Source organism: Thunnus thynnus, chromosome 5 (genome assembly GCF_963924715.1).
Source record: "Thunnus thynnus chromosome 5, fThuThy2.1, whole genome shotgun sequence".
NCBI classification, from domain to species: Eukaryota; Metazoa; Chordata; class Actinopteri; order Scombriformes; family Scombridae; genus Thunnus; species Thunnus thynnus.
Window position 1 is genome coordinate 5,687,547 of NC_089521.1, and position 264,202 is coordinate 5,951,748.

A 264,202-nucleotide genomic window follows, 5' to 3' on the forward strand; every position below is an offset into this window, starting at 1 on the left:
ACTTTTACTCAGGGATAAATTAAACATTGTGGAGATACAGCACACATGGAGTTATGGTCATTTTAAAATGACAGAATACGTTTTAACCAGAAGAGGGCAGCTGCGTGTTTCTTTGTACCCATTTAAACTTGACCCACAGTTACAACTGCATGACCACTTTGTGTTAATTCCCTTTGATAATTAAAGGTTGTGGAAAATTTTAGTGGCTGACACTCAAACAGTGACTGATATTTTAAGAGATAAAATGTGAATATTCAGTAATGATGTCTGCTTTGTGCAGGCTGAAATATTGGATGTCGGCTATTAAATGTGCCATTCAAATGATGGGTGGGACCTCTGATTTATATTGCTTACACAATAACAGCGAGGATGTCTCATCTGACTTCCGCTCCTGTGAATAGATCGTCCATCGCTGGTTAAATTGAGGTCTTATCTGTCATCTCTATCATTTCTAATTATTTCATATTTGTTCACAATGTTTTGAACTGACGTATGAATTTGTCAAGGCCAGTTCCTATTGTGGGTATCAGCTCTTTCCAGCCATCTGTCAGCATATTGTGATATTCATTTTCCTTCACAGCATCTACAAACACAAAAACCTACACACACACACACACAGAGACAGACACACACGCATACAGCTCATGACTGCTCTGCCCACCGCTCACTCCTGACTGCTAACCTTTGTTGCTTTTCTGAGATACCCCAGGGTGTGTGCTAATGTGTGTGTGCTTGTATTACTCATGTTGTGGAGACTTAAATCTGTTAAATCTGTGTCACATTGTGGAGACTCACCTCCCCTTTGGGGAGAAAAAGAAAGTCTCGATGACATAAATCTTCAAATTTAAAGGTGAAGACTCAGTTTACAGTCATGTGAAGTGTTGGAAACACGGCTGTGTGTGTGTGTGTGTGTGTGTGTGTGTGTGTGTGTGTGTGGGGTGGGGGTGGGGGGGGTGTTTGTACATGAGTAAGGGATGGGGTGCAAGTGAATCTTTACTTCCATTTACAGGCTTATTTGATATGATCTTTTGCATTCCTGTGTGTGTGTGTGTGTCTTTATATAGAGAAGAGTTAAGAGTCTAAGAGACCTCATCTTCATCTTCTCCACCTCAGGGCCTTTCATGGCAGTCACGCATTTCATCACAATATCTCCGCTTGTGCTGGTATAAGTCCTGCCAAGCAATAAATTAAATGATGAAAACTGCAAATTCAGATTGTATTTGTGTTCCACATACCACACATTCTCCCTTATTCTGAGAGCCAGACCCACTAAAATTTATTGGAGTCATGTGAGCACCCATGAGACATGAGCCCACAAGCCATACTGGTTCCCAGACCTTTGTTCTTAAGGCCAGTCTACAGACATACTGAAGAAAGCAGGGTGACGTGGCATCCATGGGATACAAGTTCTACTGGTGTGATCAGACACGTGGTGAACATCCCTCTAACACGCCTCTGATAGTTGAAAATGACTAGCTGTCAAATGTGGAGGTGGATGGTTGCAACAGAAGCAGGTGTTGCATTGTAGCAGAGTTAATAAGCACTTGCTATAATTTGCATGTTGTAAGTTATTTAATACATGATGTGAACGGTGTCTGAATAAATTCTTTAAAAAATCACACACTTGTTTCTCCTTCTTCTCAAAATGCAGGACTTGATTTGAGTTTGTTTGATTTTACGTAAGACTGAGTTGATGTGGTTTAAGTTTTTTTATCAAAATTTTATTTGACTTTATTTGAAGAAACTTGATGTGACTTGAAGAGACTTGACTTGTGAATTGACTTTATTTGAAGAAACTTGACTTGATGTGACTCGACTTGATCGACTCGGCTCGTTTTGCAGTTATTCAGTTTGACTAGACATGGCTTCAGTTGATATATGTGTGTACTAGATTACTAGATGTGTCTAATTTGTAATAATTCGTCTAGTCTAGACTTGACTTGATCTGATTTGACTTACCGGTAATTCAAGATAATTGAACTGAACTTGACAACACAGGTACTTTTCAAGCCTAGGTCAGTGAGCTAAAGAGGGAACATGGACATCGTCTCTAAACAAATGTTGTTTACTCTGATGAAGACATGAGAACAGATGGCTGGTTTGCACTTGTACCCCTCTGCATGAACACACACACACACACACACACACACACACACACACACAAGCTCCTGTTCAAATGCTTTTGTGACTCAGCATCGTTGCGTCAATACTGCTCTCAGCACCGTGCTGTCTGCCTGTTAACCTGAGTGTCTGGTCGTGTCTGACGCTGGAGGGACAGAATAAAGGACGGAGGAGATGAGATGAGCGGAGATGTTGGCACCAGAAAAGAAACGGAAATTACCCAGGCTGTGATGATAAAGGTTATTCAAATAGATGCTGTTGCTGCATAAAACACAAACAAAGGAGTGGGGTAGGAATACACAAACACATAATTGCACACGAACATGGAAAAGTCATATCTTTCTCCTGTTGCTCAGAAACAAAGCAACCAATCCTAATGTACAAGTTTACTTTCTCTGTATATTCCTATCGTTGTTCTTGTGAACCTTACCCTTACGTCCACCTAATCCCAAAAAGAATACAATTTCTGAGCCTGCAGTGTTTATATTGTTTATAACTATGACATTTTTTCACCTGAATGTGTTTTGTGTTTGCTGGAGCTAGCTATAAGCCCTCCCACCTTCAATATTTTGGGAAATACGCTTATTTGCTTTCTTGCTGATATTTCAGTGAGAAGACAGATACCACTCACATGTCTGTTTGTTAAATGTGGAGCCAGATTAGTTTAGCTCAGCATAAAGACTGAAAGCAGTGGGAAACAGCTAGCTTGGTTCTGTCCAAAGTAAAAAAAAAAACATCTATCAACACCTCTAAAGCTCACCAATGCACAGGTTATATCTCATTTGTTTCATCTACACAAACAGAAATGTAAAAATTACTATTTGTTGTTAGAGGGAGTTATTTGCTGTAACTATTTCTTGGCGAAAAACAGCCGAGCGCAGTGACTTCCTACAGTCTTGCTGTCACAGGGAGGTTGCCAGATGACTAGTGGAGACACTGCACAGAAGTGTTGGGCAGATGGATAAACTGTTGTTCGCCATATAATGTGTTAAATTAGTAAGCTTTTGAGGTGCTGGCAGGCTAATTTTTAAATTTAGGAGATACTCATGCTAGCTGTTTTCCGCTGCTTTCTGTCTTTATGCTAAGCTAGGCTAACCGTCCTGCTCCAGCTCCGTACTTCACCTATGGACATGAGAGTGTTATCAAATTTCTCATCTCAGTCTAGGCAAGAAAGCAAATAAGCATATTTTCTAAAATGTTGACATAGATAGGGCCTGCGAATACAACACACACATGCACAGCTCTGTCTGCTGCAAGACTCAGTATAATTATCTTACAGTTGACTTTAGACTTTTATCATTTTTACAGGAATTTTGATATATTCAGCCTACATTTTTAGCATAAAACATTATCAGGATACCAGGCAAAAAAAACCAAAAAAAATCTTTGATTTAACCTTTTCTCTAAAACTCAAATTCTTCATATAAAATTCTCGCTCTGATGGAAACATGCGCTAAACTTAAAGCCAATCCTGCTAGTCTGTAAGATTATCATATAAAATGTTCTGATTCATATTCTTGCTGAAGAAATACACACCCAGTATGCTATATTTAACAATCTTTCATCCCTCTCTTTTCATCCATCATCTCTGTTCTTAGTTAAATCTGTCCACACCTATCTGGCACACACACTAATGGCTCTTAAGACACTTATTTATGTAGCAACAGCTGACATAATGTACGTCATCTCATCTCCTCGTGCCTTCCCACACTCTCATTCCTTTTACCAACTAACCCACCTTCTCGCCTCTTTTTTGTGTGCACATTTTCTTTCATTTTCCTCTCTCATCATACTTGCTTTTTGTATTTTCATTTTCCCTGCTTATCTAGAAATATAAGAAATTGTCAAAACGTTCTGAACTGGACATATTTTCAAGTAGAACAGTGTTTAAAATGCTGGAATTTGTGAGAACTATCATTTCGCAAAGTTTTGTAAAAATCCAATCAGCAGCAGAGCAAAAGATGTAAAGGCGGCATATGTGTGTGTGTGCGTGTGTGTGCGTGTGTGTGTGTTTCACGTCTTCTTCCTCTGCGCTCCTTTAAACCTCACAAACAATAGAGAAAGACAAACACAAGTAAACAGTGACTGTTTGATCCCATGTAGTGCACCACCATGTGTGTGCAGCATGTCCCAGGGAGCATATAAATGCTGCTATGTGTGGATGAGTGTCTCTCAGTGTGTTTATATAGGGAAGTGAAAATCAGAGCGCACACCTGTCAGTGTTCCCTGTAATGGGGATACAGACTATTTGTTGTACTGCAGCCACCGCCGTCCAATCTGGTTTCCTCTCAGCCTTTATCAGCAGCCGCAGAGTGCAGGAAAAAGAAGAAACAGACAGTAAAATGGAATGAAAGGGAGGCGGCTTTTGTCTATTTTTTGATGCTGTCAGAAATTACAGCTGTGGAAAAGATCTGTGTGTTAGTAACAAAAATCTGATTGAGTGGATAGAGAAAAGTCCATTGAATATGACATAAAATGGGACAAAGAAACAAGTATGTTTTCTATTCTCTTATTTTTTCTGTATATCTCCTTTGGAGCAGCATGCATTGGAGTTTTTAACACAAACAGCAGTCAAAGTCTAGAGCTCCAAAGTCTTACCACAGTCTGAATTCAATGAGTACTTCAACTGCTTCAAAAAAATAGTTGAATACTGTATTTTATTCTTCCTTTCTAACGAAAAAGTGCAAACTGCTGCACAACACTCAGTTGATAAAAGTTGCAAAGTTGAAGCCTGGGTGATAGTCTGACCCTGACCTGACCTCAGGGTGTAATTGGGGCACATGGGCTTGTTTTCCAGGACACCCAGTTTTCATTAACATTCCTTTCTTGTCATTGTACTGTTATTCATTAAATTAGATTACAGTGCTAGACTCACTGCACACACACAATTTAGATTTGTGATAGAGATATTATAGTCTCTTACTCTTCCGGCTAAATTCAAAACAATATAACTGTTAGTTCATCTGATCCTAAAAATTAGATCAATTTCACTGAAGGATGCATTCATTTTGTTGTCCAGTTCAAAATCTTTGTTTTTGTATGTTCATTTCATATTAAATAGGAGTTTATACACGCATAAAAACAACACTTGATCTCAAGATACATTTTTGACTTTGCTTGATATGGATGCATTATAACATGTCAGAGGTCCTCATGGGAGTAAAGTTTTTTGTATTAGACAATTTTAAAACAAGCTGTTTTATATCTTAATGTTTAAGTAAGCAGCAAACACAATATTTCTATAATAGAAATGAAGATTTTTTTGTGGTTGTGTGTGTCCACCTGGTCACCAGAAGCAACTTCTGTCAATATTGAGGTGGTTGTCGGTTACACTTGTTAGCAAAATGCTACACAGTAGCATCACTATTGTATTAGCACACAAAATTTTTTTTTTTTAACCATGTTTTCAGGTCTGCTTGTTAACAGCTTTGCATGTACAGTAGAGTTTCATGAAAGTCAAAACTGTAGAGGACTGCAACTGTTTTACTGTATCAAAACAATGAGCTAAAAGAGGCTAAATAAACAGTCATTTAAATAAATGTTAATGTAAAAAGTGTTGAATAATACAGGTTTTAAAAACATTTCACTTTAGTAACATCACAACATCACCTTCACTTCTGCTTCCAGAGCAGCTCTGATTTTGAGACCTACAGTCCAGTCTGTGTGGCTAAAATCTGATAAATGGCCACGTGTGTCCCCAGCTGGACTCGCAGGAATAAATCAATGTTTACTCATTTCACACAGAGGTGCTTAACATTTACAGAGCAGGGTTAATCTCATCTAGTTTAAACACTGCTGCTTGTTTAAGGGCAAGCTTGTAGAAGCTTGTGAGTAAGAAGAAATCCACCTATCAGTGTATTAATTTGGCCGGTCATGAGGTCTCTATCTGTGTTTAACAGAAAACTAGAAATTGATCAGTCTCATCATCTGGTATGATGGATTAGATTATTTGCTGTATAAATAATGAATGCTACATGTGAGGTCTTGTCAACATTTTTATTTTATCTCACAAATGTCCACATTTTTATTTGTATTGTCTTAAAGTCAAACAGAACATTTGGACTTTGAGAGACAAGTGTGTTGTTGATGAAAATGTTCTGACTGAAATGTATTGAATGTAAGAAATAATGGCTGTTGGTAGCTTTAACTCCATATGACAGAGCACTTCCCTGTTACTATTATAGTGAGTTTATAATATTTGAGTAAAGTTGTGAATCTACAGACTGGGATTTAAAACTTGACCACAGAGCGCTCCCCCTGAGGAGGAGATCACTCTTTATAAATGATCACTCTTTATAAATGACACCTCTGGCAGTTTTTCTATATTTATGGTTTTGCAAGCATATGATGTTCACATGCAATTGAAACAGTTTTGTCCTCGAAAATGTTGTTAACTACCAAAAGCCACTGACTGCATTCTAATTTCAAAGATACACTTTTCACTTAATTACTGGTTATTAAAACTCTAAGATATGTGCTTGTATGACAAAACTTTTACTTTTGCTGAATTAGTGTTTTATTTATTCAAAAAAATTGTGTAGTGTACACAAACACAAATGTATTTGTAAGTCTTTGCCAACAAATCAAGTCTTATTCCATTTACATTTATGAAAATAAATTCTGATTTGAATAAAGAGCTTGATTTTTACATTAAAAAACTATAGTCACAGCAGCTTTTTGTATTGTCAGGTTTCAATAACACCAGCACATTCATACATTATTGTACTTAAGACTTGTTAAAGAAATTCCTTCCAGCTAATGATTTCCATTGTCACCCCCTGTGATAATGTTGCTCCTCTTCCTTTTCTCCAGACCCCGGTTCCCAACATTACTAGTGTGTGTGTGTGTGTGTGCGAACACTGAAATTGTGATTGTCAGCAGTAATAGAGTTATTCTACATCACTGATATTCTATATGTATTATAGTGTTAGGTGAGGCTGAGAGGGTAAAAGGCCAGTCACTGGTCCACTGTGATGCATCAGAAGGAGAGAGTCAGTTGCAGCTTGCTGTGAGGCTGCAGAATTTTTTTTTTGCTTCAGCTTTAGTTCTATTTTTATTTCCTGGGTTTAACACTACTGTCTGCCAACCTGCTTCCCCAACATCCCTTTTAAAGTTTTCCAGTGAGAAACAACATCATTTGCCCTTTACATAGGGTGGCAGCACTATACACCCAGTGTTGTGTAATGGAGCTTTATGGTTTTTGAACAGCAATACAGTGCCATGACAAACAGCGTGCTGATGGTGCTCAGCTGACATGTGATAGTTTCCAATAGACCACAAAAACTAGTGCGTCAGGGTGTTACAAGTTACTGCAAAGACACTGTTGGTGTCTGGGAGAGACTTACCCACAACCTGCAAAAGGAAGAAGTCAGTCAATTTTTTACAAGATCTTTTTGTCTTTTGGACATGTTGAAGAAACTATTAATAGTGTGATGTTAAAACGGATAAATATTATGAGGTTTATTAAGACAAACACTTGGATAGAGAGCGTGAGGTATCTCAGCCGTTTCTCCTGAGTGCAGGGAGGATGTTGCGGAACAGTATAGTTCTGTAAACTAAAAAGACAATTACATCTGATTGACATCTGATTGACAAGAGCCGTGACACTGTTTACATAAAAGTTGGTAAACTCTTCAAGTAAAGGCGTGGACTGCCCGTCCACCTCAAGGTGTAATTATCAGTCTTTACTGCTGATCACAGGATCATTTGTAAAAGATGCACAGAGCTGGAACAGTAAGGATCTCTTAAAAATGCCTGCAACACTCTAACCCTGCAAATTTTTTCAAGTTCCTTAACCCGTTTGCTGTGATTTAGTATTTCCAATTACTGAAGCGTTAATGACAGACGCACATTCCACTTTCACCAGATCATTGTGAGGCAAATTTACAGACATGTTTTCACTCATCAGAGGCAGGGCAATAACACAGCAGGACTGTGTCCACAGATACAACAGATACAGATACTAAATCCAAGTGTGGATGAGAAATAACAAGACACTCAAAGTTCAACTGAAGAAGAATCTCACTCCTCATGTTCTCTCATAATACACTGATGAATAATAGATATCTGAACAAGTTAAAGAATCCAGTAATGACTCCAGCTCTAGCCACAAAATTTCCCGTAAATTCTCAGAGTATTTTTGGAGTGTGGGATTGCAGCTGACCTAATTAAAGACTACACACTGCCATACCTACACACACAAACATAAACACACCACACTTATCCCTCCAACAACAGTCTCAAACTGTTTGAAGGAAACTCCATCAGCTGGCTCTGTGTCCTGAGAAGTGACGGGCAGGAACACTCGGGGTCAACTGAGGCCTCTCTGTAAAATGTTGCAGCAGCCTCCAATATGCTGCAATTTCCTAAAACGTTCTTTCACAGTAACATCGTTTGTGACTGCTATATAGGTTCAAGTCAGCACTAAACTGTTCTGTTGTGCGGTACAAGATTTAATGGTTGAAGGAAAGTAATTATACACACATCCTGTATAGGTGCAAGGCTGTTAGAAAGCAATGTCAATGAAAAAAAGGTAAAACCTGCACAAACTCCACTTAAATTTAATCTACTCGGATCTTTGTCAGGTCAAAATGTTTGTATAAATGGAAAACACACCCATATGAATACATCATGCACATCTCTATGCTGACAAACACTATGATGACAGGTGTGGTGAACCATCCAACCCATGCAGGGAGATAAACATCTCAGAGCAATTAATTATTCAGTAAAGTACAAAAGAGCAGGAATATTTAATAATGTGTGTCAGGATCTCGAAATATGAAAATGGAAAGCCATCATGAAGCTACCAACATTTTCATACTTTAGAGAAAATATTTGATCTCATATTCTTGATGCAGACCTCTATGTGTGAAAGTCTGAAGAGTCAGAGTATAAAAGGTCTTTCTTTGGAGTAAGAGGGCATTCAAATCACCTCCTCTTTCTCGGAGATCTAAGGTATTCAATGCCAGTGTATCTGAGAGAGACTACTGGGTGATATGCCTGACTGAAATGCACTGCACTGGGTTACACTGGTCCTGGGTTCAAATGCAGCTCCTGTCTTCTGCTATCCTTGTGTGTTTTTCCTACATTTGCTAAACCACATGGGCATTTGATCAGATAGATTACATTTCTTGTAGAGCAAGATATAGTGCCTCTTACTTTCAGTGTTTTTCCTGTTATACATGTTACATTTATTTGTGAAATTGCACTGGCTGCATGAACCACACTGATAATTTCCTGGCAGAGGATCAAGGAAAGTTGTATTTTTAGCAGGAATAAGATCAGATTTTACCAGCATATATCAAGTTAGGGGGACGTTAGGGGGGGTCTTTGAATTATTTTTAAGTAGTGGATCAGAGCTCAAAATGTGTCAGTGTTTTCGAATAGTTTTTTCAAAATCCTTATCTAGTGCTGAATATTTTACAAGCATGTCCAAAAAACTGATTTGTTGTACGTCATGATTAATGGTAGCTTTTAAGTGTTCATGGCAGCGATTGAGACACTCATAAATAGATGCAATAAACTGTCAACAAGACCATTATAAATCATGAAAATGTCATCCAGATAACACTTCCATAGTTTGTGCTTATAAAAGGGATTTTCAGAGGAGACAATCATTTTCAAAACAGGTTACATATAAGGAACTGAAGTTAGGAGACATTTGGCTGCTCATGGCAGACCCTTTCTGTATAAAGACGACATTTTCTCAAACATAAAGACATTTTCAGAGGGAACAATCTGAGCCATTTCTCTTATACAGTGAGTATTTGATATAGTACCAGGTGGACTTTATCGATTGGAGCATTTAAGCCGCCCTGTTGGTCGACATTGGTAAATAAATTCTGTATGTCCATTGTGACTAGGTGTGCATCACTGCTGTTAATCATGTCGATTGGATGGTTCACTAACAAAGACCACGCCATTTGAACGGTATAAAAAGTAGATTTATTTGGGTTGTGGAGAGGGTTCAGTATTGGATGAGGATAGTGTATGGTGGGCTGAATGGGGGTTGAGGAGAGGGATGAAGGGGGTCGATTGCCGGGGGAAGAATGGGAGCTGAAGGTTGGTCCGGGTCATGTACGGTGGGATGATGGGGTCGAGGAGAGGGATGAATGGGGTCGATGGCATGGGGATGACCAGGGACCAAATGGAATCACAAAGAGGCTGGAGCGTCTAGGAACCTGGGGGTTGAGACTCAGGGTGGGGGACATGTCTTAATGAGCTTTCTGCAATGAGCTTTCTGCTATGTCATCCCCCGAAGTTAACTTCATCGGACTAAGTGAGAATGGGTTCTTTGAATGTTGCTGAGGAAGGTATGGATTCTTGAGAAGACTAGCGGTCGAGAATTTTATTTATTTAATTTTAACAAGTGGTCTGGGGTTTCTTATTTGGAAGCGGTTGAAGCGGCTCCACTGTGGAAGAATTGGCCAGAGTACGGTTAGGAATGTGGACTGACTTTGTAGATGTGGGGAGACAGGTTGCCTGTGCGGAGAGTTTGGTAGTAGGCCAGGAAGTTTGAAGTGAGGGGCGAACATTTGGCATAAGATGTGGTTCGGACTTACAGATAACATGCCGAAGTGTGCGTGAAACAAGGCTACGTATGGTGCCCCTGAAGACAGTTTTATGGAGACGTTAGTTCGGCTGGCATAGACGTGTATGGTGGAAGATTTAATCTTGAGGTGGTAAAGCAGGAGAGGGTCAGGACATTGAGTGAATGGAACGAAAGACCGTGGGAGGCATGGAAGCTGAAAACGGTGGGACCGGCTTTCAAGTGGGAATCTGAGTCTGGTGCCCAAAGAAGGGCTGTGAAGATGATGTGGTATGGTTCATGGGGGGTGGGGGCCGTTCAGGTGGCTGATTGGAGGCAAACCACCTACTGCTGCGTCTGAGCACGGCAGGATGTTGTGGCATTGGGTAGTGCGGTTGTCTCGGAAAGCACTTGGGGGTGTCGGAGGATGAGGGGGTAGGGTGAGAGCTGGGCGGTTCATAAAGGGCTGGATGAAGGTGGGATACAGAGGGATGAATGAGGGTTGATGAGTGGCATGAAGAAGGGTCAAGTGGAGGGATGCAAGAGTGACGAGGACTAGTTGGAAACCGCAGATGGACCAAGAATAAGAAAACGGGCAAACTGGCGATTGGGATGGTCAGTCGGAGTATGGTTTTGGACATGTGATGTTTATGGGTGTATGAGATATCAGCGTTATCGCAAACCGTGTGTGGTGGTGGGATAAAGGAGAGGTGGAATGAAGGAGGTTCAAGGACTGGGTGGAAAACGTGATTGAACCAATTGCGGGAAAGCAGATGGCATGGTGGTCGGGATGGTCCGCCGGTGCACAGTGTAGGGCATTTAACGTCTATGGGTGTTAGAGATGATGGCATGATTGTAGACAGTGTTCAGTGGCAGAATGAAGGAGGGTCAGCAATGAAAATTGTGGCAAAGCAGTCAGTCAGTGTCACTGAAAATGAGGGCATGCCCTCAATGATACCTCGAGATGTAAATAAAGGTTGAATGAATGAAAAGAAGCAGGCGAGTTGAGGGAGCAATAGTAGCTGTGGCAGGAGGAAGCGAAAAGGGGTGCTGTAAACAAATATCGACGGAGGAGAGCCAGGATGGTTCAGAAAGGACGGATCGAGGGAATATAAAAGGAGCTGCTGGAGTGGGTGGAGCTGAAAGCATAGAGGTAGCTGCAGCTGAAGGAAGGGCAGAGGAAAGGATGAGGGTATGTATGTGCGGGGGTTGATTGTGCAGCCTGCGGAGAAAAGACGAAAAACACGAGACAGATCAGACAGGGAGGGAGCAGGCACAGGGGAAGATACGACCTGGCCCTGCGAGAGGGCTGAAGCAGTTGGCTGCATCGTGACGTCATCAACGTGCAACGTTGACGTGGCGCTGGAGAGCGGCCGTCTGGAGCGGTGGTGGAGGTGGAGGCAGAGAGGAGCAGGAGGAACCTGGCTTTGTTGTCAGTTCAGCGAAACGGGATTTGTATCTGGACTTCAGCCTGGCCTTCAGCTGGGGCTGAAGAAGTCTGGGCTCTGTTGTAGTAGGCAGCATTGTGATGTCATTGGTGTGCGGCGTGCATCGGCCCGGCAGCGGACAAGGAACCCGGAAGAGTGGGAGGATTTGAGCTGCCGACGAGAGAGTTGATGGAAGTAGAGTCTACATAGAGTTGGAAAGTTTGTCTTTATCATCATTTCATAGGAGTGGGACAACCGTCTCCTTGAGAGCTCGCCGGAGGTGAGCAAAACATCCAGTTGAAGATGTTAGTCGCTTGGAAAAGAGCCGCGTCCAAGTGGGCCATTGCGTGGATGCGTGTGGAGTGTCTGGATCCCAGCTGATCAGAAGCGCGGCGTCTGGAGGAGAAGGGTTCCATGTGGGTGTGGTGATGGAGATATCTCATTGGTACTGCTGGATCTAGTCATGGGCGGTATGTTGCCGAGGAACGTGGATCACGGAGCACGGACAGGAGGTAAGCGTTTGCGATGCAAACGTGTCGTAGGTTGCGTGAGAACTGAGACGAACAGGAAAGAAAGGGGTTAGACAGGCTTGTATAGGTATGCATGGATGATTGAATTAGTGAGGTGCAGGTGATTGAATTTAGTGAGAGAGATGGGCGTGGTCTTGTTCCTGAACATTTGTTATAATAATAACTAAGTAAGTTAAGCTAAGTTAAGTGACAGAGAGCTTTTCTGTATAAAGACACATAACTGGAAATGTTTCCAGTTAGTGAGCCAATCGCAGAAAGAAATGGTCTACCAGGTTTGGTAGGGTATAAGTAACAGAAGTGGTAGGATGAGTCACCTTCATTAATTCACACTCTTATTTTGTCATTTCTCCTGCTTCCAATAGGACCCTAAGTTTCTCATCAATTCCTTTTTTATAATTGAGAGTTGGATCTTTTTCTAGTCTTTCATAATAAATGGGATCTGACAACAACCTGTTTGGTTTAGTAGCTATATGATTTGTACTTATTTTGGCTTATGGTGAGAACTATATGGATGATATGTTTGTGTGAACAATGTTAACTGATACGAGTATCATTGTTGTTTACCTGTTAGGTGGGAGACTGAAACATCCCTGTGAGAAAGATGGTTCTGCCTACATAGATTGGAGGGCGAGAACGGAGCAGAAATGAGAGGATGTCTGTGTAGCTGTGTGCACGTGACATGCTTAAGTTTGAGTTATCCTGAGTTAAGCCAGTTAAGTTTGATATGCTTGTATTCATTTCTTTTTAGAGACACTTGTTTTTTTGTTACACTGGACAGAATAAATCACTTTTTTTAGTAATTCAACAAGTCTCTGAGTCGGCCTCTGACAACCTTCCTGCCAACTCTGGTCAGGCTTCCTCACATATTATTCTCTTAACACCCCAAAACTCAGCTTATCTGCTTCATCAGAAGTGTGTAGATGTGGTTTGATCAGATTTGATTGACAGCAACCTGGCGACACAAACAAAAAAACCCCAAAGCGTCATCAGATTCTTTTGTTGAATCCTGATTGATGCTTGGAAGTAACATTGGGTTTTTCCAGCTGAGCCCACTTCAGACCAGTAAGAAGACCACAGTCAAAAACACAAATACAGAAATCTCTCACATGAAATAACCCAAACTGTTTATGGTTATGGTTAAATATCCTTTGTTTTTGATTGAAATTTTGTAGAGACTTTCATGGTACCCAATGAATCCTACTCGTTTTGGTGACTTTACCCCCATGAGGTTCACATTTGTGGCTTTGAGTGAAAAGTCTCAACAACTACTGGATGGATTGCCATGAAATTTGGTAGACATTTAGCTCAAAGTTTTTAAGTGTGGTGTGGTGTTTTTTTGACAGTGATACTTCTAATTACAATCCCTGGGCCAAAAAGAAGGAATAGGTCCAACTATCTTGAGTTTAAGACATGGATCACAGAGGTATGTTGTCTTATCAGCCTTGCAAATACTCAATTAAAAGTCCCAAAAACTGCATTAGATTTATAAGTTAGGGCCTTGTTAGTCCATGTTGAAGATGCTTCTTTGTACTGTCTAGTGTTCAACTTCTCTGTCCTCATACGTAACCTTTAGCATGAGGCTGTAAAACTGATCACAGGTCAGTCATCCACTTCCACCGCAGCCTACAGTGAATGCTCAGAATACTTGAGAGGATTAGCTCGTTTGGTTCTGTGAACATTCATCATCCGAGTGTCATGTTAACCCCAGCAGCCAACCTTATAGAGTCCTGCTTTAATCCTCCTAAACAGTTTACTGCCAGTGCACAATCACATGGCTGATTATTCCCATAATCAACAACAAAAGTACTATGTAGAGTGATGTGAAATGCCTGATTATTCTGTTAAAAGCACATTCTAACAGTAGAGTGTGTATTTGCAATTACGTGCACTTAAAATAGATATAATGAGAGACTCAGAGTTTGGTTTTATTTTGTCTTTATTTTACTCTCCAGAATAAAAACATGAAATACAAAATCATACAGATATTAAAAAGAATGAATAAAAATGAAAGTAGCAGCAGCACAGTGGTCGAGTGTTACTCTGTTCTCATGCTCTCACACTTTTTGTCTGGCTCTGAGGACAATTGAATTTCCAGCATCATTTCAAAGAGTAAGTCAACTTTATATGTATATATATATATATATTGTTTGTTTGTTTCAACTACATCAAAGAAATAACTTATCCAGCACTTTTTTAACCTGTCAGATGAAGAATTACAGAAATAGCTATTGCACAAGTTTTTTAATGATTAAACTTTAAAAAAAATGCATTTGCAATTAGTGGATAATACGACTGCCTGCATGTCTTTAAGATACTGGAGTACCTGATCGTCAGCTCTTTCCCCAACCAGAGCACTGAGGAGGAAGAGGAGGAGGAGGAGGAGGAGTGCGAGAAGAGCATGTGAAGGCAGAGAAAGGCTTGAAGAAGAACATAGAAGCACTTTGCAAACACCATACACAGCTGAGGTCACACATGTGGAGCAAAATCAGACAGGTCATTGCTCCCTCTCTGTCTCTACCTCACCCTAAAAGATTTTTAAAAAGCTTTAACTCTGATCTCAAATATCATCCTTCCTGTGTGTGGCTGCAGAGGCTGCAGAACTGGACGAGAAAGAGTTTAATAGATGTACAAAGACAGCAAATTTAATGTCACGGCAAAGGCACCAAGGAGACTGATAATCATAGTAATATATAAAGTGAAAGTTTTATTTACGCAGGCACTGTCTCCAAAATCAATAATTCCACATAGAAAAATAATTTAAAACTGTCAATAAAGAAAAAGATATAGCTTTCTGAGCTCAATCTTTTAAAAAATAAATCTCAATATGTAGACAAAAAGATATCCTGTAAGCAAGAGTAGTGAAGGTAATATTTACACCACATCACTTTAAAGTCATGCTAGATACTCTGTAATACTCTCAAGTTTGCCATGATGTGAATGAGTGATGCTTTGCTAGCATGAGGAGAGGAGGAAAGAGCTCTGACAGTAAATCAAAGAGCCACTACAGAGTGAACAGCTAATTAAAAGTGGTACCAGACAAGATTAGACATGAACACAGAGAACAGGAAACAGAAAAAAAGAAGCGCAACTGTGTCCGACTGAGCAGCTTGTTGTTATCAAGGCAGCAACAGAGAAAACTCAGCATCCCTGCTCTCACATCAGTTCCTTCAGAGTAGAAGGAGATGCAAACAGCTAGACAGACATATAAAAATCTGTAGTTAGTTGCAGGGATGTGCTCAGACATTTTGAGAGGCAGAGGATCAATTTTTAAACAAGGCACCCCCAAACCTACTGTATTGTCCCTGTGCTTCTTCCTGATGTTGGCGCACTATATAAGCTCTTTCTTTAGAGTTGCTCTCTAGTGCGATCGCATCACAGTTTTTATGGAGGTAAACATGATGCTGCAGTTCACCATCCATGAGACCTGTTCACACCCTCCTGTACACACTTGATACAGCATTCACTCTGATCCTGTAAATGTGTAGTGGTGCTACACATGTAAAACAACATGAAAAGACTGATAAGGGAAGGACAACATGAAACTGTTTCTGCAGAAGTTAGTTTAAGTAAACAGTTGGTGGCAGTTTGGCAGACGTCCAGTGTTGAAGGACTCAGGTTGTGGTGGGTGACTATAACTAATGTCAATGCTGCTGTAATGTTTTAGCCCAGTATATTTGCCACCAGTTAAAAGCGATATATATTAAAAAAGAGAGTAAACGGAACAATAAAGTGGAGGATCACTTTATAATTCAATTCATAGCAGTTTTTCTATATATGCCTCTTGTTTTTATTGTCTGTCCAATGAAGTGATTTCAACAGAAGGGAATTTCTAAAATACGGATTTTTCTAAATCAGATTAACAGTGGAGGATCAAATGATTATCATTATTATTTCTGATGAGGTGGATCCAGGCTTTTATCTCTTATTTATTTCCTTCATGGTTTCATCCATAAATGAGATTGAGATGGGCATTTTAAGCTCTGAGATAAATATAAATACAAATAAATATCTGCCTCTCTAACCTGCTAAATGCTCCACTACGTTCAGCAGCTAGTCGCTAACTGTGTCTGTCTGTCATTCGGTAGCGTAGAGTGGATTCATCAGAGCTTTTTCACTGAAAACAAGGTTGATGAGAGCTGTGGGAGTGAACCAAAACACTACATTTTTTTTGAAGGCCGTAAAACCAAAACAACGAGCTAAAAGACGTTAAAGCACTCCACGGAGCTGAGGGGAACCGCGGAGTGATAATTATCTGTGGGTTCGTCACTACGACCGACGTCTTTCACATTACAGTTATTTCATCTATTGCTCATATAAAAATATTATATATTAGAGCAGCTTTAACTGAAGACAAAACAAAGTCAAAACCATCACTATGTAGTTTATTTGGTGTGATTATACTTTTAAAATTTTAAAAAAAGAAGAAGAAATTAAGGTGAACAGATGAAACAAAAAGTAGACCAAAAACAAAACACAACAGAACACAAGAGTGGAAAAAAACCTCAAGATTTATTTGTAAAGCACTTTCCACAAAATGCCCTGTAAACAAATTCGAGGGACTAATAACAATACCAACAAAGTTTCCTAAAAATAAATAAATAAACTTTCTACAGTCCTATTCAGGTTAGTTTGCCATCGCCTTTGTGCGATAGCTGGAGTGTTAGAAATGTCCTACCTCTAAAAACATACACATTAACGTCCCCCCCCCCACCGCACCCCCGCATCCACCGCCTCCGTCTCTATGGGTACGACTTTGACACCTCTACAGTGATCACACTGTCCCTATGGAAACAATGCTGCCACAGAAACCTGTCATTTTGTTCCATTGCTAGGGGGGGGAGGGTCGACGCTAATAACACAGCACTAACATTTTTTTTTGTAACTGTTGTTGTGTGTGTGTGGAAAATAAAAAGAAAACATGAGAATGAAAATAAAAACTAACAGTTCATACTGTAATCTGAAAATGTGCTCCTTCTGTACTTCAACCCCCCCCCCCCCTCCTTCCCACAGACTGAAGTATACGGTTTATCCCACTTGACCTTTCACTCCCACATACCTCCACCCACATTAAAGACCCCAAACACACACACACACACACACACACACACACACACTAAAATATATCAAAATGTAACTGAAAATCTACGTTTTGAACAGTGAAACGTTTACATGTAAATGACAAGTGACTGTTAGTCCTGAAGGAGACGTCTAAGATTCATCTGGTCTGTGTCCAAGAAGATCACATGAGAAACCGACTGAACCCTCACCTTAACGCACGCACGCACACACACACACACACACACACATACATACACATACACGCACACTCACTAATTCACTGCATTTTAAAAAAGAGCTTCAGTTTCTCTCAGTCACTCTGCTCTTATCTGACACTGACGCAATCGAACATTGTCTCTTAAACACTTTCCGTGTGAATGGAGACTTCATGGCGCTCTGGGAGCCGGGCTCAGTACGCAAAGATATTGATCCCCAAAGTGAAAATGAGATCACTGACCCAAAAAATAAAATCAACAGCAGGAAAACATATTATGATGAGAAAGAGGTGGACTGCCCAGCCGGAATGTCGACCCACATTTCAGTTGATCACAATCAAACTGCGCCATATTGGTTTATGTCGCTAAACGGCACACGGTGCTCTCGTGTTCACCGCTACAGCTGGTCTGCAATGCTTCAGAGCTAAATGGGTAATGCAAGCAGGCTTTGAAGAAAAACACACATGACTTCAATGAAAACTTTTTTCCTTTCTCTAAGGCGTTCAGTTACACATTTCTGAGAGATAAGTTTAGACATTTTCACTACATCCAGATAAGTGAGCAGATGTTAAGAGCGTTTAAAAGGGACACTCCAGAACTTCAGTGTCTCTTTAATTTACCGACTAGCCCACCGCATTTTACCAGCTGGACGTGGACGCATTAAACTTCTCACAGGCTCACTCAATACCTACAGCAGCAAAGACAACTTACAAACCACACTGAGTCAAAAAGACAACAGAGCAGGACTAAAACTGAAGAGTCAAGACACTGGGCCTTTACAGTGACAGACACGCTACGCTGTCAACCGAGCATCCGCACATTAGTTTGGACTCAAAGTCGGCGAGGAACAACACAAACACTTCCAACTAAAAGTGCTGAAGATTTGTAATGACTGCAGGACAACATGTCTTCATGAATACTAACTAATCTTGCTAAGCGACAACTTCTACTTGAAAGCAGAATTTGGTTTCAGAAAGCTAAAAGTGGATGCTTGGGGGATATAAAAGAAGCTCCTGGTTGCAAAGGTTTTAGACTTGAGAGAGCTCTGTTTACAGCTGTGTGGAGCTGAGGCTGACAGCAGCCTCAGACAGCTGACAGGTCCGACTTCATTTGCCACATAAGGCACAACTCGCTAAATACGACAGTTTTGTGATGAGGGAGGATATTTAACATGAACATACTCACAGAAAATAACAGTCAAATTAAAACAATTAATTGAAATGCATCATAAAAAAAACAATAACAACGCATAAGAACCTACAAACGGATAGTTAGTGACTAATAATAGTCAAAACTTGTGTAACAAACCAAAAATGTCGGCAACAAAAGAAATATTGTTGAGACACAGTAGCTTCAGAGTGAGAGCACGTAGGCTGAAAAGGGTCAACGGAGGTCATGTTTCATCAGCTGTGATGTCAGAGCTCAGAGGTCACTGTTGGTGCAATCTTATTGGTCGCTGGCTGTAGGAAAAGCGAGGACTCCTAAGGCACCACCTCCATCAGCTTCTGACAGAAGGCCGTGGTCGAGACTGCAACACACAAACACACATGAGTGACAATTATCAACGATGTCCGGTGAAAGAAGAGCCAAAACACAAGAAGACACGGATGTACTCACAGATTCCGTGCAGCATCCACTTGGGTTTGTTCTTCCACCACACACCGATTAAGTAGATGGGCACTCCGGTAGCGATGATGCCGAAGCCGATTGCACACTCCACCGGAGTCTTCCAGATGGAGACGATGATGAGGAAGAGGCAGGCGAGCACGAAACTCACCGGCAACAGAATGTTCACCTGCAGAGAGAAGACGAGAGCCTTTTAACAGCAACTCAACAAGATTCGTAATCAGAAGCAGGAAAGATATCTCAATGAATACGGAACGAGCAGGAAAACACTATGGTTCATAGAAGTAAGTATAAAGTCTATGTGTGTACAAGCACATTTCCAATTAAAGGGATTGATTTCTGGGAATTTGGGAACCTGGGATCATTCAAACTGTATGCAAGGACACAGAGAGGGCAAAAGACTAAGAGTCTACTGTCATGCTACCACCTCTGTTAGGCTGAACATATTTGGCACATCAGTATATTGAGCTAAATGGTAACATGCTGACAGTGTAAATGCATCATGCATTAGAGCAATTTAGCACTCAACACAAAGTACAGCTGAGGCCGATGAATGCCGTTAGTTTTGCAGGTGTTAGTTCATAAACCAAAGTTTTGGACAAATTAGATTTTAACTTGATGGTGGCGCTGGATGAAAAGTGAAGGGATCACTAAAGTTCACCCAGAGAGGGACATGAATGTCTCTAGCAAATTTCATGGCAATCCATCCAATAGTTGTAGCCAGTAAAGGGCTTTCAACTTTGAGGCAACAGGGGAAGGCCCTTTCTTGTTTCAACATGCCCAACAAAAACCCAGTCCACAAAGCCAGATCCACACAGGAATGGTTTTCCCAGCTTGTTGTGGAAGAACTTGACATCACCTCATTCACAGGTGCCTTCACAGAGGAGTAGAGGCTGTTATATCTGCAGATTAATGCCCAGGATTTTTGGAATGAAATCTTCAACAATCACATATGAGTGTGATGTTCAGGTGTCCACATACTTTTGGCCAATTAGATTGAATGCGAGCTGGATATGTCGTCAGGTACTGATGTAAAGTATCTCTTAACTAAAAAGGATTTATCAGTAAATCTAGTTGTGTGTTGCTCTGATTTTGGTAGCTCTGCTCCAAATGTGCTGAACAGCAGGAATGTGACAGACAAAGAGAGGAGAAAGAAAGAGAGAATGAATTAGAGTGGGAGACTGAAAGAAGGAGATAGAGGTCAGCTGAGAGACAGTGCCACCACTGTCCCACCACACACAAACAAACACACACACACACACACACACACACACACACACTGCACTGGGCCAATAAATCTATCTGCCTCTTTCACTTCACTGCCCTGACAGACTCCAGCTCTGACTAACACACAACGCCTTGCCGGCGGCCGGATGAGTAGAGTCAGGACAGCCATCAGGCTCTAATAGGGGATACACACACACACACACTCAAAGCATCACACGTGAAAGCTTACACACTCACATGCAAACAAAGTGCAACAATGGCATAATAGTCCTCTGTGTGTTGGGGAGTCCTGGAGCAACTGGTCTAGTCAGGAGGCACAGTGCTCTTCTTCTTGTGCGCACACACACACACACACACACACACAACTACCCAGCAGTCTACAACACCAGCTGACAAGCATCCAGCTTTCCTTCTGTCCTTTAATCTCCCATCAGTCTCTATTCATCTCGACTCTGCTGAATGGATCATTGTTAGTCGCGTGAGACAAAAGAAGAAACATTTCCTGCTGCCAAAGCTAACTTGAGTGGGACTCGATGGTGACAAGTGAGACTTTAAAGGGGACCTATTATGCTTTTTGTGGTTTTCTCTTATTTATATATTGTTATGATGTCGGATATCTTTCTTAAACATGTTCAAAGTTCCAAAACTTGAGGTTAATGTATGTGGAAATGCTTCCTGCATTCCAAAAGTTCAACCTGCTCTGAATGCTTTGTTTGTGGCGTTTTTTTCTACCTTGTAAACAAGCTGATGTCAGACTTCGTCATACATGCCCGTAAACAGTCATCCATTCCGTAGCCTTGGTTGCTATGGTTGTTGCTAAGGTTTTTCCATGTGTTGTTTGTGTTGTTCACTTGCATATTGCGGATCAGATTCCAGCTCAAACATGTACGGATGTATTTGAGAAGCTGACATTTCAAGTAAAGAACTTCTAGTTTAGCCCTGCGCTAACTTGAATGGGGAAAAAAAAAATTCAATTGTGTGGTTCTTCTAGACTTTCCAAATGTTATCAGACTAAATAGATCAAATTCATTTCGCGGGGTTGTGACACTCAAAAAAATGTATCCACTGTTTTACAGCTGCTCCTTTTACCATGATTGTGTGCAGAAAAAATGCTTTTGGACCCCTGTCAGACCCCGGAGTTGTAATTACACGGTTTGGCCACTATGTCAAATTAGCGTCAAAGTCTGGTGCACTTCCTGGGGGCTTTTTTTGTTCACGTAGCCTCCCAAGCAGCTGGAAGTCGGCTGTGATGCAGCTTCCGGAAGCTAACCAATCAGAACAGAGTGGGCTCATTGGGAGGGGGGCCTTAAAGAGACAGGAGCCAAACCGGTCTTTTACTGGCTGCATAAAGAGCCAGTAAAAGATAAATAGGAACTGTGAATCATGCAAAGCTACTCTAGTGGAGTCCCAGAATAAAAATATAGAGCTGGAAATGAGCATAATAGGTCCCCTTTAATGTCCACTTGTCTCCAACTGTCTGTGTGTGTCTGTACATCTTCATCTAGTCTTTTCTACTCTCTAATATTCACTTTCTTCTCATGCGTCAGTTTTCAATTCATGATAATTCAGCCAGTGCCTCCGTAGTTCAACCGTGTCCCAGCGCTGCTTGTTTCTTGTATTTTGATTGGTTGATTGGCTCACCTTGATTGGTCGCTCCAGCTCGGGCTTCTTATAACGTAGCCACATCATCCCAATGATTGCCATGGCGATGCAGAGCCAGTTGAAGAAGCTGAAGAAGTTTATGACGGAGAAGATATCGTTGGAGAAGGCATAGAGCAGCGTCATCACACACTGCAGAGAGGGAGAGAGAAGCAATTGGGCGTGCGATGAGAAAAACAAATAAATCCCAACTTTCAACTCTGATAACTCAGTCGTTATCGGGGATGTCAGCTACAGAAGTGAGTATAAGTGATATAGAAGTACATACAGTGAATATGAGTGAGGGGAGTGGGGTCAGCAGTGTGGGGTGGATCATTGACAGCAGACTGGGCAGGTGACCTTCCCGGGAACCCACAAAGAATAACCTGAGAGTGAAGGAAAGACATGGACAGTGAGTATGAACTGTTACATGATTTAAATGAATGCATTTGTACACAGGTAAAAGGAGCGTTTGGCTATATTCAGACCAAATCAGCCGGTGCGGTGAAAACGCCAGTCCTCCCATTCGTTCCAATAGGGGTAGTGCATTTAGGCTGTGGGGGTTTTAGCCGCAGCAGCACCACAAGAAAGTTGATCCAGAGTCAACTTTTGGAGAAACACAACCCGACGTCACGCTGCGGTGGCCAAACACAGCTGGAGATCAGACTGATCAGAGCTGTAAACTCTGGCATGAGGGAGGATAAAGACGTTACTAGGAGGAGGGGAGGACGTTCCTCTTTGTTTGTTACCGTGAAAAGTAAAGTTAGACTTTGCTGTCGGCTTCCTGACTCATTTTAAAAAAGATGAGAAAGAGATAGAGAGAGAGAGAGCAGCTTTGGTCGAGCGAGCTAGAGAGTGAATGAAGAGAGGGAGGGGTGGTAGCGAGAAAGCCGGTAAATCAAGTTGATAAAATGTTTTTTTCTGATTGTCTCACAACGGTTACGTTGCAGAGCATAAACACCCCCACACACCTCCACTCAACCCTGCAGCGGTGTGCCACAACGCCTGATTTGTTCTGAATACGGCCTTTATGCAGGTGTTTTCAAGCTCTCCTTTTCCTAAATATAGGAATGTCTACTAACAGAATGCTCATGTGTTTCCGTGTATTTTTTCACATGGTGTGTGTGTGTGTGTGTGTGTTACCTGGATGATGTGAACAGAGAACCGTTGACTGATCCAAAGCAGGACAGACCTACAAACACTGGGATGATCCATGCCATCGGACCCAGGTAATAGTTACCAAAATCCTGCAGGACACATGCACACATTTTTATTTTCTACTGGAATACATCTATATGCATGTAATATCTAGAGGGAAACCAGAGAGATAAGACTGAGGCAAATGACCATTTATTTAAATTATAATCCTGATCATTTTCCTTAAAATCAAACCCCGTTTTCATTCTATTTATGGTCTGCAGTTTTTCAGCAGTAGTCATTAAATGCATTTATATTCGGTAATAACCTCTCTATATATGATTTCATGGATCCAATTTGCCCTCACATGCAGGAGGGATTGACAGGAAACAATGAAGCATGTAATCCAGCATTACTGTTTTTAATTTTGTCTCACTAATATCAGCCTCTCATTTCCTGATGCTGCTAGTTCACATTAAAAGCGCACAAAAAGTGAGGAGGCTTCTATTATGAAGAAGTCACAGGAAACTCAGTGTAGTTGTTACAGAGGTTAACACTAACTGCAATCATTGTGAGCAAGATGTGGCTATTTCAGACATCTGTTCACATCGGATCAATAACATTTATTTACAATAATAGAAAGTAGCTGAAAACACTCACCACAGCCACCGCCTCTGAATCCAGCATCTGGTCAGGGGAGAGGGTAGTGAAGTACGCCAGGTTGGTAAGAACGTAAACTATTGTCACGATGGGCAGTGAGATGATGATGGCACGAGGAAGGTTTCTGAGGAAGACACACAGAGAGAGAGTGTGAGATTAAGAATGAAATGCTCTTCATCTGGAACAGCATCATTTGATTTTATTTGTTACAACTATCAATCATTCTTCTGCAAACAAGTCTGTATTTTATCTTAACAGCATTCAAATCAATTCATTGATACTCACTTGAAAGGTTCGATCATCTCCTCGGTAACGAAGTTCAAGTAGTTCCTGGAAGCAGAAGCAGCAAGAGTTCAGTTTGATAGTAAACTGCAAAAACTGCATTAAAAACGTAACACAAGAGCGACTTTTAAACAAAAAAATTGTTTAGTTGTTTTTGTTTAGTTTTAAGACTTTATTGATCCTAATCATGTTACTAATGTACAAAAATTTGAGGTCACTACCAAATGATAGAATGTAGTAACTCAGCAACATTAACATGTAAATAAGTCTGATCCTAAATGGGGAAACTGGATAGTGATCAGACAGTGGAGCAGCTTTGTCAATAATGTGTCAACTTACCAGCCACCGTAGGCAAACAGACCGCTGTAGAGCGCCAGGCCGATGTTGCCGAACTCATATTTGGACCCCTTGAAGGAATTCTCTGGAAGAAGACCCTCTGTGTCACCTGGTGACGACCAAGAAAAGAGGAGGAGGAGAAATAACAGAGAGGAACAGGTTATTAACAGAGTTATTGCTCTGCAGGCAAGTTAACGAGCCAGTCTGGAGAACCTGAGAACCATAAATGAACCCCATGAAAAGCTTTGGAGGAGGGGGGGGGGAAGACAAACATTCAGCTCAAATCTGTCTGTGTATGTGGATCAGTGAAAGCCTACAGAATTGAATGTAGTTCAGACAGGCTGAGACGCTCAGTAAGAGGCCCACACTGTAGCGTGACTCTGTGGATCGACCTCAGGCAGCGACAGATCACAGTACACAACCAGAGGGCGCTACAGGTAGAGAGAGAGGAGATCGACACTGAGAATCTGTTGGTTCAGTGCCTTGCTCAAGGGCAAGTCAACTGTTGTCGAGGGAAGGGAGAGCATTAATATTTCACTGCAGTTTCTCAGCCGCTGGGAGGATTTACGCCCCTCTTCTCTGACCTCCAGGTTTCTGCTGGTTTGAGGGGATCTATGCCGCATTCCTGACGGAGCGGCTCCCCACAACACGCACACACATTCTCAGACGCAGCGACGGTTACTAAACTAACAGCCCCAGGCCGTGTTGGTACTGGGAGGGTTATCCCTAAGCCACTATGCAGCATGGGAAACGCCTGAGCCGTCTGTCTGTCTGACTCACGTTGTGCTCTCCTCATAGACGGACAGATTTGTGGTCACATGGTTCAGAGACGTCCCGCCTCACCTGGACGGTGCTGCTCTACAGAGCTCTGATGGGATGGGGGGGTCTCTGGGTCCTGGCCTGGACTCTTTCAAAGCTCATGTCTGGTGTAGCTGAGGTTCCTTAATAGTTGTTTCAACTACTTTATACAAACGCCCAAGATTAAGATTCTTCAATGGGTTGACTGGTGTGTTGTCAGACCATATTTCATGCATCTGAAGCCAAAAAAACCAACTTAAAATGTTTAACAGAAGCCTGCATTACAAACTGAAGATGTGTGGGGTTCAAGGATGGGCAAGATGCATTATTGGAAATGTAGGATCCAGTGTTTTTGGGGCTTGACCCACACTTTGGACTGAGGGCTGTGTTATACTAGGAAATAAGTAGTTGTACAATGTGGTGTCCAATCACATCAGAAGGCCAATGTGTTTATAGCTGTTCTGAGTTAGTGCACAGTATACAGTGTATCCAATCAAGGTTTTATGTCAGCCAATGAGAGCCGAGATGCTGAAATGCCAGAGCTGCGTTTGAACTTGTTCATGTTACAAATTTATGGTAAAAAAAAGAATAACAGCCAAAATACTGTTATCAGATATTTAAACTCAAAACTATTGATATCAGTATCAGGCTTAAACAGTATCAGTAGGACTCTACACTGAATACTCTAATCTCCTCATATATAATTAATACAATTTCCAAAAAAAGACTTCAGAAATGTGTGCTTCAAGTGCTCAAAGTGACTTGACTTGAGCTGAGATGACAAACGCTTGGCAAGAAGACACACATTCTCTGGCAGTAACAGCAGGTTTGACATGTCTTGGAGGAAGTGCTGGACAGATATCTGACATAACAGACATTTCAATCTCTTACACACCGAAATTTCACCTGTCAAGTCAAGTTTGACAGTGTGTGTGTGTGTGTATATATATATATATATATATATATATAAGCAAAAAGGTGTGGTTTTTTTTATTAAAACCACCTGCACACACTAAGAACTCATGTGACCATAATCCACCCCGGACGTTGGTTGCCCTTTTCTTCACACACAGATACACACAGATACACCGCTCAGTATCTTCTTCTGCTCACCTCACATCTTCTCTGAGGCTTAATCTGAGTGAAACGTCTGATTTGTTCATAACCTTTAAAGTGTTTTCTGGTGGTAAAGTCTGAATCATTCCTGCCCTTTTCCTCCCTTTTGAACCCTGTTCTGGTTAACCTTTAATTCGTGAGAAGAAATAAAAAGAACAGCTTGTGTACAAACACAATCACCTCAAGTTAATCATAATGTCTTTTGTCCTCTTTTAATCCTCATCTCTCCCTTTGTGTCACCTTTTTTTGTCACTCTGCAATTTACCGCTTCATTCTTTCTCCCGTTACAGCCTTCACCTTACACTCAGAAAACACTCAGAGCTGTGATCAACTGGTCACATGATACTGGTGCCAGGCAGTGAAAGTGATACACACACACACACACACACAGAATGAAATATGTATGAACTATGCAGAACATACACACACACAGTTTCTTTCCTCTAGTGACCCAGTTTAAACAGTCCAGGTTTAATAACAGGGAGTGGAAGGATTTAGCCTCTAAATGGAGTGAAGGACTGTATTTACTCTGTGTCACTGATTCGGTACCCTTCTATTTCACAAAGCACATGTCTTAAAAGGAATGAGTTGACATTGGCATTTTTCCCCCCCTGCTTCCAGTCTTTATACAAAACAGGCCTATTTGAGTCCTGGCTTTAACTCCATACTGAATATTATATATTTAGCAAAATTTAGGTGTATTCCTTTAAAAAAATGTCTAAAAACTTCCTCCTCAAGGGTTTTAGTTTTGTCAGTTTTCCAGTGACACTGCCTCGGTTCATCACGTGAAAGTCACAGAAAATGCCGAGGTGGAATTTAACTTACTGAAACGTGGAGATCATTCAGAACCTAAAAAAAATGTGCAGGTTGTGAAAGTTTTATGGATAAGAAATGTACCCTATGTTGTTAGGCATTGGTGGCGCTGTGCTGATAAAACAGTTTAAAAGGATTACCTACAGCCCTGATTCCCTTCTCACTGTAAATTAGAGCAGGCAAGGGACTAGGATTACAAATGACTACCCTCCATGCTTCTTCTTCTTCTCATCAGTACAGGGTGTACTTGGTGAGAATTCTAATAAGAAACCGTTTTGTGGTTTAAGCTCAGTGCAATAGCAAATCTAAGGTTATTCTGGTGCATACTTGTGGTGACTGACCAGTTTAAAGAGACAGTAGATCAGGCAACAGCAAAGGCATTACATGGATTAAGCCTGCCTGAATGGATGAATGGAGTTCTCCAGGTTGTAGGGAAAAAAAAATACTATTTGCTAAGTCTAGTTACAAAGACTGATTCAGAGTGTGAACCCTCCCACTTGCACAAACACACACCTTTTATTCATCAACACCTCAGGGAGAGTTGTGCCGGCGTTTGACTCAGCAGAGGGGAAACCACCTCATGATGTCAACTGTTACGACTTTGTAGAGACATGTGCTGAAAGAGTTTACATGGGGAGAAAAATTACCATGTCTGTGTATGTCAATTAAATTAAACGAATGCGAGATTGTCTTGGAACTAGATTGAGAGAGAAAGAAAAGCAGAGATGGAGGCTGGAGGTTTGAAAAGATGAGACGAGTCTCTGTTAGTGTTTCTCTTCCAAACAGTGTGGGCAGGTGTCGGCTTGGGAAAGCAGGGGTTTACTGCAGCTAATCAGATTACACTGGTCTCTAATCTGAGACACCAGCAGGCTATGACTGTATGAGTCATAGAGCTCCATGAACACACACACACACACACACACACACACACACACACACACACACACACAGGGCGGTGAATACAGTAGCCAGAGGGGTTGTGATAGCGGTTAGGATGTCAATGACGGCAGCCAATCAGATTGCATGCCAGGTGAGTTTGTTGATGTAATCAGCAGCCACACACCTAGTCTTTGTCTACACCTAGATAATCAGAGATGTCTCAGATAAACGGTTATTAGAAGCACCGTGATAAAAAAGGACTGGTAGATTTAAAATGCCATCAGATTAAATATAAGCAGAGCTTTTGGAACTTTTAAAGTGGCACTTAGCAAAGGCTAAAGTTACAAATGAGTAGAATTACTGCTCATGCTCCAACTACACACCTAAACAGGTATTAGACAGGTTCCGCTTGCATTGAATTTATGTGGATTAACGTTACTGAGAGAATAAAAGGTGGCTGCAGCTCTTGTTTCTGCTCTAGAAAGAACTGGACGAGGGCCAGATGGAGCTAAAGCTTGTCATTTGGTCGAGATCAACGGGATTCAACTTCATCCACTGGACTTGTGTGAGGATAGACAAAACATGTTTGAACAATCAAGTTACTAGCAGTTCATTGAGGGGAAAAGTACCAGTGACTTTGAGTTTAATACATGCAGGAAGCCAAACGTTTGTGATACTCGTGCAGATTTGATTGATTTGATTTGAGAGGGATTACCGAATTAACGCACTTACTTTGAAAAAATTATGAGTTTATCTTCTTTATTTTGAAAGTGACCGAAGTCAGGACTGATCTTCATAAGATGATAGAGTTGCATAACAAATATGGCAAAAAATAGTTAGAAAGAAATTTCTGCAGTCACTTATATGTCACATAGCGGCCTGTGAGTCTGATGATATCACTCGGGATCTGAAAATACCTGATCAACTTATTGTTATATTACTATACAGTTAGATTATTTTACTTGACCAAACCCTACCTGTCCACTGTGGTACCAGCTGCAAAGATCATTTAGTTGATCCCTCACACAGAGCATGTTTTACACTGCTGCTTTAAAGAATCTGCTGCTACTTCTGCAGCCTTTTCAGTCACTCATGAAGAAGAGTGAAGGCTGATTTATGGAAGGTCGCTCGACACTTTTGACAAGTGTTGCTCAACAGAAATTATGTATTTTTGACAGAAAAAAATGTCCGTCTTTTCATGTGTTGCACCTGGAGAATGGGTGGTGGTGCTAACGTTGCCATGGAGATTGTAGTTTTCACTGAACTGCCTTATTTATATGTTGGTCTGTAACTTTAATAACTTGTAACATCCTGGTTTTTAATTAGTCCCGGTCGGGATGATATACCAAGCCGGCTGGAGGATAGCGTCTGGTTACCATGGAGGCGACCTATCATAAATCAGCCTTTAGAGCTTGTTTACTCTTATTATATCATTATGAGCACCCACTGGCTTCAGCAGGCCTCTCTGTCTAACATCATGGTAACTTGTCTTTCCTCTCAGTCCTCTGCTTCTTCACCTGTCTGATGTCCTGATGGGGGAAAAACAGACTTTTTCATGAATCTGACCTGGACTCCACACTGGCAACTACAACTAACTCACTCATCTGAAGCTCTGAAAAGAGTGTGTGCCTGCTGTTTTACAGAAAACACTGCATCAAAAAAAGACTCCCTCGGCTCCACTCTTTTCTCCTCCGCTTCTGAACAGTTCCAGTCAGTGCTGAAGTCCTGTTTGCCCACCAGTCAGCTGATCTGTGACCTGTGGCCACTGACCTCTACACAAACAGGCAGTCTGTCATTTTGCCCACTATGTGTGCGTGATGGAGAGCACTTGTGTTGGGCAGTTGCATCAGTAATCTACTGCCAGTAGATGCTGAAGGTAAATATCTCAGCCCACTCATGTCCAAGAAATAAAACTCTGTTCAAACTCAGTGACACAAAGGAGACACCACTACATTTAATATGACATCAAAGTAAAGTATTTTAACTAATTCAGGAAGGCAAAATGTTAAGAATGTAAAAAAAAAGCTTTTAATGCCATCAGGGAGTGACCTACATCAGAGTAAATGTGCACTATTTAATTAAAGTTCTGAAACTAGAAGCAGACAGAGTGACGGTGACTGTAAAGGAACCTGAGGGCCAGTTGAGTACAACAGAAAAACCTTTGTAGATTGTTTCAGATGGTTATAGCTCTAATGGACACGGTGTGTTTGTAGGAAGAAAATAAATACTATAGGTTTGGTGTCGCAGTTTGAGTTAAACTGTCAAGAAAACGTTTCAAGTTGAACCTCACGGGGTCAATGTCAGGTGTCAGGTCAAAGGGTAAGAGGTGATGGGTGAGGTCTGGGCTGCAGACAGAAGGAGCAGACAGCTGGAAGAAAACAGACCGGTGGTGCTGGTGTGGTCAGCCGCTCTCCACAATCCCCCCTCAGTCTGCATGAGCTCCCCTTCAGTTTAAACTCAGTGACTTTTCAGGGGCGTTTTTTTTTCCCCAAAAGGCATCCCTCCTTAAACAACAAAATTTCGGAGGGCAAATAAGTAACAATCTGACAGATCGGACCCTGACCAAGACTACAAATATGTTTGAAGCCGGCCGCCTCTGGTTACTAATCTATAACACTATTTGCTTTGTGACTATCTGTGAGTCTGTGTCTCACACTGGCTCATTCACATTCAACACACATGCTTGGCACTGAGTGAGTTGACTTCCCTTTTTTTGTGGGTTTCCCCTCAATGTTTTTTAAAATCACCAGAGCACAGGATTGCTCTCATCTCATGCTGATCTAATGTACCCCCGTTTTTCTCTTTGCTTCTTGTCTCTCTGAGGAGCACAGCTGCTGACAGCCTCGCTGCAGAGACAGAAGAAGAGGCAGCCATAGGAGCAGAGCACAGCTTAGCAACACAGGCAGCAGGAGAGGAGTAAGCCTACAGCTACCTGGTAGAAGTAGGAAGCAGAAACTGGATTGTAAACCATAGATGTTATTAGTGTAATTTCTATGACTGAAAACCTGATGAACCTTGGTCGAGCCAACTTTCTGGAGGGCCTCTGCAGTCCTCTGCCTTCCTCTAGAGGGCAGCGTTTGATTCCTCAACTTCACATTCTGCCGTGATAATACACCTTCACCAACAGACCCTCCATAGTCTGGTAATTTAAGAGTGAATGGAACTCGAGTTCTTGCTTGTTCAAACACACTGCTTGAGTCTTTGTGTGACTCAAATTTCTTGCGGCTAATGAGAAGATTTCCAAATGAAAAGGAGCTGTGTTCCGCTTAAGAGCCATTGTCCGGTTCCTCTGTGCTGTCCTCCCGTTTCTGGCTTCACTTCACACCATCCTGTGGCCTTAATGAGAGTTAGGCTCAACTCCAGGGAGCTAAACACCAACTACTCTACTTCCATAGATTCACTGCTCAGACGGAAACAAAGACAGCAGACCTGGCTGAGATTAACTTTGGCCAGACTGGTACTGCGATACCAGAGCTTGATCAGATAAAGTCCCAGGAGCGACAGGGGTGACGAGGGTTCAAACAGAGAAAAAGTTTAGCCTCAGTCATCATATCCACCTGGATTACACAAAGTCTCAGCTAAAGCTAATTTGTCTTTCAGGATTACCTTAATAAGAACACTTTTTATCATTTGTAATGACTTTAGAGCAGTTGTGTTTTACATATAAGATCATTGGTGTGACAGAAACACACACAAACCTAAACATCTACTCAATCCACTTCAACTATTTTTAAATGAATCATTTGAGTTGCAGAGAGTGAGGTGATCTGTTTATGTCAGAGATGAGCACAAATCTGAAGGGAAGCCACATGGCAGGAAGGAGTAGGCTTTCTGTTAAAAAGAGTTCCAGTCAAATTAACCACTTCCTGTTTCAGGCCACGTGGCACAAACCAGACCACAACAGATTACAGCATTCCCCTGCATACGTTACTACACCTGTAACTGCATGTTTGTCTGTTTGTCTGTTTTTGTGCATACATTTAAAGCCAACTGTTACTTAACTGGCATCTGCATAAACAAACAACAAACAATTTGCAAGGAGCATAAACCCTGAAGGGTGATTGCTTGTGGCTGCATTTATACTAGTCAGGACTTTTACTAATATTATTATTATTACTACATTCTAAATTGAATATTTCACAGGCATAGAAAACTTTGACACACAGTTTGATTTTTTAATCTGATTCCAAATCCAAAGCTTTGATTTTGCCTTTTTTTATGGTTTATAAGTTCAGTTTTAGGCAAGAATGACCTGCAGTCAAATTATTCATGTGAACAACTGACATTTTATATACTGATATCATCATGATGACGTGTTTTATTGTGGTGTTGATTAGAGCAGTTTGATTATCTATTAATCTTCTCAATTAAACGATTATTTGTTTTGTCGTTAAAGTGTCAGAAAATAGTCAAAATGCCCGTTATGATTTCTCAGAGTCAAAGGTGACGTTTTCAGATGTTTGTTTATCATTTTTGCTTAAAGAAAGATTATTGGATGAATGGTTGCAGTTCTAGCATTGAGATGTAAATCCTCGAGAGCATAAACTTTATCACTTGTGTTGAGGAGAAGGGCTGTTCAAAGTGAAACACCTGCACTAACAGGAACTTTGTGACTATGTGCATCTCTGTGCATGTTGTGTGTGTATGTACACTTGGTGTTAGTGCGGGGTACCTAGGCCGATCTTGACGAAGCCGATGATGATGATCAGTCCGAGCGCCAGGAGTTTGGCCGCAGCAAAGAAGTCCTGGACTCTGGTGGCTGCCTTCACACTGTAGCAGTTCACGAAGGTCAACAAGACTGCGGGGAGGAAGACACAAAGGCAGATAGTAAGAGCGTGGGGCGGCATCCTTATGAAACTACTCTTTAGTGTTACTGCTATCTACCATCAACCACATACCATCTTACAACACAGCAATGGTAAACAGGTTCTCGAGGGAATCGAATCATTTCCGCTGTACCTCTCTTTCTTTTACCCGCACATGTACAGTACTGGTACACATCCACCCCTTCCTCCACCACACACACACACACACACACACTCCCGGAGATGTTGAAGTGGCCCCTAAACCCTGGACCCCATTAAAAGTGATTAACTAAAGCAGCAGGTCCCTTCAAAGCTCCTAAATTAGGTCGGGGCCACAACAGAGAGACGAGACAAAGCACAATGAGGCTCTGTGTTAAAGAGACCAAGACAAAGAGAGAGGGAGCCAGAGTACAGCGGAGGACTACACACACACACACACACACACACACACACACACACACACACACACACAGGTAACCAAACTTAACACAGGCATGCACACACACACACTTGACAAATACTTGGGTATATATATGTTATGTACATTGGGTGCACAAGCGTATCCATGTGTGAAAGCTAACACAGACATAGAAACTCAATTACACAAATTCCCGCTTAAATGGGTCAAATGGAACAATAACTTGCACAAAAATAGACCTATGGCGCTATGGATGTATGTGTGTGTGAGAGTGGAGATTTGGCTCTCAGCCCCGCAGTGACCCTGACAACCCTGCTGCCAACACCACAGGCATGCACACGCACACGTACATACACACACACACTGAAGCAAGCCATCCTCGTGAAACACACACAAACACACACACACACAGATAAGTGGACCTTTTGGTCCGCAGCTTTGTCATGTGGTCTCAGTCAGGATTTAGCCTTCAGTCAATACGAAGATTAGAAACTAGGGTTATTAGCTGGCACCTCACACACACACACACTTATATTAATATGTATGCATACACAATGTTGCATGTAATTGTATTCAGATAGAGATGAGTGTGAGGTGATATTTGTGGCAGAAAAAAAAAAAACCCCCAGCAGAGAGCGAGGCTAACAGACTAAAGCAGCTAATAATCCAGAGTTAATCTGTTTAGACTTGCTACAAAACAAGGCACAAAACAATGTGTTTGTGAAACAGCACTGTACTAACTAACACTGTGAACTGTGGAGCTGACTGTCTGCAGGCTAAAAAACACTGACTGAGCTTAAACGCAGCATAACAGTTACGCTTTAATTGAATGACATTACTTCTTTTACTTGGAAGGACCATCCTTCTTTGATGGAATAAGATCATTTATCAGCACAAAATGTGGTCTGATGTAAAAGAAACTGAACCTGCCCCCTGATGATATTAAAAACAAACAGTTAATGGGATATTATAGCTTACTTTGCTGAACTTGAACGAACCCAACTTTCAGCTTTTGTGCTCCCAGAAAACTTCAGGTCTGCTGACAACTCTCAGCTCTTTTAAATCAAGCCTGAAGTCTTTTCTGTTTGTTGCTGCCTTTGATTCAATCAAATTATTCATTTTTTACACTGCACTGTAACGTTTATTCTCCTGTTTTATCTGTCTTATTCTATTCTAGTTTGTTTTTGTTTTCTATTTAAGTCTTTTTAATTGTACTCAAATGTCTCTTTATATTGTTTTATGTTGTTTTTACATTTTGTCTTGGTGTCTTTTGTGTTTTATGTAAAGCACTTTAAATTCCTTTGTTGTTGAAATGTGCTATAAATAAACCCGCCTTGTCATCAGTTGTGCTGGAGTGGGCCCGCCAAACTGACTTCAGTTCATGTCATTAGATTTAAATACATCTCACAATTTCATAATGAACTACAACACAATGATTTTTCAGTCAAATGCTCAAAATGTGTAGGCTACTAGTATCAGCATTTTAAAGCCTAATACCGTCATTGCTTCTTTCTTCTTCAGTTTGAAAGTCACTCTAACAGTTAATGAAGAAATTAATTCTCATAAAAAGATAATTTTGTTGGAAATTAAACATATTCGCTGATAATGAAATATAAGTTCATTAAAATACGTGTCACCATAGATGATATCCCATTTGTTATCTTACACAATTAAGACAATTGGCTGATGTAATAACGCGGCGTTTTTCAGCACCGCGCGCGTGGATAGGCAGGGCAGGTTAAGTGCGCGCGTGTGTCACTATCAACACACGCGGCCCGCAAGACACCATCCTTCTAATATGGTGTGAACTATATGTATGAGTCTGAGCGTTATAATGTCATCTGTCTAAGTCTCTCCATCATCCACCCACACACACACACACACACACACACACAGACACACACACAAGAAGTTTAACCTCATCCCTCTAGACGCCGTCTGCCCAAGTCCACACACACACACACATACAATACAACGCCGCCTAAAGTTGCATCATCTTGGAGCAGCATCGCTCAGCGTGGCTCGGCTCGGCCCGGCTCGGATACTCACGGATGCAGAGGCAGGCCACCATCTTCGCCCCGTTCTCCGGCACCGGACACACCGGGAACAGGGGCTTGAGGAGGTAGGTGGCGAAAACGTAGGCGACAATGTACTGCGAGGACGGCCGGATGATGAGTAACTCGATCCAGAGCTTCAAGAAAGCTGGCAGGGAGCCGTACACCTCCAGGATGTAGGCATAGTCACCTCCCGACTTGGTGATGGTGGTCCCCAGCTCCGCGTAGCAGAGGGCTCCTACCGTGGAGAAGACCCCGCACACTGCCCACACTATCAGGGACAGACCCACAGAACCGGCCTCCCTCACCACGCCGGTTGGGGTGACGAAGATGCCCGAGCCGATGATGGTTCCCACGATGATGGCCACGCCGTTCACCAGGGTGATGGTCCTCTTCAGGACGACCCCGTCCTCCCCCTCCTCTCCTCCGGAGTTGTTGGGGCTCCTACTGTCGTCGCTTCCCGGTCCTCCATCGTGATTGGAGTCCCCCTTATCCCCGCTTCCCGGGGACAGCATCCTCTCTGTGACCTGCCTGTCCTCTTCCCTGTCCGCCGAGGTATTGGAGCTTCTCTTTTTTAACCCCGACATCGTTGGCTGAGTTTCTCTTCCCTCTCCTTCTCTGTGTCTGTCTCGGTCCGGTGTGTCGCCTGATGCCGGCCGGGATCAGCCACGAGGAGTCCGCCGTGTGTGTGTGTATCTCTCTGTGTGTGTGCGTTGCTGTGGGTCTGGGCAGCGTGCTTTCGCGTCTCGTTTCTACTCTGTCAGCTTACAAAGAAACTGTGACAAACGGTATTTCGTCCCTCCTCCGCCAAGCCCAACCCCGCAGACTCCTCAGTGATACCCGCACCACTTTTGTCCTTTCACGCCCTCTAGCGGCCAGCGGCGATACCTCCACCTTTAACTTTATTATTATTATCCCAGAAGGAAAATGGTTTGCAGTGTGCGCACAAAACTTGACATACACAATAAAAGAAACATACACACTAAGAAGAAAGAAAGCAATCCAAAACATAACACATGACAGACATCCTTAATAAAATACATAAAAACTACTACACAGTACCGTCCAGCAGTGCTCATAGAGAAACAAAGATTCAGTGTTCAGTGCATACTAGAGATATGCACAATATGATATTTCCACTGTGCATCACTGACTTTAGTACTGCTTATGTGCAGTACTTCTGATCTGGATATGAGGGACCAGACATGAGATTCCCTAGTCAGGTCTACATGGCATAATCGCTGCATTAAACAACAAGGAAATGCCAACAATACAGCACCAGAGCACTAGTATTGAAACAATCAAAGTCTTTCCAGCTAAGCATCCCAAACTAGCTTGGCTGGTTTTACAGTGTCGTAATCTCAGAGTGAGACTCTGAAAATAGCCAGAGGGGAGTTGACGCCCCCAGGAATGAGGATCCTGAACATCTTGTCATTCACAGACTCTTCAATGCATTAAATCGCCACATTTTCTCAGCAGAGAACATACAAACTTCTGTGACTCATCATGAGCGTATTATGGGATGTCACTCATTCATTTAAGGAATGTAAACTTTCCGCCTGCAGCAGTCGCTTTGTATCATCGTTCATCTGAGATTGATTTTGGTTGGAGATGCAAATGATGAAAGTGAATTATGGTAATTCCAGTATTTGGCACACTGTTCCCATGACGTTTGACTGTCATCAACCAATCTTGACTGGATGAATGTATTTTTTTACACTTGGCTGCCAGTGGACCAAATTCAAGGTGGGTTTTGTTTGTGTGGCATCCACATGGGGTGGCGTTTAGATGTGTGGGACAAAGATGAAATTCAGGCACAAAAAAAAAGTTTGTGGCCAAAACAAAGCATCACAATTGTCTTGACCAGACTAGATTCTGTAGCGCAGTTAGTGTACTGCCAGCTTGTGTTTGTATACAGCTCTTAAACCAGTGCTATGGTGGCCCCTAAGCACAAAATGCATACAAGAGTAACAACTCTAAGAAAAAAAATCCATCCATCCATCTGTTTTCTAAGCCTTTTGCTCTGGGATAGTGTAGTAACATGACTGCTTGCTTTCATTCCTGTACGTATGTATTTTGATATATGGTTTCATATTGGTGCTTTCAGTCTAGTATGTGTTTTGTCCTCAGGGGCTGTGAAACCACACCTCTGTTGCACAACAAACATTTCATCGTGCCCAGAAATCATAGTTGTGTAACAATCCTTTCACCATTCCTTGAAATCATTTTTATACAATACACATTTTCAATCATTTCTAAATTTTGTCCAGCAGCTGTTAACCGCAAGACTTTCTTAAAATTCAACATTTTAAAGGGTTTTAACGGGCAAAAAGAACTTTGTTTTCTCATTTCAAATCAAAATGCAGAAAGAAGCCACAGAGATGATAATCATCTTTCTTTTGAAACATGAAGCTGTTGACAGAAGAGTTTGTTTACGAGAATGATCATAGGGCGTGTTCCAAACCTACAACAATGCTGGTAAATGCTGCTTGAGCAACAGCATCCAGTCAGGACGATGATTTTGAATCATTGAACACCAGGGTTTTGAATTTGAGAAGAGGAGATGCTGGATTGGATTTGTAAGTGTTGTAAGAGTGATCACACACATCGAGAAGCTGAAGTTGATGTTCTGGATGAGTTTAAAAGAGTACAGCGGGACGACATCCAGGACAGCAGACAACATATTTGCTGCAATATGACTCTGAGTGCATACTGCAGCTGACTCTCCTCCATATCTCTGCCAGTTCCACAAGCTCAACAACACACACACACACACACACACACACACACACACACACACACTGAACAACAATCAACCACCATCCTGTCTGTCACAGTCACAGCACACACACACACACACACACACACACACACACACACACACACACAGAGCGTGAGGAACTTCATGTGAACAAGAATAGTCTCTGTAGGGGTGGACTTTGAAATGCCCCTCGTGAGTACAGACAGACAAATCTGCAATGTGTGTTTGGTATTCAAAGAGTCACCACATCTGCATTCCTCTGATGCACACTCACATACACACATACTGACACACACGCAGCCGCAGACAGACTATTTCCTGTGCTCAAATGAGGCGGACACGGTCAACATTTATTGGCCTAAAGGTGCACTCTGATAGCGTCTCTGTCTGTCTGGCCAAAGCCTTGAAGAATGTAGGACATTTGTCTCAAGTGGAGCCACAGATCAAAAGACACAAAATGCAGCTTAATCTATGTCTGTTGTCCCTGGCTCATCTAGCTGGCTCTGTCTGTCTTTCTAACTCGGTACAACAGCTCCAACAGGCCCACGAGAGACATGGGAACACATATAGGGGATTTTAGTTATTTTGGACGCTGTGGGAGGCTGACTTCAGAATATCATTTCATATAGAACATAACATTTAAATGAAAGTTTATGGCACTCCTAGTGTCTGCAGCTCAAACAACTACCTGTTTGCTTCTGAAGTTTTTATGTGTTTAGTCTTTTTGGTTAAAGGATAGGTTCAACATTATTCTAGTCTGTCTTAAAATAACAGTTAGGTGCCCGTATGAGTACTGAAAGACATATTGCTTACTGTAATTATTCCTCCTGTTCATACTGGTCATTAGAAGATCCCCTTCAAATATCCTTACAATGTATGTTTTTCTTAAGCTTGTTTGAGGCTTCAGCAGTCTGAGTTAGTCAAATAAAGCAGATATCGTCTTAAGTTTAAGTGTTTTTAGTATAAAATTTCCTCTTTTAGTTTCCCTGGAGAGTGTTTCCTTGTTGAGCTGCAGTGCAGGGATAGTAATAAAAAGAGGTAATTTACTGCTAAAAAGACTAACGACTAAAAAGCTATCCACTTGATTTAACTCAGACTGCTGAAGCCTCATATTAGGTAGGGATTTTTAAATAGCTAGTATGAACAGGAGGAATGATTGCAACAAGAAAAGACACTGTTTCTGTGTTCATATCGGCACCTAAATATTACAAACTTATGTAATGTGTTATATTTATATAATTTAGTTTCCCTCTTTTCAGTGAATCTCTTCATAAAATAAAGGAAACACTGTCTCACTGTCAGAATACAACCCAACCCAGCTACCATATGAATCAATGAAGATTTCTGATATTTCAGTTGCTTTTCTATTGATTTATACAATCAATTTATGCCCCTCTTTTTTCAGCATGATTACGACAATCTGGCAAAGTTTGTTATTGTAGTGTAGATTAATAAGGTTTCTGTGCCTAACCAGAAGAGCATATTTGAAATGAGAAATATTACATTTTGCATGGAAACTGTGCATGTATGTGAATCACTGTGTCCCTTTTTCTCTCACATTTCATGATGAATCCACATGCATTTTTGTAAGATGCACTTTTAATACATACAGACCATATTTCCTTTATAATACAACCATAATTTCCATTGAATCAATGCACATTTTAAAGCTTCAGAGACATTATTGGCTGTGATTGATGGGTGTACAATTCCTTCTCTTTTTTGTTAAATAGATATATATATATTTTGATGGGAGATTCACATAACAGTGTGTATTGAAGTATGAATTTTTGTGTGCAATCAAACCAAATGAGACTCAGCTTGAAATTCAACTGCGCTGCAACACATCCAGTAATCTCAGAAAGTTATTAATACATCTTAACAGAACAGCAGCCACAAATCTGACCTACTGGCCCACTGTGACCTGCAGTGTACAGTCTAGAGGCTGTTCTCCATCTCCCATAAATGAATGCAACAATGATTTATTCATGAGGAACCCACCTTTAACAATAATGCTTTTTGTCACATTGGCCTCATTCAGTGCTCATATCACATCATAACAATGAAAATGGATTCCTAAAATGATTCCATTCGGTCATCTGACCACCACCCACTCTGGTGGCGTGAAAGTATTTTTTATCAAAGAGCGTAGAGTTGCAGATATGCGAGGGAACGCTGCACTGATGGGAAACGGTTCGTATACAAAGACTTAACACTGTGGTGAGGGTGTGGGAGAGGTCCTGTCCTGGCAGCTGTAGTAACATCCACCCTGTTTTCAGCTTCGCTCCCAGGGAATCTGGATGTTGGCTGACCACTGAAAACATCAAGTACACAAACATATAAACAATCAGTGTCGACATGATCATGGCGCTGCTGACAATGAATCCTTTGCTTTTTTGAACTAGTCTCACATGCTCATTCCTAAAAGTGAGTGACTTAAAGCTGCATAAATCAATGCTGAGGGAACTGTAGTGACCACTATATGTGACAGGGTTATTAACAATGGATCAAAGGACTATATGTTATATGAAAGTGGTCCCTTGCAGTGAAAAACCCACAGAAAATTAGCACCAGACTCTGCAGTTCCTCTCAGCTCTAGGATGTGTTTTTTAGTGCCTTTTAGCTAATTGTTTTGGTTTTTCGGCCACAACTACTTTCTTCATTCAGTCTCACTGCTCTCGTTTTCAGAGGCAGCAGGTAGCTGCTTTCAGTGAAAAAGCTCTCATACACCCAATGTAAGCCATTTGCTCCAGTGACAAACAGTTAGCATCTAGCTGTTCAACATGGCAGAGCATTTAGCTGCTAAAGAACTAGAAATGAAGCCCTGTGTTGTAGGGAGTTAAGATGCCGAACATGAACTGCAATGTCCCTGGTTCAAGTTCGGGTTCAGGGACCTTCATTGTTTGCTTTTGTCATTTCCTTGACATCGCTCTAATATCTATAATACTAATATAGCTGGTTGTTTTTGTGTCTGAATAAAATAGCCTCAAAACTGTCAGTAGTAATTTGGAAGCCTTGTAAAGTTAGGACAACAGACGGTTGCTCAAATAATGATCCATGGACAAGGGAGCTTTCAGAGTTATTTTCAAATTTTGATTTACAGTATAGAAATCATCCCGAGCAATATGTCACACCGGACTTGACCAGAGCTCAGATATCTGTTTGTGCTCAGTTAAGATGTGATTTCCTGTCTTTGCTTTGGCTGTGGAAACTGGATGCTTCCATTCAGTCCCAGAAGAGGACAGAGGGCTCCTAATGTTGCTCCATATCTGCTGGTGACACATGCCCCAACTCATAGGTCAGTGTTGTGTTTACAGCTTGTTCCGCTGCCCCCAGGTGGCCAAAAGTAAACTAAAACTGCTTTAAAGCAGGTATCATTTAGAAGCAGTTGAGAGTAAATATGTTGCATTCCGAGATTAAACTAAACCAGCAAAACTTGAATTTGTCAATTACCAGTCTTGCATAAGTATTTATTTTTTTTATATTGAGAAATCTAAAGGGTTTATTACATACACCCTAAATGTACCCGAGTAACTGTAACACAGGACATGAATTTCTCAAGTCCTTTGTCTGAAATATGAGAAACACCAAACAAACACATCAGAGAGGCTGATGAGTAAAGCTGGAGGAAGATGAGGAGGAAGAGCAGCTGGCCTGCAGTTCAGAGGGAGAAGGGCCTCTTATTGTAGGTTCCTGTTTATATCACTGCCTGCATGGAGAACTGGAGGGGTTCGTGGGTTGTTGATCTAAAACAGAGAACAGAAGGACGGCAGGAAGACATGCGCTCTGATTAGAATCTGCTTGCTTCATCTTCTTCTTTTCATCTCTCTGTTTCGTTTAGGGCCAGTGAACAAGGTCACTATGATGGTATGCTGGCATACCAAAGCACATTAAATAGTTAAAAATAATCATATACACATTAGGCCTGTTAGCTGTCTTGATAGCCGAAGAAAGAAAAGATTAAAGATTAATTTCAAATGATCTCGCTTCGTGTACAGCCAATGGGCTGCGCACCTTACTGCTAAAACCCTTTATTCTCCATGACAAAAACTTCCTTGAAGAGGTTGATTTGCTGACAATTTCCTGTTGATACAATGGATTTTAACAGATAAGGCTGGCAATCCCATGAAAATACCAAAACCAACAATCAATTGATTCCACTAACAAGTATTGTTTGTGTAGCCTGATATATCTTATTCCTCTGTTGCCCCAAAACAATTTAAAAACACATTAGTGAGCCATACCTTTGCACTGGCTGACATGTTCCTTCATTACTATGAAAACACATTGTAGTTTACAGCACACTTTTGCACTCATCCTGTTGGGAAAGTTTCCTTGAAATACTATTAATCCAAGGAAATATGAAATGATACCATTAAAGCAGACTGACAGACTGTCTTTTTGAGCTCCTCATCATCTGTGACAGCAGTAATTCTTGGTTGCTTGACAGATGATTCAGTCCACAGTCTGTTTCTGTAGAAAAGACGTCAGAAGACTCATTTTCACTTGTCATGAATATATTTCCTCTGTGGCAGAAAAAGACATTACACAAGCCTTTGTAGCTGACAGACTCTATAGACAATACTATAAACAGACTAGCCTAGCAACAATGAGGCTACGAACAACAATAATGCAACACTCTTTGTAGAAGCTGGTGTTACACAGGTGTTCTCCACATTCAAAAAGAATATCAGATGTTGTGAACGTGTAATTGTCTAGCCCTCGAATAGATGACTCCCACTTCTTCAAAATATAATTGGCAGAATAAAATACTGTCCTATATTCAGGTCAATATGGTAATCACTAGAGCACCAAACGTGTATTAATCCACAATTGAAAATAGTCCTCAATAAATGCACTATTTCCTCCTGTTTAAGTAATCTTTGCTAAAAGCTACACTGCCCAGCTGTTTTAAAAAAATATTCAGCATTTTTTGACATCTGAATTATATATTTATGACTTGTTTTTAATGATTTACTACGCTTTACTACATATAGTACATATCAATGGGCTTGAGATTGAGTGCCACAGACAGAGTAGGGAAGTCAATATATTGCAAGACGGACTAACACAATGTTAGTTTTGGGGTTTTTTTGTGGGATTTGCTGACAATAAGAAGATATAATTTCACCAGCCTTTTCCTTTCTTATTTCACTATGTGTTGTCAAAGACAGGACCATGTGTTTGTATAAGGACCAGATCTTAGGGCAACAGAGCTTGTCAGGAAAAGAGGAAGTTGAAAACTACCCTGTTAGCAGTTATTCAGAGATGTGATCACCTCAAACAGGACACAGACAAACATATGTGTGAGCCAGTTTTCGGGTGAAACCAGCTCAGCAACATCCAGATCCAGATTGTGCTGTATGTGCAGCGTAATTAGTCACATTTCATTCAGCGGTTCTAAAATGTTTTCACTTTGACTACAAAGACACATGTGTATGCATAAAGTCACACACACATTGTACTGTTCAAAGCTTAGGGGTCTCCAGTCAGTCTGTACAGATTCATACAATCAGGGGAAACCCAGTAGAGACGGACTGGTGTGTCCCTGTAGACCCAGGCCCCTCTCCCCTGCAGCCAAGCATAATAAACACCCCCAGAGGTCAGCTTCAATCGCCATCTCTTTGGTTTGAATTAGGTGGAGGACCATATCACACCCGGCCGTGGTAACAGTGTATAACAGAGTAAACATCCCACCCATAGGACCCCAGGTGTCTGGGTGGGGGCCATCAAACATCCCCTCTTCGTGTCAGGGGGCTTCAAAGGTATCAGTGGGGATGGGGTGGGGGTTTGATACAGAGAAGCAGTGACCAACATTTTTTTATTTTCAAACTTGTTCCTGCTCTGGTTCAGGTTTAGAGAGGAATTGGGTCAGGTGGGTCTGCTGGAAGAACAATGGAAACATAGCTACTGAATAATTTCATAGAAAAACTGGGACAGTTTGTAAGCAGCAGCTTTGTCAAACATGGTCCCCATTTTGGTGTTTTGGTGTTCTGAGTTTTTCAGGTTTGGTTGTTTCACAACATTGAATCAAAGTAGATTTAATGTGGCTTTACCCTTTAATGTGATTAAATTAATTATATATATAAAAGTCTAAACACATGTTAGCATTTACACACAAGTAGTCACACCTGCCAAGTCAGTATTTAGTAGATGCACCTTTGGCAGCAGTTACAAGCTTGAGTCTGTGTGGATGGGTCTGTATAAACTTTGCACATCTGGACACTGAAATCTTTCCCATTCTTCTTTGTAAAACTTAACAGCTCAAGCTGTGTCAGATTCAGCCACAACGTGTGGCTGGGAGTGAGGTGTGAGATCTGGCCTTAGACTCTACCACTCCAGAATCTTTATTCTTGGGTTTATTGTCTTGCTGGGAAAAACAAGTCTTCTCTCGACTGGCAGGTTTCTTTCAGACTGTGCCAGGTTTCCCATTCATTTTGCTGCATTTATTTCCCCCTCTACCTGAAACCATCCAGGACCTGCTGCAGAGAAACACTTTTCATCAGGTGGTGGCAACATGCTTCATGGTGGGGATGCCGATGGTAGTTTAGCATTTAGTCTGATGGCCAAAAAGCTCACTTTTGGTCTCATCAGACCGTAGAAGCTTCTTGCTGCTGACTTCAGTCTCCCACGTGCCCTCTGATAACTGTAGCCAAGATGTCTTGTGAGGTTCTTTAAGAGTGACTTTCTCTTTGCAGCTCTCCCATAAAACTGTGACTGGTGACGCACTTGGCCAACTGTTGTACTGTCTCTCCAGTCTCAGCCTCTAAGGGTTGGAACACCTTCAGAGTTGTCATTTGTCTCATAGTGTCCTCCCTCACTAGTCTCCTTTTTGCATGCACACTCTATTTCTTAATGATTGATTTAACTGGACTCTGCCTGATAAATATACCTGTATCTGCAACCAAGGTGATTTCCATTCAATTGACTTCTGAAACTAATTGGCTGGACCAGTGATGATTTAGGTGTGTTCTGTTAAAGATAGTGAATACATAGATGTCTACTGTGGTTATGGGGACACAAATATAAAAAAAAACAGATACACATCTTTTTTTACATCACACATGATTTTATTGATGTACACAATCTATTAATGTCAGTTTCTTCAAAATCATCTTTACATCTATATCATGTGATCAACACGCACGCCATTTTTTCAACTGTTGTTTTCTACATTCCCCCAGAGAGCAAGGGTCTCTGGGAGCAAAACACTTCCTGGTTGCCCATCTGGATGGAGGCCTATAAGGAGGCATCCAGGTGGAGCAAGGCATGCTGGGTGGGGAGATGGACCTAGTGGAGCCCCTGCAGGACAGGAATGTTGGCCTCCCACTGAACAAAAACAGCTATAATATGTACTGCATATGGTGTACAGCATACACAACTAGATGTTCAATGAGCCCGGGGCTAACACACCTGCTAAAACATCACACAGGGATACAGAAGGCAAGAGGTACAGATGATGAAAAACATCATGAAGAAAATACAGCATGGTGACATCATTTTGAGATATATCGCATCTTTAAAAAAGGCAGACTCAGTGATACAAGTCAGGAGAAGTCCAAGCAGATTGTGAATTCCTGAAGACGCACGAGATGCAACAAGAAAATCACCTCAAATGGATTTCTGATGCTGTATCACTGACTTTAACAAAGAAGAAAATTTAGACAAACAATTTCCACAGACTGAACATTTGTATTGGAATATATAATTATATTCATTGCATTGATAAAAAATAAAAAAAGGCATAATAAAGAAGCTGAACATGAATATAATGCCATGAAACATGAAGGCAGGTCATGGTGTATGATTCAAATACATCAAATACAGCTGTACAAGATGAAGGCAGTACTGGGTCCCTTGTCTCCATGTTGTTATAATACATCAAACATACATTCTCTATTGCATTATGTGTTCAAAAAGCAAGCACGCAGCATTCCCAGAAGTCCACGCTAAAATCCTAACTGCTTTTCAAATATCTTCTCAAACCTGCCACCTGCGGCCCCTTCAGTGTTTATGTAGCGAGTCTGCGGCCTTCACAACAAGTTAGCGTCGCTCAGTGCACATCACTTAAGTGTCACATCTTTTCAATGCAAATCCAGTTAGTATATTCAGTGTGTGGCTTCATGCTAGGCCTCAACTGTGGAGGACCTACCGGAGTGTGTATGCCTGATGTGTGCCTCTGTGTGCGGGGAGGACAGGCTATTTGAAAAGGGGTGGAGGGCCAGTTTGGACAGTTGCTTTGTTACTGAGGGATTATAAAGACAACCGTGACCTCTCACCCCTGCCTCAACCCCACTGTATGTCAGCGGAGGAAACCCACACGCAGGATAATGGCCATGTACGCGCTCTTTGAAGTGGTTTTATAGTTTTTAGTGCAATTATAGTTTCTTGTCTTGAAGCAAGAAATGTGAAATCATACAATTCTGATAAACAGTTTGTGTGTTAATTTCTGCTTTCTTTCTCCTTTCTACCTTTCCATCTGCCCACCTTTCTCTTACATCTTTTCTTCAAATCTTTCTTTCTCTTCCCAACAAAGCTGCAAAGTAAGATTCATCCGGTGAGCCACTGGGCCTGTGCCAAAGCAAGCGGACTGTCAGACTTCTTTTACATGATGCAAGGTTGTCTGGGCTTGCTCTTAAGTGCAATATCCTCATCTGCACTGAGACAACCTGCAGCGAGACAACTGCAGCGTTGTCATGATAAGTCCTGAATTAAGTTAAAAACATAGAGTGCTTGATTTACCTTCAGTTTCGAGTTTATAAAGCTCTGGATAAGGTACATCAAATACACTTTAACGTAAGTAGCTCAAATAGTGGAAGCAGGCAAAGTGATATACAAGGCTGCTGTGCAGTTGTCAGTTGGTCCCACTGTGTCACCTGTCTATACTTAAATGTATTTACCACAGCTGTTAAAGGTAGTGTCCTTTGTGCATTTTCACTTTATTTTAAAATAAAGATGGTAGAAGTTCAGACTAGTTAGGAGTCTCAACATAACATTTGTGATTCTTTTCACCATTTTCCTGAACCGGAAACAGCTTAATTTAATTTGTCCTATCACGCTACTCTGATTCATTTTTCACAAAAATAAACAAACATGAGAGGACAGAAAACTGACAAAACCAGACAGACGGATGAAGATAGCAGATCTTTTTCAATATCAGCCCGATTCAATGAGTCGACCTGGATGTTAAAGCAGGTCCAGGTTTACCTGATTCCTCTACAATGTTCCTCAGCTGACTGTCTGAAGCACAGCCGTGTGACGATGAAGGAGCTCTGCTTTCAATCACTGACTTACTTCTTTCAAACGAAGAAGAATGAGGTGAAGAGTTTCTTCTCCTAAGTAAACATCAGCTGAGTCTCAAATGTTACTGTGAGCAGACGTCACGTGCTGTGCTTGAACTGTAGCTGTAGAGAACAGGTACGGAACAGAGATACTTCTCATGCTCAGATTGTGTTTGGGGGAAACTCTGCCGATAGCAGTGAGTCATGCAGACAACATGTAAGGCACTGTGGTTATGATACATGAGACTGAAGTAAGACAGAGTTATGGAAGAAGAACTGCTCATTTCAATCAGAATATTCCTAAAATACTACAGTATCTTGGCATGTTTGTGCGTATTGGTAACATTCTTCTGAACAGAAGAACCAAGGCTTAATAGAGTTCCTTTACTGTAGAAAACAAATGCAATAAAAATATTGAGATGTATTGAATACAGCAAAACCTATTTGTAACAGATCGAGAAAACATACATTCTGTTCCTCTTAATAATGTATAGATGACTAAATCAGCCATAAACCCAACGAGCATCCATAAAAGACTTAAAAAGTGACATTGTGGTATAAAAAGCTTGACATTTGAAATATATGTATTGTGCTGGAGAGACACTGCCCAGATGAGAACACTAGTATGTTCAAATCTCCTGGGTGTTGTGCTGTAAACTGGCAGCAGCTCCAGCCTCCTTATATGGATAAAACCATCACCACCGGGAAGTCAGAGCAGACTCTGCTGAAGTAAAGACTGTGGCCTGCACACAGTACAGTTGAGTTTGCACCTTCAGCTTATTTTTTACCTTAAGTTGCAGGTACAACCTTATGTATAGTAACTCAATAAACCGTAGATTTATAATAAATACAATTCATGTTAATAAAAATCAGTAAAACTACATATTTTCCCCACAGCAACCATCCCTTATTGGTTATTGGTCAGTCAAACCAAAATCTGAAAAATCTAAAGAAAAATTTAAAATCTCGACTAAGCAGAAATACGCGTCTTCCTACATCCTCTATGTATAACTGTTAACTGTTTGTCAATTAAAAAAATCTTTTCACTCGATGACAGAGGAACAGCACTTAGCGTAACTGAAGTTCCTCGGAGGAAACGTTGTCATACCGTAAAGTATGTTTTCAGCTGCAAATATTCATATCAGCAACATTGTGCTGTGACGGAACAAAGTTTGTGGACAGTAGTTTTGGTACGGTTACTGTGTGTAACGGTGGTCATGTGTTACTGTGTGAGAGGATGTGTGTACTGGTTCTAGCAGCGTCAGTGGGTGTGATTGTCGCCTTCGGCTGACGGCGACTCCTGTAGGAAGGGGGTGAAGGAGGAGCGGACGGTGCGACCCCGGAGAGGCTGCTGCACGCGGAAGTTGTTCACCATGCTCTTCTGTACCTCCTCCTCAGCCGAGGTGAACAGAAGGCTCCGGAAGACCGCCAGCTGAAGGGGGCAAGAAAAAAAAGAGTCTTAAACAGGCCTCGTGTTATGAGGTTTAGTGAAAGTTTCCTCATTGTGCAAATAGTTGGACACACCTAAACGTCATTAGCATTGTTGAAATAAGGCTGAGCTACTGAACAGGGTTGTCTTTTATATTCTGGAGCCCATTCTTAATGTCATTTTGAATAATTGCGACTGAGTCAAGCTCTAGAGAAAGTTTTATTTGGAAAAGACAACAAAAGCCTTCTAGCAGTTGGTCTAGATTTCAGTTCAGCCTTCAAGGACGTGTTTTTCAAGTGTGTCTTAAAACAACAGTCGGGTGTTCATATAAACACTGAAAGAGGTTTTCCTCACTGTAATCATTCCTCTTGTTCATACTGGCTGTGAAAAGATCCCCTTCAAATGTGCTTTCAGTGGAAGTGATGGAGGCCAAAACTGTGTTTTCACACAGTCATTTTGTGCAAAAATGCATTTAAAAGTTGATGTGAAGCTTATATGAGGCTTCAGCAGTCTGAGTTAGTCATATCAAGTGGATATCTGGCACATTTACAGTCTTTTTACCATCAATTCCCTTTTTGTGTTTCCCTGTTGAGCTGTGGTGGAAGTATAGTAACAAAAAGATGAACTTTGCCTCTAAAAAGACTGTAACGATGAAACTTATCTACTTGATTTGACTCATATTAGTTTCATATTAGCTTCAGATAAACTTTTAAATATATTTTTGCACAGAAGGAGGACTGTGGATTTTGGCCAACGTCACTTACATTGTAAGTGCATCATGAAGGGATCTTCTAAAGGTCAGTATGACCAGGATGAATGATTACAGCAAGAAAAACATGTTTCAATGTTCATTTGGGCTCCTGACTGTTGTTTTAAGACAGACTTGAAAAAACTGTGAACTATCCTTTAAAATGGGTTCATTGATTAACTGGCCACTTGGATGTGTTTTCAGAACAAGCTGAAAACACATCTGATCACAGCAATACACAGAACTTAACAGGAACCATAGACCATCATCTAGTAACTACACTGATGATGAGGAAGAGATGCATCAGGACGTGACTCAACACAGCAGTATTTAGAGCAGCAACACCAGGAGAAAAAAGAAATCCTGTTTCTTACAAGTGAGAAAAATCGAGGCTTAAGGCTCAGTGGGTTTCCGTTTGCCGGCTAAAATGACAAACGTATATCACTGTGGCTAATTGTGAATGAAAAGATACATCCCTCTGTACCACCACAGTATGACCACAAGTGAACTATGTGTTTTAGTGGTTCAGCAAAACTAGCGGAGTGGCGATTCTTCTCATGAAAGCCAAATTACATTGGTTATCACACACAAACACACCTGGTCGTGGCTGACTTCTATGTGCTGCTTCATAATGATCCAGGTGACAGACTCTGTCAGAGGAGGTGTTGTCAGAGAGCCGTGGTACGTCCAGTAGTCATCGGTGTTGCTGGGTAACAGACAGGCAGGATCGAACCTGGTAAACTCAACTACACTGTCCTGCAGACAGCAAGAGACGAGCACACGGGACACAACACACGGTCAGTTAAGGTGCCTGTGAGGTGAATTGTTTTTAATATTACGGCCAGGAAACAAACAGGGCCGAGGTGGAAACTTGTTGCACTGTTGACGCAAAGTTAGTAATGTGTTGAAAGTGAGTATGACACAATGAATGGATGTATTATTCAGCTGTCACACTTTATCAACTTACTGGACAAACAGCAACCTTATCGTCCATTATTAGTGATAAGCAGTGTGGTAGCAGTGCTTTACAAGGACAAACTATGACCTCAGTTCAGTCACCTTCAAATGATACAATCACCAACATAAAAATAGACATGATTTTAAGCTTTATATAGCTTCTAATGGTAACTACTAGGATGTACTGTGTACTGTTTAACCCTTAGGATGTGTAAATAAAATTAAGGACTTTCTTTAGTAATAATATGTGTAATACAGCTGTAGTTCTAAGTCTGATTCTGTGTAGTTGCCTCATTGCCTGCAAAGCTGTTCTTTGATCCATGGCCAATCTAATTTGTCTTATCGTCACATGCAGTGGATACAAAAACAGGAATGTGTTACAATGATTTTTGTTCCAGATTTACTTCCTGAGTTCAGCTCCTGGGACTACTTGGTCAAAGAGGCCCGTTGTTACTCATACATGTTCTGTTGCCTTGTAGAGGTCTGTCTGATGACTCCTGTATTGTCTCTAATGAACCACTAGAGGGCGTCAGTACCTACCTTCTGATAAAGTGCTGTTACTGTAACTAGAGAGAGAGAGAGAGAGAGATTGTGTATAATTGTGGACTGACCTTGTGTCTGATTGCAGGCAGAGCGTCAACCAGTTTCTGCAGCCCCTCGTGTCTCTTCCCCACCTACACGAGGATTAGACATTAATCTGGATTGTAGTCACAGTGCAAAGCTGTATACACAATATCAGAGTCCCCACGGTCCTTTAAGAGTCTTAAAATGTCTTAAAATATATTCTTTTGTAGTTCAAGGTCCGACGATGTCTTCAAATGTCTTCATTTGTAAGAGGGGAAGCAGTGAACTTTGTTATGTACAAAAACAATGAGGATAAATATTATAATGTCAATTATAATAAATCCACAAAAAATAAAAACAATGAAGTCCAGCCGTCTGCAGAGCGACTTTGTGAAGCTTTCGCACGCAGGTATTTTTTTAAATTTCAGCAGTCATGCCTTCAGATATTTCTGCTTACTTGTAAGATTAAATTGACTAGAAAGTCCTGATTCTTTTGAACACAATTAGGAATAGAACTCCATGGTTTTATAGAAATGTGATTGACTAAACACATTTTCTAATTTTAGATGATTGTGATTCTATAGCGCTACATGCGGGAAAATCTCATTGAACTATTTAGAAATGCTCTGGGAATTATGTGTACTGTGTAGTCTATAAGTTAGTCTATGAAGATTTCAAGGGGGAAACACAAGTAGGCCTGTGTAAAGAGGGTTTAACTGTTTGCACCCTTCTACTGTTTCAGCAGCTATGTTTATATTCAGCCATATCTTCTTATATTATTGATCATACCATTTAATATCTTCTCAATCATATAGTCATATTTGCTGTTGAAATCAAAAGCTTGATTGTGAGGTTGTAAACAATGTAAACCTTTATGCCTGAGTGCAGCAGCTACATCACTTGCAGGTTATATAGCCTAACTGACATTGTGCTCCTTGACATGTTCAGGCAGATTAAAGAGAAATGTACATGTTCATGCAACATGTCTGTCTGTGTCACTCAATGTTTCCCCTGTACTTATTTCAGGGATTTCAAAGCGTGTGTGTGTGTGAGTGTGTGTGTGTGTGTGTGTGTGTGTGCGTACAGTATGTGTGTGTGGTGTACCTTAAGAAAGACTCCGATAACAGCCAGCCCATTGTCCTCCATCACTGCCTCCTCGAACAGACTGTACTTGTCAGAGTTCCAGTGGACCAAGTGGAGCTGAGGACACACATAGTAACACATGAACTCACGTGTAAATAAGTGTGTGAGTGTAAACTATAACCTTGATCTTTTTAACCCCTCCGTCCTGATCCTAGACTCACTCTGTGTCCTCCAAATGACCCACTAATTCCTCCTCCCCTTCCTCTGTCTGCTCAAAATACATTTCTCCTTGTGGCTGACTTATTTTGAACTTGCTGTGATGTATTTTACATTCTGCATTATACATGTATTGTATTATATTCTAAGAAAATAAAATGAATGCAGAGCTCAAGTAATGGCAGTGCTTGGATAATTGTAGATTAAGTAGCAGATAATTGTGTTAATTGTGGGAAACACACACACACACAAAGGCCATTTACATGCAAAGATGAAACAAAGTTGTCAGTCAGGACTGTAACTTGATCCTCCGCACACACGCAGTCGAACAAAGACTGCTGAGTGATGAGAACCCATGACGTAGACACATTCCCAGCACCACCAATAAGGGCTCAGCAGAGGACACATACATGACGGAAACACACACAAACACAAACAAAAAAACACACAAACACACACACACACAGTGAGTGGAACCTCCTGTTACATAAGTGTGCTTAAGTTTATGGAAAAACATGAAAATAGATGTTCTGTGGTAAAAGGTGAGTGTCAAATCCCACCTGGTGAGAGGCAAACACACCTTTTATGTTTAAGTTTGGCTTTATTGACATAAAGAGAAACAGCTGAATCAAAGCTGCAGATGTATGCCTGATAGCAGCGATACAGCCAATAGAGGAGGAGTAACTCTCAGTATTTTTCCATGCATTTCAAGAGGGGGACATAAATAGCAAAAAGTGCTTGAGAACTGAGTCAACATTTACACTGTTTAGATAGTGCAATGTTGGATGTTTGTTTTCTTCTTTTAACCTTTAAGAAAACATTTGTTCTTGTGGAAAGTGATTGCAGAGGATTAAGTGTAAATTTATTCTCTTTCTCTCTTTCTTTCTTTGTTACCTGCTTTCTATAGTGCCTATACTGCATATCTGACTTTTTCCATTCAGTGGCTTGGTCACATGACAACACACACACACACACACACACACACACACACACACACACACACACACACACACACACACACACACACACACACACACACACACACACACTTGTAACTGCGGTGCCTCTGTACTTAGCATGCTACAATAACAGGGCTTTTTTACAGCAACTGTCTACCTGCTATTTAGAGTTTTTCACTAAAAACAACTTCCTGCTGCCAAATAGAAACAGTTATATTTTGGGCCATAAAACCAAAACAATGAGCTGAAAGGTGCTGAAACGCACCGTAGAGCTGAGGAGAACTGTGGAGTCAAGTGAAAAAATCTATGAGTGTGAGCCATTGTTAGTATAAAAATATTTGTTATAGCAGCTTTAAAATGTTAAATGTGACTGTATCAGAGAGGCTCACGATGTTGTGAGGCTCTGTAGATAAAAGCATCTCCTAAATGGTAAATTGATATCACCGAGATATTGTTTTGCTTTTTTGTCAGTTTTACAGCACAAATCTTTTGGGAAGGATATTATTACAGAATATATTCATACTCTATTTCATACTTTGCTGCTTCCCATGGTGTAGTGTTTATGTGACCGTCTATTAGGGGTGCAACAGATCACAAAACTCACAGTTTGGATCGTATCACTTATTTGAGTCATGGATCAGATCATTTTTTGGATCAGCAAAAAAAAAAAAAAAAGGGGAGACAAATAAAACTTTGTATTCCATATATTCTGTTAAACGCTTACAGCATGGAACTGTTGCCCATGGTCTTAAATGAAAACAACATTCAAGATGTCCAATGTTTAAAATATATAAAATATTCAAAGCTCAATTGTTAAATTAAATTGCAATATGAAGCATGATACCTTCCTCTTTTAAACATGGTAGTGAATCAAACAACAGCCTGTGTCCACATCATCAAAACTGGATGATAACTTACAAACATGAACACACGTCTTGTCCTGCAGCTTAGCTTGTTGAACGAGCCACCAAACAAACATTCACCGGGGAAAAGTGCACCGCTAACATCAGTTAGTAGCTACGTAACTAATTAGCTGCTCAGCTGCAGCACATTAAACGGCGTGTAAACAAAGCTGCAGATGTTACTACCGACCCGTTAAATGCTGGTTTAGTCGTTGCTCTTCAGAATCCCTGTTAGCGACGCGCTGTCTGTCTATGACTTGTACTTACAGCAGTTTGTTTACTTTATTTTAAATGAGACATTAAATTTTGCAATTAATCCGCGGTTCACATGCATGCTGAACTGTGAGGGGTGATCCGTACAGATCATGGATCAACTATGATCCGTAGCACCACTACCGTCTATTGCTACTGCAGCATCCCAATATCAATGATTATTATCAGTTATATAATTCAGTTACCTTCTTTAAATCCTTCAAATGACATCTACTCCTTCTCCCTCACTGAAAAATCCAGAATCTATGAATATGTACATTTTTTTGATTTCAACAATTTTATTGTTGGATGCAAGATATCTCTTACTTCACTGTGTATGTGCATATCACACTATTGTAAGCTGCATAATGGACCACGATGGGTTTCCAAACTAGTTGTGATGTCATAAATCCTGTACAAACCTTAAACTGAGATTTAAGCTGAGCTCAGAGAAACTTTCCCCCTGAATGTGAAAACAGTCTTCTAGTGTCAAACTCTGCACAAACATCATTCTGCACAGTGAAGCTCAAATATCCAACTGAAGTACAAGAAGAAAAACACATTTTTGAGTGGAGGGGCACTTTCAGTCTCATGTGAACTAACAGTATGTGTTTGTGTTTGCATGCTACAGTACAGACAATACCTCTGCGGGAAACAGCCTCCTGTCCACGGTGTGTTCTGACCCCCAGGTGTTGTTCTCACCCCAGTGGAAGTGGAACTGACACAGCCTGAATTTGTCTTGCAGGGGGCCACCTTTCAGCACTGCGCCGGGGAATGAGAGGACATGTGGATCAGTGCATCATACTTTTGATTCTTACTGATTTCACAACCCTACTAAAACCATACAAAAGGGACAGTCACATTGGATCACAACTGGAACTGTCTGGCATTTATTCTGATGCAACCTGAAAGAGGAAATGATTACACACACACACACACAGGGCGTCTGCTGAGAGCAGGTTATTCAGACAGTAACACTGACCCAGAAACATTGAGGAAACATTATCTTTAGAGGCTGCAATTAACCTTAAAGCAGCAACGCCTGCAAAACCACCGACAGATAAGGGAAAGATACTGCAGCATAACATGTTGAACTCAAAAAATAATCTCAAGTTTTAGTACCTGCTGTCATGCCAAGATCCCTGCATTGTTTCTTTGTTTATATTACTGTAATAAAATACTGTTCTTCACATTTCACTGTTATAAACCTGTTTTTGTTCTCTCAGCACCAGAATAAGGTCATAACACAAAGCCTGGGAGCATGTGACTGCTATAAACTGGTTGATGTTGCACCTCTAAAACTACTGTAATGCTTACCAAATAAGTTAAATAGCTCTATATTTAGAGAATTATGGTTTGCAGTCTTTTGATGCAGCCCACTAATTATAATCAGTAGTCTATAAACCTACTGACACTTTGAAACAGTCTATATTGCAGTTCGTGGGGTCAAGAGAGACACATGAGTCACATGACAGTCACCAGACGCACGTGGCAGTTGTGGTTTTTATCAGCGGCTTTCAGTGTAGCATTGATTACTGGCTTTTCCTACAGAGTGAGGGCTCTTAAAGAGGGGGTGTAGAGGGAGATTATCCCCTTGTGTAGATCAAAATATGCATTCCCCATGGTTGAGAGCTCCTTTCAATCTGTCCAGATTTAAAGGGAAACTGCTGACTTGCTCTAAAATCTACAACACAACACTTAATATGAAAGTGAGATGGAACAAACCATAGAGTGACTCATAGAAATGAATGACTGGGCTATTAATATAACCTATTTTGGGAATATGTTTGTGAACTTACTGGACTTGTCTGTGGTGTCATCATACTCAACCAGGAAGGAGTAACCGTTGTTCCAGATTTGCTGGCAGGTTTGCGGGTCGTAGTCGGTGACCAGAGGCTTCATCTGCGAGTCAAAGACGCTCTTTCGCACCACGATGTCGATGGGAGACTGGCGATCGCCTCCGGGTACCGCGAGGGGTCCCTGCCACATGGGATGCACTGGAGGAGAGGAGTGGCAAGAGGAGGAGAAGAAGGAAGAGGATGGAATTGAAAAAGTTGAGTTGGAGGAATTAGAAATAGAAAAACAGACAGAACTCACAGTGTCCGCTGTACATATGAAGGTCAAACAAGAAAAAAATGCTGACACCTACTTTTCATGTTGTACTCTGCTGCTTCCTGCATTTTGCAACAGTCCATTTTGAAATTAAAAAAAAAAAAAACTCAAAGTTTCCTCATAAAAAATGATTCAAACTTCAGTGATAGTGGTAGATAGACACACACAATCCTCTCCCGTCTCTCTGAACTGACTGAATGAAAAAGGAGCAAGTGAGCAATAGTACTTCCTTCTAGTCTGCTTACTTTTTTTTTTCCTTAAAGGAAATCACAAAATAAAAAAGAAGTGGGCTGGCTGTACAGAAAGTGACACGCGGAATGTCCTGGCACGCCCCCAGCTCCCCTCCACAGCAGGAGAATCAGACCAGGACCTCTGGCCGGTCAAACCGCCAGCTTGAGCCAACGTCTGTCAACGGGACCTGACTTCTAATTACCCGAAACCCCACTTTCCTTCCCTTCCCCCCCTCTTTCTTTTCCTGTTCCCTTGAAATCCACCCAAACACCAAAGAACATTAAATCTACTTTAACTCCACTCATAAAAACATTAAAAAAAAAAAAAGTTTCCCTCTCTTTCCTCACCATAATCTACAGAGAAAACTTATCTTTCAAGAATAGTTGTCAGAGGCACAAAAGCAGTGCAGTCTGTTGTTTTCCTCTCCATTCATCCAGCACGGGGCTTAAGGTTTCCGCTGAGAGCAAAGCTGAACAGGTCTGACTGGGAGATGACCTTCATCTTCATCAGATTTCAGCGACTCCTCCTGGGGGAGCTGGCCGCCTGACTCTGTTATTGCTCATGCTCATTCACTAGGTTAACTGTCAGCGACGAGGCTGTTCTGATCGCTCTGTGTCACTCTGTAGTGCTTCTGTGGCGCAAATCAGAACATTTCAAGTGTGTATGAAGAGTTCTGAATCTCTAGCTGTGTTTTCTGTATGAAAAGCAGAAAGTGTGGATATAGTGACCTGTTCAATCTGAGCACAGGTTTGAGTCCAGCAGTGAATATCTGTCCTGCAGAGGTGCCCTTGTGCAAGATGCTGAAACACTGCCTATTCACTGATTTTACTCAGGATGAAAGCTTTAAAGGACAAGTTCACAATTTCTCAAGTCTGTCTTAAAATTATAGTCAAGTGCTCATATGAATGCTGAAATATTTGTTGCTTGCTGTAATCAGTCCTCCTGTGCATACTAGCTGTTCATGAGATCTCTCCCTAGTGTGCTTTCAAGGTGATGGGGGACAACCACAATCCTCTTTTTGTGCAAAGAGGGAATCTAAAGTTCAACCAAAGTTAACACTAAGGCTTCATCAGTCTGACTTACACAAGTCAAGCATCTTCCAAGATTACAATCTTAACTCTTTCTTTGTGTTACTAATCTGCCGCTGCAGCTAAACAATGAAACGCTGTCTGAGGAAACACAAAGAGGGAATCTGTACTATAGAGACAGAAAGCCATGTTATTTCACTCAGACTGCTGAAGCCTCACATTTACTTCACATAAACTTTGGAATATATTTTTGCACAAAAAGAGAACTGTGGATTTTGTCCCCCATCACTTCCATTGGAGGCATGGTCAGTATGATTACAGCAAGCAAAAACTGAAAAAATGTGAACCTGTCCTTTAAAGCCTAGAATGCTAACGCAGCTTTCTCAATGGACCAGCGTCCCAACTTTTAACATTTGGCTTATTTACTACACAGCTCATGCTGACTTGACAATACTTGATGCAAAGATTGCTGTGCTGTTTTAAAGTTATCTGTGAGATTTTTCTACCTTTCAGGAAGTCAATAGTTTCCATGCATTTTGATGCAGAATGAAAATCACAGCAGTTGAAAGTGCAGGCATATTTAAATGTCTGCATGGCATTATCATGCAACAATAACATGCATCTGACAACAATAAAAGCGCACAAGATTGACACAAGACTGTAAGTGTATGACAGCTGAATTACACACTATAAAGCACTGAATGGCTTCAAGAGCTGCATGACAGCAGTTAAAAATGTAAGACGCAATAAAAAAAAAAAAAAATTATATTTTTAAAAATCTAAAACACTAGTACACGCCTTGGAAAATGATTGACAATAATGTAAATACTGTACGGTTCATAGCAGATTGGCTGAAACATGCAAAGCCAGTAGTATGGTACTTCAAAGGATTGCTCAATGTTTTCACTGAAACTACTGTCCACTGATTCACCTTGTTAACACTGTTCCAGAGAAGATGTTGATATCTCAAAACCCCCACAGATAAGACTGAAACTATCTGCATTACATGGTGGAACTGACAGTAAGAGGAAAAACTATCGGGTAATTTAGGTCAACTGAAAATTCCAGTTTATTACAACTAGGAATTTATTTTTGTAGGTGTGGCTGTTATTGCTATCTGCCATGATAACACTGGTTTTACTGGGAACACAACAACATCAATGTCAAACTGGGCAAGAAACACAAGCAGGAAGACTATCAGACATTTAAGCCAGATTATCTAAATCACTTTATCTGGAGGTAAAACTCAAAATGAGCACACCTGAAATGTTGGTAAGAATTCCTCATTGCACAGGAAAACTTAAACTTGTTTCAAAGTTTAACCCCCCTGACCTGGGGGTTAGTTGCCAATCTGTGTGGTTATGTGACTGTTCATCTTTCTTTGTTTTAACAATGTTGCTGCAGTTTGAGATCTTGGCCATTAGCTTTTAATGTTATTACAACAGAACAGAAATGACCAGTCCAAGAAAAATAGGATGTTGTAATAGTCGGTTTAGTTGTAATAAACCACAATCATCATGCGTATTATTATGATGGCAGGATGCCTCCCCACTTTCCTGTGAGTCAGATGTTTATACCTGAGGATCAGGCAGAGCAGAAATGTCTTTTTGTGAGAAAAAGTAAGTGGATTGGGATAGATCAAAAGGCAGGCCCTACGGCTAACAAGAAACCCAATTTCTTGGGGACCACTTCAAAGCCAAACCAAAAGCACTTTCATAAAGCTTTGTCCAGCCAGTGTCCTGTACAACAAGCTTGTTAAAGTTAAATATGAACTCTTTATTGTCATGGATATTGGACATAAAAGCCCTGACGCATAGATCTACTACGTTTTATGCATGTGGACTTTGTTGTTGGCACGAGATGGTGAACAAGACAAGGCTTCAGTTTTTAGGTGTGGTGAGGAAGTTGTTGTGACTTGTCAGACGAGTTGAGGTGTCTCAAATATTCAAAGGCCATTTGAAATGAAGGGGAATGACTCATACAAAAGTACAAAGGGAATAAATGGGACTAGCATGCAACCTGTTTATCATGATGTATCCTGTAACTACACAGTAAAGAATGTGGACTAGAGCTGCAACAATTAGTTGATTAATCAATAAGTCCATCGACAGAAAATTAATCACCAACAATTTTGATAATTGATTTATCATGATCTGCTTCCACCTTCTTAAATGTGAATATTTTCTGGTTTCCTTAGTCCTCTATGATAATAAACTGAGTATGTTTGGGTTGCGGACTGTTGGATGGGACAAAACAAGACATTTAAGGGTTCATCTTGGGCTTTGGGAAACAGTAGTCAACATTTCTCACCATTTTATGGACTAACCAACAAATCAAATAATAGAGAAAATAACTAACATGAATCGATAAAGAAATCAATCATTAGTTGCAGCCCTAAGATGAATTTTAACATTTTATGCAGCATCTATCACATGATCCACCTAGGTGCAGAAATTGTGCATTTACAAACAAACTGACATCATGCCTGACACTACACATATGTAGTGAGTGAACATACAGGCTCCTATGTAGGTCAAAGGGCTTAAAGGGCCCCTATATGCTGCAGTGATCAGGGGTATCAATATTTCCTTGGAAAACCTGGAGCCAGCAGTCGGCCTCAAACACAGCACAATCTACAGAGAAGTGTCTACTCCAAATCCAGCGGTGAGGAAAGTCCAGCGCGAGCTTTCCAAATGCTCTCCGTGCACGTTTTTTCAGATGACAACAAAAGTGAGTGACCATTAACAGATGCTGCCGTGTGACCCGCAATGAAAGAGCCATAGTGAGACCCAAAACCCCAACCACCGACATGCTGATACACACACACACACACACACACACACAGACACAAACACACACTGCCACTGGGCGGTGTTTGGCATTAAGATGTGCTCTTTGAAGCTGTAAGACAATGAACATCTGTGTTCACACGCTAGAAAGACGATGAGCACTGTGCACAGCTAAAACTTGTCTAAATAAGTAGTTACTTACTCTGAGACAGCACATATTTGCTGGAGCACGCCGTGAGGTTGCATCTCCTGACGGGCGTTATGCGGTGACTCTTGGCTTGTCTGACGAGCTGTCGGTGTAGCTGAGAAGCCAGGGGTCTCATTACCGATGACAAAGTCACCATGTTTATGAAGCTAACGTTACCAGCGTCACTACAGGCGGCTACAAAATGCGTTCAACGTCGTCCTGCTGTTATATTCGGAGCTAACGGTGAGCTAAGTGTTACTAAACTCCACAAAAGTTAGCTCTCGGCGCACAGCCAGTTCAAAAGGTAAACTAACGTTATCGGCTGGTTGTTTTCCTCTTGTCTCTGCCCTCCTACCGTTTGACAGGAGGCGGGGGAAAGGGCAGGCTTTCGCTTTGCATACATTCAAAATGTGGCCGGAAAAGCCTACAATAGTTTCAACTGAAGCTAAAGCGTAAATTTAACCCGGTTAAACAGTGTCCATGCCGGCCCAGACCCCCGGTAAACGATAAGATAGAGCCGCCGTTTGAAAACTGTTTGCTCTGCAGGACGGGAGGGGGAGGGGAGGAGGGGGCAACACTGCGGACCAATCAGAGGCCTCCTCTGAGGGGCGTTAGCAACGGAAACACATTGTCAATGTAACCTGAACACATCACAGCATGTATGCGACAAGATACCTTTCTTTATATATATACAGTTATATTTTCATATGTCTGCATGTTATATTAATAATAAAATATAACTGTAACATTCTGATAATAATAGAAATAAAACATAACCTGTGTAGCTTAATAAATACTTATTGTAGACACTTTACAACTGTTTATTGATAGCCCCACTTAAAGTATAATGACAGTTTGTTACAATTTGTTATTTTTTATTTGTTTTATTTGTTTGTTTACCACCGTTTTATGAACCCTGCTTTTCAGTAATGGTCAGTGGTGGAATAAGTACGCAGATCCTTTACTTCAGTAAAAGTAGAAATACTACAATGTAAAATATACTGCATTATAAGTAGTATATGTAGTAAGTCCTGTTGAATTTCCCCTCTTGGGATCAATAAAGACTTATCTTATTCAAGGTTTTACTTCAGTAAAAGTACATAAGTATCAGAAATGTGTACTTGGAATATCAAAAGTAAACGTTCTCATGCAGAATGGCTCCTATCATATTGTCATATCATTGTGTATATTATAATATTGTTTTATTGTTGTTAATGTTTTAATGTACAAGCAGCATCTTAATGTTGCAGCTAGCAGAGAGAAACTATTTTAACCACTTTAAATACAGTTGGGTAGCTTGATGTATATAAATGTATCATGTTTTATAAATTGAACATATGATTTGTGTGTGAAATCTTAAATCTGCAAAGTTACTAATAACTAAAGTTGTCAAATAAGAAGTATAGTGGAGTAAAAATTACAATATTTTTGTCTGAAATGTAGTGAAGTAAGAGTTTAAATTAAGAAAGCATGACATGGAAATACTCAAGTAGAGTACAAGTACCTCAAAATTTTACTCAAGTAGCAAGTAAGTGTGCTCAGTCACATTCACTACTAATAACTGCCATGGATACATTTATTTTTGGTATTACAGTATATTACATCTGGGGGCTAAAAGATGATGAAACAGAATATATCTGAATGCAAATAACTACAAAATCCTGCCTCTTAACCAATAATATTTACTCACAGCAGACATTTTGACATGTACGAGCAGGAAAAACACAATTTTAACAAATAACCTCATTGCTTTTCATTTAAGTTTAGCAGTTTCATGGCCCTGGTGTGTTCACAGAAGACATATTGACCTGTAGGAAAAACACAGGTACAAATAATTAAATGAACAATGGCTGAATTCCATTTAGCTGCTTCAGTTTCAGGGTGCTGGTATCCTGCATGCTGGCTCACTGTCACACTGTCTTGACTTACTGGGGCACTTAAACATGGAACAGAGCCATGATCAATGATATTAATTACACTTGTGCTTTTCTTGCTGACAGGTCAAAATTTCTGCTGTAAAAAAAGGTCTTTAATAAATGTTGTGGACACAATCTGAAAAAGTGTTCATACCGTAGCACCTTTAAACGTGTTTATTTCATTATATTCATTTTTTATCGTCCCCATTATTTTTCTCATTCATATCTTCAATCATGGCCCACATTTTCAACAAGTTTTATCTTATCTGACTACATTTTCTCAGGTGTGTTTATTGTAAAATGCTGTGTGTACGTGATAGATAGCAGGGTTGCATCAGTCTCTCCTCTCAACAATGTCACTCTGTAACAAGGTGAGCACATGACTGTCAGACTTTAATCTCTGAACTGAACACTCAAAATATTTACCAGAATACCAAGAAAACGCAGACTCTTCTGCTAATGACGGCATGCTCTGGCTCAGACAGAAGTGGGTTTCTGTGTTCAGTATGTGGTTTTAGTGAGCTCTATCTCCACCTTCAGATACTGTTTGCCTCTGTGTGAACTCTATGACACTAAACTATACAGTATGAACTGGCCACGTTCCCCTATACAGCCTTTATAATAATGGGTAATATGTACAAAATACACACACAAAAAAAGCTTATATTTTTAAAGGTTTAGTGCCAACATGAAAGACGAACAAATAAACAAGACAGAAAGAGAAGCCTCTGCATTTAAGTTTATTGTCTTCACCAAATTGGTCCAAAGGGCTTTCAAGGCCTTTCAACAAGTCAGATCACAATGTAATTATGAAATAATGGACACTGACACAGGCATTAGACTGGAGACAGCAGGAGCTAAACTGCTATCTGATCCAGTTCAACCTCTGCAGAATGAACAAAAATGACTGGTTCTGGTCAAACCACTACTCCATCTCTGATTCTGTCTCAATTCCAACTTTCTTTTTTTTTTTCCCTCAACAAACAGACTTCTTTGCTCAAACAGAACCAATAAGAAGTGACTGTAATATCATGTGTACAATAAACTACAACTAGCCTGGATCTAAACCGCTTGTGCTTAGCCAGAGCCTTTGAAAGACACGGTGCAGTTTAACAGGAAGCTGCGTTAGCTTCACTGCGCTGCTTCATGGCTGTTTCTGAGTAACTTTTCTTTAATTCACTAAGAGCTGGACGCCTCACTGTGGTGGTGTGATGGAGGGCATGGTTACATTACTTGCAGCCAAAACATGTTAGTTCTAGAAAAGAGGTAGCACACTAACACCCCCATGGCACAATGTGGCCACAAACGCTCCATCAGTGCCTCTGTGCTTTACCGACCCGGTCACAGACGTGAACAGTCTGCAGGCTATAGCGAGGAACAGCACCTACACACGCATCCACCCTGCAGACTTCTGGGTCTGTCTGTTACCGTCCCATCACTGAGTTCAATATTACAACCCAAGAAAATGTTTTGGTTTTTACATTTTTTTTTTTCTTTTGTAACCTGACAAATAAGCACAAAAACACCCTGACTTGTGTAGCATGAGAAATACAGTACGTTTATAAAAAATACAAAATAAGCACTTGTTTTTAACCATCAAGAGAAGCATTTTATAGGGACCAGAAATGAATAAAAATAACAAAAAAAAAGTTGTACGTATTTTTCAAAACGTTTTAAATTGTAGAATCTATTTACAGCATCATGTGAGGAGAGCAGAGGGAGTATGAAAGCACAAACACAGAGTTGGGGGGGGGGGGTTGGGGAGTGACGAAAGATGAACCGGGCAGTAAATTGTTCTTCATAAAAGAGGTGTTTTATTTAAGCCTACTGTCTGTCTTGAGTCAAAAATGACAAGCGTTCAAAGTTCTCAGTCCTTCAGGAGACCGTGAGGGGAGGGGTTAGTCCAGAGCAATGATGTCATCGTCATCATTGTCGGCGGAGGCAGCCGCTGCGCTTGAGTCAGTCCGTGGGCGCTTGGTGGAGGTCTCGCCAGTTTCCACGTCCGAGTGCTTCCTCTTGGTGCCGCTGTTTGCTGCTGCCGCTGCTGCCGAGCTGGACGGCGCCCCTTCCTCCTCGTCAGAGTCCACGATCATGATGTCGTTGTCCTCTGCTGGAGCTGAAACATGGTGGACAAAAACGTTTACAGATGGAAGAGAATCAAATACTATTCTGTGTACACGAAAAGACAGGAGCAGCATCAAAACAAGCAACTGATTGCAAATTGAGTCTTTATAAAGTTCAGTTTAGATCAAAGGTCACACAGGTGAAAACTCACAAAAAATCCAAAATTAACATTCTGAGTTGTGATTTTGTGTAAATTTATTATGTAAATGAACCAGACTAATGACAGACTAATTCACAAATGCATATTAGTCTGGAACCTCTCAGTTCATTTGCAATTTCCAAGGGACGTTATCAACAATCTGGATGCAACTGGATAGACCTTCAACCAATCAGAGTAACGAGACATGTGACATAGCATTGAGCAACACATGCGAGATGGGCGGTGCTTGGTTTTGGTTTTCAAGTAGGAAAAAATGGCAGCCTGGACACAAACTGTCTCATATTACAGCTAAACAGTATACTCAAATATGTTTATGAAAACATGTAGAAGTGGGAAATAGGCAATACAGTAACAGAATGTTGACACATATTTGATAAGCACTGCCTAGTTTGACAGTTTGATCTGAGTTTCATGAGCCTGGTGCACTCTGCAGACTTTCCCCTCAACTTTAAACAACAGTCAAACTCAAACACGTCATGACGTCAAGCTGATGATGGCTTCTGGTTGAAACGCGTCCGTTTCTGTCCACAATAAATAAAAAGAAGACAGATCTGTGAGTGCCGGTGTTTTGTTTGTTCCTGTGTTAACAAGTTAAGTAAACTATGAAAAAGGTCTATTACAGATGTGTAGCAGGTTGAAACCTGCAGCTTTATACCAGCAGTTCAGTCCAACCTGCACCACCTGCTAGCAAAGACAGTTACAGCCACAGCATTTTAAAACTACTACTAGGTGTAAACATGATGCAGATGTGCACCATCTACAGGCGAGGCCAGTTTTTGCACTTTTATCACCTGAAGACAATACATGTTACAAAGTGCAATTCTATTTTAAAATCTGCTTTATTTGCATGTTTGATTAGTTTACATTTTGATGTTGCATGATGTATTCTGTTGATGACACGTCCAAACTGCTGTTTTTCTATAGACGGCACAGGTTGTATAGCACTAGAGTGCAAGTGACCCAACAATTCCCCAGTTGAGAATATGCAGCCTTAATTTAACTTTTTGATGACTAGTTCTGTGTGAAAATCGCAGCCCTCTCATTCACTGACGCAGCGGAGGTGCTCCAGCAAAAAAGTTGAACTGGGCTCAACTCTTGCTAGGAAGCAAAGTCATCCAGCAAGACGCTGCATTAGCCAATAACATACATGCAAGCACACCTTCCTGTTATTTTGTAACATGATTGTTTTTCTACAATTTACCTCCCAATTGTTGTGATGAAAGATAAAACTGTTGCCACTGTGATCATTTTCCAGTTGTAAAATCCTGTCTGAGTATTATATATGGCTGCCTTTAAATGCATTATTGTGTAGCTCCAATTCAACTTCCTGGATTGTATTTAATTGTCTCAATGATGCCTTTAACAACATGGCCCACCACCGCAGCCTCTTGCATTGTTTTAACACAGAGCTGTTCTCTGTCTGAATGCAGCCTGAGGTGTGAACACTGACATCAGCACTGCATTAAAAATGAGACCAGTCTGTTGACGCAGCCTCTCTGGCAAAAAAAAGTTGAACCTTATTCTCATCTAAAAACATCTTCATCACATGATACTTAAGAATAAGATATCACTACAAATACTGAAGGCCAGTAAACAAACTCTTTTTTTTCCTCTACTAACCTTTAGAGGAGGTGGACGGCTGGGCGGAGTCCTTGTTGCCGTTGGTGATGCTGTTAACCTCTTCCTGGTTACTCTGAGGGGGCGGGGCTTTGTCTGGGGCCTCACCAACTACCTCAAACTCCACATCTCTCTCTAGTTCCTCACTGTTGATGGAGACAAACACAACTTTTCAGTGTTGTTCACTGGAGTGACCATAAAAACAATATGAGAAACTCAACAAATTGAATGCACGCAGAGGGACGTACGTGTGCAGGACGTTGACAAGAAGCGTGTAGTCTTGGAGGAAGTCATCGGCTTGCAGTCGGCTGCCATTACGGATCCCAAAGTCAGAAAGAAATTTGCTGTTGTTGGCTGTGAAGAAGCAGACGGGATGTAAAGAAATGTCCCATTTCTGAACCTCTAATAACATTCACCATATATCACCATTAAAATATTTAATATGCTTTTAGGTGACATTTGTTTGATGAACTTACAATATTCTCCCTGCTGTGTATCTCATCCATTTAGGAAATGTAACAACAAAATATTCCAATCCAAAACTGCTCATTTCCAATTCTTTAATTACAAACCCTCACAAAAAAGGGCATGGAGGCACAGCTCACTGATTGTATCTACAGAAATACTATTCACTATCTCCTATCTGGACAGTATGTGATTTAGATAAGGACTAACTGACAGATGATGGTACTAGAGCGCCCTCTTCTGTCCAGCTGGGGAATCGCTACACTTTCACCAAATAATCAATCTCAATCAATCTACTTTTTTGCATTCCTCCCATCTCTAACATTTCTTTTCATTCTCTTAGCCTCTTTCATCTTCCTCTTGCCTGCCGACACACTTTTTCATTCAAGTGACTGGGAAAGTGTGGCCACATTTTTGACTATGTAATGTATGTGCTGCCTTCTGTTGGCTACTCTGCTTCTTCCTACTGTACCATCTGTCTCTCACTCTCCTCAGAGAAGTGATTAGCACTGATTTTCAGCTCTTCCCACTTTCGGCCTCCTCCTTCATCTTTCTTCTTTTCACCTCTTTTTCCCAAATTGCTAGCAGACTTTTAACCTCCAGTAAATACAGTGACTAAAAGGAAGACCAGCGACTCATAGAAGATGTAGTATAAATAAAAATATAACTGTGATGCTTCCTCTTTACCTTCTGTCTCTCCTTCCTCTGAGGAGATGAGGATGGTCCCTTTTCCATCTTCTATCTGAACATCTGGAGCCACCATGCCGAACCTCTCCTTCAGGATCTGAACAAATGTGCAAATATCAAATCATGAAGCAGCAGTATAGAGTAGTAACAGAGACAATAAATGGATTGTTAAGTTTGAACTGAAGCTGTAGCACTTCATCAAGACATTTTTTATAATTCTAATATATAGTTGTCCAAAGTGTTTTTGTGCATAAATGTTGCCATACTGTGGCAGAACAACGTTCTCTGTTGAGGGCTCAGGTTGGTGTACATGCAAACACAAGCTCATCATATTACCCTGTCCTGCAGAGAGAGGACCATGGTTTTATGGACGTTGAGTTTGACTGTGACTTCAGGTTTGCTGGCGCAGACGTAGCAGTTGGCGCTAGGTGGATCCAGGATGCACGGGACCAGCAGCTTCTTCCTGAGGTTGGGACACTTGTTCAGGAAGATCTGTTGATGAGACAAACGCAAACCAACATGAAATGTGGAGGAACAACAGAGCTGGCAGAAAGGATTCTAATATGAGACCCGTTACTCAAGTAGTATAGTTTTAAGTGAGGACATGCCTCAGTGTTGCGCTCTTTAGTGCTTTATCTGATTTTGTTTGTTTGTACTGTCTTCAGTACTGCTTTTCTTATTGCATTCCCCAGGGAAGAACTGTTTAATATTCGACAGTTCACTCCACAAACTTTTTCACCCATTTTCAAAACACCAAGAAACCTTTTCAGAGATTTTAGTTGGAGGAGCAGCAGTTCTTTTTGGGCTTAGAGGAGATGCAGGAAAGGGAAGTGTGCTGGTTAAACTGCGACAGCATCTGACCAATGTCCACTCTCTGTCCCTGTGTTTCACTGAAACCTGGCTTGGCAGAATCTGCTTCTATATAAACAAAGATTGGTGAACAAATGTCACAGTGTTAAACTTTGTTTATACTCCTGCAAGACACTTTGGCGCGGGCCTACACAGATAGTACGAGCTACGAGCATGCACTGAGGCGTTTATGCTCAAAGCGTTGTTAGTTGCAGTATTCTCTGAAATGCCAGGGGGCATACAAACAAAATATTCTATGAATAAGCAAGTCAACGAGTGTTTGTTACCATTTATGGTCTTTGTTTACTTTGTTCTGCATATCATGACATGGAAAAAGTTGTTACAAAATTTTAAAGTTATTTTCCTGTTTTGTTCTGACAACAAGTGAGAGAACAAGTGTTACAAAGACACATGAAATGAACTACAACAGAGAGAGTGACAGGAAACACAGGAAACAGGAAAGCAGGCTGCCTGGCAACAGTAGTAAACACCAACGTACTGCCACCAACATTTTTCTTGTGTCACGATGATGATCATTAATATCACTGGGCTACTAATGACTTTCACTCATATATACACTGTGCGAGCACAATAACACCCTACGATATTGTGGAATTGTTTTGAATCATTGACTAGTGCATCAAATCCCAGAATCCTCCCTCTCCTCATTCTTCAGGGGACATCTATGTGGAAGGTACTGTTATAAGAGTAGCGTAGCTGCTTTAGGGCAGTGCGTAATGTGTGTGCATAGTGAGTGCGTGGTTGAGCGAGTAGAGAGGGCGAGTGGCAGAAAAGTGACATGAATGTGAGCGGAGCAGAGGAGAAGGTCAGCAGTAAGTTGCCAATCTGGCAGTAAATGTACAGTACAGACTACAGTGTGTCAGTTAATAAATGCTGCAGCTTGTCAAGACCAAGAGAAGTCTCATCTGTTGTTTCCCCAACTGCTGGGAAAGTGAAGGGGGTTAGCCACAAAGTTAGCAACAATGGGTTAGCCTAACCTGAACACGCTCACTTAAGGTGGATTGACCTTTACGGTGGACCAGCTATTCTCATTTTAGTGTTTATCTCAGCCGCTCCTACTGTTGACAGAGAACAGAGAAACGTCCGGCTGCTCAGTCTCTCCCGAGCTTGGCTCAGCACCCCGCCAAACCAGTCAACCTAGAGGAAACTGCACTTACAGACTATTTTCATCAGCTGTGAACCGTTTTATTCACTGCAGGAGTTTTCCTCCTTTATTCTGGTCGACGTTTATATCCCACCTCAGGCCCATGTGAGTGAGGCCTTACAATTCCTGGCTGACCAGATAACCAGCATGGAGCACAAACATCCAGACTCGCTCCTGATCATTCTAGGGCAGAGGTTTTCAAAGTCTGAGACTGTGGGCCTCCCCTCAGTCAAAGCTTGAAAAAAAAGCTCCCAATGCAAAAAGCAGAATACTCAGAGTGCCAAAATGTTGTATAGAAAGTGCATGATGCCTTAACTGGAGAATGGTCGATGGTCAAGTTATCATTGTCAGCAACTGGAGAGCTGAAAACACATGGATGCTTAGTGGCAGATAAACTAACCGTGCGACAGGATTCCAGTTCCCCAGACAGGATCTTGAGGCCCTCCAGCACGATGAGTCCAGCGATGACGGCGTTGGTTGTTGCAATAGCTGGGATGATGTTACCGGCCATGGCTGAAAATAACAAATCAACACATAAATCAACTCTTGATCGGGGCCTTTTATCTGAGAGTGGACGTGTAAATTCCACATGACTGTTTATTCCCAGCGGAGCCAATTTCCTGTTGAAAATGTGGGACACAAAAACCAACTTACACTTTACATCAAAACGACTCTTCATGTTCATGCTGAAGATGTGCATACGCAGGTTGGCTGCTGCGGTAACAAAGTCCATGGCAGGAGGATCATCCTGACAACAAGATGAAGAGCAGGTTATACTCACATGAGCCATTTAAAATACAGTATTTGCATCTGTTTTGCAACATTTATTTCGGTGCAGCTCAAGAAACTTGAACTAGGAGACAACATCAAACAGCAAACTAGAAGCTTCTTTCTTTTAAAACCCTTTGAGATTTTCTAGTTAGAGTCAAGTATATCTTTTATGTCTCAGTGTTTTCTGAAAGGTTTATTGATCAATATATGTTCATATTCTTTATGCAGTTTTAACAGCAAGTGTGCTACATTCTCTTCATGTTTTTTTGGGTTTTTTCGGTGTGTTACCTTGTCCCAGACGAGCTCGGCTCCTTCTCCTTTCTCCTGCAGTTGTGAGCGGAGCGTCTCCACGCTCTGCTGGAAGAGCTGGCAGTGGCCCCAAACACCCAGAACCTGCTGGTCCTTCAAACCTGAAGCTGGACACTCATCCTGAGGACACGCTGGGACACACACAGACAAATGTGGATGAAAAGACAGACAAACAAATAGACAGCTAAGAGTCAGGCAAACAAACAGTGGCTATGATAACATGCATTCAGTGTTATTGAGCAGTTTAAAGCAACAACTCCCTTGGCAATTCCTTCTCATGTGACTCATGGCAATTATACAGGGATGCAAACTCATCAGTGTTGAAAACGGTGACAAAGATGCAAACTCCATAAGGGAGTACGGGGGCAATAATTCCACAGCGTTGTTGTCTTAAGGATGTCCAGTTTAGATATATGAGGCTCATGTTGATGCTAAACTGTTAATGCAGGCTGGGAGCTGAGTGTCAGACAGCAGAGAGCACCGCTGTAGCTGCTAACGTTGCTAACGTTCAGGACCAGCAGGACTCTTAATTACACATGCTTCCAGCTAAATTAATGCAAAAGTGATGAACTGTAAGAGTGACATTCCCCTGCTCCGAGTATGAATCACTCACTTGGAACTACGAGCTAAAGTTGAGCAATGCTCTGTGCTGGTCTATGTCAGACACACACACACACACTATAAACAGGCTTGTGAGTGTGACAATCTGAGAAGAGCAACATCTGGTTGGATCAGCTCCACAAATGAGAGAATGAATGGGAAATTATCTCTCTCTCTCTCTCTCAACATCCCCCTCCACCCTCCCATTGGAACAACATGAACTACATTTTCAGTGGAAGTTTACAAGTTTGCACCCCTGATTATAGCATCTCTGTTTTTGCCACAGGCCATAAAAGGTAAAGGCTTAGGAGTTACGTAAAGTATGTGGACACTTATCCTGACCCCAACAAATAAAACTTGTTCCCTAATAAATAAAACAGAGAGGTCAGCACCACCAGTACAGCTTCAGTTAATAAACATACCACTGTTCTCTAGCTGGTGCCAGTCCAGAGGTGTGGGAGCTTTCCTCTTCTTCCACAGCTTGTCCATGGTCAGCAGGTACATGATGTCATCTTTGAAAAGCTGGGGACGAGAGGCAATCATAATTAAACTTATTATGTCTGTGGTGATGATGCAACAATAAAAGCAACATTAACTGTCCCAAGCTGTCCCCATACATCAAGAATCCCAAGATTGTCTGACAGAATAAAGAAGTTTAAAGTTTACTGTGCATCTGTGTGTAAAATCATACAGATTTTCACTTCCTAAATTATTAATCCCATCTCAGTATTGTGTCTATAATCAATGAATGCTTGTCTCAGGCCTGCACTGATAAATCAGACGCTGGTCAGCCTGTACACAGCACAACAATCAACACAAACACAAACCAAGTAATTTATCAGACTAATTATTTTCTCCTGGGTGAACACACCAAATTCTATGTGAGTGTGAGTATAGTGCCAGCCTTAAACCTGCTACATACTCTACATAAACAATGATGGGAAACACACGTTGTGTTCCTCTGGCTCTTACACAGTTACGTGCTGTATGGAGTCCAAACTTTCTTTCTAACATCAGCATCTGTTTCAGGTAGGAGAGCTAAATAAAATCACTGGTACAAGTGCAAACTACACATTATTAGTGTAAACAAATGAACTAGTAGTGCATAATCTACATCTTACACATGTACCATCACAGTCTTTGCACCAATGGAGAACATAGTTACTAAAACCACACATTGTGAGAGACCATTTTTAAATCCTGTTCCTGCAGCATCTCAGCTTTGCTTCCCATGCAGGGACAAACACTCATATCTTTAAGCACTGGCCCAAATATAAACTTATGTAAAAACAACACAGAAAAGGCAATTGAACTCAACTTAACACAGCCTTCCTTAACTGTGACACTTCAATAAATGGAAATAATTGAATATGCTATATAAATAAAAGTTGATAAAGAAAATGTTTACAAGAAACCATAGTTATTTATATTCATAAACACTGGCTGCAAGTTGAGTTACTTGAACGAACCTCTGGTGAGTAGATTAAATCCACCTGAATGTCATCTGAACGCTTCAATATAAGGGACACAACTCAAGGAAATCTGACCTTTTGTAGAAACGGTTTAAGTTGGTCAATGCGACAAAGTTGCTGACCTAGAAATAATGTAGAATCTTAAATATTTCTTCTTCGTTTTACATGTCATTACTTCTTGTGTTTTTAAATGTTTCTGAACCCTCAAACTTTCTGATTATTTCCAGGTTTATGTGAAAATATTAGAGATGTTCAATGTGATCTCAGACTTTTGGACCCTACTGTATATTAGTGGTTTTCTAAGGATATAATGTTAAATGATATTTGATCGTAAATACACATGAGCTGCTGCTGCTGATAATACTTGACTTTTTAGACTGAGACTTGCAGCTTTTGCATGATGAAATCTGATGCAGCGCTCTAATACAGTGGCACGGCGTCACCAGTAGGGGAGTGAGGTGTCACTTCTTTCTGCTCTATCTGCCTACGAGCCCTTACGGAGGACACCCAGCAGCAACTCCCCCCCATGTATTAAAGCAGGATGGCAGCTGTTGAGAAGGTTGTGAATATGAAGCGTAATCTGCAGAGACAGCTGTTTAAATCATACAAATATCCCGCTGTATGTGTTTTGAACGTATTAACGGTATCAGCATTGATTGATCAAGCCTCCCAGCCTGTGATACATGATCTGATGAAACTATTTTGGTTCAGTACATTTCTGCTGTCAGTCAGCCTGGTGACGGCAGGTTAGCCAGCTGCTAGTCAACAGCTGCTGCTGACAGACGGCCGGTTCTGTGGACAGAGACGCTGAACGCAGGTCGGAGTCGGTGTGGATTGAACGGTTACCGTCCTCGCTCACGTCTCACTTCCTATGTGGATTTCCAGTTGTGTTGGTGAAGGCTCATAGTATGGGGATAAAACTTGGTGGCCACAGGGGGCCCCCTACATGGAATATCTGGTGGCCAAAGAGTACATTTTTGTGGCCACCCTGCCATGTGTATCCCACGCACTTGTATTAGCATATAAAATTGTGCATAATGCAAGTTACAAACTCTGTGATTGCATTTTGCCACAAAAAACAAAACAACACCATCCCTGTTAGTTTGATTTGTCTGACTGGTACCTTGTTGAAGAGTCTGACGGGGTCATATCCTTTGGAGCGGGCCCATTCCTTGGTGGAGACACGCTTGATGTCCCCATCCTTTTCCGAGGCTGTGGCTCGAGCTGCCGTTTCTTCGGGGTTCCCTGTAAACAAAACACGCACGTTTGATACAGTGCGGGGTGCTTGTGTATTTTTACCTACCATCCTGTTGTGTGAGCAAACATGTTGGCAGTCAAATGCTACCATCACAAATACAGTGGGCACACCTGTATGTAAGAGTTGAAAAGTAACACCTTTGTGAAAACAAAGAAAAGCTCTCACTCACATGCAGCCTCTGGGTCCGCTGTGTCGGGGGACACTTCTTGATCTGCATCTTCCTCTCCAAATAGCTGGCTACAGTTGCAACAGACAAGCAATATAAGATGACCACGAGGAAACAGTGTTTTTGAAATACATTTTTTTTCACGTTACAGCACCTTTATAACATGTCACATGTATTTTACTTCACTGCTGACTGTTTTTCAAAGCATGTGCAGAGCCAGTTTAGCCACGGTTTATTGTGCAATGTGGCGGTTTGCATTCCAGTAATCTAAATAAATATGTATGATGCTAAAACTTAATTATGACAAGAATGAGCCTTACTTGAAGAGATACTTTGCCCAGACAATGCAGTGAATGGGCTCAGACGGCGTGTTTCTTATAGTGCATCCTGGGAAGGTCTTCTGTGTGGGCTTAGGTTGGCACTCGTAGCACTCTGTCATTCCCTGGAGAAGAAGCAGGGAGAGGACAGGAAGGAACAAAAGAAAGAAAGATGAGGAGAGAAACAAAGTGAGAGGTGGGATGTTTACTTTGCCTATAACTGTGCGTCTGTATTTGTAGAGTAGCGATACCTTTACTGGACAGAACATTAATACAAATGGACTTTAGCATAACCACGATGTGAATGTGCTACCTTCTTGATGACGGTGACTTGTCCCAGGTATCCAGCAGTGCCACTCTCTATCAGAGGGATGTCTGCTGCCAAACACATCCTGTTCACATGGTTACGGGCCGCTAGGGGAGACAAAAAGTCTTTTAATATCCTCATCATTTGAGTGTGTTGTTGGTTGAGATTAGCAAAAAAATGTCAGTGAGGTCAGGTGAGGATACCTCTGTTATCAAGAGCGTTCATCACCAGCATGAACTTTCTGAAGAACTCCACGTTGTAATCAGGGCTGTTGGAAAAACAAATCATCAATCAGCCGAGCACCAACATATAACAGATTACATTTTAATTATATCAACTCTGTGTTTCTCCTTTGATCAGCTGACACTATGGAAATAGTTTGTGTGTTTATGTGATAAAATGTCTTTGATTTATTAAGTGAAAAGGAGGAGTTAAGAAAGAAACTAACTTCATGATGCTGTCGTGGTAGGCAGTGATATTTGCAGTGGGGCAGAATTGCAAGGCGCTCTCCTTGGCCACCTGGAAGACAACAGACACAAAGTTAACTGACGGAGGCAGAGATGCAAAAACAGAAAATGATTTAGTTTACAGCATAGTGTAACAGAAAGCAGACATATTTCAGAGTGTTCAACATAACAGTATCAGCTCACACAAAACAAGCCTTCAACCACCAGTGACAGAGGTTGCTGATGTTTACATACCTGTGCTTTAGACTTGCCAACATGCTTCTTCTGAAAGAGGAACTGTCGATTGAGGTTGCTGACATCGATTGTGTCCAAGTCAATCTGCCAAAATCAATATGGTTGTAATGTCAGTTGTGTATACATGAAACATAATATACGGCAGCCAATCAACTGCTCACACGAAGCTTTTGACATGCAGTAGCAACTTTAAGTGACAGAATTGATTTGAAAAACACAAGAAAGACTAACTGCTGGTGCACGTGATAACAAATAACAAAAACAATTAGGGCATTCTACATTTAAAACAGGTCAATGTCTGTAAAGGGCCTTCTGGTTAGCTTTTCAAGTGTTTTTTTTTAAATGTCAAGCTCATATTTGCAAATGCTTCTGTGTTCATATGCTGCACTCAACCGAGATTCTTTTAAGTTGAGTCATATAACTCAAGCGGGTTCAGACAAACCCAGACCCTTCTTCCAAAATTCTATCTAAAAAGGAGACTCATGAGTTTTGTTGTGAATAAGGATTGTGAAAACAACTCCCTTCACAAGTATGAAACTTTGGTTAAAACAGGCAATAGTGTTATCAAGAAGGAATAATAATCTCATGATATTCATCTATAAAGCTCAACTGTTAAAACTTTCTCATCTAAACCTTGTAACTTCCAATATTGCCATATCCAAGCAGGTTTAGTGATACACATTAAAGCACTTCTGTAAATGAGTAAGTTTTTATCCATACTTGAGTCACATCCTTGTATGTGTCAACAATAAATCTGATTCTAGATGATCTAATTAGATATCCCTCTCATATTTTGAAAGAGCGAGTTTCAGGTACTGTGCGCCATTAAAATAGAATTGACCGCAAACAGCTCTCAAGTTAGATGACTCTTGCGACTGTATTCATGAAGTCTTTTTGTTGTTTGACTGTTGGCTGCTTGGCTTTACACGTGTTGTTCTTGAATGCTGCTTGTATGGTTTGGTGGCCAGACTATGACAGATATCTCTTGAAAAAAAGATTAATGAATAACTAATCTCAATCCATACATTTCCTGTCCATTGTCAATGCAAAGGAATAATATATATCAATATATTAATCAATTTACCTTCAAGGACCCCTTGAAGTCCCTGAACTCTGCTATGGAAACTAGTGACAGTCACAAATGCTCAGCTCTAAACATCTGACGGCTGAGCCCTGAAAACACATACAGCCATAAGCAATAACAACTGCACGAGCGTGGCAAAAACAGACGCAGATTTCTGATCATATTAGCAGCATTATATAATGTGACTCCACTACACAAAGTGTCGAAGTGTGTCTGTGTTGCCATTTAGCGAGCCGACCGGTGTTTCGGTTTAACTAGTGACTTTCAGATTGGTTGGCTGCTCGTATTGACGTCAGCCGTTGAAATTAAATTGAATGTTGAATACAGTATATATTTGTCTGGTCCTTTTTGTAGTACAGTATGTAAATTAAATGGTGTCGCCAACACGAAGCGTTTACCTTTCTTTAAGTTACTTTTAATGTGGGGAAACATAGATTAGTTGATATTATTCAGGTTAATTGGTTAAATATGAGCACTTTGCGATTAAGGCTAACTATAAAATCCCAGGAAAGCCTACAACGTTAGCTGCACTGTCAAATTATAGGCTACATTTTGTGTCCCACATTATGAGAAACATTAGGTGGATGAGGTGAAGGCGTCTTGCTGAGCAATTTAACTTATGTAAATAGTTAGTGTAGATAATAAACACAGATTGGTACTAATTTAAGTAAAATTAAATGCTTTTAGGGGGACGCCTACGTGTTTCCAACAGCTGCCGTCACTACGAGCACGGACACATTCGGCTGAAAGTCGCCAGCTAACACGGTCACTGGTTAAATCGAAACACCGGCCAGCTAGCCGTCACATTACAAAGAAGTTGTCTGGCTAACTTAGCAATATTAATGGCGCCAAAATGCTACGGCTACATCACTACGGCAGTGTTCCTGTTTTTTCTACTTTACGCATGAACCTTCACACTTAACTATCCACTAAGGGACAGATGCTGTGTCGAGAAACCACACGAACACACGTATGTTTTTACTTCTTTTGAGGAGCCATGTCCCAGGAATTAGTCGGAGCCCTAACACAGCTCACCTCCCGGCACAAAGACCTAGCATGATAGCCAGCTAGCTGCCAGACACACAAACAAACAGAAATGTGACGGACCACTTCGATGTTTTTGAAGCCGGTGAGGACGAGGTTCTTCAGCAGCTCGCAGCCGATCCCTCCCGCTCCCACCACCAGCACCTTGCAGGTGGAAAGCGAGTCAGCCAGCTCTTTTCGGAGGGAACCCACCAGTTGGACCATGTTGATCGGTAGAGACAGAACCAGAACCTGAACCTGCAGCACCGGGAGGCTAGCGGCTAACTTCTTCTTCTTCTTCTTTGGAATGGAACAGACTAGACGCTACAATGACGTATTGCTGCCCTCTACTGTTTGTTATTGGTGCTCCTCTCCGTTATTCACTGACGCCAATTTAGCAATTTTGTTGCTAGATTTAGCAACGTTTCAGACTACCCTGGCAATGTTTTTTTTTTTTCTCCAAAAAGCACCTAGCAATAAATTTAGCTAAGTTACTTTTAAAATGTATTTAGAACCTTTTAACAACTTTGGAAAAGTGACTCAAACGTTAAACACCCTCTAAATGATACAAAAACGATTTTCTCTGTCACACACTCAGACGTGCATGAAAGTAATGAGAAGTGAGTTTTTCTGTCACACACTCAGTCACAACACGCGGTCTGTCAGCCTGGCTGCAAAAACGCATAGAGGGCTTTTAATTTGAAATGACGGATACAGGAATTGAGACTGTGTAATTGTTCAATAATTTAATGTGTTGTGTTTAAAAATAAAAATATCTCATTGTGGCAGACACTACACAGAGACGTAATTCACCACAGACTGTTATATTGTAATATTCACCACACACTGATGTTGTGTTATGGGGGGTAGTGCCCTTTAAAGTCTCCCTCCACTCAAAATTATGTTGTTCCTACAGTTAGATGTTTGAACTTCACTGTGCAGATTGATGTATGTGCAGAGTTTGACACTAAAAGGTTGTTTTTACATTCATTTCCTGAAAGTGGAAAATTTCTCTGTAACGTTGCTCATTGAAAATCCAATTTTAAGGAGTGGGCCTACAAGCATGATTTGTGACATCACCAATAGTTTAGAGCCAATCCTGGTCCAATATTCCCCTTACACAAGTGTGATATTGAGATTTGAGATGCCATTTTAGGGATTTTAACATGGTAATTATACTTTTTTTTTTGAGGAAAAACCAAATCAGACAGATATTATTGTTCCAAGCAGAGTATTTTTATATGTCTTAATACATGTCTGGAGGGTCACAGAGGTGACGCATGTTACTATGAGACAATGTAAATATGTCTGTGTTGTCAGTTCAGATGTGAAGTAGACAATAAACGACACTTATGTGTGCTGTCAAGAGAGGTAAGTCACAATCTTTTGTATCCCAGCGATTCCCACATGATCATAATAAATGTGTTGTGTTTATATTACTTTTACAAATAAAAACATCTGACACATCTAAAATAACAAATTTTAAATCATATTTTTTGCCAAGACGGCTAGTCAATTTGAGTAATGTCATTGTGTATTCTACGTAATGACACAGTTTTATGTCATCATTACATAATGATGTCATCACGCAATGACATCACAACGACTTTTAGCAACTTTTAGGAACAAATCGACCTTCCTGTAGCAACTTCCCCTGAAAATTAGTTGGCAACCCTGCTGTTATTTATATTTTGTTATATAGTCCAATACTCTGCAGGTATTCCAGCAGTTTATTCATTTTAATCCAGTTATCCAGGTTGAGTAAAGTACGCAGAGTAAAAACAGCTTCTCCAGCCGCTCCCAGGTCTTTGAACAGCTTCCTCCTTTGAAGTTAGTGATTCTTGCACTGGGTGAGGATGTGTCTTACTGTCTCTGAGTCTCCACACTCACATTTGCTGTCCGTGTGTTTCCCAGTCAGAGCCAGCCCACTCCTGAGCCCACAATGGCCGAGTCTCAACCTGCGTATGACTACTGAATCTTTTCTTTTTTCACTGTTTTCTGTATTGTAAAGTAAGACCTCCCCTTCTTTTCTTTTTCCATGTGCTCTGCCACATTTCTTTTACTGACTTGTTTATGATTGAAGAGTATTCTGACAGTCTGTATTGTAGGGCTTTATCTACTCTATCCTTATGAGCAGGGTTCTCTCCCATGTTATCTGCTTCCTCGTTGCCCTCTCATACACCCATGTGAGCTAATGCCCAAATATAAAACCCACCTCACACCCTGCTTTGTGAATTCTGTATAATGTTTGATAAATCTCTGTCTGTTTATCAGGTCTGGACTTGGATTTGTTTCTCTTATTGTATTTAAAGCTGCTGCTGAATCACTGCATATGACTGAGTTGTCTTGTTTATTGTCCTCTACCCACCAAAGTGCCCATAATATAACCAGAATCTCTGCTGTGAATACTGACATCTGATTTTGAGCGTTTCATATCTCTTTTGTGGCTTTAGCGCCCTCTTCTTGTCGCTTGGCAAAACTTCCAGCTTCCATTTACACCCATTTTAGTGGTGTTTTCCCACCACTCGCTTCACTTTAATCAAGCCAGTCTTTGTCAGATATCCTACCATATTACCCACAGTGCTGTTACCATGTTGTGGATCCTCTGATCCATTGTATAGCCTACCTGTAGTTAAAGAGCAACTTGCAGGTTGGCAACCCCAATGAACTAATGTGTGGCAAAATGATACAGAAACAGGATTTTCAAAAAAACAAACAAAACCTCTATATACAAACTACAGTGATATCTAGACGACATTTATAATTTTTGCAGACATAAGCCCACTGCCTGTCTAATTTCAACCTGAGTGGAAGTCTAATCAAGCAACTGAAAACACCAGTGCAGGTGTACATTGCTTTTAAAGGCAATCCATGTATCACAATTAACCACTAAAAAATGAATAATTATGGATGACAGTTGAGGTATGAACATAGGCCCCTCTTGTATTGTAAATATAAGAGTACGTGGAAAAGAAACATTCCCAGCTGATAGAAAAGATGTAGAATGGATGTAGGTACAGAACGGATGGGAAATACAACATAAGAAAATTATGTTTTAGAAAGATCAAAAGAAAGAGAAAATAGGTGATATAAAACATGCACCAGTAAACTGAGAAGTTGAGACAGTTTGACTTTCAACACAGGAAGATCATTTCCATCGGTCAATTAATCAATATGTGGGTTAATCAATCTCTCTGTCTGCTGGCTACAGAAAAAAATTTAAAAATAGATTAAAAGTTTTAATTTAGCCTATCATGCAATAGGTACCCTACCTTTGTGTTCAACAGGCCCTGCAGACCCACTAAATGGCTAAAAATTAGGGTATTACAGTAAAAGTACCTCATTTTGTTGTGGTGGTGTGATGAAATTCCAGGTAAAAAGACAGAATATGACGCAATGCCCTACTTAAAGTGGGTAAACATGTACCATAAGTTCATGTTCTGTAGTAACCTCATGTGGAGGAGGTTGACTGTTATTTACATGGCTGTGTAAACACAACAGATGTATGTTCAATGTATTTTCTGTCACCAGCCTCATGAAACATCCAGTAGTACGTCACCAAACTAACCAGTTATGAAAAGTTCAAATTAAAGGATCAGTTCACCTGCTGTGCTAATGAAACATGTAGAGCTCTTGCCAAATGTGTATTTGTATAACTTCATGTGATAAATCAATCTATTTTATAATTGCAAAGTATTATTAAGCAGTTATTTCCACAAAAAAGGGAGAAAAAAAATATCGAGAGTTTACCAGAAAGTTCTCAGGGTAAAGTGAAACATAAATAATGATATTTAGCTGCGGATTCTCTGTTTTTTCACTACTTTAAAGATGTGAAAAAATGTTAGACATTGTAGCAAAAGCCTTAATGCTGTTTAAACCCACTTTCAGATTTGTGAAACCTTTATTTCGCTTATGAAAAACAGAAAAAGGAAGATTTCATTGATATTTCTCCTTCCAGACCACATTAGAATAAATTTGAAAAAACACTGTGATGTTACTAAGACTTTTCAAATCTGGACTAGATTAACAAAGAGAAAGAAATGCATAATCAAAATTGTAAGTTGTGCCCTCACCTCCAAACTTTCCCTTTACCATTAAAAAGGAAGAGATTATAATCAGAATTAGAACAGATACATCACTCTCTGTTTCACCGAAAGCTGAAGAAACTCATTTTAAAATTATAAATGATATTTATCCTTGTAATGAGTTTCTGAGACATTGATTCAACACTCAAAAAAACAACTGTAGATTTTATGATTCTGATATCAAAACTTTAGAACATTTGTTCTTTGCTTGAAATTAAAGCACTAGATCCTTTTGGGAATCATTTCATGGAATATCTGAAAAGGACTTTCAATCATACAAATTAGAATATAATTATATTTGTGCTAAGAGTTATAATGCAGGACAATAAACGGAAATGATGTACAAGAGCTTGAATATTATGGCTAAACAATTTACCCACAGGAAAGGATAGGAAAAGTAAATCAGGACACTGTAGGAGGTGATTAACTCCAGAAGATGGCAGTAATGTGACAATATGGATGCCAATTGCCGTTAAACATCCAAGAAGAAGAAGAAGTGGGTCGCGCGACCGCACCGGAAGACGACGAAGAAGAAAGAAGAGGAAGTGGTTGCTGTTGCTGGCTAACCATTTTGTGTTGTGAGAAGTTAGAGAACCCACATTTTTGACGAAATGGAGGATCATACTTATTATTTAGCACAAGAAAAAGCAAGGGAGCGTGAGTTCTTGTCTTCGTCCAAAAAGCGAAAACATGAGGAAGCAAAGCGAAGTCGGGACAGGCGACGGCAGAGAACAAGGATAAACATCGGTGTGGCCTTCGGCAAATGGAAATCACTGATGAGGGACAAATGTTTTCAGAGTGACGCCGAAGTTGCCTGTTTTCTGCTGGACATGTAATTTAGCCTCCCCAATCTAAGTGCAATGTGTTGTTTGATAGCTTTAGCTAGAACACTGTCATGGCCATAGTTACCAACACAAGTAACCTTTCCCCTGTGTCAATGTTGAAAAATAACCAAGTGCTACCAGGATTGCAATTTTACATTATGCGCCATAATTTTCTTATTTGGACCCAAAAGCCCTGGTGACACTACCGAGATCAGCCCACAGCTGCTGAAAATGATTGCCAATAAAAGTGTAACGTTAAACAAAAAAGCTTTGGAGCTCATGTCGGCCAACAACTAGCCAAACTTCACAATTTACAGTCCTGGAAAATTTGTATTTATGCTCATTGCAAATTATTACATCAAAACCCAGTGCACTGCCTATCAAAAGTGACATATTGTTTACTTGCTCCATGTGTGTGCAAAGGGGTGCAATGTAGTTTTTCATTACTTTTTCTACTGTGCACATAGATGGGATCTGATGATGGTGAATGATTGCCAAAGGCTGCATAGTGTGCCCACAGGCTCCATTAATGGATTGAAGTAGTACTTTGTGTTCAGACTCTGTCCTAGTTTTGGCACTTTGTTCATCCAAGTGAACAAAATGGAGAGGACCCATGGGCCTCTGTAAGGCTGATGTACTCGGTTGTATTTAATTTACTCTGGCATAGTAACATTCACAATGTTACAGACATTTGCATAGAGTTTCCAGGTTGTTACCATTCATGTCCAAGATCTTGCTTGTAGTTGACCTGAGTTGTAGTTGTCGAGCTGTTCCTGATTTATTTTGGTATGTTTGTCCAGGCGAACCAACCCTCCCAGCACCTTAGGATGTAACAGAATGTATTATAGGGGTATGTGACTGTGTCACTTATTTACTTGATGTTGCTGTTGTTTCTCCAGCTATGAGAGAGGTCCCGCAACATCAGCTCCCACAAAGGGAAAACCTTTTCAAGTCACAGCTCCAGCAGCTTCTAGCATCGGTGCTTCTAATGGGACAGACAGGCAAGTCATCACATTGAAATCATTGTGCTGTCCTAATGTGTTTGATTACAAACAAAAAAGTTGCTGATTAATGGGTTTTTATTTCTAAGTTTTTGTTTACTGTCGCATGCTCTGGTTATTAACAGATGAGCATCTGAATGTCATTGCAGAAGCCTTGAACAAAGACTCTGTTTACGCCTGCGTCCTGAGTGACCACTCATGATCAGATCTCACTTCCCCGCTAACTTCATTGATTATTTAAATCTCCAGACATGCTGACAGGATCAGTCAGGATCTAATGTTAATTAATGTTCTTTGTTCTTCTACACATCCAATAGATCAGCTGTTACACACACAGTCCAGGTTCATACTGTTTGGAGTAAAGCAGTCGTCCTCCTGATAAATCTTGAACTCATGATGTCGAGCAGCGCAGCAAAACTAAAAACTGTAGTTATCAGTTTGACAGGACAGAGGAAACTATCCAGCTACGTTTAGCTTCTGAGATATTTTTTTAGACCAACAAGCTAAAAAAAACAAGTTATTTGCTGGTTTTGGTTTAATTTCTATTCCAATTGTCAATTTGAAGAAGAAAACCAGTTAGGTGAACGGAAAAACAGGAAAAACTGGGAGGGGGATTACATTTTTAATCCACATGAAAAACAAAATAATGCATTTGTTATCAAACAAGTTGAGCACAGGTTTGGACCAGGAGGCAGCGATGTAATTCCCTGCCTAGTCCGCAGGAAAATAGAGGACGTCAGTTGAGTAGGACGCGTTGTGTTTACACTACTAAAAGAATGTGATCACACACGGCTCAGACCACCTCTGAATGTGGTCTGAGTGATCGGATCCTCAATGCATCCTCAATGCGTCTTGGGTGCATTCACACCTGTATTTAGAGCTGTCCACTTGTGATCGGATCAACCAAGACGCATGTTAATGCCGGGTGTAAACAAGGCCGTCAACTGTCATAACTTCTCTGCTCTACATGTCTTGTGTTTTGTATTAGGGCTGGGCGACATAGCTGAAAAATCTATCAGGACAAAATGTTTCATTTCAGTCGATATCAATAATTATTATTAATACCAGGAGAAAAAAGGTTGAATTGATCAAAAAGCTGTTTCTGAGCCAGGGAGGGAGCACGCTTGGGGTTTGTTCATGCAACCAAACTTTACATATTCTTAATGTGCTTTCATGGCCGTTTGCATTTAATGCATTTAAGTGAAACTATTCTATTGAACAATTGTCTTATTGCTATGGACGAAGTGTCTTTCACTGGTACATATTTTATCCTTTTATCGCTCAGGCCTATTTTGTTTATACTGTATTCATAATTTGTATATTTTCAATGTGTTTATTTCTACAGCTTACATGACATGAGCAATATTGAGGAGGACATGGAGGAAAATGTTTTCAGTGACCCCATGAACAGTGTGTGAGTGGTACTTCCTAATGACATTTATTACTATTTAATGTTCTTTTGATAGAAATCATCGTTTTCTGAATATCTCCTTCTTTACAGAATCGACTGGGCAGATGAAGGTTCCCCTTACTATCATGAAAAAGACGATGGAGAGACAGATGACAGCTCTGATGAAGACTATCTCGCTCCAATTCGTATACGGTGTGTTATCGGTTAGTCTTTACGCTGTTATTGTTGCGAGGTGTGTGTGTGTGTGTTTTTATTTTTAACATATTTTTACACATATACCTTCATGTTGTGCCTCAACAGAATGGGTGGAGCATTAAAGAAAGAACCATCTATTAATCAATTTCAAGTTATTGGAGTGGATGGGATCGTGCATGACCACCCTGCACATGAAGACCCTCCTGATGAGCCTCCTTCCTGTGATCAGGCACCTGTTTTCCCAAACCAACAGCATGTCCTTTGTGAAGATGACATCATAGGTGCCAAAGCTTCAATATTGTATGAGGACTGTTTGAGACAACTGGCTACGTTTCTGATCCTGCCTGTGGATAAATGTACAGGCCTTTTGAAGACGGGCGTGATGTGCGACTGCGTTGCCCCGTTTGAGATCAACATCACTTCCAAGGGCACAGCGACAAGTGTGGAATGGGTAAGTCTTCACAGTCAGCATATCATAAATGAATGGTCGCATAAAAAAACGCAAATGTACTTATTCTTTTTATTTGACTTTTAGGTCTGTCCCAACGGACACAGCTTGTGGAGGTGGAATTCTCAGCCTGTAATGAAGTTCGGGATGCAAGCTGGAGATTTTCTCTTGTCCACAAACATTTTGTTGTCTGGCAACAACTATGCAAAGGTCGCCCTCCTGTTCAAATATATGAACATGGGGATGGTGAACAAGAACGCATTCTTCTCCATTCAGGACACTTACTGTGTCGACACAGGGAAGGACTTCTGGGAAGAGAAGAAGACTGAGGCCCTCAGTCACCTTCAAGGGAGTGATGTTGTGGTTTTAGGTGCGTAGCTTAAACTTTACTATGTTATATAAGTACTGAAGACATTAGACAATGGCAGTGTGATTGTACGTAAGCAGCTAACTCATATTTTTTATTTTTGGATTTTTTATTATTATTTTTGCTCTGGAGTGCTGGTACAATCGTTTCATTATGAGGACGTGTTGGAAAAATCCATCCTTTCTGTACCGCCATAATCTAACCATAATCCATCATTTATCTCATTCTTTAGGTAGACAACTCTGATGTACTGTTCAACCACTTACTGATGACTTAGAAAATGTGAAACACTAACCTGTTAATAACTTTAAAGAGCTGATGACTTATCAGAAAGTCATTTAACCCTTTATTAATGATTGATAATCATTCATAATGCAGGACTGATGACTGATCAGGAAGTTTGAAACATTTAGCCCTTATTATTATTGATTCATAATAATTAACAGTCCTGCAGTTATACATGATTATCAATCATTAATAAAGGATTAGTGTGTTTATTTGCTGTGTGTTAATGTTGATGGTTTATTAATTATTTATAAAGCATTAGTGGATAATTATTAACCATTAATGCTTATAAAGGCTGCCTTGTCAGAAAGTGGTACAGCATTTTTTCTTCACCCTTTTCCCTCTTTATCCCTCCAGAGATCCCACAGCAGCATGTCTGTAAGGAGGAGGAGGAGGAGGTTCCTGCTGACCAGCAGCTCTGTAACCAGGAGAGGAACTCCAGTCTGGACCCAGAGGATCCAGAACCTCCTCAGATTAAAGAGGAACAGGAGGAACTCTGCATCACTCTGAAGGGAGAACATACTGAAACAGGAGATTGAAACCTTTACGTCGACTCCTGCTTGTGAGGAAAGTGCCAACAGTGAAGTTCAAACTCTGGACTTGAGTCCTGATGAAACTCGGAGTGCAGCAGAGAAGGATTGTCAGCATGTCAGTTAAAAGCTCTGCGGTATCAGAACCAAACCGTGACGACCAGCTCCTCTCCTCTCATGTAGCTGAGGGCTGAGATCACAAAGGAGGCAAACATGGAGACTCAGGATCCACTAGAAATGCAGAGCCAGAACCACAGAGGACAATGAAGACTACTCCATCCCATATAAGATTCAACGTAACGCTTATACAAGGAAACACTGTTTAAACGGGACACTTGTGGGAAATCTTTTGAGTATGAGTCCAAATTGCAAACACATCTGAGAGTCCACACAGCTGTATAACTGCAGCACCTGTGGGAGAGCAGCCTTACCCATGTAACACTTGTGGGAAAAGATTCTGTGAGCATGAAGCATTAAAAGTGCAGAGATTTGAGACTTGGACAATAACTTAAAGATCCACATGAGAGCACACAGACTTGAAAAGGCACATAAGAGTCTACAAGTGGCCTTGTGTTTGTGAAACGTTGGAGAGGAGTCAAACAATTGAGCTGAAACTCCTGAATAAAACACACTCTTCCAATAGCTGCATCTGTATAAATGAATGTAAAATATTCTCCATGACTAAGAGGTCACGATATCTGTAAGTTGTATGTTGTCAACATTGCTATCAAGTTTGTTTTTTTCTTCATGTTACTGTATTACACATTTCACTGTTAGCAACAGTATTACTTTGATAAAATAATGTTGCGATGTTGATGGTCAGGTGCTAATCGTTAAAGTTTCAAAAAACCAGAGTCTTTATTTATGAAGTATTTCAGAATAATCGTACTTTGAGTAGTACTTGATATTTACAAATGAAACCTCCTACAAAACTTTCCAGGAAATCAAAATTGACATTTGAGAGTGACTGACATCACTGTTTTATTTTACCATGTAAATCCCAGTAAATTTAAATTTGTCTCGGCTAAAATAACTTAACAACTGTTAGTTTCTACAAATGTTAATGATTGACCTGTTTAGATATTTTCATACACTACCTCAGTAATGTGAACGAACTGCGAGCTCTCTGATGCTAAAACAGAGAAAAGCTCCAGTGCTGCTGGCTCACTGAAGTCTTCATACTGCCAACCAGTCTTTCTGTCTACAGTGTTTTGTTTTGTTTTTTTTCAATTTTATAAGTTTTATTTATTTATTTTTCCAGTTTAACCTGAGATCAAATGGAGATGATGTACTACATGATGTAGTCAACGCATTTTATTAACAATAAAATATTTTTTCATGATGGCTTTTCAGACTCATATTCTTAACTCCACTGATTGGATGATTAGAGTAACTCAAAGTGTCATTAACCTAAGTGTTAGCGGACAAAATGTTTTGTTTCTGATCTCATGCATTTATTTTAATATTACTTTGCTTTATGAGGTGATCATATAAGAATACCAGATTCACAACAAATCCTAAAGCTACAAGCAAATTATGAGAGATGTTTTTTAGGCCATTACCTCCTTCTTAAGAAACAACATTTTTGTGTTATAGTCATGAAGTGCACAGGTCTGTAGGTCAACATGTAAAGCTGCTGTGTTACTCTGGTTGACATGTTGCTTCAAATCAATGTGTTTCCACTGCAGAAAAAGACTGAAGCTGCTACGTAGCTATGCTGATTAACCAAAAACACAGTTGTGAAAAAAAAGTATTAAAATTCTTTGTGCAGTGGATGTCAAAAACTGCACAAAGTGGATCAATTCAAGCACAAGTATCTCAAACCTTAATGTAATAAATTTTCCACTTTCAGGTATTGATGAGGGTGTAAAATATCAACCCGACACAGTAGAAAGGTCTTATATAAAGGCATTAAGCCTCTGTGCAGTTACTGCTGCTTATCTATAAGCCACAAATAACACTGAGACAACTCGTTACAACAAGCTGAATGAAAGAGGCCGCAGGAGTCCAGTGTGAGACATCTTACTGGTGATTACGCAACAATGTCTTCAGTGTTTGAGAGTTAATCAACGAGCAAAGAAATATTAGAGTTTTTATTTTGAAAATTTCTGCAAACCTTAAAGTTTTAAGGAGTGTCCAAATATGAAGGAATATTCTAACATTAGATATTTTGAATTTTTAATCCTCTCCAAAACTTAATTTCAAATATGAAAGAATATTATATTGTTATAACTATAACTATATATATATATATATATATATATATATATATATATATATATATATATATAAACTGTACAGTAAAATGATTTCAAATTTAATATGGTTTTAGTCAGGGTCATTTTAAACAGGATTACATTGATTTTTTTCAGCAAATCTTTTAAGGAAAAAGGAAAACTGCACTTTTTTGAGGTTGTTTTCAGTAAAGTACTTCAAATTATATCTATTATTTTCCTTTAATTAGACTCAGTCAAGAACATTGTGAGCAGAAATACATTGGGATTCTCTTTGGAAGGTTTTATCCCATTAGGGTTTATTTGGTGACATCACCTTTTTAACAAGACTTATTCAATATATGATGTGTGTGTTACTATTATTTTGTTTTTATCATGTATATGTAGCAGGGTTAGCTGGCCCACCTTGAAGGTTAGTCTACCTTAAGTGAGCCTGTTCAGGTTCTAGTAGGCAGCAGGTGTAGCTCATTTATGCTCCTCTATATACAGTATATACCAGTATATATAGCAGACAAAGCCACTGCCTCTCATGGGTTGTTGGTGAGTGATGATAAACAGGTGAATGTCTGTTCTGCCCCAACTGAGAACTGACTGAACCGATGACATGACTGTTAAGTGCTCACTTAATAAATGTGTCATGTGGCCTAGTACGCTGGTGTAGTGTTGTTTGCTGTGTTTGCACCTTGTACTTTATCTTTAGTTGTGTGTGTGTGTGTGTGTGTGTGTGTGTGTGTGTAATTTCACAAACCTTTTGTATTTGTTTAGAGTGGGTCTCCTGACCCCCACACCCCCGCCCAGTAGTTCTTACTTTACACGGTGCCCCTGATGTATTTTTGGCTGTTGCTCCTACTGACATTGTTTTACATGGTTTTTATTGTCTTCAACATATTGATCCTATACCTTGTTTTTAGTAATGTTAGTGTTCTGGTTTTCTCAGTATATTTAATAAACATAATTGTTGTTAACCTTGTCTCTTGTCTCTGCTATCTCCTCCGTGTTGAATGGGTTAAAATAACTGTCAGAGATGGTTAAATCCTCATCACCTGGTCACATATATGAATTGTGAGAATTCGTTCTGGTTTTCTAGAAATCTTCAACGAGTCTTCCTACATTTTTGGCCGCTACTAGCACCCTTACCGTAATAAAATGAAAAGACGCACAATAAAATCCAAATTACGGCTGGCTTGACCGCAGTTCACAGCTGGACTTTGCCAAGTGTGAAGTGAAATAGAAGGGTAACCTTTGAAGCAAATGTTTTACTCCACAATTTAAGTTTAACATCAAATTTAATGACCTTCATGTTAATTGTTTTGTTTTCCTGTAGGCCAGGGGTTAGCATTTAGGTTCAACACTGAGCCTGTTTTCAGTAGGCCTATTATATTGAGGGGCCGACATTTAACTGGCATAGTGAAAACACTACCCAATATGTTTTTAATGTCTTGTTTTTCTTTTAATTCATTCAAGAATAAAACTGATTTATAAAACAGTTGTAAGGTTGTATCTGAGTTCAGATGTCATCATTTCCATTAGTAAGCGATGACAAACATCTTCTGTTGATACTGATTTTGTTAAAAGTTAGGCTAAACATGAACATATACGAGACTAGAAATGTAATTGATAGTTTATCCTCACACAATCAACAGTGGCCTGCTTCATTCTGTTATTGATACAAATCTGTTCTGGTCAGATCGGCCAAATTATATTATCTATATCGTAAGTTTATAAGAAGTTACCAGGTCATATTTATTGGGATTTACATGGGCTCTGTGTTTACAATGTTATCTACTGTATATTTATTGTAAGATTTGATATAATCTATAAAAGAGAAAACTTCGGGGCCACATATTTTTCTTGGGGGGCCAGATCACTGCTGTTGGCCTATTGTTAATTTAAAACGAACATAAACAGTAGGGTAAGACACGTAAAGTGAGCCTATTTATTACAGCTGGATATAAATATTGATTCTTTTTTTTTTTTTTTTTTTTGTAGTATCGGGGAAATGATGTCTTCTCGTCAGTCTTCTCATGGTCAATCATTTACATTCTTTGTGTAAATAAATACGTGTAATTTGTAAAAATCGATAGGGCAAACTACACGTTTTGGCTATTTGTTCCTGTGCCTGCCTGTGTGGTGTCATCCTTATTGTAAACCAGGAGATTTCAGAGATTAAAAGAGACCAACCAACGAGAATAACTCCTAACTTGTTGCCATGCTTGGACAGGCGTGAAGCGTTTCCAAGTAGGACAGGTAATATAACAAACACGTTGGTCTGACCTCAAGTTTTCCCTCTGACCGGCCCGCCTCTCCCTCCGCCTCCAGTAGCTCTCAGACCGACACGAAGCGCTGCCCGACAGCACAGCTGGCTGAGAGAAACATGGGATCCGCAGGGCGCTTCTGCTCGGTGCTGCTGGTTGTAGTTCTGCTGGGGCTTCATCACTCCTCAGGTTTCTGGATCATCAACGTTGTCTTCCCTCCCGATGCCAAAGCCAAATTACCAAGCAACAGCACTCCACCACTCATCATAGGTAAGTGTATCTACTCATTTTAATATAGCTGTCTTTGCATGTCCAGAATTTAAAATCTGCTTGGTAACGGACCAGGAAAAGGCCCCAGGGACCCCGGAACTCCAGGGGTCCTGATAGCTCCAAGATTTAGGTGTTTTCTTTGGTTTGTTCATTTTTAATTGAAAATTAAATCTAGGCTATTTGGGAATGTACTCAAGTACAATATCAACTGATGAGGGGCTTAAGGAGAGACTTGTTTTATTTTCTTATCTTGAGGCCCTGTCTGGAAGAGGACTTCAAGTTTAAGACCATCTGTTATTTCAGTTTTGTGCGTACTTTCATCGCATATTCCTGGATTCATTTGCTTTTAATCAAATTAAAACACAGCAAACCTGCAGCCAAGTGGTATTCCAGCATCGACAAACTGTACGCATTGCACAGATAATGGGAGAAACAAGGTGTACTGGAGGTTAATAGATACTGCAGACATCTATCTATCTGACTGTCTGTCTGCGTATTGATGTCTAGGCTATCAGTGAGGCTACACACTGTACTCTGTACATTTGACCCTGAAATTTGCTGTTCTAGTGTGTCTGTACGTCTGTCCCTCTGAAATGCCATAGTATGACCCAGCTAGATAAGCAGGACACGAAGGGCCAAAATGTGATTCAGTGGTCATGCTCTGCGCTGGCCCTGCACACTTTAGCTGTGTGGGTATTATTGCCTGCTACACTGTTACAGGCATCCACAGACCAGCATTTGGCCCCTGACCCAGTTTGGGTAAGACGCAGTCTGTCCCTTTCAGGCCATGAGGTCACTTCTTGTTTCCACAGTGGTGACTGAAAATAGAGCAAGTGAGTCCAGACTGTCTCATTGATACTTACGTGGTCTTCTACTTTCCATTTCTAATAATGAGGTTTTATTGTATTATTATTCTGTACATTATAGACCATCTGTCATGAAAGCCATAACAAGTATATAGCTAATTGGCTTTAAAATGTACTTTGACAAACACTAAAAAATTTTCTATGTATAATTGATTGATCTGTCAGATGGACAGATGACTGTTCCTAATATAATTTATATTATACTAATTTTATCATCGTTAATGTTATAATCTACAACTAATATACAGCAGCCCTCAAATTACTACATACAGTAATATAAAATCGTCATGTACCTGTGACATCAAGACAGTAAAATAATGCATCAATGTGATATAGTGAAGTAAAACCATCTGCACATCCTTCTTCCTGCTGCTGATGACTCACTGTTTGCAGTCAAAAGGTCGTTGTCCAAATCTAAAAACATAGAGTCTACCGTAGAGGAGCTCCCAATGACCAGCAGTCAGTTAAGTTTTGGTTTCTGGTCTACAATATTTACTGTGACAATAATTATGACAAAAATACAATATAGTACATAACAGGACAGAAGACAAAGTTGAGGCGTATGACTGTATTTGCTACTATGACCTGGAAAGTGTAAAAGATCAGGTTCCACATGTTGTGAAGTTGAGAAATCGCCTGTCAATATTTGACGGAACACGGAGGAAATCTGTTTAGTCAAAATAAACAATTTACAACAAACTTAGAGCTATTGAAACGTCACACATTCTGTTAGATGTTGTGAAAACCAGTTTTTAATGATAAAGTGTAGCAAACTAATTAACATGTAATGGCTCTTAGCAGATATCATGTAGAATATTGACCAAAATCTTCAGATGCTGTTATGAAAGGAAGGAGTGTTTTATTTGCAAAGCTGGCCCAAGCATATTCTGGGGGTCTTTCCCATGAAATCATTCCCAACTCTCCACAACTGTGATTAACACAGTTGGGTGCAAATAAAACTGAAAAAAAACAGAACTGAATTAAGCTCCATTGTGTAATAATACTTGCTTAAAACTGCACCAACCAATATTTTATGTTAACAATAAATCAAATGACTTTGTGTAACTTGAAACTCTGCAGTTCCCCCTCAGCATATGGAGCTTTTCAGTACCTTTCACCTCTTTCCAGCTGCAGCAGGCAGCTGTTTTCAGTTTTTAGCAGTTAAAGAGCCAGATACTATTTTCAGGAATTAGCCAGAGGAGTGACTCTAAATGAATGCTAATGTTGCTCCATATCTGCTGGATGTGTTCAGAAGCAAATGTTCTACCACGGTCACCATAACTATAAGGTGATCATATTTCAATGTAGGTCATTTCACTGCCTCAAGTGGCTGAAAAAAATCAATGAATGCAGCTCTAAACATGAACAGAGGGCTTCATATTTGTTATTGGCTTGTTTTTGGGGACCCTGGTGGCCTACGTAGCCCCTTAATTCACTCATGCCTTGGCCCGGCTCTGCTAACCTATTACTGGTTTTGATCATTGACCTAGAGTATTATTTAACCTTTCGTTCCTTACCTCACACTGTGATCCACTGATGTGTTTGTGTGTCCAGTACCAGGGAACTTGGGGAACCGTCTGGAAGCTAAGATAGACAAGCCGACACTGGTCCACTGGATGTGCTACAAGAAAACTAAGCACTGGTTCCCCCTGTGGATTGACCTCAACATGTTCATGCCAATAGGTGTAGACTGCTGGATTGATAACATTAGGTAACACTGACCTACCCTTCATGTCTGTCCTCTATCTGTATTACCTGTCACCATTAAACAGCTTAATAAATACCATTGTTCTACAACTTTACCTTACTGCAGGTAGAGAATGTTTCCTGATGCTCGGGGGAAAGTTGAAGACATAGTTTATTATGCCATGTTTCCCCAGTGTTTTTCCTGTCATATTTACACTTTCCTTCCCTGTTGCGATCTCCCCTCAGATTTTAGTATTACCGTACATAATGAAAGATCTAGAATTTTGTTATTCTACTGTCTTGAATCTCTTTGTCTGGTCTAAGAAGTCGCTACAGGATCTAACAATTACACTGGGGGAACCAAAATATTTTTGTCCTGTTCCAAGTGTTATTAGAGTCACACTATGTTCATCATGTTTTTGTTCAACTAGACTGACATGAATGTGCGTGTCCAGACTTGTTTACAACAGGACGACTCGGCGGTCATCCAACTCACCAGGGGTACAGGTCCGGGTGCCAGGATTTGGGCAGACCTATCCCATTGAGTTTCTCGACCATAACAAACTGGCTGGTGAGAGAGATACATCTGTTTTGGTGGATTTATATATGCTTGGAATTTGTGGATTCTGTCATCTTTTCATGCATTACATCCCCCTGGTTTGTTTGTATAAAAAAGACCTACAGTTCCAGCATTAAATATCTTTGCAATTTGTTAACTGCTTTGTACTAATTAAAGCTAGCTTAGAGTCTGACATCTGGTACTGATTGAGTCCGTTGCTGTGTTTTGCAGGTTATTTCTACACTATGGTGCAACATTTGGTCAACGTGGGATACACCCGAAATGAGACAGTCCGAGGGGCACCGTATGATTGGAGATTAACTCCTAGTAAGTGTTAAAAACACACATGCACCCTCACATACACACTCATATTGTAACTGGTTGCTTAAAAGAGCTTTACACAGTGTATCTTGCACAGTTGTAACACACCTCACCATTGGAATACAAGCAGTTTATCTTGATAGAATATGGAAATAAAAAGGTTCGATACTGTGCACGTGTTGGTTGGGAAAAGTACATGAGACGGTAAAGGAGCCTTCAGACCAATTCAGCTTGACATTTTTAAGTAATAATATCCAATCTTTTCCCTGATGAGATAAACAAAAATAATAATAAAGCCGAAAATCAGAAGAGAAACAGGAAAATGATGTGACTTGTAAAGACTTTATTCAAGACTGATCCACTAATCAATATTTTTACATTAAGGCTGCATTCACTGAAATTATTGGGCCATTTGAGGGCAGCAGTGCCACATGTACACACATTATTAACAAAATATTACCATATGAAGTTGTTATGGCAAATATGTGAGCAAACACTCACCTATTTTTCAGCATTTACACATGGAACAAAATAAGCATGTTTGTGTTCATTTAGAGTTGTGTTTTTGGCCATCAGACTGCTGTAAAGTCCAATATTGACTCTTTGTCTAGCTCTGTTTTTGTCTGCACCAACTCATAAAGGAAAATATCTGGCTCTTCAGCTATTAAACGCTCCACTGCCTTAACCAGCCAGTGGCTAACTTTGTCTGTGTACTGTTTGGTGCTGTGACAGAAGTATTTGTCAGAGCTTTTTTGTTTAAAACAGCTGCAACTGAGACTGAGGCTGTAAATTAAAACAATGTGCTGAAAGATACTAAAACACTCTGTAGAGCTGAGGGGAACTGCAGAGTCGGGTGATAATTCTGTGAGTTTGTCATGAGTGACACTTTTCACATTGTGCATAATTATTTGATCCAATGTTAATATACAAGTATTTGTAATGCAGCTTTAGCAACAATTGAAACAAGTACATATAATTTGAAAGGTGTCACTCTGCAGCTCTACTGAGTTTTTTAAGCCTCTTTTAGCTCATTTTTTAGCCACTAATTGGTGAAGAAAATCAAAAATCTAGCAGCTAAAGACTAAGATATTTCTCTTAGGAGCTGGCGGACACCAAAGCAAAGCTAAGTGGAGAGTGAATAATGGACTTATATTTTTCAGAGGGCCAGACACATGACTCCAAGTCATTACTAATATTGCTTTTTGTCTGGTAGATGTGTAAATACGCATCTTTTTTATTGTATGTTGGCCACAACAACAACAACTGTATAAGGCATGCTAGAGCTGTGTGTCCGTTAGCTTGTTGTATTTGTGAAGTTTTGATTTAGCCAGGCCAAATGCTGTATCATTATTTATACTGATGATGATAATGAGGATCATGACTAATGACGATACAGTATATTATATATGTACACAAATGGAGATCTCATGTCCTTACTTCACCCTCCAACCCTCTTTTCCTCCCTCGTCCAACAGATGAGAATGAAGAGTATCTCATAAGGTTGCAGGACCTGGTGGAAGAGATGTATGATCAGTACCAGCAGCCTGTTTACCTGCTGGGACACAGCATGGGCTGCCACTACGTCCTTTACTTCCTCAACCACCAGCCTCAGGCCTGGAAGGACAAGTACATCAGGGGCTTCATTTCCCTGGCAGCGCCATGGGGGGGCGCTGTTAAAGCATTGCGAGTCATGGCGTCAGGTAATGGAAAAGTACTTAGAGTGGAATATAATACAATACAGTACAACAGAAGAAGTTACTAACTGGATCTTGCTTTTGTAGGTGAAAATGACGGCATTCCAATGATTTCCAACATCAAGATCCGCGAGGAGCAGAGGATGACAACAACTAATCCCTGGATGGTGCCATCTGAGGAGGCCTGGTCGAAGGACCACGTCTTCATCTCCACACCATCCTTCAACTACACCCACCAGGACTACCAGCGCTTCTTTACAGACATCAATTTTGAGGATGGCTGGTAACTAACAACCCTAAAGGACAGGTTCACAATTTTTAAAATTTACCTTAAAGCAACAGTCAGGTGCCCATATGAATACTAAAACAGGTTTTGCTCGCTGTAATTATTCCTCCTGTTCAAGCTGGCCATACTGTTAATACTGGTCAGTGTATTCTGGGTCATCTCATGCTGTATTCTGATTGGTCTTTCAGCAGTCACATTGTGAGAATTTGGTCTTAAATTTCTGACACTGTCAGAATTTTGCCTCAGACTCTCTTTGGTTGCCAAAGCTCCACATTGGGTGTCGGTGCTCGTGTCTCACAGTGCACTCCAGGACACTGTTTTGCATTGACGACCAAAGATTTTACCACGTTTATCTTGCACAATGACATAGCGTAAAGGGGCTTTAAGACAGACTTGAAAAATTGTGAACCTATCCTTTAATGTTATCACACAAGCTTAAGTTTAACAGAAAAACTCCTGAATCATTCTAACTCAAATTTATTATGTGTCAAATGTATTATGAAAGAAAATCAGCCAGTGCTTTTTGAGCTCTGCTGAACAGTGAGTATAAAGTAGCAGTGGTAATCTATGATCAGTTTTACTTGATCAAACAAGAACCTGGTCAATATGTAAATGAGGGCTGTAGGAGCAGATAAGTGTGCAGTCTCTAATTTTTGTATCCACCCACCATGGTAGGTAGTGTACAGGACATTATTTCATTGTGGTTGTAGACATGTTTTTGTGAGGAATAACAGTTTTAAAGCATTTTATTTTTTAGAATATCTTTTAAATTTTGCTGATGCCTCGTAGTTTTGTTCATAGAAAGATAAGAAAATCCTGGCGTGTCTTTTCTTGATACTACCACCTGGATTCGCCAAATCCAGAAATGTTCAAATCCATCACACCGGACTTTAAAGTCTCGGTCCCAGTACCACTCCACTTTCATAAACCCCTTGTCCTCTTGTTGGTTTCAGGCACATGTGGGAAGACACTAGGAATCTGACCGGTGATCTCCAGCACCCTGGTGTTGAGGTGTGGTGTATGTACGGAGTAGGACTGCCAACTGTGGTAACGTACATTTACGACGAGGAGTATCCCAACGCAGACCCAGTGGACTTCGTTTACGCTGACGGGGATGACACAGTGGACAGCTTTAGCATGGGTCTTTGCAAACGTTGGGTGGGGCAGCAGGAGAAGCCCGTCCACGTAACAGAGTTCAGAGGGTTGCCCCACCTGGATATTGTGTTCCACGAAAAGGTGCTCAACCAAATCCAGCATATCCTGGAGGGCATATCAGACACACCCAATGTGATTGATGTCAGATCTGGAACTAAATAGTAGTATTTAAGAGCTTAAAAAACACGCGGAGTGCTGTATTTTTTTTTTTTACATAGTTGACTTTTGAGTCTGTTCAAGTGTCAAGCAGAAAATTGCACATACATAGCTTCAACGTGTGAAACCTGAGGTTTGGTCCAGATTTAACAAGCACCCAATCTGGACTAGCAAGTAATCTAACCCTGACCCCCCAGCCCATAAACATGACCGTCTTATCTGAAGTAAAGGCTGAAGTATGAGTTTGACCCTGACCTGCTTTTTTCTGATTTCAAGCTGAGATTTTTGTAATACATCGATGTGTTTTGATGCATTTCCCATATGGTGATGATGATGGGATTTATGGTGTTCATGGTATTCATAATAATAACAGTAATTAAACATACTAATAGGGATTCTAATAATCAGTGTATTGTTTTATCATTACCTATAAAGGAAACTTTGAATCCTGTTTCATTAGATCTTTACAAACTATACACAATTCTACTTTGTTGACTTTTCATGGCATTCGTCATGTCAGCATTATTTTTAAAACTTGAGTGAAAAAACATGAATAAAAGAACTTTTGAGTGAACTTTTGTAGCCACACACACACACACACACACACACACACACACACACACACACACACACACACACACACACACACACACACACATCCCATAAGACATATTTCATTTTGGGTGTGTGACTTTAATGGATACTTAAATTATAGGGACCTCATCAGCAGCCTGTTTTTATAATGTATGATGTCGGTATAATACTTCTATTAGGAGTTTAAATATTTTTTGGTATCTGTATAAATCTTTTTGACCAGTTATTCTTCTTCTTTGAGTACATACGGTATACTGTAGCTCGTACATGCACATAAAAACTGATAATATGGAATGATAAGGATATTTATACTGTTGTGCCAAATTCATGTGAATGCTTCCACTTAATAAAGCATTTAATATAAGAAAAAAGTCACGTGTGTCAAATGATGAGATTAGATTAGATCCAGTACAAATAGACTTCACGTGAAGTCGATGACTTCTGACTGGTGTTGCCAGCCGGGTGGATTGCTCTGTAATCTGTTGAGGAGTCTCGTGATCATCGCCTTCTTGCCTTCCGATCATCAACACACGTTTGGTGAATGAGTCAGAGACGGTAAAGCAGGAAAACCCAGCTGCAGATGTACACATACTGACCAGGCGACAATGACAGTCTGGCTATGAGCCATCAGGATCCATGGCGGCTTGGCAGCGGATAACCGCCCGCTCTTCGCTGCCGCCAGTCGGCTTGTTGTTGTTGCTGTTGTCGGTAAGGAGCGCCGGGAGATCTCTGGAGAAATGCGGCGGCGACAATTCTTGTCAGACTCAAAGACCTCCCGTGGTCCTCAGTAAGTGTTTCTCAAGTGTTTTATTTTGTTAATAGTTTAGTTCACCTTCCCCATCTGTTGACAAATAATTGCGCAACTTCTTGCCTCAGCTCATCCGCAGCTAGCCATGATGACAGGCCAAACTCCGGTGACGATTTGACCAATTTAACTACCTTCGTTCATTACAGTCGTCATATCAAAGCTCAAAATAATTCTCAATGCCCTCAAATGACTGCTTTGTCAGTCTTTAATTCGGCTCACACATATTCATCCAATTTGTATGTGCGTCGATTGAATTTCAACTTTTGTAAATGTTTGGCCTGTCAGTCCCGTTGTCTTCTTCCACCAAAACATCCTGCTATTCGTCGCAATCAGGACAGTGTGTAACTTACCGGGTTGTGTATCAAAATCAGTTGCAACAAATGCAGTTTTTAGCGTTATATTTGTGTCGTATTGATAAAAGGTTCCCACTTATTCCTGAAAATGTTGCGAGTCGTCGGTTTAGAGCGATCATTTTCACTTTAAGCAGGGCGTCTTTACACTGCTGTATTCTGGACATTATCACGAAATAGAAACGATATAATGATATTTAACATGTATTTGCGATATTGAGTGCACATTTGAACCTTTGTGTGCGCGGACATGCTAGTTGTTTTTCTGCTGAATGAGTCCAGTGTGTTTACAGCTCCATGATCATATGACTGTGATTCTCCTGCACTGCAGCCAATTAAGTTCTTATCACGCTGAAGAAGTCTCTCCTGCGATACATTGTGTAACATGTAGGGCTGGAAGATATGGACAAAAGCAAATATCAAAATATTTTTGACCAAATACCTTGATATCAGTATTGCAACAATATTGTAGGGATGACTATTGCTGCTTTCACAAAATATTTACACAATGAGATTTTTAATAAATAATCATCAGTAATGTGGATGTAATGACTAAGTGGGTAAGTGAAAATAATAGAACAGCTACAACAGTCTGGTAAGTTCAGGAATTTATGTCACTTTACTGTAATGCAGCCTTTAAAGCAAGAAAAAGACAACATTAATGCCATATCACAATATATTCAAAATCTAAGGTGATATCTAGTCCCATCACGATATTGATATTCTATTGATATATTGCCCAGCCCTACTTCACATTAAGACCTTTTTTAAAAACAAGTATAATCCAATTGCAGACATATATGTTCATATTTCTGTTTTTCCTCCTCTTCTTCTTCCACTCACATGTTGATTAAAAGGGTTTTAGGTTTGCAGGAATCTTATCTTGTGTTTGGCCAAGTTACAACCACAGCCTCTGTCTGTCTACATGAGTGTGTGATAAGCACCTGTGTAACTGCTTGACCCACAGTGATCACCAATGTTTGTATGGACTTGAGTGGTTAAACAGCCAGTGTGTCAGAGTTTTTTTTTATACCTGTACACATGTTGAAATATAGCTCCAGGTAAGGAAGTAATTCTAAAGCATGAGCGGTATAATCACTTCCTATTTTTTTTAAATATTAGAAAAAAAACCTTGAAAAACCTTTTGGTCAATGTTCTACTAAATAGACACACATTTGGCCATAGTTGCTCACCACCAAAACCAAAAGTATTTTTTGTGAAAATAAAGGTGATTTGTCTCTTAAAAGTTCTACCTTACCAGCACATCATAGTGTTGTTGTTACAAAGCCAAGTCCCTGCAAGTTGAATAACATTGTGTAGGATTATAGATTGGTGTTATAACACACAAATCAATGAAGGCACCAAAAGAAAAATAGTGTGTCCCCTCACCTTCCTGTTTGTGCTGTGATTCATTGTATTGATATTACAGTGGGTACAAACTGCTATTGAACTGACACTGAAACTCATCCCTACAAACAGCCACAAACTGTAAAACACTGTAGTTGTAAAAAATAGTATATGTTGGGCTCCTGTGGAATTGTGTCACACAGAGGCAGCTGAAGGGCATATTCGACTGTAAATATTTTAGAACAGGACAGAATGTTAAACTAATAACTGAAGGAGCCTGAAAACGCAGAACATTCAGTCATGGGGTGAAAGGAAATTCCAAGTTTTAATATTTATTTATAAATCAGTGTCAGAGAACAAGGGAAATACATCTTTTTAAAATTTAGTTGCTGCAACACCACATTCAGGAACACTGTTCCCATATTGTAGTATATGTGATTTTGGATTGTACTAATTCTTATTTTAACAGTGGCATCCAGACATACCTTTGAGTGGTACAGGGTCCAAAACAGTGCTATCACATGTTCATGTCTAATCATGATGTACCTCATGTATTACATGATGTTATTTACATAAACTGTATTTAACTCAAATGGTTTCCTTAGTTGTGTTAAAGTGTTAAACCTTTTTTTGTAATAAGTATCAAAGAACTATTTATGTAATTTTAGGCAAAAAAACAGACTTTCTATCTTTTTTGTCAGTGATGTTGCTGATTTGCGACTCTTTTCTCACAATGCTCGTTGCAGTTCCGGGGGATCTGGGAAACCAGTTGGAAGCGAAGCTGGATAAACCCAGTGTGGTGCATTACATCTGTTATAAGAAGACCGACTCCTTCTTCACTCTGTGGCTCAACCTGGAGCTGCTGGTGCCTGTAGCCATAGACTGTTGGATAGACAACATAAGGTATGATGTGGGTCTTTGTCATCAACACAATCCGAGTCATCAATACAGCTATCTACTGAATATCTATCAATCAATGATGAATTTATCCCTCTCTGTGAACACTCATGATGAATTTTCTCTCAGAGTGGGAATGGTTGTCAGTAGTTCTATCAGTTTTGCTTATCATAAGCAAAATCTATACTAATCTATTGGTTAAAATATTTTGCCTCTGTTGTTTTTACGGGGAACACTTGATTTTTGTGAAAACAAGACTGTGGTGCAAATTCCAAAACTGCAAATTCCTGGAGGTGCCATCAGTAGGATGAGGCAGTAGGTAGATGGGTTCGATGACCTGGTTGACTTTCTGTGAAAAGTTATCAACCTACACTGAACAAACTGACCTTTGAAATCTACACTGATCAACAAGGTATGGAAAGACACAGAAAGAGCGAGAGATAGGAATTCTTTATGTCTCCATCAGCAATCAACAAAAGTGAGTGAGCCTGATTAGTGTATTTTTAGCCATTCAATTGAACAATTGTTTAAACAGTTCAAAATAATGAAAGAATCCCACTGTGCACAAGTAAGCCTTGTACCCAGAAAGCTGCAAATAAAAAAGTGCGATAAGTATCACAGCATTATCACAAAATGTACATGTTAAAATATCCTACAGTGCTATTTTTTAAAATTATTATTATTTTTTTAATAACATCTTATTATTTATCTTGAATAAGAGTGCTCTGTTATTTTGAAATGAAAGCACATGGGTAGAGAGTGGGAACACTGATCAACGCTCACATAACTGATCCTATGACTTATATGATTGGCTGGCACCGCACCAGTACATCTTTACTGAACAACAAGAGTTAATTTAAAGCTCAGGGACCATCTTAAACGTATTCTAACTATGAAATGAAAGCTGTCAAAATTGAAGGTTTAAGGCACCTGATCTAATTAAGAATCAATCATCAACATTAAGCTAGCCCCTTTAACTTTAAGTCAACAAATTGACTCAGCAATGTCAGTTAGACAATAGTATCTATGCAAGGTTTGCTAACATTAGCCACCATAAGCTACTGGTTATACCAGGCCAAGTAAGGCTATAACAGCAAAACAGAGCAGCTGTGCGTCCTATTGCATATAAATTATTTTTTTCATTTTAGATGGCTTTAATGAAGGACTAAAGGTACATGGGTGGGACATGAAAGTGATGCTATGTTCATACATGTTTAGGTGAATCAAGCTAAATGGGTTTAAAGCTAAATCAAAACTGTCTTGAGTCACTAAGTCACAGTTTTAAGAAAATACATTATAGTAAATGGGGTGAGGGGAGTGAAAGGGAGTGAAATTGGAATTGTTTTAGCTCTCCAACAATGTCCTTGTGACTTGAAAAATATCCTACAGATATTCACTTCTGCTTGACAAAACCGAAAAATCTTTTCTCACATCTGCCCGGAACCTCTACAAACCAGAGTTTGGGAAGTTGTTGTCATACAAGACGAGCAATGTGGTTGAACAAGAGTGATTTTAAAATGGGAAGTGTGTCTTGTGGTAAGATGTATTTGTAAGTGTGCGTGTATGGCTCACAGGAGAAGCAGAACTGAGACTGGTCAAATTATCCTTGTGAGAGTTTGTGTATGTGCATATTTGCAGGCTGATCTACAACAGGACCACACACACCACCTCGTCCCCCCCGGGTGTGGACATCCGTGTCCCTGGGTTCGGACAGACGTATTCAGTGGAGTATCTGGACCCCAGCAAACGCAGTGTGGGTGAGTTGAAAGGCCTAAAACCTGGTCACACACAAAATCATGTTTAAATGGACAAACAGCCCTGTAGAGAAATGAGAACCAGCTAAAATATCCTTAGTTTAAGGTCTAAATTGGTCCTCACATAGATGAACACAAATCAGATTATAACTTTTGTCATGTTTTGTCGGAGAGATTGAAATGTACAATGCTTTATTTCATCTTATCTTGTGTTTGTGTCTGTCTTCTAGGCATGTATTTCTTTAGTATAGTGCAGGCGATGGTGGAGTGGGGTTACACCAGAGATGATGATGTCAGAGGAGCCCCCTATGATTGGAGAAAAGCCCCCAGTAAGCACACACTCACACAGCCCCAACCAACATTTATTCCCTGAGCCTTCACCCTAACCCATGTATCCTCAACCCACATCTGCAGAACCTACAATACACTCTTTTTCATTCTTCTGGTTTTCATTTGTGAAGAGTTGACTTGACTTTTGTTTAAGCAATTCCAACGTTACCTCACAAGTCAGATGAGTTGTAGAGTGATCAACTCACAAGACTCATGTGGCTGCTCGAACTTGTGAGTCACAGAAAAAACATTTCCAGTCAAGAAATGTAGTTTTAGTTTTATTTTGTGGGTGTATTACAGGCAGAAAAGTCAGAATGAATAGAGCTAAGTAATGTGGCAAATTTGACCCATCAGGCAATTTTAAATGGAAATGACAAAAAGGTATTTTTCAGCTGGTGTCCAGTCTATAACAGACACCAGTCTATTCACTCCTGTCAGAGCACTTCTGCCAATCTAGGAAGGAATCAAATGTTAAATCTTGGAAGCTCTCCAAACTAATAATGGAAATTCCTTTCTCCTCTACCAGATGAGAATAAAGAGTATTTCCTGGCGCTGCAGAAGATGATCGAGGAGATGGCGGAGAAGGCTGGCGGGCCCGTGGTGCTGATCGCTCACAGCATGGGAAACATGTACACGTTGTACTTCCTCAACCAGCAGCCACAGGCCTGGAAAGACAAATACATCAAAGCTTTCATCTCTCTGGGACCACCGTGGGCCGGGGTGGCCAAGACCCTCCGCGTGGTCACCTCTGGTAGGAGAAGGAACCATGTGCATGTGTAATGGGTCTAATGCTGCATTGTAGACAAGCAAAGCATTCACAGGGTCTCTCTTGTGTGGATGCTGTTTGTATCTGTGTAATAGCATGAACAAAGTTACAGAATGCTCCTCACTAGTCCTGCCACACACACACACATGCCTCAACAACTTCACACTTGTTTTTTTTTTTTTTTTATTAATATATTTGACAGACGCATACAACCACCACCTTACAGTTTCTTTTTTACAAACTGTTACAGTCTGGTAATAATCTCACATGACCAGACAACATTGTCTATATCCTTGATAAATATAAATCCAGTAACAACCAATATCCACAACGACAGCGACTCATATGAACACAGAGTAGCCCGGTTAATAAGAGGGACAAAAAACAAGAAGATATAAAACCAATTAACAAAAAACAGAACAAAAGCGACAAGCAACAAACAATTTGTGATATGTTATGTGTTTTTTTTGTGGTAAAATTGCAGGAATTGGGAAAACATGCAAGCAAAGGAAAATAATGCTTTTTCTTTTTTAAACCATTACCAATGAAGAGTCATACAGTATGTAATCATTTCCTGTGCACTGCGATGACGTAAGTTAACATAAAACAAAATGCAACAGTTGGTCCTAATCACAAGTGGTCTGTTCCATTTCATGTGGAAAGGTTATGGTAATTTAGCCACATTGCAGGCTCTCACGTTAATTACTATGTAAAATTGCAATTTCCTGGAAGGACTGTTTAATGTGGAGAAACCATGGGAATTTTGCAAAATTTCAAGCCCCACAAATATTGCAGAGATTGGTTGAATTTGCATTAATTACTGCCATCACAAGATTGCGATTTCCTGGAGGGAATAACTAACATTTATTGATTAGTAATAAAGTACAGTTGAGGCTGATGGGAATGTTATTAGTTTGCAGGTAATTGGTCATAAACCAAAGTTTTGAGCAAAGTCAGAGAATCAACAAGTTAAATGTCACAATTGTGAAAAATGTTTCCAATCCATCCAATATTTGACATATTTCAGTCTGGGTTGTCTGATGGACTGACATTGCCATCTCTACAGCCACTGTGCTCGCATGGCTAAAAGGACCTAAAGTAAACAGAGTGGGGGGAAAAATGTGTACATTCTCAGGGAAGTCCACAATGTAGAGGGGAAGAGCGAGTGAAGCTAGCAGAAGTGCTAAACATATAGTCGCTAAACTTCCTGTTAAGACAGAACATTTCCTCAAAAAGAATGTTCTGTCAAGTTCACAATGTCTTCATTAGAACATATTTACTCCCATAAAAATATATTAGCAACACTTAAAGAAGTTTTATCTTTAAAAATAAGTCTTGATTAAATCCACATAAGTGGATTTAGAGCAACAATAAACACACTACCACACACAGATGAGCCTAACACCTCCCTTTTAGAGGCAACCTGTTATTCAGACATTGATTTAGCATCAAAGCTTCGTTCTGGGTGGTAGACCTCACCTGGAGCTACAACAAGAGACACTTTAATACACTAATAAAGACATTGTAGATTTGTTATATTTGCCCCAATCAGAATCAACCAGTTGCTTCCAAACAGCTGTGAGTGAATGGGCTGCTGAGAGCAAATTCGCTAATGCTAGTTGAATGCTTGTTTGCTTGTGGTCATGTTACATCTTTACTGGGCGGATGCACCCAGCAACTGAAGTGCAGCTTTAAGTGATGTGATGGGAACAGCCTATGTAATAACCCCAATAACATGCAGTAAGTGCTCTCATCCACTCTTTGTTCTGCTACTAGATTGCTTCATCACTGCTCAGGCCTAATTGCATAAAGAACAGTTACATCACATCCTGAATGTTCGTAAATGTCTAACCTATAACGCTGACACTTTCAGGATTAAACAATACCATGCAATACATCACACTGTATGGTTTGTGTCACGTGTTTCTGGTATGACCGGATTGGTGTGCTTTTTAAGAAGGAACAGGATAAAACTGTCCTCACTGGTTTTACACTGGTCTGGAAGTTCCCAGCTTAGTTTCAGTTCTCTGTCACAGGTTTCTTTTCTCTACCTTTAGGTGATAATAACCGCATCCCGGTGATCAGCTCATTGAAGATTCGTTCCCAGCAGCGCACTGCTGTCTCCACCTCCTGGCTCCTCCCCTATGCCCACTCCTGGCCCAAAGATAAGGTGTGTGTGTGTGTGTGTGTGTGTGTGTGTGTGTGAGATCACATTTGTTGTTTTCTGTCCTACGAAGGAGAATTAATACCTTCCCATCTTCTTCATCACATTCAGTTGTCCTCTTTCCCTTTCCTTTGTCCACCTTTCTTGGCTTTCTGAAAATTCAATATTAGTCATCATTTCAAAATCAAATTTTAGCCTTAAACTTTTTTAAAATTGTCTTACAACAATTTTTCACAATGAATTAAATCACTGCATGTAATGTGGAAGGTGTCATTTGTAGATATTATCACTGAACTCTACAGCTCCCCTCAGCTCAACAGAGCTTTTTTAGCCTCTTTTAGCAAATTGTTTTGGTTTTCTGGTTTGCAACTCTGCTGTCATCAACCTGCTCCAGCTGCAGAAGCCTTCTTTCAGCAAAAATGCTCTGAAAAACTTACTGTACACTATCTGCCAGCAACAAACAGCAGAAAGACAAAGTTTAACTATCTGTGGAACATAATGGAGCATTTAGCAGATAAAGAGCCAGATCTTTTTCTCAGCTATTGGTGGAGACCAAAACCGGGCTAAAAGGAGAGTGAACATTGGACTTAAATTTGTCAGGTGGACAGAAACATGACTGCATATGAATGTTCGTGTTGGTCCATATCGGCTGGATGTGTAAACAAGCCACGGTTTACTGTGTACTATTAAGTTTGCCAGGGCAGGATGACTCATCCTGTTTCACCTTGGCACCCAACCAGAGGTCCCGCACAACAACACTGCAGCTTTCACCTTTTATTCCTCTTTCTTTCTTCTCTTTCCTCCACTTTGCTCTCCTCCCTCTATATCCTTACACACAAACACACATAACGTCTACCCACATTAACACACACACACACACACACACACACACACACACACACACATCATGTGCATTTAGTATTAAGCCAAACTTTTATTTATTTATTTGTTTACATTTTTTTCATGTTATTGTTTTCCTGGAGTTGCTGTCTGGTTCTCTTTGCCTCTACCGCTTGTACTGTCCTGTGTCATATGTGTTTTCATATTAATCACTTATCCTGCACTCAATTTGCGTTAATCACATATTTTGCACTAATTAAAGGGGGGGGGGGGGATTGCCAGGGCAAACATATAAGATAACACTGCCCCAAGTGGCCAAAAATCAATTAATGAAGCTTTAAAAGAGACCTATTATGCTTTTCCTTATTTTCAGTCATATATATAATGTTACAATGTCAGGCCAAAGTGTCAAATAATTAGGTAAACGTGTGTAGAAATAATCCCTGTGAGCAAAAGCACCAGCTTCAGAGTGCTCTGAATGCTCTGTTTCCAACAGTTTTTTTCTACTTTCAGCCCGAGCTGACATCAGCTCATGATGGATTTCTTTATATGGTCATCTGCCCCATGCACAGTTTGCATCAACAATAACTTAACACGACTCTAATATGTAAAGCTGGCCAATCAGAACAGAGTGTGCTCCAGGAGCTAAAACGGCCTGTAAAGAGAAACTGTATACTGAAGGGCTGTATAAAGGGCCAGTGTAAGATAAATAAGGAGTTTTTTGAACTGTGAATCATGCAAAGTTACTCTAGTGGAGTCCAAAAATAAAGATTTAGAGCTGTAAATGAGCATAATAGGCCCTTTTTTAAATGAAAGTAAAAGTAAACCTGTTGAACAGTTATTAGGTACCTCCAGATATTGCATTACAAGCCAACAGAAAGTACAAATCTGACCATGTTGGAACACTGTAAAAAAAGGAAGAGAAAAAAAGTTTTAGAATAACTGATCATTTTTTTTCCCCTCCAGGTCCTGGTCCAGACACCCACCACCAACTACACCGTGTTGGACTACAAGCGCTTCTACTCGGATATTGGTTTTGAGGACGGCTGGCTGATGCGGCAGGACACGGAGCCACTGGTCGCTGACCTCACGCCCCCGGGTGTGGCCGTCCACTGCTTGTATGGCAGTGGCATTCCCACATCGGAGGCCTTCCAGTACTCCGGTAAGTTCCCAGATGTGGAGCCCACGGTTGTGATCGGCGATGGAGACGGGACAGTGAACCTGCTTAGTGCCACTCAGTGCAAGCGGTGGGTGGGGCAGCAGAAACAGCCGGTGACGTTAAAAGAGCTTCCCGGGAATGAACACGTGAACATGCTGTTGAACTTCACGACGGTCGCTTACATCAAGACCGTGCTGTTCTCCCCGTGATGCCGGCAGAAACTGAGGGACACGGCTTAACACACCCACACACACACACACACTCTGTAATATTTAAACTCCACATATACATGCGCACAGAGCCATATGTGGACAGACTCATCTCGCCTGTCTCTCTGAACATTGCCTGCCAGAATAATCCTGTGTACATGCCACACTGCTCAAGAAAAAGTATTGAACTTTTGTAGTAATATCACAGACTAAAAATTTTAAATTAATTTTATACAGTAGCTGTAATTATACAATTTATGTTAATTAATGTCAGCTTGTTTACTGTTTAGCAAACCTAAAAAACTTTTATATTGGTCTCAGATTTTAAAGAACCCTAGATTTTACCTACGAAAATTCACGTTATGATGATAAAGGACGTGTATTAAAAATCAAAAACCAGGGATAAACTGTACGTGCCACTTTCTGAGTTATTAATCAAAGTCAGATCTTTTTATTAATGTCGTGAAAGAGATTGCTGAACTCTTGACTCTAATGTTGTTAATGCTAAATGTTATAGCACATATTGTTTGTATCTTTCTCAGTGCAACAGGTTACATGTTTCAGTGCTTGGTGTATATTTATAGCACCTAATTAGAAACAACTTGCTTAATTTTTTTGTCACATAATTTGATTTCTAGTGATCCTTTTGTTGATTCTTTTTCCGTTTTATTCTTTGCATGCAGCCGAGCTGTAAATCCCTGATGGTCCTGGGACTTTGTTGTTTATATTATGTTGTCGATGAGTCGTGTGCTGAAGAACCTGAACCATACCTGGAATATGGACATTGAATTTAGTCGTGTCAAAGCTGCTCAACAAACCAAATGACAAACAAAATTTTTAACATTTAACAACATTTTTAAGCATAAAAAAAAAAATCACATTCTGCTCTCAGTTGTTTTTTTCCCAACTGGCTGTATCGAAAAGTGACCTTTTAAGTCTTGAAATCAGTGTTTCAGCATTAATGCATAATCTCTGATCTAAAGTTAAATGACCTATATTCAGCGTAGAAATGCTGCTTTTTGCTGGCCAGCATGTATTCCTACATTACCTCCACCCATCACTGCTCATATCTGCTCACTTTCTCTCGTCCTGTCCAGCATATGTTGATGGTTCTGTAAATATTTTTCCTGGAGTTTGGTTTGAACCAGGTGCCTCGACAGGCTGGATTTACACAGGCACAAAATGAGGGGACTTTTATTGCTTTATGGTATAAATCTGATCTTTTCTTGGCTGTTGTATTATTTGTTGTTTCCTCTTTCTGTTTAGACAGACATGAAAAGTTCAGACTGCTGTCATACCGAGTTTAAAACTCGACTCCCTGTCCTTGTGGAAATGCAGCCAGAATCTCTCTGACCTGAGTGATTGTACTGTGCTATCCAGCCCTCACTGGACCAAACCAAAATGATATGCTCTAAATATCATATCTGCTGTGAACTATCATAAATGTGTGTCATAAACATGTGTTGCCTATAAAGTAAAACATTTCAAATATTACTTTCAGCCACTGACCTTTCTTTCTGGAGTGAACTTTTCTCCCTGTTTTTAAGAACTGATGTTATTTTTGTGCTGTAGGAGTCCAGTCTGTCTCGAAACATGCATCTCTCTTTCCCTTCAAATTATAATGACACAGAATGTTAAGAGCAGCTCCTCCAAAGACAATGACTTAATGGAGACATGGCACATTACGATAAGGGTAATTTAACAGTTGTAAATTTGTAATAGTAAATTTCCTCGTGTGTGTGATTGTGAGGTAAAGGGCACTGTGTGTTTGAACCACTCAGCAAGGTTTCAGTACTGATTAAATCCACAACTTCCTGTCATTGATGGTTTTGCATGCCATCCCTTCAAATGTGCAGCTGCACACACATAATTCTCTAAAAGCTCGTTTCAGTTACACGTCACCCTTTCTGAACCTTGAACAAAACTCGTTGCATTAATACTGTAACTGTCCATGCAAACACAAAGGTATAAAAATAGTAGAAACTTTATTTACAAATGAAAATAGTACATTTCTTTTATTAATGTGGCCATTGAGTCTTGATTGTCTTTGTCTGTTTTTATATCACTGTAAACTAAATATCTTTTGTCAACAGTTGGTCAGACAAAAGAAGATATTGAAGGGATACTGGAATGAGCATATTTCACATTTTTGACATTTTATAGGCATAAAGATTAATTGATTAGTCAAGAAAATAGTCCGCAGATTCATAACAGTTATATTGAACCTGGTGAGTCTTTCTTCTGGCTTTGCGACAAGACTCGAGAAGTCTCAGTCATGTGGTTGGTTTGTCACAATTTCCTTCAGACATAAAATTCTCATGCAACTTAACAGTATTTGTTGATGTCCATGAGCATTCCTGTTTGCTCTCTCTGTATTACAGCCTAGAAGGTCCAGGGTTCAGGATAACACATCCTGTATGCAAGTCAGGTTTTAGGACTCCAAGGGCAAGCGGAAAGTCTTGTTTCCTGTCCTGCAGTGCAGCTCCGCACAGTCCAGCCTCAGCACAAATGCTCCGTCTTCATGGTCATCAACCAGACTCTGAACAGTCAAAAGAATCAGACACATATGAACAATGATCACTCAATAAAAACGGCTGCAGTTACGTCCAAATCATGTCACCCAAAACTAACTTTATCTCAGCTGCTGTCATAGAAAATGACACACTGCTGTATGGTTTATTGTCTCAGGCATGACACGTTACTGTTTTTTTTCTTTTTTGGCAAACACTGATATTTATGGGTTTAAAAATCTGATAAAGATATCGACTGATGTTCCTTCTTTTAAACACATCAATATATATTTTTCATAAGAATCCCTTAAATTTACTTTTAAGAATTATGACCAAGATACATTCAGCCCAGGACATTTTACAAATGAAAAACCTGTTAGTGTTCTCTGGTGAACAAACGATGTAATGAAGACACTATTTATAAAATATCGCAGTCATACAGTATCTTTGGTGTTTTTATGCTGCCACTTTCTTGCTACATATCAGATGAAATGTACACTGATCTATATCTGTAATCAGCTGATCGGCCTGCCAATATATTGGGTTAGCTACGCTAGATTGAGGCTTGAATTCCAGGACTGAGACACGGCATGTACCAGTACCTGCAGCTCCTGAATGCACTCCTTCATCTGCACTGTGAAGTCCCCAACGCACCAGGCCAGACTCACGTGGAAAGACGGATCCTAGAGGACACAGCAGAGGGAACATTGTTGGGTTATAAAGGTAAATCCAGGGAAATAAAAAAAAAACAAGGACTGTAGATTGTTGTGGTCATATTTGTAAGACTGGAAAATTGTTATGAATTTGCAAATTATATGTTATATTTTCAACAACTTATTCCACATAATTACCTAATCTTATGTTTGTATTTTGTTTTCTTAATATTGTCATTATATTATCAATATTATTACAACTTCTGGCTACTCTGTACAGTGTGTTATAAATCCAAAACCAGAAATCTAAATGTTGCTACAACAAAAAAGAACAGGGAGTAAAATAAACAAGAGTGACAGAGAGGACGGCACGCAACTAACACTTCAGCCAGGAATCATCACCCTGCAGAGTGTTTGAGTGTACTGTAATGGAATAATGGTGTCAGGTGCAGCATGAACACATTTCCAGCCAGTGAAAGTGACAAAGCGAAACAAGGAACACACAAACGAGTCCAGAGCCAGATCTGACATGCTACAGTGTGTGTGTGTGTGTGTGTGTGTGTGTGTGTGTGTGATAGGGATATGTTGACCAGCAACCTTATAGAAAGTGTCCAGGCGGAATTCTGTCATTGTTCTGTCCACCACTCGCGCCAGGTCCAACAACTGAGCATGCCCCGTTAGCACTTCCATTCCCAGGAATGTCCTGCAGGAGACAGACGGACGGACAGAGACAAGTACAGGCAGTCAAACCATGAACCAGAAAACAGGCACATTATGAAAGTGGATAATTCACACACACACACATACACACACACACACACACACACACACACACACACACACACACACACACACATACTTTCCCAGAGCCAAATAGTAACAAAAAATGTGTTTGACAGATAAATTAATGAGCAGGAAACTTTTTGGTGATAGAAACAACTGAGTGGTCTGAGAATTTTAAAGTGAGAGTTGCAGGTTTTGTACCTTGTCCTCTCAGCATTACAATAGACCTTCAGTCTCCCCGCTGAGCACAGAAACCTGGCAACAAGAGAAACAGGAAGTTTTCAGCTGGAATGAAAATAACACCATGTTGAGCTTGAGATTCAGATCTTTTTACTGTTCTAATTACACCAGTGCAGCTGATTTTTTTCTTTGTCTTATTTGCTTTCCTACCTTCATACTCTACTCACGCCTTGAAAATAACTGCAGTATTTCTATATATTCCAGATTTGAGTGGGAGTTAAATGTTTAACGACTGATGACTGGTGGTGTAAAGGAGACATTTATTTTTTTCAGGAAACATTTCTTTGTCCACCATCATATTAGTCAAATATAAACATATTAGTCATAGTCAAATCATCCCGTGCGTGCGGGGTAGCTCAGCTAACCTTTTACAGTGTGCCAGGCTTGCCCTGAGGCTCTGTGTAAAGGGCTGGATCCAGTGGTGTCTCAGCACCACCGTCTGAGACAGGCTGAGATGGAACTCTTTCTGCTGATTCAAAACCACACCGTGGGCCCCTGCTGCCGACAGCAGCTCCTCCAGCAACTCCCAGAACTCCTCCTCAGGATTGTCTGATGTGAAGAGGAGACGGAAGAGAGAGAGAGACATGCACACAAGAACTCTGCTTAAATAAATGATACAGTAACAATAAACTGCTCTGTCGGACACGTGTGACTTTTGTTGATGATCACTCATAAGCTGTACTGTGTACAAGTCTTACATGACAAATAAACATATGTGGCCCAGTTTCCTCTCTCATGTTTGAAGGAGCGGATGCGTCCACCATGAAGAGAGCTGTCATCCGTCTGTGGATCAACCTCCTCTGGAAACATGGCCAACACATCACCAGGGAGAGGCAACCTGCTGGAAACATGATTACAATCAACAGCAGCGTGGTTTAAAAACTCATATCCTACAAAAGACGTAAGATATGAGTTACTAAAAGAATTGACTTTACTTCACTGTAAAGTCAATTCTCAGTGTTTGTGCACTGGAGGCTTCAAGTTTCTACATCACACTTGTATAAGATGAATATTGGACCATGATTGGCTCCAAACTAGTTGTGATGTCACAAATCCTGCTCGTAGGCCCGCCCCTTAACATCAGTTTTTCAATGAGCTCAGAGAAACTTTCCACTTTCAGCAGATAAATGTGAAAACAGCCTTCTGGTGTCAAACTCTGCACAGTGAAGCTAAAACATCCAACTGTAGGAACAAGAAGGAAAACACATGTTTGAGTGGAGGAGGACTTTAAGTCCCTATTTATGTTTTTCATTCGAGAGTCGACCATTCGTTATTTTAGCCTACAAATAGATCCATGATTTTTTCAACACTTAAGTTATTGTTAATGCAGCTTCTAAAGACGATGTATCATTTGCAATGCAAATTATACATTGGAGGCAGATAGGATTTCACCATTGTTATGTTTTAAAGAAATGTAATTAATTACATTTTGTGACTACATTAAATTTTAAACTTATTTGTTAAACTTACTTATGTCTATATAACTGGGCTTCTGAATATGCTGTGCTGAGCTGCAAGCTGGACTTTTAACTTTATTATTAAAACCTTCTTTCAACAGTGAACTTTATACATTCAGGAGAACAATATGTAAAACTTTTAACTTTACTGAACTTTAAAGGGATAACTGTGATCATTTCAAATCTAAGTGGTACTTTCATGGTACATTCAGATTAATTTTGTATTTGTTTATTAACTGTTTGTTTTGTCCATAGTTTAGCTTCACACAGTGTATATATTTTAATAAAAGCCCAACAAGGGACAAGCTTTGCAAATTACCTTGTTATGTGGTGTTTGACTATTCAGTGCATATTCTAGGCTGCATATCTGTAAACCTAAATAAACAGATGGTGATTATAGCGAGCATGAGATATTTTAGTTTCAGTCTGAATAAGTGACAGTCCCATACATGTTATCACAATTGACTTGAATAATGACAATTCAGATTTTTTTTTACAGATTACACTCTTCATGATCACAACAAACTTTAAAGGACAGGCTCATAATTGTTCAAGTGTGTCTTAAAACAACAGTTAGGAGCCCCAAAACACTGAAAACATGAACACTGAAAGAGGTTTTCATCGATGTAATCATTCTTCCTGTTCATACTGGCTGTTAAAAGATCCCCTTCAAATGTGCTTTCAATGTAAGTGATGAGGCAAAAATCTACAGTGTGTCCACACAGTCATTTAGTGCAAAATTGCATTTAAAAGTTTATCTGAAGCTTATATGAGGCTTCAGCAGTCTGAGTTAGTCATATCAAGAGGAAATCTAGAATCAATCAGCCCCCCTCCCACACACGCGCGCGCGCGCACACACACACACACACACACACACACACACACACACACACACACACACACACACACACACACACACACACACACACACACACCTTGTTTTAGGAACCTGTTCCTTCATTTTCACTTTCTTCCTCGCTGGGCAACCATCGTCACCATCATCTTCCTCTTTACACTTTCGGGAGAAACTTGGGTTTCTGTCAGTAGCTGCTTCACTTTCCTCCTCCGAGCTGCTGCTGTAACCGACTAACATCATAAAACGCTACTATATCAACACATATCAGGTATGGACAATAATTAAATACTCTGGTTAAATCAGATACAATCTTCACAAGTGCGAAGTAAATATTTAAACTAAGCTAAATGAAGGAGGAACATTTCTGCTTAGCATCAAGACGTTATTTCTAGCGACTTCAACTAATCTTCTGAAGTTTCCGGTGTAAACAATCTGTTGTCACGATAATTTAGGTCCCGCTGAAACAAGGTCCCCAGCTCTATCAGTTCCCCTTTCAGAGGTTTGGTACAAAATGTGTACAGCACTACATGAAGGAGGTACCTGTATGTGAAGGGTGTTGTATACAGCTTTCTGCTGGCTTAATTTATTTCTTGAAATTCCTTAATTTGTCAAAAAAAAGCATTTAATTTCATGACAAGATTTAAAAGAGCTAGGTGACCGGGTCAGCTATGTCATATTAGCCATAGTTTCCACTTATAAACGGTCTCTAACATGTTTTCCTCTTTAAGAAACCAGGAATAAATGTAGTGAATAGGAATACTTTTGCTCATTTTTCTTACATTACACACACACACACACACACACACACACACACACACACACACACACACACACACACACACACATACACACACACACACACACACACACAAGGTTCCGGGTGTGTGTGTGTGTGTGTGTGTGTGTGTGTTAGTTATCTCTTGCGTTATTCATGTTCCCGTGCGCGGGCAGGAGATCAGAAGCTAGCCGACAGCTAGCTACCAATTTATAACAAAATGCATATCTTTTCTCCAGCCGACCGAAAGCCCTAGGAGCCAAATAAATGCATATATGAAACGGTGATGTTTATGGGGGGTTTTTGGGAAACCGCGGGAGAATTTTCCCCCATTTTAATGACCCGCAAATCCCAATTTTTTCGGCCCCCGGAGCCACAGAGCTCGAACAAGAGAGCCTCCGAGCTCCGTGTGCGGATGTGAACAGCGGACCTGGTGTTATTTCAGGGGGACTAGCTAACCTACGACAGACTGGCAGTTCATCGGGGATACTCTGAAAGCCCCAGGTATGTAAATACGGAGTTTCCACACAGCACTAACTAACAAACGTGTTATTTTCCCGGGGCTAGCCCGGTAACGTTAGCAAGTAGCAGCTAGGCTAGCTAACCTGTCGTGGCTACAGTGATCTTTGCCTGGAGACGAATAACGTTATGATGCGCAGACGCTACCCTCTTTGCTTTTTTACCGCGAATCGTTGAGCATTTGGATTTCTGCATTGAAAGGGGTGGAACAACATGACCGATAAAATAAATATTTAAATAGACGAGTTAATTATTTGTGGACAAGTGTGTATGTTAATGAGTGCTCACTTGCTCTGTGTGTTTCTGAGCTCACAGATGTTGCACATCTTCAAGTAAACCTGTTGTTTACAATCACGTTTCATAGGATCCTGGTGCTTCTAAGCAATGTCAAAACAGTGCAAATGAGTTGTTATAATGTTCAGATTCCCTCCATCCATATGTACATGACTTCATGCTTTTCGGATGATAAATATGCCCTATGTAAACAAGTTTTTATGATCCCTTGTAACGGTTGTCACCAACCTTTTTATCTTCTGCCAGAGTTGCTCTATGAGCAGATGTGAACTATCTGCTCTGATCATTTGTTAGTGAGGCTTTTTGCATAGTTTGGTATCCAGCTATTGTAACATCACCTTACAGTATACAATACAGTGATATTACTTATCTACAGTCCTTCATGACTCTGTTTCTGCTGAATTTACACAGACAAATCATAACCGGCTGTTAAAGTTGGTGTAGAAATACTGTAAAAGCAATTTTGTTTGCTTCACATGTTTGAAAACTTTTTTTGTCATCATCAGTGTTGACAGTTGGATCAGTGGATGTTGGAGATGCAACATAATGCTGAAATCCTTTAGCTTAAACCCAAATATACTGTTGGTATTCAGTAACATCTCACTGCTCATTGATATTCTCACTCACCTTGACTTTGCTTTTCATACAGATACCACCTGAAGGTCAAGAATAAAGTGAAAGTAGTGGATTTTTTTTCCATCTCCTGTTCCTGTCCTCAAATCCTCTTCAGTGTCACTTGCTTAAATGGAGTGAGTTTTTTTTATCTTCTTCTTTCTCCTTCACACACACTGACGCTTTTAGTCCATTATTTAAAATATCTGCCAATCTCCCTCTTTCACTCTAGTTGGGCCACGCCAGCTGCCAAATTGAATCCCTACACCCGAGCCCGCATGACAGAGGCCTGGCAGCAGCATGCTGTCGCTCCACCTCCGGTCGTCCACACCATCGCTCCAGGAGCTGAGAACGCTTTGGGCTGTGCCGTGTATGGTATCGTACTGCAGCCGGATGCTACGTCTCTACAGCAGCAGCAACAGACTCAGCATGGACAGCACAGCCAGCACAGCCAGCAACACAGTGGGAGTCAGCAGCATGGAGGCGGGCAGCACAGTCAGCAGCAACACCCTGCCCAGGCCCAGCAGACCTCCCTGCAGGTAGGGACTGAGGGACACAAGTGTGGGGCCTGTGGGCACGATATCTCCCACCTCGCCAACCCCCATGAGCACCAGTGCATGGTGAGTCAGGACAGGTCGTTCCAGTGCACCCAGTGCATGAAGATCTTTCACCAGGCCACAGACTTGCTAGAACACCAGTGTGTTCAGGTGGAACAGAAGCCCTTTGTGTGTGGGGTGTGTAAGATGGGCTTCTCTTTGCTTACCTCTCTAGCCCAACACCACACATCCCACAACAGTGCTAATCCGATGAAGTGTTCAATATGTGAGAAGACCTACCGACCTGGTTCTTCTGGCAACGTGACACCTAACTCCTCATCAAACAATCCCCAGCAGCCCAACAGCGACGGGGCCAGCAGCAGCTCATCCATCCTACCCTTCCCCTCGGCCCGAGACCGGCCGTACAAATGCTCTGTTTGCCAGAAGGGCTTCAAACACCTGTCAGAACTCACGCGGCACGAAAGGGTGCACACAGGAGAGAAGCCCTTTAAATGTGACACATGCGACAAGGCCTTCAGCCAGTCGTCACACCTACAGCACCACCAGCGAACACATAGCAACGAGCGCCCGTTCAAGTGTGCGGTTTGTGAAAAGAGTTTCAAGCACCGCTCCCACCTGGTGCGCCACATGTACGTGCACTCCGGTGAGCACTTGTTCAAGTGCAACTTATGTGAGCTGCACTTCAAGGAGTCGTCAGAGCTCCTTCACCATCCCTGCCACCCGCAGGGTTCCCGCCCGTTCCGCTGTGCCACTTGCGGAAAGGGTTTTAAGCGGCCGTCTGACCTTCGCCAACATGAGCGCACACACTCGGAAGAGCGTCCTTTTCACTGTGACGAGTGTCAAATGAGCTTCAAGCAGCAGTATGCACTGGTGCGCCACCGACGCACACACAAAGACCCTACTGACCGGCCGTTCAAATGCAATCTGTGCGACAAGGGCTTCATGCAGCCCTCTCACCTCCTCTACCACCAGCACGTCCACGGCATGGACAACCTGTTTAAGTGCGCCTCATGCCAGAAAGAATTCAGCCAGTCAGGAGAGCTGCTCAGGCACAAGTGCGGCGAGTCGTCCAACACCTCGCCCGACAAGCCGTACAAGTGTGACGTTTGTGGCAAGGGCTACAAGAAAAGTTCAACCTTACAGCGCCATCAAAACTCTCACTGCCAGGAGAAGCCCCTCAAATGCTCGCTGTGCGACCGCCGCTTCCTGTCCTCCTCCGAATTCGTCCAGCACCGCTGCGACCCGTCGCGGGAAAAGCCACTCAAGTGTCCTGACTGTGAGAAACGTTTCAAATACTCATCAGACCTGAACAGACACCGGCGCGTGCACACGGGAGAGAAGCCGTACAAGTGCGACCACTGCAACAAGGGTTTCAAACAGCGCGAACACCTGACCAAACACCAGAGCACGCACTCTAGAGAGGGCCAATTCAAGTGTGTTTGGTGCGGTGAGCGTTTCAGTGACTTGGGCTCTTTGCAGGATCACACGGTGCAGCACACGGCAGACGGCGGGGGTTACCCTGTGCCACAGTGCATATAAACCCTTGGAGACTTTATTACCTTGAACAGACAGTCTCCCTAAACCCCCCCTGTCCTCTTGTCTATCCATTGTAGGCGATTTATTCAGCCTAACATTCACCACATTTGCAGGACTGTCCTGGGTATTATTACTGCATATTTCTACCAGTTCTACATCAGGTCTTTGTTGCTCTACTGACCTTTCCAAAGCTATTTAGTACTCCGACCCTGTTATTCCATACATTTTTTTCTGTCCCTGCACTTTCCTTTTTGTCACACCTCTTTACCTTCTTAAACCTCTCAGCTCCACGTTCAGACAGCTGATGGAAGTGAAGAGGCCACAACCACTTCACTGTCATCAGTCATGCTTACTTACTGCCAGTCTTGTCGGTCTGTTGGGTACAGACACAGGTGCCATAACGCAGGTAAATCTAGTAAACACTTGCTTCCTTTTGAAACGATCCTAAGTCAGACAGTCATTGTTTTATGTCTTTCGAACAGTTTGGAAGTAAGTATGTTCAAGTCTCGACTAAGTAAGCACCAGAAGGAGATCATTCCTTTTGTTTTGTTTTTTTCTTTCCCCCCCCTCTCTCCCTTTCTTTCTCCGACGACATCTGTTCCCCTCTCCATCCATCATTCTTCTTCTCATGTCTGCTTTCTTTTGCCTCCTCCTCGTCCTGTCTCAGCCCGTCGCTGTTTAGTATCAGAGGACTGGAAAGTTTGACAAACCCCTTCAGACACACACACACTCGTACTCATTCGTCTCTGGTCAGGTAAAGGATGACTTCAAGTTTTTTTGGTTCTCAACTCCCCGCAGCAATACAGAAACACTTTTTTTTTTTTTTTTTTCTTTTTTAGCCTGATAATCTCGCTCTAACCCCCCTGCCTCCGCACCGCTCTGGGTTTTAGTATTTTGATGCTACTCATGAATGAAGTACCTGAAGCTCCTCAACTTAGAAAGCTCTTTTTTTTTCCTACTATCATATGTGAAGGGAAACAGTATGGAGAAGTTTGGGGATTTATTGTCCTATAGTGAAATAATTTGAGTGATAAAATGTCTGTGAGTGTATGTACGGGACATTATTATTATTGTTTTTTAGCCCACCCTCATCTGTACCAAACACCAGTATGAAACAGTACCCCATCCCAAACCGGCCAGCTGAAGCTAACCATGAATTTAAAAAAAAAAAAACCCATAATGGTCGATACCAATCTCACCCTTCAGTTTAGACATACAGTACATAGAAATATATATTTTACACTAATATACCTGTGATATTCCTGCAGAGATCAGCGCTGTTAGACTGCGTGTACTGAAAATGTCCAAGTTTGAACGTTACACTTCCTCTCTCAGCCTGTACATACTATGGATGTATGTGACTTGAGTGTACTTAGCCAGATGAGTTGGAAATTTGTCTTTCTTAGAAAAAAAAAAAAATGTATTGAAGAACTGTTTTTTGTATACTTGCTACTTTTTACCATGTGAAATGTTTTGACAAATGCTCTTTTGTTGTTTTTGTAGTTCCATGTATTGATTGTATCGGTATGTTGCAGGGAATCTCCAAGAGCAACCTGTGTGTGTGTGTGTGTGAATGTGTGTGTGTGAATGTATATGTGGTATTCTCTCAAACAGGGAAATGCAGACTGAAGAGAATTGTATTAGAAATGTTTCAACAGACCTGCGCCTTTTTTTTTTTTTTTTTTTTTTAAAAACATTTACTAACCTTCTGGGTCTGTCGGAGAGCTGTTTTTGCAGGACGAACCTGCACCTCATGTTGAATATTTTCCATGTTTTTGAAAGAATTATTGATGCTGTTTTCCTGTTACACGTTGCGTTGAGCTGGACGTTGTGTTTGCCAGGGTGGGTTTATACCAGAGTGAATGACGCCTTCCTCTTTTGAATGCTTTGATATTCAAGTTGTGCTTAAGAAGCCTGGAACACCAGTTGGTTTACATGTCAGCTGCGATCACCATTATTCCTTTTTTTTTTTTCTTATTCATCTGGCGAGCTGTTCCTGCTCTTTCCTCTCCCGTTTGCTCTTGATTCATAGTTTGAGTGCAGTATTGAAAAGTATTTAATACAAATGGAGGAGGCCAAGAACAGAAGTAACATTTTTATATTCTGGCGTTTAATTTTCTTTTTTTTTGTTTCAGCCTTAAAACGGGGGCCGCTGTGCCTCTCTCTCTCTCTGCCTCTTCTGCTTTCTGTCTCTGTCCGTCATCATCATCATCATCATAATGCGAGGTCAGATGGCTGATCTCATCAGCCATCATATTTTTATTTTTGTTTTCTCTGAATCTGGCATTACAAGACTTTGAGAACAACTGAACTTAAAGTAAGCGATAAGTACTGTATGTTTTTTTTTTTTTTATGGTTTCACATTTGTTTATATTATTTTTTTATTCCTATTCTTTAAATTTATATGGATATCTATATTCCTAGAGGGAGAGACCAGGGCCTTGTGGGTAGGTGTGGCTGCATTTTTTACAATGTAGAATTGTTTTCTAAGGCCAAAACACAGAAGAAAAAAACCATCTCTGCACAAATAATCCTGACGGGTGGTGATGTAAAAGGTGAATAATCGCTAATAACCAACACATCAGGGAATGAAAGATGGTGGGTCACAACCGTTCATGTTTGCCAAGAGCTACAAGTGCCGGAGGACTTTCTTTAAACTTGTTAATTGGTGCTGACACATCATCAGATGTGCATAATGACAAAACACTCCAGGTGCAGGATAAAAACCTAACAGGACCTCACTTACTGTATAGTAATGACAGTAGACTTAACCTGTGTAATAATAATAATAATAATAATAATACAAGTGTATGTTCAAAGCCAAAGAATAATTCCAGCTCAGCAGCGATGGTATAGTTGTTAGTGTTTATCAGTCAGTGTAATATAGAGTAACGTTCAGGTGGGTGAAACAGTAACGGACCAACGTGGAAACGCAGCGAGGAAGTGAGTGTAAGTGTTAGCTGCACCTGAAAAAAAAAGTCACATCTTGATCGATTCTGGGTTTTAAAAAAAGTCATCTCATATCCAACAGGCAGGCGGTGTAAGGAGAGGAAATCTCCTGTATAAGCACAAATGACTAAATCCACCCTTCTGCTTTTAAACTGATAGTCGGGGGAAAAAAAAAAAGAAAAATCAGTTTCTGCACCAGTTCACCCACCCACCATCCTTTCCCCTCCTCTTTTCAGTTCCAGTGCAAAAAACCCATCAGACCCTGGTGTCTCTTGCTCTCTGCATGCTTGCTGTGTTAGTTCCTGTGTTCTGTCCCTGGGAACTGGTGCTCCCCCCCCCCCCCCCTCCTCCTCCCCTTCCTCCTCCTCCCTCCTCCCTCCTCACAGCACTGTTCCCTCCTATAGCTTTTTCAAATTGTATTGTAGTTTATGTGAATGATGTTCGGAAAAAAAAAAAAAAGGAAAAGAAAAAAAACTTTGTGGCGACGTACAGTACGTGTACATTCATGCTAAGATTACCTGTATGTATGTAGCATTCAATTACACAGCACTAACAAATAAAACCTTTTTTTCATTTATAGAGTTACATGAGTCATGCCGTTATTCAAGAAGGAAAGCAGCTGCAGTTATTTTCATTATTTAAATGTTTGATTATTCCAGCAGAATACATTCAGAGATGAACTTTTTTGTTTTTTATTATGTTGTAGTGCATCAGTATTTGAACTTTAGGATGCATTTTGAAGTGACTGTCCACATTAGATACCAGGTTTTCTATCCACTACTATGAAAATGCTCTGCTTTGAATGATTAGTGTCCTATATTGTTTCTCAAAATTTATCTCAATTACCCATTTTAAGAATTCAAAATAACATCTACTTGAAAAAATAAAAATGCTAAATAATACATTTAAAAAAATCAGAGGTTGAGCTGGTGGACACGAGATGTATGTAATTTACTGAAAAATCTATTCTCAGTGTCTGTGCACTGGAGGTTTCAAGTTTCCCTTTATGTATGTGTAATTGTGATGTCACAAAATCATGCTCCTAGGTTCATGTTGCTGAAATATTGGATCATTTGAATATTTATTGAAATGAAAGCATGTGAGAAGTTTAGAGGGAAAAATCACTATTTGGTGGAGCTGTTAACAACTCATAGACATGTGAAATGTGACCCCGACTACACACTGCTTTTTGTAAAATGTCAAAAGCCAAAAAGGTTGGAAACCACTGGTTTCATCTTTAACAATGTGTTGTATTTTAAAAGCTTGTTATATTATTCATTGTGTCAAATCTTCATCTGAAAAGTCACTAAAGCTGTTAAATAAATGTAGTGGAGTAGAAAGTACAATATTTCCCTCTGAAATGTAGTAGAGTGGAAGTATAAAGTAGCATCAAATGGAAATGCTAAAGGTACTTTAGCATAAGGTTACTTTCCACCACTGGTTTCGACCCATATGTCGGGAACCAGAGAAACAGAAACCTCCAGTCAGTATATCTATATATCTATATATGTATAGAGATAGTATCATTCTTAGGGAAACGTATCCAACTCAGGATAAATGGTCTATATTGGCTCAAAAATTGCCCTTATCAGATCCTGGTCACCAGAGGGCGCTGTGAAACATCACATCCCTCATCTTCACCCCGGCAGCCAGCGGCTTTCACATCCGGGCGGCTCTCTTGCTCCTCTTCAATCGCAATCCGCTTCCCTTCCCTGCGCTCTCGACCGGGGAGGTCTGTGGCTGCAGAAGAAACCTCCGAATCCCGGGCCCTCCGTCGGCGTCTGGTACCGGGCCTCTGAGGCGCTGCTCCCCCCGCACAGCCGGTCGCCCATGACGCGGGCTCCGCCGGTGGTGGTGGTGCACGGCGCCGAGCGCTCCCCGTCGGTGCGACATCTCCGCGCTGAAGCAGCATCGCTGGCTAACGTTAGCTAACAACATCGATCTCTGTGCTGCTCCACCCCCCTCTCCCTCCGGTCAACCCCGCGACCGATCCGTCACATCAACCGCTGATTGATATCTAACACTGGACCACCGAGGCTTGCCCCCCCACTCCCCTCCTCCAACCGTCCATCGGCTAGCGCAGGAAGCCCACCCGTTTCCTCCCCCAACGTTTCGGATTTAGGGCCCGCAGAGAGAGTAGCCTCGGAGTTTTAACCCGTGATATTTAGATCACGAGCCCCCTACCCTACTCCTCTGTGGCCTTTTCAGGGGTCCGCTTCTTCTCTACCTCAACACCCCGCTGCCTCCCCGCCCCTGTGTGTAATCCCCTCTGCACTATACCCCCGACTCTGATCAGCTCGCTCCGACCTCCGCCGGCACCGGCTCTGCTGCTTCTGACAATCCGACCAAAGAGCGCTGCTCGGCGGGCACTGACTGCGGGGAACCCCGGTGGACATCTCTGGTTCTCTCCCACCCTGTCTCCCCATTTTTTCTCAGTCTGGCTGCTGAAGGAAGCTAGCTGGCTGGCTTGTTCCACTTCACACCCATACAGACAGCAAACTCCGTTATCCGTGTTACCCCTACAATCCCCTGCAGTCCGTGATCCACACCCCAGCACCGGCCCTCAGCGCCCGAGCCACGGGTCTCGCCATGCCGGGTCCGGTGGCCGGTAGCAAGTCCCGTGTGTACGCAGACGTCAACACGCTGAAGAGCCGGGAGTACTGGGATTACGAGGCCCACGTACCCAACTGGAAGTGAGGACATTTCTGTTTATTGCAGGTTGCTGTAATTGCATGCATGTGATGCCTGGCCACAGTATATAATGGGTCCCTGTTTGCATGTGTATTTGTTGGAGGGGAGAGGGGAAGTGTGGCAGATGGGTGTCTATTAATACATCTAGCTGTGAGGGTGTGATGACACTATGATAGTACAGTCTCTCAGGATCCTATCCCACATTCCTGCTGATCTGCACCGTCTGACACATCCCCCCCCATCTCTGTCCCCATGTTCAGCCTGTCTCTCTTCAGGAACCTCTGCCTTGAGATCAGAACCAGAAATCACTTCATTCCCCCAAGACAGAGCCTTGTTTCAATGACAAGAACACTTGGCAACAGCTCATACTTTGACTTAATTGCATGCTGGCGCTGAAAACATTTTTCTGTCTTTCTCACACAGTCACACACGCTCTGCACTGTCTCTCTGTCTGTCCCTATAGCAACCAGGAGGACTACCAGCTGGTCCGTAAGCTGGGCAGAGGGAAATACAGCGAAGTGTTCGAGGCCATCAACATCACCAACAATGAGAAGGTGGTGGTCAAGATCCTGAAGGTGAGCAGGTTTGATCTGCTCGAGCAAAATGCCAAATGTGTGGTTTGGACCCCTCGGCGCTCATTTTCAGTGGTGTAATGTGGAAAAATTAGAGTCCTGAATTGTTAGAATTCCTGGAAACTGACACTGAGTTTGGTTGACAGGTTTTGTCTCAAAACTCTTTGCTTTTAAGTAGAGCTGAAAAGGTTTGTTGATAAAATGCTCAAGTCTTTTCTTTTCAAGCAAAATGCCAGTTCCAGCTTCCCAATTGTGATGATCCTACTTTTTTTGTCTTACGTGATTGTAAACTGAGTTAAAGCTGCAGCGATTAGTTATTTATTTCATTTTTCAAGCAAAAATAACAAACATTCCCAAGCTCTGGCTTTCACAGTTGTGAGGATTTGCTGCTTTTCTTTCTCTTTTATGGTATTCAACTGATACATTTTGGGTTTTGGACTCTTGATTGGACAAAACAAACTATTTCAAGACATCAACTTGGGTTTTTAGAAAAGTATAACAGGCATTTTCCACCATTTTTTACTTTTTTCTGACATTATATTGACCAAACCATTAATTGTTTAATTGAGAAACAGCAGATCAATCCATAATCATATTGTTTTCTTGCAGAAATAAAATCTGAGCTATAGTAACTTGTAGCAGGTAGAATTGCTGTGCTATTAACATGCAATAAAGCTTTGTGTCCACTCTGAGAACACAATATTGTCACAAATCATAATCATATAGATTTTTAATAATAAACCCCTGTTGGGTTTTGCAGAGGAAAAAATAAATGAAACACATTAGTCCATTCTTGTTTTGCCACAGTGTGTAGCAGTGATGAAAATGACCTCTAACCAAAGATAGACCTCCTCATGACGTCCTGCTGCACCAGCATCTGCTCAGCTGTTAGAGCAGTGATTATAACCGCTTCATTAAAAAACATAAAGCCCGGTGTCATCGCGATGATGCAGGTGACAGATGAGGATGCCTGTTAGCATGCCTTTCAGTAAGCCAACAGAGTCAAATGATCTGTCAGTCATTTAAATGTAAACATTGAAATGTCTTTGCACAGAGATTGACAGAAGGATGCTGGAGAGTGCAGCAGAGTCCGCAGAATCAGCAGCTTCTAGATGAGGAGTCACAAATAGCATGCGAGCAAACTTCTTGATGTGATATTTTCTCGTGCGATGCCCTAAACCTCTTCCCCTTTATTTGTTTTTGTTTCCTCTTGAATCAGCCGGTCAAAAAGAAGAAGATCAAGCGAGAGATCAAGATCCTGGAGAACCTGCGAGGAGGGACCAACATCATCCGACTGGTGGACACGGTCAAAGACCCCGTGGTAGGCTTTCTCATGCTTTTTATGTCCTTTTTGTCTTTCTGTCATCAAGAAATAAGTGGAGTGTGCGGTTCAAACATAGCAGATGTTAAGAACGCTGGTTAAAGGTGCAAAATGAGTGCACATTGTCAGTTTGCTGGACTAAGGAGTCAAACATTTGCCAGAGAGGCTTTTTGAAGAAGTTAGTTGTCATTTTATATTTGGTTCCCTGCTTTCCTGGAGGGATGGACATCCAACAAATGTATTTTGAAACCGATGTTGTCTACATCCTTGTTTACTTGCTAGCGGTCTTCTTCTTGACCTTTTGTTAGCACATGTGTTTCTTGGTGCATTATCGTGACGGATTGTAGATCAGTGTAATCATGTGAAGCTGGTAGTAGTGTATTGTGTTGTTGTGTGCATGTGCATTACAAACAAAAAATTGGCACACAACAACACTAACCTGATGCACCAGATGGTTTGTTACACAGAATCATCTGAGAAGTCTTAGAAACTGTTTGGAAAAGGGCAGGCACTTTCAAAAAATACGTGGCAGGTGATTAGATGAACCATCTGTCTATCAGCGTCTATCACAGGCTATCGCTTCTCGGTGTTGTCACACCTAAACCACGCCTGTAGCTGCCAGTAGTTGTAGGATACTGATTGGTCCGAGCTACTGGTGGTTCGGCCTCAAGTGCTTGACTGGAAGCCTGATAAGATTAATTCTTGCGTGATCTAACAAAAACACAGTTCCATAGCACTGGTAGTGGTCCAACAGTACCTTTAACTGTAAGTGGAAGCTATGAGTTACTGTTTATGTAGCAGCAACTTATTAAAAAGCTCAGATCACATCTTTCCAGCTTCATCTTGTTAATGTAATGACATTAGCTCATTGCAACAAATGAATTGTTGCTATAGAAATACCATCTGAGTGACTGATGGCTGAAAAACAACTGCTGGCACAATAATGATAAATAAGGTATTATTATTTAGAGCTGCAATGATTAGTCATTTAATCAATTAGCTGATTGACAGAAAATTAGTCAGCAACTATTTTGATAAGCAATAATTGTTTTTTCATTTTTTTCAAGTAAAAACGGCAGACATTCATTGGTTCCAGCTTCTGGAATGTAAATATTTGGTGTATTTATGTGTCATATATGATATTGAACTGAATATCTTTGGCTTTTGGATACAACAAGCTTTTTGATACATCTCCTTTGGCTGCAGAAAATTATAGCCAAAGTGATTATTTGCATAATTGAGAAAATAATTGTCAGATGAATGGATAATGAAAATAATCTTTAGTTGCAGCCCTTGTATAATGCTGAGGGAATGATGCCTCTATAAAACCAGTATTAATGCCGGTATAATGCACCTTAGATGATAAAATACAGAAATATCATTTACTTTTGTTTTGACTGTATGAGTTTTTTCTTTTTAATTGACTGTTTTCAATCCCAAACACTGGCTCTTCCTGCAGCACATCAGACCTACGTGTGTGTCTCACATTTGGATATTTAAGTTCAAGTAAGCATCTGCCAATACTGTAATCATGAGTTTAAATAAATGACGGATGTTAGGACTGATAACAAGTGTGTCTAATGACAGAATCACCTCTGGGATGGCGCTGATTGATGGACTGGATGATTACTTTTATCATGGGGATGAATCCTGTTGCTGTTGGAATCTGGGACAAAGAATCATTGTAATTCTCATTTTGTGATTATAGTTTTCCCAATAGTCTGGGAATTTACAAGTGTAATCCAAACCAGGAAAGTCAGGAAATTTGACAAACTATCTTGGGAATTTGGGGAATGTTTTATGAATGTAGCCCATTTGTTCTTTCAGTCTTCAGTAAGTTTCAAACTGCTTTTCTCTACAGCGATCCAAACTGTGCTGGCAACCAGACTGAATACCTCCTTTTTGGAACTTTCTGAGCTGGAAAACATACAAAAAACAGGAAGGAAGAATATTTTTAGGCCATGAAAGCGCTCTGATTTAGCCAGGGTGTCTTTCAGTGCAGTCATGGGAACCCTGCAGGGTCCTTTTGTTTGGGATCAAGTTTCCTGTAAACCTACTGGGGTTAGAAAATGATAATTATACTCAGTTTTCTGGACCGTTTTAGTCGAAATCAAAAAGACAGTTATACTGTATGTATGTAGACTGTGATGATTTCTAATTCCATTCTCTGATCAATGAAGTGTCTGAATCACATCCTGCTCTGTGTTCATTGTTATTGATGATTTCTATTTGACTGATTTTTGACTTTCTGACCTTCTCTTTCTCTCCGTGGCGGCTGCACAGTCCAGAACTCCAGCGCTGGTCTTTGAATGCATCAATAACACAGACTTCAAGGTACAATGATCACCTCTCTGCTGCATGCTTCTGGGGTGCTTTTGTTAGATCATCAAAGCCGCATTCAATGCTTTCCAGTTTCACTGCAGCCGTTTACTTCTTCATCATGTCCATTATAGAGGTGTTTTAATCAATGGGCTTAGCTTTTTTTCAAATTCAAGGTTCAAACCCTAACACACATTTGATTTTTCTCCCTGCAGGAGTTGTACCAGAAGTTGACAGACTATGATATCCGTTTTTATATGTATGAACTACTGAAGGTGAGACTTTTTTCTTTTTTTTTAAATTTACAAATATATTTCACCATTTTAATAAGCAAGAAATTCTCACACTTAGTATTTCTGGCAGTGCTCCCGGGAATTCACAAGACTGTGTACGCATATTGGTATCTTTGTCTGCTCTGACATGTGTGTGTGTGTGTGTGTGTGTGTGTGTGTGTGTGTGTGCCTGCCAGGCTCTGGACTACTGTCACAGTATGGGAATCATGCACCGTGACGTCAAACCCCACAATGTGATGATCGACCACCAGTTGAGAAAGGTAGGTGGTGCCCTATATAGTCTTTTTTTTTTTTTTTTTTTCTTTTTTCTTCACACACCCACACACATTCTGAATCCTGAGCTGTATATTTACTCTGCTTCTTTCTTCATGTAATATGTGTGAATAGAGTGGGAGGTAGATCCTTAAAATAACAGCAGATTTCATTTTGGTGTAAATAAATCTCTTGTGCTGCTCTCTGCTGGTAAGTCTTAAAACACATTCAATCTGCAGGGCAGGAGTTATACCAGTGCTGAGGACACCTAGGAGTGGGCCAGTTTGGTGTGCTCTGTTTTGAACTGGCTGTTGTCCCTTTAAAAGAAAGTTGATGTTTTCCTCATTTAAAACTAAATGCAATGCAGCAAATAAACAAACTCACGTTTCGCAGTGTCTCTGTCACCACGCTGAGCATCAACAGTAGCGCGAGATATCTCCCAATCCCGTAAAAATATGTGTAACGTAAACATTAGCAGCTAACACTAGCTAACAGCTAACGTTAAGCACAAGCAGCTAAACGCTGTACACTATAAGTATTAATACATGTGTGTTTTAAAGTTTACAGTTAGGCTAATCAGCTATATAGGGAACAGGAAGCTTTTTGAGAGGCGACCTCAGCCATTTCCCTATAACTAGACTTTAACACACACACACACACATACACACACATTTCTCTGTAAGCACACAAACACTTCTCAGAGAAGTTTCTCATCAGTGTGTTTAATGTTTAACGTGTAAAAAAGTGTTTTAAGTCATTTTTGTGACTCCTATGATCTGAGACTCAAATGCTAATAGTTGCATCCTTATCCCATTTATAGACTTTATTATAACAATAACAATTAATATAATGAATTATTCACATTTTTTAAAAAATCAGACAGAATTTTATTGAAAAGTCAAACATTCAGTGTACAGTTTTAATAAACTCAGTACTGTTTTTCAGTACACTGACTCCTAATAGTTGATTGTATACTGTCTTCATACAGTGTAATTATCACTTATTGTTATTGCACCATTGGTTTTGACCTTGCTGCCCTACATTTTGGCCGTGATGCCCCAATAAATTAGTATTTATCAAAGGCCAAAGTGGCCTTGCCCTAAAAATGACTTAATTGCAGGCCTGAATCTGTATTCATGTCATGAGGGATTTTATTATCAGAAAGAAATATCACCTGGTGCAGACTGAGTGTGAGCAGTGATGGTGGAACAGACTAAATAAATGTGTATCATCTCCAGAGGGCAGGCCAGGCCAGTTGTAGAGATAGTGAATATAAAGTGATTTCTGGGAAAGTGGAGTACAGAAAAACTCAGCACTAGACATATTGAATTCAGTTCCCTCTAAAAAAGGCCTTAGAAGGTATTTAAAAACCAGACAGTTTTTTATTTGTGGCTGTCAGGAGACATTAAACATGTATAAACTACAATTGGGACTAGTGCAACAGGAAGCTGTTTAATTGTTATTGAGTTTCCAGTCAGCAGCATCAGACCTGCAGCAAACTGTCACCACTGCTGGCTACAGCAGCCAGGAAGCTCACTGAGTCATAAAAGGAGCAAGTGTCAATTTTAGCAAGAACTTAAATCAACTTAAATGAATCAGTTCTTTTGTAATTAGTTAATCCATCCATGAACCTTTTGACACTTATCTGGATCCAGATCACATTAATCTATTAATTCTATTTCTAGGAATTATTTATATAATCAGCTTAGAAGTACTGGCTAAATGTATGTATCTAATAAATAACTAAGCTGTATTGACCTCCTTTGACCGATATGACTGTGAAAACTGTATTAAATTGTATTCTAATGTTATTATAAAAGTCTTACATTTATTTATTTAGTGAACATTGCAGAAACCCTGTAAGCAAAAACAAAAAAAAACAATATGATATAATTTTAAAAAGTGCAACCAGCTGATTACCACTTTATCTGTTGCTGATCCACTGTATGCTCAACAACACAGAATTACTTTCAAAAATACACTTCCAGCCTTGTCCATTAGGGGGCAGCAGACTGACATGAATTAACCCAGCAAGCCCAAAGTGAAATTAGGTTACAGCTGATGTTGTTTTTCTTTCTTAATATTAAAGTTCCCCTCCACTTAAAAAAGCAGAGTATTTTAATGTTTTTAAAATGTCTCAAGTGAATTTAAAGTTTCTGTGAAGTGAAGCAAAATTTAAAGAAATTGTGTGTTTCCATAGCTACGCCTTATAGACTGGGGTTTGGCAGAGTTCTACCACCCTTCCCAGGAGTACAATGTCAGAGTGGCATCACGATACTTCAAAGGCCCCGAACTCCTGGTGGACTATCAGGTAACACACACACATCTCAAACCAGTCTTCTTATGCACATTCATGTCCCAGGAGCAGACTTAACTGTGAATACATGCTTTTAAGATTTAGTATTTCTGTTTGTGTCTCACACTTAAATGCAAGAAATCACACATGTAACTTATGCATATCTGAATTTTTAACACTTACACCAGTCACCCATTCATGAGACAAAAGTTGTTACTACACATGTATCATTTTGATGTCTGTGTTCTCATCATCTGCAGTGCTGTTTGATGATTTTGTGTTTCAGATGTATGATTACAGTCTAGACATGTGGAGCTTGGGCTGTATGTTGGCCAGTATGATCTTTCAAAAAGAGCCCTTCTTCCATGGACAAGACAACTATGACCAGGTACGTCTGACAGATGTGCAGCTGCTGCACAGCACCAACAACAGCGGCATATTTATATCAAATTAGACAATTAGAGTTTCATGCACATATACTGAACAACACACAAAAGAAAATCTGAGAGTCAGAGGACTTTTTGGGGTGTCTTGTGTCACAGTTAGACGCAGGATGTCCCAAACATGGAATGGAGACAACCTGGATTTGTAGTCTGGAACTTTGTTGGTAGCAGTCTGTAGTGTCAGCTGTAATAATAGGAAGAGGGCGCTGTTGTTCCAGCACAAAGAGACTTAAAGATCTGAGAGTTTCTCACAAGGGTGGAAACTGTGAATGTCTGATTTGAAATACAATTTCAAATAAGTTTCCATTAAGAGAGAAGGAAAACAAATGCAAGTGGATCAGGGAGAAGGGAGCAACATACAACAACATCTGAACCATAGTTTTATCTGTTAATGATCTGTGTAAGTGTTGATATATTTAAATCTCAAAGTGATACACAGACTTTGAATCCTGGTCTGTTGTGTTCTCCAGCTGGTGCGAATTGCCAAGGTCCTGGGGACAGACGAGCTGTTTGGCTACCTGCGCAAATATCACATCGAACTGGACCCGCGCTTCAAAGACCTGCTGGGACAGTAAGTCCACTCTACCACTGCCTCCCAGATCACTATCTCAGCCCACGCATTGTGTTGAGCTGGTCTGGAGCTGAACGCGGCATAGAGGTCAAAATCAGCTAAATGTACTCAGAGGTGCAGCAAGGTGACGTAGTAAGATTATTAGAAGAGCATCTACTCTGCTAAAGTTTCCTTGAGATTAGGGATGCTAATTTTAAACAATGATAGTTGTCCATCCTCTGAATGCTTTAGGTCTCTAGTTTGTGGTTGTTAAGTTTCATGAGGCTGTGATTAGAGGTCACAATTGGTTATTTTATACAGTGAGGTCAAGTTTCAAAAAATGGTCTCACTACAAAGAAATGGCTATTATGGGGACTAACATCATCACATATGTATACAATTGTGCTCATTGAATCCACAAGAGTCTCAGCTTTCCAGTCACCAAATTTATGCAATTCCAAGACTGTTTAGGGACCCCAGTGTGCAGGAACATGCAAATACACCATTTTTAGAATAGGTGAAAATAACACATTTTTACTGCATGCAAAAAACTGCATGGTTTTTGCTCAAAACTGCATGGGATTAGCATGAAGCGGGTATGTGTGTAAAGACTCATGGGTAACCATAGAAACCATTTTCATCCAGATATCTCGAGGTGAGAGGTCAAGGGACCCCTTTGAAAATGGCCGTGCTAGTTTTTCTCTCGCCAAAATTCAGCCCAACTTTGGAACGCAATTCCTGACAAGCTAACATGACATGGTTGGTACCAATGGATACCTGAGGTCTTCTAGTTTCATATGATACCAGAATCATCACTAGCTTTAAAACTGAGTCCGCTACAGCAACTAAAAGACAGTAATGTTTGCCAAGGACGCCAGCATCTTTGGGGAGTTTAAGAGGTTAAACTGCAGGACAGTGGGAGTTACAAACATGATTCTCCATTGCAGCCTCCAGTCTCCTCTTAAGTAATGTGCTGAGGGGAAATTTGGAGGGAAACCAACTTAAGCTTCAATATATAATCACAGACTCTTAAAGGTAACCTGTAGAGTTTTCCTGTAAACATTTTCTATGTGGACATTCAGTGTTTCTTCTCTGTGAAAGGGTGTACATTTGTAGCCTAACAAACATGTTTACATCCTAATAAATCATTAGCAAAATCAATTATTTAAATAATTTGAAACCTGCTTTGTTTACATCAGCTACCCGTGTTCTTCTTTGAGGCCTTGTTACATTTCTTGGTGTGTTACCGCCACCTACTGCCAATCAGTGGAATAGTGAGAAACTGAGGGAATGTAATGTATGTCTCCTCCTGAGCACACATTTGGGAAAATATAAACACGGAACCGCTCATCAAACATTGCTCTGTTGTGCCACAAGTGGGCAAAAACTTTACAGGGTACCTTTTTAAGTTATTCTCACAGTTCATCTGTTGGAATACACGTCGACAGTAGTAATCAGTAAAGAAAATAACACAAGCAGACAACTTTTTGAATTCTTTATGGAAGAAAAACATGGCCTGCCACCGCCAGGGTTTCTGTTTAGTAGCTAACCCTGACCTATGACCCCTCCAATGAGGAAATAAATGGAGTTTATGTGCTAATTAGACAGAACCACACTTTGGGGTTCACAATAAATGATAATACTATATTGGCATAATGGACTAAATAAAACAACAAACCAGAGTGCAGGAGACGAGAGAATCTTGTTACAGCACAGTCAGTAGATGGCCAACTAGCAGAGTGGTGTCAAACTGTCACTCTGTACTGTGTCCCTGCAGGCAGAGCAGGAAGCGCTGGGAACAGTTTGTGCAGACGGAGAACCAGCACTTGGTGAGTCCTGAAGCTCTGGACCTGCTGGATAAGCTGCTACGCTACGACCACCAACAGAGACTGACCGCCACAGAGGCCATGGAGCACCCCTACTTCTGTAAGGAAGACACTAACTGGTTTTCTGCATTTAGATTAGTCTTAAGCTCCAGGTAGCAAAACTTAACAAAAAAATGTTCCCATCTCCTCCTGCAGACCCTGTAGTAAAGGAGCAGTCTCTGTCAAACTCTGACAACAACATGGTTTCCAGTGGCAACACTACAGCGCGATGAAACACAGGTATCAGTCTGAAAACAGTGACGCAGAGTTTTCAGGAGACCGTTGTGATTATCTACATGACAGTAGATCCAGTAGAATGGTTCATTTTTGTCGAGCATCCAGGAACTTTTTAAGGGATTTCTTACCATTAGAGATGGGCATTATTGGACATTTTGGCTATTTTCTTACTATTTTCTTGATATTTTCTCACTTAAATGACAACAAAAAAATTGAATGCAGATACAGATTCATAAATCATAAAAATCTTTATTATTATAATAGCAATAATAATGATATTCTAATAATAATTCAGATGAATGCTTTCTAGTTTTATTTACATTTTTTACTGATAGTGAAAAATATAAGTTGCCGTTTGAGTTGTTTGGGTTTTTTTTACAAAATACTTGTGTGAACTGAGTAATGTCTTTCATGTGTAGGAGTGTGTGTTCATGTTTAACTCAAACCTCTGACTGACCTCAGAACTCACTAGAAACTGTAGTCCTTCGTTATTTCCCTCCAGTCTATTTTTTTTCTCATCTTTGTATATTTATGAAGCAGATGCATAAGTCCAGGATTATGTGTTTATCTCCAAATTTGGTCATTTTTGAATTTTAGATAAATAAACCATTAAAAATACCCTCTGGTTTATCAAAACAATTCATCGTCGCCAAGCTGAAAGCAGGGCTGTTTTTCCCAGCTCATGAAAAGTTGATGTTTCTCCGGGCAGTGAATGATCTTATTATCTGTTATCTTACCTTTCATTCCATGTGCTTGATAATTGAAAGTTAAATTTATGTCCTACAAAAATAAACCTGGTAACAGTAAGGACAAATGCCGAAATCACAGACCAGCATGGCTTGATTTTTCATTCACCACTAAGACTTCAAAACTAAACGAAAAACAACCATTAACACCACCTCACTGTGCTGTGATAGCAGATACATGTCACACAGCACCAGTCAAACCAGAGTGATGTAGATGTGTGATACATTTAAGGGCAAACTAACATTATTAACTGCTGGCATAGATGCTCATTCCCTCATTTGGTGTTTTGTTGGTAGAGTATCATCTAACAAGTTGCTGCTAAATCTACCATACAAGAACATGATTGAGAAAATGCTGATTTCTGCAATTATATCCTCACATGCTTCCTTTTCTCTCTTTCTCTCTCTACAGATGTGAAGAAGAAGGATGTTTGTTACCTCAACTTTGTACCCAGTTGTGACAGTAACTTTGACAAGTGTACAGTGACAATGGATCAAAGTAACTCTGACCAGTTACACACTCACTGATATGTGCATACTGATACACACATCTACACACATACACACATCAGTGCAAGCACACCTCTACGCACACACACATGCAGACACATATACATACACCCTCCTCCTCTGTATCAGTCTGTGATTGGCTTGTCCTGGTTCCCTGTCCAGCAGCCTGACCAATGAGCTTGAAGCTGCTCCCCCTCATCGTTCCCTCAAACGGTCTTTTTTTCCTCCCAGCTCAGTCTCACGTAGGTCAACAAGGACAAACTACTTTTAAAGACAATTCAAACCCCCTCTCTCCCTCTCTCCTCCCTCTCCATCCATCCTTCCTTTATATCATCCCCTCTTTTGATTGCATCAGCATGGAGAATGAACAGGAGAGTGAGCCTGTACAAGTCCCGACCCCCTCCCAGACCCGTTCATCCATTCATCCATCCATCCGTCTGTCTGTCTGTCTGCCCCCGCCTCCTCCCTCCCCATCATGTACCCCAACAGACAGACAAACGTCTTAGCACTACTCCAGTTCTGAAAGTGGCATGGTGGACTCTCTCTAGATAGAATGATGATGATGATAATAATAATAATATTAATGAAAAATAAATGATTTTTATTTAGATGAACTCTGACTGCGTCATGAGTGAATTTATTGCATGTTAGTTTTGTCTTTGTGTCGGGTGACATAATGTATTTTTATTTGAGAAACACTCTGGAAGGTGATTTAAAAAAAACTTGGCCTGGAGAATACAAATTTATAACAGAAAGCCGTGTTACACACTAGAGGTGTGGAGTTTGAAACTGTTTACTAGGTGTTTACTAGGCAGGGAGATCAAATGAGAAATGTTTTTTAGTTGGACTTTGGGAAATGTATGAACTAGTGTTTTTGGAGCTTGACCATTTTAAAAATCAGAATATTTTGATGTTTTTTTTTACAATAATATGTGCAATATTAAGTATTTAGGGTGTTTGTGTGGAGTCTCAGTCTCTAATCTCAGAACTCACTGGGACCGTATTTTTTTCTGTTATTTTCCTCAATTGTCTTCCTTTTCCTCACATCTCTGATATGCACAATATATTTTGCTCAAGTTGAAACAGTTTGAACTTAGACGTGTTTTCACTTCAATCCGTGCCACCGAGGGTCATTTCACATCCATTCTGTGTGGGGAATAATAATAATTTTATTCAGTTCAGGTCAAGGTTTGCAGTCAGAGACTATGAAGGTTCTTCACTCTTCCTATAAGCTAAATGATAGCATCACTGTTCAAATGCACTTGAATACACCGCCATGATGTTCAGTGTTGATTCTGCCTTCAGTAGTTTGACAAAATTAGGCCTGTACCAGCGGTGGAAAGTAACTAAGTACATTTACTCAAGTACTGTACTTAAGTACAATTTTGAGGTACTTGTACTTTACTTGAGTATTTCCATTCAATGCTACTTTATACTTTCTACTCCACTACATTTATTTAACAGCTTTAGTTACTTTTCAGATGAAGATTTGACACAATGGATAATATAACAAGTTTTCAAAATACAACACATTGTTAAAGATGAAACCAGTGGTTTCCAACCTTTTTGGCTTTTGACGTTTTACAAAAAGCAGTGTGTAGTCGGGGTCACATTTCACATGTCTATGAGTTGTTAACAGCTCCACCAAACAGTGATTTTTCCCTCTAAACTCACATGGTTTCATTTCAATAAATGTTCAAATGATCCAATATTTCACCAAAAATCAACGATAAGAGAAAAAATCCAAAAACTGAAAACAGATTTGTGTATCTGAACTTTGTTTTTTCTTCTTTCTTCTCCCATTAATAATCTCACGACCCCTCAGATTTATCTGCTGACCCTTTGGAAGGACTCGACTCCTTGGTTGGTAACCAATGGACTAAACTAGCGGACTGTATATAAAGTAGTTCAAACTAGCTCCACCTCCAGCAGCTACAACAGTAACATGCTGCTCTAACACTGATGCTTCAGTATTAATAATCTAATGATGTCATATATAATAATATATCAGTCAGAGGGATGAAAGGAATACTTTTGCTAATACTTACAGTATATACTTTTACTTAAGTAGAATTTTTCATGCAGTACTTTTACTTTTAATGGAGTATTTTTACATTGCTGTATTGGTACTTTTACTTAAGTAAATGATCTGAGTACTTCTTCCACCGCTGGCCTCTATAAACTGTTTATAAGGTAAATAACTCACAAGCCAAATATTGGCAACAGTTATCACATCATTATTGTTTCTGCAGCTTTCATGTCTTTTAATAAACAAACAGTAACATATTGTATATCACAGTGTAGCTGACAACCAGGACTCTCAGTCACCAGTGAGGAGCTCCATTGCTAAAAGCTACTAATTTGGTCAGTTACACACAAAGTTTACTAACTGGTCATATAACTCCAAGTAAGGCTGTAGCAGCAAAACCCCTGAGTGTATTGAATTTAGAAAAGGTGTGTTATATTGCTTATGATTTCAGCTTTTCATTTGTAAGAGGAAGATTGTGTTATTTCTTCCTTCAGGAGTTACATAGCCCCTCTTTAAAACTATAGAATGACATAAAGAAGCAAAAGTTGATGAAGCGTAGTAGAAAACTGTTCATGAAAAGTAAATAATGTACATAAAATATATATGTAATATAAATAAAAGAATAAAATGTATAAAATAAATTTTTAAAATGCCATTCTGTAAAAAAAAGATGAGATTTGAGAACAGAACCAGAATACTGATTGTTAGGAACTGTTGGTTTTACTTGAATCCTCTTTCAGCACCGGTTCAACTCCCACACAGACACCTGTTATTGTAACTTTCCATTGACTCTGTTTTTAACTTCAACCTGTAACCTGTACTCATATGTACTGTAAGCCCACACTGAAAACCAACCCCTATGACTATAATGTTCCAAATGACGTGTGGACTGCTGCAAAGCTGACGTTGGACAGTCAGACAAGCACACCTGCACTCTGTGCTATGAGGGACAGACACTGAGCCTCTGTAATGAGAGTGGCTGACACCAATCAGCTGATAAACTAAGTGTGTTTGTGTGAGTGCGAGTGTCTGAGTATGAAAGCTGAGTCATGTAAATCTGCTACAACTATAGCTCACAGCCAACTGAAACGATGGATGTCATTCTCTCTGTTTCAGCTTTGTACGCAGTACAAAAAAGCCTTAAAACAGTACTTCACTGATTTAGCCTTGCACTCCTATAACATTGTCAGATTCACAATGGACTGTTTTAAAAAAAATTATCAAATGCAGCGGAACCAGAGATATCTTTCTATTCCACAAATTCTTCATACTTGTCAAAACTTGATGCATATATTACCCACAATGCAACTCACTTCCACCCACTTGACTGTACTTTTGTAATTTTGCATATAGCTGCTAGCCTCAAGCAGAGATGAGGAGCAGCTGTAGAGGTCTGGTAACCTCACTTCTTTCGAACTCCACACTCCCAGATTGTTTTCATTTTCACACTTGTAGTCTTTGGCCCCAACTGACACTGATTCAGGTGACATCACTTGAGGCAATTTATCAGAGTATGTGGAGCTTCCTCTTTTTTCACATATATATAGTAGTACAGTACTTCCCAAGACCTGCAAACTGGCTTTGATGTGTGGAGTTCCCCTTTAAAGCATCTGTTTTTTTCATTTTAACAATGGATCACATGACGGCTTGGGTGAAAGAGGTTGCTGAAGGTGTCCCAAACATCAACCAGCAGCATGGGTCTAACGCACAGAAGCTCCCTCACACAAGAAATGTTAGCATGAAAACAATAAAATAACGTTAGCATGAAAACAATAAAGCAATGCCAGCATATAATAATACAAATGTTAGTAACAGTTGTAATGTTAGCGCACTGAAAAACTTAAGATCCGAAAATCTGCCTTAGGCATGCATTTCACTGATGCTCGGAAACCCGCGTGTATGGTGGCTACCAATAAAAATGAGAGCGTAGACAGCTGCGTCCTGTGGAAGATCTGAAGCCACCAATTAGAGAGCAGCCTCAGATCACCTGCTTGCCAAAAGGACCCACGTACATACACACTCATTTGGCTGGTGCCCCTCACACAGGAAATGTAAATACTTTTGTTATCCACCTGTGGTGAAAAAATAAGTAAATTACATTAAGAAAAAATGAAGTGTACATATTCACATAGAAATCAACCAAATACAATTTGAAAACAAACGTTTAATAAATGCTGGCATGACTACAAGACACAGGGTGAGAGTAAACATTTTTTATTTCAAAGTTATTTCATAATAAATTCATGTTTAACATAATAGCCCCTCTTCTCTGGGTAATCGGATAATTGGAACGGGCATGGCACCCCGTATTAACCAGCCACCACTGCTACCCACCCAGCACCACACAGTGAACATAGCTAGCGACTAGCTGGAGAACATAGTGGGGCATTTAGCTGCTAAAGAGACAGATATTTCTGTCAGGAGATGGTGGAGACCAAAACGGAGAGATGATGAACATGTCATTCTGAATCACGTTTTTGTTCATCTGATAAATGTAAGTCCAATATTTGACAGCTAGCTGCTGAGTGTGTTTGCCATGTGGTGCTGGGCAGGTAGCATACAGTGGGTTTATCAAATCTTTTTCACTGAAAATGATACTGATGAGCAATATGAGTGAATCAAGACAGTGAAGTTACAGGCCGTAAAACCAAAACAATTAGGTGAAAGACACTAATAACCTCCGACATGCAGGGTGGGTGATAATTATCTGGGGGTTTGTGAGTATGATTGACCCCTTTAGTATTACACACAGTTATCTGATCCATTGTTAATATAGAAATATTGATTATAGCAGCTTTAAATTTAGATTTTAGAAAATGCATTCATGATGTTACTTTATTGGTTTTGGTGAGCCAAATGAATCAATTGAAATTAACATAAAGTCAAACATAAATATTAAGCCACCAAACTTAGGAATTGTCATGGAAGCACGTCCATGTGGGGCACTGCTGCATTAGTAGTAATACACTACAAATCCCACAAAAACTATTTTTATAGGGATGAAACTATAAATACAGACACCAGTATCTGCAGTGTGCTGTTGGCAGTTATGACTTAAAAATTATACTATGTGACTTGTTAGTGAGCAAAAACAGGAAGGGAAAGTTGTATTTGCATCATTCAGGGCGATAGCTGCTCATTTCACAGAACTCTCATAGAGGCCACACTATCTATGCTATATTAATAGACCATTCAGAGCTGTGTGAACTAGTGATAGTTCACACAGTTTTAGTTTTAAAATCAGTTCTAAGAAAAGATGCTAAAAGATAAAGACAATTTTGCTTTTTTACCTGAACTGTGAATGTTCACTGTACATGAAGTCATTTCTCACAGTAAACCAGTCTTTGTTCAGAGCCAGGCTAAACTTTGCATATCTGATGGCCACCATCTGATGGCTGAAAACATTTTGAATCACTTTTCATTCTCTAGTGGCCTCAAAATGAAAAACACTGCTACTTTTGACAGTACGAATTTTTAAAAAGGCACTTCCTCAGTGTCCTAGTCCTCATTTAAGAGTCACATCCTAAACATCCAACCAGGATGAGGAATGTGCGAGATTGTACATAACTTTTCCAGTTAGTAAGTGATTATTTCACCTCACATGTCCCCAGAACACTAAGCAGTTTTGCATCATCAACATTTGCCAGGCAGTTTGTGACATTTTAAGTAAATATGATAAAGAGGTAAGAGATGTATAATTATAAGAAATTAAACTGAACTACAGTGAACCACAGCACTATTTCAGTGTTTCACCACTCTCTATTCACTTTCTTATTTTTTGTAAGGGTTTTAGATATGCTAGCAGCTTGGCTCTATGGATGACAGTGTCTGTCTGTCTGTTGGTCGGTCTGTCCACCATTTTGGTTTGGACTGAAAGTGCTCAACAACTACTTGATGGATTGACACAAAATTTGGTCTCAAGGATATTAATACTGACTTTAGTGATCTTTTCATCTGGCACCATCAACAGGTCAAAATTTGAATTTGACATTTTTGGCTTTTAGTGAAATATCTCAATATCTATTGGATGGAAATAAATCCATGGTGCTCAGAACATGAACCCTAATGAACACCAGCAGGTTAAAGTTTCCACTTATTCACAGTTGCCAGACAATGTATCCTATTCAAATAATTTTGTTGATCCCTTGGCTTTTCCTCTTGCGCCAAGAAACAAGTGATTCGTTTTAGATGTGTCTCAAGAAATGTCTTAATATTGCAAGATGTTTTAATGGAGATCCTGATGCAGATTGGAACATTTTCTACAGCTAAAATAACACATTTTAAAGACTGCCCTACCCTCGGAGGATTGTGCTTTCTTGATTTTCTAAAAGTTGTTTTATGATTTTGAAATTGCACAATTTCATTTGGAATTCTTGGAATTCCTGAAAAACTCCTGAACAAAAAAACAAAAGAGTCATATAATTTTTTGAAATGATCCTTGTCAGTTTGACAGTTTACAGTGATGAAATTTGTATGATCACTTTTGATAATTCAGTCTTCTATCAGACTATTATGGTATGTTATTATCAAAGCAGATGGCAGGAAAAATAACTTTACTCTAAGTTGCACATTTTATTATATTTCTTCCTGTTGTTTGTACATTTCATGATGTTAATGTGTATGTAATGATTGATTACGATGTAAACCATCGTTGTCATTTACAGGTTGTTGTTGTATTTTACATAGGGAATTACCCCTCACCTTCCCCTGTAATTATATAGCCATAAAGGTAGAGGTGATGTGAATATTTTGTATCAATGACTGAGACTTTACAAAAATGTGATGTGTGAATTTTTCTTGTGTTTTCTTGTAAAAAGCCACATTAATGTTGTTGTTTATTGAGATATGACAAGACAGATACAATCGTAGATCTTTCTCACAGCAGACATTTTGACTTGTCAAGCATAGGTGTGACTAATAACATCAATTACCTCTGATAAGGTGTTTTATGCCTGACTTAGATGGCTTACTAGCACACACAAATGGAACAGGGCCATCGTTCCATTATTTGGTTCACCTGAGAGTGTGTGTGTGTGTGCGCGTCTCAAATATCAACTTCCTCTTTGCGAAGAAACCACAACCTGACTCCTTGCTCGTGTTCAGGTGCACTCGCTCACACACACACACACATGCACACATATAGAGACGTGTATACAGATGCATAGGAGCACTGTGTTCCTTTTTTAGCATCTTGGCCATGAAACATTCAGTAGCGGTCTTGTCTAAACTGTAGCTGTGTAGCTGTAGTTACTGTGCAGTCACAGGGTCTCCAGTCTCTCTGTCCCACACACGCGCACCTGGCCAGCTCTTTTTTCTGTGTGCAAAAGTACAGGTGAGCTTTAGTTTCCACAGTATTTAGTCAACAGGTGAATCATTCAAGGCAGGAAGCACTCTGGGACTTGTGGTCCTTTTTTCAGTCAGTACTTTTCCATCTGACTACCTTCAATTTAGTTCACATGATACTCATGTGCATTTCAAGGCAAAAAGACCACAATACATGTCTTTGAAATTGTATTCAGAGGGAAAAAGATCACGTTGTACCGGAGTTTTGTTTAAAACATTTTACATCTACCTGTTATACTGGTTACTTTTTTTTTTTTAAGGAAAGACAGAAAGTATGAGGTTGGAAAAGTACCCAATGGGAGCTAGTACAAATTTGACATATTTGCAGTGGAGGTAGATTTAATATATATTAAATTGCATGTGAATTGTTTTTGTCATTTACATTCCTACACTCACAATACTGTACTACAATACGCTCATCTCTGCTGTTTATTTGGAGGCTGTAGCTTTTTGTTGTTGTATTCCTTGAATTCCTTGGAAGAACAACAATCCATATATATGTTATGTATATGTTTTCATGAAAGGAATCTTACATTTAAGGATTAATTTTATTCTAGAGAAGTGTTCTTTGACAAATATGAATGCTGTATCATTCAGTATTTTTTTAATGATAAAATTAAATCCAATGACCTGCCACCCATAGTGATGAAACCACACAGAATTATCACCCAACTCTGCTGCTTTACTGAGCTTTTTAACTTCTTTTTGTTCATTGTTTCGCTTTTATGCCACATTTACTGTTTGGTTCAGCCTCAGTGCTCTCATCAACCCTGTTTCCAGCTGCAGCAGGCAGCTGATTTCTGAGAAAAGCTCTGACAAACCCTCTGTACACTGCCCACTCAGCATTAAACAGCAGACTTTACAAAAAGTTAGCGACTAGCCAGTGAAAAAGGTTCAGGATTTAAGGCCTTTACACACTGGGGATGTCACGAATAAACAATATGAAAATGTGAAATACTTGCCTGCAAATATTTCACATTAAAACTATTCACACCGGCGGTGATATGAATTGCACAAATTTGCGAAAGAACCAGCGACAGCTCATTCTTCAGAAAAAAAGATGGATTCAACATCATCCAGTGATGATGTGTTCAGCGTCTCTGTCCACAGAACCAGCTGTCTGTCAGCAGCAGCTCCTGACCTGCCTTCACCAGGCTGACTGACAGCAGAAATTTACTGAACTTAAACAGTTTTCATGTCGGCTGCACAGGAAGAACACATATACAGTAGGATATATGTGTGATTTAAGTAGCTGCCTGCTCAGATTATGCTTCACTAAACGTGACAGAAACAGACTCGGAGCGTAAAAAAACACAGGAGGTTTCTGTGTCCCTTGTCCTTTGTCATACAATACAGGGTGACGAAACACAAACAATCAGCAGGTCCACCATTGTCATTAGGAGTTGTTACGTGATGTCTGTTCCACTCAACATGATTGGTTGATGCCTCTATTTGCGGTGCAAATGCTCAGAAAAATTGATTGATTGATTCAGAAAAAAAAAGTGAAATGTGAAAGTACTCATAGCAAAAACAACTCATGAAAAAATATATTGACGTGCAAATTAATCACACACTCAAAACAAGGCCCCAGTGTGTGAAGGCCACTGGAGCTAAAGAGCTAATAGCAGACTTTCACGAGCTGGTGGACACCAAAACAGAGCTAAAAGCAGAGTGAATATTGGACTTCTATTCATCAGGTGGCCAAAAACAAGACTCCAAATGAATGCTAATGCTGTCCCATGTCTGCAACATTATCAGGTGATAATATGTCGGGGCTGTGTGTTTTAGCTTGTTTTATGGTTATTCTTCCTTTTGGCAAACAGCTTCAACTTGTTACAGGCTGAGTTGAGTATTTTTGTTGCCTAAGTTGTGGCAGAGATTTGAAACCACCAATTTGATTATTTCAGAACTTGTGGTCTCTGAGGTATAGACAGCCTCAGGGCATTAAAAGAGTAAGAAGGACTGGGCTCCGGCATCTGAGGTCATATGTGGTATAAATCCTCCCATGAGAATTCAGCTCAGCCACACACCTACAGTGTGTTTGGTTTAAAGACAACATTTAAAGGCCCTGGAAAGAGATTTTGTCATTCAGCTTTTTACTGTGAGTGATGGGATTCTATATGAGCATACTGCTAGCTACAGTTCTGGGGCTGTTGGTCACTGTCAGTCAAATCTAATCCAAAAACACACGATAGGAGGCTTATGAGTTTTTGAGTGATAAACTCTTAATAAATAATACCTAAAATGTTGTTTTTAACTTTTATTGTTGCTTTTTTTTTGTTAACACCTAATGTTATACATGTTAATGTCATACAAGAATACTTTTCAGGGGCTTTTTTTTTTTCTTCATTCAAACACACAAAGACTGGATGTGCAGTTACAATTTTTTATCATAAATTTAGTTTTATTGCACATTTTAAAAAGAAATTCACAAATACAACACTGCATGCAAAGAACAGAGGAAAGAGTTTCCATTTAATTAATTTAGACATTAATATTAGTTACACAGTTAGACCTGAAACCAGAAGATCCACTGATATTCAGAATTTTATAAGAGTAGAGATATTTCCAAAAATGACAGACTGGATGATGTTTTAAAAGTAAAACTTAGTTAATTGTGACCACATGTAGCAGATATAGTTATAGCTTTGTCAGTTTGCCACATTTAAAGCCATAGTAATGAACTTTTTTTATTTAATAAGCATCAATGTACAAATTAATTTACCAAACTGATTTAAGGTTGTCTGGGTTTTATTTAGAAAATTTACATCCACCCTGTTATTACAGGGACATCAAAACACAACAAATAAGCTGCATTAAAAAAAAAAAAAAAAGGTCTGGAGGAGACATGGAGGCAGCCTGATGCTGTTACTCCAGGGTTTGGAGGCTGACGTGGACCGAAACAGAAATAAAAAGAATGACAGAAGTCAAAAAAGTTCCACTCTGGTGAACAACAACAAAAATACATGCATGAAGCTGAAGAATTTGCAGAAGAATTTGCATGTTCTTTCTTTTTGTCCTCAGATAATCTCAGCAGAGTCTCCACTCTCTAAATTAGAGATCATGTCATCGTCTCCTGACGGACCACAAGCCAAGCAAACATCGTCCTCCAACATCCTCAGTCACACATCTAGCTGTCCAAAGTGGAATAATCTGAATGAACTTTTCCATCGGAGGGGGACCGGATGATGATCTTCCATGTCACTGTGAGGGTTGTAACTGGATGGCAAATGGGTATCAGCTGGGGATTGAAGGGTCAATAGCGGTCGGCCAGGGCTTGTGGGTCAGCCGGCACGTTTTATACTGCGTTTGTGTCTGACACAGCTCGGAACGCATTTCTTCTCCGACTTGGTGCCGGGCGACACCGGGGCCGGAGCTGCAGACCCCTGCTTCCTGTGGAGACAGAGAAACCAGACACAGAGGGCGAGAAATGAGAGGAGGAAGTGTGATTGAGTGTTTGTTCTGGCACTGACACGGGAGTATTCAATTATTTACTACAGACTCCTGCGGCCTCTGCCTCCACTTATTGAACCACTGGTGTGATCACAATCCAGTTTAGGGCAGCAAAGACCGGCACAAACAGGCTGGTTATTATTCTTCCTAAATGCATCAATAATGTATTCATCAGCTTGATGGATGGACACATAACTCTCCACACTAAACCCAGACTAGTTTCTCCTGAAGATTCGGTGCTTATTAAAACTATAACATTTGCTGTACTTGCACTTCTGTCTTTGAAAAGCTTCTCAGTGTTGGATTCACATGGTGTGTTTATATATTCATATACTGTTGGTGTCACAAAAAAGCAATACTTTTGACGAAAACATATAAATTAAATTAAATACCACCTTGGTATCACCTTCTGATAAGGCACCGTTTATAAAGAGCTTATAAATTGTAATTAATGGTTAATGGTTAATGGTTAATAAGTACTAGAGATATCTATAGATCAGTTTCAATCCATTAATATGATAAGATTTATGGTTGATAAGGTGTGAAAACTCCTGTTGACTGATTAGATTGTATGACCTGCATTACTTTTGTGGAAAAAGGCTTTTGAGGATCTGGACCAAAATCCATTTATTGATGAATACCAACATTTTAAACTGCATTGTTATCAAACAGAAAGGATGAATTCTCACAACCTAGCAACCCAAAAGTTGTTCTTGAAGTATGAATTACAGTCATCTATAAAGGGTTAGTGAATGTTTTATTTAACAGTAATAAAGCCATCAGTTACAAACTGTTTATAATAGGTGCCTTATTGGTAATCGAGGTGGCTGTGGCTCAGAGATAGAGCAGGTCGTCTACCAATGGGAAGATCTCCAGTCCACGTATTGAAGTTTGCTCGGGCAACATACTGAAACCCAAATGCTTTTGAAGGCTGTGCCATCGGTGTGTGAGTGTGTGTGTGTGTGAATGAGCATTAGAACTCCTGATGAGCAGGTTGGCACCTTGCATGGCAGCCTCTGTCATTTGTGTATGAATGAGTGAACGCTGACATGTGTTGCATGTGTTAATCAAATGTTTACAAATGAATATGACTGAATATTTAAATGTATATTAAAACAGTATTGGGCCTATAATATACTATAACCTAATATTACATTTCTATTTTGTTGACAACACCTACTAGTGGACTGCAAGGTGTCTACTGACCTTTTCTAATTTTGTCTTGATCTATTTTGTATTAGGCTTAACATGTTATCATTGTCCAAGAACAAAACTGACTCCCATTCTTAAACTCCAGTTAGATTTCCCTGCTTCATCCACTGGATTTTTTTAAAAACTTATTAAGTGCCAATTGCTTCAGCAGTAATTGCTTACAGGTTCCTCCAGTGGCGTCGCTCCTCACCTGGCAGCAGCGGCGGCAGCAGCAGCGTCTCTGTTCCTGACCTTTTTCATCACCTTCAGCTTGCAACAGATCTGTCGCAGGGTCATCTTGGGAGCGTGGCATGTCAGGTGGGGTCTCGGGGTGCAGCGAGGACCCCGGTATGTGAGGAGTGCCAGAAAGTTGTCTCCTCTGGGTCCCTTTCCAAATAGATGCAGGGGCTGAACACTGCTGTGAGCATAGCAGGATGCACACTGGGAGTCATGGAGGGAGAGAGAGCAGTTTGTTACAGATAGATAGAAACAAACACATTCTCTGTGTGTGTTATTGTGCTGATAATACTGGATATGAGGGAGTTGTTTCCACTGGCTGTCTAATTTTGTCTAATAGGCTGGATTCCAACTCTGTGGAAACAGGGTTAAGGCCACGCAAAATAACATTATTTAAATTTTTTAGGTTAACTTTAACCATAAAATTTTGACACTATAATGTTTTTTCATGAGGTCCCAGTCCTCTTCTGTACAAACTAAAATCATTCCTTAGTAATGTGTGATATTCTAAGTGGTACAAAAATCCAGTGAGAGTTGAGATTGAATGTTGAAAGAATAGAATCACAATAACCAAACTGTTCCTTGCTTACAAACATATGAAAATAGTGCATGGAGTATGCATTTAATTGCATTGTTTATGAAATCATGTATTACTTTTGCTTAGTTATCTCTACAGTTTAGTGCTAGAGAACCATCCCTCATTAATGTTTCAATGATAATGTGAATTTCATGGTATTTGTGATATAGACCTTGATAAGTGTGTAAATGTCATCCTTCAATAGCATGAATGCAGTGTGTAATGGTGAGCAACACACTGCTGGACTGTAGCCATGACAGCTGCAGACTGACTGTATGTGTTAACAGTCTAAACTGACACCATAACACAAATGTTTATGTAAAGTCTGCTGTGTGATTCGTGTCTTTCTCTGCTTCTTTACAGTAAATCTAAAGCTCTATTTTTACATCTTTGTTAACTAGGAAATCATTCTGATGCATCATGGGACATACTGATAACTATTTCATTACAAATTGCTATTACTGGCCTCCCAACATGTCTATTTACTGGAACATAATAGACTTTGTAGTTCAGGCAGCCGAACAGAATGAGGCCATGTGAGCAGCTACAGTCTCAGCTGTGTGCCTCTGTCATTCACACTTCAAATATTACACTTTGACACATACACACACCCATACATACACACATATCACGCCCTTTTAATTAGCGCACGAGCTGCTGTCTTCCTCTCCCGGACTTAATCACCCTCTCCACCAGAAACCCAAGACACCATACAGACACACACACACAAAGGTTCGATCGCACAAAGAGAATTCAGCTGTGCAGATTCATTTACAGGAACTGACACTCGATCGTGAACATTTTCCTGCCAACACTTGTTTACTCACACACACACGCACACGCACACACACATACACAATAGCTGACCTGCTACTGTAGCTTTAAATTGTTATATACAGAAAAAAGACAACACAATCATTCCCAGTATGCAGTATCTACAATACAACTCTCCTTTTCTCCATGTGACATATGACATTAGTTTTGAAACTGCTTAAAATCATATGAACTCCTGCATGTAAGGAACAGTCACCTCAAGTCACACTACAAGAATCATACAACACTTACTTCTAATTTTAATATATGTATTAACTGAGGAAAAACTTGACTGAACAATCAGATTTCAGCAATTTTGAAAGATTGAGACACACCCGCACATGCAGACACACCCACACCCACACCCACCCACACACACACACACAAACACACACACGCAGATACTTACAGGGACGACAGTAGCCATGAAGAAGTGTTGATGCTCTGTAGTAAAGAAATAATCATCAGTCTGGGGATTATTGCCTTCTTATACATGCCAAAATGACCAGGCCAGACGATCAGCCAATCATTCTTCAGAAAACACAAAATAACCCCGCCTACTGCTGACATCACCACGATGAGGTCACGCTCAGCCTCACACACACACATGCCTGTTGCTTCAGGTTTCAGACACTGACACGCAGTCTATCATCGAGGGCTCTTTTGTTGTGCGGGGTATATTTAGAAGCAGCTGCAATTCCGATAATGTGGAAAAAAACAGAGGGAAGAAAGAGAGAGAGAGAGGCTGGAGGAAGAGTGGGAGATGACAAGGAGGGAGAAAGGGATGACAGAAGGAGGAGGCAGAGTGTCAGGGCGAGGAGGGAGGCAGGCATCACACACAGTGTAAAAGGTGACGTCTCTGAACAAAGTGGTGCTTCGGTGTGTTAAATATCATCAATCAGTATAATATTACACACCACTGATGGGAAGAGAGCTCATAAAAGATCATTTGGTGCACGCTCTGACGTGTTTTCTAATTTGTGAAGAAAGGACACCAGAGAATAGCTGAACTAGCAAAACATCAGACTGTTAAATACATCAGTCAAGTCATTGGCCCTGTTTACACCTGGCATTAACACGCGTCTCCACATGTCTCGAGTGACCTGTGGTGATTGGATCTCACTTCCCCACTTTATATGCAAATAAACACGTACCTCATTTCTATTTGCAAAGACCTAATTCATTGTTGTTTTTAGGATAAACAGACCCCCTTATGAAAATCAAATGCCTCTGCCCAGGTGTAAACAGGACCATTATCTCAACTCATTATTCAAGCACACACTGAATTTTAAGTTCTAGCCAAGATCTCAACGTTCCCCAGGATATTAATGATGGGAAGCATGAATAAAATGATGCACAAGACATCTAGATTTTGGATTTTTTAAATTTTTGTATTTCCTTGTACATTTCCTAGAAAGAATCATGTAATTTGGTGCTGGGTGTAGGGAAAATAATACTAGTCCAGTGACCTCTTAAAACACATCCCTCATCAAAAGATATGTTTTATTTCAACATTTTTTTTAAGTATCCAGTAGCCTATTGTAAAAGGCAAAAGCAGAAACAGAAGAACCAGAATATCAGAAAAAAAATTTTTTTTTGTCCCTTTAATCATCTTGTGGCCCCTCGGATTTTATCTTGGGACCCTCAGAGGGACCACTATGTTGCTTAGATAAAGTTCTGATTCTCAGTTGAGCTCAGTTAGTTGTGCTGAGTTTATACACAGTTGTTGATTTTCAGAGTTGTTCCCTTTAAAGAACTGCTCCGTTTAAACCAAAATGCTTGTCAGTGGACCAACTTCACATTTCTGGATGCTCAGCTGACCTGCTGTGTGCTGATTAAAAGACTCTCTAGGTTACACTAGCAATTAGCTAATTGGAAGTGAACCAGTTGAACACTGTCTCTGTTTTCTCTATAATTAGTACCAAATTACATAGTTGTTTCCATGAAGTTTCCTCTAAATTTGCACTTACTGATAAGTTCCTATAAATTACAGTGACTCACAAAATAAAATGTTACTGATTTTCAACACTTGTTTGTTTTATGACTAGAGAATGTGTTTTGGGCTAGTTTCTCTGAACTTCCAGGTTTAATGCTTTTCATGCAATTCACACTCTAAGTGGTGAATCAGTTTTTGGGTAATGGAAGTGGTCTATGTTTTGAACTTGAAGAGTTTGTACATCTATTTATCTTGCAGCCCATTTAGCTTTTTGGCCTGCTGGCATTTCAGGCTTTCTTGAGCCTACTCGTGTTTTCTTGGCTTTTGGTTTTCTTGTTGCTTTGTGTTTTTTCTTCCTGTGTCTCTGTGCTGCTTTCCCCTCCACGGCATGCATCAGCTTTGTTAGCCCTGCTCTGTTCCTAGAGTTTTCCTCAGCTAATCAGCTCCTTGCCAGTCCTGTCACCTGTGCTCCATTCCCTCATTAGTTCTGTCTGTATTTCAGTCCTGGATTTCAGTTCAGTCTTTGTTGGATCCTTGGTTTTGTTCTGTATGGTTGAGTTTGTTCATCTCTGCTCTGCGTTCAGTTTTGCTTTTGACCTGCCAACTTTGTTTTTGCCTGCATGAGCCTTTAATAAAAGAGTTTTTCTTCAGCCTCGCTCAGCCTTTAGTCTCCTGCTTTTGAGTCCATCTCCTGCTACTCCCTGACAAATGTGTGTAATTTTTTTCAGTATATGTACCTATAGGTTAAAGGTACATACATGCTGAAGTATGTCACACGATAAAAAAGGAATATTGTGTATTGAGATCAAGAATACTTCTTATATTTTATTAATACAAGCACACTCTGGTTTCCTCTCTATAAAATAGAGTCATGTCTAAAACTAATTACTATTTTATAGGGAATTAGCCCTCACCTTCCCCTGCAAGGACAAGTCATACTGCATGTTACTGTTGCATCATATGGATTGTGTCATAATATTCATATCTGCTGAGGGCACCATCAACACTGTAGCACACACAAATGTTCAGATTAGCGCTCAATTTATTCATTAGTAACCAAAGGAACGGCGAGACTTTATGACTCATCTGACTCTATAAATGCAAAGCTAAAGTGAGAGAGTGTGTGTGTGAATATTTTCTGTTAACAACTAGAGTGCTGCTTCCTTTCATCTCGCTACCTTTAGACATCTGCAACAGACTTAACAAGTCATGTTAAAGTGGTGCTGAGTCAGCGTGACCTGGTGGTCTAATGGTTAAGGCGCGCACTATATAAATGCACCATCCACTGTTTGATTCCAGGCTGGGGACCCTTGTTGCATGTCAAACCTATCTCTCTTCACTTGCTTCCTGTCTTGCTACACTGAATCTCAAATGAAGACGAAAATGCCAAAAAACAAAAGATCTAAAAAAAGAGTGGTGTTGAGTCTTGTTGTGAAAAAAAGAAGTGAAAAAACAAGAAGTGAGATTATGTAGCTTGTTTCATTTAATATCTCTCTCTTTCACCCCCTTTTGTTTCACTATTCTATTGGCCATATTTTATAGTAATTATTATAACATTACTAAAATTAAAGCATTACTTTTGTGGACAATATTGTCTATTATTGTTATTCTGTTTTATTCATGCATGTGGATGAAATAGCTATACTTAGAAAACATGTAAGTTTTATACTGTTGTGCAGATACCTAAATATATAGAGATGTGAAAGCATGTTTTGTTGGTGTTGTACCATAGAAAGTGATTAAATATAGCTGCCCTTTATCACTTTCTGTTCTTCTACCATAGCATCAAAAAGACACTGTGACAGACAGAAAAAGCACACTAACATGATCTGCATTAAGCATTAAGATTAAGTTCATTCATTCAGTTCCTGACATCAGAAACTCTATATACAGTATAACACTGCAGTAAATATAAACCATTCAATGACTGCTTGAGTGTATTCTCCAGCTTAGCTTCGGGTCAGTGGACTCTGACATTAGAGATGAAATAGCCAAACTATGTTTATGTCTGTCATGAATGCCTAATTTTAGTCCAGGGTGTCTTCAGTAGATATCTCAACTGCATTTTATTTTAATTTAGAACAAGGCCTTTTCTATACAGTCAGACTTTATCTGGTCACAGACTTGGACTCACAACCTTACTGTCATCACTCTTGGAAAAAAATTAAAAAGTACTTCTTTAAAAACTAAAAATTTAAAAAAGATCTGCATGGAGCCACCGCTACATATCTTAGAGTAACAGCCAAACCTTATCTGTTTTTATGTTAGTATTGAATGCTGGATTTAATTTTGTCTAATTATAATTAGCCTAATATTCACATTACCTTGCCCTTGACAGGTTAGTAGAGCGCATGTTCATCAGAACACGCAGGACGGCGCTCTTGGACAAGTGCTGGGTGTCATGCTGCCTTCCAGTACTGCTTGTATCTCTTCCAACCATGTCATATAAAGTCGTAAATTCAACTGGTTGCGCAAAGGAAATGATGTTGCTCGGCACAAATAACAAAAACAGCATTTTCTTAGAAAGTTTTCCAACAGCACGCTTTAAATACAATAAGTATTTAGATCAAATGGATACTTTTTAGCTGTTTACTCAACCTAGTCTAGGTTACATCATTTTCACCAGCTGCGAACAAAACTTCCATGCTATCTGTATCCTGAGAATAACAACTCGACAACTTAGATATAACAGAAAATTCGCACTTTCTCATTAGTATTTAATTTTACCATTTGTTACCGGTCTAATTTTCGATTCACATGTGGCATTGGGTATTTTCCCGACACCATGTGAAGGCAGCAGCTGTTTACCATGCTCATCTGTTTGGTGAAGATAAAGATGAGAGAGACATCTAAACAAAAAACACGCCATTCGTTTTAGGAGAAAATATACCCAAATACACACTTAATCTAATATATATAAAGAATAAATCACATAAACATTTTTGGAGACAGTAGGCTCACAACGACATTATCAAGGAAGTGTCATACACATAAATATTTCTGTTATTTATTTAGGTGTCGACATACTGCGAGACCATCCAAACTTCAGGTTTGCGCCACTGTGAAATTTGCCGTCATTTAACTTTGGTTGGCTTTCATGTCAGTGGTTAAATACCTGAAAGTAGCCTGTGGGCATCGACCTTATCTCATTAATCAGGAAGTGATGACGGATTACATGACATGTTCTTCATGATAAGTCACTGTTCAGTTCATATTCATAATCAACTTTAATTTGAACAAATCACCTTATGAGATATTAATGTACTTGTAGAACAGATTTGGATTGTTAGGTATCATCTGAATGTGCGCTCCAGAGCAAACTTGTGAAGTTATCTTTGCTGCTTATAGAGCAGCAGGTGTTTCTGGATGCGATGCTGCATTCAGGGGGAATCGGGTAAAAATGACTAATATTACGTAAAACTCGTTTCTCTTCAGCTTTAAGGTGGGTAGTGATAGAAAACAGCAAACACTTGAGTATAATACAAGAGCAAACCCTCTAGTGAAGCACAGCTCACATTTTGAAACACATATTAGCTGCTGAGACTTGCACTAACGTCTGTGTCACATCTTTTCCGAGCAGTTGAAAGACTCAAAAAACCCCGCCTCTCCGGACTGGGTGTCATCGTGAAGTTGAACCGTTCATCCAGCCAGTAGTCAAATAGACGGCCCTCAGAGGAGGTCTCCTATTTGTCTTCCTCCCTGTGTTCGTTTTTACCGTCAGGTGGACACTCTGCATATCCGCTGTCAGGATGTCTCCGTCCACATCCCCCCGGTTCTTCACGGAGAGGGAGGTGGCCCGCCACTGCACCAAGGAGTCCTGCTGGGTGCTGCTGGGGACCAGGGTTTACGATGTGACCGCCTTCTTACGGATGCACCCTGGAGGGGAGGCACTGATACTTCGCCGGTCGGGCAAAGACGTGAGCCGGGAGATGGAGGGACCCCCGCACCGGCACTCGGAGAACGCCCGGCGGTGGATGGAGCAGTACTACATCGGGGAGCTGGACAGAGACAGCGGCAGCGACGAGGCACAGGTAAAGCCCGGGACACCTGTCCTACATCACTGCCCTCACAGCATACAGACACCTGAAGAAACACCTGTTGCTACTGTATGTCTCTACTGGAGAGTCGTCATGGTGGATGTAGTTGCTGAGTGTTAAATGTTAACAAAACTTCCCAGAGTGAAGTCTCCCACTTTAACAGCCAGGCCCGAATTTAGTGATGTGGGGGCAGCAAACTTTGTCTTGCTTTCTTTTCACTCTTTCTCCAACTAAATGTTGATATTGGCAGTGGTAGAAGGGCTCAAAACTTTTTCTCACGTGGTAGTTAAGTCCTGCATTCATATTTTTACTTTGATAAAAGAGTGAAAGAGATTATCAGCACAATGTGCTTAAATTTACTTAACTTTTATTCAAGGTGGAGCTTTTCATTCTGATATAATGCTGGAGAGTTTAAGCAATAGTAATGCATTATATCATATTTGTTATATTTTGTGAGTAAAATCTGAATCTGCAGTGTAACAGTAACATTTGTCTTTCAGGTAAATGTAGTGGTATAATGTTTTCCTGTAAAATAGAAGTTTACAGTCGCATTTTTTAAAAAGTGAGGGCTTTTTGTACATTATTTCAATGTACAAAAATTGAAATAACATAATTCAATATTTTTCATATCTAAACATCATAATCTATAGCTGTTTGGGGCCCCCAGGCAGTTGCCCAACGGTGAAGCCCGCTGCCTGTGAAAAGCTTTCCTTCAGGCTCCAGAGGTGCAGGAATAATGTAGCCTCCAGGCAGGGCTGCGGCCCCATGTGAGACTGTGAGAGTGCTTTTCCATTATTATGTAGTCAAACCAAAATACAGACATTTGATCTGATTGTTTCTGTCACGCTTGACATAGACATCATTTGGCAAACTGCCACCCACCAAATGTCAAACGGCTCTATTGACGCCTCTTCAAAATGAGTCAAACCAGAGGAAAAATGTTCCCCTCTGAGCTGTAAATACCCCTCATTGAACTAACATCATGTCAGTCATGACACATTTTGGGCGCTAAGCTGGTATGGAAGTGTTTATTGGCTGCATATGATATCAGACACAGTGACTTTGCCAAACGCCTGGCGGTTTTGAGGCGGCAGAAAGCTGATACTTGTGGTTCTTTCAGTAGCAGGTGTATAATTGTCTCTCGCCTGACTTTACTGGGTAATTCTGTGAGGCAGGCAGAGGTAAGGAACTCCCTGCTCTCCCTCTTCTCATGGACAGTATTGATTATAAGGGCGGGAATGAGACAAACAGGGAGGTTCTTGCTTAATTCTTGTATGTTCAGAGAGGAGGAGGAGGACAGGGAGGGGCGTACAGTTGATATGGTAGACCTGTGGGGGTGGAGGGGACCAGTGGTGTTAATGAATGATTCAAGAGGTGTGTGTGTGTGTGTGTGTGTGTGTGTGTGTACGAGAGAGAGAAGGAGAGAGAAAGAAACTGGTTTGTCTTGTCCCACTGGGGATAGAAGGACTACAAACGGGGCAAATTTGAGGGAAACCGGAAACTTGACATCATTTGGGTGAATCCACACCCAATCTACAGCTCTCTGTCCCCGTATGTTTCCCTGTAAGTGTGAGGAGGGAGAAACAGAGAGAGTTTGCATAAATCTCTTGCCAACAGAGTTGACATTTACATGGCTTGCCCACTCTGATGTGTGTCAGTGTGTGTGTGTGTGTGTTTGTGTGCTCTTTTGTCAGGTGTATCACTGTGAGCCAAAGTTTACACAATTACAACAGCTAAAGTTATCATCCTCTCTTCTTCTTTGAAGTCTGTGTTAAGCTTCACGTTTCAGTCACTGATAACTCAAATCTGTAATAACGGGACTTTTGGACTTTTTGAAGATACAACACATAAAGCAAAAAACAATATAAAGTGTCTCAGTAAGGTGTCGGGCCTCCACGTGCTGCCAGAACAGTTTCAACGGCCTTGACACTGATTCTCTGGACTCTACTCACACTCATCGAACCATTCAGTGATCCCTCGTGCACTGTGAATCGGTGCATCCTGGAAGAGACCACTCCCATCAAGATAGAAATGTTTCATTATCACTCACAACAACTTTGTATTGATTAGCAGTGATCCTTCCCTCTAAGGGGACAAGTGGACCCAAACCATGCCAGCAAAATACCCCCCAAAGCATAACAGAGCCAGCCATAGGCCATAGGGGCCATAGGGGCCAAACATTCAGACCTGCACCGGTTTTTCATTAAACGTGTGTGTTTGTGTAGGTTGAATGGAGAATATATGAATATGTGTGTCATAGTTTAGCAGTAGTTTTGACTGTGCACACACTCAGAACATTTTCACACATACTCACACAGGCTGTTTGAGACGTTAGTGGTTTTTCTTATCTGCTCTCGTCATATCCCGTTAATCACAAGTTTTCCTCTTAATTTCCTTTTGGACATGATTCAGCACTTATACGTCTTGCAAAAGTCCAGTGAATGGAGAACGTCTTGTAGCTGAAGTAAGGAAATACGGTGATCAAACAGTCTCTATATGATGCAGCTGAATAATGATAAATGATGATATTAAATCGATGCACATGCAGCCTTACTGAGGAACTCAGCGATAAGCGGATGCTGGGTGTGAACCTCTGGTGACAATGGAGGTTATGTGACAGATTTCTGAGTCACAGGACGTTCAAGTTGTTTATTAAATATGGCCTTGCATAATGTGTTCTCCAGGTATGGCTGCATATGTTATTCTTCTCACTTTCTCCAGTCCTCTGGGCACCTCGGTCAAACCGCTAATGTCAGAGTGACCCCGTGTTTTGTTCTTTAATCATTGACCTGATGGCTTTAAATGCCATTTATACCAGGCAACTGAATACCAGTACAGAGACAGGATGTGCCAACCCGGAGCCACACAGTGAACATTTAAAGGCATTTTAATTGTGTTTGTATTGCATCATTACCTCGCCAGGCAGCTGGATGTGCGAGATCACGACATCACAAAATCATGCCAGAATCCATCCTGTCAGGCTTCTAGTTAGTGGTGGTTCGGACCAATCAGTGTCCTATTAGGATTCTCACGTGATCTGGTGAATCCGGCTGCTTGGATTGGGTGATGGGCAGATGGTTCAACCAATCAACCAAAAAAAGTGCCTGTCCATTACCAAACAGTTTCCAAGATGATCCAGTGTAACAAACCATCACAGTAGTAAAGTAAAATCTGCAAGTTAAATACTGTAGAAATAAAACTGCTCTTCCTTTTGCTATTTGGTTTGAGAATGAAATATACAGAAAGTTATAATAACTCAGTTGTTCCCTTATCGGATCATCATTTATCAGATGAAAAAGGGAAAGAGAATGTTATCACACAGTCAGTCTGGGTTTGTGACATAAATCTCAGCAGCTGTTCTGAAGGGCTGCAACCAACGTTCATTCGCTTCATTATCGCTTCATCTGCGGGTTATTTTTGAGATGGATTGTTTTGTCTATAAAATGTGAAAAATGACCGTTACAATTTCCCAGAGTCAAATGTGACGTCTTCAAATGTCTTTTTTTTTTGTGTGACCAACAGTCCAAAACCAAAAGATAATCAGTTTACTATGTATGACGAAGCAAAGAATTAAATCGTCTCATTTAGAAGCTGAAAGGGCATTTTTATCTTAAAACAGGACTAAAACTATTATTTGAATATCAAAATAGTTACTATTTTAGTTCATTTTCTGCAGATCTGCTAATCTATTAATCCACTAACTTTTGCAGCTATACTATTGAGTCATTGAGTCATTGTTGGGGGACATAAAAATCATTAATCATTAGTATTGTGATAAGGTTTGTTATGATATGTCATAAATACTGTGAAACAGAGGTGCTTCCTTCTTTTACTGCTCACATTTTCTATCTGAAATGTTCTGCTTTCTGTCAGTTCAACTATTTGCTGGTTTATGTCTGTTCAGCATTTTAATGATACCACATGAACACATGTTACTGTGTGTGTGTATGTGTTTTCATCTGCTGATCATGGTCTTGATTAATTGATTAGTCCATAGAATATCAGAAAACAGTGAAAGCCTGAGTTGTGTTTTCAGTTGTCTAGTTTCTCCAATCAACACTCTAAAACCAAACAATGATTGATTTATCACATACACATGGTTGTAGTATCATACAGTGTAATGTGTGTTATCCTGAGATTCCCAGCTCCATCCATTGCTTTTAATTGCCCCAACATATCGATTTTAAATGGCCTACTTTGAGAGTAGGATATACCACAATGGTGTAGCACCCTTGTTCCTGTCTTTAAGGGAGGCCCTGTCACCCAAAGGGTTAACCCCAGCTAAGCAGAAGGAGATACAGGCTGCACTTTTCTCTGTCTCAGGGGAGACTGCTGTACCAGCGCTCTGCCACACAGGACAAAGTGTTTAAACAGACTATAAGCAAATGGTATCTAGAAAGCTCAGCAGACATTATAGGACTTGAACAACTGTCTGTTTGAGGTTACTCATAGAACAAACAGGAGGAGATTAAAGGGGAGATTAGGGGAGATGGTATCCCTCTTCTTTGCATAAGTGGTCAGCATACATATATTCTTTAGTGACTGGCTTTTCTGTGTCTATAATTTCCTCGTTTGATCTCCTAAAAAGAATCTCAACCCCAAAAATGACCCAAAAACGTCACTCAAGCAGTCAGAAATCTTTCCACCAATGGTCAACAATTGATATATTGCATGTCTTTAAATGTTCATTTGGAGACAGTGATGATAACTTGAGGCAGGGTTGATTGGATACCAGAGAGCAGGGTCCACCAAGACTCAATCCAAGATCTGCAGGAGGCCGTAGCTTCTAGTGTGTGTGTTCGTGTGTTTGGGAGCAGGTTTACAATCAAACAGGGGTGCTGTTTACACTGTCAACAACTTAAACTGGTTTGTAACAGAAGGTGATTGCTTCCGTTCAACCAGTGCTTGACAGGGATTTTCCATGATGAACATGAAACCAGGAACTGGCACAGTCTGTCATTAAGTAAACTGTACACATTTTAATATAAATCCTTGCACATTTTGATTCTTTCCATCACTTATGAGGCTCAATCTAAAGCTGTGCATTAAATATTATACAGTATTTCTGCTGATTTCTGTTTTGTGTATGTTTCAGCATCATTTCTCAGGTGCACCTCTGAAATACTGCTAAAATGAAAGTTTGATGATAAACTTTACTTTAATTAGAGATATACTAACTTTATAGTCCCTGTTGTTATAGATCAAGCTTAAAAGATCACACATTTTAATCTATAGTACAACATCTGAAGCAAGAATGGTCGTTAAGTACGTGTGTGCAGTCTCCCAAGAAACGTACCCTTGACCACTAGCACAAGTGTAATGGTATGTTAAAGTGTGTGTGTGTACGTGAGTAAAGACAGATCTGCTTATCCCCAGTGTGTCAATCAAAACTGCACCTTTGTTTGCTCTCTGCTCCTGTCGCATTGTCTGGAAGAAATCGTGGCAGCGTGGCCTATCTACCTCAGGATGAGGAAATCGACTGCTCCGCTGTCCTCGACACATTCTTTCCATCGTATTTCACTGACTTGTCTGACTGTCTCTTTCTTTACATGGACTTAGAATGTAAACTAATTCAACAGAGCGAAGCACAGAGGCAGTCTTATTTATGCCCCGATGTGCGAGAGAATGTGACTTCGCGGTCGTGACGTCAGAAAGATAGTACATGTATTGTTAAGTGAGTGGAATGGCTAATGAGTGAGTGTATGAATGAATGAATGAACAACGGAGATGGTATAGAAGAGAGTAGTTGACATAGGAGTAGATGGAGGAGAAGGGAAGTGAGTGGAGCCGTCTGATAGAAGAGAATAAAACAGACTAGTTTGGAGTAGCATACAAGAGGAGCACGATGCAGATAGGGAATGTGTAATAAAGTAGAAATAAGTATATTAGAGTACAGAGTGGAGCGTCAGTAGAGGTCACAGTAGTGGTGGGTGTTGATAAGTTTTGTGGATGGAATGCTGGAGGGCGAGCTGGTCGGGCTGGTGGAGCGCTGGAATGCGGACTTTCATCTGCATGGATCTTTCTCTGCTCAATGATCTGATTGTCTTTCATCAGAGGGTGCGGGGAGGAAGAGCGGGAGAGACTGAGGAGTGAGTGGCGGCGGGGGGGGGTAATAACATTAGGTTATTATATAAGACTTTGTCCCTGCAGGTCAGTATAGACTTTCACTACAGGTGAGCCAATCACATCGAAGCGCATAAACAGCACAGATGTTTTGTCTGTTTCGTTCAGGTCTTTCTGTGTCTCCGGCGTTCGTGTCATCAGTTTTTCCCCCCAACAAGCCGTCCAGGTGAACTGCCTCTTTTACAACTCTGAAGAGCTGCTCTGAGTTTATCACCGTGGTGACACATTACCCGCCGCATTGTTTACTTTTGCTACCATAGAGACTGCCAACACGGCAATTAGCGCTCAGGTGCAGGCCTCAGGTGGCTCCCCAGGTCACCATGGTAACACCTGGAAAAAAAAGAGAGAGGGTGAGGTGAAGGGAAACTGGACGGACAGTCAGAGGGGATGGAGGTGAGCGTATGTGTAGAAGGTGCCATCACTCTTTTCTCTCATCTCTTGTACTGAGACAAATCCTGAGATGTCAGATGCTAACTTTATTTTTTTGTTTTCTTAACACATTATCTCCCAGTGGCATCGTGCATCCTCATTGATCTGTTGTGAGTCATGTTTTCTGGTGATCATAAAGAAAAGGACAACAAAAACCTTCAATTTTTGTGTAACTATCCCAAAATAATCAGGATATTTTTTTTTATAAATTCTGCATCATAAACTAAAACTACACTAAAACAGCCTCCTGTATCATTTCATGGTTGAACAGGAGCATCTGTTTGGCTAAAAAAGATGATTAAACTAAATGGAAAAGAACAAAATAGTGTTTAGGTTAAAACTGCAGTTAAAGGATAGGTAGAGTGTTAATTAATGGTTGACAGATGTTGTGAGGTTGTGTCTGCTTGGAGTAGGCTGCTCTTACCAAACACCCCGTTTTTGTGCACAAGCCCAAAAATAATGTACCCAAAACAAGAAGGTTACTGTTCTTCAACCTTTTTGATGACAGTCATAACCCTGTTCTCATTTAAAAGATAAATCTTAAAATTTTACATCCAAAAGGTCAGAATGAGTAGAAGTGATCCTGAAAATAATACCACCAAGGCTGAATTGTCCACGAGTGGGACTGTGTTGCTTAACAGGTTAATCTGCTTTTTTTCATTTGTCCCCTCCAACTGAACTCTTTCTTTCCCATTGTATCTGTCCATCTTGTCATCTTGACTGGTTGGCTCATAGCCCAAGGGGTGAACAGATACACACACGCGCACACACACACAGAGGTGTGTTGTTGGTGAAAAACAAGCCGTTTGAAGGTTTTGGAGAAAATGACAAGCTTCTCAGACACACCCTGAGGAGGAGGAGGGAGGAGGAGGAGGAGGAGATGGAGAGACAGTCAGCCTGAAGGAGCCTACAGGTAGAGAGGACTGAGTCAGGGTCTCTGTGGTGGATATTTTGCATACAGTTGGGCCTGAATGATAAACAATAGTGATATGTACTGCAGAGTTTTCCCTGCCTATCTAACTCAAAGGCGAGCCGCCTTTGTATCACTGGCTGCCGCCTTTGTTGAAAATTCCGACATGTGATATTGACGGAATGAAAAAGGCAGTTATAGTTAGTTCCAAGACTTATCTCCTAGTTCATCTTCAAAAACTGCAGCGGTTGCAAGCATTTTTTTAATAAAAGACTAAATAATTACCTTTGCAAAACGAAGTGAAATATATTGTGAACACTTTATACACCGTCACTCAGAGATTAATGTTAGCAGAGCAGTGATCAGCTGTTAACAAATGAGATCAGCTGACAAACACACACTGCAGCACTAAACCACTTAAACCAAATCTGGTGCAAAGAAAATAACTTGGTGCTGTTTCACCTCAAAAACCCTGCATCCGCTCAGCATGTTGGACAGTGATGTCTGTCCCTGCAGCTTACGGTGCAGCAGAGAGGCTCAAATTAATTAATTAATCAATTAATTAATGCAGTTAACTTTTTAAAATAAAAAGGCTGCGGACCATTCATCTTATCTGCCAGTTATGTCTCATATTGTATTTCAGTGGAATAAGGACACCAGTCAATGGTTTGGCAAACATCCTGATTCAAATCAGCACCCAAGTATCTTGATAGTATTGAATTAAGAGATAAGCATATTGTTCCAGGCTTACAAAATAAACACAGTCATTTTTATTTTTCATCTTTTTGTTCCGTCTTGGTATAAAATTTAAATCCCTATGGACACTTTTGTCTGTCAAATCATGATTTTTTTCACTTAACTGCACGACACTCTAAAGGTGCACGCAGTTCTCCCGCCTTTTCCACCTTTGTCTCCAAGAAATTCCAAGGAAAACCCTGATACCAGCCATACACACTTCATCAGTCGCAATAAGGAAATTGTTCGATAGAATGTTTGATAGTTTCACTCGGTTGCATTAAATGCAAACGGCCATGAAAGCACATTAAAAATATGCAAAGTTTGGTTGCATGAACGAACCCCGAGCGTGCTCCGTCCTTGGCTCATAAACAACCTATAGTATCCCTTTATAATGGAGCGTGCTACGAGTGACACGCAAACAGCCGATCTTTTAACAGGTGTGTTGTTGCACCATCGACATGTGACACAACAACAGAAACAGCGTGGAGTGAGAAAATGAGTGCAGACAGTGAGGAAATTGTAAAATTAAAATTATTAGCTGTATGTCTTGATAAACAAATTAGCTAAAGTCAAAATAAAGTGGTTAAATTCAACCTTTATCGATATCGAATGAAATGAAATTTTTAGCTACATACAGTACGACCTGGCAGCTGGTTGGATGAATATTTGTCTCTTGGGGAATAACGTGCTCTCCCGGTCATACACCTCTGTGTGAGGTAAAGAGTGAGCTGGCAGTGGTGCATGATGAGAACTTGCAGCTACTAAATTTTGGCGAGCTGATGCAGAAAGTGTGTGTGTGTGTGTGTGTGTGTGTGTGTGTGTGTGTCTGTGTGTGTGTGTGTGTGCGTGTGTGCCAGGGGAACTATCTACTGACTTTTACTCAGTACATTCCCTGTCAGCCTTCCTTCCCTTATTTCCACTTACTCAGTGTCATATTATACTACACACCAATCTGGTGGATTTTAGACACAGCCACAATTGTAGACTGATGTGAGTATAAATAAAACACAAAGCTGTCACTGTTGTTGCTAACACTTAGTGGGGAAAGTTTAGTTTAGTTTAGTTTGCATGTCACGGTGTGTGAGACGGGTCCAATAAATCTTTTTTTAAACTTGATTCAAAAATGAGGCTTACAACGTCGCATTGGCCAGTGGATTCTGTACCATTTCATTTCCTATTCTGATTGGTCGGTTTGTAGATGTAGCAGAGTGTGGTCCCAAATTTCTATTCTGTAGTGAACAAATCACAAAATCTGCAATTGTGGATGTGTGACAAGTTGTCAATCAATAACAGTTGTCCTACATCACCCAAGATTTTAGCACATTTCTCTAACGATTGTCACCTTTTATCTCATACAGCCAAAAATCAGCCAGTGCAAAGGATCTTTAATTTGTTCAAGTTAGCTATTTGACTTGTGTCTGATGTGAAAATGTGTATTTACCGCTGCACCTAAATGATACAAGCTGTAACGATGTCCTCCGAGTCTACAATAGAGTTCAGTGAATTCAATGAGTTGTCAGTTGTCTCTTTACATCAAGACCTGATAGTCTTGAAATCTTAAAAAAAAAGGTTTTAACAGCATTGCAGTTTTGCTTCACATCAGTTTTTATTTATGAAAGAAAAATTTTAAAAATATATACAGAACATAGCAGCACGGTGCGGCTGTTATATGGCACTTAGTTCACTAGTAACATGACACCTCCTGCACAAACTGGCTAGCTACACAGAGCCTCTGATTCTTGTGCGCACACACACATACACAACAGGTAGAGAGAGAGAGAGAGAGAGGAGAGAGAGAGAGGTTGGAATCTTGAGTCCTGGTCATTCAGGTTTGACTGGTTATTTTAGTTAGAGGGAGACGAGTAATCTTGTTATTACACACACACATACACACACACACACACACACACACACACACACACACACGCACACACACAGCCGTCATCCTCACCCAACCTCTCTGTCCTCATGTCTGTCCCCCCCCCTTGTTAAACCACTTACACAACCCCCCTCCGTCAAGGTGGTCTGGCTGCTTGCGTTCCTCTGATGTCGAAGAGAATTCAGCACAGGATTTCAGGCTTGATGGATGTATTGTACAGTATTAGGCTCAGGCTGGGTGACAGATTCATTGTACACGTGAAGTAATGATATTTACATCCTGTCATTTGTGAGAGAGAGCGATGACTGGAAGGTTTGTTCTGGAAGCTGAGCTAAAGTATCAATATCAGATTTGTTTAGCTACTGAATAGAAGGTGATTACTGAGCAATACGTCATTTTATTCACTCTGTCATAGAGGGTGACAGCTTCTTTGAGAAGTCTGCGCTGGTTTACTGAAAAGGTGAACATTACTGAGCCTCTCTTCCACTTTTTCCATGCTGTCTCCACTGTCAACACACTCTACCGGCATCGGAAACATGTAGGATACAACACACAAGCAGCCCGCACCGACTGATCACAATAGGTGTGCTTTTGAGGCTCTGTTAAAACTACAGGGGATACATGATTGCACCTGATAGCAGAACCTGTGACTGTTATCCATGTGATGATCAGCGCAAACATTGAAAGAATGCATTTCCTCTCTCTGACCACAAACTGATCGGCACACACACACACACACACACACACACACACACCTCACAGCGGTCATATTTCATCCAGCTGTGTGTTTGGCTTATTGGGGAGGAGTGAAATGATTTATGTAATGAGATGACAAATTGGTAAAGACATGATTGTGTGTGTGTGTGTGTGTGTGTGCAGCTATCTCTCCCTCATCTAGCTCAGTGGGAGACCGTGAGAGCATTCAACCTTCCCACACGGTCATGTTATCTTCCCTGCTGACACTGATGTCATCATTGTCAAATCTGAATAGCAAAGAAAAGCAGTCACTTATGATTGAGTAACAAATCGAAAACTTGATCACATTTTTACTGCTTGTGCTGCACTTGATTTAGCTTTCCACCCCCTCCCCACACACACACACACACACACACACACACACACACACACACACACACACACACATCCTGCTTAATGAGATGCTGTACATTTGAATACTTGTCGCCAGTGTATTTGGCTGTCACCACCGCCATCAGTGTTTTAGTGAGAGTTGATAAGACCGACAAGAGGAGAGACTGGTTACAAGTTGTACACCGAAGCTTCAGATTTGAACACGTCGTTGTTAGAAAGATGACATTATGAAGTCTTAACGTGCTCAGTGATGTTTTTTCAAAGCATTTGATAATGTGTGAAACATAAAGGTCAACAGACTCGGGTCAGTCACTACTGTCGGATGGTTAAATAAACAGTTTTCTCATTGCTTCTCTGTAAAGTGTAGGTCCGATCGATGCACCGCAGGTGTGTGTGTGTGTGTGAGTGGGGACAGAATTCAGAGCTCCTGGCCTTTTCTGTGTCATTGAACTCCCCACTGTGTCACTGAACTTTAACCCTGCTGTTTCTACATGCATCCTACTGCTCATACAAACACACACACACACAAACACACATACATATTTGTCAAAGCACCCAGTTCAGGGCAGGTATAATTTAATAATGTTATTCTCAGGAGAATAAGTCAGGTAGCCAGTTTTTATTTCAATTTTTTATTACATCCATGAAGGTTGTGTAGTGGATCATCAGATATCACCAACTATCTCATCACAAAACAAAACACACTCTCTGTCAATTCATGTTACTGTAGATACATGGATATTATTCGTCACACCGTGCTCAGACCTGCCTGACATGAAACAAGAGCGGCAAATTAGAAACTTGAAACAAGTGAAACTGAAGCCAGGAGCCACCCCCTGATCGTACTCGACCCCGAATGATTAAAGGACAAAGCCAGAGTGAATAAATAAGAAATATTTGCTGCACACAGATCTCTGGGTGTTGCCTGTGTCGTTTTTACAAAGCCGTCACATCAGTCGTACAGCAGCGTAGTGATAGGCCGTTTCTCCAGGTGACTGACTGACTGACTGGTCCTCTGCTTTGTAACCGGAGACATGAGAGGTTATGAAAGCTTTTGCTACCACTGAGGTCACCTGTAGAGCGGCTTCCTTTTATCTGTTGTGTGCTTGCTCTTATTTATTTACTAAAAATCCAGTAGTGGGGGGGGGGTCCTCAACTGTGCTGCATCTAACTACACTGTGTGCAGAGTTTATTATTGTAGAAAAGACCACAAAGAGTCAAGTTACTGAACAGTGGTGATTAACCAGAAATGCAGGTTTTGGCACATAGCTGGCAACAATTTAAGGGAAATGTTAGATGGGTGATGTAAGCTTAGAATGATTTTGGTAACTGAGCCAAAACCACTATTGATGTGGTGAATGTGAAGTCTGTGTTGGATACTTTAATGATTAATGAGAATATGTTTTTTTCATTTTAAAGAGTTAAGCAACTGGCTCACTTCAGAGTAGAGGTCTCCACGCGTCCACTTAGTTCTGAGGAACCGAGACCCAACCTGGGACCCCAGTTGGACCAGGTCTAAATTCTACTCATTCTAGTCTCCTTTTACCACCACAGGTCTCAGGTCTGTATGTCAATGTGTCCGATACTCGAGTGGACCCGAACAGACCTGACTGTACGCGGGATCAGCTCTGATCATGTGATACGTCACAGTCACGGCAGGAGAAAACGTTGCGTTTTGAGTGAGAGAAGAAATGTAAACTGTGAAGCGAATTGATGTGAGGAACAAGATAAAGGAAAAGGAAAACAAGGAAGTAAAACCAGCTGGAACATCAGCTGTTTGCTCCTGTTTTATGCAAACACTCCACAAAGATGAGAAAAAGGTTCTGACGAGGTAGATGAAGTCAACGTTATTTTAGGAAAATCAGTCGTCTACAAGATTTATGCTGTTAAATTAACTTTGGAATTTGATTCAGATGTTACATTTATTATTCATTTATATTAAATAAAATAAAAATAGGTTGTCTTTTTGTCATCCAGTTTGCTACAGAAGGTTTTATTGTTGGTACAGGAGGTGGAATGGGATTTTTAGTTAATATATTACATGTTATCAGTGTTTGAAGCATATAAACAAATGATTTTTGTTTCTATGACTTAACATTCATTCTCAGGGCATTATTATTATAATACTGCTGCTTTTTCCCACTGCGGCTGCTTGTTAATTGATCAAATTAATTCATAGCACATCACACTGCTGCTGGTCTCTCTTTTTTGTAAATGAACTCATGCACGTTGGGTTCGCATAGGTTTTGTCCAACATTTTGGACCCGTGAAGACTTCTACTTCAGAGTGCTGCATACGCCACAGTCTTCATCCTTCCATCATAAAATCTTGACTCCCCAAACCATGACCAGGTGTGCTTACACAGCCCTGCATAGTGGCTGCCCGGAGGACAACAGCAACTCAACCTCTGCCCTACATACAGTACCTCCACCTTTTAGTTGCAACGCTCTCACTATCACCAGTCATAAAACATACAGTCATAAAATGTAGCAATGAAACACACACATCCAGAAGAGAGAGTTAAACAGTTTTGCTGGCGGAATAAAATTGAATTATGAAGTTATTTTTCTTTCACCTCAAAGTGCAAAACCAACAAATCTACATGTCAGGGAGTGGATGGATTTACAGTGTAGGCTGTGATTATCAGGGTTGTAAATCGACATAGTAAGTCAGATAAATGAATGTTCTGGATAATAATAAGTTTCAGTTTCAGTCATGATAATGGCCTCATTGTTATGTGCACTGGCCTCATGAAAATGTTTATTGGTTGTTGGTTTTATTTTAAAGCTTTGCGAAACAAGAAAAGTAATAAATTGTATCGGCACACTGTGATGTCCATCCTGCTTATCTAATATTTATACTGATTACAGTGACATTCTTTGCAACCAAACTCAGTGCCCTGCTGCCCTCAAATCTGTTTTTATTCATCTTCACCCCATTCATTAAATTCCTCCACTCACATCCTCCTCCCTCCTCCTCCTCCTCCTCCTCCTCCTCCTCCTCCTCCTCCTCCTCTCCCCACGGAGCCTGACTAGGGTTTCTGTGTTGTGATGGTACCAGGCCACATCGCCACCCTACCCTAACCATCTCCTTTGTTTTTTGTCTCCCATTCTTTTATATTTCTACTCCTCCTCCTGTGACAGAGCAACCCAGTGTGGTTTCTGTTTTCCCCCCACTCCTTATGTCTCTCTCCTTGACCTTGTTCTCCTCCAGTAAAATAAGACTGTTCGTCAACCCGCCCTCTTTTAACAAGGCATTGTGGAAACATCTTCTCGATTTAAAGTGTTTCCATTCAACCGTGATACGTGGATTAATGTGTTATAGGGACAAGATTCAAAAATATGATAATCTGACTCTTAAGCAGTGTGATATGAGGGGAAGCTGATGATTTATAAATGTGCGATTCTAGGTCAATAATCTACCTAAGCAACAAATGCAAAGAAGAAAGCGTGGCGTATAACGTGCCGTTGAGCCACCCTCAATCACCACAGACAATTTCCCCTGTGGTGATTGAGGGTAGCTCAACAGCACGTCATGCGGTCTATGCAGTATCTTTTTTTTTTTTTTTTTTTTGTGAAAAATCAAGGTATGTTAGTCTGATTATGTGTTGGCTGAATGGAGCAGCACTTCCTGACAAACACGGAAAACACTTGTGTTGTGGCAGGAAATGTTGGCCTACAGCTGAGTCCCCTTAAACCTGGACGCGCATTTAGATTGTAGGATTGGTGGAAAACTACTTTACCGTGTGGCTGAGCAACCACACGACCCAGGAGAGTTTAAACATAATATTCATGCAGGTGTGTTTCTAACTACCACAGCACCGACCCCCGGTCAGTTCATCCTGAGTCTGGCTTGGTTATCAGGGCTTGGCGCCAGGTTAGCTTGTTAACCTGCATGCTAGCTGCTGGAGGCTACGTGAGGCTCTGTGGAGTCCCATAAGAGAAAACTCAGTGTGCAAGTTGCTGTGCGTGGCGGGCAGGATCCTCCAGAGCTGCCAGACCGGACCAGGGGATTCACCAAACATTCAATACACACGCTTTGAATTGTCAAACAAGAAAGGCTTAGCCTCTTGAAAAAAAGTGGCTCGTGGCAGTTGCTTGCCATTCCCCACAGTTGGCTTGTGTATAGTGCGGTATTGCAATATTGCAGTTATTGCAACAGCTCTATGTGTGATGTAATTGAGATTTCAAAAAGACAACAAAAAGGATGTTTGCAGGTTTATGATGTATATTATGGATGAATGATGTGTTAGCTTGTAGAATGGTTTTAGTATAAGCAAAAGCAGTATAATGGAAGGTCTTAAGTGTTCCTCTTCAGTACAATGCAGTCAATAGGTGTAATTCTTGACATGACAATGGGCCACGGGTGAAAGAAATGTCAACAGCACAGGCATACATCTATTGTCTCAGCTCAGGACTTAAGAGTATACACACGCCAACCATTAGATACTGAACTCCCTCCTCCTGCTTTCAGTGTTTGCTTAACAACTTCCAATTCACCTGCCATTCATTAGTTCTTTAGCTTTCTGGCTTTGCATTTAGGGAGTAATGTAGAAAATGTGTCACACGCAACATGTGACTGAGACAGAGCTGATAGCAGTGTGAAGGTTCGACTGAAAGAAAAAGGGTCAGAGAGAGACGGTGAGATGGATAGCAGTTGGAGTCAGAGAGGAAAGGAGTGTGGGGGGTTGCTTAAGTCCTCACATCCCTTGGAAACAGTTGATATGTTGCCATAGCAGCCTCTACCTGAGTTACAACTGCAGTAGCAGTATGAGGATAAATATAAGTTTCTAGTATTATCACAGTACACAGTGCTGAATTTAAGCAAACATAATGGAAATCACAATAGATTTAACATGAATATCAATGACTTCAAAATGTACATAATAAATACTCCATCCTGCTCTGAGAGAGAGGTGTCAAATGAACTTGACTGTCATATTTATGCCTCCGTGCAGGTGACTGCTGTGGCTGGAGGCGTTATGGTTTCTGGTTGTCCATTTGTTCATCCCATTCTTGTGTATCTCATGAACACCTGGAGGGAATTTCATTACACCTGGCACAAACGATCACTTGGACTCAAGGATGAACTGATTAGAATTCGGTGGTATAAGCTCAAGGCCACTGTTATCTCACAAAACACATTTTTGGCCATAACTCAAGAATTCATATGCTGATTATGACACACTTTCACACAAATGTCTTAATAAGATAAAATGATGAAATGATGAGATTTTATATTCAAAAGGTCAAAGGTCAACTTCACTGTGACATCATAATGTTCTGCAGTTTTTCTGACCATTATTCATCACCATCACTCAGGAACAGAAGGGGAGATAACAAGGCGTGTTTGTGGTGTTGTTGCTGTCCTTGTCTGTTTGACTCCTCTCTTGAATATTTCAACCATATTGAAGTCTTGCTTATCAGGAAAAAGTTAACCTGGGCGTGCTCAGTAGAAAAGTGTTGGTATAGATATACTGACATATTTGGTTGACCACAGGCAGCCCTACTTATCATGCAGGAAGAATGAATGAATAGAAACTCAAGTCAAACAAATGTGGTGGAGGTTCGTGCATACAGCTCCTCTGATGTACAAACACTGACACCAAATGGGTCAACCGGTGTTTTGTTTTACAGATTCTGCAGTTAGAGGAAATGTGGTTTCAGAAGTATTTCACCTATGAGGGCAATGTGGTTTTCTTTTCACAGATATATGGTTGCACACCAATAAAACTCTATCAACTGTTGACATATTTTAAGACAGGTTATTGACCTCTGGTACTGGCAGCATGACAAGTTTCTAGTGACCACCCCAGTTGTAGAACACAATGAATTATAATCAACTGTGATCTTTGTCAATCTACCAGATTAAATAGTAGTTAAAGGGGACCTATAATGCTTTTCCTTATTTTCAGTCAAATTGTCAATATTCAATCTATGTTCACCTAAACCAAACAGCATAATGTTTTTCTGCCAAAAAACTGCCTTTTATTTTGTTCAAAGGTGAAGTCATAACTATGAATTGGTTGGTTGTTCCTGGTCAGCTGCGGAGTACAACAAAACTTAGGTGTCCTGGTTAGGGCCTGACCAATACTGGATCTTTGGGGCCTATACCGATATTAGAGAGTAAAAAGAAAAACACTGATATCGATAAACGCACATTTTTTTTCAGTGATCCCTCATGCCTCCTATGTAATGGAGGCATGATATTTTACAGTTTAAGAATAAACTTTATTGTATAAAAGTGCACTGAAACACTGGGAATTTAATAATTATAAATTACTATAAATAAAAAACACAGAACAATAAACATGTATGTATATGTTAAATTTTAATTAAGAAAAAGGATCAAATATACATAAAATGCCACCTATAGAACCTATAGAAAAAATAAAAACAAATATTGGTGCATATTGGACAACATATACGCTGATATCGATGTATCTGTGATAGGCCAATATCAGCTGTTAATATCAGTTGACCGTTATATCGGTCAGGCTCTAATCCCAGTGGATGAACAGGCTGAGGAACACCGTGTACCTGCGGTACTGTGGTTTTGAATGTCCCTAATGAGCTGTGTTTCTTTTCAGTCACTCACCTTTCCATGCTCCACTACAAACTATAAGTAAGCTATGGCTAAATAATATTTAACACCTAATAATTTACAGTGTGTATGTGTGTATGTGTGTATGTGTATGTGTGTGTGTGTGTGTGTGTGTGTATGTATGTATAGAGAGACTGTCTCTGGTAGCAGGCCATGTGATACCTTCAAAGGTGGATGCATTCACCTTTATGGCTTTCAGGACTCTGTGTGTGTGTGTGTGTGTGTGTGCGTGCGTTATCTTAAAGTGTGTTATCACAGGTTAAAATTTAGCCCCATTTAAAACTTCAAACTTCTATAGTGCTAGAAAATGAAAACAAAATTCCCTCAAGCTACAAAGAGTGATTTAATAGCAGAAACCACCTCCTTTGAATGTCTTGTGTCAGGGTAAATAACTTCACTAAATTAAATGATCAATAGATGATCACTTTGAGTGTATCTGACTTCAGCCTAAGTGTTTCATTGCAGCTGTCTCTTTTAATTATTTTGGGTATGTAACATTGCTATAGCCCCTCTTTTTATGTTCTGCTTACACTTTTAGTTTTTAGCCATGCTAGTGGTTCTAGGGATAGAAAGTCGTGAGTCACTCTCTTTGTCCACCACTTTGGTCCAGACTCTCAATACTGGACACTGGATGGATTGCCATTGAATTTGCTACAGATATTCAAGGTCACCAAAGGACATGTTCTAAAGACTTTGGTGATCCCCTGACTTTTCCTCTAGCACCAGGTTGGCATTTTGGATTTTTATGTAAATATCTCAACAACTATGGAGTGGATTGCTATGAAATTTGATACACACTGTCATGGTCCCCAGAGGATGAATTGTAATAACTGTGATCTCTTGACCTTTCATCCAGCGTCATGATCAGGTCAAATTTTCATGTTGCCCAATACTTTGATTTATACCTGCAAAACTAATGACATTACCATCATCCTCAGCTGTACTTTGTTTACTGGTAATTACTAAATATTAACATGCTAACACACTAAGCTAAGATGCTGAGCATGGTAAACTTTATATCTTCTAAACATCAATATGCTAGCATTGCCATTACAAGCATGTTTGCACTGCTGTGCCCAAGTACAGCCTCACAGAGCTGCTGGCATGGTAGACGATTATGCTTGTGAGAGTATTAAGTCATTTAACTTGTGTTGATAAGAGTTGCAACAAAAGAACTCGTCCTCTGATCTGACTCCAGTAATCCACATGACAAAACTCAGATCGTCATGTTTTGTTTTATTGTTCTTTAGACTTTATGTTCCTCTTCTCAGAACCTGCTGACACACTCTGTTCCCTTTAGCCAAGTCATGCAACGTTAACACACACACACCCACACTTATACACACACACACAAACACAAAGGCAAATTATTATCAACTATAAACAACCAATTGTTTCACCATAACCAACTTTGACTGTTAATTAGGAATGCAGCGATTATGAAGTTGGTGAGCTAAATTAATAAACAGTACTCAGTGTTTTCACCACTTGATCGATCTAGGGATTCAGTGATTAACTGATCACACTATTAACCGCGCTTTCAAATGTCATGGTTTTGTAACCGTAAAGGCTGAGCTACACCGAGTGTTTCTGTTCTCACTCTCAAAAAAGGGACATATTATGGTACGTTATTTTTCTACAACGGTTGTGCTGTGAGGAAAATTAAACTAAACTAGACAGTCGTGTTAAAAAAAATGTCCGTAGGTGCAACCGGCAGACTGCAGGTGGAAGGTCCGCCGCAGAACCAAAACAAACCTGGTGCACCAGCTTAAAATGCCGTGCTGCAACAAGTTCAGTTACGTAAAGTTACACATGCTGTCACAAGAGTGACTCCCCTCATTTGTGTTTGAGCAGGGCAACATTATCTAAAGGAGACGAGAAGTGTTCAGGCAGTGGCTGAGGGACCCAAAATTGAAGCGTTCTATCCACACACAAAAAACCTGCCTTAAGTCATCAGTGTGGGAGTATTTTGGATACGTGAAGAATGGCTAGGGGGTCGTTCAAGAAGACGGATCTCCAATTTGTAAAACTTGCCAAAGAAAAGTCACCATTAAAGAATCCAGCACCCGGAACTTACTGCAACTTCGAGATCACATCCAGCTATACATGCTCAAATGAAGGTAATAAACAAGTTAAAAAAAAACAACAAAACATTACTTTAGTGGCAATTTACTTGATGAACATTGAGTTGGCAGGGAATTAAATATAAACACGTCACTTGCAATCAATGAAGTAGTAGTGAGTTAAGAGTTGGGTTTTCATTGTAATGTAAAGCAACAGCAACAAAACAGGAAAAGGAGTATACACCAAGTATCACACCATCTATAAATTAATGCTCAACGTAATCACCTCAAGGGCCTCAATGTGACCAGTGTTACATCCTGTTGCTATGCTACTTCTTCAAAACAAAGCATGCTCATGTGATTTTATCCATCTGTATTGTGAAATAAATTAATGCACAATAATTTTGAAATCATTTTTTCCCCAGACTATAATCGTATCAAAATCTATGATCATTGCATCCCTGGATCATTCATGGCTGCCTGATCTCCACAACACAGGCATCTGAAACGATTTCATGTTCTTGTGTCACCTCCCATGAACTCATCATGTAGATAAACCAGGGTACTGCAGGACTCCAGATGCAGTTAGTCCAGAGTCAGGCAGGTACAGAAGTGTCCTTGGGCTGCTGATGTGTGATTTGGGGGGCTGTGAAAGCACGTTATAAGCTGGTGGAGGATTCCAAACTGTTTGATTTTTGAATATATGAGAGTAACGTGTACTAAGTCATGTGCTGTAAAGGTTTATCACTGACAACAGTAGCTGCAGTGTTGTTTCTGAGTTGCCAGGTGTAGTTATAAGAAGATGTAAGAAATCTGTCTTCACTAAAACATCCCTTCATCTTTAACATACCTGCAGGTACGTCTAAGACGCAAATGACTCGATACTGTGTGTTGCTCTGTTCCTGTACTGTTCTGATGGGTAGATGTGAGCCATGTGATTGCACTTCCTGTTTACTTATTTGTTTCCACTGTCAGCTCCTTGGAGAGTAAGCCTGTGTGGGAACGATTTGCTTTATCAGAGTATTACACAATGCAGTATGAACGTGTGTATGTATTTTCTTGACTGTCTATATTAAACAACGTATGTATGTATGTATGGTGTGTGGAAGTCTGCACATATTTGCTGAGGCAGAAGCGTGACATGTGTGTTTGCTTTGGACGTTTGTCAAGTACGTTGACCGTGACTTGAGCATAAAATATGTGAGTATATTTGAAATCTGGGCAGATTTTACTCACAGTTGTGATAGTGGAACGGAAGTGCTATTTGATTTTCTGATTGAAATAGCCAGGTCACGTCGGTGTAGTAGAAATACTAGCTGTAAGTTTTTGAACAGGTTTCATAGCTGTTTTGAAATGAACACAGAAAGATATTCACACCCTGATTTTATAAAACAATGCAGGCAGTAGCTGTATGATTATGGACTTACAGGGAATCATATTGGTGTTTATTCAAAGTCTAAAGACAATGAGTGTCCAGAAAAATACCTCAATTTGTACCATATAATGCAATACAATGCAACAGCCCAATAAATACTGCTACCTTGCCAAAAGTGTCAGACTGTTTCAGTAGTTTGTTGACTCATTTCTATAATGTTTTCAGGTTAAACATTGTGATGGTATCGTATTAGACTGCACACCACAAATTACCGCCTTGAAAATGACAATGATGTTGATGTCTTGCCAAATATGGTGCTCCTCCTATGTTGGTGAAAACCCGATGGGATATTCACATTCCCAATTCTGGCCAAACAGTGCACCACGCCTGCAGAATACATTGATACCTTTATCATGCCATTCCCATAATGTTTAAAGTGGGACAACGTAGAGCTCATAAAACCTTGGGATCACATATTACTCAGCGGCTCACATGGCTGCTGCTGCCACTACCGCCACTGATACACAGGGTGTGTCTGCTTATTGCTCTCACCAACATAATGTTATCACTCTGCTTGTTTAGGTGTGTGAGTATGTAAAAGGCAGAGAAAAAATGAAATGGAGCGTGTGTGTGTGTGTGTGTGTGCTGAGGCAGTAGTCTTTGCTATTCTGATCTGGTTCCTGCAAGTGTGATTGTTTTGATATGAGATCCATAACAGGACGGAAGAAATGACTCACTGATTGTGCATTATGACGTCTTTATTTCTTTTACGCAGTACATGTATGAGTTATGTCAAAGCTTTAAATATTTTTCTACATCCCCTTCACCACCTTACTGCATCAACATTGTCCCAAACATTTTGTCCTGACAAATTTCTACTTATAATACTGTATTAACACCATATACATTACATCATTATTTGTGTCATCTGTATTATTGCTACATAAAGTTCTACTGTTGACATCATAGATGAGGCCTGGAAATACAGGATCACTTCAGTACCTCCATTTAAAAACAAGACTGATAAGTATTGATCTCACATTACCAGACGTTATTGTCCAGAGTTACAACATCAAATCTGTTTTTCCAAGGATGAGACAGGTTAAAGCTCCCTTTGTTTCTTTTTTTTTTTTTTTGTTTTAGCACAATGTGATAATGAGGGGTGTAACGTTGCCTCTGTAGGTGTTGAATTGCTAAGGTGATGTTGGGGACCTGTGTGTGAGTAGGCGTGTGTGTTGTGTTATATACACCAATCAGCCACAACATAAAAACCAATGACAGGTGAAGTGAATCACATTGATTATCTCATTACAATGGCACCTGTCAAAGGGTGGGATTCATGTGGATGTTACTTTGACATGTACCACCTACCTAAACATTGTTGCAGACCAAGTACACCCCTTCATGGCAACAGTATTCCCTGATGGGAGTCGCCTCTTTCAGCAGGATAATGCACCCTGCCACACTGCAAAAATTGTTCAGGAATGGTTTGAGGAACATGACAAAGAGTTCAAGGTGTTACCTTGGCCTCCAAATTCCACAGATCTCTGTGGGATGTGCTGGAAAAACAAGTCTGATCCATGGAGGCCCCACCTTGAAACTTACAGGACTTAAAGGATCTGCTGCTAACTTCTTGGTGCCAGATACCAGAGGAAGTCCTGCCTCGGTAGGTCAGAGCTGTTTTGGCAGTACGAGGAGGACCAACACAATATTAGGCAGTTGATTCTAATGCGGTGGCTGATCGGTGTATATACGTGAGTGTGTCTGTGTGCTTGTGCAACAACCAGCTGATAAATATTTCACCGACTGATGGGAAGTGACAGCCAGTGGCGGAGTAAAGGATGAGCAGAGGCAACCAACTGCACATCAGAAAAGGGTGATTTTAGAAATAAGAAGAAGAAATAGACCCCAGTTTCATAACAAAAAGCATAAAAACCAGTCACTTTTTAAACTACTCCTGTGGCATAATCCTGTCCATATTTCAAACACATATCTTTTTAAACATACGTCTAAATACACTTCTCTCATTGGTCGTCATTATTGAACAGGTTACCGTGCTAGCGAGAGCAGGAAATTTGTCCATATTTTTGTGAAAAATTAGCGCAAGAAACAACGAGCAGGTTTTCTGGGTGAAACTGGGTCACCATAGGAAACCATTTTAACTGACATGAATTCGAGCTAACCACTGTCTGTAGAGGACAATGCCGCCAACGTCAAACACCCACCATCCTTCAATTCACATGTCTTTTCCTTCATTCATGCCCTCTGCTGTGGATCTGCATCTTTTCACTGACTGTGTATACATGGAGGCTGTCTCTCTGTTGTAAAATATAGCCGAACAGCAGTATTCACCATATTTGGTTTGGAAATGTGCTTTGTGTTTACTTGTGCTGGTATTCTGTTTACTGTGAGTTTCTATTTTGATGAGGACACTTTGTTTTTATTTTTACATGAATACTGATCTAGCCTGTAAAACAAGCTGATTTGTTTCTTCATATACCTTATTTTTTTGCATTTTGCATCAAAATACTCTGATACCATGCATGTAGATACCATACAGAGCACCAGGCTGTGCCCACATAAATATAGGCTGTGGCCACATTTGCCACTTCCTTTTACTGTCATTAAATGATTGCATGCAAGCCACTAATGTTCTGTTCAAGTAGACCATTATTTCCAGTCAGTGGAGAAATCTGATCTGAAAAAAAGTGTCTTGTGCCACCAATAGACCTCAACTGATAGAACAACCTTTTTTTGGCTCATTATGGCCCACATGGTCTTCTTTCCAACTGCAGCCCATGTTGTTGCATGTACGCAGTCTGACTTTGTAATGAGGACCGACTAGACCTTTTGAGCAGCAATGATTAGTTGATCAATTGACAGAAATTTTAAAAATCGATGAATCGTTTCAGTCATTTTTCAAGCAAAAACGTCTCATATTCACTGGTTTCAGGTTCTCCAATGTGAGGACTTGCTGCTGTTCTTTGTCATATATGACAGTAAATTGAACATCAACATCAAATCAAGCATATTGAAGATGTGACTGTGGGCTTACAGAAATTGTAAATGGCATTTTTTCCACTGTTTTTTAACACACGAAACATCATGTCAGATCAATGAATGATGTGCACTATTGAAGGTTTTGCCCATACGCCTGCAGAGACTGCTGCAGCTGGTTTTCAGGTGATACAAAGATGTTCAAAGGTTGAAGATTGTAAATATAAGGTGTAGTGCAGCATTATGGTGTATGTCACATATGGCTGCAGTTAGACTGAATGTCATGGACTGTGTGATCAGTATTTGTACATCTTGACTGTAGCAGTCTGTAGTTTGAAGCAACGCAGAAATGTGGGTTTATTGTATTTCCTCTTAAGCAGGGATGATACAGCAACCTAAAAACTAAGATATAAAATAAAACCACAATGTTGATGACCCCTTTAACCACTTCTCTTTTCAGCAGAAACAAAAGATACATACACTGGTCCATCTCATATCTGATCACATCTGTTTTTGTTTTGTTCTGCTTCAGACTCTGAGAGAGAGGAGGAAGACCAGTGAAGAGACAGAAAAGAAGACGGCAGAAAAGACAACAGAAGAGAAACTGAAAGAGGAGGACGAGAACTCCCCGTATAACCGCCTCAGCTCTGTGGACTTGGACAAGGTTTGTGTGTGTAGAAGAGAGAGCATGTCAGCGTGGAAGAAGGGTGAACAGTCATGAGGTTATTCACCCTGCCTCGTTCCAAAATTGTCCTTGTTTGTCAGTACGCTCTAACGTTCTCACACTACCACACCAGGGCGTGCACACGCCTCACCACTATGAGTGTTTGTTTCCCTCTTACCTAAATACTAAACATAATGAGCCGTTCGTTCACTGAAATCACACTCATGTGATCAACTCATTTGACAAGTGTTTTTCCACTAACTGCAGACATCATCAGCATACCAGCCCCTCGCGCAGCACAATGTGATGACAGATTCAACCAGTCTGTCTTGTTCACTGCGTTGCCAGGCATCAGTATATACTGAGTTAGATGGACTGCTCTCGACTGTTCACATCGTAAACCAGACCTTGACCAAGCCTTATAAAGCTTACAGCCTCACAGTCCGTCTGACTTTACAGCTGTACCAAACAGTTCAGAGTCAAACCAATTTCAGTGAAATTCACAATTCAATGCCAGTATTTCCATTTTGAGTGTTTGGACATTGTAGAAGAAAGGATTTTACGCAGATGCTCCACTCACAGAGCTGCAGTGTGGTTTGATTTTAATAACCAAACCCTTCTGCTAAGTTTTGTTTTAGTCTGGCTGCATTGTTAGCAGTGTCACCACACTCATCATGTGCTTCCCTGCCTGGTAATTAAAAAAAATTAAAAAACACACGAGCCACTGCACATCATAAAAATGTTGTATCGTTGTCACGGTCCACTCAGCACTTGGCCTAGAGACTGACAGTTTTCATAAGAGGCAAACTGGTAAAGCAGGAACGCTGCTCACATCATTTGGATGCTCACATGCTCTTTTTCAACCAAGCATCAGGCCAGCAATGTGTGTGTGTGTGTTACCACATTTTCTCAGAGCTGTCTTGGGAATGTGATGCATTTCTTCACACATGAATGTCTCCTTTTGTCTTTTTTCACCTGTTAATATTAGATAAAGAAACCAGCTGCCTTATCTTTGCTCATGTGAGCAAACTTCAACTGTCACATATTTAGAATGTCAGTATGACATTTGCTGATATTCAGAGTAAACACTGTTATTAGTATTTATTATTAATAGTATTTTGTTATTAGTATTTACCAGGAAGGTCATAAATATCATAAATAATGATATCTCTCAGTGACATGGTAATGAGTTGAATGTAGTGTTGTTTTCTTCATTTATGTTACTTTTTCCACCTTGTTTCAAGACATTATTACTTGTTTCTGGGAAGTTCCTTCACTGGTCACAAGTGTGATTATCCCCACCATGTGACAGACAATCTCACTTCTTTTTTTTGTTTAATACAAGACTAAATTTATTGTAAAGATTTCTCCATTTTCTGTTTCTATTTAGCGTCATCAGGTTAGGCTAACCCATTGTTGCTAGCTTTGGAACTAACCCCCTTCACTTCTCCAGCAGTTGGGGAAACAACAGATGTGACTTTTCTTTTATGTGTATATATATATATATATATATAATATAAACAGTAGATAGAGAGTAGTAACAGTAGAGAGCTCTTCACAGTACAGTGTTCCTTACCACTGGCAGGATAGCAGAGTAAGCTGCGTTTCTCACTTTGTCCCGAATGAATGGAGGTAATAAGGGACAGACATGGTTGTTCTGATGCAGCGATCTGGGGTTGATTGCTTGTAAACTCTGGAGTGATATGACAGGTCGCTGACCAGTCAGCATCAGCAAAAGTGCCGTGGCAGTCTGAACTGTCAGTGTGACTGAATGTTTTTACATGACACTCACTGCTGAAGTCAGGATTTAAAACACAACAGCTATACATTTTATGGTAGAATTTACAGCAGAGGAGGCTGAAGACCATCTTCTCCTTGTTTGTGTCTAAATGACAGTATGTGATGAACACATATTCACCCAGGCTGTACCTACCTACCCACTTACTTACTTACCCACCTGTAGTTACTTTTAATTTCCCCGAGCCCCAGCAATCAACCTCTGGTGACTGTTTCAGTTGGTGCCTGACCCGGCCGACCTCAGATGGGCGTCTTGGGTGAAACACCATCATAATCAGCAACTATTAGAAGTGCAAAAGTTGACTTCATGCGTGTGATTTCAGCCTTTCTTCTATACAGATCATGGTTCTACTGTACTCGTCTGCCTCATGAATAAGCTTCTCCGAGCAAATTGTGACTCAAGATCAGTTAACCTGAAACATTCCTGTGGATGTTGAACTGACCGCAGATCAGTGTGAAACCTGACTACTGTCTGCATTGTTGACCCACACCTCAGCTGCATGTCACACATGTGGCTGTAAGCACAGAGAGCTTGTAAAAACAGCTTGTTTTATGGCCTCTGGAAAAAGTAAAAGTAAACCTGCAAGAGCACACAGAGACACCAACAAACACACACAAGCTGTCACTTCCTGGTTGACTGGTCCTTTAGCAGTTTATAACTGTCTGCTGCCACCTGCTGGAGGCAATAGAGTCATTTTCTATTCTGTTCAAACACTTTGTGCTCTCTTCAGCACCATCACATTTACCTGAATAGATCATTTTTCACTGATTTCTCGTTGTTGTCTTGTCAGGATTTGGTGGACTGGCGGAAGCCCCTGGCATGGCAGGTAGGCCACCTCCGAGAGAAATATGATGCGTGGGTTCACCAGCCGGTCGACAGGCCTATCAGACTGTTTGGAAACCCCTTCCTGGAGGCCAGCACCAAGACTTCCTGGTAGGAGGCTCTTCGTTTTGCTCTTATATTACTGATGAGAAGGTGATCAAATAAAAACTAAAGAAATTAACTCTGCCTCTAAATATTACTTCTTAAACAAAAAAGTCTTATTTAGAGACACAGTTAATATGATGTTTACCTAATCACAAACAGGAATTCAGTTGTGCAGACAAAACGTGCATGTTTTTCATCGGATATGACAGACATGCATCAACTGTTTGTTCATTCCTGAAGTTTCCACATAGGAATATGAGTAATAATTGATTATTATACATATTAATAGGTGATAAGTTTAATATAAATCAATGAATTGCTGCAGTTTCTCCTCATCTATAATTCCAAACTTGCAGCAGGTTGACTGTTATTGTACCTATTGACTAACACTTGAACTTCTATACTAGAGGTTTGTTCTGCAGTTGTCAGGCAGTAGTTAATTTGAAAAAATTTAAATGATAATGTCGTAAATTACTTAGGTACTGTATGTGTATCCATTTCCAGGAGGAAAATAAACCCATAAATAGAATTACAAATTGGTGCGATGCTGATCTTCAGCTGTAACACCCAAACACAACAACGTGCTGTGACTGAGAGTTCATAAAAACTGACACGTTTGGGTTGTGTTGTTGAAGGGGTACTTGAGCTTATCTGAATAGGTACCGGAGCTCCATTTGTTCAGGTCCATTTTCAGGTGGCTGCTCCTCCAACGTCCTGGCTCCATCCCACTCAATACAATATGATGGAAAATACAAACAAATGTGATATATTTACAAGATTGAGAGTGTGATCACATCGCTATATGCTCTCTTGCTACAGGTACTGGGTACCAGTGGTGTGGCTTCCTATTGTATTTTACCTCATTTGGTATTGCTACACCACGCTGGCAAAGGGCACCACCAAGCTACTTGTCACCTCAGGTAACACACACACCACATGCCTGCTTGTACACAGCAAAAAAGGATGCATGCTTGCATGATGCACACACATCTACCAGAGACTCTCATTTTCATTTTCACTGACAACACATCCACATACATGTTTGTTTTCATAATTTTCGTGTGTGTGTGTGTATGTTCGTGTTCCCAGACGTCTCTATCCCGATCCATAAGTACACTTTCCCGCTGCTCTTTTTGACGGGCTGGTTCTTGTGGTCGTTCATCGAGTACTGCATCCATCGCTTTGTCTTTCACATGAAACCACCAGCCCATAACTACTACCTCATCACGCTACACTTTCTCCTGCACGGACAGCATCACAAGGTACACACACACCGCGAGGAACAGGACCTATAAAACTGATTGTAAACCTGGTTTAATCATGAAACTAAACAAGTATAATGGTACAAAAGAGAGGTAATAATTAACGAATCATTTTATATTCTAGGTAATAAATAACTTTCTCACTGTTCCACATAGTTTCAATTCCTCAAACTTTTCTGATCTGAATGAATACCTACTATGAATGTTTAAGAACAGCTATTTTATTCTTCTGAACTGCAGAAAAAGTAACATACATCACTGTGTTTGTGTAAATGAATTTGGCTTTTTAACCCCTCATCTGCTCCAGAAAACACACTCTCTACCTGCGGCTCCTGTCACATCAAACTTCTTTCTCCACAGTCTCCGTTTGATGGCTCCCGGCTGGTCTTCCCGCCCGTGCTGGCCTCTCTGGTGGTGGGAAGTTTCTACGTGATCCTCAACAGCGTGCTCCCAGAGATCCTTGGGGAATCCGTGTTTGTTGGAGGACTGTGTGGCTACGTCGTCTACGACATGATCCACTACTACCTTCACTACGGTTCTCCAAAGAGAGGCTCGTACATGTACAGCTTGAAGGCCTACCACGTCAAACACCACTTTGAGCACCAGAGAGCAGGTGAGCGCCGGAAAAGTGACGTTAGATGGACAGAACCTGTTTGATTTTTAGGCTTGTTTGTCCCCCCCTTCTGTTTTATGTCTGATCTAACTTCATTTGTCTCTGCAGGTTTTGGAATCACCTCCACGTTCTGGGATCACCCCTTCAACACAGTCATCCCTGATGAGAAATTCTAACGCAGTACCAGCTCTCCTGAAGGGCCACAGGACTTAATAACCACCCTCTTAGCAAACAGCCCACATGCTATAACCACCCTGACACCCTCAGTCCAGTCTCTGCAGCCATAGCTTTTACATCCAAGGAGGAAGATTCACTTCTGAAGACTCCTCGACCCGCAACTTATCCACCTGCACATACTTTACCACCTGCTTTCTGATTCCAGCCAGTACAACATTCTTGTGCTCGGTCATCTGGGTGTGGACCAGTCCACATTGTTTCCTCGTTGTTTTAAGGAATTCCTGTGACATTTTTATAAATAGCCAAACTAACGTCTACCACTGCTGACCCGACCTGTCAAGTCATCACCTGATGCCAGTCAGAACATCATAATGTGCAGCTGGGAGGAGAGAAAGAGAGGGACACACAAATACATATGCAGACACATGACACAATAACGCATGTTGTTTTCTGCCTCTTAAAAATTGGCCTCCAGCATAACACATGAATACACACACACACACGCACGCACACACACACACTCATACACACATGCACACACACTGTCTTAGCTTCTCTCAGAGCGTGAGAAAGGAAACAGGAAGTGATAGATGGTAGGTGAATGTGCAAGACAGTGAAGGAGGGGGAGGAAAGAATGACAGAAGTGTGTGAGAGAGTGAGTGAGAGAGCGAGAGAGTGAGAGAGCGAAAGAGAGCCCCCAGACTGTATCATCTCACCAGGTGAACCAACTCAGGAAAAAAAAAATCTTAATCCTTCCTCCTCACAATCTGCTGTTTGAATATTCTTCCTCACAGCTGTCAGCATTTCGCTGTCGTCCACTAAGCTACCCAGCTACGCTGCTACATGCTGCTACACACTGCTACACTGCAGGTTACAGTCGACAGAAGTTCCCTCCACCATGTTTGGCCTCACTTTAGTTTTTGGAACAGCAGTGAACAGAATACATGCACTGTTTGGTTCCAGATATTTGAACATGCTGAGATTCATTTGGCAGTTTAGATTTAACTTATTACTTATCAGCAAAGCCGCAGAAGTGAGATTATGCTGTAGAGTGCTAATGCAGTACACTGTTAATGTCATGTAAAGCAGAGCTCTAAATGCAATATATTTTTGCAAGTCGTTGTAATATTTCCTCCGTTCTCTGTCTCTTTTTCATTAATGATACCACAAAGATGTTAAAAAATATTTTGTAAGATGCTTTGTACAGAAGAGGAGATTCTTTAATTGTAGCAGTTTTAGGTTGTCAGCATGTGTTTTCTTGTTGGTTAGGACATGGTGAACACATCCGTGGATGGATGTGCTGTGTGTGCAGATTCATTTGGATACAAAAAAAAGATGGACGGTAGAGTGTTGTCACGATGCCAGAGGGACATAGCTGAAGGCATGAGGTCAGCCTGTCAGACTTCCTGCTGTGGGGATCTCGGGGTCAAAGGTCACAGAGTCAGTTAGCTGACAAAAGTTATGTGTTTTTGTTGACATTTTCATCTGGAAATTTTTAATTTTAAGATGGACTAGGTTCTGAGTACAGACTCGGCAGAATTAAGGTCTGTTTTAGGTTGATTTTTAACCTTTTAGTAGTAAGAACCATATTTGGGTCTCAAATGACCCTGCAGATCCTCGAAGGATGACGATGAACCATCTGACTGGACAGCAGGAGGTCTTGATAGTGACTGACGGATCCTCAAAATGTCTCCTCTGAACATCTGACAACACCGCTGACAACTAAAGCAGAACAAACTTAATCAATTTACACTCATCTGTAGACTACAGTGAGAATAAGAATAAGACATTTTTTTATCAACTTTTCTAGTTGGAATAAAGACTCCTACTTCTATAATATATATGTACATACATTCTTACATATGTAAAATAACATGCAGAATCTGTTTTCAGAAAATTTTAACCAATTTTGAAGGAGAGAAAAATTCAGTAATACAGCAAGCTGCTTGCATTTGGATTCCTTTTTTCTTGATATATACACTGCAGCAATAATAACAAAGTCTTCAGGTAAACCTTTAATTTAAGAGGGCTGTGTCCCCAAAATACTGTTTCCAAGAAAGAGGAATCATAAATTTGATATGATCACTGTGTAACTCAAAGAGTTCAGAAAGGACCAAAAATATATTTTTGATGTTTATAATGATCGTGGACAACATTGACCATGATGATGATGATTATGACTGTAATAATACTTACTGATTGTGATGGCTGCATGGCAAAAGTGAAATGATTCCACCTGTTAGCATTAAGTACACACAGATCTTATTTATGTATATTTATATGATAAAGATGAAAACAACAGCCTGTAAGCTTTGATTCTGACAAGTGAATTTTCTTTCTAAATTATGCAGCGCAAAATAATATTTCATACATCTGTTTACTATGATATCTTTTGACTATTAGTTTGCAATTTTAAATGTCTATGCAAATGAAAACGTATTTGTAAATAAATGTCTGTATATTTCTGATGTCGGCCTGACTTGTAATTTTTGTTGGATCACTGTTTATTATACATTGTTAATTATAGAGTGTCTTTCTTAAAGGGACACACTAAAATTTGTCTTATGAAAACAGTGTTTAATGTTTTATGTTCCTCTGCGGGCTGCCAAGGCTAAGAAAATCACCCTGATGATGTCATAGTGATGTCATCAGGGTTGCCTCACTCTGGCCATGGATACTTAATTTTTTTGCTTTACACCTGCCTTACAGACTGGAGCCATGGAGTTTGAATGATGTGGGCAATTACCAGGCAGGGAGGGTCTAATAAAAGAGTATACCAATTTGCATTATGGGTAATGTAGGATCTGGCATTTACTCATGCTAGAGATTAAATGTCAGTATATCTGGGCCTCCGCTACATGGATTTTAACCTTTCTTTTTTAAATATTTCTCTCTGAAGCTGCCCAACTTTATGGAAGTGCAATACTAAATCACTGGAGTCAACCTTTAAAGCCTTTGACTGGTCCCTGTATGAATGATGATATCAACTGCAGCTTAGGAACAATAGTATATAATTATTTAATAATAATAATAATAATAATAATAATAATAATATAACTTTACTGTCTACTCAGTGTTTTACTGAATGTACAATGTAATCTAATACAAAATAATGACTCAAAGGAAAGTCTCAACATCAATATTATAAGCCTCAGAGAGTGAGTATTTAAGACAGGACTATTATATCACGTTATACTGTATTACAAGGTGTTTCTACGTATATGTATATGTGTAATCTATTGTTTGTGAGTATGGCTTTACATCCTGAGTATATTGTCCACGACTACCCCAAATTAACTCTTTAATTACATTAATGAACTAATCATGCCATGACTTTTCCATTATATTATATTCCCATCATGTAAACTGATGTTTTTTCTTACACATTGTGTAGGATATGAAAATGTATGACTTTGGAGACTCCTAGTGACAATGTATGTATGTGTGTGTATATACTAATTTGTAGAGACAAGGTTTTAAAAGACAAGGCTGGTGATATTTAGCTTTTTATTATTAACAACAAATCCCTGAGGAGACTAAAGCCAATAATTCATTTATTTAAGTAGCAGGTATTTTCTGTATAGTTTGTGCTTCAATGTTCATCATGTGGCTACACAGACAGGACTCGTTAGAAGGGTAGATTTATGATTTTTTTTTTTAATTGAAAATAACATACTAATTTAAAAACTGAAACAATGTTATTGTTGTCCTAGACAAAAAAAATCTACCCAAAGCAGTTTAAAGAACTCTTGAATGGATGAAATACCACACTTTAGGGAAAACATGACATATGTTTCTGTAACACTGTGCAAAGTTGCAGACTTTGTGGAGACTCGTCTGTCCACTAGGATCTCTGGGTGATGGCAGACAGGATGATCAAACTGTCTGTGATGAGGACATCTGGGGAAGAGGATAGACAGGGGGAATAATAGTTAATAACCTCAGCAACCCTGGTGAACACATGGAGTATTGATCAGTACTGTAGTCCTGATGAGAATATAGAATAAATGTCTATTTATCTTTTTAAATGAGAGGGTTCACAGAGCATGCTGCCTCATCTCATCTGGTCTTTGTCTTGTTTCTTCTCTCTTTAAAAGACAAATGGCAGAAAAAGGTAATAGCTAATAAACAACAATGAGAAGAATTATTCATCTGCATATGAATTGTGATAAATAATAACAGAAAAATATATATTTATCTTTTTAAATGAGAGTTTGCAGTGCGTGATGTTTTCCTCTCCCCTTGACTCGTCTCGTGTCGACTCCTCTTCTTCCTCTTCTCTTTCTAAAAGACAGATGGCAGGTAAAGTGGAGTAAACAGTTAATAACTTCAACAGAATAACTACTGATCAGTATAGAAACTCTGATAAAAATATTGAATAAATGTGTATTTATCTTTTTAAATAAGAGGGTTCACACTGTCTCCTCTCTTTGCTGCTTGTCTCATCTAGTCTTTGACTTGTTTCATCCTCGTGTCTCCCTCTCTTCTCTCTAAAAGACAAATGACAGACAAGGAAAAATAATACTTAATAAGTTCAGCAACAAAAGAACTATTGATTAGTACAGAAATTCTGAAAATGAGATAAAAAATGTATATTTATCTTTTTTCATGAGAGGTTTCACTATGCATGTCTTCTTTTTGAGTCCTTGTATTGTTAGCTCTCCTCTCTCTAAAAGACAAAAGGCAGATAAGGGGGAATAACAGTTAATAACTTCAGCAATGACATTAACAGAAGACATATTGATTGGTATAGAAATTCTGATAAAAACATAGAATAAATGTATATTTATCTTTTTATATGAGAAGGTTCACAATGCATGCTGTCTCCTCTCCTCTGCTTGTCTGATCCGGTCTTTTGTTTCTTCCTCTCCTCTCTAAAAGATAAATGGCAGAAATTGGGAAATAATAGAAACTCCAGCACCCAGAACTATTCATCTGTAGAAGATAATGACAAGAAAAAAAATCATATTTATCTTTTTGAATGAGAGCGATCACAAAGCACATTGTCTTCTTGTTTCCTTGTCTCGTCCTCACTCGTCTCCTCTCCTCAAATGGCAGATAAAGAGAAATAACAGTTAATACATTTCATAGATGACATAAACAGAAGAATTATTGATACTTTAGAAAATATATTCTCTCCTCTTCTCTGCCCTCTCTAAAAGTCAAATACCAGTAAGGGGGAATAACAGTTAATAACTCCAACAATGAGGTAAACAGAATAACTATAAATCAGTATAGACAATTTTGCATTGATCAAAGAATGAATGTACACTTATCTTTTTAAATGAGAGGGTTCACAGTGCACACTGTCTCCTTGTCTCATCTCAACTCCTCTCTTCTCTTCTCTCTGAAAGACAAAAGGCAGATAAGAGGGAATAGTTACTAACCTCAGAAGAACAGAAATCAAAAATCAAATAAATGTGTATTTGTCATTTGAAATGAGAGAGTTTGTAGTGCATGGCGTTGCATCCTCTTCTCTTGTCTCTTCTCATCTCGATTCCTCTCTTCTTTTAAAGACAAATGGCAGATAAGAGAGGATAACAGTTAATACCTTCAAGTGTTTGTAATATTTTGGGACATCATGGTATGTGTAGTATTTAGAAAGGAAGCATATTTTTAACTTTTAGACTTTTTGTAAAGGATTACTTACCAATTTGTTAACTTTTGGTGATGTGTAAAAGTCTTCCTTCACAGGTCAGAATGTCACAGCCAAGTGTTTTCACCCTTTCCACCGCTGGTTGCTCCAGTTAGCTGGGAGAGAAGCAGGTGGTGGTTTCATATCTTCACTGGCTTCTTTCTTGTTGTTCCTGTCATCTTGGGCTTCTTCTATTGGCTCGTCCTTCCGTGTCCACCTGCCTGTTTTGATGGATAACAGCAGAGTTGCCAGTTTTGTCACTGTCCCTACAGCCATAATGCTCCCGGTTGTGACTGATCTTCTCATTCCCAGTTCAGGCTTAAATTTGAAGCTTGATTTTAACTTGTGAGGAGTCAGCCCCATTACATAAAGTTGAATGTATTTCTGGTTCAAGAAAACACATCCAAGGGTATTAATGGCTTTAGAGGACAATGAGGAAATCCATCTAAACCGCTTTTGCTGTTGAAGGTCGCAGGTGGACTGGTGCCAGTCTACATACACTGAGCAAGAGGTGTAGGAAAATCCTGGATGGGTTTCCAAATCATCTTGCATGGAAAAAACACAATAAAAATGTCCTGACTCTTCTTTGAAGAGAGCTCATATAATCAGTCATAGTTCCCACCGTGTTGGATGCACAAGCCAGCATAAAGAAATAAAGAAAGGTGCAGGACGCACCACAAACACTGACCTATGCACCACACCTGTGATGAAACAGCTATATATAAAATATATACAAACTATATACAAATGTACAATAGAAGCCCGTAGGTCTTCCAATCACAGTCTCAATCGCTTCTTTGGTGCAGACAGGCTGCTCTCTTCCTCTGTCACCTTCCTCTTCGTCCGTGTTGAAGTCCTTGCACACTGTGCCGAGTTTTTGGTAAACTGACAGAGGGCTGACATCAGAACATGGCCGTCTGTGCTGTAGTCCGTCACTCTCCAGCGGTTGGCCATCTCAGTGCTTTCGGAGCAGTAAACAGTGGAGATGACTCTGGTGAAAGTGCTGCCATCAAACTCCATGCTGCGGACACAGTTCCTGCGGTCTGCCTTAAGGGCTGCGAACGCTGTCCTCTCCGGAAGAACTGGAGTTATCATGGTTGGAGGAGAAGAGCTGGAGCCTGCAGCTGGCACCATCACACCTGCTGGTGCGTCCGTTAAAGGAGACGGCGTGGTGTTCTCTCTCTGCTCCTGCTCAGTTCGGAGAAAGGGTGTGACCGTCTGAACTGAACGGAGGCATCCTTTGAAGGGAATCACAGGGAAGGTCTTAGAACCAGTGATGAGGCTGTGGTACATGCTAAGTATGGACTCCCTCATCGAGTTGATGTTTGCAGTGTTCAGAGGTCGGTTTCTTAGGTTTGTAAGAAACAGCTGAAGGATTGGTTCTGGCCTCGGAAGGTTAGCTAAATGGACAAGAAAAAAAAAAGTCACATTAGTCTGCTTGTCATTAAACAGCTTTGAATCCAGATTCAGCCCCACTTACAATAAAATGTCACCATTGATGTCTGTTTCATTTCTATACTTTTATTAACATAACATTTAAACTCAAATTAAGAGATAAAACCACTGCTTTCGCAGTGAGGCCTGAAATCATTTATTAGCTGCATTTTAATAAAAAATGTAAGTACTTTAAAGTGAAAGCATAATTTTCTTGCACATTTACAAACACATGGACTGGAGTAGCCTACTGTTCAGAGACTTGCGTTATTAATGTATAAGCTCCATGTTTCCGGCAGGTTGTAACTGCAGCACATGTCAAATTGTGATAAATTATTACAAATCATCATCATTCATTTCATATCTTTCTCTGATTTATGGATTAATGGCAATAACAAAGGACTTAAGTGACCAACTAGGTCCCATTTGGCCACATTTCTTGCATTTAGTCACGTATATTCAAGACTAATGTCCCTGTTCTGTTGTGTTAGTGAAGTAAAAGTCTGTTTAAGCCACTTGTATTGCGTAACACTGTTTCCCTAAATGCACTTTACTAAAGACATAGTCACAGTCCTGCAACATATATATTATAAATTGATAGGCTTTGTTTCTTTAGTTATTACCAACCAGTTAGATCTGCGCATAAATTATGAATATAACTTTTCTCATAACACAACCTCCAACCTCAATAACACTGATCTTCCGGTGCCTCTCCAAAGGCCCAATGTGACAATCAGGCTGTGTCATATGCTTTAATAATTATTAATAATATCACTTTAGGTTTGGATGAATTTGCGCCTCTACAGTTTTGAATGGTTTGAATTTATGGATGCATGCAACTCAATTAGTCACATACAAAAGTGGGGCTCCAGGTTACACTGACGTCAGACGTCTGTCTCTGGCTAGTTCCAACACCTGACGTCGTTTCCATGGCGCGCATATTATACACAACTTTTGGCATTTTATGAAAAATGGCCCAGTCGCCATCTTTGTCCTATACTTTCAATGTAAACTCGACGACAATGGTGCACCCCCTAAAAATGTGTTTGTTTCTCAATTATTAAATTAATATTCACATATTTTCCACCTGTCGAGTGCACACTCATAAAATGTCATAGTCTATAATAAATTTACACCTAATTAACAGGTGTACAGCAGGTTTAATGATATATTTGTGGCCTGTCTTGTTTTTACCATATCGTGCATCTACACGGAGGATGCCTAAAGTCAGCAGGTGTTTCTCTCGGTGTAAACCAGAGGAGGCCATGTTTTCCTCACTTCAACAGCTGCTTATTCAGCTTTCAACAGTTCAGCAACTTCTTATTTTCACAGGTCAACAGTTCACCACTTGGTTTCACAGTTTCAGCTCCTGTCAGCAGGTCAGGTGCAGAATGAGTTTGGAATGGTGGAATTTGGTTTTTATAGTGGCACGTTACCATGACATCCAGTGACGTAGTGACGTGTAGCCAAATTACAAAAACTAAATAATAAACATTTGATTTAATTTGTAATGAATTCATTGAAATACAATAATTTAAATAGATTTAAATCATAGTAATTGTTATTATTTTCTTTTATTATTGTATTATTATTTAAGATTTTATTTCGTTTTTTTAAGATTTAAGATCAAGGCCTGATTATATTAGATTATTAAAACGATTTGTCATTCAACAGACAAATATTATGATAATTGATTAGACTAATCATTTTGTCATTTTTCAAGCAAATGTGCCAAACACTTGTTGGCTCCAGCTTCTCAAGTGTTTGGATTTGGTGCTTTGTAAAGTGAAAACATTTGGCTTTTCGTCGGACAAAGCCCACCGATTTGAAGATATCACACTGGAGAATTTGATTTATTTATTTATTTATTTTTTGACATTTCATAGACTAAACAATCGATCTATCGAAATAAAAATGACGGCAGACTGATGGACAATGAAAATAATCGTTAGTTGCAGACATTATCTACCTGCACATCAGGACTGCATACAGCGTCATCTTAAAATGTTGCATGCTTTGAGGACTTGATTGTAGGCTACTGAACACCATTTGACTGAATACTTTTCTGGTTTCTGGAAAGAGATGTTGCCGTTGATTTTTTTTTTTAATCCTGTGAGCACCACAAATGATTGTATTCACCTCATTTGTCCTGTCTTGGATTTGCAGTGAGTGAACTGTTTTGGCTTCACCAAATGGTGGTCTTGTACTGTAGCTGCAAATCGTTTGGCTCTGCAGGATTTTCTTATTTTCGAAAAGAAAAATGTATAAACGGGAAGGTAACGTTTTAAAATGTATGATAAGTCATGTACTACATGTTTTGGACTGTGTGATGCAGAGGTAAATCCAGATTATGATGTGTTATTTTACATCCATTTTGAAGAGCAACATATAAAACAAGTTACATATAGAACAAGATACTATTGAGATAAAAAAAAAAACATTTAAATATAGAGTACAGTACCGTACATAAGGTAAAAATACAGATTGCCTAATATACGTAAAACAAAGCATAAAACACGAAGTGGAAAAACAGAATGTGCACACTGGTTTCTAAATTTAATATTTTCCGTTAACAGGACAAAGATGAAGACAACTTTATGTGTCTGTGAGGGGGAGGCACTGATACTTCGCCGGTCGGGCAAAGACGTGAGCCGGGAGATGGAGGGACCCCCGCACCGGCACTCGGAGAACGCCCGGCGGTGGATGGAGCAGTACTACATCGGGGAGCTGGACAGAGACAGCGGCAGCGACGAGGCACAGGTAAAGCCCGGGACACCTGTCCTACATCACTGCCCTCACAGCATACAGACACCTGAAGAAACACCTGTTGCTACTGTATGTCTCTACTGGAGAGTCGTCATGGTGGATGTAGTTGCTGAGTGTTAAATGTTAACAAAACTTCCCAGAGTGAAGTCTCCCACTTTAACAGCCAGGCCCGGATTTAGTGATGTGGGGGCAGCAAACTTTGTCTTGCTTTCTTTTCACTCTTTCTCCAACTAAATGTTGATATTGGCAGTGGTCGTGCACAGAGCTTTTTATTTACGTAGTAAAGTCCTGCATTCATATTTTTACTTAAGTTTGAAGAGTGAAAGAGATTATCAGCACAATGTACTTAAATCTATTTAACTTGTGTTCTAGGTGGAGCTTTTCATTCTCATATAATGCTGGGGAGTTTAATCTAAAGTAATGCATTATATTTTATTTGTTATATTTTGTGAGTAAAATCTGAATCTGTAGTGTAACAGTAAGCTGGAACTAGAGAATGTTTGGTGTTTTTTCTTGAAAATGACTTAAACGATAAATACATTGTCAAAATAGTGTCCAAATAATCCTCTGTCAATTAAAATTGCTTCAACTGTAGTGTTTAAAAAACCTGAGACTCTCAAAGCACATGATGATGAGCACTAGATTCTCTCACCGTAGGGGCCAAGCATTCAGACCTGTACCATTGTCTTGGTGTACACCACACATGTACTACTTGTCGAGAATATGGTGAAGGATGACTCATCTGACCATATCGCTTTTTTCCACATCTCTGTAGACCAGTGTCTACGGAGCAGCATTGACATTGACACCTGAGAAAGAGTTGCTCTTGTTTCTTACATATTGCATTAATGCACAAGCATCACAGTAATCAGATGTGCACTGTCGACCACAACTTCCTATTTACTGATGTCTCTTCTGTAGATCTACATGCAGATATCACTTTAGTCACTGTTCCTATAGTCCCTTATATTAACTTTTATGGCTTGCCAAGTTCAAACTAGCAAGTACACAAGTACTTGGTGTACATGGCATTGACACATCCTAAAATGGTAATGTCATATAATAACCGGTCCTCAACTAATCGAACAACCTTTTCTGCCTTGTCTGACACATTATGGCCCACATGGTCTTCTGTCCAACTGACTGACTTTGTAATGAGGATCAAATAGACCTTTAGAGCTGCAACGATTAGTTCATCAGTCGACAGAAAATTCATGTGCAACTATTTTGATAATTGATTAATTGTTGCAGTAATTTTTCAAACAAAAATGTCTCATATTCACTGGTTTCAGGTTCTCCTGATTTGCTGCTGTTCTTTGTAAATTGATCATGTTTTGTTTTTGGATTGTTGGTCAGACAAATCAAGCATATTGAAGATGTCACTGTGGGCTTAGAGAAAATTGTGTTTTCCACTGTTTTTGAAGATTTAATAGACTAAAAAGTTTAATCGATTACTGGAGAAAATGATCAGCAGATTCATCAATAATAAAAATGATTGTTAGTTTCAGCCCTATAAACCTTATTTAATAGGCTACAGTTGCAGTGTGGACTCTTTTAGGTAAACAATCACATGTTGTGTCATTTAGATTTCATGACTTTCTTGCCAGTCTTATCAAGAAAGCCGGCCACTTAAAAAACAAAATACTGTGTAGCAGAATGAGTAAATCCAACTAAACATCATGTCAGATCAATGAATGATGTGCACTATTGAAGGTTTTGCCCATAAGCCTGTCGGAAACTGCTGCAGATGGTTTTCAGGTGATACAAAGATGTTCAAAGGTTGAAGATTGTAAATATAAGGTGTAGTGCAGCATTATGGAATATGTTGTGGCTATAACCACATAGTGTATAACATGGTGATGAGGCTGTTACATACAGTCTACAGGGAAGAGCAGAGTGAATGTCATGGACTGTGTGATCAGTATTTGTACATCTTGACCGTAGCAGTCTGTAGTTTGAAGCAAAGCAGAAATGTGGGTTTATTGTATTTCCTCTTAACCAGTGATGATGCAGCAACCTAAAAACTAAGATATAAAATAAAACCACAATGTTGATGACCCCTTTAACCACTTCTCTGCTCAGCAGAAACAAAAGATACATACACTGGTCCATCTCCTGTGTGTGTGTGTGTGTGTGTGTGTTTGTGTGTGTTACCACATTTTCTAAGAGCTGTCTTGGGAATGTGATGCATTTCTTCACACATGAATGTCTCCTTTTGTCTTTTTTCACCTTAATGATATCTCTCAGTGACATGGCGGTGAGTTGAATGTAGTGTTGTTTTCTTTATTTATGTGACTTTTTCTAGACATAATTATTTGTTTCTGACAAGTTCCTGCACTGGTCACAAGTGTGATTATCTCCACCATGTGACAAACGATCTCACTTTTTTTATTTTTTGTTTAATACAAGACTAAATGTCTTGTAAAGGTTTACTCAGTCTAATAGCAGATGGAGAAGTTACTTGTTGACATGCAGCTGATGCAAAACACTCACATATCCTGCTCGACAAATTTAAACAAGAACACCCTTTAGCCATTCATCATGAGGCGAAATCAGGACGTAGTATATTTATTTGAGTAAAGTACAGGTACTTCAAAATTATACATGAGTATTTCCATTTTATACTTAATACTTGTACTCCACTACAATTTAGAAGGAAATATTCAATTTTTTCAATCCGCTACATTTATTTACTTACTTTTGAGAAAAAGCATAAAAACATGACCTTCCAACTCTTTTTGGTTTGTGATCCCTTATAAAAAATGTGTAGGTGAGGTGGGGCTTCTCATCATGTTTCAGATGTGTAAGCTGCTAGTGGTTCCAGCAAAGAGACATGTCCTCACATGGTTTCATTTTAAATAGTTAGAGGTAAAACTCTCCAAAAAAAGCAAAGATTAGAGGAACATAGAGAAAAATCCAAATTTGTGCATCAAATTGATGCATCAGTGCACCAGTGTTAATAGTGTAATGTATTTTTTTATCAGTCACAGGGGCAGATTTTCTGCAAAAAGATTTTAATATTAATTTTTAAATTTGTACTATTTGTGCTCAGTTAAGAGAGGACCTGAGTATTTCTTCCACCACTGCTGATCTCAGTGCAGTTGTTCTATTTTTATGCTCCTCTACTTTTTACTGTTATGCACTTAATTCAGTAATATTCCGGTTAGTCGGTGCCTGACCTGGCCGACCTCAGATGGGCGTCTTGGGTGAAACATCATCATAATCAGCAACTATTAGAAGTGCAAAAGTTGACTTCATATGTGTGATTTCAGCCTTTCTTCTATACAGATCATGGCTCTACTGTACTCGTCTGCCTCATGAATAAGCTTCTCTGAGCAAATTGTGACTCAAGATCAGTTAACCTGAAACATTCCTGTGGATGTTGAACTGACCGCAGATCAGTGTGAAACCTGACTACTGTCTGCATTGTTGGCCCACACCTCAGCTGCATGTCACACATGTGGCTGTAAGCACAGAGAGCTTGTAAAAACAGCTTGTTTTATGGCCTCTGGAAAAAGTAAAAGTAAACCTGCAAGAGCACACAGAGACACCAACAAACACACACAAGCTGTCACTTCCTGGTTGACTGGTCCCTGAGCAGTTTATAACTGTCTGCTGCCACCTGCTGGAGGCAATAGAATAATTTTCTATTCTGTTCAAACACTTTGTGCTCTCTTCAGCACCATCACATTTACCTGAATAGATCATTTTTCACTGATTTCTCGTTGTTGTCTTGTCAGGATTTGGTGGACTGGCGGAAGCCCCTGGCATGGCAGGTAGGCCACCTCCGAGAGAAATATGATGCGTGGGTTCACCAGCCGGTCGACAGGCCTATCAGACTGTTTGGAAACCCCTTCCTGGAGGCCAGCACCAAGACTTCCTGGTAGGAGGCTCTTTGTTTTGCTCTTATATTACTGATGAGAAGGTGATCAAATAAAAACTAAAATATTACTTTATTGTTTGAAAAGTCTTATTTAGAGACACAGTTAATATGATGTTTACCTAATCACAAACAAGAATTCAGTTGTGCAGACAAAACGTGCATGTTTTTCATCGGATATGACAGACATGCATCAACTGTTTGTTCATTCCTGAAGTTTCCACATAGGAATATGAGTAATAATTGATTATTATACATATTAATAGGTGATAAGTTTAATATAAATCAATGAAATGTTGCAGTTTTCCCTCATCTATAATTCAAAAATTGCAGCAGGAGGCTTTTGATTGTTATTGTACCTATTGACTAACACTTGAACTTCTATACCAGAGGGTTGTTCTGCAGTTGTCAGGCAGTAGTTAATTTGAAAAAAATTAAGTTATAATTTCATAGGATTTCTTGAGGTAGTCTTGAATTCAAATGTCTTACTTTGGGCCCACTCTTGTATACTCAGGGGGGTTTCTGCGTTGCACTTCCTGGTTTAGCTTAGCATGTTGCATGGCTAATCCAGGGAGCATCTTAGAGTGGAGCTGTCAGCACCAAGCTAAACTGTATTCCCATTTGTGGCAATAAATGGTTTAATCTATGACGAGAGTGTTCTTGACCGAAATAGATTTTTTGATGTTTGTAATGATGGTAGAGAGCGATGACCATGACGATGATGATGATGATGATGATGATGAGTGTAATAATACTTACTGATTGTGATGGCTGCATGGCAAAGTGAGACGATTCCACCTGTTGGAATAAAGTACACACAGATCTTATTTATGTATATTTATATGTTAAAGATGAAAACAACAGCTTGCAAAGCTTTGATTCTGACAAGTGAACTTTTCCTTGTGCTAAATTATGCAGCATAAAATAATATTTCATAGTTTCATAGTTTTTCTAAGGTTCACACCAATGTGTAGTTACCCCGACCATCTTCAGGTATATGTGTGTTTTTGACAGCAGAAAAAAGGGCAGCAGGGGCGGGTGGAGCAGTAGGACCCTGAGCTGCAGCAGCAGCAGCAGCAGCTGCAGCACTAAAGCAGAGAACAGGCAGGAGGGAGGAGCCTGAATAAAAACCAAACAACCCTCCACACCCTGCAGTCTCGGGAAGTTCCTCCGCATTCCTGCTATAGTCCACACGGACACACACACACACACACCCATACTATACATATACATACACACACATACATAGAAAGCTGGGAGGATCCACACGCTGGGTCTGGGTAAGTGTAGAGAGTGAGTGTGTTGTTCCTGGTTTCTTTTCAGGGAAACTAAATAGATGTTGTCTTCATGTTCCTCTGTGTATGTGTGTGTGTTCAAACAGGAGTTTGCAGGGGCTGTGGGCCTGCTGTAGGACTGGAGACAAGATCCTCTTCATCAACGCCCTGCCAGGTATTGTATTTCCTGACTCATCCTCTCCTTTGCCCTTTATGTCAGTCTCTCTTTTAATAACTCTAACAATTGGAAGTGAACCATTGTCAGGTATCGCTCTGTCTCTCTCTTGAACTCTATGAGTGTCTCTGTATCTCTATATATCTTCAACCAAATCACAATAGAGGAAGTTTTTTATATGCTGCTGCTGCCAGAATTAGCACAGCTTCCTCTCAAGAAACTGAAACAGATTTATATCTTAAGCGTGCAGCAAGAAGCTGAAGTTACAGCCAGAGTGCGAATGACAAAAGTGCAGCATGCAGATTCCTGGAAAATTATACCTGAAATATTATGGGATGAATACGTCATATTTTGAAACTTTGAGAGGTTGAAACTCAGTTTTTGAAAGCTTGAAATCGATTTTTTTTTTTTTAATGGTTTTGCAAGATTGACACTAAGTTTTGAAGGCTTGCATAATTTTTTGATATGCTTAAAAAAAAAATTAAAATCTCTGCAAATATTATTTTGTATTTGACTTTTCTTTCTTCACAACTGCAGCACTCTTTTTACAGTGTTTCTCCAATACATTTTCAGAGTTTCAAATTTGTCTCTGTTCTACCAGTGTATTTGTTTGTTTCCCAGGTTTGAAACCTTGTAATTGAATCTGAAAACTGGTGTGCATATGTTTGGAAAAAGTTTTGAAACACTGAAACTTAAGTTTTGAAAATGTGAATCATTATTTTAAAACTTTTGTGGATGTAAATTTGCATTTGTGTTGCAGACAGTTCTTTCAGAGCTGAGTTTACAACACCCACTTTTCAGAGAACTGCACACACAGTTGTAGACACAGAAGTCACATGATTTCTGGTAACACTGTCTCACAGTTATGGTCTGAAACTCTGAAACTCCAAATATAGTGGTTACCTGAATGTAACGCCAGTTTTATGAGCCCTCTAATGAGCTTCACTACTGGCTTACCAGTAGGCAAGCCTCCACCTCAGCACCTGAGAAAGATCTTTAGACTCACCACCAAATTGGGAGATAGCTACCATGCAGCACCCTCCCCCTATAAAGCCTCAGCGCACTTGTTGCTCGTCTGCCTATGAAACTCAGCAACGAACAACTGGGGCCAGCTGTGCTTGTGGTTAGAGAGCTATGCATGTACTCATAGAACTGGAGTTACAGGTAACAATGATTTCTATGTTGTACGTGCTCCACCCTCTAACGGGCTTTGCTAATGGTTATAATCTAAGGCAAAGGCCATTAGGGAGATGTACTCCCGACTGGGCCTGTACCAACACTAGTCCTGACCCAGCCACAACCAAGAAACAACAGCAGTCCAGCGGCCGAGCTCTGCCTGTCTGAGGGTGCACTCACACCAGACTGTATTCTCCTGGTGGAGTGCACCCTCAGACCCACTGAGGGAGGACAACAGACAGAGGGGCCCCCTGAACCTGACTGCTGTGGCAGATGAACAACTAGTCGGGCCTAGCAGCCAACTAACACTACACATAGTTGAAAATGGGTGCCATCTTAGGGATGACAACACGAGGGCGAGGCTTCTCGTGTGGCTGGGTGAGGAAGCCTGCAGTGCAATCCTCGGTAGGAACTTTGGAGAGGGACTGTGGTGGCAGCAGGCTCCCTATCCTACTGGCGGTTGAATTGAACAGGCTAGGCAGGTTGCGGACTCGTTGTCATCTTTGAAGAGGGATGAAGGGTCTTCCTCCTCGTAGATGTGACGCTTGTCCTCCTTGTCGTATTTGTCCCATGGCTTGGATTGAGCTGTCTCATCCTCCACTGCCAGTGCCAGGGTAGCATAGAGGGAGTAGACGGAGTCAGTGAACTTGTGTCGCTGGTCACGTTCCTCCCGGGGCAGTGCGAGACAGGCAGAGTAGGAGTCGGCCTCAGCCCGGTGCCACTAACCCAGGCAGCAGAAGCACAAACACAGAGTTTCAAACTTTTGAAGCTTTTTTTTTTCAGTTTCGAAATATGACATGATATTCATCCCATAAAACTGCTGCATATTCAGACTCACATGCAAACCATGAGTTCCATAAACAGGCCGATGGCATTACAGTGTAATAGCTGGTAATGCAAATGCAGAAACTAAAAATGAAAATTATTGATAACTGTCAACGTATGACTGCACTCAAGTATGTAAATGATGCATTATAAAAGGTCTACTGCAGTGTGTCAGGAAGGAGTTTACAAGCACTGCACAGCACAGAGTCCTGAGAGCAGGCAGATAAGTCCTTGCTAACATGAAGTTTTTTCTTATCCTCATGGCACCATTTTGATTTTTCATCTTCTATTGTACTGTTATTGTCACACACCAAAAAACTGTGTTTTTTCTGTAGATGTTTAGATAACATTGCAAGCATTTTTCAGTTTTTAGGACTAGTGTCATTTAAGAGTGTTACAGCTTTGGGTCTTTTACCTTTAATCTAAATTGTCAAATGGAAAAAGTGTAAAAAAAAAATGTAAAAAGTTAAGTAAAAGCGCAACAGTGTAACAGGAGAAGAAAACATCTCCTCATCTTTTCTGTTGGGACATGGCAATGATGCTGAAGATAAAAGCTCCAGTACTGGCAGAATGGAGCTGCACCATGGCAAACTAAAGTTGTTCTTGTGATCATTTCTTCCCAGTCTCACCATGAGTGAGGCAGGTGGTGATGAAGGTGGAGGTGGCAGCAGCAGTAGTAACACAGACCAGCAGACAGAGGATAAGTCTCCTGGAGGAAAGATTCTGGGAAAACTAAGCACTATCGCCACTGGACCAGGCTGGACTAAGGCCAGCTGCCCCTGCTGTGTGTCGGAGCAGGTCGAGCCATTGGTTGTAGTGAAGCTTGGGGAGAAAGTTCGCCCCGAGACCAAGAGGTGGCTCATCAGAGTGATTGGAGCTCCTCAGAAAGATGGAGGTGAGGGCTCAGATTGCAGAGTATATCTTCTGTATGATCTTTTCTGTCATTCTCATACTGGAAATCTATTGCACAAGAGAGTCATTGCCTGGAAAGTCTCTAGTACTTAAACATTTGATTGCATTTGCATTTACATGCCAGTTAGCAATGCAGATAAATTTAGTAAAATGAGTTCTTGGTCAGTGTAAACCAGAGGTGGCTTACATTTAACCAGGAATGACTATATATATATTGAAAAGAAGAACATAGTTATGTCTGCATGTCTTTCTTTGCAGCTAAACACATCATTTCAGTATTCAGACTACTTTATGTATGGATCATTCATTTTTAGCCTAATAATTAGACTCAATTGCTAGTTTGCTTTTATACCAAATATATTTGAATTTTGGGGAATGTGTATAAAATGATGCACAAGACATTTATGTCGAATATTTCCATTTGGTGGAACGGTGCAGCCATAAAAACATGGTTCTGAAAAGTTCACTTGGTGTAAATATAACTTCATTCAAGAGATAGAAAAAGCCAATGAAGGATATACAGGATATGGTACTACCAGACAGTGTGGAATAAGATTATTTCAACAACCTTTAGGTGGAAACGTCTATTGGAGCAAGTAGTGGGAGCCCCCTAAAGATTTCCAAATATGCTTATTGTTGCTTCACTTGGATGAGCTTCACTGTACAGAATGATGTGTGTGCAGAGTTTGACAAGTTACATTCTGTTGCCTCTTTTCCTACTTTATCTCTTTGCTAAACCACCTTCACAACCACCCCTCTTCTTTTCTCACCGTCATTTGTCCACAACCACTCCTTGACCAAATGCACACCTCTGAAGTAATTTATCTGTGTGCAGTCCTGTGCCTAGCCTAGTCGTCTTAGATTTGTCTGGTGTTTTTGCATCAAATATACATTTTTGTTTACTTTTTGTTTTGACCATAATACTGTATAGTCTTACTCTTGGGTTCCCCCTCTTACATTATCATTGCTTTGGCGATAACAACCACCATTATTTAGCACTCCTGCTTCTACAGATAACGACATGCATCTCTTTTTGTATAGTTGATAGTCACATTAACATGTTAAGCTTAATCCAGTTACGACAGACCAAGCTCCCTATTTTTGCAGCAATTTGCAGGATTTCCAACCAAATCATGTAAAACCCCATCAAGTAACTTTGTCAGCTGCCATCATCAAGCTCAAATCCCATCCTGCCATACTGCCATACTGCCTGTGCGTTTGGATTCTCTATCAACCACTGAAAAAATGTTTCTTCCTATTGAAGGAATGTGACCAGCTCGATGTTTAAAGGATATGTCTGTCCATATCTACACTGAAACAGTTTTTGATCATTGTAATTGTTCCTCCTCTCCATACAGTCAATGAAGAGATTCCTCATTTCCTCTCTTTTGGTCATAGATTAGAAAGTAAGAGTTTCAATATATCCTCTCTCTGTGCCACCCCAGGTGCAGCATTACTGGCCCACCCAGGTGAGGACGCCAGTGGTGACATCATTGTGGTCTCCGCCCCGCGCTGTACGTTACTACGAGCCACCGAAGAGTTGGGTCTATGTAAGACTTACTGCAACGGGGACATGGAGGCCTTCTCCTACCATGACAGAGAACACTTTAAAGATTCAGGTACAGCAACATGAGACAGGGTCTGTACTGTATGTTTGTGCTCTAATGCAACATTTACAACACAAATTACATCAAATAATTATGATCACATAAAGGTTTCATCATATTAAAAGGGCAATAGTTAAGATTTTATTGTCCAAGTTACTATTTTTTTGTATTAGAATTTCAGTAAACAGGTAGGTCTATAAAGATAATAGATTACTTATTGTGTAACTATGTCATATTTTCATAGTTGTACGTGTACTTCTTATCTAAAAGTAGCATCCTGTTGCTTAGCCATAAAATGAAGGCTTTTGTCATATACAAACAGTAGGTACACACAGCAGGTGCACATAGTACAAAGTTCAGTTATGTTGTATTTTTCCATTCCTGGTCTGTGTTCAAAGAGCATCCTTACTGCAGTGTAAGAGCTATGTATCTCTAAATTTGGTGTTTTTGAATTGTTCAGATAAAGGTTAAAAGAGGAAGGTTGAGAAAATGTCTCACAAGCAAAATAAACTATTCAAACACCCAATAGAATTATTTGAAAACAAAACTGTTTTTATCGGGTCATAAAAAGAAAGGTGACATTTAGTTTTTCACATGACAGTGTCTGATGTGTTACTGTGCATATGTATCATATTGTGTATGTGCACAAACCTACTGTACCTATTTTGATGAAAGAATGAAAGGAAACAAAGGAGAGAGATGCAATAAAGGTCCCTGGCTGGATTAACAATTATAATATTTTCATAATACATTTTTTTCCCAATATTATGCTTATTATGATGTTTAAAATAGCACTATCTTAGTAAAATTACACTAAAATAAACAAATGCTGTCTCAAGTGAAAGCATTCCTGGGAACCAAAAACCATGTTATGCTTTAAATTCATTCAATTCTAAATCTTTCTAACTCAGAAATTTGTTTCTCAGACCATCTGGCAAGACAGGACTTAAGAAAGGAGCTTAATCTACTATAATGGTTTTACATGATTGTATTATGATGTTCTACCTTCTCCAACCTCTAAGACCAAATTATCAAAAAAAATGCATGGAGAGTAGAAGGGCTGTTGTCATACCAGTTGTATGATCCTTAAATATATTTTGGGCACAACCAAGTAGGTGGACTTGATTTTTCTGGAGTTTTCTCAAGGCCTTCATCATTGGATGGAGTTCTCATGGAGATGTTATACTACAATATGGAATTCGGACAACAGGGGGTTGTGTAAGGGGGGAGATGATAATTGATGCCTCTGTTCAGGGATGGTCTCTGATGTCGGATGTGAATATCCATCCACTGACTTCTGATCGATGACCTTGAACCCTTCTATGAAGTGACAGGTTTTAGTCTGGTGTTTTACAGACTGATGTTGTCTGTTTCTGCTCATGACTCTTCTGGTGATGTAGTGATCCCTACAGCTGTTGTATATAATGTCATACACCGCTCCTCTGCAGACTACATGTGACTTACTTGAGGACTGATGTTCTGACAGCTCAGCCACATAAGGGAGTCCATAGCGAGGCTTCTGGTGGTCCCTGTTGAATTGACAGTGTCTTCTTAGTCTTAAATTGGTTTGGGATTTCTGTCATCCAATCCTTGTGTCCATTTTCCTGGTTTGCTGCTCAGACATGCTTCACCTCCCTCTCTATCCACCTCCTCATTAACAACATGTTGTGCTGTGTGGGAGGCTTACTCACCACTGATTATGTTGTATTATGTTGTATGTAAGTACTGATTAGAGTTAAAATTTCCTCTTCCTGCTCACAAGTGAACTTGATGTGTGGGTTGATGTTAATAATGTGTTGAATGAAGCTGGAGCAGTGCAGTGCAGCAGTTCAAGCATAATATTTTAGGTGTTTTTATTTTAGAAATGAAACCGTGAAATGGCATATTCTTCTTCTTGTATGCGCTTGTATTCATGCATTGCCGGCTATTCATGTATCTGTATCTGTTCATGTGTGACAGACAACATGGAGGTGTTCCTGACACTGGCGGAGAGAGAGTACATAGTGAAATATGAGCTGGACGGTCTGCGGGCACAGAGGGACCTGAGAATACCTGGCCTGCCTGACAATTACACACTGCAACACCGAGACAACATCTGTGAGTGCTCTCGCTGTCTTTTCACAACCATATAGAATAGAATAGAATCAAGTACAACTTTATTATCCACCAGAGTGAAGAATTGGCTTACCAAAACATAGAAGCAGCACAAGAACATGTAATATATAAAACAAGTAACAAGATACCACTAGCCGTACAAGATAAATGATTGTCATTTATCATTGGAGCATTGTGAAGAGAATCTACTAGTGGGGGGGATTTCTGTTTACTGATTTGTCTCTAAATTTTCTAAATTTTTAATTAATGCTTTGAGATAAAGATGAAGACAGACAAACAAACAACAACTCAGAAGCTGGAGATTAACACTTTTTAACTTTGTTTAGGCATTTTTTACAGTGCACTTATCTCTTGTGTTGTAGACTCCCATCCAGGTCATATACCGAGTTTAGAATGATCTAATCATCAATTATGATGTAGATTTTTTTGGGACATACTAACAGACGTGGTAAATATTTGTTGTTGACCGCTGTCTCCACATTCAACCAGTATCAAACTGTACGATGTGCATCCTGCCCTGCTGACCTCAGCTGTTCTTCTCTCTTCACATTCAATCATGAAAATGCTTCACTCAGCATCAGCCTCGGTGTTTGTGGTGTATATGTGTGTGTGTGTGTGTGTGTGTGTGGGTGTATGTAACTGTCTGTATATGTGTGGATGAGTTATTGCTTGCTTGCAAAACTGTCCCTGCTTCACTCATGTTCTCAAGTTACCGTTTGTTGGAGGGCTGTTGTGATAAAGTGACTGAATGCTTTTGCAGGGCAGAAGCTGGGGTCAGCTGGTGTGATTGTAGACACCTTCCCTCTCCATAAACACGACAAACTGAAAGATCTCAGTGAAGCCTGGTACTCTGGGAATCAGCTGGCTCAGCCACTGGGTGGGTGGAAACGCACCAAACACTCACACACTACTACGTAATTGTACACACATGCAGAAGCAGATACAAAGTCTCATTTTTTGATGCTTCTGTCACCCCTGAGAGGAATTCTCAGTAGATGGCTGGGTGGGTGTTGGAGTGGAAAGTGGGTGACAGTTTCTATTTTCTGCCTCTATATACTGTAAGACACATGAACCATGGGGGTCAACCCCCCTATTTTCCCTCAGCCCTTCCACAACACACATAACCTGCTGTTGGGGTTAGGGTTAGAGGGTTAGGGATAGGGTCAGACAGACAGGAGAGAAAACATTACCTCATTGGCAGAGATACTAATCTGAGGGAACATAGATACACTCCCGAACCATGGATGCACTTACACCTGATACCTCTGCCTGCTGCTTTGTCCAGATTCAGTCAATGCATATTTTGGAAGCTCAGTGGCGTTCTACTTCAGCTTCCTTGATTTCTACACCTGGTCTCTGCTGCCACCAGCGATACTGGGCCTGTCCATCACATACTTCTCAGGTAGGTGTCTGGATTTCTGTTTACACTGTTATTTATTATTATTTTATATTTTTGTTTACAGATGCAGTACATAGCATTTATGCGGTATTTAGTATATAAAATCATCATTAGAAACCTGTTCAAACCTTGATAGGTATCTTGAATCTGCACAAGGCAGTTTTGTAATGTTAGCAGCATATATGGCAAGGTGAGGCAGCAGTTTGAGCTTCAAAGAATCAATAATTTGATTACTGAAATATCAGAAAACTTCATATTAGTAAACTGTCAACAGCACATTAACATATGGCTGGTGTGTGATGCTGTAAAACAAAAGCTAACAAAGAGACAAGAGAGGAACAACACTGAAAGTCTTTCATGCTAGCAGCCTGTGAGGCTGTAATACTTGTTAGGCATTTTAAAAAAAGGATGCTATTCTTATCTGTGGAAGCAAAGAATGCTTGGAGTTACAACAATTTTATTTTGCACCATTATCTCGAGATCACAAATTAATCATCTTGTTCACTTTTTGTTTTTAAAGGACCAGTGTGTAAGATTTAGTGGCATCTAGCAGAATGGACTTGGCAGAAATGGAATATAATATTCATAAGTATGTTTTAATTAGTGTATAATCCCATGAAAAGAAGAATTGTGTTTTTGTTAACTTAGAGTGAGCCTTTTATATCTACATAGGAAGCGGGTCCTCTTCCACGGGGGCCACCATGTTGCACTGCCATGTTTCTACAGTAGCTACTTCTACGTTGTCGTTTAGGCTGATGTATTGTGTATTTAAGTCTTGTCTAGTGTAGCTGTAAGATAAAAAACAAACTAATCAGACACTTCTCTTTATTCATCACAGGTGAAGTTCAGAAGGAGATGGATGAGTCGGTCTCGGGCTCACAGGTCACGATCACTGATGATGATGCAGGACCTGGTCACATCATCCAGGCTGTGTTTAGTATGCTGTGGTCCACAGTGGTCATCGAGCTGTGGAAGCGTCGGAGCTCTTCCCTGTCCTACCGCTGGGGGACCCTGCACCTCGCTGAGCGCTTCGCAGAGCCACGGCCTGGTTTCCATGGTGATCTTGGGGTCAACCCCGTTACAGGTCGCGTGGAGCCGCTGTTTGCTGAATGGCAGAGAGACCTCCGTATGGCGCTGGTGTCAGTCCCAGTGGTAGGAATGTTTCTAGGTAGGGCTCAAATTGAATCCTGATTAGCTGCTTTTTATGATGCCTCAAGTAAAAGATGAAGTAACGTTGAGTGTCAGTTGAGGATGAAGTGCAACCAAAGTGTGAAAACATGTAAAAGCACTTAGATGCAGAAAAGTACGCTCTGCCTTTTAAAATTGCAAAGCCTCTTCTCAGCTCTGCCTCCCTCCTCACCTCTCCTCTCCTGGCACATTTCTTCCTGCAGGGTTGGTGGTGCTGGGTATGGTTTGTTTCTACTGGGGGGAGGCCCAGGTGAAACAGCTACACCAGGACTGGGACTCCTTGCTGACTCAGACTTTGCTCTACATGCCCTCTGTGCTTCACATCGTCTATACAAACATGCTAGCGAATGTTTACAAGACAGTGGCAAAGTCTCTGACTGAATATGGTGAGTGAGGAACAGGTGGTACTAGAGGGAGAATGAAGACTTTATGAATACAATGATATCAATGATGCTTCTTATAATGCTGATGGAAATCCAATGAACCCTCACTGTGTCCCTTCAGAAAACCACAGAGAAGAGTCCGCCTTTCAGAACCATCTAACAGCCAAAGTCTTAGTGGTAAGTTTCCCCTACTGACACATCAGCCTATACTGTACATCCTTTTACCCAACAGGCTAATTTACTCGTCTCTTTTCCCTTTTCCTTCAGTTCACCTTCTTCAACTACTTTGCAGTGCTCTTCCATATTGCCTTCTTCAAGCAGGATGTGTCTTTGCTCCGTAAGGTAAAAACTGAGCTCAGCAATTGTTCCACTCCTCTCAGGAAAGTGTTGTGTCTTTAAGGTGGTACTCCAACAATTCAGTATTGCACCATAAACTTGAGCAACGTGCATGAGACAGATAGGAAATGGTGCAAATTGATGCAGCAGAGGCCAAAATATCCTGACTTTTAGTCCCTTATGTCGGTCAAGATCCAAAAATATACAACTCACATAATGCAACTCGACAGTGTGTTTGTATTAGATACTCGTTGCGTATGTCTTACCAACTCCACTCACCTTGTTTGAAATGTTAGATATGTTTCCAAGTCCAGCTGAGATAATTACATCAACCAGGGTTATTTTCTTAAATTTTAGCTTTAAAGCGCACATAACATGCTTTTTGTGATTTTTATTCAGTTCAAATTCAAGTCAAATGTTCAAGTTCCAAAAACTTGAGATGAATGCATGTAAAAATGCCATCTTCAAGTCAAAAGGCAGGGCGTCTTTGTTACTAAGGTTGTACCAAGGCCTGTTTGTGTTGTCCACTCACATATTTCAGATGGGATTTGGGCTCGAAGTTTATATTTTAAGTAAAGAACGAGAAAAAGTAGTGAAATCCAATGACTATAGTTTGTTTCATTGTTTGTTTATGTTGCATCTGGAGCCAGTGGAAGTCTGCTTAGGAGTAGCTTCCAGGAACTAGCCAATCAGAACAGAGTGAAGTCGGGAAGGGGGTCTTAAAGAGACAGGAGCAGGAACAGCCTGTTTCAGACAGAGGCTGAACTGAGGGGCTGCATAAATAGCCAGTGTAAGTTAAATCAGGAGTTTTTTGAACTGTAAATCATGCAAAGATATTCAAGTAGAGCCCCAGAATAAAAAATGTAGACCTGTGAATGTGCATGTAATGTCCTTTTTGAAGAAGACTTACTAACTTTATAGCTGTTTCCGAAGAGTGAGCAGTGCTAGCCTTATTAACAAAGTGAATTATCATTTCATTTCACCTCATTCAGCCTTCGTACATGTGGATTTCTTGCAGTTAGCATCATTAGTAGGGTTTTATTTTTGTAAGTCAACTTACAACTTGTACAGCTACGTCATTCTTGTCCACACTTCATCACCATTTTTCTGTTGCTATTTTTCATGGGTGTAGCTCGGTAGCAATGTAGGAAGATGACATTCCCATACTTAACCCCGCTGGAAACAGTCATGCACACAACACCAGACCTTTTTAAATTGCTGAACAAATTTGAGATGTGGGCGGTGATTCAGAGGCATTGAGTCAGGCTATCTCATTATGAGTACGGAGTCATAATTAGTAACCAGATCTTCACTTGTAAAATTGGTGGAGTGCCCCTTTCACAAAGAGTGCAAACTTGAAATGTGACCCAACAAGTGAGTGAATGATAGTGGGTGACTATACAATCCCATATTAATCACATACATAATCTCTCTGTCTCTGTGAAGCGTCTGGCCTCTTTGCTGATAGTGAGCCAGCTCGTGAACCAGGTGACAGAGGTGGTCATACCCTTCCTGGTGGACCGGCTCGTCAACGCCCCCCGTAGGAGAGAGAGAGAAGATGACCCGCAGGAGGACAAATTCAGGAACCAAATCACCTTGCCTGTTTTCCCTGTGTGTACAGTTTTAAAGATTTACTGAGGCTGCACATCAAAATGAGGGTTGAAAATGCAGTTTGGCAGTGTATGACAGCTTCATGTTTTATCACAGGGCCTGTTTGGGGAGTACATCGAGCTCTTGGTGCAGTTTGGGTATTTGAGTCTTTTCTCCTGTGTGTATCCTCTGACGGCCGTGCTGCTGCTCATCAACAACCTCACGGAGATCCGATCGGACGCTTACAAGATCTGCAATCTTTTCCGCAAACCATTTTCCCCCCCTGTGGCTAACATGGGCGTGTGGCAGGTCAGCAGAAAACACAACGCACAACAGAATTGAGACGCACTCAGTGTGTCACCACTCACCAATTATGAGTAAACAGCTTGTGCCATTGTCTTGTGTTTCAGTTAGCTTTTCAGGTCCTGAGTTTTGTCTCCGTTGTGTCTAACTGCTGGCTACTGATACTGTCACCACGGGTGCGAGAGCTGTGTCAGGAGGGCGGGATGAGCAGCACAAACTTTCTGCTGTTGGCTGTTTTGGTGGAGGTACGAAGGAAGGAAATGGAGAGGTCACTAGTGAGAGTTAAATAATCGCATCTGTGTGTTTTTTCTTGACACTTTTTAACTGTGTGTTTTTGCAGCATGTGCTGATCTTGATCAAAGTGGTTTTGGCTGCCTTGATCCCTGATGAACCGGACTGGATCAGGAAAAAGAAAGAACATATAGAGTACACATCCATGCAGGCCCTGAGACAGCAGGTTAACATCCTCAGCATTCACTTCATTACATAGTATTTTGGTTTTCTATTTCATCTGCGTGACAACTTTTCTTTCTTTCCTTTCAGAAGCTGCTTTCTGAAGAGTCCTGATTGCATTTCAGATTGTGGAGGTGGTGCTGTACACCTGCTACAACCAGAAGATACAGTACCACTGAGCCTTGCAGGGTCCATGATGCATACTGCTGTGCCCTTATACTCCACCTTTTAAAGTGCTGACAATAAGATTTCTGCTACTCTCACTAAGTCACATGGTGCTTCTGCAATGTAAACACTCTGAAATGCACCTTTATATCATACATACACTGCAAGTGCAATTCAAACAGCAGCTAAAAAGTGTTGTTTTTTTTCAGTATTAGACGGCAAATGTTATGTATACAGATGCCCTTTAAAATATTATGTTTATGATAAAGGAGGGTTATTTGTGCAGATCTAATGAAGGGACAGTAAATAGGTGAAGAGTTGTATTACATATTTAGTAAGGGACAGACAGGAAGGAGTATTGATGTCACTGGCAGGGCCAAAGGCCAACACAGAACACTTGACAAAATGTTCCAGTTTTATCTGCTTTATTTATTGCTCAGTGCTCCAACGTGGTGATAAGCTACAGTTAGTGATCAGGATTCATAATGAGAGAATAGTGTCATCATTAGAGTGATTATCATTAGAAAAACAGCCGCCCGAATAATAGAAAATCAGTCATTAAAGCTTCTCTATTCAACATTTTTATATGTGTTGCTCAAAGTGATGAGCCCAGAGAAATATCACCCAACAGTGCAGTTCTCAGCTCTACGGGGCTTTTTATCTTCTTTCAGCTCCTTGTTTTGGTTTAGTGGCCAAAAAGTAAATTATTGCAGATTTAGTTTAAAAAAACAAATCTTTTTGTCTTTCTCTCTGTCTGTAGGCACTGATGTTAAAACTTATACCATAAGGTTAAACGTGATGTAAGTGTTAATGCTAACATGTCAAAAATCATACTCTTGTCCTATTTGACCCTTTATAAGTTGTGTCTAATTGAACCAAAAGTGGGCAATGTTGCACTTGTATCTTTATTTGTAGGTGCATTGGTGATACAGTGATACTGTTTTTTATTATGTAATCACAGTATGGCTATGGCTTGAGGTTCCTCAAATGACGTGTAGCATGAGGGAAATGCTGTGCCAAGATGTACAATTTGCGTTGAGAGTGATGGGTAGCAACCAAAGAACCGCTAGTGCTTTGCTATTAGAAATGTATTATTTTTTTATGGGTGTATTTTAGTCTTTATTCACTCCTCAATTTGTTGTGTGCCTCTAAAAACAACTGCTTGAATTTATTGTGCTGCAACCACTAATTCATCTTATAGTCAAATACTAAATATCACAAGTGTTCACTCTTCACTGCTGGTAGATTTGACTTCATACACAAATGTGTAGATGAGTGCACTGGGGAAGTCCACCATTTCTTCCATGAAATAATGGTGTATTGTTCATTATATAAATTATTGATTTTAGAAGGTAGTATTTTTTCCAGCCACCAGGAGGCACCATACCCTTTCTATTTCATTCCTCATGCAGCTTTTCAGGCCCTGGTGGCTGCAAAGGACTATATCACATAGGTTGTGAGACTTCCTCAGCTGGCTGCAGCTGCACATGTACACTCTTGACGCTAATCATAAACCTGTGTGTGTGTGTGAGTCTGTGTGTGTGCTCTGATCTGAGGGGTCCTACCTGGTCCTAGGATCAGGATTTCAGGTTAGAAACAGAGTTGACAATGTTTGCTGGTTGTCCAATAAATTCACAAAGGAAAACTGTCTGGTTGTCATGTCTACACTTTCAGAAAACATCTCTAGTCCTTTGTACAATATCCTACTCTATGTTTTGTAAAATCAACACACTGCACACATTCATGCTGTTGATTTAATCAATTTTAATAAATAAATACAGAAAAATAAGTTCATGGCTCCATAGAGACGTGGTCCTATAATTACAATGCAGGTCAGTAGACACAGACACACTGGGGAGAGACAGGCTGCAATCACACAGGAACAAATAATGGGATTTTATCCCTCTTCTGCACAGATTTTATGCTTGCATGGCTGATGAAATATGAGCGATAATCAGATTTCATGTGACATCCACTCCTTATATAGGCAGGGAATATCCGATCGCAGGTCACAAGTTAAAAATCCAATTTGTTGTACCCCTGAAGCTGCAGTGATTGACAGGAGTAAGCTCTGTTTGCTGAGCTATGAGGGGAAAATGTAGCTTATTGTACAGCTTTGGCCTTCTGATCCTCTATGAAACTTTACACTTCTTCTTGAGGACATATACAGTGTGCATGTGAAAATATAGAAACACACAGAGGCATTATATGGTAAAATAAAACTATATGGAGAGACCCCTCCACTACTCAGTAACTTGTCAATGACAGTTGGTCAAAATGACCAACAAATCTATCCATCGGTCCCAAAACACTTGTAGAACGTTACCAGCTACAGCAGTCATACTGTGTGCCATTCATCATTCAGTGGGTTACCTCAAGGTACTTACAGTTACACAAGAACAATGTCCTGTCAGATCCAAGACACATAGAGGTATATTGTGATAAATATCAGTAATAACATGCACCAAGTCAAACATCTCCCCTAAGGATGAGTTAAGAGAAAATATCTTTGCCACATTATAAAAAAATCAAGATACTTCATATGCTTTGATATCTGCAAATCCAAAATAAAACTATGATCAAACATTATTAAAATTTTTAGTATAATTAAAAATAAGCACTCAAATACAACGGAAGACCTGCATCCCAATCAATGGTCAATGATCCTTTCAACATTATTATACAGTATGTTAGGACAAGCCATTAAATGAATATGACTTTAGGATTAAGAGGACAGAAAATCATATATTCATCTCAGTCTTAGCCATATATTATACAGTATATCATATCATATATCATATCATATCAAATCATATCATATCATAACAGTCTCAGTCGTTCATTATAAGAGCTTATATTAAGAGTTTCAAACAATGAGAAGCAGGTTGTGCAAAGGGAAGAGAAAACGAGTGCTACTCTGTAGCAGAAGCTGGTTCAAAGTTTATTCTTATCCATATAATATCAAATATGATCATAATCATGGATCTACTGAGTGCTAAAACATTCTGACTTTTAGAGCTTTTTGAAGTTTTACAGTCAGAACCAGGGTGACACAGTTGCCACATACAGTATGAAACCTATTAATCATAGTAGGCACCTTTTAAACACACAAAACGGACTATAGCTTATATCAGTAATAAACTGTTGCAGTAATTATGTCTCCTCGACACCCTGTATATAAAGTCCCATCTGTCCTCTGTCTCACTATCTCCTGTAGGTCCAGTACTGTTCCTACCAAGCTACAGATCAGACACACCCCCGTCACTGTAATTCTACGGTAGCTCCTGCACACAGCAGCAAATGGATGAGGTTCTACTACGTCTCAACTACTGTGCTGTACACAAACTCTAGCTTAACACAATGTTAATTACATGAGCACGATGCTAGAACCGAGTGTCTGTACGTATGAAGCTTTACACGTCCCTTCCTGTACACTTGGTGTCTGCATGCTGAGGGCCTTTGCTCCTGTGCCTCAAGGTCTCTGCAGCATGAAGGCTTAGCAGGCAGCTCAGTGGTTTGCCACTTCACAAGGTTTGTGCTGTGTAGCCGGCCACCTGCCGACTGCTAAACAGCCTGCATGTCCCAAGTGAGCCAGCAGCACATCACATGCGACACTCAGCCTGACTTCACTTATAGCACATGGCAGCAGTTGTACTGAGCCAGCGGGAGAATCTTGGGCTTGTTGTGTGTCGGTATGTTGAAGGCCAAAGCTTTTTCACAGAGAGGGAACTGAAACAGTCTCTCACGCAACTTTAAGCTGTGCCGTTTCCCTGCCTCCACCCTCGGAGCAGCCTCATCCCGCGCCCCCAGTGCATTGTGGGGTTGAGATCTGTCTGTTGAGAGGTCATCTCTCCCGCTTTTCTCCGTTCTCTCGTCTTGTTTTCCTTCCTGTCCTGTCTTTTGAGCTTCCTTCCCGTTCAGGCTGAGTCTGGCAGAGGGAGCAGGGATGGAGGGGACAGAGGAGTTGGATTCAGGGAGAAGAGGAGGTTTGTTGGTGTTGTTGTTGGGTTCTGTCTCCTCATCCTCTCCTCCCTCTGGGCTTATGGGGTCTGGCTGCCCCTGACAGCACGGGACCCCCAAACCAGGCAGAGATGATGGTGGGATTTCAGGACTCTGACTGACAGGATTGTCTCCATGACTGACTGGTTGGTCTGAAATCACACTCTCACTGTTTTCTTTCTCTATGTCCATCTCCATCTGAGCTTTGACCTCCACCTCCTCCTCTTCCTCCTCCAACATCTCCACTGAGCGTTCTAACTCTTCCTCTCTTTCTTCCTCTTCCCTGCACTCTTGATCATCTGCTCCATCAAGCATCTCCTCAGCTTCTTTCTCCGGCTCCTCTACTAACAAAGATGACACCAAACCTCCACCCTCTTTTGCCAGACTGCCCTCCTCCTCCTCCTCCTCCTCTTCCTCTTCCTCCTCTTCTTCTTCTTCTTCCTCACAGATCTGCTGTAACGCCGGGAGGTTCTTGGTGACAGGAGGCTCTTCATTCAGAGGTGGACGGAGGGTGAAGCTGAGGCTGGGCTGCCAAGGTCCAGGGAAAGCTTGCTGAGACGGGGGCCTCGCAGCAAGCAGGTCCCCACACTCAGGCACTCCTGAGCGGGGAGAGCTGGGAGAAAGGGCCCCTGAGAGCCAGTGGGGCGGGGCCTCCGGGCTGAGCAGGGCATTATCCAGCCCCTGCAGCCAGTGGTGAGCCTCGATCTCCTCGAGTGACGCGCGGCAAGACGGATCCTTCTGGAGCATCCTGGAGATCAGGCTGACAGAGAAGAGAGGGAGAGTTTTATTGTTTTATGGAGAGGATATAAGCAGCCAGTTTGTTTGCATCACATCTTGATGATCTGCCATTAAAGCAAAGTATCTTGACACAGAGACTGACTGATTTAGATCAGATCTAGGCAATCTCCATACATGTTAACCATGTCTGTTAGTGAAATATCTTGAAACTTGTATCAGTTTTGAATGTCCAGAAGGTTGTTCTGTTCTACTCTGCTCCTTTTTTGAAATCAAACACATCATCATATGACCGAGGGCTAAGTCATATGACAAGTACTGGGTCAGATGTTCCAGGATGTGTTTGCAGCCAAGGATAATCTAACAAACCACTTGGTTGAGGGTATTTCTGCATAATGCCTCCTAACTACCGCTGAATGAAGAAGAACTGGAAATGAGTGTATAAAGGCGTTCATTCACTCAGGATTCAGAACAAGAACAGCAAGCAAATATCTTAGTTTCTTTCAACATGGATGCTGTACTGCTCCTGTTGTTGCAATTTGTACCACACCAACAAATTTGGTTGTCACTGGCAACAAATCCCATTAAAAGACAAAACCACCAATGTGTTAAGTCTATCTGTCACTTTCCAATCCTGTTTGTTGCCTGCTTGTTCCTGCTGAAGACACGAATCTTTAAAAATGGGTCACAAATAGAAAGCTTGCAGCACTTTCTAGACATAACCTACACACATTTGGATTTTCATAGCAGTTGAATTTGAATTGAATAGATCTGTAAAAACCCTTGCCTACCACCTACTTCTTCCTTTGATTATTCCTCTGTTGATCAAAAAATGAGACAATGAAATTATCCAGAAGTATTTTAATTGTATTTTAAGGTTTTATGTCACAGTAATGTTGTTATCTCTCCAGACCTGCAGCAGCCGAACAAACGTTGATGTTAACGCTGCCGTCCTGTGAGCAGAGGACAGTGTGTGTGTGTGTGTGTGTGCCAGGAGTGACGGTTATGTGAGAAGACGCAACTAAGTGTGAGTTGTATTTTGAGTTGTATTTTGTTCCAGGAGTGTGCTCGTGGGTCTCTGACAAGATTGAAATACAGTTCAAAGTTCAAGGACACAGATATTCTTGTATTAAAGAAAAGAACAGCCAATATTTGGTGGCTAACACTCGCTGTTTAATGCCAAGTGATTCACTGTTTTAGCAAGAGCTGTATTTGCAGCAGGCTGGAGCAGCCTCTGACAACTAGGACACTAAAATTATCCACCGAAACGCACGCTAATGAGATGATTTTGCGGTCAGCAGCTCCTTAAGACGGGGTGACACACCACATCTATTCTACAGCAGAATGTCTCTGAGTGAGAGTATGCCTTTAAATGAAGAATCAATTTACAATCAAAAAATTAAATGTACAAGGATAATAAAAGATTTTATTCTAAAGCTGTGGTCTGAGAGGAACCTTGATCTTAACCAATGCCATAGTCTAACCCCACCGTCATTCATCAGTACTCACTCTCTGCAGTCGCCTGAAACATGTTCAGGGACGGAATAGCGACAGTCAAGAATCATGACCAGAGTCTCGCTGTCGTTGGTTTCCTGGAAGGGAGGGACTCCACACACCAGCATGTACAGGATCACCCCGAGAGACCAGATATCTGGAACACACACACACAAAGCAGAAAAATGAGCCTTAAATAGTAAATCGTCTCTGGCATTAAAATAGCCTACAATCCCTCTGCTCTCTGATCATGTTTAGAAAGCTGTGAGCCTCATATTCAATATATAAACATATTTCCTCTTTGATTTGAAAACAGCCAGAAATGTTTTTTTCTGAAAATCTGATTTTGTCCTACACAAATCTACATAAAAAGACCATCTATTGATCCCAGCGTGGAAATTCTATTTTCTCTCTTGCCTTCTCCACATCCTCCACAGAGAGGTCAGAGGTCAGGGTAAGTAGAAACAGAGCGGCCTCCCTGCTGAGCGTTATACAAGGTTATACGAGGTTAGATTAATTCTTCAATGACATGGAATAAATAAATGAGAGGGAAGTGGATGTGTAACAGTTGGATGTCCGGTTTACGTGTCGAAACTGCACACGGATGGACCTGGTAACCTTGACCCCTGACTCAAACACACACACACATCCAGGCTTCCTGGTGCTGACCAACAGCGCTGACAGTGTGTTCTTTTCTCGTCTCCTCCCTTTCCTTCCCCTCCTCCTCCTTCTCCTCCACTCTCTTGTCCTCATGAACCAGTCGAGAACACTGTGGCCGGTTCAAGGAAACACGCACACACATGCAGAGGGAAGGGAGCCGAGGGCTGAAGGCCATAACAAACAGAGGGCTTGTTGTGGTGTTGTGCTATTCTGAGAATAATCTTGCTTTCCTTCTCTCTCTTTTCTGTCTCTCCTTTTTCTGTTTCTCCCAAACGCCGGGCATAGGAACACTGCTCACTCTGTTCACATTGTGTGTTAACTGTGATGAATCAGTAGAAATAAATCCAGATCATATATCTAATAAAATGCTGCTTCTGCTAATGTAACATTAGTTTCATGAGTCCTTGAAAGGGCGATTGTTTGAACTTTTATCAGCTTTCTTCTCTGTAGAGCTTTACAGGGAGCACTGCCCTCTAAAAAGAGATTAAAACATAGTAGCACATTCATATTTAATAAAGCAGTGATTGACTTATTGTGATATTTCCACTCAACGGTCCAATTGACACTTTTTAGCTTTCTTCATACATTTGGTGTTTTCTCTCTACTTGCGACTGGTCTGCTGTATTCAGATCATATCAGAGGATGGGAAACTAAAGAGATTTTCTTACTTTTGAGAGGTTCTTTACATTTTCAACACATTCTTAAAGCATCCACAACTATTTATGATGAACTACAGCACCTTTCTTTTGCATTTTTTGGTGTGGCTCTATGGATAGCAATGACAGTTTGTCATTCTTTCGTCCAGACTGAGATATCTCAACAACTATTGGATGGATATTTTGTACAGATGCTCATGGTCCTAAGAAGATGAATTCTACTGACTGGTTTACTTTTAGTGCCACCAGCAGGTTGAAATTAATTTCTCCAGTACTTTGGTTTATGACTCAATAACATTCCCATCAGCAACAGTACTTTGAGCCCCTGTATTTTGTGTTTGGTGCTAATTAGCAAATGTTAGCATGCAAGAGAGAGGGGTATGACAAGTAACAAAGGTCCGAGGTGCCCCAGTTTGTCACTTTCGATACTACATTTATGAAACTAGCAGAAAGACATCAAAGAAAAGAATACTCATTTTCTATTTGTATTTAGAAGGTCGACATCGATATCCTTCTCTGAGTATTCTGTAAGCAGCATTCGATATTAAGAATGCACCATCATTGCTAATGCAAACCTATTTATACTTTATTTGTACTTATTTATTTACAAGTTTCAAGATACGGATCATTATTGCACTGGACAATCTGCAGCTTCCTAAAACTACAGTGGAATTGTTAAGATACTGTCATAATGGCAAATAAACTTTCATTAATAACTTAATTTCATTATAATATCCTAACTAGATTAGATGAAGAGGGTTTCAAAAATGTACTCTTTAATAATGTGATAAAGATCTATACAGTATCTATCCTTGCATTCTCACACGTACCAGTCCCATGTGTAATGAACATTCAACCATTGTCCCACATTACTCTCATGATGGTCCAAACAACAGCCCTCAGTCCTCCACATACAATGTACACTCACATGCACACTCACAAGCACACTCATTCCTGTCTAGAGAAGTGTTATGCAACAGGAAGGAGGAGAAGCCACTGAGTGCTGGGAGTGTACTTTTCTCTGCTCACTGGGGAATATCGCACATTCTCACCACGCATTAGTGGCCTGCTGACAGTACAAACATGAACTACACACACACAAACACACACAGTACATATAAACCAGATGTGGATGGGCCGAATCTAGACATAATTTTAACTATAAAAGTGCTGATATAAGATCCAGGGGTCTGTAGTCCAACTGTGGCCCTTTTCAGAGGCCGCCTCTTTTGAAGCGTGCGTTTCAAGACAAAATACGTCATAAGGGGTCAACAAAGCCGTTCCTACTCCAAAAGCTCATCCAAGTTCGGACAAAAAAATGCAGCCCTCTTTGACCACATTTGGAAGACAAAACTGGAGTATCCCAGCATCCACTGCATGGACTTCACTTATTAAATGATGTATTTAGGTCATCAGACACTGATAAAATACATTGTATCACATGAACTGGACCAATTATGAAGCCATTTTCCCTCATGATCTTGACGTATTTCATTATTCTAATATGATTATGTCCTAACTCTGATATAATGATCCTGATAGAGATGGGAAGCAAATGACTATACTGCACATAAATGTAGTGTGCATTCAGAGGTGCATTTTTCTTTCAATATAGGCATCATTGTCACTATTTTATCTTTACTTTAAAGACTTTGTGTAAGCACCAGTATTTCTTGGGAATCGGTTGAGCTTCATGGAGAATGCAAGAAATGTTAATAAAATATTTGCTCACTTTCTTAAAATAACAATTATAGTTTTGTAAGATTTTTTTTGTCAGAATTAAAGGTGTACACTGGCAATTCAGTATATCTTGTAAAGTTAGGGGACTTGCTTAACTGATTTTTAAAAATAATAATCTAATTGATGCAGCAGAGGATATCATGAATTTTAGTTCCTAGTGAGAGCTTAGCTCAAAAAAAACTGGATCCTACATTTCCCATAATGCAATTTGATAGTATCCTTTGTTAGACTGTCCATACCTGATAAATGGCTGCATCTTTCAAACTCAGTGCTCACAGTTTGTAATGCAGGCTTTCAATTAAAATTTTGAATTCTTTACGCCCAGCCTGAGATAACGGTGATGACATCATCATTAGTTATTTTGTCCTACTTCAGAAATCTTCCTCAGAGCCACAGAAGACATTATATAATTGCTTTCAAAGGCTGAGTAGTACTAACCATGACAAGTAAACTGATCTTCATGTGTAAAATTGGTGGCATGCCCCTTTTTACAGATGCCACTGAGTGTAACATGTGTTCAGGAAAAAAGCAGTTATTTGGAGTATTTCCCCTTTAAGTCTGCAGTGTTGTTATAATTTCCAACACGCACATAGTGACTGTGTGTTGGATCTGGGCTTTGCAAGCTTTGGAAAAGTAGTTCATATAAAGAGTCCAGCAGCCTTCAGGTTGATATGAACACACTGACAAAGAGGTTTTGTCTGTAAAACTTCTTTGGTTATCCGACTATTCCTTGATCTAATTACGGGGGGCTTTCCATGTGCTTCTTCCCATCAGGTTACAAGAAACCAACACTCTCCACCCTCGAGCAGAGAAATGAGTGATGTATACCATGTGGCAGCCAGACAAAGATGAGGCATGGAATTCTAAATTTTGCTGTGGTTTAATACATCACACTTTGTGGACAATGGACAGCACATCAGAGCGCTGTAACCCAACCTGACCTCAGGCTTCATTACTGTGTCTGACTAATTTTGAATCACACATCCTGTCAATGCTCTTAAAAGAACAGGACTGACACCAAGAACTACCATTTACTGTTTTAGACCTTTAGAGAGCAGATTTTTCTCACAATTTTAGCTGCACTAAAAACCCTTAAATTGATCTAACAAGTAAATACGACAATTAGACCACAAAACAACAAAATAATCACAATCACATCCAATGCTATTTACGGTGTGTAGCTGACACTCAGCTAGGCTTATAAAAACTGTCAAATGCAGAAGTTCCTCTTGCACAAACTCCACCAGTGTGGGCCTTCCTCCATTCTTATCTGACATTTTCCATAACATTGTTGCCAAGCAGAACTTCTCTGTCACAACTTACACATTCACTAATAAACTATGATTTATTGTCTCCTTGTCTATAACAAACCAGGTGGATCTAGTTCCATTTCACCAAATGGCTATTATATTTAGAAATCAGCAGATGAACATGCACTACAGCCCTGGCGACGACCTTTCACTGACTTAAAATCATTTTCTTGTCTGTGAACCTGACGTCAACACTTAGACCTCAGAAACAGTACACACATGCATGCACACAGTAATGAACAGATATTATGTAACTGTAGGCAGTGTTTATCTTTGTCAAAGGCGAGAGGCCCTTCTTGTCTCTCCTCTGCATCATATGACTGTCATCAAACACACACAAACACACACACACACTGTCCTCAAACAGTGTACACATGTATACTTTAAGACTCCCAACAGTGAAGGAACCACAGTGAATTAAACAGCAGCCTGTTTATACAGACAGAGCAGCCTATCTGTGTGAGTGTGTGTGTGTGTATAGACATGTTTATGAGTCACCTTACTAAGCTGAGATCACTAAGGGACATCTCTTCCTCTGTGCAGCTCAGGATTATCACACACACATTTGTGTGCTTGGGTGACGGTAGTGTACATTTCTGTCAAAGTGATGACATAATCATGATATCTAAAGCTTGAGTCACATCAGAGTAGAACAGAAAAGTGCACTTCAGTTGAAGTGAAGCAGAAAACTGTCTTGGAGGATATAATAAAATGGATTTAAATGGACGCCCTCCGTGTGGACGCTTTTAGAAACAGGAACTAACGTGAAAAAAGGAACAAATGCAACTCATAAGTCATGCTGAGGTTATAAATGCATGTGAGCCGTGTTTCTTCACCACCACTCGCTTTCATACACATGTCATGTCCTCGCTAATGAAGAAAACATCCTTAATGTAAAAACATTCATTCAAATGATCTAACTCTATTTAGGATTTTTGCCATCAAGGATGTTGTAAACACTGCAGGATAATGTGTAAGAGCAACTGAAAAAACCTGTAGATGCCCTTCTACAAAAACAGCTCCTAATTGCAGTTGGGTTGCATTTGTATTCAGTGCAGATGCATTTGTAGTCACCAGAATAAATAGCGCACAAACCCTGCCAAAATCCAGGCTAGTCCAGCTAAGCAGATAAGACCACCAACCTCCCTGAAGCGGACATGCTGTGTCCCCCCCCCCCACCAGAAGAAATCCCTTTTTTTTCTTCTGTGTCTATAATGTCAAATCCCACAATCTGTCTGCCTGCCTCACCTCTAATATCAGACACATCCCTGCAGTACAGACCAGCCACTTTACTATGAATAAACAGCGATGTCTGTTATCCGTCTCTGTCTTCTCTCTCTCTCTCTTTCTCTCTCTCTAACACACACACACACACACACACACACACACACACACACACACACACACACACACACTCACACAAATGCTTGCTGTGCAGTGTGAGAGGCCAGTGGTGAGCTGCAGTATTTGGTTCCACTGCAGAACGTGCCCAGTTGGCTCATGACTGGCTGGCTTTCCTAGACTGACCCAGATACACACACTAATCCTTTACACACACCGACACACACACACACAGATCCATACACTTCATATACATGGGCACAAACACTAACAAGCACATAAATATGATAGGACAAATAGAACAGGAACACACAAGGTAAAACACACACACACACAGGATCAAGGGGACAAATATGGCCACACACATACACACACACACACACACACACACACACAGGGACAGTAATGAACACATAGACATATGGGCTCATGCAAATAGGTACAAATACAAACATGACAGCCCTAAAGCTGAATTTGTCATATGAATTTACTGTTTGTCACGTTAGCAGTTTGACCTTGGAGACAGCAGTTGACAAAAAAATCTGATGTTATCTTACTAATGTGACCTCATTTCGGCTCATCTGCTGACGAGAATAGTGTGATATGATCGAAAGCTGCAGAACAGCTACTGAATTGGACAGCTTTGTAAACTGCTGTTTCTAAGGTCAAGAGGGAACTTTAAAGCCAACATGGGAGATAAATCCTTTGAAAAAAAAACTGAATCTACTATTCCCATGACAACTGGGCAAACTCTATCTGCTGATGAGGATCATGGTATATGATAGAAAGCTCCAGAACAGGAAAGACTGTTTAATCAAATGATCAGACAAACTTGTTGGGCCTACAATAATCTCATTTCCTCCTCAGTACAGAGTAATTAATAACTGAATTGCATCAATTGTGCTAAAGCAGATTTAGTCACTTTAATTACAGTTTTAGATGCAGTATTTTAAATGCTGGATGTTGAATGTGACCTCAGGCTATAATTTGTATGTAATGTATGCTTGTTTGTTATATCAGTGTCAACAACACAGTTAAATTTGCATGACTAGACGCCAACACGTGCTTGTTTATTTAGGCCAACACTTCACTTTCAACACACCTGCATCCTCACCAAAAAAACACTTTTCTGTTTCTCACCTACAGCTGGAGCATCATACTCTTCTCCCAGCAGAATCTCTGGAGCGGAGTACGCCAGTGACCCACAGCTGGTGGCCAACATCATCCCAGGTTGGAATAAATTGCTGAACCCAAAGTCCGTCAGCTTCACAGCCCCCTGCTGGGGAAAGAACACTACATTCTCAGGCTTCAGGTCCCGGTGCACCACGTGGAGCTGATGGCAGTACGCCACAGCGCGCACGATCTGGGCAAAATGACGCTTAGCGGTGTCTTCAGCCACGCCTCCCTCGTGGCGCAGGATGTAGTCGTAGAGGTCACCCCCCTCGGCCAGCTCCATGACCAGGTAGAGGGTGGTGGGTGTGTCGATGACCTCGTAGAGGCGAACCACGTTGGGATGCTGCACCAGCCTCATGCACCTGAAAACAATTAGTAATGACGGTTACTTAACAGAGGAAGTATTAGCTTTTCATAGCACTTTTTATTTAGACAGGTGCATTCTTTTTTTGTTCAGATGGGTCACACACAGGCTTCTTTTGGAGCTATTTGGGGTTTAAAATCAGTCTGTTTGAAATCCCATTAAATCTGATATTTTTAAAAAAAAACAAGCTGCTCCTGCTTTTGTTTTTCAGTCTTAAATAAATATCATTCTTTACCTCACTTCTTGTAAGAGGTGGCTCGTTGCCATGACATCAAGTTTTGTCTTGTCAATCATCTTGACAGCAACCAGCTGCCCAGTGTTGACTTGACGAGCCAGTTTGACCACCGCAAAGTGGCCCCTGCCCAACGTCCGACCCAGATGGTACAGTCCGCTGAGATCACAGCGACCAGGGCTGCTCCTGAGTTCGGGATGTCCATCTTGGGCTGAAGTTATTTCTCCAGAGGAATCCATGATTGAAAGAAAAATAGGGGTTGAAAGGTATGGGGGAGAGGAGGAGGAGTTGAAAATAAGGGCTTCAGGAAGATGGAGCCAGTGATACGAGGAAAACGCAGATGGAAAATTGTCGTGTCAAGGTGTCAGGGACAGAGGGAGGAAGGGGGTGGAGGGCAAAAATCTTCCTCACTGTTGGAGAGTCGCCTGGCAGGACAAAGAAAAGACAAAACAATGAGACAAAATGACCGTGTTGATAATTCTGGCCTTTGGCCCAGAGGGAAAAGGGCTTTAGATGAGGTCAGCTGCTGCTAATTCCTCATCCCTTCAGGCACTGGACCAGAAATAGAATATTTCCCATCTTTTAATGAAGGCAGAAACGACAGAACAAGTTTAAATAAAGTGGTTGAGAGTAGATCACAATGTATAGGACCGTGGTGCAGTGAGAGCAGTAGAGAGTAAATTATTCTTTTATTGTCTGTGATGTGGAGGACGCTGTGTTTGGCTCCATCTCAAATAACACCCATCAAGCACAAATGGCACGTCGAATCAATACTGTAACAGGAAACCATAATGTATGTTTGTGTGTGTGTGTGTGTACACGTGTGTGTTTGTGTGTCATTAGTTTGGCTAAGAGGGTCAGAATGTGGCATTAGATCTGGTGATGTCATCATCAGATCTTCCCAAGGGTAACAAGTTCATCTGCCATCATCAGCTTCATCACCATGATCATCATCAATGCAGTCACCACTGTCAACTTCATTGTTTTCTTTATCACGCTCGCCCTGTGAATACGCATCATCAATACTTCATCAACATCATCATCATCACTTATTTATCACTATAGCAGCATCATTAAAGACAGCAGCAGCCTTTCACAACATGTTTAAAGCCCCTCTCCCAAGTGGACACTAGCAGGCCTCACCGTGTTAATATGAGCTGATATTCTTATCTGTGCACTTTTTTTTATCTGATCCATAACACTGCGTAATGTTGCCTACGGGCTGCTACACTTGTGTTGAGGCCAGCTGTTCTCTACTTGGCCCCAGCTGCAGTCCCGAGTTGGCACATACGCATGTAGTCATCCTGCTGGCTGCTGCTCAACACCTCCAATCTCTCACTGACACTGACAGCGCGACAGGAATATAACGCGGCTCCTGGACCGGACAGACAGCTATGAAAACACAGTAACATCGGCGCTAAACTTACCATTGTTGTGCAAATATCCTGCAGATATCCCGAAGCTGCGAGCTGCTTGTTCTGTCAGCGGTCTGAATTCAAACGTGGAAGATGTCAGCGCCGCGCTCTCTCTCTCTCTTTCTTTCATAATACTCCATGTTCGCGGTCCATGTGTGCACATACTTTCCTCATGACCGCTCGCCTCAATGCTCTCCAGAGTCTAGGGCTTGTGTGACTGGCCGCGCGCTCGTTCGTCAAACGAGAACATCCCGTGCGCGCGTGTGCACGTACATACGCGCGTGTGTGCCCGGCTTCCGTCTGACGTCAATACATGCCAGCTCGTTCCCGGGCGCAGCAGCAGCCGGCGGCGGTGACGAGCCTTCCGTACACAGTGGAGAGACTGAATAACTGAATGAATGCTTCGGAAGTCCAAGAAATTATATAACTGACTAATGTGGGGTTTTTTTCTCTAAATAGCAGGGAAGTATCGAGCTGTATCATAGGCTAATGTACACAATAACCTACATTCCAAGGATGTTTTTATTGTAATGACTTGATTCTTTTGAGAGGTCTCAGAGGACTACAGGGGAAACACTTGGACAAAAAAGTTGTTTCCATTTATACTCTTAGCCTGCTCTCAGAGACTTGAATGTTCTAAAAAAAAATCACATAGTGTTCCTATTAGCCAATATCTCTTTTACATTTTTTATTTTAAATTTCTTTCTTTCATTTTTATATGATTTGGGATTACTTAATTTTGTGTGTTATGCACCACAACACCAAGGTAAATTCCTCGTACGTGCAAACCTACTTGGCAATAAACCTGGCTCTGATTCTGATGCTATGGGGAGTTTCAGTGTGTCAGATAAAAGGCCGTTAATGATTTCGTGTAAATGTAAGTTTATTTTTTGTATGCATGTTAGCCTGTTTCTGTGTCTATTGGTCTGTCTTATTTAATCTGATGTCACACGTGACATTGCTATACACTGAATTTTAAGTTCAAAATAAAGGTGACTGCATTTAGAGCCTTTTATTAGATTTCAAGCACTGTTTTATTGTAAAGCTGCTCTAGTCTGCTTGATGATCTCATCCCTGCTGCTCTTTGTTTCATCTATCGGCCAACCAGCAGAATAATGGGGCCATCTAGTGGCTTTAATTTTCTTTTCTCTTCTTTCTTTCTTTCTTTCTTTCTTTCTTTCTTTCTTTCTTTCTTTCTTTCTTTTTCTTTCTTCACTGCACCCTCCCATGTGCCAACATACAGTACAGACAAAAGATAGAGTTTTGGGTTTCAGTCTCTCTTTTGCTCTTTCTCTTTCACACACACACAGAACAAGGAGACAACACTGCATTTTCTATCCAGGGGTTATATGTCTCTTAAGTTGTGTCTGTTTTAGTACTGGTACCATGTCAACTGATTTTGCTGTTGCTAAAAATACTTAATAGTTTGGGTTGGTTGGTGGTGTGGTTTGGTTTGAACAGCCACTATGTGTTCTTTTCTTTGGCACCATCTGGTGATAGTACCAGGAATGACATATGGTAACTTTAAAGGTTACATATTTTTCACTTTTCCAGGTCATTATTTAATCTGGGGCTCTACTGGAATATCTTTGCATGATTTACAGTTCAAAAAACTCCTTATTTATCTTACACTGGCCCTTTATGCAGCCCCTCAGTTCAGCCTCTGTCTGAAACAGGCAGTTTTAGCTCCTGTCTCTTTAAGGACCCCCTCCCGATGAGCCCACTCTGTTCTGACTGGTTGGTTCAGGAGGCTACTGAAACAAACTATAGTAGTTGGATTTCATTGCTTTTTTCTCCTTCTTTACTTGAAATATCAGCTTCTCAAATACATCCATACATGTTTGAGCCAAAATCTGATCTGAAATATGAGTGGACAATGCAAACAATACATGAAACAACCTTCGCAACCACGGCTAAGGAATGGACGGCTGTGTTTGGGCAACTCGTCAGCAAGGTAGCAAAGACCACAAACTAAGTGTTCAGAGCAGTTGAAGCCCTGACTTTTGCCTTGCAGGGAGCATTTCTACATATGTTACTTTGACCGTATTTAATGTAGACATCCAACATTATAACAGTCTATAAATAACAGAAAACCACAAAAAGTATATGTCCCCTTTAAAGAGACTATTCTCATATTCATATATATTCTTGTGAAAAAACAAAAGGTATGTTTACATTCAGTGTTTCTCACCAAAAATGTGTGTCCTCAAGGTCTAACAAACATGTTCGATGGAGAACGTGTCATCCACTAATCGGAGGGTTGGTGGTTTGATTCCCGACTCCTCCTGTCTGCGTGTGTGTGTGTGTGTGTGTGTGTGTGTGAATTTGAGTGTGAATGAGCAGCAGAAACACTGTTAAAGACTTTAGATGAAAGCATTTACATAAATGTCATAAATGTTTGCCATTTCACTTCTCATAAAACATTTGCAAAACCGCTTTTTTCTAATATGTTAATGTTGATTTGTTTACATCCATGTGTTAATAGCTTTTTCTTCACTGCCTTTTGTTGGCACACTGATTTGTTTCTTGGTGTGTTACCACGACCAACTGTTAATCAGTGGAACAGTGTGAATATGCATATGCGCCCCCGTGCGCATACACAATACAAACAGAACAGGGACCCACTCGTAAAACATTGCTTCATAGCACTACTAATGGTCACAAACTTAACATTTTATTTAGTGTAGTTTCTTCTATCATATACAGTAGTGTACAGACATGTAGTGTGAAGTAAATCTGTCTACGTTCATTTTACCAACCAGACATGCTTTCACACTGCATACATTATATTACAATAGCATGATATTGACAATAGCAACACCAAGCAGACAAAGCTCAGTGAACTTTAGTAAAATGAAACTAGCAAATGACAGATGGAAAAAGCATTTTCTATTGTCAAGTCAATTTTATTTATATAGCACCAAATCACAACAGAAGTCATTATCTTATTATCATTATCGTATTGCTACAACAATTTCAAATGACATATTTTACATGTTACAAATCTAATTTTAAACTAAGCCTTTTGTCTCAAGAACATTGTTACATTAAATACAAACAAAATATGCAATACAATCATGGTAAAACAATGGCACCCAGGAGGAAAGGGGTGCAATATGACTTAAACAAATTTAGAACATTCCTCAAGAAGGCAACTGATTAAGACATACAGTAACCATAATAATGCAATGTTTCGTCCAACTCCATTTACCCCTTTTCATAGACCCATATAATACAATTCAACACAACCACAAAAATAAACTGTAAACTTAAAATTTACCATTGCATTAGAATAAGTAAAGTGCTCCTAATAAGCTGGAAAATATACTATTATATATATACTATATATACTATTTCTGTTTAATGCAACTTGACCAATGAATAATCACAAAAATGAACTTTGTCCCTGAGAATATGTAAAACTCATGATATATGCATAAATAACTTCAGTTAAATTATAGCAAATTATATTTTCAAAACAACAACAAAAAAATCACATAGAAAAGTGCTTTCAGTTTAAGGGGGAATGACTCCAAATGTTCTTTGGTCACCCTTTTAAAGGTGCACTTGTAAAATATAAGTCATATGCATTCAGTACAGTGAGTTTTTTCTAAGCTGAGTTAGTGCAGGAAAGATGATTAAAATCAAGCCCACCCCAGCACAGATATAGTACACGCTCCTGTCCAGCAGCTGATGATCTGTGCCATCACTCTGAGAATCCTCTCTTTGTTACCACGGCCTCTGTCAGCTTGTCTCGCATGATCTCCTTGGTTGAGTATAAGGGCAGATACAGGATAGAGTGACATGTGAGTGACTGAGGGAAGAGCTGATCGCTGGAGCTGTCCTGGACTTGCTTAACTCGAATTTTCATCTGGATCTGGTCCATTCCAAGAAAAGGAGCCCTCCTAAAACCAGTCAGGAACCCTGAAGAACACCCATGAAGTCAGAGATATGGTACTTACTTCAATTATGGACTTATTGAACTTAACTAGACTAAAATATCTGTGTTAAGGTATTTACACGACTGCAGCAATTGTTTTGTTATAATCTCACTACAATGAAATGTTAGTGTGTATGGAAGCTTAAATAATCACACCGAAACTTTGCCATAGTTTCTATTTTGTATTCAGTGAGTTCACTTGACTAACTATAAAGCAGTATGATATTTGTTGTGAGATTACTGTTAAAATATGCCTTTGAAAAAATTGAATAATTTAAGACATACAGTGTGTGGTTGCAAAATGGTTCTTTGTTTGGTTAAAAGCTTCCACAATTAAAAGCTGACAACTTTAGGTACAATACTTACAAAGGAAATCTTTCCTCTGGTCTTCAGTCAGTTCATCAAAAACCTCCCAAAACATCAGTATGTTGGGGTGGCCGCCATGATAATCCCACTCATAAACTGTGTTCTAATTAAATTTAAAAAAGAAGGTTACAATGTTTGACATGGTAATATCAAGCACAGGAAACCTGCAGTGCAGAACTTTTACATATAAATTAACAAATTAACCTTTGCCAAACGAGTTCACACAATGCTGATTAAGCCTATCACCAGCAGATCAATCTCTCTGTATTTCACAGTATACAGAGTTTTTAATCTGGTTTCGGCTTTGACATTCCTGTGCTGGCCGGATGAATGCATACTGCACATACTCTATGGGCAGAGCATCCACACTAGTTTCACTATCAAATTCTGATAGTAAAACGAGTCATTTCACAGGAGTTATGTGATATTCAAAACAATCTATCCACTGTTTTACAGCCACAACAGTAGCAACGGAGCAGGCTACAGCGGAGCCTGTGACGTAAGCACTTGTTGACGGTGTTTTTGTAATTACTCTTACTGCCAGAAGAGGGAGACAAAAGTCCTGCATTGCAGCTTTAAGATATGTAAATCAGTTGCGTGTTGCAGAGCACATTTAAATAGGAGGAGCTCTTGTTATGGACTGTACCTGTTTCAGCTTTGCCCAGTCATAGACGTCTTGGCCCACCAGCATGCCCTGCAACTCATTTGGCTTGAACAGCTTCACCATATGTCGGTCACACACCTGGAAGAAGCCTCGCCTGAACTCCTGGAACACACCCTCCACTGACGTGTTGAAGGCATAATTCACATAGGCATCCACAAACTCCTTCCTGTTTAGAAAGTTAAAGTTTTAACTGAACAAACATTTCTCTGAGACAGAACTGCTCTGAATGCAGGTCACATACACAATTTAGCTTGGTAGTACAGATTTTGATATTTATTATATAAATATATACATATTCATTATTACAATATTTTTAAAGTCTTACTTATTGTGACTTGTCACTGGCTTTTTAGGATTTTGGGGATCAAGGTCAACCTGTGCCCCATCCCAGACAATCTGTTAATCAACAATGAAAGAGAAGAGGTTAGTGATATCACTGCAAAGCCTTTAGAATACTGTAAGAAAGATACATGAGACAGGTTATCTTCCATCTTTCAGAGTGAAACACCAACCAAAAACTCCATGTAAAGGTCTTCTAGGACATCGTCTTCATAGTCTAAGACGTGCTGCAGACTCCTTAAAACAGAATAAAACAAAAAACTGACTTATATTGAAAGACTGTTATTCACTGTACAGTATTTACAATATATTATGACATTTCAGGCATCACTATGTAAAACCACAAAATTGTATTATAAAAGTAAGAAGAATTTCCACATACTTTCCAACACTTGGGCTGAACTCTAACATATCCTCCAGTGAAGGCTCTACATCGAGCAGCTTCTTGAACAGAGCCAGTGGGAAGGGTAAGTGTATGATACTTTTGTTGTACAAGGCCAATCCACACAGAACCCCAAACAGGAAGAAGTTTGTCTTGTCCTCCTCTGTTGCCTGTTATTGAACATAGCGGACACAATAAATAAAACAGCTGGAATTCACTTGAATTCATGTTGATGATTTTAATGGTTCCTCAACACTGAATCAGCAAAACTAAAACTGGATATTGTTCTAGTATTGCTTATCATCATCACCAGGAAATCCATTATATACACTGAAGCCTTAGACCACATTTTACTTCTGTATGAGGATCGAAACTCTTACTTTGGAGGGGAACCATGCCAGTGTTTTGGAGTCATTGAACATGAACATCCCAGATTTACTTGACACCAAGTTATAAAACAAGTGATGAAACAAGTCTCTTTTGTAGACATCTGTGACGTTTGGGTCCTCATCAAAATAGACCTGTTATAAATAAAATGCTTCATGTTAGAGAGAAGCTTATGTAAGAGTCACTAAATAAAATCATTTGACCGTGCTTTAATCATCAGGTAAAAACAAACTATTTACCACGAGTGGCTTCTTGAGGGCACTGGGATGAGCAGCAGCCAGTTGTTTGAAAGTGCCTTCCAAAAGTGACGCACGCTTCAGCTTCAGTTCAAAGAACTGAGGATTTGCCTGAGGAACCCATCCAAAGACCGTCCAAACCACCTGCTGGTGTTCCATCTATAATACCAATCAAAATGCAGTTTCTAAAAAGTCAATTTCCTTGCACTTCTATTGTAGATACATCATTGTGCTGCAACGCATTTTTATGCATTAATTGTTTTTTCTACCACTTGGGGCCAGCACAACAAGCTTTAAATATAATGCTGACATATTATCACCTTATGAAGTTGTTAGGATGTAAGTAAACCTTTGCCTATTTACACATCCAGCAGATACAGAACAACATTAACATTCATTTGGAGTCATGTTGAAAATCCATTATTTCCTTTCCTTTAGCTCTGATTCTCTGATTCTCCTCCAACTCATGAGGGGAAGATCTGTCTATTTATCTGCTAAATGCTCCACTATGTTGTCGCTAGCTTTGTCTGTCTTTCATTTGGTGCTGGGCAGGATGGGTTTTTTTTAGCTTTTTCACAGAAAATTGCTGCCTACAGGAGCTAGAGATGGGGTTGATGAGAGCAGTGAGAGTGAGTGTTAATATATACAAATATTGATTAGTGCAGCTTTAAAATGAATTAAATAATGTGTTTTATCAAACCTGTTTTATCCATCAGGTTTGAAATGTTGCCATTTTGTTGCCGTTACAGGAAACAAATTATACACTGACAAAAGTAGATTTATTTGAGACTTCTTGATGAACGTGGGAATTGTTTGCATGGATTAGTTTTGACAAGGAACAGTTCAAAAATAGTTACCTGAGTCCAATCGGCATTGATGTCGAAAGCTATTATCTTTGATTTCAGATCCATCACGAATGGGAAGTTACAAAGGATCAGTGGCTGATTCACATCCTGAAAAAAAGATCAGTAATTTACTTTACCAAACTGTATTTTTGATGAGCATGCATCTTTTTTTTTTTTCTTGCAAAATTCAGGGTTTTTCGCACAAATGAACACAATATGAAAAGTGACAGAAACATTGAGAGGTGAGGGAATGACCTGATCGGGTTCAAACTATTTTTTATCAATGTTATTTTATCTTACCTTGTTTTTTGACACTGAACGCCAAAGCTTCACATCCTCTTGAAGAAATGCTTCGTTAATCTCCAAACAAAAAGTTTCATCTGGGATCCTCTGACAACCTGCAGTCCTGTTGTTGGCCTTTAAAACATGTATATTAAGGTCTTGTTCGTTAGTGAAACATACAAACCAGAAACAAAACAGAAAGATTTTTTGTGTTTAGTTTGAAGTTCACAGGAAACAAATAAGACAAATGATACTAACATTGTACATGTATTGGAGGACCAGTAGCAGGTTTTTGACTCCAGAGTTGCAAGGAGCAGGATCAAAGGACAGGATCACTGAGAGGGTCTGCCTCCACACTTCGACATATTTAATCACGGTGGAGGAGGACTGTGAGCACCAACTGTCCACTGCAGAAGACAACAAAAACATTTGTAAACATTAATGTCAGTGTGATTTTCATAACTTACTTATCATGTATATGACTTCTGGAGTGTGCCACTGTAGTCTCAGATTATAATCATTGAATACATTGATGAATATAAAACCTGTGACATTTTTTTGACAGCAAAAGGGATCATTAAATGTGATTTCAGTTGGACTTTAAAACTAGCCACACGTTGACCTCAACCACTACTTACACATTGATACATCAGTGTTAGCAATCTAATAATATGTCAGTCACAGAGGCCATTTTTCTGCAGAACGAGTACTTTTACTAAGAACATTTTGTTGACAGTAATTCTTCACTTCAACTTTAGTAGGATTTAGAATGAGGGACTTGTAACAGAGTACTTTTAGATTGTGGTATTGGTAATTTTACTTTAATGATCCAAGTACTTCTTCCACCATTGCTGCACTTGGGTCTGCTAAATGAAGAAGATTCGATGTGAAGTTTTTTGTGGACACACAAGATCACACAGAGTGCAAGTGACAGTACCTATGACCTGGCGGTTGTCAGCAGACAGTCGTACTATGGCAGCAGCAAGTGCCTCAGCGAGGTTTGTGCTGTGTTGCTGGTTGTGTTTTTGGATCACATGCAGAAGCTCAATGAGAAGCAGATAGATCCTCAGCCCCTCCACTCCCACTGGGTTCTCTTCAAGGGAAGGAATCAACTGTGTGATAGCAGCCTCTACCTGTTGAGAAAAATAACAATATAATAACTGGGTGGAGTGAACTGAAAGGTTTTGTCTGCATTGTTAATTTCTGATCAGATACTGAACATACATAGACACATTTTAGTCACATACCCGAGCCCAAACATCATCCTGCTCTACCAGTTGCTGGAAAGCAAGCTGCGCAACTGACAAGTTCAAGCCGGAGTGCTTTTGTGAGGTCTGGAAATGCTTATCATTGCTAAGAAGACAAGGATGACAAAAAAGTACGTGTAAATGTAATAATTCACCAGATATAAAAAAGTGATGATCATATGCAGACGGTGTTTACCTTCGGTCAAGGAAGCTTCGATTCAAACAGGATGCAGAGGAAAACATCCTTTTGATTTCCCTGTGAGGGTTTGATATAATCAGTCAATAAGAATAGTGCAGTTTCATCATAACAGTTGAAACATCAGCTATTCAACAAACCAATCGTATATTGAGAAAAATAACTTCTACTGCATTATACTTACTGCTTTATCTTCTTCCATGACTTTGAATTGTGTTCAGAGGTCCATTTGTCAATCATAGCATCAAGACAGTGCTGTGTTACGTTGTTCATAGTGTCACTGTTTGACCCCTCATGAACTTCCTGCTGAAGAAACAAGTTGAGTTATTGAAAAAGTGACTTAACACATATAAATCATCAGTGTAACCTTATTGTTACACTTTCCACCATCATGATGTAATGTATGTATTATTGCTGGTACCTCATTAAAAGAGCATGTTGCAAATGAACAGTTTCCTCCTGCGTAGATGTTCAGAATTTGAGGAACATCAGTGGCATCTGGAATAACGATAGAGTAAAAATGTAATCTATCATTGAAGTAAGTGAACTTCATTCTTACTATTCAGTTTGGTTATTGTACTATAGGTACGATAACACAGATGAAGTTACCCTGTGGCAGTTGAACAGGCAGCGGCACAGATGGATGACTCTCCTCTCCATGTCCCAGCTGCCCTTGCTCTCCACAACCAAAGGAGTAGACTCTCTTGGAGTCTGTCATCACTAATGTGTGATGTCTGATTGAGAAGACAATACACAACAAAGACATTTTTAGAGGTTCTGCAGCTTATAAGCCTTCTCCAATATTTCAGTGAGTACATTTACAAGTCAGGATTTACCTGCAGACATCCCTGTTGTTTTAAAAGACAATTATATTTTGTTCTCTCATATTAATTATTTGTCAGTGAAATTCTGAGTCAAATCTTGTATATTACAAGGTACAATGTGAAATAATCTCTCTACTGTTGATGATCAACAGAAGGAAGGTGGACAGCAACAGCCTGAGAATATGAGCCAGCAGCTGAAAGTTGTACTCAAATATTTTACTTCCTGTCTCCTCTCAGCTCCTGTGATGTTCTCAGTGACGTCTTTCAAAAAGTTTATAGTCTGACATTGAGTAGCATTCTCATGCAGCTCTGAAAACTTTGTTTGGCTTTCTCCAGAGTCACCATGATTGTTTTCTGTGTCATTTGAGACTGAGCCTGAGAGGCCTGTAAACTGATTTAAAACACACACACACACACACACACACATATATATATATATATATATATATATACAGAGTTATAAATGGAGGATGTTTAAAAACTCAAATTATCCTGGAATTGCATCAGCAATGAGCCGAACTGGCTCAGCATGACTGTATTAGAGTAAAAAGTGTATAATTGTTACGTACCGTCCACATGCAATCTTGATGACCTTTGCCCCCCAGAGCTCTGCAACAAGCCGAGGACGTAGCTCATCACTGAATGAGTTGTGCCCAAGCTGTCCATACTGACCGGAGCCAAATGTAAACACTACACCATCCTGAGGAAGCAAACAGACAACCATAGTTTAAAGTCCTGCAGGAACTTACATATTACAAATAAGCATAAAAGACGTAAAAGACATAAAAGAAGTAAAACAATTAAAAATACTGTTAAAATCTGGCAGATACACAACAGAGCTGTCTTATGTAAAAAATGATCAGTTTTGCATTTTTTTTTGCTAATACAGAATTGCTCCTGATACAATCCAGCCATGCCTGTTGAATTTGACTGTCATTGATTTGGAGATTCATTTGGAGATTGAGTTAAATCTGTTTGCCCTCATAGTTTTTTGCAGCAGTAAAATCTAGTACTGTAGGTTACAGTGTTGGAAAGCTTTTTTTTAACTCACCTTTGTTAAAATGACAGTGTGATCCTTTCCACAGGAAATGTGAATAGTTTTCTTCATGTTCAGGTGATGAACAAGGGTTGGTGTGTGTCTGTCTATAGAAAAGATATCAAAATTCAGATTTGCATATCAAAGACACAATATATATTTTATATATTACATACATATAAATGTATCATGACATCATATTTTAGTGCTCATAAAACATACCTTTGAATATACATAAAAAAACAGGATAAATAAACATATAACTCATACTTAAGTCTATATTTCAATGTTACACTAACAATTATGTAATAACACAATGCAAATATACAAAGTACCAATCACTGCATTAAGAAAATTCATGTTTTGGTTCAGTACCTGTAGTGTCTCCCAGTCCGAGCTGTCCACAGTTGTTTCTGCCCCAGCTGAACACACCTCCAGACACAGAGAGGGCGAAGCTCTGCTCCCCCCCTGCAGCGATCTGGACCAGGGGGATCGCTGACAGAGATCGGAGGTGTTGGGGTGAATTGGCGCCGAGCTCCCTCTTTCCCAGACCCAGCTGGCCGCTGGAGTCCTGGCCCCATGTATACACCTGACCATCTGTGGGGACATCACCATGACTGTAAGCAGCTTTCTCCAATTCTTTCCTGACATGTTTGTCTTTTGCAAACTACTGTCTAATCACTGTATTTTTTAGTGCTGTATTAACATATTTTATTAGCATCACTATTATCGTGGACTTTGCCTTCGTCTCAGTCAATACTGAACTCTGAGTCAACTTTGTGTCAACATTGGCTGAGGTGTTTTTTCTCCATCTGGTCAACTTTGTATACTTCCTTCCTAACAATTAATAAAATTGTTTACAATATGTAGCTGTGGGATACAAACTTATATATATCAACTGAATATTAGGCAACACTACAAGAAAAATACAAAATTAATATTTTCTGATATAAGCACAGCTTCCTTGATCTGATTTTAGTTTTTTTGACTATGACTGTCATGTTTAGGGATATTTCAGCGTTTTCAGTGTTTTGTCTGGACTCCAGGAACAGTAGCTGCTATGGGAGTAATATGGAGGTAGCTTGTACATTCGCAGCAGTAAACTTTACTGTACCTCTGGTCAGGGCGACTGAATGCTGGCTCCCACAAGCAACCTGAGATACTGGGATGTTACACAGAGCTTCCGGGGTCCTGAGAGAACAGAAACCAGCAGAAATGAACACCTTGGTCTTTACTTATGAGAAATGACTACAATTTTTTTTTTTTTTTAAATGAACCAAGTCACATTTAAAAACTCTCTCAATTTTTGCACTCAGCAGGAGCAAAATGATACAGCTAAACAAAGTTGGCTCATTGGCTGACTTCAAACTGCTTCTTCTTACCTGGGAGTGGGAGAAGTGTGAACTGAGTCCACACAGAGAACTCTGCCTGTTTTAGTCAGCAGTGTGACTGTATCATCACCACAACTCACAGCCTGAATCTTCTCCTTGGATTTCACAAACTCTGGAAGCAGACAAGCCACAGACACACAGCAGGTGTTCATGGATCAATGAAGCAACAAAGAACACGTCTTATTACCTGAGTTTTGTAAGTAAAAGTTAACGTTTATGTTACATGTTGAATACAGACAGACACAGAAGAGAAAGATACTCACTCTGTTTTCCTCTCACTCTTCTTCCATCGTTGCTCTCGTTGATGCGAATGATGAACGCGGTTCCATTTCTCTTGACAAAAGCGAGAACACTGTGACCTGCTGACAGATCCGTGATGTGAACACCGGCTGCATCGGGGCCGTCTCTCAACCGAAAGCCCTCCTGACTGTCCTCTCCCCACGAAAACATGCTGCTGAAGTGACTCCGCAGGACTCACTGCTGACTTATATGACGCAGCGCTGTCAGGCAGAAACGAAACTTGATTGGTCAACGGAGCAAAGTCTGTTGCGAAGAATGGAAAACAAAACTTAACTAAACACACACGCACGCACACACACACACACACACGACGTAACGAAAACAACACACCCAGTGGGTCACACTGACACACGGATGCAGCAGGTCATTCATTATCTTGGTGGTGAAAAGAAAAACGAAAGTGAAAGTTTACAGAAATAAATAACTGTAGAAATACAGAAATAGCCTAAATAAAAGTTAATGTACGGAAATGTAGAAAAATGAAATGTGGATTTATTTTCCTCTGTTTATCCCTCACAACTTTATACAATGGAGGTTATAAATATGATCAGTGCTACTCTACCTTTACAGGAGATTATGTTCTCCAACCTATAACATAACACAAGTTTATTATTAAAGCTGGTATTAACTGATTTTTTGGTCATTTGGGGGGAAACACAACACTGACTGTCACCGTCTTTTAAAAGGACAGGTTCACAATTTTTGTGTGTGTCTTAAAACAACAGTCAGGTGCCCAAATGAACACTGAAAGAGGTTTGTAGTGATGGGGGCTAATATCAAATTGTGCAAAAATGCATTTAAAAGTTGATGTGAAGCTTATATGAGGCTTCAGCAGTCTGAGTTAGATCATATCAAGTGGATATCTGACACATTTACAGTCTTTTTTGCATCAAATTCCCTCTTTGTGTTTCCTCAGACAGTGTTTCCCTGTTGAGCTGCGGTGGAAGTATAATAACAAAAAGAGGGACTTTGGCACTAAAAAGACTGTAACATTGAAAGACGACTGAAGCTTCATTTCACTAACAAAGACCATGCTGTTTGAACAGTATAAAAATTGTTTTATTTGGATTGTTGAGAGGGTTCAGGATTGGATGAGGATAGTGTATGGTGGGTTGGATGGGGGTCGAGGAGAGGGATGAAGGGAGTTGATGGCATGGGAACGACCAGGGACCAAATGGAATCACAAAGAGGCTGGAGCGTCTAGGAACCCGGGGGTCGCGACTCAGGGTGGGAGACATGTCTCGAGCTTTCTGCTTCGTCACCCCCCTGTGGTTCCTAGAATAGGACAAGAAGAATTACTAAAGTGGAAGTATTAACCCTAACCTGCATGTCTTTGATGGTGGGAGGAAACTGGAGTACCTGGCGGAAACCCACGCGAACACGAGGAGAACATGCAAACCCTACACAGAAAGGACCTGGGACGGCCTGTGTTTGAACCCAGGACCTTCTTGCTGTGAGGTATAAGTGCTAACCACTGTGAGCCACCATGACACCCATTGGGAGGGGAGAGAGGAGAAAAAAGGGGTTTGAGGGGGAAGGGTCTTGACAACTGAGACGAATGGGAGAGAAAGGGGTCAGACATGCTTGTATAGGTATGCATGGATGATTGAATTAATGAGGCACAGGTGATTTAATTTAAAAAGGAGGAGAAGGGTTCCATGTGGATGTGGTGGTGAAGGAGATATCTCGTTGGTACTGCTGGATCTAGTCGTGGGCGGTATGTTGCAGAGGAACGTGGATCACGGAGCACAGGCGGGAGGTAAGCGTTTGCGATGCAAGTGTGTCATAGGTCACGTGAGAACTACTATCATTCGTTTGGAGTTGTGTTTCTGTCCACCTGGTGAATGTAAGGTCTAGATTCACTCTCTTTTAGCTCTGTTTTTGTCTCTATCGTCTCCTGAGGGAAATATCTGGCTCTTTAGCTGCTAAATGCTCCACTATGTTCACCAGCTAGTTGCTAACTGTGGTCTGTGCTGTCTGGTGCTGAGCAGGTCATTTAAACGAGAGCACTGAGAATGAACCGAAACAGTAAAGTTGCAGCTAAACAATGAGTTGAAACTCACTATGAAGCTCTGTAAAGCAAAGAGGAGCTGCACAGATTCTCTGTAGGTTCATCACTATGAACAACCCCTCTCACATCACACATTATCATTTGATACACTGTTATTATGAAAAAAAATTATTATAGTTGCTTTAAGCTTGTAGTATAGACCGTACGAAATTAACTTATTGGTCTGTATTCAAGAGAATGATCATTTATGAGCAAGCTTTGTAGTTCTTAAAACATCATTAGGCAAATTTCCTAAAACCATAGATGATTTCTGTATGTTTATATAATTTCTTTCTTTAAACCTCTCTATGATATTCTTCCTGTTGAACTGGGCGTCTTTACATTTTGTATATGTATTAACATTGTGGTCGGTTTTTGTAATTCCAGTCCAAAATGGCCAATATTAAATAAATAAATGGCATTATTCACAATCACTTGTTTGACATTTATTATTTTTATTGTCCTCCACAAGAGTGTACATCTATAATTTCATTAATATAACAAAGTAATGTAAAATTGCAACATAACCATACACAGAAAAGAAAAAAGAAAGATAGCAAATTAATTACTTTCTGTAGTATGAAAAACACTGAAAATGATGAATAAAGTGCAAGATTTTTTTTTAAAGGACCTTCAAAAAGAGTGGGTCCCACTGACTCCCATTAATCAATGATTCTGATTATTGGCATTTGACACAAGAACCATGACCCCCATTTCACAATTACAATTTTTCAAATGCTGCTGCATGGTACACCCAACCTAAATAATCCACTCATCAACCGTAAGGGCAGGGGGTGTTTTTATATATTGGTTTTATATACAAGTTTATACTCCATCACAAATAGTGTTTAAATCCACTCTGTATCTGCAGGAAGACATCTCTACATCCTGATCATTATTGTAACTAAAGAAGCTAATCCTTTCTAGATATATCTCATAACAAATTTCAAGCTGACAATCTGCAGAAACAAGAAAGAAGAGTGGACAGCTCTTCAAGTTGCAGCAAAAATTGTTGCTTTTGTATCACTGTGTTTAACATTATTTGTTCAGTTAAGCCCAAAATAACAATACAAATAAATAATTAATAATAATAATCATAATTTATCCCACTCTTTATTCCCTGAGGAGATGCAACACTTACTTACACGTACTTAAAGACATCTCTGTAAAATACATATGTACAATATATTTTCATCAGTATTTTCCCCATGAGGCATGAGCCTCAGATATACACCATCCACACAAATCACCATCACATACAGTTTTAAACCCTTCAAATCTTCTATTGCACTAGCAGAATTATCCATTTACAAAGTGCTTGATAACAATTTTTAGTCCTCTTTTGGGAATCCCAGCTGAAAATCAGCACAGATACAGTGCATAGTCGGGGTGCAGTCTCTTGTTGCTCAGGGCCTCTGTCAACCTGTCTCGCATGATCTCCTTGCTGGAGTATATGGGCAACTCCAGGATCGAGACACACGTGTGTGTCTCAGGGTAGTACAGGTCATAGGAGAGGTCTTCGACTTGTTTATCTTGAACTGTCATCTTGAACGTATCCATGCCAAGAATAGGAACCCTCTCAAAACCTGTCACAAACCCTAGTGGATGACAGAGAAAGATAGTAATTAGTGAGTTTCTTCCTTTTTAATAATTTATGTTTGTGTCATCCTCAGTGTTCAGCTCTGCACTGCCCTTTTTCTGCAGGCAGTCTCTCTATTCAGTCATGATGTTACATGCTAACTAGTCCAATTTGTTATTTTGATTTCACACAACCTTTTTGCTGGTAAAATATCAATTGCATGAGTGCATCTTTCCACAAATGACTTTCCAGGCAGTTTACAGAACAGTACATGTAAAATGTTCATGAATCATCTAGACAGAAAAAGCTCAGTGGGATTAAACATTATTGATAAATGACTTGATTAGATTACAATGATTAGTTGCTTTTCCTTGATATAAATTGGAAGACTAGACTAGCAGATTAAGAATATAATTTAAATGCGTGTGCCTAAATTGTTATTGTTTTCATAAGTTTTTCATATGTTAAAATGAGGTACAATACTTACAGAGGAAAGCTTTCTTCTGATCCTCAGTTAGTTCATCAAAAACCTCCCAAAACATCTGTATGGTGGGGTGTCCGTCATTGTAAACCCCCTCATAACTTGTGTTCTAATAAGTGAAACAGAGTGTTATAGTTACTACAGTTTTAGGTTGTTTGATTATTTTTCATATATGCTCAAATAAAGCACATGAAGATGTGGTAAATCAGTTGCATGCTGCAGAGAAAACTTGAACAAGAGGAGCTCTTGTTATGGACTATACCTGTTTCAGCTTTTCCCAGTCAGTGAAGTCTTTTCCCACAAGAACTTCCTGTAGCTCCTTTGGCCGGAACAGCTTCACCAAATCCCGGTCACACACCTGGAAGAAGCCTCGCTTGAACTCCTGGAACACCCTCGTCACTGACGTGTTGAAGGCATGATTCACGTAGGCATCCACAAACTCCTTCCTGTTTAGCAGGTTAAAGATTTAAATCAACAAACAGGTCAACACATCTGTTAAATCCTTAACTGCTCTCTTGCTACAGGCTCTATTTCACTTTATTTCAAGCGTGCTCTGGTCCTCCCACTCATTAAAAAACCAAACTGCTGCCTTGACCCTTCAGCTCTTTGTAAATATCAACATATATCAAAACTCCCTTTTCTGTTGAAGGTCTTGAAAAAAAGTGGTGACATTGGAAGTAGAGGTGCGGGGGCGGTGATTCAGATTCAAATCTGAAGTTTGATAACCAAATCCAAGGGGTTATTAAGTCATGTTTTTATGAGTTGAAAAAAAATTATTATTTGAGTAAATTATTTGCAGTTGGTGCAAAATGAACCTTTAACCAGCAGAAGAGAACAAAGTACTTCAATATTAGCAGCCCTTCGTTAGCTTCCCATTGCTGCAAGAATACAGTTCAACATTTTGTCACTTTAAAGCATTAAATAGACTGGCTCCACGCTATATCTCTACTAAGCCCATACAAGAGTGCACACTTGGATCGGTGGTTCCTAAGTCTAGATTTGTGTGTATCGCTACTTCTTCTATTTCTTTAAATGTCGGTTAAAATCACACATTTAAAACATTACAAAGAATACAGTTAAGTTAGTAATTAATAGTACACTATAGTATTAACCTTTTCCCTCCCTGGGTGTCAGACTCAGAAAATTTGTGGAACTTATATGTTTATATGTGGCACCCTAAATTTTGTGTTACATAATGTATTAAAAGTGCATGTGTATTCATAGTGTATTGCGTAAGTATAACATGTATTAATGCTGATTTCACTTTTTAAAATTACACTTAATAATAATAATAATAATAACAAAACACACGCAGAGGAATAAATGCTGTTATGGTCTTACTTATTTTGACTTGTCACCGGCTTTTCAGGATTGTCAGGATCAAGGTCAACCTCTGTCTCATCCCAGTTGATCTGTTGATCAGTTATAAGAAAGAACAGGCACGTTAATATCACTGCTTCGGAAAATGAAAGAAGTTGGGTAGCAGAAAGCAAATAAATGAGATAAGTTATTGACCATCTGTAAAACACCTACTGAGAAATACATGTCCAGGTTTTCGATGTCATCTTCTTCCAGGATGTACTGTAGAGTCCTTGAAACACAGTAAAAGTAATAATATTTAAGCTGCTATACAATATTTACAGTTCAGAACCTAAAACCACAGAGTTATACGATTTGAATTTACAGTTATTTCCTCTTACTTTCCATTACATGGGCTGAATTCTATCATATCCTCAAGTGAAGTCTTTACACCGAGCAGCTTCTTGAACAGAGCCAGTGGGAACGGTAAATATATGATGCACTGGTTGAACAAGGCCAATCCACACAGAACTCCAAACAGGAAGTATCTCTCCTCGTCCTGTGTTGCCTGTTATTGATGATGATAGAGACAATTAAAATCAGGAATCTATGCATTGCTTGGATATATGATTGATGATTCATACATTTCTGTGAGGTAGGACCTTAAACTTGAGTTGAAGTGGATATTATTTGATTAATGCATATCACCATCAAAGGGGATCCTGTATGAGGAGCTGAAGTCTTACTTTTGAGGGGAACCATGCCAGCGTTTTGGAGTCGTTGAACATGAACATCCCAGATTCAGCAGACACCATCTCATGAAACACGTCATGAAAAAAGTCTTTTTTGTTGACATTATCAATCGCGTAGTTTTCATCAAAATAGACCTAAAAGACAAAAGAGCACAAACTAAGTTTCCTGCTGAAACAGTACTTTATATAAGAGTAAACTAAACAGTGATGCAACCTTCTTAGTGTGCCATACTATGGCTATCAGGTAAAAACTACAGTAAATGTTTACCCTAAGTGGCCTCTTGTAGTCACTGTGATCAACAGCAGCCAGTTCTTTAAATGTGTCTTCCAAAACTGTTGCTCGCTTCAGGTTCAGTTCAAAGACCACCTCTTTAGGCAATGGGAGACACCATTCATGTTCCAGGAACAAATCAGGGTTGATGCGCTGCATTTCTTCAAACTAGAAGAAAGTTCAAGATTTCATATTTCATAGCTTCTTTTACTATTTTTAACTGACAGCTAACTTCAGTTTGTTTCTCACACAGATAACATGTATTCTATCATACTGCAATGCACTAAAACAAGATTTCTGAGTTTTATCAACCCTGACAGTGTTGTGTATAAAGGCTAGTTCTCATAAGGCACAGTTCAAGGCTTCAGTTACCATGGTATAGTGGGCATTCCTGTCAAAAACCTTTTTCTTGGATTGCAGATCCATCACAATTGGAAAGCTACAAAGGATAAGTGGCTCAGCAGGCACATTCTAAAAGGAAAAAAGCATACAGGTCCTTTAAGTTCAACATTATATAACAATCACTGCACTGAAGATCAGATTTGTGTTTTTTACATTAATGGACAGTGTCTGAAAAGTGACAGAAACAAAGAGAGACAGAAAGAGGGAATAAGTTGACAGCCATCATGAAGTGATTCAAACCTATAGTGTACAGGCACATAGCTTTAGCTAGCAAACTAATTAACTATCAGTTTTATTTATTCATTTGTTTATTTACCTTGTGTTGCGACCATAAACGCCAAAGCCACAGATCCTGGTCAAGAAAGCCGTCTTCAATCAACAAACAGAAATTGCTCTCTGGCATCCTTTGAGGTTCTGTAATCCTGCTGTTGGCCTTTAAAACGTGTTTTATTAATTAGGTGAAAAGTTTGTACAAAATAAAAAGCTCTTATAACATTGTAACATTGAGTAGGATTTGGTTTGGGTTTAAGCTGTGTGACATTCACAGAAAATACAGGTAACAACTGGTACTAACTTTGTACATATACTGGAGGACCAGTAGCAGGTTTTTGACTCCAGAGTTGCGTGGAACAGGATCAAAGGACAGGATCACTGAAAGGGTCTGCTTCCACACCTTCACATATTTCATCATGGTGGAGGGCGACAGTGAGGACCACCAGTCCCCTAAGGAAGACACCGACATTAATTTCAGTGAACATTTCACAACTGACATACCTCAAAACTATTAAATGTTGTAATCCTTAAGATTTCAGTCCTGGTTGATTTAACAGCACCTGATATACAAGAGCAGAGTAACTGGTGTATCTGTTTATAGTGCAACCAAAAAAACTCACCTAATTTAAAAAACTTGGTCAGTAATAATTGTAACTGCTATCTGGTGTGCACAGCACTAGTAGCCTCCCTGTGTTTCACCAGTTGAATGCATTTAATGTGAAGCATTGGTAGTAGAATGTTATGTTTACATTAGCGGTAACTTAATACAGCTCTGATGCAGCATTAGGACAGTGAACAGTAGACAGCGAGGCTGATATCAATGAGATAAAATTACACTGGATTACATGCTGCATAGTTTACTGTGAATCCCTTGCTGTGCTATGAATCAAGTACGGAAATGATTGACTGCACAACTACCGATAAAGACTACTATATAGACACGTAAACCCTGAATGCAATTACACTGAATGACTATTGCAAAAATGGGATGTGATTTCATGAAAATCTGAAGGATTGCAACTTGAATGTTCTGCATCTTATTAAAATTTAAAAAACTAAAATAAAGATTATGGTGATGTTACATGTGTAGTGGTGAGAGTACCTATGACCTGGAGGCTGTCAGCAGACAGTCTTACTACGGCAGCAGCAACCGCCTCAGCGAGCTTTGTGCTCTGTTGCCGTTTGTGTTTCTGGATCATATGCAGAAGCTCAAAGAGAAGCAGATAGATCCTCAGCCCCTCCACTCCCACTGGTTTCTTGTCAAGAGAGGGAAGCAAGTGCATGACAGCAGCTTGAACCTGTTGATTTGAAAGGGTCACAACAGCACATTATTTCAGTCTTTGGTCTTTTTTCAAAAAGACCAAAACAAGTCAACTCACTCATTATAAACAGGGGAGGATGGCAATAATTATATGTAGTTATACAAAGTAAACAATGCCATTTTTAACAGTAACACTTGGCGTATATAATTTTGAAAAAGACAAAACATTTCATACACACAACATAGACATAAGTTACATACCTCTGCCAAAACAATGTCCTTCTTCACCAGTTTCTTGAAATTGCGGCGCGCAACTGACAAGTTCATGCCGAAGTATGTTGGAGAGGTTTGGAAATGTTTATCTCTGCTAAAAACACAAAGAGACAAGACTAAGAGTCTACATCCACGCTAGCAGCTCTGTCAGGTTGTACTTAAAATGCTAAACGTTAGCATGTAAACATGTCCACAATGACAATGCTAACATGCTGATGTTTAGTAGGTATGCTTACTATGATCACCTTCTTAGTTAAGTGTGTCATTATGCTAACATGTACTAATTAGCATACCAGCAATGCTGCTAGTGTGGCCAAAAATCAAATGTTATTATTCACCAGATAAAAAGACAATTATCATGCACAGAGGTACTGCGTTTACCTTTGCTCAAGGAAGCTTTGATTCACACAGGATGCAGAAGAAAACGTCTTTTGGATTTCCCTGTGAAGATTTAATATTGTAAGTCCATCGCATTGACAACATAGTCCTGATAGAAATGATGCCAAATTAACAATTTCAGTCAAAACAGTTTTAAAACATCAGGCTACTGCATTATACTTACTGCTTTATCTTTTTCCATGACTTTGAATTGTGTTCGGAGGTCCATTTGTCAATCATGGCATCAAGACAGTGCTGTGTTACGTTGTTCATACTGTCACTGTCTGACTCGTCATGAACTTCCGGCTAAAGAAATAAGTTGAGTTATTTAAAAAGTAACTTTACATGTATAAATCATCAGTGTAATCTTATTGTTGCACTTCCCACCATCTCTGGTCTGGTCTGTTATGTATGTATTATTGCTGGTACCTCATTAGAAGAGCATGTTGCAAACGAACAGTTTCCTCCTGCGTAGATGTTCAGAATTTGGGGAACATTAGTGGCATCTGGAATAATGATAGAGTAAAAATGTAATTTTGTTCAATGCAATAAGTTAATGGCATATTCATGATTCAATTACCCTAATTTACCATGTGGCAGTTGAACAGGCAGCGGCACAGATGGATGACTCTCCTCTCCATGTCCCAGCTGCCCTTGCTCTCCACAACCAAAGGAGTAGACTCTCTTGGAGTCTGTCATCACTAATGTGTGATGTCTAAATAGATATGTTAAGAAATAGCATTTTTAATATAATGTGGGGCATACAGAGATACTTTGATCCACTACTTTTTAAACAGTACAGAACTTGAAGATACTGAACAGGCTCAGAGTTATTGCATTATGAAAGGTGATGTACTGTACCGTCCACATGCAATCTTGATGACCTTTGCCCCCCAGAGCTCTGCAGCAAGCCGAGGACGTAGCTCATCATTGAATGAGTTGTGCCCAAGCTGTCCATACTGACCGGAGCCAAATGTAAACACTACACCATCCTGAGGAATCAACCAAACAGAGGGCCTTAAGTTCACTGAACCATCCAGAATATGTCTCATCATTCCAGTTATACAAGGGTGTAATTTGGTGCATAAATTAAAATTATTTTCTTAATAATGTTCACTGTTTAGGAGATAGAAAGCACTCATTTTCCAGCAATAAAAAATGTAGTACTGTAGGTTACAACACGAGAGTGTTGGAAAGCTTTCTTTGACTAACCTTTGTCAAAACAGCAGTGTGATCCTTTCCACAGGAAATGTGAGTAGTTTTTTTCATGTCCAGAGAATGAACAGGGGTTGGTGTGTGTCTGTCTATAGAAAGGAAATTAAAAGGTTTTGTGAATGTTATGTTAGCAAAATATAATATATTCAAAACACAGTTGAGATATCATGACTGCATTGCTTTTGCTGATAAAACAAATGTAGACTAAATTAATTCTTAATCTAATAAAACATTTTTTTAGCAACATTACCTGTTGTGTCTCCCAGTCCGAGCTGTCCACAGTTGTTTCTGCCCCAGCTGAACACACCTCCAGAGACAGAGAGGGCGAAGCTCTGCTCCCCCCCTGCAGCGATCTGGACCAGGGGGATCGCTGACAGAGATCGGAGGTGTTGGGGTGAATTGGCGCCGAGCTTCCTCTTTCCCAGACCCAGCTGGCCGCTGGAGTCCTGGCCCCATGTAAACACCTGACCATCTGTGGGGACATCACCAAGACTGTAAGCGGCTTTCTCCAACTCTTTCCTGACATGTTTGTCTTTTGCAAACTACTGTCATCATTTTTTTAGTGCTATATTAACATATTTTATTAGCATCACTATTATCGTGGACTTTGCCTTCGTCTCAGTCAATACTGAACTCTGAGTCAACTTTGTGTCAACACTGGCTGAGGTGTTGTTTTTTCCCATCTGCTCAACTTTGTATACTTCCTTCCTAACAATTAATAAAATTGTTTACAATATGTAGCTGTGGGATACAAACTTATATATATCAACTGAATACTAGGCAACACTACAAGAAAAATACAGAATTAATATTTTCTGATATAAGCACAGCTTCCTTGATCTGATTTTAGTTTTTTTTGACTATGACTGTCATGTTTAGGGCTATTTCAGCGTTTTCAATGTTTTGTCTGGACTCCAGGAATAGTAGCTGCTATGGGAGTAATATGGAGGTAGCTTGTACATTCGCAGCGGTAAACTTTACTGTACCTTCGGACAGGGCGACTGAATGCTGGCTCCCACAAGCAACCTGAGATACTGGTATGTTACACAACGCTTGCAGCGGCCTGAGAGAAAACAGGAAGTAGCTCTGCTCAAATACATTGCTCTGTAATTATCAGAACTAGGGCTAGCATGCTTTCAAGTGCAGATTTTACAAAAATGTTAACAATCCAAAAATAAATGCAATGTTATAATACAAACCCATTTTACACATGTTGCTGCTAGTTTGAGTCTGACAGACCAATGTTGTTGTTTCTTACCTGGGTGTAAAAGGAGGGTGAGCAGAGTCCACACACAGAACTCTGCCTGTCTCAGTCAGCAGTGTGACTGTATCATCACCACAACTCACAGCCTGAATCTTCTCTTCGCATTTCACAAACTCTGGAAAAACAAAGCAGATGTTAGTGGATGCCATCTGTTAAGTCTAGTGCCAGAAACTCAGAAGTTTTCTTTCCAATTTAACTTTTGATCATGTCAACAAGATAGTTCAGTCCTGTTTTTATCAACTTCAAATGCTTTAAAAAATCAGATCATTTCCATCATTCTCTGACTTGAAAGTTATTCATGCATTCATTTTCTCCAAAACTGATTATTGTAATTCACTCTTTACCTGCCTGAACAGTAAAGTACACTCCCACCTTCAAGTTATACAGAATGCTGCAGCCAGATGGATCAAACAATCACAGAGATCACATAACCCCTATTTTAGCCTCTTTGCATTGGCTTTCACTTCATTTCAGGATTGATTTTAAGGTTTTACTCATTACTTTTAAAGCACTACATGGTTTAGTTCCAGCATACATTTGTGAGCTTTTGTGCTCAGATCTCACAACAAAACTCTGCTTACAGTAACAGTGCTTTTGCAGTCAAGGCCCCAAAACTCTGAAACAGTTTTCCTGTTAAAATCCGTCTTGTGACCTCGCTGACGTCCTTTCTTTTCTGTATCAACTTTATCAGTTTTTTTCATTTTTATTATTGTTATTGCTTTTTGTTGTTTGACAGTTTTTGTTGTTTGTGTTCCTTCTGTTTTTTTTTTATTGTTGTTGTTGTTGTTGTTGTTGTTGTTGTTGTTGTCGTCGTAGTTGATATTATCAATGCTGCAAGGAGAAAATGTCCTTACCAGAGCTTTGTGAAGTTACTGTGTTACAAAAAGAAGAGAAAGATACTCACTCTGTTTTCCTCTCACTCTTCTTCCATCGTTGCTCTCGTTGGTGCGAATGATGAACGCGGTTCCATTTCTCTTGACAAAAGCGAGAACACTGTGACCTGCTGACAGATCCGTGATGTGGAAACTGAGTTTTAGGAAGTGAACTCCATCACCTGCTGCACCAGAGCCGTCTTTCAACCGAAAGCCCCCCTGACTGTCCTCTCCCCACGAAAACATGCTGCTGAAGTGACTGAACAGGACTCACAGCTGACTTGTATGACTCTACCAGTCAGCTGAGGAGGAGAAACGAAACTTAGACCTGACTGTGTAAATATGTGGTGACAGCCACGGAAAACAAAACTCAAACAAACGGGCTGAAACGAAACAATAACATTGAGTCACGTGATGTGTTAACTTTAAAGTGAGATAAATGAAAGTGAAACTGTATTTGTTCACGAATACCGCAATATTTTGATTTTGAGTTTTTAAGGATTTAAAATGAGCATTTCTGTGTCAGACTGTGACTGTGGAAGACTCTTTAACACTATACTAAGCGTTAAATCGTTGTTACTTGAATGTGTCTGTCGGTCAGTTTTGTTGTGGAAAAAAAGTCTTGGTTTGGTTTCGTTTCCGGGGCTGAGCACTGAGGAGCATGTTTCTCCAGATGATACCAGCCAGTGGAAAAAGGGTTTGTTTGTTTGTTTGTTTGTTTGACTCCATTTTGTTAGGTGTGAAATCAAAATGAACTCAATCCAGTAAACTATTCATTCTAACCCACGTGGCCAACTTGTTTAAACTCGTTTAAAGAGCAACTATATTTTTTGTTTGTTTGTTTGTTTGTTTTTACAACTGCATGGGACCACAATCATTTGATAGTGTGATAAGACTGTACAACTGACCAAAAACAGGATTTATTCGTAAAGGATTTTTTTAAAAATAAAGCAGCTCATACTGTTAAGTGGGGAAAAGCTGTATAGCTGACAAATATACATCAAATCAATTGTACAACATACATTTAACTCTAAAAAAAAACATGAAATATTATATCATGTGTTTATAGAAGGCATTTTGCCGTGAGTTTAATATTATGACACCTGTTAACAGCTGTCCTTTCTGAAACAGTAACAGCCCTGAGCCTTATAGTACAGTAAGCACATTTGCTGTCTAATTTCAGAGATGTTCCCCATTTAATCCACTGTAGCTCATCCTGAAGAAGCAGCTCAAGCTGTCAGAACACCAGCACCCATCATTTAACAATATAACACATTTATTATGTTAAATGCTACAACTACATTACCAAGGAGATTGAGAAAGTGGATGTAACCACATTTTACTAAATACTTACACTGATTATATTCAGACACATAGAGAGCAAAAAGGCAGCAAAGCAAAAATTAGCTTTGGATCTGTTGGTGTTGCAACATTACAAAAAAGGTCAGAACCCAACAAAGAAAATAATGAAGTGGTGTTGATCCAGCAGTCAGACCTCTCAAATCGTCTATGAGTGTCACAGATTGTGGAGCAGGTGGACCCAAACACAGGGACACAGGAGGCACAAGGAACTGAAGAATATATTTATTGACTAAATCAGGAACAGGACACAGAGGTGCAGGCAGGAAACTAAAACAAACAAAACCACCAAGACGCAACTGAAAACCAGACCTTAAATACAAACGAAACTAATCAGACAACGAGGAACAGGTGACAAGACACAGGGGCAGGCTGGGAGCTGATAGGCTGGGAAGACACTGGGAGCAGGTCAGGGCTTATGAGACTGATATGAGGCAGGTGTGACGGTGACAGCAGACTGGGGAAGAACACTGAGACAAGGGCAGGGCTAATGAGGATGAATGCAGGGCAGGTGTAAGGAGGAGTACTTGAATACAGGAGGAAAACACAGTCCAACCAATAAATGAAACCTAAATGACATAAAGCCAGAAGTCTTAAAGTCCCTTAAAAAGTCCAACTCAAAGCAAGCCCTCTCCCTCACAGTCTAATCTTCACAATACAGAAAAGTCAGAGGGTATCTGGTGGACAATGGCAACTGAAGAATATAGAACCATACTGACAGAAAACTTACCAGGCTCAATAACCATAAAGAAGAAATGGACTGAACAGACACAGAGTGAACACAAGAACCCAAAAGAACAAAAACACAAAGAGTCCAAACACCACAGAAAGTCCTGGCAGGATGTGACGATGAGAGGTTGAGCTCGAACTTGACTGTTGTAAAGATGATGTCACAGATAAACCACCAGGTGGAGGTAGAGACTAGTAGTACTACAGTGTACTGACCAGACTCCCAGTGTGAATACATGAAATATTAACTGTCCCTGTATGTTCTGAAACTTGTGATTTTGGTGGGGGGGACAAATTGTTTACCAAAAAATGTTTACCATTCAAGAAGAATAGTTAAACTTATTGACTAAAAGGTGATGAGTGTGCTGCTTTTGAGCCCAATGGGAGGTGAAAACTATGTTTATCTTTAGCTCAGCATCATCTTTACAGCAGGAAACAACAGCACTGGAAATCTGTTGTTAAGATTAGTAAAATTCTACCACAGATGACACCACTGAGAGGCAGAGGTCACCAGTTGTCTGGCCATTTCTTTACCAATATGTACAAATCAATTGACATATTCATGTTTAAAAGATGCAACACTGACCAGAAATTTAATACATTGTGAGACCTTTTCAAGATTTTGCATATCTGTTTTCTAAAATATCCAACAATAGAGAATATGGATAAATAAAACCTAAAAAAAAAAAAAACCCTAAACATTGCTTGAAAGCATCTCTGCTCATCATTCACCTGTTCCTCTTATCTTTGTGTCTGTTGATCATCTTCTTCTCTCTTTTTCTGCTCTCTCACATCAAAGAAACAACTCACAAGAGAGATAAAAATAGATTTTAAGAATGTCTTTAAAGTATGTGAATCTGACCCCTGCTCAGCTGCAGAAGTGACCTTAAATGTGAACAATCTCTATTTTTCTCTCTTTCTGTTTGCTTTCTTCTGTCAGAGATCTTATAAAATATGAGGTCACAGTCAGTTTGAATACAAAGACTGTACAGGCTGTGTGGACAGTGTATTGACTGGATTGGGGGGGTTATATTCTGTTACAGAATTCTGATTGATAAAATTGAAAACTTGCGATAACAGTGCTTTATAACTGTTTTGAGGGCTCTGCACACCAGTGGTAAACCCACACAGGTGATTATACTTATTTTGTCAGATTGGAGCTTTTCTCAGGACAGTGTGTGTGCATCTGTGTGTGTGTGTGTGTGTGTGTGTGTGTGTGTGTGTGTGTGTGTGTGTGTGTGTGTGTGTGTGTACAGACTGCTTGGTTTTTTTTAAGTTTTATTAACAAACTAAAACTCAGACATCACAGCTTGAGAGTAAATAAAGAACAACTACAAACATAAATAAACACAATAAGGGGAAATTGCATGTCATATTTTTTTGTCAAAAGATGTAATAAATAAGATGCTACTGCAGAGACTTTATGTGATGCTTGGCAACACTTTTTCCATGTGCTTTAAACACACTTTTACTGGTAATTGATTTCAATTTATCTTTGATATCCTTTTGAACTTTTTATTTATGTTAAAATTTGCAGTATAACAGTATAAATGAATCATATCTTTTGGGAGGGAGAAATTATAATCAAAATAAGCAACAATGTCTATATTTCTCAGCTGTATATTGTAACCTACATCCTCTTCATTTCTTCCAACACATCAGAGAAAATTCACAATTACAGAATCAGTTCATTAAAGACTCTTATCAGTATCAGTAAATCTGTGCTTGTTTAATATCTCTGTAGCTCTCCTGCCGGCTCTGTTGCACCTGTTACGTTTAATTAAAAACCAACAGCTCATTAAATTAGTTGTCACACTTTTTCACATTTTACACTACATCTTACACATTAAAACACAACATGTTTGCATAAAAGGATGTCAAGTGACCAGCATATCACAAATTCATAACCTCACAGGTGGTATTTATTAGATGTAATAGTTGGAGTTATACTGTCGTCACGTACAGAGTTGGTTATCAGCGTGGCAGCAGCAGTATAGAACTTGGACTGGAACTTTTTTACTTCCCACATTGAATAATAACAAGAGCTCATTTCTCTTGGTCTCCATTTTTTACTGTCACAAACAGGATGTTGTTACTTTTCGTCGTTGCCTCCGGTTGTTCTCTTGGCTTTACTGAAGAAAATAAGCATGTTAGAAGTGCCTCTTCTATCAGCCTTTCATCTGCCACTTTCATCGTCAAAGCTTTAGCTCAGTCTGCAGAGCAATAAAACAGATTCTCCTCCAAATCTGACAAAGAGGCACAAAATGTAAAACACAGAGTAACAGCTGGTAGAGACCTCCCTTAATCATGTAATCATTATGGTATTGTTGTTCAAATTAGTTTGTAAAATCACTCTTAATAGAGAAAAATTGTATAAGTACAAAGAAAAAGATAAATGATTATATTTCCTTGTTTTATTTTCTGTTTACTCTGCACTGTCTTTGTACGGCTTTGCTGCACTCATGTCAGAAATTTCACCATCTTAAAGCAACTCTGACAGTGAGTGAAGAAATGCAGCCTCCTCCAGCACTGTGTGTGTGTGTGTGTGTGTGTGTGTGTGTGTGTTTCAGGGGAATAAGTTGTACTGATCTGTACCAGGACCTAAACATCTAAACATCCACAGTCTTCCTTTCCCCTGCTTCGACGGATCACAGAACAACATGACCGCAGAGGATGTCTCTTTTACTCTTTCCCCTCATTTCTTTTTCTCTCTCTTCTGCTCTGCTGCTCTGTGTTTCCTTCACAGTGTTCCTGTTCTCTTTAGCTGCTGCTTCTAGTCTGGAAAGTATTGAGATTACATTTGTCATATTTGCCACATTTCTACTCTTTTCTCACAAAATAATATTTTTTATCATATTTTCAAAGTGTAGAGAGCAGGAGGAAGTGAGCGAGACATCACAGTAATTGTGCAGCCACCATGGCAGGGTTAACCCACTAGGGGGCAAAACTTTCCTTCAAAACTTAATTGCAACCAGTGATCAGCATTGTCTACTCTGTACCTTTTTGACTGTTTCCAGTCTTCATGTGTGCACCCTATCATATGAATTTAGCAAACAATATCTGGGAGATATTTGGGAGAGTTCTTTTGTATTGTTCATACTATCATGATGTAAAAGTGTCCATATTCCATGAAATATTCTGGTACAGATGATCAAAAACTGGAATGATTGTTCAATCTTCATGTTTAAAGCTCCCCTGTGGAATTTTCTTGCAAAAAAGTTTCTTACATTAAGTGTTTCTCACCGAAACTCATTGTGTGTATCCATGAGGCCTGACAAACATGTATTTACCTCCCTCATAAAACATTTGCAAAGTTTTTTTTTTGCATTGTTTACATCCTTGTTAACTCATTAGGAGTTTTCTTCTTCACTGCCTTTGTTGGAGCATTGCTGCACACATTACAGCCTCCTGTAGACCAGCTGAATAGTATAAAAAACATTGGCAGGAATGTGCATCACATCAGCCGCTTGTGTGCACAAGAACAAACAAAATGGGAACCCACTCAGAAGAACATAACAAGAGGTCACCAATTCCACATGGTACCTTTAAGTTTTCTAACTTTGTCTCAAAGGCCTGGATTATTCTAGTATTCATTCTGATTTCTTAAGTACTATATAATACATGTTTTGTCATTAACTAGGTATACTGTATACTGTAACTGTATGCATGACACAATAATTAAGACTTCATTTATTCATTCATTCATATTATACATTGCTGAAAGCCCCAATAATGACCCTATAAGCCTTTCCCACGACACACATTATAGCGTGTGTCAGTAGGAAAAGCACAGGTGTAATTAATAAAATTAGCAATGGCTACATTAGCTGCTTCAGTTCCAAAGCATCTAGCATTGTGTATGTTGCCTCATTGTCACACTGGGACACCTGGATAGAACAGAGCCACCTGTGCTTTCCTGAAATGACAAGTCAAAATACCTACTAGTAAAGATATCAATAGATATCTTTGGGCCTTGTCTGTTTCTGGTCATGTGTTTCCTTTCTCAACTTTGATTTTATCTGTATGGGCTCATATTCAAGGTTGGCGAGTGAAAAAACCTCTGCTTTCACTGTATTCATATGTAAATTCAGTCAGGTGCTCCCAACAGTTTGCAGTAATGACAACCCATTGTGTATTCTTTATTTTTTAACCAACATTTATACTTGTGATACATGTTGTCAGATATCTTGGCTGATCAGACCTCTGCTAAGGTTGAAGTTTGGCCGGTCCATGCTGGGACCAAACTAAACATACCGATAAGAATGATAAAGATGTAAGTTGTACCACTCAGCCACCTTATATAAGTACAATTTTGAGATACTGTACTTTATTTGAGTATTTCCCTTTTATGCTATTTTATCCATTCACTCTTTACTCCAATAATACTCAAAAACCCATAATGAATGTATAAATTACAATGCACTGTTATACAGTAAATGTAAGTATGAATGCAGGACTTATACGTTTAAGTGAGCATTTTCAGACTGTATTATTGGTACTTTTACTGAAAATCCAGATGAGACAGCATTTCGAGAGTATCTAACTTCCACATTGTGACGTATTTCTGAGTGAAACAGGGTAAACAGGCAGGACATAATGTTGGGAGGAATTTGATTTGAACGTTGAAAAGTGGGCATGTCATAATGAATCTTAGCACTGTGCCGCTAAAAGTTGAAGATTGATTGACTGATGGATGGATGTCATGATAAAACATCATAATTTGTTTTACAGAATGAAAACACGATTGGATTTTGATATAAGAATACAAAGAAATTGAGTTTTTTGGTATTTTTTTGTCATATATTGTTAAATATTTGCACAATAGGACCGAGGATGTGATCTAAAAGGGTTAAAAAGGCATTTCTCATTTCATCTCGACTTGAAGTAAATGTATTCTGAATACCTCTACCACCACTGACAGCCTGTATTTTGCCACCAAGCCGTGAGATGAGCTTTAATCAGCAAAAATAAGTGAAATCATATGTGTTGTTGGATCATAGGTGTGTAAGGCCTTTAAATCTTGTTTGTCTTGCAAAAGGGTGTATTGGGGGATGAGAAGTTGATATTCTGTATCCAGTTTCATTAGTTAAGTTATTTATAATTAAGTTATCCATAAATCTACAGACCTGTCAACCCTGGATGAATTTTTTGAATACCACATCAGTGACCTAGATGCGTCAGATGCAAATCACTACTGTTCGTACATTGAATTATTGTACATAATTTGCATACATACTCATAACAGTACAACATTTGCATACATGCAGCAGTCAAACAGACAAAAAAGTGAGGGAAGCACTGATATGAAAATTCTTGATACCAATTTCAGATCGTTAAAAATATCTGCAGATGCCAGTACTGTTAGTTGGTCATTTATGTATGTAGTTTGTCCATTTGTCTTTCACCTGCCTAAACAAAGCTGACCAACGAACACAATTTCACTGAGGCTACACACTAACATACCATTACTGCTGCATTTATATAGTTTCTATTTGTTTACACCTTCACAATAATCAAACTTTAAGCCAATTAGATTTTTGAAAATATGATTTTCAGCTTATTTGAAAAGATGATGACAATGCAGCTGTAAAACCCAAACCAGCCTAAACAGACTAAACTCATTTGCAAAGGTAAAGGGACTGGGGTTGATGTGGAAAGTAGAAATTGTGAATTGCATTACTAAATGCTCCACTTAGCTAGCTGCTAACTTTAAGTGTTTGCTGTTTCATGCTCAACAGATAGCTTACAGTTAGTTTATCAGAGCTTTTTACCTGAAAACAGCTGCATGCTGCGTATAGGAATAAGAGAGTGAGAGCAGTGAGACTGAACTAAAACAGTAAATGTGCCATAAAGCCAAAAGGAATGAGGAGAGGCTAAAAGACTTTATGCTATACTTAAAGGTGCAGAGTGTAGGATTTAGTGGTATCTAGCAGTGAGATTGCAGATTGCAACAAACTGAATATCCCTCCCCTCCCAAGCATGTAGGAGAACCTACAGTGGCCACAAAACTCTCAAAAAATGCAAAAGGCCCTCTCTAGAGCCAGTGTTTGGTTTGTCCATTCTGGGCAACTGTAGAAACATGGCGGTGCAACATGGCGGTCTCCATGGAAGAGGCCCTGCTCCCTATATAGATATAAAGGGCTCATTGTAAGGTAAAGAAAACACAATTCTTATTTTCAGGTGATTATACACTAATTAAAACATACTTATGAATATTATATTCCATTTCTGCCAAGTCTGTTCTGCTAGATGCCACTAAATTCTACACACTGCATTTTTAAATTACTACTTTTAACCATAACCCACAGGTGATTAATGTCAGTATTAGCTTGTTGTCCTTTGCTGTTAATAGGAGCTAATTTTTTTTTTTTTCTCAAAACAAATATGGAGCACTGAAATACGTCCTACAAAACAGGGGGTAGACATAAGGAGATTTGTTTTTTTAGAAAGAGTTGATCTAAATAGTGTCAATACATAAAAACAGCTAAATGTTTGTAGGCTTTCTTTACTTTACATTAAATAATCAACAGTGCTGCCAGCTGGTATTCGCCCTGAGTTTAAAGCCTTTTCACCATTTTCTTGTTCAATATTACCATTAAATGCACTATAGTGTTATTCAGTTATAGTTGTAGACAGTTACTGATAGGGAGACCATTTGATCATAGACATAGAAGCCAAAGTAGATCATTACTGGTAACTTGGTTTAGTGTGAACATTAACATCAAAAAAACTGACTGCATGACACCCCTGGTTGAGGCTGTCAATAAAGCCATTGATGTCCACTTTGAATTTCTCTTTAGCAAACAGGCTACATAATAATCTGTTGCAACTATAAAGCTGTAAGTCAGAGCAGGTTGAGCTATTTGCATTGAAATATTCTGATTGGCTGAGGACACACTGCAAACATTGTTGATGTTCTGTACTTGGCAGCGTCAGGATGTGCTCATATATGTTTGTTTTTTTTTTTCACGGTACTTTGCAAGAGGTCTAATCCATGTTTTCTATATCTGTCCTAAGTAGAACATTTAGATACAGCATCTAATGTGACTACTGAAAGTGGACAAAACTACAGTTACACTGACCAGCTATCTAGCTTCAAAGGCCCTCAGCGGCATGAGGCTGAGACAGAGATGAAACACCAAAACGCACACACACACGCGTGCGCGCACACACACACACACACACAGCAGGGAGAGAGAGATGAGAGATATAGGCCTTGTCCGACAGCTGAGATATAGCACAAGAGCCCTGGGGAGTTTCAGGGGATTTCCACCGAGGGAATCGGACACGTTGTCTGATTTACACTAACACTTTGGCTAAACTTATGATAAAAGTTCACAAAAGAAACATTGCTTTATCTGTCTTTATCCATCTCTGCCTCCATCTGTCTCGGTCTCTGTTTTCTGCTCTGCTGCTTTGTCTTTCTTTCTCTCTCCATCAAACACTGTGGTGGCTGTTGGTAAAGGGCA

General features: G+C 40.2%; 15 protein-coding genes across 19 annotated transcripts; 7 read left to right on the plus strand and 8 right to left on the minus strand.

Moving 5' to 3' along the window:
• Positions 1 to 17,098: 17,098 nt before the first annotated feature.
• Positions 17,099 to 36,485, minus strand: slc7a5 (solute carrier family 7 member 5). Its single transcript, XM_067588844.1, has 10 exons — positions 35,666 to 36,485; positions 33,066 to 33,191; positions 24,791 to 24,896; positions 24,455 to 24,499; positions 24,170 to 24,293; positions 23,516 to 23,619; positions 22,662 to 22,758; positions 22,376 to 22,525; positions 19,499 to 19,676; positions 17,099 to 19,409 (listed from the first exon to the last, which is right to left on the minus strand). The coding sequence occupies exons 1-10, from the start codon at positions 36,255 to 36,257 to the stop codon at positions 19,363 to 19,365; spliced, it is 1,569 nt and encodes a 522-aa protein (XP_067444945.1). The 5' UTR covers positions 36,258 to 36,485; the 3' UTR covers positions 17,099 to 19,362.
• Positions 36,486 to 45,594: 9,109 nt separating this feature from the next.
• ca5a (carbonic anhydrase Va) lies at positions 45,595 to 61,708 on the minus strand. 2 transcript variants are annotated; one of them, XM_067588846.1, is made up of 7 exons: positions 61,185 to 61,708; positions 56,622 to 56,819; positions 55,466 to 55,584; positions 52,515 to 52,610; positions 51,458 to 51,520; positions 50,487 to 50,645; positions 45,595 to 49,144 (listed from the first exon to the last, which is right to left on the minus strand). In XM_067588846.1, exons 1-7 carry the CDS (start codon positions 61,324 to 61,326, stop codon positions 48,974 to 48,976), a joined length of 948 nt encoding a protein of 315 aa, XP_067444947.1. In that variant the 5' UTR covers positions 61,327 to 61,708; the 3' UTR covers positions 45,595 to 48,973. The 2 variants fall into 2 exon arrangements, with proteins under 2 accessions (XP_067444947.1, XP_067444948.1); XM_067588847.1 differs by lacking the exon at positions 61,185 to 61,708 and adding an exon at positions 56,972 to 57,679.
• Positions 61,709 to 63,806: 2,098 nt separating this feature from the next.
• uba2 (ubiquitin-like modifier activating enzyme 2) lies at positions 63,807 to 78,532 on the minus strand. Its single transcript, XM_067588848.1, has 17 exons — positions 78,245 to 78,532; positions 76,054 to 76,137; positions 75,801 to 75,871; positions 75,556 to 75,620; positions 75,359 to 75,459; positions 75,049 to 75,170; positions 74,732 to 74,799; positions 74,428 to 74,549; positions 72,255 to 72,354; positions 71,212 to 71,363; positions 70,807 to 70,900; positions 70,553 to 70,665; positions 68,475 to 68,630; positions 68,139 to 68,235; positions 67,235 to 67,340; positions 66,990 to 67,132; positions 63,807 to 65,201 (listed from the first exon to the last, which is right to left on the minus strand). The coding sequence occupies exons 1-17, from the start codon at positions 78,383 to 78,385 to the stop codon at positions 64,984 to 64,986; spliced, it is 1,953 nt and encodes a 650-aa protein (XP_067444949.1). The 5' UTR covers positions 78,386 to 78,532; the 3' UTR covers positions 63,807 to 64,983.
• A 4,222-nt stretch (positions 78,533 to 82,754) lies between these two features.
• LOC137182556 (uncharacterized) lies at positions 82,755 to 88,648 on the plus strand. The gene is made up of 7 exons (XM_067588849.1): positions 82,755 to 83,077; positions 83,969 to 84,070; positions 85,416 to 85,484; positions 85,572 to 85,673; positions 85,782 to 86,127; positions 86,212 to 86,494; positions 87,134 to 88,648. Exons 1-7 carry the CDS (start codon positions 82,857 to 82,859, stop codon positions 87,313 to 87,315), a joined length of 1,305 nt encoding a protein of 434 aa, XP_067444950.1. The 5' UTR covers positions 82,755 to 82,856; the 3' UTR covers positions 87,316 to 88,648.
• Positions 88,649 to 91,514: 2,866 nt separating this feature from the next.
• Positions 91,515 to 99,732, plus strand: lcat (lecithin-cholesterol acyltransferase). The gene is made up of 8 exons (XM_067588851.1): positions 91,515 to 91,787; positions 91,860 to 92,065; positions 94,486 to 94,642; positions 95,073 to 95,188; positions 95,408 to 95,503; positions 96,973 to 97,197; positions 97,279 to 97,474; positions 98,431 to 99,732. Exons 2-8 carry the CDS (start codon positions 91,915 to 91,917, stop codon positions 98,792 to 98,794), a joined length of 1,305 nt encoding a protein of 434 aa, XP_067444952.1. The 5' UTR covers positions 91,515 to 91,787; positions 91,860 to 91,914; the 3' UTR covers positions 98,795 to 99,732.
• A 135-nt stretch (positions 99,733 to 99,867) lies between these two features.
• On the plus strand, positions 99,868 to 111,500 carry pla2g15 (phospholipase A2, group XV). The gene is made up of 7 exons (XM_067588852.1): positions 99,868 to 100,169; positions 102,634 to 102,790; positions 104,423 to 104,541; positions 104,769 to 104,867; positions 105,395 to 105,619; positions 107,692 to 107,804; positions 109,605 to 111,500. The coding sequence occupies exons 1-7, from the start codon at positions 100,019 to 100,021 to the stop codon at positions 110,004 to 110,006; spliced, it is 1,266 nt and encodes a 421-aa protein (XP_067444953.1). The 5' UTR covers positions 99,868 to 100,018; the 3' UTR covers positions 110,007 to 111,500.
• A 474-nt stretch (positions 111,501 to 111,974) lies between these two features.
• Positions 111,975 to 117,008, minus strand: usb1 (U6 snRNA biogenesis 1). Of its 2 annotated transcripts, none has more exons than XM_067588855.1 (7): positions 116,585 to 117,008; positions 114,891 to 115,033; positions 114,558 to 114,741; positions 114,154 to 114,207; positions 113,767 to 113,872; positions 113,119 to 113,199; positions 111,975 to 112,545 (listed from the first exon to the last, which is right to left on the minus strand). In XM_067588855.1, the coding sequence occupies exons 1-7, from the start codon at positions 116,743 to 116,745 to the stop codon at positions 112,438 to 112,440; spliced, it is 837 nt and encodes a 278-aa protein (XP_067444956.1). In that variant the 5' UTR covers positions 116,746 to 117,008; the 3' UTR covers positions 111,975 to 112,437. The 2 variants fall into 2 exon arrangements, with proteins under 2 accessions (XP_067444956.1, XP_067444957.1); XM_067588856.1 differs by having other exon boundaries at positions 114,891 to 115,030; positions 116,585 to 116,979.
• Positions 117,009 to 117,402: 394 nt separating this feature from the next.
• znf319b (zinc finger protein 319b) lies at positions 117,403 to 124,324 on the plus strand. The gene is made up of 3 exons (XM_067588850.1): positions 117,403 to 117,784; positions 118,743 to 118,842; positions 118,938 to 124,324. The coding sequence occupies exons 2-3, from the start codon at positions 118,838 to 118,840 to the stop codon at positions 120,799 to 120,801; spliced, it is 1,869 nt and encodes a 622-aa protein (XP_067444951.1). The 5' UTR covers positions 117,403 to 117,784; positions 118,743 to 118,837; the 3' UTR covers positions 120,802 to 124,324.
• Positions 124,325 to 125,404: 1,080 nt separating this feature from the next.
• On the plus strand, positions 125,405 to 138,456 carry csnk2a2b (casein kinase 2, alpha prime polypeptide b). The gene is made up of 12 exons (XM_067588854.1): positions 125,405 to 126,440; positions 126,902 to 127,013; positions 128,230 to 128,331; positions 130,615 to 130,665; positions 130,866 to 130,925; positions 131,120 to 131,203; positions 133,396 to 133,506; positions 133,778 to 133,879; positions 134,405 to 134,505; positions 136,262 to 136,410; positions 136,506 to 136,589; positions 137,745 to 138,456. The coding sequence occupies exons 1-11, from the start codon at positions 126,337 to 126,339 to the stop codon at positions 136,580 to 136,582; spliced, it is 1,053 nt and encodes a 350-aa protein (XP_067444955.1). The 5' UTR covers positions 125,405 to 126,336; the 3' UTR covers positions 136,583 to 136,589; positions 137,745 to 138,456.
• Positions 138,457 to 156,452: 17,996 nt separating this feature from the next.
• fa2h (fatty acid 2-hydroxylase) lies at positions 156,453 to 189,573 on the plus strand. The gene is made up of 7 exons (XM_067588863.1): positions 156,453 to 157,452; positions 182,197 to 182,328; positions 184,917 to 185,059; positions 185,873 to 185,973; positions 186,143 to 186,315; positions 186,676 to 186,928; positions 187,037 to 189,573. Exons 1-7 carry the CDS (start codon positions 157,171 to 157,173, stop codon positions 187,102 to 187,104), a joined length of 1,152 nt encoding a protein of 383 aa, XP_067444964.1. The 5' UTR covers positions 156,453 to 157,170; the 3' UTR covers positions 187,105 to 189,573.
• A 2,461-nt stretch (positions 189,574 to 192,034) lies between these two features.
• On the minus strand, positions 192,035 to 195,613 carry LOC137182568 (uncharacterized). The gene is made up of 3 exons (XM_067588867.1): positions 195,369 to 195,613; positions 192,756 to 194,140; positions 192,035 to 192,612 (listed from the first exon to the last, which is right to left on the minus strand). The coding sequence occupies exons 1-2, from the start codon at positions 195,439 to 195,441 to the stop codon at positions 193,518 to 193,520; spliced, it is 696 nt and encodes a 231-aa protein (XP_067444968.1). The 5' UTR covers positions 195,442 to 195,613; the 3' UTR covers positions 192,035 to 192,612; positions 192,756 to 193,517.
• A 6,328-nt stretch (positions 195,614 to 201,941) lies between these two features.
• On the plus strand, positions 201,942 to 216,369 carry ano10b (anoctamin 10b). The gene is made up of 16 exons (XM_067588865.1): positions 201,942 to 202,100; positions 202,202 to 202,269; positions 204,894 to 205,165; positions 206,628 to 206,801; positions 208,749 to 208,886; positions 209,665 to 209,781; positions 210,190 to 210,306; positions 211,142 to 211,471; positions 211,695 to 211,877; positions 211,996 to 212,051; positions 212,142 to 212,216; positions 213,657 to 213,821; positions 213,918 to 214,109; positions 214,211 to 214,348; positions 214,444 to 214,560; positions 214,647 to 216,369. Exons 3-16 carry the CDS (start codon positions 204,901 to 204,903, stop codon positions 214,668 to 214,670), a joined length of 2,091 nt encoding a protein of 696 aa, XP_067444966.1. The 5' UTR covers positions 201,942 to 202,100; positions 202,202 to 202,269; positions 204,894 to 204,900; the 3' UTR covers positions 214,671 to 216,369.
• Positions 216,370 to 216,465: 96 nt separating this feature from the next.
• Positions 216,466 to 230,216, minus strand: snrkb (SNF related kinase b). The gene is made up of 5 exons (XM_067588866.1): positions 229,853 to 230,216; positions 228,429 to 228,850; positions 227,797 to 228,191; positions 220,965 to 221,106; positions 216,466 to 219,480 (listed from the first exon to the last, which is right to left on the minus strand). Exons 2-5 carry the CDS (start codon positions 228,662 to 228,664, stop codon positions 218,352 to 218,354), a joined length of 1,902 nt encoding a protein of 633 aa, XP_067444967.1. The 5' UTR covers positions 228,665 to 228,850; positions 229,853 to 230,216; the 3' UTR covers positions 216,466 to 218,351.
• Positions 230,217 to 232,509: 2,293 nt separating this feature from the next.
• LOC137182570 (probable E3 ubiquitin-protein ligase HERC4) lies at positions 232,510 to 242,650 on the minus strand. Of its 2 annotated transcripts, none has more exons than XM_067588872.1 (23): positions 242,239 to 242,650; positions 241,967 to 242,087; positions 241,699 to 241,775; positions 240,960 to 241,181; positions 240,600 to 240,691; positions 240,118 to 240,248; positions 239,334 to 239,458; positions 239,146 to 239,222; positions 238,909 to 239,027; positions 238,725 to 238,784; positions 238,529 to 238,634; positions 238,219 to 238,414; positions 237,540 to 237,688; positions 237,300 to 237,416; positions 237,012 to 237,107; positions 236,158 to 236,313; positions 235,912 to 236,052; positions 235,532 to 235,701; positions 235,323 to 235,386; positions 235,136 to 235,206; positions 234,793 to 234,976; positions 234,147 to 234,249; positions 232,510 to 233,764 (listed from the first exon to the last, which is right to left on the minus strand). In XM_067588872.1, exons 1-23 carry the CDS (start codon positions 242,423 to 242,425, stop codon positions 233,547 to 233,549), a joined length of 2,982 nt encoding a protein of 993 aa, XP_067444973.1. In that variant the 5' UTR covers positions 242,426 to 242,650; the 3' UTR covers positions 232,510 to 233,546. The 2 variants fall into 2 exon arrangements, with proteins under 2 accessions (XP_067444973.1, XP_067444972.1); XM_067588871.1 differs by having other exon boundaries at positions 238,909 to 239,030.
• Positions 242,651 to 244,756: 2,106 nt separating this feature from the next.
• On the minus strand, positions 244,757 to 255,252 carry LOC137182569 (probable E3 ubiquitin-protein ligase HERC4). 2 transcript variants are annotated; one of them, XM_067588870.1, is made up of 23 exons: positions 254,678 to 255,252; positions 253,768 to 253,888; positions 253,496 to 253,572; positions 252,760 to 252,981; positions 252,507 to 252,598; positions 252,156 to 252,286; positions 251,885 to 252,009; positions 251,724 to 251,800; positions 251,479 to 251,600; positions 251,298 to 251,357; positions 250,905 to 251,007; positions 250,485 to 250,680; positions 249,684 to 249,832; positions 249,426 to 249,542; positions 249,080 to 249,178; positions 248,705 to 248,875; positions 248,431 to 248,571; positions 248,086 to 248,252; positions 247,919 to 247,976; positions 247,727 to 247,797; positions 246,648 to 246,831; positions 246,392 to 246,494; positions 244,757 to 245,923 (listed from the first exon to the last, which is right to left on the minus strand). In XM_067588870.1, the coding sequence occupies exons 1-23, from the start codon at positions 254,889 to 254,891 to the stop codon at positions 245,688 to 245,690; spliced, it is 3,036 nt and encodes a 1,011-aa protein (XP_067444971.1). In that variant the 5' UTR covers positions 254,892 to 255,252; the 3' UTR covers positions 244,757 to 245,687. The 2 variants fall into 2 exon arrangements, with proteins under 2 accessions (XP_067444971.1, XP_067444970.1); XM_067588869.1 differs by having other exon boundaries at positions 250,905 to 251,010; positions 254,678 to 255,249.
• Between the last annotated feature and the right edge of the window lie 8,950 nt (positions 255,253 to 264,202).

Bases quoted from the DNA above. Each gene is read 5' to 3' on its own strand.
- ano10b (XM_067588865.1), top strand. From the start codon at position 204,901: ATGAGTGAGGCAGGTGGTGATGAAGGTGGAGGTGGCAGCAGCAGTAGT. The intron at 210,307-211,141 runs GTAGGTGTCTGG...TATTCATCACAG, and splicing joins GTCCATCACATACTTCTCAG to GTGAAGTTCAGAAGGAGATG. The intron at 212,052-212,141 runs GTAAGTTTCCCC...CTTTTCCTTCAG, and splicing joins TAACAGCCAAAGTCTTAGTG to TTCACCTTCTTCAACTACTT.
- fa2h (XM_067588863.1), top strand. From the start codon at position 157,171: ATGTCTCCGTCCACATCCCCCCGGTTCTTCACGGAGAGGGAGGTGGCC. The intron at 182,329-184,916 runs GTTTGTGTGTGT...TTGTCTTGTCAG, and splicing joins GCTCTGTGGACTTGGACAAG to GATTTGGTGGACTGGCGGAA. The intron at 185,974-186,142 runs GTAACACACACA...TCGTGTTCCCAG, and splicing joins CAAGCTACTTGTCACCTCAG to ACGTCTCTATCCCGATCCAT.
- snrkb (XM_067588866.1), bottom strand. From the start codon at position 228,664: ATGGATTCCTCTGGAGAAATAACTTCAGCCCAAGATGGACATCCCGAA. The intron at 228,192-228,428 runs GTAAAGAATGAT...AATTGTTTTCAG, and splicing joins CACCTCTTACAAGAAGTGAG to GTGCATGAGGCTGGTGCAGC. The intron at 219,481-220,964 runs GTGAGTACTGAT...CTTCTCTGTCAG, and splicing joins GTTTCAGGCGACTGCAGAGA to CCTGATCTCCAGGATGCTCC.
- LOC137182569 (XM_067588869.1), bottom strand. From the start codon at position 254,891: ATGTTTTCGTGGGGAGAGGACAGTCAGGGGGGCTTTCGGTTGAAAGAC. The intron at 251,801-251,884 runs GTAAATTAGGGT...TCATTATTCCAG, and splicing joins GCCTGTTCAACTGCCACATG to ATGCCACTAATGTTCCCCAA. The intron at 248,572-248,704 runs GTAAACATTTAC...TTTGTCTTTTAG, and splicing joins ACTACAAGAGGCCACTTAGG to GTCTATTTTGATGAAAACTA.
- csnk2a2b (XM_067588854.1), top strand. From the start codon at position 126,337: ATGCCGGGTCCGGTGGCCGGTAGCAAGTCCCGTGTGTACGCAGACGTC. The intron at 130,666-130,865 runs GTACAATGATCA...TTCTCCCTGCAG, and splicing joins TCAATAACACAGACTTCAAG to GAGTTGTACCAGAAGTTGAC. The intron at 134,506-136,261 runs GTAAGTCCACTC...GTGTCCCTGCAG, and splicing joins TTCAAAGACCTGCTGGGACA to GCAGAGCAGGAAGCGCTGGG.
- slc7a5 (XM_067588844.1), bottom strand. From the start codon at position 36,257: ATGTCGGGGTTAAAAAAGAGAAGCTCCAATACCTCGGCGGACAGGGAA. The intron at 24,897-33,065 runs GTACCCCGCACT...GGTCGTCACCAG, and splicing joins CTTCGTCAAGATCGGCCTAG to GTGACACAGAGGGTCTTCTT. The intron at 19,410-19,498 runs GTGAGTACATCC...TGTGTGTTGCAG, and splicing joins GTGGATGCTGCACGGAATCT to TCTCGACCACGGCCTTCTGT.
- LOC137182556 (XM_067588849.1), top strand. From the start codon at position 82,857: ATGGAGGATCATACTTATTATTTAGCACAAGAAAAAGCAAGGGAGCGT. The intron at 83,078-83,968 runs GTAATTTAGCCT...TTGTTTCTCCAG, and splicing joins GCCTGTTTTCTGCTGGACAT to CTATGAGAGAGGTCCCGCAA. The intron at 84,071-85,415 runs GCAAGTCATCAC...TTATTTCTACAG, and splicing joins GCTTCTAATGGGACAGACAG to CTTACATGACATGAGCAATA.
- ca5a (XM_067588846.1), bottom strand. From the start codon at position 61,326: ATGGTGACTTTGTCATCGGTAATGAGACCCCTGGCTTCTCAGCTACAC. The intron at 55,585-56,621 runs GTAAGTTCACAA...TCCCCGGCGCAG, and splicing joins TGACACCACAGACAAGTCCA to TGCTGAAAGGTGGCCCCCTG. The intron at 49,145-50,486 runs GTGTGTTTGTGT...TGCCCCCTTCAG, and splicing joins TAGAAGTCAGCCACGACCAG to CTGGCGGTCTTCCGGAGCCT.
- LOC137182570 (XM_067588871.1), bottom strand. From the start codon at position 242,425: ATGTTTTCGTGGGGAGAGGACAGTCAGGAGGGCTTTCGGTTGAGAGAC. The intron at 239,223-239,333 runs GTAACTTCATCT...TCGTTATTCCAG, and splicing joins GCCTGTTCAACTGCCACAGG to ATGCCACTGATGTTCCTCAA. The intron at 236,053-236,157 runs GTAAATAGTTTG...TATTTATAACAG, and splicing joins CCCTCAAGAAGCCACTCGTG to GTCTATTTTGATGAGGACCC.
- pla2g15 (XM_067588852.1), top strand. From the start codon at position 100,019: ATGGCGGCTTGGCAGCGGATAACCGCCCGCTCTTCGCTGCCGCCAGTC. The intron at 100,170-102,633 runs GTAAGTGTTTCT...TGCTCGTTGCAG, and splicing joins AAGACCTCCCGTGGTCCTCA to TTCCGGGGGATCTGGGAAAC. The intron at 107,805-109,604 runs GTGTGTGTGTGT...TTTCCCCTCCAG, and splicing joins ACTCCTGGCCCAAAGATAAG to GTCCTGGTCCAGACACCCAC.
- LOC137182568 (XM_067588867.1), bottom strand. From the start codon at position 195,441: ATGGCCTCCTCTGGTTTACACCGAGAGAAACACCTGCTGACTTTAGGC. The intron at 194,141-195,368 runs GTAAAAACAAGA...TTGTCCATTTAG, and splicing joins CCGTGTAGATGCACGATATG to CTAACCTTCCGAGGCCAGAA.
- uba2 (XM_067588848.1), bottom strand. From the start codon at position 78,385: ATGGTCCAACTGGTGGGTTCCCTCCGAAAAGAGCTGGCTGACTCGCTT. The intron at 74,800-75,048 runs GTAAGGCTCATT...TTGCAACTGTAG, and splicing joins TGGGCAAAGTATCTCTTCAA to CCAGCTATTTGGAGAGGAAG. The intron at 70,901-71,211 runs GTAACACACCGA...TCTTGTTGTCAG, and splicing joins CCGAGCTCGTCTGGGACAAG to GATGATCCTCCTGCCATGGA.
- lcat (XM_067588851.1), top strand. From the start codon at position 91,915: ATGGGATCCGCAGGGCGCTTCTGCTCGGTGCTGCTGGTTGTAGTTCTG. The intron at 92,066-94,485 runs GTAAGTGTATCT...TTGTGTGTCCAG, and splicing joins CACTCCACCACTCATCATAG to TACCAGGGAACTTGGGGAAC. The intron at 97,198-97,278 runs GTAATGGAAAAG...TTGCTTTTGTAG, and splicing joins ATTGCGAGTCATGGCGTCAG to GTGAAAATGACGGCATTCCA.
- usb1 (XM_067588855.1), bottom strand. From the start codon at position 116,745: ATGATGTTAGTCGGTTACAGCAGCAGCTCGGAGGAGGAAAGTGAAGCA. The intron at 114,208-114,557 runs GTTAGCTGAGCT...TCTTGTTGCCAG, and splicing joins AGCCTGGCACACTGTAAAAG to GTTTCTGTGCTCAGCGGGGA. The intron at 113,873-114,153 runs GTACAAAACCTG...TGTCTCCTGCAG, and splicing joins TGTAATGCTGAGAGGACAAG to GACATTCCTGGGAATGGAAG.